At 33.0% G+C, this 274,691-nt stretch overlaps 24 protein-coding genes and 1 long non-coding RNA gene across 46 annotated transcripts; 14 read left to right on the top strand and 11 right to left on the bottom strand.

Moving 5' to 3' along the window:
- Positions 1–2,689: 2,689 nt before the first annotated feature.
- Positions 2,690–12,644, bottom strand: SKB1 (SHK1 binding protein 1). Of its 4 annotated transcripts, none has more exons than XM_068624555.2 (23): positions 12,318–12,644; positions 11,136–11,253; positions 10,385–10,494; positions 9,152–9,241; positions 8,975–9,040; positions 7,987–8,066; positions 7,656–7,731; positions 7,487–7,573; positions 7,241–7,307; positions 6,822–6,913; positions 6,701–6,736; positions 6,525–6,593; positions 6,009–6,077; positions 5,832–5,885; positions 5,641–5,715; positions 5,010–5,102; positions 4,824–4,927; positions 4,290–4,338; positions 4,117–4,203; positions 3,859–3,964; positions 3,678–3,765; positions 3,074–3,167; positions 2,690–2,976 (listed from the first exon to the last, which is right to left on the bottom strand). In XM_068624555.2, the coding sequence occupies exons 1-23, from the start codon at positions 12,453–12,455 to the stop codon at positions 2,893–2,895; spliced, it is 1,932 nt and encodes a 643-aa protein (XP_068480656.1). In that variant the 5' UTR covers positions 12,456–12,644; the 3' UTR covers positions 2,690–2,892. The 4 variants fall into 4 exon arrangements, with proteins under 4 accessions (XP_068480656.1, XP_090151167.1, XP_090151166.1 ...); XM_090295041.1 differs by having other exon boundaries at positions 6,701–6,725; positions 12,318–12,642; XM_090295040.1 differs by having other exon boundaries at positions 10,375–10,494; positions 12,318–12,565.
- A 25,287-nt stretch (positions 12,645–37,931) lies between these two features.
- Positions 37,932–41,522, top strand: LOC137823011 (glucan endo-1,3-beta-glucosidase 5). The gene is made up of 2 exons (XM_068628080.2): positions 37,932–38,598; positions 40,203–41,522. The coding sequence occupies exons 1-2, from the start codon at positions 38,255–38,257 to the stop codon at positions 41,314–41,316; spliced, it is 1,458 nt and encodes a 485-aa protein (XP_068484181.1). The 5' UTR covers positions 37,932–38,254; the 3' UTR covers positions 41,317–41,522.
- Positions 41,523–43,792: 2,270 nt separating this feature from the next.
- On the top strand, positions 43,793–53,101 carry DCAF1 (DDB1-CUL4 associated factor 1). Its single transcript, XM_068628079.2, has 14 exons — positions 43,793–44,244; positions 44,504–44,585; positions 44,700–44,816; positions 44,915–45,093; positions 45,267–46,128; positions 46,273–46,370; positions 46,472–46,895; positions 47,032–47,634; positions 47,709–47,891; positions 48,033–48,599; positions 48,796–48,906; positions 49,999–50,117; positions 50,241–51,822; positions 52,137–53,101. Exons 1-14 carry the CDS (start codon positions 44,063–44,065, stop codon positions 52,842–52,844), a joined length of 5,817 nt encoding a protein of 1,938 aa, XP_068484180.1. The 5' UTR covers positions 43,793–44,062; the 3' UTR covers positions 52,845–53,101.
- A 2,019-nt stretch (positions 53,102–55,120) lies between these two features.
- Positions 55,121–56,527, top strand: NAGK (N-acetyl-l-glutamate kinase). The gene has a single exon (XM_068626027.2). It carries the CDS (start codon positions 55,210–55,212, stop codon positions 56,251–56,253), a length of 1,044 nt encoding a protein of 347 aa, XP_068482128.1. The 5' UTR covers positions 55,121–55,209; the 3' UTR covers positions 56,254–56,527.
- A 3,823-nt stretch (positions 56,528–60,350) lies between these two features.
- LOC137822886 (DDT domain-containing protein DDR4) lies at positions 60,351–65,193 on the bottom strand. Of its 2 annotated transcripts, XM_068627904.2 has the most exons (11): positions 64,730–65,193; positions 64,462–64,572; positions 63,708–63,794; positions 63,586–63,623; positions 63,412–63,493; positions 63,126–63,232; positions 62,880–63,036; positions 62,713–62,805; positions 62,507–62,630; positions 61,221–61,263; positions 60,351–60,912 (listed from the first exon to the last, which is right to left on the bottom strand). In XM_068627904.2, exons 1-11 carry the CDS (start codon positions 64,853–64,855, stop codon positions 60,489–60,491), a joined length of 1,392 nt encoding a protein of 463 aa, XP_068484005.1. In that variant the 5' UTR covers positions 64,856–65,193; the 3' UTR covers positions 60,351–60,488. The 2 variants fall into 2 exon arrangements, with proteins under 2 accessions (XP_068484005.1, XP_090150835.1); XM_090294709.1 differs by lacking the exon at positions 61,221–61,263 and having other exon boundaries at positions 60,729–60,912; positions 64,730–64,989.
- Positions 65,194–67,247: 2,054 nt separating this feature from the next.
- Positions 67,248–98,937, top strand: LOC137823050 (zinc finger FYVE domain protein). Of its 7 annotated transcripts, none has more exons than XR_011083050.2 (36): positions 67,248–68,195; positions 68,591–68,735; positions 69,318–69,596; positions 69,732–69,899; positions 69,998–70,213; positions 70,517–70,611; positions 72,082–72,256; positions 72,863–73,287; positions 74,116–74,239; positions 75,780–75,854; positions 75,964–76,035; positions 76,960–77,097; positions 77,994–78,147; positions 78,270–78,616; positions 79,259–79,722; positions 80,367–80,705; positions 81,057–81,281; positions 82,365–82,455; positions 82,937–83,014; positions 83,255–83,545; positions 83,666–83,863; positions 85,488–85,976; positions 86,228–86,389; positions 86,572–86,901; positions 87,000–87,082; positions 87,219–87,323; positions 87,765–87,993; positions 89,083–89,445; positions 90,108–90,209; positions 91,457–91,584; positions 91,898–91,986; positions 92,610–92,692; positions 92,798–92,913; positions 93,972–94,057; positions 97,303–97,402; positions 98,481–98,937. XR_011083050.2 is itself a non-coding variant. In XM_068628156.2 (36 exons), exons 1-36 carry the CDS (start codon positions 67,441–67,443, stop codon positions 98,544–98,546), a joined length of 7,401 nt encoding a protein of 2,466 aa, XP_068484257.1. In that variant the 5' UTR covers positions 67,248–67,440; the 3' UTR covers positions 98,547–98,937. The 7 variants fall into 7 exon arrangements, 5 of the variants coding, with proteins under 5 accessions (XP_068484257.1, XP_068484258.1, XP_068484259.1 ...); XM_068628156.2 differs by having other exon boundaries at positions 91,441–91,584; XM_068628157.2 differs by having other exon boundaries at positions 67,258–68,195; positions 68,596–68,735; positions 91,441–91,584.
- A 648-nt stretch (positions 98,938–99,585) lies between these two features.
- KAT3 (potassium channel protein) lies at positions 99,586–106,403 on the top strand. Of its 2 annotated transcripts, XM_068628153.2 has the most exons (13): positions 99,586–99,740; positions 99,852–100,067; positions 100,463–100,624; positions 101,621–101,678; positions 102,132–102,449; positions 102,635–102,871; positions 102,978–103,076; positions 103,152–103,184; positions 103,829–104,014; positions 104,159–104,230; positions 105,035–105,098; positions 105,664–105,816; positions 106,107–106,403. In XM_068628153.2, exons 1-13 carry the CDS (start codon positions 99,586–99,588, stop codon positions 106,208–106,210), a joined length of 1,857 nt encoding a protein of 618 aa, XP_068484254.1. In that variant the 3' UTR covers positions 106,211–106,403. The 2 variants fall into 2 exon arrangements, with proteins under 2 accessions (XP_068484254.1, XP_090151103.1); XM_090294977.1 differs by lacking the exons at positions 99,586–99,740; positions 99,852–100,067; positions 100,463–100,624; positions 101,621–101,678 and having other exon boundaries at positions 102,165–102,449; positions 102,626–102,871.
- LOC137823049 (polyamine-modulated factor 1-binding protein) lies at positions 104,884–107,051 on the bottom strand. The gene is made up of 4 exons (XM_068628154.2): positions 106,943–107,051; positions 106,627–106,678; positions 106,342–106,499; positions 104,884–105,359 (listed from the first exon to the last, which is right to left on the bottom strand). Exons 1-3 carry the CDS (start codon positions 107,007–107,009, stop codon positions 106,352–106,354), a joined length of 267 nt encoding a protein of 88 aa, XP_068484255.1. The 5' UTR covers positions 107,010–107,051; the 3' UTR covers positions 104,884–105,359; positions 106,342–106,351.
- An 18,770-nt stretch (positions 107,052–125,821) lies between these two features.
- On the top strand, positions 125,822–128,598 carry LOC137822481 (FCS-Like Zinc finger 10). Of its 2 annotated transcripts, none has more exons than XM_068627370.2 (3): positions 125,822–126,328; positions 126,726–127,853; positions 128,045–128,598. In XM_068627370.2, the coding sequence occupies exons 2-3, from the start codon at positions 126,739–126,741 to the stop codon at positions 128,199–128,201; spliced, it is 1,272 nt and encodes a 423-aa protein (XP_068483471.1). In that variant the 5' UTR covers positions 125,822–126,328; positions 126,726–126,738; the 3' UTR covers positions 128,202–128,598. The 2 variants fall into 2 exon arrangements, with proteins under 2 accessions (XP_068483471.1, XP_090151531.1); XM_090295405.1 differs by having other exon boundaries at positions 126,326–126,416.
- A 4,389-nt stretch (positions 128,599–132,987) lies between these two features.
- Positions 132,988–138,744, bottom strand: LOC137820596 (CHY-type/CTCHY-type/RING-type Zinc finger protein). 5 transcript variants are annotated; one of them, XM_068624751.2, is made up of 13 exons: positions 138,611–138,744; positions 137,743–137,791; positions 136,194–136,896; positions 136,023–136,110; positions 135,502–135,561; positions 135,358–135,390; positions 134,752–134,829; positions 134,428–134,471; positions 134,055–134,095; positions 133,864–133,946; positions 133,673–133,764; positions 133,479–133,590; positions 132,988–133,274 (listed from the first exon to the last, which is right to left on the bottom strand). In XM_068624751.2, the coding sequence occupies exons 3-13, from the start codon at positions 136,367–136,369 to the stop codon at positions 133,164–133,166; spliced, it is 918 nt and encodes a 305-aa protein (XP_068480852.1). In that variant the 5' UTR covers positions 136,370–136,896; positions 137,743–137,791; positions 138,611–138,744; the 3' UTR covers positions 132,988–133,163. The 5 variants fall into 5 exon arrangements, with proteins under 5 accessions (XP_068480852.1, XP_068480850.1, XP_068480853.1 ...); XM_068624749.2 differs by having other exon boundaries at positions 136,194–136,435; XM_068624752.2 differs by having other exon boundaries at positions 136,194–136,435; positions 138,615–138,732.
- Positions 138,745–143,963: 5,219 nt separating this feature from the next.
- On the bottom strand, positions 143,964–149,260 carry LOC137821502 (uncharacterized). The gene is made up of 9 exons (XM_068626122.2): positions 149,131–149,260; positions 148,706–148,977; positions 147,521–148,181; positions 147,008–147,207; positions 146,668–146,912; positions 145,470–146,366; positions 145,030–145,191; positions 144,510–144,747; positions 143,964–144,389 (listed from the first exon to the last, which is right to left on the bottom strand). Exons 2-6 carry the CDS (start codon positions 148,975–148,977, stop codon positions 145,672–145,674), a joined length of 2,073 nt encoding a protein of 690 aa, XP_068482223.2. The 5' UTR covers positions 149,131–149,260; the 3' UTR covers positions 143,964–144,389; positions 144,510–144,747; positions 145,030–145,191; positions 145,470–145,671.
- Positions 149,261–150,783: 1,523 nt separating this feature from the next.
- LOC137821503 (molybdate transporter 1) lies at positions 150,784–152,441 on the top strand. The gene has a single exon (XM_068626125.2). It carries the CDS (start codon positions 150,821–150,823, stop codon positions 152,195–152,197), a length of 1,377 nt encoding a protein of 458 aa, XP_068482226.1. The 5' UTR covers positions 150,784–150,820; the 3' UTR covers positions 152,198–152,441.
- A 7,023-nt stretch (positions 152,442–159,464) lies between these two features.
- Positions 159,465–166,385, bottom strand: LOC137820173 (Enhancer of polycomb-like transcription factor protein). Its single transcript, XM_068624060.2, has 5 exons — positions 166,017–166,385; positions 163,222–165,845; positions 161,343–163,079; positions 160,519–160,774; positions 159,465–160,438 (listed from the first exon to the last, which is right to left on the bottom strand). Exons 2-5 carry the CDS (start codon positions 165,769–165,771, stop codon positions 159,882–159,884), a joined length of 5,100 nt encoding a protein of 1,699 aa, XP_068480161.2. The 5' UTR covers positions 165,772–165,845; positions 166,017–166,385; the 3' UTR covers positions 159,465–159,881.
- Positions 166,386–169,075: 2,690 nt separating this feature from the next.
- Positions 169,076–173,596, top strand: LOC137821822 (syntaxin-32). Its single transcript, XM_068626588.2, has 5 exons — positions 169,076–169,580; positions 169,859–170,109; positions 170,201–170,373; positions 171,259–171,450; positions 173,342–173,596. Exons 1-5 carry the CDS (start codon positions 169,346–169,348, stop codon positions 173,499–173,501), a joined length of 1,011 nt encoding a protein of 336 aa, XP_068482689.1. The 5' UTR covers positions 169,076–169,345; the 3' UTR covers positions 173,502–173,596.
- An 839-nt stretch (positions 173,597–174,435) lies between these two features.
- On the top strand, positions 174,436–180,704 carry LOC137820668 (syntaxin-32). The gene is made up of 6 exons (XM_068624852.2): positions 174,436–174,530; positions 174,616–174,956; positions 175,025–175,275; positions 175,367–175,539; positions 177,206–177,394; positions 180,302–180,704. The coding sequence occupies exons 2-6, from the start codon at positions 174,725–174,727 to the stop codon at positions 180,459–180,461; spliced, it is 1,005 nt and encodes a 334-aa protein (XP_068480953.1). The 5' UTR covers positions 174,436–174,530; positions 174,616–174,724; the 3' UTR covers positions 180,462–180,704.
- LOC137820669 (uncharacterized) lies at positions 175,694–178,405 on the bottom strand. The gene is made up of 2 exons (XR_011082666.2): positions 178,205–178,405; positions 175,694–176,508 (listed from the first exon to the last, which is right to left on the bottom strand). It is a non-coding gene; the product is annotated as an uncharacterized LOC137820669 (long non-coding RNA).
- Positions 180,705–182,697: 1,993 nt separating the features above from the next.
- Positions 182,698–184,780, bottom strand: LOC150025200 (uncharacterized). Its single transcript, XM_090295664.1, has 3 exons — positions 184,707–184,780; positions 183,298–184,080; positions 182,698–182,704 (listed from the first exon to the last, which is right to left on the bottom strand). The coding sequence occupies exons 1-3, from the start codon at positions 184,778–184,780 to the stop codon at positions 182,698–182,700; spliced, it is 864 nt and encodes a 287-aa protein (XP_090151790.1).
- Positions 184,781–185,561: 781 nt separating this feature from the next.
- Positions 185,562–188,274, top strand: LOC137820440 (uncharacterized). Its single transcript, XM_068624543.2, has 3 exons — positions 185,562–186,357; positions 186,941–187,202; positions 187,544–188,274. The coding sequence occupies exons 1-3, from the start codon at positions 186,040–186,042 to the stop codon at positions 187,930–187,932; spliced, it is 969 nt and encodes a 322-aa protein (XP_068480644.2). The 5' UTR covers positions 185,562–186,039; the 3' UTR covers positions 187,933–188,274.
- Positions 188,275–194,262: 5,988 nt separating this feature from the next.
- Positions 194,263–228,183, top strand: LOC137820412 (protein TIC236, chloroplastic). 4 transcript variants are annotated; one of them, XM_068624494.2, is made up of 23 exons: positions 194,263–196,440; positions 200,987–201,185; positions 201,299–201,358; positions 202,140–202,244; positions 211,826–211,966; positions 213,822–213,884; positions 214,937–215,167; positions 215,259–215,342; positions 215,933–216,090; positions 216,275–216,794; positions 217,737–217,907; positions 218,054–218,113; positions 218,906–219,028; positions 219,481–219,756; positions 222,220–222,285; positions 222,657–222,785; positions 222,867–223,694; positions 223,773–224,053; positions 224,233–224,489; positions 225,408–225,649; positions 225,783–225,950; positions 226,431–226,700; positions 227,653–228,183. In XM_068624494.2, exons 1-23 carry the CDS (start codon positions 194,558–194,560, stop codon positions 227,797–227,799), a joined length of 6,462 nt encoding a protein of 2,153 aa, XP_068480595.2. In that variant the 5' UTR covers positions 194,263–194,557; the 3' UTR covers positions 227,800–228,183. The 4 variants fall into 4 exon arrangements, with proteins under 4 accessions (XP_068480595.2, XP_090151890.1, XP_090151889.1 ...); XM_090295763.1 differs by lacking the exon at positions 194,263–196,440 and having other exon boundaries at positions 201,112–201,190; XM_090295765.1 differs by lacking the exons at positions 194,263–196,440; positions 200,987–201,185; positions 201,299–201,358; positions 202,140–202,244; positions 211,826–211,966 and having other exon boundaries at positions 215,282–215,342.
- A 590-nt stretch (positions 228,184–228,773) lies between these two features.
- PPD5 (PsbP domain protein (Mog1/PsbP/DUF1795-like photosystem II reaction center PsbP family protein)) lies at positions 228,774–232,590 on the bottom strand. The gene is made up of 11 exons (XM_068624493.2): positions 232,415–232,590; positions 232,165–232,328; positions 231,906–232,014; positions 231,448–231,497; positions 231,129–231,196; positions 230,959–231,057; positions 230,524–230,583; positions 230,338–230,397; positions 230,194–230,248; positions 229,799–229,848; positions 228,774–229,108 (listed from the first exon to the last, which is right to left on the bottom strand). Exons 1-11 carry the CDS (start codon positions 232,495–232,497, stop codon positions 229,010–229,012), a joined length of 897 nt encoding a protein of 298 aa, XP_068480594.1. The 5' UTR covers positions 232,498–232,590; the 3' UTR covers positions 228,774–229,009.
- Positions 232,591–235,580: 2,990 nt separating this feature from the next.
- Positions 235,581–237,384, top strand: LOC137821598 (uncharacterized). Its single transcript, XM_068626261.2, has 3 exons — positions 235,581–235,634; positions 235,847–236,543; positions 237,033–237,384. Exons 2-3 carry the CDS (start codon positions 235,860–235,862, stop codon positions 237,285–237,287), a joined length of 939 nt encoding a protein of 312 aa, XP_068482362.1. The 5' UTR covers positions 235,581–235,634; positions 235,847–235,859; the 3' UTR covers positions 237,288–237,384.
- Positions 237,385–238,664: 1,280 nt separating this feature from the next.
- On the top strand, positions 238,665–241,054 carry LOC137823184 (DNAJ heat shock family protein). The gene is made up of 3 exons (XM_068628345.2): positions 238,665–239,271; positions 239,801–240,183; positions 240,341–241,054. Exons 1-3 carry the CDS (start codon positions 239,092–239,094, stop codon positions 240,777–240,779), a joined length of 1,002 nt encoding a protein of 333 aa, XP_068484446.1. The 5' UTR covers positions 238,665–239,091; the 3' UTR covers positions 240,780–241,054.
- A 551-nt stretch (positions 241,055–241,605) lies between these two features.
- LOC137823183 (uncharacterized) lies at positions 241,606–248,080 on the bottom strand. The gene is made up of 5 exons (XM_068628344.1): positions 247,904–248,080; positions 245,170–247,533; positions 243,702–243,822; positions 242,801–242,851; positions 241,606–242,707 (listed from the first exon to the last, which is right to left on the bottom strand). The coding sequence occupies exons 2-5, from the start codon at positions 247,485–247,487 to the stop codon at positions 241,748–241,750; spliced, it is 3,450 nt and encodes a 1,149-aa protein (XP_068484445.1). The 5' UTR covers positions 247,488–247,533; positions 247,904–248,080; the 3' UTR covers positions 241,606–241,747.
- A 15,317-nt stretch (positions 248,081–263,397) lies between these two features.
- On the top strand, positions 263,398–266,650 carry LOC137821264 (serine/threonine protein phosphatase 2A 57 kDa regulatory subunit B' kappa isoform). Its single transcript, XM_068625773.2, has 2 exons — positions 263,398–265,204; positions 266,029–266,650. Exons 1-2 carry the CDS (start codon positions 264,050–264,052, stop codon positions 266,365–266,367), a joined length of 1,494 nt encoding a protein of 497 aa, XP_068481874.1. The 5' UTR covers positions 263,398–264,049; the 3' UTR covers positions 266,368–266,650.
- A 1,267-nt stretch (positions 266,651–267,917) lies between these two features.
- LOC137822504 (cyclin-A2-2) lies at positions 267,918–273,844 on the bottom strand. Of its 3 annotated transcripts, XM_090295835.1 has the most exons (13): positions 273,658–273,792; positions 272,661–273,005; positions 272,164–272,386; positions 271,720–271,853; positions 271,251–271,343; positions 270,956–271,089; positions 270,501–270,576; positions 270,325–270,401; positions 269,400–269,433; positions 269,134–269,283; positions 268,903–269,037; positions 268,283–268,341; positions 267,938–268,119 (listed from the first exon to the last, which is right to left on the bottom strand). In XM_090295835.1, exons 2-13 carry the CDS (start codon positions 272,946–272,948, stop codon positions 268,059–268,061), a joined length of 1,464 nt encoding a protein of 487 aa, XP_090151961.1. In that variant the 5' UTR covers positions 272,949–273,005; positions 273,658–273,792; the 3' UTR covers positions 267,938–268,058. The 3 variants fall into 3 exon arrangements, with proteins under 3 accessions (XP_068483503.1, XP_090151960.1, XP_090151961.1); XM_068627402.1 differs by having other exon boundaries at positions 267,918–268,341; positions 272,116–272,386; positions 273,658–273,844; XM_090295834.1 differs by having other exon boundaries at positions 267,918–268,341.
- Between the last annotated feature and the right edge of the window lie 847 nt (positions 273,845–274,691).

Genomic DNA, 274,691 nt, shown 5'->3' with positions numbered 1-274,691 from the left:
ACAAGATTGACAGGGATATAGCATCCCTGGAAAAGAAGCACAAGGTGAAAGCTGAATAGAACTGAGTTAAGATACAAGGTTTACAAGTACAATTGGTGGCAATAAATGACGACCATACTCAGACTGGTAGGAATCCTACTAAATATACGACAAAGTTTAAACAATTATTGCTTGAACCATCTATTCGGCAAGAAGGTACTTCTTCTTACACATATACTCCAACATCATCTTGGAAGGATACTCGTTATGCTCCAACTCCAAGATCACCGTGGAGGGAAACTCGGGGACACGAGCAAATATCGTTCAAGACAATACCCAATTTCCCTCTCAGTGAAACAATGAAAGCCAATTTAGAAGGTGTTCACCCTTTTACCTCCAAGGTCATGAGAGCTTAACTATCCCGAAAATGGAAGTGGTTGAGCTTGGAAACAACGATCCTCAGACCCCAAGGATGACATCAAAGCATACATGATCCAAGCAAACCTGTTCTCAGGGATATGGTTGTACATTATAGATTCTTTCCAACCACGTTGGCGTGGGGGTGACCTTAGAATGGTATTATTCGTTGCTCAAGAATTTCATTGACTCAACGTCAAACATTCCTGACCTCCATTCGGTTGGAGCCATGCACGCCTTACTGACAAGACTTCGTAAGGGAAGTTCTTAGACATTTGTTCATACTATTATAAAATTCATTTATATCTCATGATAACTCGTTTTTCTTGATGGTCTGAGTCAAACCAGACCTATAAATAGGTGATTACTCTCTTAGTAAGGAGACACACTAAACTCTATTCTATACTTTTACCATTAATTCTCTGTTAAGAATTTATCATCATCTGTGTTCTCCTACTGACTTAAGCATCAAAGAGTCTTTTGCAGGTGGATTTTCCTCTCTTATTAGAGACCAACTGAAAGCTTATTCTCATGGAATACATAGTCCTTGTCGAGTTGCACTTCCCGAGTTCATTTCCATTCGGAATAGTTGTTAGCTTATATGTGAAATGAAATAGAAGAAAAGAGGCGTACATTGTTGAAATACCCTGGAGTTTGTTCATTATTACAAAAGTGTCACCTCGTGTGGTAGCGTTCCTTGATTTTCAAATTAATCTTAGGTTCTAAAAGAAAAAAGGTCATTATCTAGAAGAATGTCACATTTACACCTGAGTTTTAAAGGTTATTTAAGGTTTTGGATTATTTTGTTTTACAAAAATTTTGTGCCTGCTCATGTTTGCCTTTGGTCTTTGAATATGTTTTTTTTCTATATTTTTAGTTGCATCTCTGGGGTTGCGTTTTCCTCTATCTATATTGTGCTTTTGTTGTTTATGACTTTCTTTCTTTGGGTGAAAGTGTTTTTGCTTACAATGAATATTCTAATCAATCCATTAATCACCGAACTAATTTTATTTATAATTATTTTAATAAACTATGTGTTTAAGTATTTTTAGTGTTTTCTTAATCAATGTTTCTTTATTCATTTTAAAAGTGAATTTTTATTATTATAAAAAAATGAATATTGAGACTCAAAATCCACTAATAATAATAAAAAACAGTTACACATTCTACTATTTGTGTTTTCTTACCCTGGATTAATTAGTACAAATAATCAGTCATTACTGGTATGTATAATTAGTATTAAAAATGAATTACTGGCCACGGTCATGTTGGTTATCTCTTATTTCTAAAATATTTGTTTACTAAGCTGATATGATCGTAATTATTTATTTTTGTAACTGTCCAGAGATAGCAAACAGTCCAAATGTGAATTATCTTGCAAGCATCTCAAAGAGTTTTATTAAATTAGAAAAATTAGATTAAATAATTAAGATCCAATCATATATATGAAAGAAGAGAATAATGAAAAATGATGAAAATGAATAATAATGGATGTCTGCATTTTTTCTGAGTAATGGTGACGGCTCAGACCTTTCTTTCTTAGTTAATCTATCTTCATACATAACTACATTACTCCTTCTCCTTCTGTGCTTACAAAAAATACATAGTAATTTTTAATTTTATTTTTTAACTTATATGTATTCATATTTTTGTTAGTATTTAATAATATTTAAGAGATTAAACTTCTTTAAAAATTGAAAAAAACTATATTGAGGACTGGTCCATCTTAAACCTCTAATACTTTATTTATTGATATAAACTTCATAGGATCAACATGACATTTTTTAATATTTATATTCCTATCCTATAAGTAGTTAACAAAAATTTATTAGTCTCATAACAAGTAACAACAAAATCTCATCAACATTCAAAACAAAATACCAATAATTTTATTAAACTTCAAATATCATTGTCTAAAAATTTGCTTAAGTTCGTATATTGATTCCTTTAATTTATCGGCACCATGTGTTCTTGCTCTTTTCCTTCAATTGAGAACCTCATTAGTTCTCCATATAAACATTATCTTCTGATCAAAGACCATTCCACCATTGTTTAAAAATCAATTCAATTCTTTCTGCACGATTATGTTCATAACATTCTAATTATCACCAGCTGTTGATGATCATTATTTGAATAAAGTGAAAACATTTTTTGACTTATAAGCTATTTTGATACTCTGTTTAATAAATGAACCTTACGCTGATCAAAAGTTAAAATACACTTAAGATAGTGCATGTTATGGTTTAAACGGACATAACCTGGATTGTGTTTGATAAAAATAATATAAACAATGTGGATGTTAAGAAACTACTTACATTAGATGGATGCATTAAGGAGAATAGTAGCAAAGAAAGTAGCTTATTGTACAACAAAATTTCCCATAATGAATTGAAATGAAGAGACAAGATGCTTGCTCCAAAAACCTTTGTATTCCACCCTTGCTAAAACTTAAATACTCAAGTCTCAACACTCATAATATTTCTCTACAGTCCTAATCTAAAGCCCCACCCAGTATGAACGTCCATTACTATTGTGAATTGGGGAAGACGAAGGAGAAGCAACACACCACTCATACCAAACCTGTTTCAGATTCCACAAGAAAATAGTATCAATATTAATGGGGAAAAAACAGTTGACTGGGAGAAGACAAGAAAAATGCATGTGAAATAGTATTAACCTTGGTAGAACCACAACAGCGCCAAAAATGAGCTTCAAGAGTAGAACCAGGACCTACACAAATGGGTGCCCTCAATGGGAAAAATATTGCAAACCTGCAGATGACGGCGGAGAGAATGGAAGGTTTGTGAAATTAATTTCAAAAGGGTCCAAGATAAAAGACAACTACTACACTGTTATCAATTTGAGAAGGGTTTATCCTCAGTGAAAAACAGCATAAAACACAGTATGAACAGCTAAGTACCATCGCAGTATTAACAAACACAATTAAATAATAATCCATGAAATGGCAAAAACATATATTCATCTAAGAAAATCCTCTTATAAGTCGTGAACCATCTTGAAAATAATATAAAAACCATTGTGAACGACATGTCTAAAGAAGTCATGTTTTATTAGTCTCCATTCAAACTAACAAATTATAATAAGTAAAACAAACCAAACATTATTAATTGAAGTGCTTAGCTTTTTTACTTTGATCTTTTCTATGTGTGTTCTATAGGAAGATATATTATCTTTCATATTTTTCTTTCCGTTTTGCTACTCCAATATAATTACTTCTCATATCCAACATGGAACAAAGCAGACAAAACAAAATTCAATACCAACTGAACATGTTTGGGGTTGCTGTTGAAGGTTCAATTCCAAGATGAACATCCTTGTAAAGTGTTGCGTCAAAGTAACCTGCAAATCCTGTAACCAAGGAGAACACAATGTCAATCTTTGATACAAAAATTCCCAAAATTGAATTCTGAAAGTTTGAAATAATAGAAATATATCGCATACCATGTACCATTGCAGACCCAGTTTCACTAGGAATCACAAAATTCAACTTTTTAAAACGCTGATTGCTTTCATGTTCAGAGCGTTTTGGATGAGTAAATGTAAAAACCTACGTAGTTGAAAGCAAATCAAGAAATGAGCAGAAAAATTATAAAGTTCACAAGAAAGAAAAATCAATTGTATAGTTATATCTGAAACAATGCAAGGCGTTGATCGACACAGATCAGAATCAGTTGGCATTAATTCAAGTGAAAAACTCACAGGTTGAGATGGTGCAAGTCTGGCTACATTGTGTAGTTTCACGACATAAGCAGTTTCAAAATGTACAAGATCTTTATGCGCCTTAACCTGATATACAACCACAAGACAATAATATGAAGTGCCAAGTTTCTAATTAAGAATGACACAAGAATTGGAAACTACAAGATATATACATCATTATACAACTTCGAAGCTGTCACTGGTTGGAGGAAACTTGTATACCTGAAAAAATTTGAAAATACATAAATTAATCATTAAGGATAAGGACCCTTTGAAAAACCCAATGTCTACTAAAAAACACAAGTCAAACTACATGATTGGCAAATTTATTAGCCTCGACAGATTATAATAATTAGCACAAACAACTTTTAAATCGAACATTCAGACCCTGAAATTGTTTTTCACTATCACAAACTACATAAAGGTATGGAAAAGTACACCCTTTCATTACTAATCCAGGGATTTATGTAGGGACCAAAACAAAGAAAATAAATTTATCTTTGGGGCATAATGAAACCCTAAAAGTTTGCAGACTTATTTTTATTGAGTTTTTGTTTAGTTACAAGAACTAAAATGACAAGAAAAAAATTCAGGGACAGATTTGACCATTTACTTAAAAATAAATTACCCTAAACAGATATAAAAACAAAATCCTAGCAGGAAAGATAAATCAGTAACAACTACTGGAGTGGAAGTAATTTACATACGAAGATGGTATTGAAATTCCATCTTCCTGTAGAAACCTTTGAGCTCCATCAAGGCATTCCGGAGAAAGTTCATTGTCGCCAAAAGAACCTAGCAATTCACTAACCTAAATTCAAAACAAGAACAATCAGACACTGGAATGTGCACAATAAAAGTCAACAATGACTAATTGAGCATTCAAAATATACCAATATGTCAGCTTTTTCAGGGGCATTCCAATGACGCATGTCACTTGAGACTATGGTGACAGTGTCCTCCCATCCTTCTAACTTGACCAATGCCTGTTCCAACAATAAACTGACATGGATTAAAATTCAAAAATAGAAGCCTTGTTCCAAAAAAAAAACACTTTCATGCAGAAGATAATCTAAACAATAGGCAGAGAAAAGGCAAAATAGCTTTAAAAAAACGCACAAGAACACAAGGAAATTCCAGGATTTTAATAATTTAAGAGCATGAACCTTCAACCATTTCATGCAGAAGATAATCAAAACAATAGGCAGAGAAAAGGGAAAATAGCTTTAAAAAAACACACAAGAACACAAGGAAATTCCAGGATTTTAATCAAACATTTAAGAGCATGAACCTTCAACTCATCAAAGAACAAGAGCCAAAAACAATGACCTAGACGGATAGTGTTAAAAAAACAAATTTAATATTCAAAAAAATACCAAATGCACAACAAGGAGATATGACACATTCAAGCCTGTAATAAATAGGTAATGTATTTGAATTTAGCAAATAGAGTAAAAGACAAATAACATTATATTGGCACAAGAATTCATGGAATCAGCATAGATGTTGAAATCCAGAACTTACATGCAGGGTAACAACTGCATTTGGATTCTTTTCAACAGCATACACTTTGAGCCTCCGCCCAGTTTCTTCAGCAGCCTACATATGAATATGACAAAAATCACTAAGGAATAGGACATACGATACATTTCACAGAATGTGTTTTATATTAAACAAAATGCCAAAATTCATCAATGTAAGGGACAAAATCACACCTGCAATGATGCCCTCACAAGAGGCCCACGCCCTGCCCCAACAACCATCAATACCTACACACAGGAACAACAAAGCAAACAATTTTCAAGTCTCTGCTAGTGCATGTACCAAACTCCCAAAATATTGAAATTAAAAAATAAAGATAATGAGAAGAAAACATGAGAAAAAAATATTACAATGGTTTTAGCAGATGCCTCTTCATCAGGAACCCTGTCCAATAATGCTTTACTAACTGCTCTTTGGTACTATAAAAAGGAGTGTTAGCCATTAGTTTACATGAAAACAAAGAAACCCAACGCCATGGCCTTCATATTCAGGGGGCAAAAAAATAGCAAGTGCTAAGGTCAATTCCAAACAAGCATTGACAGAGCACAAACATATTAATAGGCCTACACCAACCAGAATATTGTTACATAAAACATAAACCAAATGCCTCCTATTATCATAATAAATAAAATACAATACGTATCATCCCAACTAAAAATAACATTTTTGGATGAAGAATAGAATAGGCCATTTCATGATGCAATATCAACAGAAATGCTATAACTAATGAACTTCAAATGTCCAACAAAAGGCAGCAAAATTACTCATGAAGTAGAATTTAAGGGGACTCAGCCAAGGGGAACAGAAAATATACTCATCAAATAGATATCTTTAGTTAAGAATATATCATGCATACATTGTCATACCTGAATGTATTTCACTGCATCTTTCTCAAAAGTCTCATAAGTCTGAGCTTCTAAATTATCCATCAAAGGCTGCATAAAAGATTCAAAAAATTATTTACCTGAAAGTGCAGAATAATAGGATACTAACATAGAAGCCAATAACCACGTAGAAATAAGGTAGGACAAAAAATGCTTACTTGCAAGGGTGACTGTAAAAAATCCCTGTAACCAAGCTGGCATAAGATGCTGAGAAGGTCAAGAGGAATACAATAGCATACAATGCTATGCTATAAATTCAACAAATTTCAAGATAGATACCTCAAAACGTTCTTGCTCAGGAAGAGGATCCATTCTTTGGTATAGATATCCAACATAATCCAGATAGGGCCGCAAGGGATGTCTCTGCGAATCTGGCATACACAAATAGGGACTATAAACAGAAGATTCTAGCTAAGGACCACGTATATGAAGAAACAGTGGAACACCAAATAACAACTTTCAGTCCCTACATGAATGCACAAGCAGATGCATGTGGACGCACAAATAATGAAAGAAAAGATCTGTAAATATGTAGTATTACATAAAAAATAGTTGTCGTTCTGGTAACCTAAATGCAAGATAAATAAAAATGGGTTCATATCAGGAAATCATTGAAAATCACAGGAAGAATAAGATATTCTAACTATTGATCTTCAAAATTGAGATAACAAAGTCTATAAACCAAGAAAGGTACTTACCTTTATCAGAATTATTATTTGCATCCATACTTGCTTTTGGATGAACAGAATTTCCAGATATAATAATCTACAGAGTTGTTTCAAATTGGATCAGTACCCTTTTGAACTTAAATTCCACTTTAATCAATCAAGCAGCAATGCAGGATCCAGGGGGAAAACATGATAAACAATAATTGAGACAGCAAGACTTGAAAAATATTGCCTTTATATTTACAATACAAAATTAAGATAATCTAAATAGTTTACCTGAATAGAATGGTTAAAAAAACCAGAAATTAACATCTGGTGACGCTTGGAGAGGCATGGACAACCATGAGAATTAGTTAGGAAGCACTGGAAAAATTCCAATCCAAACCATTATGATACTAGTCAAAGAAACGACAAAACTATTTGAAAAAACAGAAGTTTTCCTTACATCAGTATTTAGTATAGCTGCTCTAACAGGCTCCCCAAACCAACGTCCAAGTGAATTTGTGGAAGGAAGAGTACTCCTAATGAACAAGTTTCCAAGAAAAATTAACAAGATTCAGGAACTCATAAATTCACAAAAAATATAAAACACAGGAAATAGGAAAATAAAGCAAGCAACAAAACCCAAGATCAGGGTAAAATGTATGAGTGGGGAATGCTAGCAACACGATTTTAAACACCAAAATGTATGACTTCCAACAAGTTCCAATCTAATAGTAAAAATAATGTTACTAGCATTCCTCAAAATATAATGGATGAAAGTATAGACTACTCACAGAATATCAAGTGCAACTGACAGTTGACCATGATGCTCGCACAGCAGACGAAATGAATTCCAGGATTCCCAAGAGTCATCCTAAAAATCAGGATAACAAAGTTTCAAAATAATTAACTCAGAATCCAATCATTTTATATAGAAGCTTAACATTTTCATGGACCAGACACTCAATTCATTAATTTAATCATTGGCAAATATAGGTTAAACAAAAAAAAAAGGACAACCCCTTTAAAAACATCGAGGATTGTGCATAGTTGAACTTAAGAACAAAGAAGTTCACTATCACGCAGTTTGACTATATAAGTAATAGTCATTTCGTCAAGAATTTAAAAATTAAGATAGATTTGATAAACTCAGTTTATGACAAAAAAAATATATATAGAAGTTATTAACACAAATAAAAAAACTCTTGCACAACTCACATGCTTCAAAAATAGTATCAGTCATCTTAAACAAAACTAACAAAGTAAATATAAAAAGTTACATGATACCTTAACCCCTATAATATTATATTTAACCATCACTTTTGCACTATTTTGTTTTAGAAAAACAGAAAAAAAATATTTTATAATAACAATTAAATTCATAGCAAAAGTAAAACATAGACTAACTAAAAAAATTCAACCCAAAACTTGCATTTTACAACGAAGACCACATGTAAACCCAAAATCATAAACTTAATGGAGAAATTGAGTTTAACCATTCTGTCAGAGCTCACATGTGAATTATGCTGTTCATGTCCTAGGATAACATACTTTGATAATGCAAATGCATGAAAAAAAAAAATTGAATTTTACTGCAAAAACCATGTGTAAACCAAAGATCATAAATTTACTACAAAAACTGAGTTTCACAACTATGACAGAGCTTACATCTGAGTTAATTTTTGTGTACTGAGATCATAAACTAGTAAGTGACAAAAGTTAACTCAATTCAGCAACTATGAAGACAAGACCCTGACAACATTAATGTACATATTTACTCACCAAAGTAACAGACTTTGCATCCATAGAGTCAACATCAGGCTTAACCAATGGAATCCTAAGCCACAACTGCATTACAAAGTCACAGAAAATAAATACAAGATCAAAGAAAATGACATTCATGAAAGAATATAGCACAGACGAATAAACCAGACATAAAAGTTGAACACATAGTCGCACCTGAATATTATTTGCACCCTGTAAGATTTGATTTACACATCTAGCATAATTAGCACAAGAAGTTCCCTTGGGAGCAGGAAGCAGACAGGCCTGCGACATTTTTAAAGGAATTAGAAAAACCATATAAATGTCCACCAATGAAGCATCTTTCTGTGGGTAAAGTGTCAGAGCATGATACAATGTTGTGATACAAACTTTACAAACAGATATAAGCATGAAATATCTTATAGAATAAAACCAAAAGAATCCTTTAGCCACGTAACACAAAGGTGAGATGTATAAGCAGTTGGCAATCAAGCATCCAGGACAAACTTGCAGGGCAAAACTTAGGCATATCAAGTTATGGAATATTCAAATCACTTATCATGTTTCAACAAGTTTTCCATATACTTTGATATTGCTAAACTTAACCTTTTACATACTGTGCAAAAGAGAAATATGGAATCTATTTATGGAAGGATAAGAGCATGAAGCATAGATACAAAGACCAGCAATCCATAAACATATAGACATAAATTTACATATCAAATACAAATGTGTTCGTTTATCCCCTTAATTACAGATATTGTTTCAACAAAGGCAACGTTGTATGGGTATTTCAAGAATCTTCAGAAAATCCCTGTGTCGACAATGTAGTTCTACATAGATACTGAAATTGAAAAATCTAGCTGAGCCATGACCCGGAGTTGCAAACTATTCTTCCCAGTCACATGCCTCAAGGGTTTATTTATTGGTTAGTAATGTCCTCAAAAAATTAATCAAGTTATACTTCTTCAAAAAACTAATGAAGTATTACATAATATATCACTAAATGCATCTTTTCTTTTACAATTTTTCATTTAAAAATTAAGATGTGATTAATATAAATCTATTAATACCCAAAGTCATACACACTCCTTCTGTCATATCCTTATCCTAATTTTTTTTTAAAAATTGTCATATTTCATATACATACTTAAAACTGGTAGTACAGTGTCAGGTACAGTAACCATATCCATGCAAAACATACAGGAATAATAAATATACCATAGATAATCAAATTTGTTAAAGCACAAGAATATTACTTTATATCAAAGTAAATGACTATTAAGCATTTGTGTAATTCCAAGAGAATAATCAAAGTTCAAAACTCAACTCAAGCAATTAACAAGAGTGAAATTACTGATCTAAACCAATCAAAGAAACAATAATTGAAATTAGAAGTTTCGTTAATTTGGTTATACCAAAGCAAACCTGTAAAGAGAGATGAGAAGCCCAAGCAATTTCTTGTTTAAGTGTAGTTTCAGAATCTATCCTGAGGGTTTCATCCTCTGAATCCAGGTCTATCCAAGAGCTAATTTTTCCTGAATAAAATGCAATAAGTGGGTGAGAACATACACAGTTGTGAATCCAACAACAATGTCAATAAAGTGTACAGAATTTACTAATCATTACAAAAAGATTTTAAAAATTGAAAGAACAAACGGAAAATAACTAGGCTCAACAAATCTATTACCTATGATATACATCATCTAAAAATAAATATGAATTTATAATTGGAACTAAAACAAAAATTGAATGCATCATTCGAAAATTGCAGTAAATAAGTACTCACAATAGCACAAACATACACCAGGAACACAATAACATTTCCATATTAAATCACACAATAAGTTGAATATTATGTTTTAGCGTTTTCATTATGTTATAAACATTCATTAAGTAAGAAATTGCCCCGCCTTTGCCAGGGAGAAAGATGTTTAAGGAATAAAGAGGGTCATATTCCATTATGTAATGTCCATACACAAAATAAACAAAAGACTATAATTTGTTTTGGTCCGTGAATTTCAAACTTGCAACCTTGCAAAATTCACAAATAAACCAATGGTGCTTTCAATCCAATATATGAAAAGGGATGAAGGTAGAATAGATTTCTTAATAGATATGCAAAGTTCATCATAATAATTAAACGATGAAAACGTTAATAGCAATAGGTAATTCATACCCACAACATGACTACTCCATTGGGATGGACTCAAGACCAAATCTGACCCAGCAAATGGCAGAACACCAGAACCCAAACCATCCTTTTGTAGTAAACTTGGTCGATAAGAAGGATCCATCTGAATCGTATGGTAAAATCATATAAGATAAACAAGCAGTAGGAAACTACATAAATAAAGCATCATTTCTCAGCACATAAAGCTATATACTTCAACAGTGTATATGTTATTAATAGATGACAACTGGTATAAGAAAATGTCAGCAGTATCAAGATAGACTGCACACGCTAAATAAATCATATAAAAGAAAAGAAAATGTTCAATAGGAAGCATTGTTTTAAAACCAGTTGCTTATCATTTATTGACATTGTAGAAAATTGCAAACAAATGCAGATGATGTGTCCACATTGTGTTCTGGTTGCAGAAATTTAAAAAACCTCAACACTGCAGCCAAAATCACGGATAATCCAGCTTTCATAAAACATTGATGATATACAAAGTCCCTTCTGCAGGCACGGGTTAGGAACTTCATTAAAAGTCCATGCAAGGTTTAAACAATGTTGTCTAAAAAGCTCTTAAGTGAAACCACATTGAAAGAGCTTCACAAGTAAAGCATCAGACATTGATACTTTGGGTAGGCTTACTGACCAGACATATATAAATGCAACAAAAAGCTGCCACATGACTGGCTAATTAGCTACCACAGCAGCAAACAAAACACGCCTAACTTTATTACAACCTCACTAGCCTATTCAAAAAATGATAATAGGAAGTTTAAAATTCAACCAAAGCATGGCAAGGCAAACTGACACCAGGGGAGATTTTAACTTTGAAAGGTGCGACTAGAACAGGTGTAATGAAATGTAGTTCAGTAGAGCCACACAATGAAACCCCAAAAGGCTCGCTAGCGGAGCTGCTTCACTGTAAAAGGCCCCTTCGAGCAATTTCGTGTAGGTGAGCTTACTGACCAGTCACACACAAAAGGCGCAACAGGAAGTTGCAGTGTGAGTGGCTAATTGGCCACCATAAATGACCTAAATTCACTACAGTGCACACTTTCACTTCACTTATAACATGAATAAAACACAAAACACGAACACTACAATTTTCACTAGTGACTTCACTTCACTGATTTGTGATGACAGACATTGTAATGCATCGAAAAATGGGTGAAGAAAACGAACCAGAGGAGCAACAACGAAATCGAAGCTTCCAGTGTAGAGGTTGAAGTGGAGGACGTGTGGCATGTCATCGTTGAAATCGGTCTCCACACCGCAGTAGCGAGACTCGCTCTTATCCCCTGACCTTTCTCCGAGAGGCATTTTCGCTGCTTCAAAACTCTCTAACACCGATAACTTGGTTGAGTTTGGGGCGATGTATATACTGAGGTCAAGCGATTTCGAGCATGGTGTATGCGTATGTTCAGAGAGTGGTGAAGAGGGTTTTGGTAGGGTTTTTGTAGAAGAAGCTGCTACTGCCACCTAACCCTAGGTTTGGTTTTCGGGTATAATGGGTTGGCTTTTTTGGAACTATCCTTGAAGTGATTGGCAGTTTCTTCTTGCACCCTACATTTTTCTTCTTGCACCCCCATAATTTTTCTAAATTCCCCATAATTTTTCTAAATTCTGAAATTGACCTTCACCTTTTATTTGAAAGCAGAGTGTGCTACATGTTCATCAATCCTGAAATGAATCGTGTTGATTTTCAAATGAAGGGGTGTTTCAGAAGCACAGTTTACATAAATTGTTGATTTTTTTATTGTTGAATCTAGAAGTCCAATTTCTATTACGGATTGGTGGATCCATGATAATTTTTTAAAATTATGAATTTCTGAATCTGGAATACATATTTTAAATTACGGATTGACGGATCCATAATAGTTTTTTTAATTATGGATGTTCTGCATATTTTTATTTTGAATTGACACTGTCATTAATGTACTACCGAAAGCACCAACCCAGGAGGTTAATGGACGCGTCAACCCGAAATTTTATGTCAATCCAAAAATTTATCGGAATTTGTAATCTAGAATGATATTGCGGGTGCAAAAAGAAAAATGTAGGAGTGCAAAAATTTAATGAACACTTAGTTAAAACCAAGTTTTCAAAATTAATTAACCAGCTCCTGTTTCTAATTCAACTAACTTGGATTAATCTTCAGCAAATCTTATATTATTTATGAATATGTCCAGTGTGATTACTTATTTTCAGTGATAAATTGAATTAATTTTAAACATAAAAAAAATATTTTAATTATTTTCATAATATAAACATTTAAATAATATATAAAAAAACAAAACAAATTTATATTATAATAAAGGATGAAAAGACATATTTAACTTATTATTTATTAATTAAAAATTATCAAAAATGAACTAAATGTTCGTTTAATCTATATGATTAAACAAGTTTTACCTTTTGATTTTTATACTTATGAATTATTCATTTTAATCCTTATGTATACTATTTTTAATCTCTTTTGAGAAATTAAATATGATATTTACAGGGATTAACAAGAATTAAAATGGCGTGATTTTTTATGTAAGAGAAAATAATAATAAAATTGTATAACTATAACACTAAATACGTAGTTAAACCAAAATAAAACTATAAATTATTAGTAAGATTTATTAAATGAAATGAGAAAGTAACGTCATTTTTCACAAATTCCAGTTAACAAAAAATAACGTATTGACAAATGAAAAATGTTTTTTTGACGTCATTTAAAAAATATCCTTCAAAATATGTTTTCACGGGTATGTTTAAATTAAAAATGTTAAACCAACAATACATTGTGTGTTTTCGTTATATACTTAGGCTTCGTTTGGATTCAGGGGTGTCACTGTTGGCGACGACGGAAGTCACAACAGCACCCTGTTTGGATCCATGCATGGTTGCGGGTGAGTGTGGAAGGAAAGAGAAAGTTTAGTGAATTGTTTATCTGCGCAAAGATGAAGAGAAAGTTGCACGGTAGAGTGGGAGTGCCAAGTCATCCGAAGCAAGTTACAAAGTTACCCTTGCTTTTGCTGGAATCAAGAGAAACAGTGCCCCCTGCGCCCCCTGCATGCATGCCACATGAGATTCCTGACTTGGCTCGGGAATCGTTTGACTCTGTGTGAATCTGTGAAAGGAGAGTGAATGCAGTGGGTGAGGTAGGTGGGCGTGAAGCTGGCTATATAACAGCATGAAGTTCCTTCCTCCATTCACAGAAAACCAAAGAAACCGAGCCATCAGAGAGTGCATTGTAGTGTGGTTGGAGAGATTCCTATAAGCCATCTTCATTTCTGTTAGGATACCTTGTTCATCTCACGTCCTGGGGTTGTTCTTGTGATTCATCTGGGTTCATCTGGGTTCGTCTGAGGTGAGAGCTTTTTTTGGAATGGTGCATAATCGATTATGCCTCAATTAGAACCAGTCAGATAATCGATTATGGGGCAGATAATCGATTTTTCAAAGAACATAATCGATTATCTGTAAAAATTTACAGGCATAATCGATTATCTGGAGTGTTGAAAAAGGGCCATAATCGATTATTGTGTGCCATAATCGATTATGCTGTATTTTTGCCTACCAACATAATCGATTATCCCTCGATAATCGATTATCCTCTGTATAACTGAGAGCATAATCGATTATGTTCTATATTTTTTTGGAATTCTATGTTTCTTAATTTTTTTTATGTGATTTCCGGGCAGTGTTCTTCATCCTAAGTCATCCTATTGTGTTGTTGTTGTTGCTTATCTTCAGGTTTTTAATTTTTTTTATGTAAAGTTATTTTTTGTATTTCTGTTTTATATTTATGATTCGATGATTATGGTTTTGTAATATAATTTGTTTAGAATTTATTTTAGTTAATTATGTTAAGGAGTTAGTAAATTAATGTTGGTTGTAATATAATTTGTTTAGACTTTAATTTAGTTAATTATGTTAAAGGAGTTAGTAAATTAATGTTATTATTTGATTTATTGTTTTAATTTTTGTAGATAGTTATAATTTTTGTAAGATTTAAAAAAAATATTTATTTGTATGAAATGAATGATTTTCAGAATGGAAACAAAAAATTTTAAAGTTTAGGTGATTAAAGAGAAGTGAATTTTTAAATTTTTGTATGAAATGTACAAAGTTATTATTTATTTAAAAATGAATTGTTTATAAAAAATATTTACAAAATTTATTTTAGACAGAATAAAATTCAAAATTTTAAAAATATTTTTGTAATTTTTGTTATAAGATTTAATTGTTATAAGAAAAAAATAAATGTATTTAAAATGAATATTTTTACAAGTGGAAATAGAAATTTGTAATTTGTAGGTTTTTTAAAAAGTAATTTATATTTCAGAAGTGCTATTTTTAATTGATATTTTAATTATAAATGTAGAAAGTAATTATTTATTTCAAAATGAATTGTTTATGAAACAGATTTAAAAAAATTTATTTTGACAGAATGGAATTCAAAATTTTAAAAATATTTTGATAGAGTTTTCATTTTTGTAGATTAAACATAATTTATTAATGTTATAATAAAAAATATTATAAAAATGTTGTATTAATTAAAAATAACAGTAAGAGTTTAAAGTAGAAATATCATTTTGAGTTATTTTTTTTTTAATTTGTATTTCACATAAATTATTGGTGTTAGAATTAAATGTTAAAAAAAATGTTATAGTAATTTAAAAAATCAGAAAAAGTTTATTTTAGGATTGATAATAAATTATTATAAAGATAAATAAGTTTACAAAATCCAAATAAAAATTAATAATCTGTAGTTAATATTATTTTAGATTATACATAAATTATTATAAAGATAAAAATAAATGTATTTAAAATGAATATTTTTACAAGTGAAAATATAAATTTTTAATTTGTAGGTTTTTAAAAAAATAAAAATAAATGTATTTAAAATTAATATTTTTACGAGTGGAAATATAAATTTTTAATTTGTAGGTTTTTTAAAAAGTAATTGATATTTTAGAAGTGCTATTTTTAATTGATATTTTAATTATAAATGTAGAAAGTAATTATTTATTTCAAAATGAATTGTTTATTAAACAGATTTTAAAAAAATTATTTTGACAGAATGGAATTAAAAAATTTAAAAATATTTTGATAGGGTTTTCATTTTTTTTAGATTAAACATAATTTATTAATGCTATAATAAAAAACATTATAAAAATGTTGTATTAATTAAAAATAACAGTAAAAGTTTAAAGTAGAAATATCATTTTGAGTTATTTTTTTTTAATTTGTATTTCACATAAATTATTGGTGTTAGAATTAAATGTTAAAAAAAATGTTATAGTAATTTAAAAAGTCATAAAAAGTTTATTTTAGGATTGATAATAAATTATTACAAAGATAAATAAGTTTACAGAATCCAAATAAAAATTAATAATCTGTAGTTAATATTATTTTAGATTGTACATAAATTATTACAAAGATAAAAATAAATGTATTTAAAATGAATATTTTTAGAAGTAGAAATAGAAATTTTAGGTTTTTTTTATTTTATTTGTTTATATTTATTTGTTGTTTGATTAAATTATGTTATTGAATGATATAGTAATTTTGATTAATTTTTTTATTAAAATTAATTAAAAGTACGTTTTAGGGTAACTGTATTGGTGTACTTTTACACCGATACGGTAACCGTGTTCGGTATGAATTCGGAAAGAAATTATGACGAGGCAGAGATGATACACTTTGAGGAAACAGTTGCAATTTATGACGATCTTGTTGCGACGAACATGAACTTAATTTCACAAATCGAATAACAAATAAAAAAAAATAATGAAGGTGCATCAGTCATGATTCTTTGTATGATTGCTTTTGGATTGAAATTGTTACGCACAATACCTACTACAAGCAATTGTATCAGTCAGTCCCAACCACAAAAAGAGCGTCGCAGACAAGAATTGATGGAGTACTTGGTTCACACTGAACAATCTTGTCACATTATTCGCATGGGACCGGAAGCTTTCATTAAATTATGTGAACGAATACGGGGAACTGGACTTGTTAAAGATGCATATCGATCAACCGTGGAAGAACAAGTAGCGAAATTTCTGCACATTATTGGGCATAATGTGAAGAATCGAAGTGTGTCATTCTTTTTCCATCGGTCTGGAGAAACAGTTTCCCGTCACTTTCATAATATTTTGAGTGCCATTTTAAGGTTGGAGGGGAAATTCTTAATTCAACCAAATGGAACGGTTGTAGAACCACACATCCTTAACAACAGTCGATTTTTCCCCTACTTTAAGGTTTGTTGATAAAAACATTACTTGAAATTATGTGTAATGTCTTCTTTAGTTTGTGGTTAATTAAAGTTATGAATATTTGTTTACATTAGGATTGTTTAGGGGCCATAGATGGGACTCATGTACGTGCTAAGGTTGCACGTGCTGATGCGCCTCGTTTTTTAGGGAGATGATGTGTGAGGAGGGGATGTGTGAGGATTTGAGGGAGTGGATGTGTGATGAAAGTGTGAAGAAAGTGAGGGTGTTTGGATTGGGGTATGTTAGGGTGGATGTGTGAGAAAAGTTTATGGGAGTTTGTGAGTGATGTGATGGTTATGATGAAATTTTAATTTTTTTTAAAGGTGTGAATTGTTACTTTACAAATTAACCCTTGCCTATAAAAAAAATTAATAATAAAATGAGTTGTTTTTGTTTAAAAATGAAAAACTTTCACACATTTCGTAAATTTAAAAATTATAATTAAAAAAAGATATGTTAAATGTAAATATGTATAATATAAAAAAAATTATAATTAGAAAAAAAAATATGTATTCAACAAATTAAATAAAAACAGAACTTGAAGTAATAAAATTGAAAAATAAATCAAATCTTATATAAATAAAAAGATATTATTTTTTAATATTTGTACCCGAGTGGAGAGATGGGGTCCAGGCACGGTCGGTTGACGTAGTATAGTTGCTGACGTGTCGGTCTTCTTCTTCGGTCGGCCGCTCCTTCTTGGTGTCTCCTTCAGTCGGACGGGGGAGGGTACCTGCGAAGGCACTCCGATGCTCAAGTAAGTATGAGATTCTAAGTGTGGTTTTGTAAGTGAATGAAAACGTACCTTTCTCTGGCTTGAGCATAGTATTTATAGGATTGCCTAATGGGCTTTCTATCCCTTGGGCTCAGGGTGGTTGTGGATAAGTCTTCCCAGTCGTGCTCCGGAATGCCCGGGGAACATATCTTCTCTAAATGCGTTCTCCTTATTTTTCGGGGTGTATATTAACTACTTTGGCTTGTTACATAAATGCCCTTGCATTTATTATACATTCGGTCGGTCGGCCACGTCCGTCCGGTATCTACCGGTACACTTGCCCCCCAGGCTCGAGGTGAATAAAAGCCGAAGAGTCGTAATGATTGATGTGTATTTCGAGGTGTCAGGCATTAAATGTAACGGAATGACGGGACGTTCGCTTTTGGTCGGATGGGACAGAGATTGATCCGACGGTGGAGATCAAGTGACGGTTCGACTTCCGACTGGCTGAGGCCGTAGGATGAATGTGCATCTGACGGCTGAGGGAAGGGGAGGAATGCTATAAATAGCGTTCGCATTTGGGCAAATTGTGTGTTTGTGTGAATCCGGCATCCGAGTCGCTCCGAGTGCCGAGTCCATATTGTGAACGTGTGTTGCCGAACGAGCTAAAGTTGCCGACTAGGGATGGCAAAGCGGGCCAGCCCGCCCCGCGCTTGGCCCGCAAAAATGCGGGACGGGTTGGCCCGCCCCGCAAAGTTATTGCGGGCTAAAATTCCCAACCCGCCCCGCATAAGAGCTGGCCCGCAGGTTTGCGGGTCAGCCCGCGTTCTTTTTTTAAAAAAATTAAATATTTATTTTTTTACATTTTGTTATTAAAAAATTGTCAAATTAAACCTATATATTTGTTATTATCAAACCTAATTTTTTTTCCTTCCTTTTCAAATATAGTCAAACATCAAAACATTAAGATAAATATCAAATATCACTATTCTTCCACTTCCAAAACATTAAAAATACCTAATTCCAAAACATTAAACATAAACATTAATTCAAAAACATTAAACATAAACATTATTGACATTCTTCCATTTCAATAACATTGGATGCCACCTTAGTAGAACCTTCATCCATTTTTTCATAATTATAATCTTCCCCGTCAGATATTAAAACAATGACAATTAATTAATTAATTTTTCATAAAAATAATAAAATAAAAATAAGATAACTTTGGCTCAATTGATGGTTTGGTCATGGGTAACTTCTAAAATACCCTCTGCTTACTTCTCCTTCTCTAACTGGTGTCTTGCTCCTTTATCTCAATTTAGGTTGCCCTGCTGCTACTAAGTGTCAATATTTTTTTCTTGCGGGTTTGCGGGCCAGCCCGCCCCGCCCCGCAACTGGCCCGCGCGGGTTGCGGGCTAATGCGGGTTAGCGGGTTGAAAAGGTCATCCCGCCCCGCGTTTTTTACCTGCGGGCCGTGGGCCGGCCCGCACGACCCGCCCTGCTTTGCCATCCCTATTGCCGACCGGCTGTGTGTTTCTGCGCGTTGAGGTTAGTTATGTCGTCTCAACATTCTTCAAATAGGATAGTGAATATAGAGTCATCTGGGAGTGAGGACTCTTCATCCGGGAGTGGCGAGAGTACAAGTGGGTCGGGAGGTCCAACATACGACTGGGTGGATATTAGCGTTAGGAACTTTCCTACAATTTTTAGAAAATCGGACGACCTAGATAAGGTGATAGCGAGGGCCCCGGTTGTGCGGTTTGGTTTACCCTCGGATATTTTAATAGCCGAAATATGTGGGTATACCGACCGGGTTTGCCATGGGAGGGAGAATGCACCTGTAGATTTCTTCTATGTGTATACAACTTTATTTACTGATTTGAGAGTGACCTTGCCGTTCAATGATTTTACCATGGACTTAGCTCCGACGCAACTTCACCCAAATTCATGGGCGTGTTTACAAGTCTTCTGAATGGTGTGTCAACTTTTTGAGTTGACACCCATGGCGGAAGTGTTTTTGTTTTATTATAGTATGTATCCGGTTAGTCCGGTAAGTTGGATTTCCTTGGTGAGCCGCCTGGAGAGTGTGCGATTCGCGGCGTTTACCACCTCTTACAAGAATTTCAAAGAGAGGTATTTTAAGATATTCGTGGAACCGGACGGCCAGGAGTATTTTTATACTGCTGAGGGTGGAACGAGGTTCCCATTTCATTGGATGCAGAATCTCGTTGCCCTGAATTCTAATTTTCGTCCGGTCGTGTCGGTGCTGGGTTAGGCTGTAATGGCGATATTCGACCAGCTCCCGCATAAATTGCCAACAAGAGAAATAATTGCCTTATATGCGTCGTCCGATCCCTGGGCGGATTTTATTGGTATGTGATTGCAATTTTTTTGTGATTGAATAACTTCATTAATAGTGTTTAATTCTTGTGTGTTTTGCAGAAATCATGACACGGACGGACGCATCCTTGAACGAGTACATGAATAATTTGCGCCAACAGAGGAACCGACAGGGGGGTTCGCTTGAGACAAGTGGGGTGTTGGCCGCTCGACCAACTACCGTGGTGCCTGCTGCGGGGACCACAGCTGCGGCCGCAACAAAGAAAAGGGGGCGACCCCCTAAAGGGAATCAAGAAGGCCGACCGGGGCCATCCCGAACGGTTGGTGAGCCTTCTTTATTGACAGCCGGTTTGGAGATTGCTTCACACCTTCGGACAGAGTTGACGGCCGAGGAAAATGAAGTGCTTTCCACCATCCCTACAACAAAGTTGATGGTGGAGAGTTTAGAACTGCAGAGTCGGACGCTCGTGGCGAGCCGAACGGTGATCGAGGAACTCGAGAGAGTTACGACCATCACCGTTCCTCGCTTGAAGAAGGAAGTGACTGAAGCAAACCAAGCTTCGAAGGCGTCGGCCGGGATGGTCGAGAAGCTGAAAGGCCAACTGGAGGAGGAGCGGGCGGTCGGCAAGGCGTGTGAAGAGCAAAAAAGGGGTCTTGAGGTGCAATTGAAGGATGGGGCCGACCAGGAGGAGGCCCTCAAAGCTGAAGTGACAAAATGTCAAGACTTTATGCTCCGCATAAGTGAGGAGTATTTCCGGTCGGGCATCCAACAAGCGGCCTGTCTGGATGGGCACCACTGGAGGACGATCGGTATGATATCGAAAAAATAGTGGTGGATGGAAATTTGGTCCCGGCAAACCCGGACGACAACTCTAATGAAGAGGCCGAGGCGGAGACTCCTGGTCCACAGCCGGACGCCTCATTCGAGGAATTGATGAACAATGTTCCTTAAAAAATTGCTGGACCCGGCATGTGGGCAAGATACACTTGTATTTTGAGAATTTATAGTTTAGGTAGTGCGTAGGCCGAACAAGTATTTATAATTACTAAACATGGTTTGGTTTATATAAGTAGATTGATGCTAATGTGGATGCCGAACAAAGCATAAACGGTGTTAATTACGTTAAAGTAATAAGATAACTCGGATGTCGAACGAGGCATGAATGATTCTGATTATATTTAAGTAATGAGATAATTCGGATGCCAAACGAGGCATAAATGATGCTAATTACGTTAAAGTAATAAGATAATTCGGATGCCGAACGAGGCATAATTATTTCTGAATACGTCAAGTAATAATGGTAATTCGGATGCCGAACGAGGCATAATTATTTCTGAATACGTCAAGTAATAATGATAATTCGGATGTTGAACGAGGCATAATTATTTTTGATTACGTTAAGTAATAATGGTAATTCGGATGCCGAACGAGGCATAATTATTTCTGATTACGTTAAGTAATAATGGTAATTCGGATGCCGAACGAGGCATAATTATTTCTGATTACGTTAAGTAATAATGGTAATTCGGATGTCGAACGAGGCATAATTTGGGAGTGAAAAAGAAATAGGAGACGTGGGGTGTGGTTTTATAGTGCCTCGTTAAAACTTTCTTGGTCGTAAACCCTCTTTTAGGGAAAAACCGACCGAGCGAGGAAAGAGTACACTTATATTAATTCAACTATAATAAAATTTGAGATGCGTGGCATTCCACGTTCTTGGTATGCCCTTTCCAGATAAATGTTCTAAATAATAGGCTCTACCAGCTGCTATGTCTGCTATGCAGAATGGTCCTTCCCAATTGCTAGAAAACTTGTCGCCTTCCTTCCGGGCGTCACCTCGCATTCGCCATACTAAGTCACCTTTGTGGAACTGTCTTGGTTTAACTTTGGAGTTGTACCGCCTGGCTGATCTGATTTTGCATGCTTCCTCGCGAATTCTACATTTGTCTCGAAGTTCGTTGATAAGATCTAGGCCGACGGAGAGACTTTCCTTGTTCAGGTCAAGATCAAGGGTTTGTCGGCGGAGGGAAGGTTCTCCAATTTCGACGGGGATCATGGCTTCAGTGCCATATGTTAGGCTGTACGGCGTTTCTTGTGTAGTTGTCTGAGGGGTAAAACGATATGCCCACAAGACTTATAGGAGTTCTTCAGTCCAGTTACCCTTGGCTGGGCCAAGACGTTTCTTCTGCTCGTTCAGAATGACCTTGTTGGCGGCTTCTGCTTGGCCGTTTGTTTGTGGGTGTTCGATTGAACTGACGATGTGTTTGATGTGGAGTTTCTCGTAAAATTCAGCTAACGTCCGGTCGGTAAACTGCCGATCGTTATCGGTGATGATGATCTGTGGGAGGCCGAAACGACAAACAATATTTTTCCATACGAAATTTTGGACATTGCGAGCGGTGATCGCGGTCAGAGGTTCGGCTTCAATCCACTTGGTAAAGTAGTCAATGCCGACCAGCAATAATTTAAACTGGCCTTTACCGGGGGCGAAAGGGCCAATGATGTCCATACCCCATTGGACGAACGACCAAGGTGATAGCATAAAATGGAGTTCCTCGGGTTTTTGATGGGATAAAGTGCCAAACTCTTGGCATTTAAGACATTTTTGGACGAAACTGGTGCACTCGCCTTGGACGGTCGGCCAGTAGTATCCGGCCCGGAATACTTTGGCTGCCATTGTTCGTGCGCCAGAGTGAGTTCCGCAAATTCCTTCGTGCAACTCTCGGACGACATAGGAAGCTTGGTCGGGTGTCAAACATTTAAGGAGTGGTCGGGTATAACCTCGGCGGTAAAGGTCGTCGCCAATTAAGACAAAACGGGCGGCCTGCAGCTTCATGGTTTTTTCGCCGGGAGGACTACATGTGCCGTCGAGTAAATATTGCTTAATTGGGGTAATCCAAGTAAATTTCGCGTCGGTCGTTAGGCATTCCTGTAGGTCGATGCTTGGGCGTGCAAGCGTAACATGGATGACCGACCTATGCATTCCTTTACACTTCGTGGTTGCTAACCGGGACAAGGCGTCCGCGCGAGTATTGTGATCGCGTCGAACGTGCTGCATGGAAATTTCAGAAAAGGTGCTCATCGACTGTTTGACTAAGTGATAGTATCGTTGTAGGAAGCTTTCTCGGACTTCATATTCATCATTAAGCTGGCCGATGACAAGCCTGGAATCACTTTTACAGATTAACTTTTTGATTTCCAATTCTTGAGCGAGGCGTAGACCGGCTAAAATGGCTTCATATTCAGCTTGATTGTTTGAAGCTTTGAAGTCGAATTTGAGGGCTTGCTCGATGACAATCTCGCCGGGACCTTCCAAAACGACTCTAGCGCCGCATGACCTTTCATTGGAGGAGCCGTCCACGTATAGGATCCATGATGAGTGTTCAGTCTCGGCTGAGGAAGGAGTGAGTTTGGCTGCGAAATCAGCAAGATCTTGCGACTTGATGGCTCCTCGTGGTTGGTACTGAATATGGAATTCGGATAGTTCTATCGTCCATCCGATCATTCGTCCGGCTAAATCTGGCTTAGTGAGAATCTTTACAATGGGGTAATTTGTCCGAACAATAATACGATGATTTTGAAAATACATACGCATTCGTCGGGCGGTAATGATGAGAGCCATAGCTACCTTTTCGATCGTTTGGTATCGGATTTCGGCGCCATGGAGGGCGCGGCTGACAAAATAAACTGGTTGTTCTTCAAAATTAATTTCTTGCACTAAGACTGAACTGACGGCTTCGTGTGAAACGACGAGGTAGACTATAATGAGCTCTCTGGCGTCCGGTTTCTGGATGACCGGCGGGGAAGATAGAAAAGTTTTCAATTGGAGGAAAATTCCCTCGCATTCGGTCGACCACTCAAAGCGGGATGCTTTTTTCAATAGTCGGACGATGGGCCTCGTTCGTTCGGCAAGTTTATGAACAAATCTGGATAGAGCGGTGAGTCGGCCGATAAGTCTCTGAATTTCCTGAATGGAGTTGGGACTTCTCATATCGTAGATAGCTTTACATTTCTCAGGGTTAGCTTCTATGCCTCTATGAGTCAGCATAAAACCTAAGAACTTCCCCCCCCTCGACGCCGAACGCACACTTGTCAGGATTGAGTCGCATCTGGTGTTGGCGGAGGGCCTGAAAAACTTCTTTTAGGTCAGCAATATGTTGCTTGCATGAGTCGGACTTGACGACAATGTCATCGACATAGACTTCAACATTCCTGCCGATCATGTCGTGGAATACATGGTCCATTAGTCTTTGATAAGTGGCCCCGACATTTTTGAGTCCGAAGGGCATAACTTTATAGTAGAAATTATCGGAATCAGTCATGAAGGCTGTCTTCTTTCGGTCGGCCGGGTGCATTTGGATTTGATTATAACCTGAGTAGGCATCAAGGAAGCTGAGGATGTGATGTCCGGCCGCTCCATCAACGAGACGATCAATGGTAGGCAGAGGGTAAGAGTCTTTTGGGCATGCCTTATTGAGGTCCGTGTAGTCAACGCACATTCGCCATTTTCCGTTCGCTTTCTTTACCATAACCACGTTGGCTAGCCATGTGGTGTAATGGGCTTTCCGAATGAATCCAGCTTGTAACAATTTATCGGCTTCATCACGTGCGGCTTGGCGTCGTTCCTCGCCTAGATGTCTTTTCTTTTGAGCTATTGGCCTAGCCTCTTTATACAGTGATAATTGGTGAATGATAACTTGTAGGTCTACGCCAGGCATATCAGCGGTCGTCCAGGCGAACAGATCGGCATTTTTAACAAGTGTCGTGCCGATGGCCATTCGGTTGTCCGGCTTCAGCGAAGTGCCGATATGCGTAGCGTGGCGATCATCGCGAAGTGGAAACGAATGCAAGTCTTCTCCTGCCTCCATTCGGGGATCGTCCATACGAGGGTCGAGATCGACAAGGGCTATCATTTGTCGACGGGACATGCGTCGTCCGGAATGTAGGGTTGGGGATCGTCCTTTTTTTTTGCGGGGGTCGGTCGTCCGGATTGGTCGTGTAGAGCCGTCGAGTTGGCTCACTTTTCAAACTTGCGACATAACATTCTCTAGCGGTTTTTTGGTCGACATGGATGGTTGCAATGTCGTTATTTGCCGAAGGGAATTTCATGGCTAAGTGTGGGGTGGAAACAATGGCTTTTAATCTGTTGATGGACGGACGACCAAGCAGGATGTTGTAGGAAGTTTGAGCGTTGACCAGAAGATATCGTACGTTTATTGTTTTGTGGAGACCGTCTTCCTCACCGAAGGTTGTATATAAGTCTATATACCCCTTAGTGTCGACCCGTTCACCTGAGAACCCTACAATTTGTTCGTTATAGGGTTGAATATCTGATTCTGGGATGCGCATTTTCTTGAAGATTTCCCAGTATAATATTTCGACCGAGCTACCTTGGTCGACCAAAGTCTTGGCAATTGCGAACTTGTCAATTTCCACGGTGATTACCATAGGGTCGTCCTGGGCTGGATCTATGGCTGTGAAGTCGTTGCAGTGAAAGTGATTGGAGGTATGTGTGGACGCCTCCTCGTGGTAGCATGAGCGGACTGGATGTCCTGGAGATGTTTCTTTCGGGCGGAATTTGAGCACCCGCCGCCGGTAAAGCCCCCGACTATGTAATTTGTTTCGTGGTTCGGTTCGCCCAAGGTAACGGGTCCACCAATCATGTTGATGACTTCGCGGGCTCGTTGGCGAGGGCGGGCGTTTCGGTCGGGACTTGTACTGCGGGCGCGTGTACGCCGAACGGGACTTTCACTGCGTTTCCGCGAAGCCTGGCTATGGTCATTTCGGCGTTTGTAATCGTTACGGTATGACCGGTCGACACCACCGGATGGACGGTCGGTACTCCGTGGTGGGGATCTTGAATTCCTTGTCCTCTTGACGAACTGCTGCAAGTGGCCAGCCTGGATGAGCTCTTCGATTTTGTCCTTCAACGCTTAGCAGTATCTGCATTCGGTGGTGTTTGATACTGTTTTAGTATCGGAATTAAATCCGTTTGCAGTGCTTCATCTAGGGCTCGTCCCCTCGGAACAGTTAAAGGGGTGTAATTGTTGAACCTGGGGATTCGGCCTCCTCTGTTCCGGTCGGAGCTTGGGGTGGTTCGAACGGTCCGTTCGGTCTCGAATTCCCTTTCTTTGCTCGGGTTTTGATCTTTGAGGACTCCGGATCCGACAGCTTTGAACCGTTGGTGATAGTCAATGTGTTCCTCAATTTGCATGAATTTGGTTGCCCGAGTTCGAAGATCTTCCATGTCTTGGGGTGGCTTTTTGATGAGACTTTCGGTAAAACGGCTCGGCCGGATGGCCGAAACCAAATGGTGTAACGCGACTTCCTGTTTGAGCCCTCGGATATTCATGCATGCCTTGTTGAATCTATCTAAAAAGGTTCTGAGAGATTCACCTTTTTCTTGTTGTACCGCTAGGAAAGACATGGAGGACATGTAATGCGGTCGGCTGGTGGCATATTGAGTGGAGAATTTTGCGGCTAGGATGTCAAAGTCGTTAATGGAGTTCGGAGGTAGCTCTGTAAACCAGGTAAGAGGTTCTCCCTGAAGCGACGTGGGGAATACTTTACACCACACATTATTATCTGTGGTATACAAAGTCATTTGCGTCTTGTAAACGTTTAAATGCTCGTCCGGGTCAGTCGAGCCATCATAGAGTTTAATGGCGAGGCCTCTCCATTTGTCAGGAAGTGGTGTGGTGATGATTTCGTCTGTAAAAGGATGACCTCTTTTACTTGACTTTCTTTCGACTGTTTCAGCTCTGGAAGCAGGATTGGTGTCGAACGGCGTAGGTATGCGAGAGGCGGTTCGGTCGGCCATATGGGATTGGCCTTCTCGTTCGGGATTATCGACCTGTCGCTGGAGTCGTGCATTCTGCTCTCTCAATAAGGCGATTTCTTCCTCTTGGTGGCGTCTATTTTCTTCGTGTTGACGACGACCTTCTATCCCCTTTTGCCGCAATTCTTCCATCTAAGTTTGGAGGGTTTGAATCATAGTCATCTGTTCTGCCATAGCGTCGTTGTTGTTCCTTGTCGCAACCATTATAGCTTTAAAAATTGGAATTTTGCCTCGGCCCCACGGTGGGCGCCAATTGTACCTGAGTGGAGAGATGGGGCCCAGGCACGGTCGGTTGACGTAGTATAGTTGCTGACGTGTCGGTCTTCTTCTTCTTCGGTCGGCCGCTCCTTCTTGGTGTCTCCTTCGGTCGGGCGGGGGAGGGTACCTGCGAAGGCATGAAAACGTACCTTTCTCTGGCTTGAACACAGTATTTATAGGATTGCCTAATGGGCTTTCTATCCCTTGGGCTCAGGGTGGTTGTGGATAGGTCTTGCCAGTCGTGCTTCGGAATGCCCGGGGAACATATCTTCTCTAAACGCGTTCTCCTTATTTTTCAGGGGTGTATCTTAACTACTTTGGCTTGTTACATAAATGCCCTTGCATTTATTATACATTCGGTCGGTCAGCCACGTCCGTCCGGTATCTACTGGTACAATATTAAAAACCCTCCAGAAATGAAAAATATAAAATACTACAACAACAAAAATATAACGTAATTAACAATAGAAAAAAATTTCATAAAAAATTATAATAAAATAAATTATAACTCATAAACATAAAAAATATATATAGAAATATATTAATATAAACATAACAAAAAAATAAAAACAGAATTTCAAATAATTTCTTTAAATATTAAACATATACTATAAAATTAAAAAATAAATCACATCTTATATAAATAAAAAATTACTATTTTTTAATATTAAAAAACTTCACAATAAAGCAATCTAAAAAATACAACATAACAAAAATATAACTTAACTAACCATATAAAAGGATTTCATAAAAAATAAGGATAAAAACGTATTAGTAGTATAATCCGATATAGTTCAATAATTAATTATTATTATTTTGTTTTATTAAATATTTGTGTTAGTTAAATTTATTTAATAACTAATATTTATAATAAAGTGTAGTTTTTATTAATAAATTATGTAAAAATACGTGAAAATATATTAATTATATTTTTAGTTTCTAATGAATAATTTAAGTTAGAATAAAATTATTTTAAGTGATGGATTGTTTTTAGGGATTTTTTTTTTGTATTAAACAAATTAAATATTTAGTATAAAATAAAATGAAAAATGTTTAGTATAACCTTTTGGTGATGACCATGATCCAACCCAGGTAATATTTTCAATTTTAATTAGATATAGTATATTTTTTCTTTAAAAAAAACTAAATTCAACCACATTTAATAAAATATAAATGAAATATTTTATTTAACTATATTTTTTTACACTGATTTATAATATTTTATAAAATAATAAACAAACTTAAAACTTCCTTAAAATTTATTATGATTTGTTTCTTCATTTTAAATATTAGATATATATATATATATATATATATATTTTAAACATTGTACAATAAATTTTTTAAAATACTAATACATTCCAATGAAGCATTGTGATACATTCAAATGAGGGTAAATTTAGAAATAAGGGATGCTGGCATGACTTTCCTTCTACATCTCTTCATTTTGAGGGGAGAGGATATTTACTTTTCACAGGTATATCCTCTCCTTCACTTCCGTGCACATCTTTCCTCTTAAACAGTACATCCATGGAAGGAAACGGGGGGTAGTGTTAAAATGTGGTTGAAATTCTCCCTCTGCCGCGAATCAATAAACTTTTTAAATATACATGAAAAAAATATAGAAATTTGTCTAAAATAAAGATAGAAATCAAATTTTCTATACAAAATTTTGTAAGATAACTCGGGAAAAAAAAACTAATCTTCATTTTTACTCTAGAAGTTCCAATAGATTCTCTTACAATTTTATTGTATCGACATTTTAATACATTTTTATAAATATTATAATTCAGTAATATTTTAAAAACTTAATGACTCTTGTTTTTAGAGTAAATGTATTCATAAGTAATAATTTGTTCTTAAAAACAAATATTGAATCCATGGAGAACAAATATTTAAAATCTTAATCGTAGCATTCTTAGGTATAAGAATATGTATAATAATTTGATTTAATTTGATATTGAATAGTTTATATGAAAATTAAATAAAAGCAAAGTAGATGAGTAAAAAAATGCAATTAAGAAAATTGGGAATATCTTTCTCATATGTATGTAGTTTTAAAAATCATTCATATTGATTAGTCACGTACAATGTTTATAAAAACTCTTTATCATTATGAACATATGTTATAAAACAATTAACATCTCAAATTTATTCCTAACATTCAAATATGTTAAACATTATCATTTAGGTCAGATGCTTGAAAGTACTTTCCAAACAAATTTGTAAGGATTAAAATCATTAATAGTTTTAAGCTTTGAGAATAAAATGATAATATAAATCATCAATTAATAACTTAATATTATAGATAAATATCACCTCAACACATAAAAGTTTAAACAAATTACTCTTAATCCCAAAGAAAATAATTAGTCACTCGTGATGGCGATTACAAACATAGACAGCAAGAAAAAAAGATTAAGAGTGTTTCTCATTGACCATTTTCACTTTTAGGGTTTTCTTCTTTTGATTCCTCCTAACGATCTCTAGGTTATGTCTTACGTCTTCTAATTAACCTACTTGGATTGGGCTAAGTGACACATTTATTCATAATATATCCTTTAGATTCATATCTCCTTAAATTTTCGAAAATAATGCAAAATTGGGAATAAATTGTTTTTATTCATCTCATAATCAAACAAATATATAAAAATGTTCAAATTCCTAAATTAGAGGTTGAATTATAACTATTTTATCAATTAAAGTCTATAAATGTCTATCTTTTTTGTATTAAATATTATTGAATTATGACATTTATCAATCTTTCAACATCACTTGGTGAAAACTCTAATGATAACTCTTCATAAAGTAATAAAAAATGAATCCACTTACCATGTAATTGGTAAAGGAAAGAACAATCGCCTAAAGTGTATACGTCTATATCTAATCATATTTGAAAATAGTTGACAAAGTAAATATGCAATATGATTGCTTTATATTTATTTTTGGTAGAATACAACTCAATAATTTACATTTTTATATGATAATTTCAGCATTTTTTGCATGTGGGGGAAGTTCATCATCAATATTCTAATCGTTATCTTCATCAGCGACGAAGCATCGGTGATCGGCGAAAAGCAGGACAAGTGGAGTGAACAAGAAAGGGTATGTTGTTGCGTAGGTAGGATATTAGGTTGTCTTATAATATTGGGTCGGGTAGGGATTCGCTATAATGTTTTATTGCATCTACTTATTCTAAATCGGGGTTTCCACGCAACTCATTTAAGTTATGGGGACTCCTCATAACTCATCTCAACGCGCTTATGATTTTCGTTCACAGCCTCATTGCACCTCACCACGCCACCATCGCATAGCCTGCTTCTCTCCATCTCTCTTCATCATCTTTGTTCATCACTAGCATCCCGTGATGCAGAAAGCGTTCGCAATATGTTGTCGTGGCAAACCTGCATCGCCACTGCCATGGGCGGTAACGAGTAAATTCGCCATTGGTTTTCAACATGGTGTCGCATTAGCGATTTTGAATAACACTGCCCTAACTAAAAGAAAGACATAGTTGTAAGTGATTTTCCTTGTATTTACACATCCAAAAATTTTAGAGCTTGAATATCTAATCACTTCAAGATAATCAAATTTCCTACATGTAAACATGTGATCCTTTGTTCCCCTATAGATATATCATAACTTTCTTTGCAGCTTTCAAGTGTTCCATTTCTATATTACTTTGATGTCATTTTAATGTTGCAACTACAAAGCTTATGTCTGATTGACTACAAATCTAAGTATACATAATACTCCCAATAATATATGAATATGACATTACTTCCACCATTTTTTGTTCCAAGTCATTCTTATAACATTGATCGAGACTAAATTTCTTTCATTTATGAATTGGAAAAAGACGATGTTGAGCACTTGTTAATCTCAAACCTCTAACACATTATTGATATAAGCTTCATATGATAAGCATGACATTCCTTCATATATGTCTCATAATATCTTTATTCTTATCACATAACTTGCCTTGCTCATATATTTTGTTTCAAAGTTAGCTGAGAAAAAATCACGAGTCTCATGATGAGGACCAAAATCAAGATGTCATCAACATACAAAATAAAACAATAACCTTACTCTCATTAGTCTTTAGATATATACACCGATCAAAAGTGTTTTCCTTAAATCCAAAAGAAACAATAATATCACTAAACTTCAAATGTCATTGGTAGGAAGTTTGCTTAAGTTCTTATATTGACTCCTTTAATTTACACATCATGTGTTATTTTCTTTCAAGTAAAAACTTCATTAGTTGGTCCATATAAACATTTTATTCTAAATATTCATCAAGAAAAACATTTTTCACATCCATTTGATGTAACTCAAAGTTATAATGGGCTACTAGTGTCATGGTAATTATGGATGAATATTTTCCTGAGATAGACTACAATTTCTCTTTATAGTCAACACCATATTTCTAAGTAAAGCTATTAACAAGAGGTATGGTATTGTAACATTTAAGTTTTCCATGAGAGACTTTTGGTTATAAATACTCACTTAACCAATGCTTTTTGTAACCTTTCGATAGTTCTACAGGGTTCTAAACATAATTATGTTCCATGGAACTCAACTATTATTTCATGACATGTAGTCATTTGTAAGAATTATCACAATTTACAAATTGTGAAAACGTCATTGAGTAATTGTCATTGATGTTTAAGTTACCTTTTGACTTGTGTAAGTATACCAGATAGTCATTCAAAATAATTTACCTATTTTCTCTTTAAGACCTCCTTAATTCATGTAATTATTCTACAATAGATTCATTTTTAATCACGAACTCATCATTGTTTTGCTCTTCTTTGTTTGTCACAACAATTAGAGGAACATTAGATTTTTCACTAGAGGCACAAATTAAAGAAATTTGTACTCTATCTTCTTTAATTGTCACTTGTAATGAAATTGAACTCCCACATATCTCACAATTTCTAGTGAACCTTACATTTTTTATTTCAATAATTCTCATGCTATGATTAGGACAATGAAACATATACTCCTTTGTTTTCTTTTAAATAACCAATAAAATATTCACAGACTTGTTGCAACTAGTTTTTTTGTCATGTGCATTATAAACCTTTACTTTTACCTTGCAACCCCAAACATGTAGGTGCCTTAAATGGGTGTCCTTATAGTTCATTCACTACAAAAAAAAGTGTATATTGTGGCGGTTATTTTTGTATAAAGTGACGTTTATAACCGCCACAATATACGCTTGTGGCGGTTTCTCAAACCGCCATAGAACTGGCCGCCACAAAGTTTAATGTGGCGGTTTTACGCTACCCGCCGCAACACCCGCCACTTTAAACACAGTGTAAGTAGTGGCGGTTTTTATATGTAAGTAGTGTCAGTTATAACTGTCACAATTTACATTCATTGAAGAAGATTTTGGCGCCATAATATACGTAAGTAGTGACGTTTTTAACTGACGTAAATTTAATTCTAAACAAATAAAATTTAACCACCACTTTTTTATAATTTTTTTTATAATCTGTTTTATACGATTAACCTAAACATAATATATTTTCATAATAAAATAAAATAATGTATAAGGTTATAATCATTCATTCATTTCATTGAAAATTAAAGTACACATAATAATGCTCAAAATTTTATATGTAATTGAAAATTAAAACACATAAAAAGTTCATACATCCCTAATCAAGTTTAAAATTACAACACATAATTGTTCAAAAGTTCATACATCCCTAATCAAGTTTAAAATTAAAACACACATCCCTAATTAGTTTTGCTTCCAGCACTTGATCCTATTATTTGATTAGGTGATGGAGCACCACTTCCATTATCTGATACCTGAAATAAATAATTTTAAGTTAATAAATTTGTATGTTTATAATTATAAAATAAAAGACACCAATAAATATTTAAATATATTAATATTTCATTGGTGAATGCATGAATCAAATGAAAGATTCCCTATTAAGGACAAAACTCATCTTTATCCTTACCTTTATATTTATTATTTAATAGGTATAAAACTTTTATCAAATCCTGTATTCATAGAAGATATCTATTCTCTTATGGTTACAAAAATATTAATTAAATAAAATTTTATAAAACTAAAAATTATATAAAAAAAATAATATTATAAAGGATTCAATATTAAAAAAATAATAAAGACAACCTTTTGTTTCAATCCTTTATTTTTCAGTTTCGACTTTTATAAATGATTAAGACCAGTCTCTAACATTACCTAACAATAGCGTGACACGGGTGTTAATGCATAACTTGTAATACAGTATGTCATCAGAAATCATTTTTCAAATTTAAAAACATCAAAATCATCAACTTATTTTTTATACATTAATTATATTATTGAAGTTAAAAAAATAATTAATCAAAGTGGAAATTTAAAAACATCAAAATCATCAACTTATTTTTTATACATTAATTATATTATTGAAGTTAAAAAAATAATTAATCAAAATCATCAACTTATTTTTTATACATTAATTATATTATTGAAGTTAAAAAAATAATTAATCAAAGTGGAAATAATTGAGCAAGAAACTTGAATAACTATCAGCATGAAATACAGATAATTGGATACACGAATTTTATATTTTGAACACATTAAACAATGCAATCTAATAGGAAACTCAAAACATGAAAAATAACTCACCAGTCGTAATCACTCTTGTCACCATCATTAAGCAACTCACTACTTTCTCCTTGACCAGGAATGGAGATTCCAGGGTTTACATCAGAAATATGTTTCAACTTTGTAGTTGTATAATAACACCCCATGCAAAAGAAATGCAAGAATGTTAACCAAAAACAACAACCAAAAAAAGAAACATTCTCTTCGTATGATGTAAGTAAAGAGAATTACAGAATGAGTCTTCCAAATCATCTGTCAACTAAAGCAAAAAACTCTCCTTCTCTCAGGATTGCATTTCATTGAACAAAGAGAGATCATCGTCCTTCTCCCGGAAGATGAATCCACTCTCAAGACTGTGCCCACGCTTGTGACTATCAGCTCTAGGCTTTTTCCCCAGGAGAGAATCTCAATGCCGGGGAAGGTGGCATCTCCACTACCAAATACAGTGACACACAACTGTCACCCCAAGCTCTCCACACAAGCCAAAACAATAAACCTAATAAACCTTCTACACCCCCAACGAGCCACCCATAATTAAGCTCAAGCCTAAAACAAATTTAAGCACCAACAATCAATTCAGTGAGAAAAGAATTACCCACTTGTTATATTCTCTTGGTTCATTAGATTAGATTAACAACACCCCTGAATGAAGACAAATTCAACATATTAAAATAGTGACTCGTGGCAACAATTGTTCCATTAAAATGCAATGCAACCTCGACATTCATTCAAATCATATGCAACAAATATCCAAAATCAATTTGACTCAGAAACCCCAAAACATTTCCCAGTTACAGATCCCAATTGTAAGGTTGACAGTTAAATGAGAACCTAATTCAAACCCATAATTCAAGCTTGGGACCCACCAAACCGTCGTTGAAGTTGAAAGCAATGTAGTAAAATTGAGCATTGGGAATAAGTAACAGTAGTTGTAGCAGTTGGGCTTGACTTACCAAATTTCCAAGTCAAAATTGCTTGCAAAAGAGTGTGGAATGTGGAAGAGTGCGCTTAAGATCCCAAGTTCGAAGATAAAACAGAGCTTAAATACCAATTACAATGCCACAAATTTTTTATTAAACACTCAGATCTATAGCATTCATGGCTCTGTCCGAGCAACCAAAGTACATATCGAAAACTAGAATGATCCAAAGTAATTCCCATTCTCAAAGTAATTTGCACTTTATTAATAGTGAAAAAAAATGCTTTGCACAATAATTCCAGATTTAAGAACTCACTAATTTTAACAGAAAATTATTAGACCTCTCTTTCAAACAATTTACCGCATCCTCCCTGTGCACGAGCTTATCTACATCGTGAATGTCCTACAAATTTTAGCATCCTTGGAGTATAGCATCACAATGTTCTTGCTCAACAACCTCGCATTCTCTCGCACCTCTGTCATCAAGAACACCGCCTTCTCCTTGGAGTCCAGATCTCACCGCTTTATCGTCGTCACGAACTCTGACACGAAATCCTCTACCACAACGATGCACGAGGCGACGCAAGCCACCGCACTGGAGATCATGAGTCGCTTCTCCTTGCGATTATTCTTCACGCTCCTTGTGAAAAATTGCACAACTATGTTAATCGAGACATAGCATGAAGAAAAATGGGGGTTAGGAATGAATTTTCAACACAAATAGATATTAGGGTTGAACGGAAAAACGTTGATTGTTAGAAAGAGAAAGGGAAATGCAGAAGAAGGAAACTATAGGTTAGAAGTGAAAAAAAGACAAGTGACAGTTGCTACCGAAAATGTGAAAATGAGTAATACTCGCGCGAATGGAAAAGAACGGAGGGAAACAATGTGAATGAGAAAGAGACCCTTAAAGATTTACTATGACAATTTTAATTACAATTGACATAATAACTATTTTTAATCTAATTTAAAATAATTACAGTCATAAGTCAAATCAGATTTTTAAAAATAATTAGGAATAAATTAATTTTGGTAACCAAAAATATTTTCAAAAATAATTAGAAATAATGAGGGAAGGAAAACTTGTTTTTATTCTAAAGGACAATTATGACAGTTGAAAATGACGTATTTTTGAAAGATAATTGTGACAGTTAATCAAATGACGTATTATACTGTAATTTGTGGTGGTTATTAATAACCACCATATTAAAACTGTCACTTTTTACACGATTTTTTGTAGTGATTGCTCAAACGGTATCTTATAACTGTCTTACTAGGAATCATGTTTAAAATTTTTAAACTTATGAGTAAAGAATAATCACTTAACATAATTTTATCATAATTTTATCATATCTTTGATTACACATTTTTATAAGTCATTTAATGTGTGTTGCAAATAAATGTCATATTTTTTTAAGAACTTTAGCATTTTTATCATGTCTTTTGTAATACTCATCACCTTATCAAACCTGGTCACCTTATTGTTAAATTGTTTTTCTACTTCATTTAAACAAAATCCACTGCTAATTTATTACATTTGTTTAGTGTAATGAAAAAAAAATGCAAAATTTATTTCTTTTAGAAAAACACAGAGTAAGGAAAATACTAAAATGATAAAAATATTTCTGTTTATAGATAAATAGAAATAAAACAGCATATTTTTTTTTAATATAACTTAAATTACAATAGCATATTTTTTCTATAGATGAATAGAATACAGAGGGAAATAAAAGAAAATAAAAAGGTTTAAAGCAAGAAACTTCCGAGTTAGAACTTCTTCCAGGTTGGAGCAAACTGTTATCTGCATTGGGCATAAGAAGACTCTAGAATGAAGAAAGGTACACGTCTGGAACAAGATAACAAGTTTTATTCATTAAATACTCTGCATTAAGAATATTCTTAACAGATAAATTGCTATATATTTAATATTTCTAAGGATTTTTATATAAATATTTCAGCATGCGAATCACACAAAATAAATACTTTTTTGTATAACTATAAAATTTATAATAAACAATTACTTCTAAATATATAAATACTGTCATAATTGAAATGTGTGATAAATAATATTTTTGAACATATAAATTATATTATCAATTTATATTTTTCTAAAATATTAAGATTTAAGTTAGAACTATAAATATTTAAAATAATACATTAAAAGACCTGACAAAATATTTTAAATACAAAACTGAAAATTGAATTTATAATATTCATTTATAACTAACTATAAACACAAAGGAACTTGTTTCAATCCGTTGTATAAACAAAACAAGTTGAGATTCCAACAAAAAAATGTACCAACGCCAGAAAAAAAACAACGAAAGGACCACAATTTATATTTATGATTTTAAAGGATCAGTTAATGACTTTTTCAGAGATTAAATTGAATTTGAATATTTTCAGATACCATACCAATGACAATTGATATCACAACATATATAAATGTTATCGAAAACATCATTAATATAACCATATTTTACTTTATCTTTTTAATGTAACTGTTGATAAAGACTTTATATAGTTAGTTTCTTTTGCAACATCCTAAAATAATAAATTCACTATTAAAAAAATTACATTTTTTTACAAAAAAGAAAAAAGTTTCATGGACCATAATATTAATTATCTCTTTTACATATATATATATATTAGAATATGCACGTTTCAACCGTCAAAAACTGTTTTTTTTTTATAGTTTTTTTGGATGATTATACAGTAGATGTTTGAAAGTTGAATATGTGTAAATGACTCAGAAAACATTTTGGTAATAATTGGAAATGAAGCATGTGGTTTTCGAGATTTTTTGAAAAAAGTCAGACACAGACACCACTCTGCAATGTTGCTTTGCTTTGCTTTGTCTGTTTATTTGAGTTCAAATTTAAAAAGAAAAAACAAAACAAAAGAAAAAGATTCTCCACCATATAACTTGTTCCTCATTCACTCCGTTTCTATGTACTTAATGCACAAATCAGCTTAACTCACAAGCATACGCAACAGGTGTCCCTAGGATACCTTCTGTGCTCACTGTAATTATTGTCTCACTGTATGTTTTATTGCTTTCAAACTAACTCCAGACCTTGACTCATTCTTCACTGTAAACTTTTGCTGCTTCATTTTTTCGTTTGTTGGTGATTTTGGATTGATGGGGGGTGGAATGTTTGGAAGGTGTGATTTTTTTGTTGTTGTTGGGTTGGTGGTGTTAGTGGGGTCAGTGAGTGGGATTGGTGTGAACTGGGGGACACAGTCGACACACCCTTTGTCTCCTTCGAAGGTGGTGAAGATGCTGAAGGACAATGGCATTCAGAAGGTGAAGCTTTTTGATGCTGACCCTGGTATCTTGGATGCTCTCAAGAAGTCTGGGATACAGGTCATGGTGGGGATTCCCAATGACATGCTTTATACGCTTGCTAACAGTGTCGAAGCAGCTGAAAAATGGGTTTCCAAGAATGTTTCAAAACATGTCTCTTCTGGAGGAGTTGACATCAGGTACATTGCAAACCCCCTTTTTTTTATGTGTTGGGAGAATCTGTTGTTGCCAATCATTCCAATCTGTTGTTGTCACTGTTCTTGTTGCTTGGCTTGATTTTTTGGTGATGAAAATGGTTATGCATAAACAAGGAGTTTATGTAGAAGTACGAGTGGAAAACATTATTGTAGTGTAACAACTTGGAATTAAGGCGCAATTGAGAATGCAAGCAATGAGAATTTCTAATTTCTGACTGTCTTTTTGATTTTGTACGTAAGAGGGGCAAAGTAGGTAAGGGAACTCTAGACGACTTTGGTTGTTGAAGTCTGAACAAATGCACTGGTTACAGTTTGTTATTTCTACAATATTTTACAAGGACAATCCTGCGACTTCTAACTTTGCTTGTATTCTCTTGGCACTTCTGCTTGTTGTTCTGGTGCTTCTGATGTTGCATGATACACTGATGTAAACATTAGTTCATCTCTTCTTTGTAGTGTTCTTGGTTACGTTTTTGCACTAAAAAAAGTGCAATGTTCATCTATCATCCTGGAATAGAAATAGAAAAAAAATATATAGAGATATAAAATGTAAAATGCAGCATATTGTATACTCCACCTCTGGTTATAATACTTAGCACTACCATGTCTCAGATGCTGTGAAAATCCATGTTTTTCTTGTGTTTGACAGATTTTAATTATATGTTGCAACATTGATATTTCTCTTGTACATTAAAGGACTGTGGTATCTCATATCTGTTACAATGCTTTTGAGAATGGTGGTGTGTAAAACATTGCAACCAGACCGAAGAGAGTTCTAGTGAATGAGAAATAAGTATCTTTCTTATATGACTTTGTTGTGGAATATGTAATGCATTTGTTTCAGGGGCTCAGCTTGTGCTTTTTCATGGTCTATTGAACTTGCCTTCCTTGTACTTATTTTGTTTGGAAAATTTTTCAATGTTTAATCTTCCACATGTTTTACTGCCTAATATATTCATCTTAGTTCTCATATATGCAGATTTGGGAAAGCTCCACTCGTTGTTAATGTACTTGGAATGAAAATATGCCCCTTGTTTGAGAATTTTTTACTAGCCCAATCTCCTTAATTTTATATTCATGTATGTATGAAAATGATTCTAGATTTTTATCCCAGAAAACAATGTGCACCCTCAGCTGGCCAAGTGGTCTATATTCCTACCATAAGTTGAAATGCCAATTAATAATCATATCCTTGTTGTTCTTCTATGAAATTAATGTTGCCCAACATCAAAAGTAATGCTTTTCTTTCATGCTATGCTTTAGATTTGGAAGGTTATGCTTAGCTACATCTATCAAGGTTATCATGGTAACATGTGATCTCTGTTGCAGTAATATTCCTTTGTATTGGAATTTGTGAGTGGATATACTCATGATTTCTATTTCTTTCTATTCATTCATGACCCTTTTCCAAATAGGCGAATAAACAAGATTTCCCAATTAGGGAAAAAAAGCTTTTCATTCTTCTAAAGATTAAGCTTATCATTATGTGTTCTTTCATTCCACTGATTGCAAAAACCAAACTACCATATGTTGCGATTATCTGTGTATACTTTTCCTTACACATCATATCTTGTGGCTTTTGCTAGGTATGTTGCAGTGGGGAATGAACCATTCTTGTCAACATACAATGGCACCTACGAAACCACAACTCTTCCAGCACTTCAAAACATTCAGGCAGCTCTCACAAAGTCCGGTTTGAGCAACCGTGTGAAGGTCACAGTCCCCTTAAATGCTGATGTATACCAAAGCTCCTCAGAAAAGCCATCAGACGGCATATTCAGACCAGACATCAACAGTGTGATGCTACAGATTGTGAAGTTCTTGAATGATAATGGCGCACCCTTCACAGTGAACATCTACCCTTTCATCAGCCTCTACGCTGACCCCAATTTCCCTGTTGACTATGCCTTCTTTAACGGCTACCAGCCTGCTATAAATGACAATGGAAGAACCTATGACAATGTGTTTGATGCTAACCATGATACCTTAGTGTGGGCACTGCAAAAGAATGGCTTTGGAAACTTGCCTATAATTGTGGGGGAAATTGGATGGCCTACAGATGGAGACAGAAATGCAAACCTTCAGTATGCACAACATTTCAACCAAGGTTTCATGTCACGTTACATGTCTGGAAAAGGGACCCCGATGAGGCCTAGTCCTATAGATGCTTATTTGTTTAGTCTCATAGATGAAGATGCCAAAAGCATTCAGCCAGGGAACTTTGAGCGTCATTGGGGGATGTTTTACTTGGATGGAAAACCAAAATACCAACTTAATCTTGGGTCAGCACGAGGTAATGGGTTAGTAGGTGCTGATGGGGTTGATCAATTGGCTAAAAAATGGTGTGTTTTGAAACCCTCAGCAAATCTTAATGATGACCAAGTGGCACCTAGTGTGGCCTATGCTTGTCAAAATGCTGATTGCACTAGTCTTGGGTTTGGAACTTCATGTGGGAATTTAGATGTGCATGGTAACATCTCTTATGCTTTTAATAGTTACTATCAGGTAAATGACCAGATGGACAGTGCCTGCAAATTCCCTGGCCTTTCTATGATCACTGACAAGGATCCTTCTGTGGGAGATTGCAAGTTCAGAATCATGATTCAGACAGATTCTGCAGGGCTACATGGAAAAGTTGGATCTCTAACAACAGTGTTGTGCTCTTTTCTTCTTTTGCTGTGCTGTAATCTTTTGTTTTGATTTGCTTGTCTTATGACTTGTATTTGAATGGATGGAGGTAACTGTGTAGCAAGTGTAAGAAAAAAAATGACTTAGATTATTTTTTAGTGCACTGATGCTGTCTGACTTAGTCATCCCTTCCCTTTTTTAAACTTGATGAACAGTGGAATTCTTCACTCTTGAAATGAAAAATGGGATAAGAAGCCTTGTTTCTATTGTGAATTTAATTACAATGAAATGATAATATAATTAAAAAGTTTTGTATTCTTTTTAATTTAAATTGTTGTGTATAATAAACTTGTTATCTTTTTCTTTTAAATAAGGAATGTTGGTTAATTAGTTGACCATGATTTTTTTTATTGGTATATTACATCACTTTTGCATAATTGTTTATTTCTCATGTAAGAATAATAATTTAGTTTTAATTTAACCACTTCAATTATTTTCCGTCACGGGTTCTGAAAAAAAATTAGACAATCCTCAGTCAAAATTTATTACAAAGTGGTGAAAAGGAAAACTTACAATTTGGGTCTTCTTTTAATTTTAATATAGGTCTTGTCATTTAAAAAAAAATGCATATATTTAAAAAAAACTGTAATTTTAATATAATTCTCAATTTTGTGTATTTTTTTTATTCAGTCGAGTCTTGAATGTAGTATAATTCATGTACATAAAAATATAAAAATATGTGAAATGACAATTTTATCCTTCTTTTCTTGACATTATTCTTTTCATTCTTTTATTCATACATTTTTAATTTTAAAGTTTGGAATGTATTTTCTATATTTTAAATTTTAAAATTTGGAATATAATTCTGTATTTTAAATTTTAGAATTCAAAATATTTATGAATTATATAATTTGAAAATAAATATAAAAAAAAAACAAATCTTATCTCTTCTTATGTTTAAAGATAACTTTGGAATTGAAAAATTTATGGAAGTGAAGATTGACACATATATGTATTCCACTGTTTTTTATTATAATAAAAAAAGTCTGTAACTTTTTGTGTGTGTATATATTTTTTATTTTATTCTTTTTACTTTTACAGACAATCAATCTTTGCAAAAATTTACTCACAAGGAATTGTAATTATCTTAATAATGAAAAATTTCAAGTGTTTTTATTATATAATTATAATATTTTAAAAACTTAATAATTTTTTTATATTTTTTTTATATACACAACTTTTTATAGCTTCAATATAAATTTTAATAATTATTACCATACTTAATTTTTTAATTATATATTTTTTTCATTATCATAAAAAGAAGAATGGATATGTGCGTCTTTTCTCTAATAATAATTATAGCTGTCTCACTAGTGAGTTTAGTTGTTTTAATTAAAATATTTATTTTTCATAAAAGAAGTACTTATTTTAAAATAGGGGTTTTTTAATGAGTAAACTATTTTTCTTCTTATTTTTACGAAAGTATTCACTTGACAAATATTTAATATGTGTGTTTGACCCAGTCTATTAACATTTTTTTCCCTAAAAAATTATTCTTATTGTGATACTTTCAAAGTACCAAATATTTCTGCATGAATCTTGCCTACTTTTCTTTTCTAATTTCTATCATTTGAAAACAAAATCTAATTTCTTATTAGATATTACCTTTTCAATATTTTTTTTGTAAATATATTTTTAGTGGGCGTAAAAATAGATGGCCGAAAAAAAGGATCTTAAATAAATAAACTACACCGAAGTTGTGTAAAAACACAACACAAATATTTTTGACTCAAAGAATAATGTAGCTAAAAAAAGGCAATTGTTTTTTACACCTGAAATGATTTGATTTAGTATTTCAGAAATTTTGAATTTGGATTTCTAGAATATGTTTTTCTAAAATGTTATTTTATTTTATTCCAGAAATATGAGAATTTGGTTTTCCAAATTCTATTTCAAAATTTTATTTTCAAAACACAAAATCTATTCTAAATTTTTCTTTTTAGAATATATTTTTTAATTTTTAATTTTCAAATTCAGAATAAAAAATAATTTTTAAATTTCAATAGTTGATTAATTCAAAATGTAGAAATAAACTCTCTTTAATCAAGTCTAAATTATAAATTTAAATTTATTTATAATAAAAAAATGATATATAATTTGGGAGGTTGTTTTCCTCTAAACCTGCATAAAACTTTCGATTTATGTAATATAAAATATATTTTGTTAAAAAATTACTTTTAGATTTAATATTATGATTTATGTAATTCAAAATATATTTTCATGTAATCTAAAATATACCTTTATCTTTGGAGATTGATTACACAATCCACAAACTCCTTCAAGTATTTAACTTATTATTCACAGAGGTATTTATGGAATTATAAAAGTTATAGGGGTGCTGCAAGAACATATGGAGGGGCAGGAAGAAGCAGCCCATGAATGGTTTTCTTGTTGGATCTGGGCCATGAAGGAAATGGGCTTAGTAGTGTGGGTAGGTTTTATAGAAGCGGGTCGGATATCTCCGGAAGCTTCTGATCCATCATCGCGTAGGTGTTGGTGTTGGTTTGTGCGGTGCCCTCTCCCACTGTCTTTCTTTCTTTCTTTCATTCATTTGTCTTCTCTTTTTTTCTTTCTTCTTCATTTATTCTTCTCTCTCGCTCTCACCTCTGCAACTGTAACAAACCGGATACGCTCATAACCCTACCCTGTAATATACACACTATTCAAATTAAACACATAATACAAAAAGAAGACGAATCAAATCACATATATCATCATCATCATACATAATAATATCATATTCTCTCAGTGTCAGCTGATGGAGGATCAAGCGAATCAAGCGCCACCGCCGCACGATGAAGACGACGATTCTAAGAAGGAAGAAGACGAATTGATTACGAAGGTTAACAAACTCATGGAGAAGATCACTTCTGCACCTGATAACCCTAAGGCCACCGTTCTCCACGCCCTTGCCTCTATTCTCGAAACACAAGAGTCACGGTATGTTTGTTATTTTTTTATTCAATGCTTTTTTTTTCTTCACATGTACAAGCGCACACGCGAACTCTCCCTTATTTGATTCCTTCTGGAATCATTTCTCAGGTGTTGATATGTGTTTGTATGATTTTCAATTTTGTATCATTTACATTCTCAGTGCTGGTTTAGATTCCTAATTATGTAACTATCACATCTTTGTTATTTTTCTATCTTTCTATTTCCTTCTAGTTTGTATGGGTAATTTTTTCTTTTTACAATGTAGATACATGGACGAGAATGGTCATTCTTCCTCTAGTACTGCCCGTGCTGCGCATGTCATTGGTCGTCTTGGCGGTTTAATTCGGGTAAATTCTCATTCAGTCGTGACTATTGCTGTTAATTTGGGTGTATAGCTTTTCTTAAGTTGATGTATTGTGTTAAATTTCTGTGAATGTATTTTTGCTCTTCTGTCCTTCCAGGAAAATGATGAGTTTTTTGAGTTGATATCTTCAAAGTTTCTGTCAGAAACAAGATACTCAACTTCTATTCGAGCTGCTGCTGGAAGACTTCTCCTGTGCTGTTCCCTAACATGGATTGTAAGATTGTCTTTTCATTTATTTAGGTTTGTCATTGTTAATTCTATTAACGATGCCCATGTGTTGCTGAATTGATCTGATGGATTGTAAATGAACAGTATCCTCATGTTTTTGAAGAACCGGTCATGGAAAACATAAAAAATTGGGTGATGGATGATAACACTGGGATGTCTTCTGAAGAGCAGAATCTGAAGCAAAGTTCAGGGAAAAGGGAGGCATCGGATTCTGAAATGTTGAAAACCTATTCTACCGGACTCCTTGCTGTTTGTTTGGTTGGGTATGCTGCTATGCTCTGCTCATTCTATAGGTTTTTTTAAAGTTTTATTGCTTTGATGTTTGGCTTAATTTTGGACTTCTGCTTCCAGTTGATGCCTTAATTGTTCAATCTTGCTTGTCTCTAGTTTAATTGTCATTTTTCTAATATTGTAATTGGCGCTGGATTGATATCAGTGGAGGTCAAATTGTGGAAGATGTCTTGACATCAGGCTTGTCAGCTAAACTTATGCGATACCTTCGTTTACGTGTTCTGGGAGAGACAAGTAGCAACCAGAAAGATGTTACTCATATAACAGAGAGTAGGCATGCATCTGCGAATACTTCAGGGAGAGGTAGAGATGATGGTCGTGGTAGATTTCGCCAGATCCTTGAACCAAATCATTTGGATGATACTAGGATTATTGATGAGAGATCTTTAGATGATGTAATTCTTGAAAGGGGTCCAGATAGAAGCATTAGTGGACAAACACTTCAAGAAGGATCTTGGATGGAAGGTAAACCACCTGATGGGCTTGGTGAAGGTGTTGATGTCCAGGAGGTAGATTCTGATGGGGAGGATAGATGGCGCTATAGAGATACACGTGATGGAAGGACAAAATACAGTGAACATGATGACAATGTTAGAGATGACTCTTCAAGGCGACGATCAAACCGTGGATGGGGAAGATCTAAAGGGAAAGGAAGGGTTAATGAAGGGACTGTAGAAAGTGATTCCATTTTATCATCTCCTGGTTCTGGTAGTCGGTTGGTACATGGTCGGAGAGATAGAAGTGTACTGAGGAATGCTGATGTTAGGAGGGTGTCTGATTCTAAGAAGACCCCTGGCAGGACCTCTTTGGAGGCTTCTGGTTTTGAAAGAGAGGATCATGATGACTGTTTCCATGAATGCCGAATTGGAAATAAAGATATAACCGATCTTGTCCGGAAAGCAGTTCAAGCTGCTGAAGCCGAAGCTAGATCAGCCAATGCACCTGAAGAAGCTGTCAAAGCAGCTGGTGATGCTGCTGCTGACCTGGTTAAAACTGTCGCTTCAGAGGTATGCTCTGGCTCATCAATTTTTTCTTCCCAAAACCATAAGTTGTACTTTGTGCTTTTTTATATGTCTGTGTATGTGATTGTGCATCAATACTTTATAGTTTAATCTCAATGCTAAAATAGTTTATCCTGCATTTATATTCAGGAATATAAGTCCTCTAACGATGAAGAAGCAGCTATTTTGGCTGCTTCTAAAGCTGCATCAACTGTTATTGATGCTGCAACTGCAGTTGAAATTTCAAGGTATGTCAATATATTTTAGGAGTACCTTTTAAGATCTGATTACATAGATGAACACATACCAAGAGTAGGGTTTTTTAATAATCATCTTTGTTTGGTGGCAGGAGTTCCATTGGCAACAATACTGTAACAGAGAATGAGAGTGGTAAAGAAACAGAAACTAATGAGGATGTGGAGGAGCACTTCATCCCAGATACTCAATCACTTTCACAGTTGAGGGAAAAATATTGCATTCAGTGTCTTGAGTTACTTGGAGAATATGTGGAAGTGCTTGGCCCTGTGTTGCATGAGAAGGGGGTTGACGTGTGTCTGGCACTTCTGCAGCAGAATTCTAAACATCGGGAGCCATCCAAGGTTGCTTTGCTGTTGCCTGATGTCATGAAGCTAATCTGTGCTTTGGCCGCACATAGAAAATTTGCTGCACTGTTTGTGGACCGAGGGGGAATGCAAAAGCTTCTTGCTGTCCCTAGAATGGCACAAACTTTCTTTGGTCTTTCTTCTTGTCTATTCACTATTGGTTCTCTTCAGGTATTCATGTTGTATTTGTAGTGATAATTGTGAATTGAGACGCCCAGTAATGTTTTTATGTTGTCTCTCTCTCTCTCTCTCACACACACACACACACAACACTGCCTCATTTTCTGACCCTAGATGGTTATTTCAGGGTATAATGGAAAGGGTTTGTGCTCTTCCATCGCAAGTTGTTTATCACGTTGTTGAATTAGCTCTCCAACTTCTTGACTCCAATCAAGACCAAGCCCGGAAGAATGCAGCATTATTTTTTGCTGCTTCGTTTGTCTTCAGAGCTGTTCTTGATGCCTTTGATTCCCTAGATGGATTACAAAAATTACTGGGCCTTCTAAATGATGCTGCTTCTGTAAGATCAGGAATAAATTCTGGAGCCTTGAGTTTATCTAACTCAGGATCACTTCGAAACGATCGATCGTCTGCAGAAGTGCTGACATCATCAGAGAAGCAGATAGCCTATCACACTTCTGTTGCTTTGAGGCAATATTTCAGGGCCCATCTCCTTGTGTTAGTGGATTCCATTCGTCCTAACAAGAGCAATCGTAGTGCTGCTAGAAATATTCCAAGTGTAAGAGCAGTGTACAAGCCCCTTGATATTAGTAATGAGGCAATGGATGGAGTATTCCTACAATTACAAAAAGATCGGAAGCTAGGTCCTGCATTTGTTAGAACACGTTGGCTAGCAGTTGAGAAGTTCTTGGCATATAATGGACATGTTACCATGCTGGAATTGTGTCAGGTACGATATGGTTATTGTACTCTTTTCCTGTATCTTGAACTTTATTTATTTATTATTTTCTTGGTATTTTATAGGCCCCACCTGTGGAGCGATATCTGCATGATTTGCTTCAGTATGCTTTGGGTGTTCTGCACATTGTTACATTGGTACCTAGCAGTCGTAAGATGATCGTAAATGTAACTTTAAGCAACAATCGTGTTGGTATTGCGGTAATTTTGGATGCTGCAAATATAGCTAGTAATCATGTGGACCCCGAGGTAAGTGTTTTCTAGTTGCAATTCTCCAAATTTCTGCAGGTCGTAAAAGTAAAAGAATTTGTTTTAGGATTTTGATTGACATACTGAGTATCCCAATATATTGTATCTTAACTTTTGTCTGTAAACACTTCTCCATTTCAGATAATTCAACCAGCATTAAATGTTTTAGTCAATCTTGTTTGCCCTCCACCTTCAATAAGCAATAAACCGGCAATGGTTGCACAAGGGCAGCAGTTGGCATCCTCCCAGACATCCAATGGTCCTCCCTCAGAGGCTAGAGATAGAAATGTTGAACGAAATGTTTCAGATCGAGCTGTTCACTCTACTAGCCAGATTGATCCTAGGGAAAGGAATGGGGACTCCAATGCTATAGATCGAGGCAGTGCTGCCAGCTTAAGTGCACAGCCTGTTAGTAGTACACCACAAACTCCTGTTGCTTCTGCCACATCTGGATTGGTTGGCGATCGAAGAATATCTTTGGGTGTTGGAGCAGGTTGTGCTGGCCTTGCTGCACAATTGGAACAAGGATATCGTCAGGCAAGAGAGACTGTCCGATCTAATAATGGTATAAAGGTTCTTCTGCATCTCCTCCAACCGCGCATATATTCACCTCCTGCTGCGCTGGACTGTCTTCGAGCTCTAGCATGTCGAGTCCTGCTTGGATTAGCCAGAGATGATACAATTGCACACATATTGACAAAGCTACAGGTGAACACCTATAACTGATTTTTATTAAACTCAGTCTTCACAAACTGTACTAGTCAGTATCAAGTGTGGAAGTTGAGATAAAACTGCTGCAACTTTTTTTCTTTTGTACCAGTTTAAATTGTCTTCTGATGGCTTGAGAAAAAAAATACATATTGTATTAATCAAATATCATGTTTTATTTGTTTGGGTGTTCTAGGTTGGGAAAAAGCTGTCAGAACTGATTCGGGATTCTGGTAGCCAAACACTTGGAACGGAGCAGGGTAGGTGGCAAGCTGAACTTTCCCAGGCTGCCATTGAACTTATTGGGGTGAGCAGCATTTCCACTCTTTGCTGATGCAGAAGTGTGTTGTTTTTTATCAGCATCTCTTCAATTTACTTGATTTTTTTATACATCTATCTAAAGAAGTAATTGTTGCCTTAAGATTGTCCTGACAAAAGTATCTGAAGAGAATATGAGATTAGAAATTTTCAGATGTTTATGATCTGAATTTATAAAATCAAAGTCATCCATGTGTGCTTCTTTGGCAAAATTTGTGTATTAGAATTAATTCAAGGAATCTTGGCCATATATATAGGATTTAGATACAAAATTGTGCATCTGCTTGCGTGTATGTGACCAATATTCTGTGAGTGTGTGATTTGATGCACGAGTGCGGGTGTTTTCTTTATTTGGTTGAGTGCTTGTCATGAAATCACGGGATAGCAAATATCGTTTCATTGTAATGGACCTAAGTTTTAAGTGTTTGACTTTTGGGTGGTGTTTGTAGTTTTTAATTTTGGGTTTTGACTTGTTTGTGTTTTTTAATTCTGGGATTTCAGTTTTGAAAATTTAAAACTTAAGCCACAAATCTGCTCTAGACTAAATTGTTTGGTGCAATAAAAGTTAGGCTTTTGGGTATTTGCTAGAGTATTACTGTATTAATGTATGAAGCCCTTGTGATGATTTAAACAAGATTTATGTTTTTGTTTGCCATTGGTTTTAGCTATTTAAAAGAAAAATCAAATCATTAATTTTTTTCCCACTTTTTGATTCATATTATAAATTCTTTTAGCTACAAGCTTGGTAATGTGCCTGTGATTCAAGACTACTTTAATATTTCTAATGGGAGCTGATTCTATTTCATGCATATCAATTGCAGAGGTCATTTACTCATTAAGTAGTGAAAAGTATTGAGCATATTTACATTAGGACTTTAACTATTAGCTGATTTTGTCACACCTTTACTCTATTTGAAGGATGGTTTATTATATAATAGTTGATTTCTGATAACAAAGTGAATTAGATCAACTTTGCTGTTCAATATGCCCTTTTGCAATGATCTTACTAAAAGATAAATATGTAAAATATGAGCTGTATGAAGGGCTGCTTTTGATACTTTTGTTCAAATTGTATTTGTAGATTGTGACTAATTCAGGCCGTGCAAGTACATTAGCTGCTACTGATGCTGCTACTCCTACTTTAAGGCGCATAGAAAGAGCAGCTATTGCTGCTGCTACTCCTATTACTTACCATTCAAGGTTTTTGTCCTCTCTCAAATTTTATCATTCTGGATTTTCAAATACGTGTGCTATCTCCTCTCTCTTTTGGTGACAACCCTTCTGATTGCAAATGGCTTCTTTGTGTTATGTTTTCTTGTTCAGGGAACTTTTGCTTCTAATTCATGAACACCTACAGGCATCTGGGTTAGCACAAACTGCTTCTATGTTGCTTAAAGAGGCGCAATTTACTCCTTTGCCATCAGTGATTCCTCCGTCTTCTCTTGCCCAACAGCCCACAACACAGGAAGCTTCTTCAACACAAATTCAGTGGCCCTCTGGTCGTACTCCTTCTGGATTTCTCTCTAACAAATTAAAGTTTAATTCAAAGGATGAGGATGCTGTCTTGAAAAGTGATTCTGTCTCTGCAAAGAAAAAATCACTAACTTTCTCATCATCTTTTCATTCAAGACTCCAACTTTTTGACTCTCAGCAATCATCTGTAAAGAAATTTTCAAATACTGCTAAAGAATCTTCAGAAATTAGTGTAGTAGAGACTGGATCTGAATATTCAATGAAACATAACATTGATATTGGATCTCAGTTTAAGACTCCAATAACTTTGCCAGCAAAACGGAAGTTATCTGATTTGAAGGACATACCAACGTTTTCTTCATCTGGAAAACGGTTAAATGTTGGGGATCAAGGACTCCGCTCTCCTATTTGTTCGAGTGCAATTCGTAAAAGCAGCCTGCAGCCTGATGCAGTTGGATTTTTCACTCCAACTTGTAACCTGAAAAATCAACACACCCGTTGTATGGGTGACTTGGTGGATGAGAATCAGTGCAGTACTTCACATCTAGGTCATATGACACCATCTTCCCAAGTATTAAACGACCTTCAGCCCAGCAACCCTGAGTGTGTAACATTAGATTCTTTAGTGATTCAGTATTTGAAGCATCAACATCGCCAATGTCCAGCTCCTATTACAACACTTCCTCCGCTGTCACTTCTGCACCCGCATGTCTGTCCTGAACCAAAGCATAGCCTTGATGCCCCTTCTAATGTGACAGCCAGGCTTGGTACTCGCGAGTTTAAATATATGTATGGGGGAGTACATGGGAATCGCAGGGATCGTCAACTTGTTTACAGCCGGTTTAGGCCTTGGCGCACTTGTCGGGATGATGCTGGTGCATTGTTAACATGCATTACATTTGTTGGGGACTCCTCACATATTGCAGTTGGAAGCCATAATGGGGAGCTCAAATTTTTTGAATCCAACAACAGCAATGTAGTTGAGAGCTACACAGGTCATCAGGCTCCTTTGACTCTTGTTCAGTCTTTTGTTTCTGGTGAGACCCAGCTATTACTTTCTTCAAGCTCCCAAGATGTTAGGTTGTGGGATGCAACTTCGATTTTAGGTGGTCCTAGCCATTCATTTGAAGGATGCAGGGCAGCCAGGTTTAGCAATTCTGGGAATGTTTTTGCAGCCCTGTCATCAGAATCTTCAAGGCGAGAGATCCTCTTGTATGATATTCAAACATGTCAGTTAGAGTCAAAGTTGTCAGATACATTTGCAACTTCTACAGGGCGAGGTCACGTTTATTCTTTAATCCATTTTAACCCTTCTGACTCAATGCTGCTTTGGAATGGTGTCTTGTGGGATCGTCGTGTCTCTGGGCCTGTTCATCGGTTTGATCAGTTTACAGATTATGGTGGTGGAGGCTTTCATCCTGCTGGCAATGAGGTATGTATAATCTTACATCCGTTTATACAATATAGTTTTGAACTTGGATCAAACAGAACACCGTATTATTCAATTATAAATCATGGGGAATAATAGATTTGGAAGAAAATTATCTATATGCAAAATGTGGATATTCTTCTTTCTTATAAGTCTGTGTGGAAGTGGATGAAGGGATGTGTAAAGGTTTGAATGTTTTCAACCTAATTGTGAAGAAAGGCTGTGATTTTTTTTAATACTATAGGATTATTGAATTTGACATCGAAGCAGCAATGACCTTTATCTTTTATGTTTGTAAATAAATGTTTTTGGACCAGGTTATTATAAACTCTGAAGTCTGGGATCTGCGCAAGTTCAGATTGCTACGCAGTGTGCCTTCATTGGATCAAACATCAATAACATTCAATGCGCGTGGTGATGTAATGTATGCTATCTTAAGGAGAAATCTTGAGGATGTAATGTCAGCAGTTCACACACGACGGGTCAAGCATCATCTTTTTTCAGCTTTCCGCACAGTGGATGCAGTTAATTATTCTGACATTGCAACTATCCCTGTGGATCGCTGTGTTCTTGATTTTGCAACTGAGCCTACAGATTCATTTGTTGGGCTGATTACTATGGATGATCAGGAGGAGATGTATGCTTCTGCCAGAATCTATGAAATTGGTCGTCGGAGGCCAACTGATGATGATTCTGATCCTGATGATGCTGAGAGTGAGGAGGAAGATGAGGATGATGATGATGATGATGATGATGGTGATGTTGATCCTACTTTAGGCCCTGGTCTTGGTGGGGATAGTGGCAGTGATGCTGATATGAGCAATGATGATGAGGATGACGATAGTGTGAGTGATCTTGATGAAGATGAAGATGGAGACTTTATTTTGGATGATGTAGACTTTGATGGTGGAACTGGCATATTGGAGATTGTGACAGAAGGTGACGAAGATGATGATGATAGTCAGGTACTTGAATCCTTAAGTAGTGATGATGAGGATTTTGTGGGCAATGGCTTTGGTTATTAATTTTTAATCGAGGATAAGCTGTAATTATTTTCTTTCTTCATTATATTCATTTTTGAGCGAAATGTCAATTATTTTGGCTCAAAATTTTGCTGTTATCTTTCACCTTTATGTCATGCGAATTTATTATGCCAGAAGGTTTAGAAGTGCAGTTGTATATAATAAATGTTAAAAAAACGCAGTTTTACGGAGAGCCACTTTGTGGTCCTCCCTCCTATGATCTAATAGAGGAAAAAAGAAGAGTCTACTCCTTAACTGTATTTATGAACCATCCTCAGTAGTGTTTTATTTTTCTCCGTTACCATGGATCACTGGGTTTCAGGCCACCAAAAAGAACAACTGCACCCTCAACCAGAGTTGGCATCACATCCAGCCACAAAACCTTTGGGCAAATTTTCCCTACACCTCCATTGGTGAGGTTCTTCCTGCACCTCTATGTAATTTTAAATTTAAAGTATCCTTTGAAATATAAATACCGGATTGTATAAACTGGGTTACCGTCGCATTGTACAATTCGGTTGGGGCTAAGAAAATTTAAGGTAATTTGTACTTGTGTTGTAGTTATTGGCACTGCATAGCGTCCATAAAAGAATTGCTTATATTCCCGAATACCTGCAGAAAAAATATGGATTTACACTGAATAAATCATTTATAAATTAGTGGTGTTGAATTTGTCGAAAAGTGTTTTTAAGACTATAGAAAAAGAATTGATAGCTAATTATGTCCTGGTAAAGAAAAGAGAATGCCACTTTTGTCATGCAGAAATGTCTCCTTTCCCGCCATCGCCAGCAACGACCCTATCCTTGCATTGCTCTGGACTTTCACTTGCACTCTTCAATTGCAGCTTAATTGTCTTATGGCTGTGATGGAGATTGCTGCTGTGGCAGAGTCCAATGCTGATGTTAGAAGGGCCGATTTTAAGCGAACTGCGCTGGCGGCAAAGGCGAACTGCTTCATCAGGAAGAGAGTAATCCAGCATTGGTGATTCCTGCCATTAAGGCAATTGGTTCCTTGGCCAGAAACTCAGGTTCCGCAACTTCTTAGTCCTTTGGTTGATCAACTTGGTAGCAGAGATGTTGATGTAGCCATTGAGACTGTCATTGAGTTGGGTTTTTTTGTTTGTTTTACCAAATTGAGCAATTTGTAAAACCTTTCTTTTAAAATGTAGATACCAGATTTTATAAATTGGAAGCTGATATTGGATCTGGGTTTGTCTACCGATTGTATAATTCGATTTATAAATTACATTCACAAATCAAATTGGTAGACAATCCTAAATCTAATGTTAATTTTTTTGTTTGTACAATGTGATATTTACATTTCAAAAGAAAGATATTTTGAAAACGAAAAAATTATGAAAGCTGAAAGAAAATTCTCCTCCATCACCTACCTTCACCACCACAAGTCGCCCAGAAAATCAAGAACAACTTAAAAAAAACAAAACCCTAAAATATAATGATACGGTACGTTTGAAATTTTAAAATTATATGTAGGCAAAAACGTTTGACTAGTTTTTCTGAATTTTATGGATTACCTATAACTTATTGAAATAAATAAATATATCTTTGGTTTAATTATTATTATTTTTATTTTAGTTACAATTTACTAGTCTAAAACCAGAGATTAATTTTAATTGTATATGTAGTGTTAAAATCCAGATGAAGTTAAATAAAAAATAAACAAAAATAGATTCCAATTGGAGTTATTATCTTTTTTTCTTCTATATAGTCATCTAGTATCATTTGTTAAAAAAGGAAGATACTGTTGCACATATTGAGGAACAGGAACATGCAGAAACCACATACCTTTCGTTAAAGCTGGTCATCATTACACACTAAAAAGACTCTCCAGATTGAACTGGTCCTGAACATGCCATCACACTACATTTCGATTTTCCTGATAGTATTTGCGAACAAATTCATCCAAATTTTAACTCTTATTTTACTTTTAAATAACACGTGTTAAAGTTGTTATGAAAGCCCACGATCTTGCCGTTACAGTCGATATTAATTAGATTATTTTATTTTTTTAATAAATAAAACATAATTTATCTTTTTAATAGAATGAGTAATTAAATAATTCTGCTTTATTTTAAAATAATTAAATAACATTTCCTTTAAAAAATAAATGTCACTAATTTTTTTAATATTATTCTTACAAAATTATATATATTTTGAAATTATATCATTTTTGTATTTTTTAAGTAATTACTTTAAAAATAATAAAATTATACAATTTTAATGTAATAATACATTATAAAGGAAAGAGAGGTGTTTTCACTGTATCTGAAAGAACAATAGAGTTGGAAGTCCAAAACCCTTCACTCTGAAACTCTCACTTCACTTCACAGTAGTCTGCTTGTGAGACAATGATGACGGCAGGGGCATCCAAAACCCTAACAAATATTTTCCCCTCTTTCGCATTCACAACCAAACCCCAAAACCCACTCACCACTCACACCAGTAGCACTTCTTTCCCTTCCTCTCGCCTCCGCCACCGTCCCATTTGCGCGGTTGCCAACCCGGCCCAACCTCCACAAATCGCCGCCGAATCAACCACTCCGGGTCAGTACCGAGTCGACGTGCTCTCTGAATCGCTCCCCTTCATCCAGAAATTCCGCGGCAAGACCATAGTCGTCAAGTATGGCGGCGCCGCCATGAAGTCTCCGGAGCTTCAAGCTTCCGTTATCAACGACCTGGTCCTCCTCTCCTGCGTAGGCCTTCGCCCCGTCATGGTACATGGCGGCGGCCCCGAGATCAACACCTGGCTCGGACGCCTGAACATCCCTGCCGTCTTCCACGACGGCCTCCGCGTCACCAACGCTGATACCATGGAGATCGTCTCCATGGTCCTCGTCGGCAAGGTCAACAAAACCCTCGTCTCCCTCATCAACAAGGCCGGGGCCACCGCCGTAGGTCTCTCCGGCCTCGATGGTCGCCTCCTCACCGCCCGCCCCAGCCCCAAGGCTGCCCATCTAGGCTTCGTCGGCGAGGTCGCCAGAGTCGACCCTGCCGTCCTCCGCTCCCTCATCGACACCAATCATATCCCGGTTGTCACCTCCGTCGCCGCGGACGAGTCAGGACAGCCCTACAACATTAACGCCGACACCGTCGCTGGAGAACTGGCGGCAGCGCTTGGCGCGGAGAAGCTGATTCTTCTGACCGACGTGGCTGGGATACTGGAGGATCGGAACGATCCCAACAGCCTGGTGAAGAAGATTGACATAAAAGGAGTGAAGAAAATGGTGGAAGAGGGAAAAGTTGGAGGTGGAATGATACCTAAGGTTAATTGTTGCGTCAGATCGCTGGCACAAGGGGTTAATACGGCGAGTATTATTGATGGTAGGGTTCCTCACTCTTTGTTGCTCGAGATCTTAACTGATGAAGGTGCTGGAACTATGATAACTGGCTAACTTTATTTATTCCTTTTCTTTATATTTTGTTGCCACCCTCTCTTTCTTTTTTTCAATCCTGTATGTTCTACCTTCAGTCGGGGTTGCATTGCAGCATTTGATTTTTTAAGTGCATGCAATGCAGAATGAATTGAATTGAATATAAGGTTGTTGATCAATCAAACTATAGCTAGCATAGCAAGCACATTCATTACCCATCTCTGTATGCTCAAATGTTTCAGAGATTTCTTGGATCATTTCAAAGAGGCAAACAAATTGGGTTCATTGCTTTTTATTTTCTTTACTTTTGCATTGCTAAGAGCCTCGACTATAGGGTAACAAGCTTTGATTAATGGATTGTTATTGTATTATCACTCACGTCCACTTTCATATCTTGATGAGCATTTTTGACAATGCTGTGATGCATAATCAGCATAATAAAAACCTGCATAGTTTGCCCCTTTTTGTTTGGAGAATCCGGGAAATCCCCTTCCCTTTCCCTAGGGATTCAAACACTATTCTTTGTAAAGTGATGATCATACAGAGCAAAGCAAACAGAACATCTACTTTGTTAGCACAGATTTTTTCTTAATATCTAAATTTGAAATTGATATCAACTATTAAGCAAACTTTACTCAACTATTAAGCAGTGTGTGATTAATTATCACATGAAATGTTTTGGCAGTCGATGATTCACTCAATCTAATTCACATGGGGCACAAGGGGTTACAATGACCAGTACTTTTTATGGTCTTCTTTACACTCTTTACTAGCGATTTTAACTTATGCATGTGTTGGAATGGAACTATAGGGATGAAAATTAGATATTGTGCAAGTCTAGGTTAACATGCTTTGTCATCTCAGGATCAAAGTAATCTGTGGCTTTGTAGCATGTGGCAAACCCTGTTTTAAGCCTGGTATGTCTAGTACACAAGTCTGGTTATGTTAAGATGTTTAATGGTCCAATTAAATGACTTCAAATAGGTCGGTGTATTTATTTTAAACCAATCAGTAGGCTCACAAACTAGTAGATTTATTACTAAAGAAACTAGTGGATTTATGACATTAAAAACAGTTAAAACCTTATTACTAGATTGAATTTCTAGATATTGAAACTAGCTCAAATTAGAAACATGATAATTTAGTTAAGATATTAATAATTATAATGATGATGATATCTTACGTGTTCTTGTAATATATTAAGTCTCTCAAGGAGTTGTTGAGAAGGTGAACTCTTCACATGGTGTTGTAGATTGTAATGAGCGGGAAATGGAGTACTGACACATAAACTCTTCACCTGGTGAAATCCACGAAAGTGGGGTTCGCTTCATACTTGTTTTCAATTCCCCTGATGACTTGAACTGCAACATTAGGAGCATTTTGTCCAAATTATTGTTTTCGATTCCCATGTCGACATCCTATCGATAAGGTGAACAAAAAGTTAACATAATTTTAATAATATATATATCACATTAACTCATTTTAAATAAAATTAAGATAACAAATTTGAAATAATGGGACAACATTCAAGAATCAGTCCAAATCTTTAACCATTTTTTTTTCTTTACTTTTTTTCAATCTCTTCTACTTGCATATTTGTTTTATGTTTGTCTTATTATAGGTATAATTTTGTTTGTAAAGTAGTTAAGAAAAGATATACAATTCTTTATACAAAAGTTGAGACCAAATTCAACCTCTAAGATGGTGAAAAAGGGAGAAAATGCAGTGTTAACATGTGAAGAAGGTGAAAAATGCAGCACAATCAAATATCTAATGTTTGGACCACGATAACATGTGAAGAAGGTGAAAAATGCAGAACGATATCAGATGCAAAATCTAATATCTAATGTTTGGACCATGTTTGATGAAAGATAAGATATTCAAATTAGGTGGAAAAATGGCAAAATGAAATCAGATGCAACATCTAATATCTAATGTTTGGACCACGTTTGATGAAAGATAAGATATTCAATTTAGGTGGAAAAAGAGCAAAATGAAAGCTAGATGATGTAGGTTATTCCTTCTTTAACCCATTTTATTACGTGTGAAATGATAAAAATGTATTTTTTTAGTTTTCAAATAGAATGAATTACAAGACAAGAGTTATTCTTAATTTAAAATTTTAAAATATATTTTTTGATTCAAATTTACAGATTTTTTTTTTATATTTATGGATATTTTATTTTTATTTTTGGAACACATAATATATTCTGAATTTTTTGGAATATATTTTTCCGTTCTGGAACAAGTACAATTTTGAAATTTTAAAAATTGATTTAGTGCTGGTTCGTGCAGGAAGCACTTGTTAGTGAAAGCACATAAACCCAATTCGAAAGTTAATATCACAGCAAATTTGGTCCTAATTTCACCAACTTGTGTTTTTTTTATCTTAGTAACTTCTTCCGTCACCTTCATAAGTGTCCTAAAAGTTTAAATTGTACATTAGACAGGAAAACATTTTAAATTAAATAATTTTTTTTATCAGTAAAGAATAAATAAAATAAAATGAAACAATTTAGGGTGTTTCAACACTTATACACAAAATAAAATCAATTTTTTTGCACTCAACCAGCTAAGAATCCAACAGAATTAACATCACATTACCCAAAATTACAATCCAAGACAAGAATCAAAGTTCCCAATAATATCAACCCACTCTCATGATCTACAAAGAATTCAACACTTAAACCATGTCTTTGTCAGCCGCCTGACATATGCCAAACCTAATTGTTAAAAACAACCAAACCTGCAAAAAGAAATCATAAGTCAGATAGACCTGCACACAACACAAACATCTTCCAAGCGCAACTCAATGACACACACTTCAATCCAATCTTGTCAGGTGGCAGAACACGATGAAACCTGTGTACAACACACCACTGCTTCCAAGTCTGGGCAAAAACATTAGTTAAAAATTCTAAAAAAATCAGTCTTTTTCAAATATCTTATACAACAATGAGGTTTCAAACACCAGAGTAGGTTTGTTGTAATAATCTATTTTAAATTGAATAATCTAAAAATCTATTTTAGATGGTATAATATGTTTCTAAATAATGAAATTCAAAAAATACTGAATTTTCAAATTACATTATCTAAACAATTCTAGATTACATAATAATATGTTTCAGAACTATAAAATTCAAAAAATCTATTCTGAATTTTTAAATTACATAATTTCATAAGAGTAGAAATAAATTGTGCATGAAATTTTCTTATAAAAAATATTAATTAACGTTATTATATATATCAACATTTTTTCTATAGTTATTCAAATTATATAACAAATATATATATATATATGTATGCACATTTTGTAAATTTTGATAATAATGATTTTAAGTTAGAATAAAAAATTATCTATATATTTAATGTTTAAAATATTCAACATCTGATAAAATATTTCCTAAAACTTTTCCAAATAGTTTGTATTGAATAAGTCCATAACAAAAATAAAGAAAATTGGAAAAAAAAGTAAGGTTTTTTTATTTCAAATATCAATATTAATAAATTTAACATATAATAATATATGGTAGATGATAAGTCTAGAATTTGACATACTATAATATTCAATTTCACTTTATAAAACACATATTCACATTCCACTTATAAAAATCCACATGTGAAAAGTTACTTGAAAAATGATTACAGATGAATATTTTTCATTAAAAAACATCGATAACATTTTTTTTTTAAATATCAATATTTTTTAATTTACAAAGGAGATACACATTCACTACTTAAAGATTATTTAAGATTGGTGATGTTGAACAGATATATAAAATAATCTCAATTTTGGCCAATGAAAATGAATATTTGTATCCAATATTATTTTCAACTATCCAGATATTTATCTACTAAACTTCTGACTTTTCAATTATAAATTCTCATGCGTCAATAGAGTTTTAACTCATCACAAGTATGCAATTTGGAACTTGTTTGGTTCCAAGGTTCTTCAATGTATACAAGAACTGTCTCATTACGAATTTTTGTCTCACCCGTGTGTTTTTCATTCCCAGTGCATCTATCTCCTCTGTATTCTTTCTCTTCTATGTTTCTAACTCCTTTTTAAGTTCTGCCATCGACATCATTGTATCATTGATAATTCTCAATTTTTTTTAATACATTTGTCATTGCTTATCATGCTTTGCATAATTACCATGTGGCTTCTTCACTAGATTTTCTTCAACCTCACAATGAGTATTCTTACATGACCAAATTGTCACGTGCTTTAGTCAAAATGCAGGTTGATACCAGCCCTAAGCAGACTCGGACAAATCTGTCTTTCCTTCATGTACTTCATCCTCTGAATCCGATAGGATGATAGATTCTAAAGCAGAATTACGGGTGGGTCTTTGTCTCAATGTTTGCTTTGTAGTTAAGCCTCTGCTTTCTAAGATGGCATGGCTAGGAACTCCAGCTAGCCGGTTGCTGCAGCGAACCCCCTTGGGATAAGTAACTGCATGGCTTGAGGGAGCTTCTGAGTTGACCAACTCATCAACACCATCCTCCTCTCCGCTGCTACCATGATTCTCAACTTCATAACCACCATCATCATCATTATCAGATATTTGCAAGACATCCCGTTCAGAATCACTGTCTGTTGAAACATCTTTTGTGTTGGATTGATATTTTAATTGTCTGGTTTTATCTTGGTCAGCAACAGGAGACGTTTTCCTTTTACTGAATATTAAAAAATATACAACAAAGAGTCAGATAGAGACAAACACATCTAGAAAATTTAAAGCACAATTAAATATTAGCATTAGCATGTTAAGACTTCGGCAACATTGCTTAACTGAAGTCAAAACAAACTATTCTCAATCACTTCCACTTCATCGAGTGAGCATATGTGACAAAACAATGATGTAAAAATAGCAATGTATAAGTTGAAAGAAAAGTTTTACATCTTCCATTGTGCAGGGATAATCCTACACTAAAAGGCAAACAGAACATTGATGACAAGATAGAGAATATTATGTAAAACATACTTTGTCAGCTGTATTGCCTCCTTTATTGTTCGATCATAAGCTTCTGCGATATACCCAAACAGAACTAATCAATATCTGAACTTTTAATTTAATTGATATCATGAAGAAGCTGGCAAAGTAAAGAATTAAAACAAACTTATACTCGTTTAATAATGTTAGAAGCATTAAAAAACTTGTGAATACTTGTCACATCATATGAGTTTTGTCATTAATGATTGACTCAATCTAATTCACAAACACATTTCAATTGACAGCAATGGGGAAAAATAGGGTCAAGATAGAAATTAGAAACTCAATTCTAACATTGAAATATATGAAATATAAGAGATTAGGATTGATTTTAAATAAATTAAAATAGACTGAAACAACTATTCGATACTTTAGGACTCTTTCGAGATAGTTCTTGTAAGTTTCAAAAGAAATAAAAAACTAACTATTTTTAGTTTTTAAAAATTAGTCTAGTTTAAGGCATTTAAAAAAATAGTTTTTTCTAACTTGTAGTTTCAAGATATATTAATTTAAAAGTTCTGTCATTCAAAATAGTTGAGTGACAATACATACAATAAAGAATATATCAATAGCACAGTAAAAATAATGAATTGACGATGATTGATAATGAATTAATGATGATGATAATAGTGATAGCAAGCAACAAGGGTTATGGTTGTGGTGGTAACATCAAAGAGAAAGATCATTTTCAAAAGCAACAAACAATTGTCAAATATACTTAAAAACTAAACCAAAAATCTAAAAAAAAAAAAATCAGTTCTAAAAATGAATGTAAGTGTTTTGAAATTGAGTTAAAAACCATTTCAACTTCATTCTTGCCAAATGAGTTTATTTTGAAAATTGTATTCAAAAACCAAAACATTGCAATCACCCTGAACGAGTCTTGAATATATAAAAGTGTTTTGAAATTGAGTTAACCATCGTTTCAACTCCAATTTTGCCAAATGAATTTATTTTGAAAATTGTATTAAAAAATAAAAAACTTGCAATCACCCTGAACGAGCCGTGACTGTTTCATGTGAACACCATCATCACTTAAAGTTTAGATAAAACAATTCAGAGCAATCCCAAACAGTGTGAAAAGTAAGGACTCGTGCATAACATTATGAAATGTATGACACTCACAAGTGTACAAACATCCTCACTTGCTCAATGTACAAGACTCACCCTCTAACAAAGCATGCAATACATAAACAAACTACAAAACAATGCACAACACAGGCAAATTCATTAACATGCAGGATAAATTGGTAATTGAACATATAGTACATACTTACCAAATGTATAACAAATAGGTCTTCGAGTGCGACAAGCACGTGCATTTCCAGAACAATAGGAGTTCTGAACATCCTTTAACAGCATATCCTGTCTCTGCTTTTGTTTTATTGCTTTTTCTTTCTTCTGCAAAAATCACAACCAATGATGAGCTGCTCTGTAGAGGGAATGTCCTCCTATCAAACACTAAACAAATGGATGTTCATACCTTCCGAAGCTTTTCAAGAGCAGGAATAGCATCACTCTGAAGCTTTGTGCTAACAGAAACTTCCATGGCAGACTTGCTGAGCGAGAATTTTTCCTGCAGTTAACAATTAAAGTTAAAGTTAATAAAGGTTTCAAATCCAATGAGAAAGGTGGTATAATTTATCTCACATCTACTTCTGAAAATTCTTCAAGATTGGAAGCAAGTGTTTCCCATTGAATGGTGGGGAGTGATAAGCGCCTATGACCCTTATCTTTTGGAATTGAGTCTGATGTAATAACTTCCCTGTACAGTCTGTGACTCTGACCTTTTGAAGTTGCATCATACCTATAACAAGAATAGAAACACTACCAATGACAATTTGAAGGTTTAAGGAATCTTAAAGATTGAATCATACTTAAAAAGGAAAAAAGTACCAGTAAGATGTTCCAGTTCTATCTCTTCCTAAGGCATCTTTACGAAAAGATGAAATTTGGGTTCCTTCCTTTAAAGCATCATTTATGTATGACACTGCATCATGTTGCTGAATATAAACAAGCAACCAAGCAAAATAGTTTACATCAGACAAAATTAAAACAGCAAAAGGGATTAAATAAAAAAGGTGGAGGAATAGTCAAAGATGATATCAGTGTGTCCACATGTTCATATATGTTCATTTATTAAACAAACAAAAATATAAAGAAACCAAGGACAAGATAATACATCAGCTCTAACTTCACAAAGCGCTTTTAGCAGTAGTAAACGATCTGACGGATCAATTTCCTTGTACTTGGATATCTCCTGTCTGCACAAGCATTGATGACAACAATGTTATTAAAAAAAAAGTCAATGCAATCAGTTACAATCTAATCTAACATGATCAATGTATCCCAGTACCCTTTAGATGGTACAAGTGGAATCTCTCCCTCAGCAACCTGTAGCACATGCAAGTAATAATTCAATAAGAAATGGAAAGAAAATAGAAAAAACAAAGTCAAACACAATGATAGTGAATTTACCCATGGCCACCACATAGTAAGTTTCTTACAGAGTGCAGTCACCCATTTGTCAGAATCCTCCAGTGTTTTACTCACAGGTGGCATACCCTGGCAGGAACACAATTGAAGCTAAATCCACAACAAGAATAATGATAGGATAGAAAGGTATCAACAGAAAAATAAAATTCATGTTAAAGAGCATAATAGTATGATTGGTTTGAGGGAGTCAACCAATTTACAGAATTAGTATATTCAACTTCGATGATAAAATGCACCTCCATTGCACATTAGGGGCTATCTTTACAATTTTACAAGCAAAAGAAAAATGTCCACTCCCCTATGTCTCTATTGGACTTGGAGGACTTTGGACAATATATCTAATGCTATTTTTGAAATTAATATTAAAATCCAATGACACATTTCACATGAAGTAAAAGCTTACAAATGGAAAATTGAATAAAATGAATTCAGTTTATACCCATTAAGCAATGACATCAACCAAGTAATTTCAACCTCAACACTTCTTAGCCATACAAGAAACCACACACAAGGACAATGAAAATAAGCAAGCACTTCTCTAACCATTTTACATTCCAGAACTCAAACTAGAAACACACAAAAATACCAAAATTGCAACATTTCTACATTTGCACAAGTTCTCTCTAGTACTACCAATTTCAATCCTATTCACCCACACATTAATCAACAACTTACTAGTAAAAAATGTTTTCTTTCTCACATAGACTAGCATTTTCAACAACCACAGAAAATATACCTTCAAAAGCTTAATATGCAGCCGAGCAAGCGAAACGTCAGGCTTCACAAGTCCAATCTCTATATCCTCAGCAGAAAGTTTCAAATCTTTTCCAAGTATAGGATCAAACACCTAAACAAATAAAACCATCACAAAAATAAGAAATAGCCATAAACATTAGTCACTCTACTCTCACAAAAAAAATAAAAAATACTATACAATCTCTTACATAATTTGGAACCTACTGGAACAATTTCAAACCAATGAAATTAAAATACAGATCTCTTACCTCCAAAAAATTGAGAATAGACGCAAGTTCCCATCTCCCACGCAGCTTCGAAATTTCCTTCTCCAAATCCCTTTCCTCAAAACCTGTGTTTCTCTTGTTGTCACCACCTTGTTCTGCCGCCTGCATGGTGGCTCGGTAATCTTGTTCTCTCAATTAGAACAAACCAAAAAAATTGAATGAACCAGAAAAATTAAAAACTGAGTTATATTATGAGTGTAAGGAATAAAAGAACACAATGCAGTTTCCCGCCCAAACAGTTTTTTCCACTTTTTACCACTGAAGAGTTTAACATCACACACTCTTCTGTGTTTTGTGATTTCTAGGGTTAATTTCAGGATGGCGCCTTCAAATTTATCCGTAGCGCGGGTTTATTAAACGCATCGTTTGATCACAGTAATGTGTTACCAATGCTGATTGCCACAGTACAATTTGTGTCATTTTGGATCTTCACTCTTCACCAAAATAGTAAAAAAGTAACTACTCTTGCATGGTTTTGTATTGAATCTTAACATTAATTTATTAAAATTTGTATATATATTTTTTTTATATTAACATTTTGTGAGAGTGCTATCTTGTTTGTTAATTTATATCATTATTATTATAGTGTATTTTTTTTTCTTGTTAATGATATATGAAAATCTACTGAAATAACAATAACTTACTTTGATTAGGTTAGAAATTTAGATTACAAAATTTAAATATAACATGAAAGTTTTATGTTATATAAAATTGAGAAAGATGGAAAGTTAATGTTATTTAGATATTGAATTGAATGTTAGATCTTTTATATGAACTTATTCATAATTTATTAGTGTTCATTTTTGTCTCAAATAATTCAACATAGTTTTATTTTAAACAATTTAACATGTTTTTATACAAATAAATGTTGATAAGAGACTAATATAACAAGATGAGAATGTAGTTTTGCTAGCCAATTTTTCACATTGTTTGTGCAATTTCTTAATTGTTTATATGTAATGATGTGTAAAATACTATGTGTTGAGATAAAAAAACTATGAAATTTTATATTCCATAATTATAATATTATAAATTAATAAAAAATATTTGTAACTATTTTTGTGTATCATTTTTTATAATTTGAATATGAATTTTAATATTGAATTTACATTTTTATAATTGTTATGATAATTACTTTTTAATTATACATGATTTTTTATTTTTATAAAAGAAGTGAACCTACATGCAAATATAATTAATTATAAAAATAATCTATTACTTTAGTTATCTTAAACATGTCCTTTATTTGACATATTTTATTGGAAGAGTGAGTATACACATTATGTGTCAATTGATTATAAAAGATAGAAAGTAGTTGAATTTACTTGCAAATATTTTCTATTTTATACACACACCAAAAGTTTAATGTATCTATAACAAGACAAGAACATGATGAACTTAGTTGATATTATAATTTGAATTTTATTAACAACATTAACTACTGTTTGTTTATTAAGACACTCCAATAAATCTACAAATGTCACATCCATTCTTAAAAACTCTTTAGAATATCATCAATAATAAAACATTTATATTTTTTAATCTCAGAGTATTTTTAAATTATACAATTGAAAATATTATTGAATTATAAATAATTTTTAAAAAATTCTGCACCTATGAAAAATATACAAACAAACTATGAAATGTTACTGAGGTATTAAACTAAAATTGATTTTACATTCTACTTTTTTTTTCTTACATTTTATCTGTATGTATTTTTTAATAAGTTGATCAAAATAAAATATTGAATTAGTCTTTATGGACTGAATCCCACAGATAATTTAAGAATAAATTAAATTATATTAAAGAAAAATAAAATTCACACCTCCACTATTTAAGAACAAAATTATTTGAAAAATATTTAATATAACTTATAAAAAGTTAGTTATACCTTCACATTTTTTTTCTTATAATTTTGTTGGAATATTTTATAAGGATTAGAAACTAATTTTAGAATATAAGTGATATGTTTTTTATAATATGTTTTAATATTAATCAAGTGATCGGTAAGAAGATCAAAATAATTATAATAGAATTGGTCGAGAACAAAAAGAAAAAAGAAGTAATCACTATAAAATTAAACCATGTTTTAAATATTTAATAAAATATTTTTTTAATACACATTCCATTAATAATATAAAAAAATTATAATTTTTTTAATATTAATAAAGTGATGAAAAAATCAAGATGTTTAGAAACTTAAGAAGTTAAAAACAAAAAAACAGAAGTAAAAACCATTAGTTTCCACAAGATTAAAACAACACTTTAAACATTTAATAAATAAATTTATTTAATAAAGATTTCATTAATAATACAAAAAGTTTACAAGATATTTCAATATTAATTAAGTGACAATAAATATATATTTCACATAATTTTTTATTTTCGGATATTACTTTATTATTTTTATTACAAAATAGGTGAGGTGTCTACCTAAAATTGAACTATTTAAATTGATTTTGCAGTGTGAGTATAAAAATGAAAAGACCAATAATTGCATAATAAAAAACAGTGTTTCTTGAACATCTCAAAGTTTTACGTTACAAGTTACAACCCTCTTTCATTCACTAACTCATTCTTGAATTCATCTTCGTCTCTGGGCAGCAAAACTGGAACAATACAAGAAATCACACCGCGCACAAACTATATTCAATCGGTTTCCGATGCAGTGAAATCGCAAGCATCGCAGCGCAATGGGGAGAGAAACAGAAATCCTCTCTCGCCTCGCCGCGAACCACCTTCACCTCGCTCAGTTCGAGCCCTTGCGCGGTGTTCTCCTAGCCCTACGGGCGCGAAACCGGGACCTCGCCCGCGATATTCTGCAAACCATCGTCGCCCGATCAGGTCGGGTCCCCAATGTTGGGTGGTCCAGTTCCTGTTCCTCCCCGGCGCTCCTCACCTTCTTATCCACGCTTGAATTGCTGCAATTGGACAACGCAACCTCGGCGTGGAACTTCGACTCGGAAACGCTGCGTTTGCGGGCAGAGTTTCTCTTGTTAGTTCAAGATTTGATAGACCTGCTGCCGGAGGGTGATGGAGAGTTGGGGAATTATAGAGGAGTGTTGGATAAGATTTTGGAATTGGGCGTGAAGTGGTTGAAAGTGGACGGGGATGGTGAAATTGACGAGAGTGTGAGTGTTACTGTGGTTGAAGAAAGAGAGTTGGTAAGTTTGAGGAAATTGATTTTGGATCAGGCGCGTGTTTTTGACTCCCTCTGTGGGAATATACATAGGCAAATTAGGCACTTGGAGTGTGAGGATTCGGGGGAGGGAAGTGGAGAGTTGGAAGAGGAGGATGTTAGGGTGCTTCGCGGGATACAGAGGACTGTGCAGGCTGTTCATTTGGATGCTATGAGGGATAGTCTTGAATCGGGTGATGCAGAAGGGGCCGTTTCTCATATACGTTCTCTGCATTTTGATTATGGAGTCGAGGAGCAATCTGAGTACCGGTATGCCTCTTTCTGCTTTTTCTATTTGAATTTGATGCATGCATTTTGCCTAGAGAATTTGGATAATTCTTTAATGAAAAAAATTAGTTTCCCCTTTGATATTATTGTAACAACTGCAGTAAAAGTCTTATGGCACTAGGTTAATCCCTTATGATATTGAATGCTGTTTAAAATTAAATGTTTCATCAACTCGTATGTTCAGTTGTGGTTGACGCTCTCTCAAATTTATTTTTATTTGGATATAAGAATAATAATAATAACAACTTGTTCTTTAAGTAGTTAAGGATTTTCTCTGTCTTTCTTAATTAATTATATTGTATTTGTTTTTTAAGTTCTCTTACAACATTTTTCTGTCCTAGATGTTCATACCTGCATGTTTTCTAATTCTTTTGTAGCATAGTTTTGAAAGATCTCCTGAAGGTTGTCTTGTCAAAAGGTGAGAAGTTTGGGGACTCGTGGCTTATCATGCGTAATCAATTGCTACAGATCTATAGTGAAGCCATTTCGTCCAATTGCAGTGATATTGTTCAAATGTTGCAGGTCAGTCTCTCATCTTTCTCCAGGGTTTTGTTCACACATATATATATATATTTTTATTTTTTTTGAAGATATTATCTTAAAATTGTCTTCAGTTAGTAGAATACTTCTATTTTTGCGTGGTATAGGATTTATTTATCATATTGTATTCTCAGCAAGTGCCAAAGTGACTCACAAATCACTTGTTAATAAAAGAGAAAGCAAAAAGTAATAAGAATCGTATAATTCAAGAACACCTCTTGTTCAAGAAAGCGGGCTAATCCATTTTTCAGGCTAGCAGAAAATTCTGGGAATGCTTTTTGTCCTTAAAGAGTCATTTTGATGATTTATTGAATTTCCAACTTTTGTTAAATAAGGCCCCTTTACACCGTCAATACATTTTTGGCTTTCTTCCTCTTCCTCCATGAAACCAACTTGGAGGAATTGATTCCTGAATCACTCTTCCTTGAGTTTGTGACATTATTATGGGGTTTATGCATCTAACATTTGATAAAATGAGTTTACAACATAGAGTCCCCCTTGCCATTCAATATGAAAGAAACTTTATTTTGTCTAACTATATTCAACGTCAATGCTTTTCTTTAGAGCATTCACGACGAGCTACTGTCTGAAGAGATTGAAATTGATAGAGTTCAAACTGAGAACTTCATTCCTCATCCTCTTGTACGACTTCAAAAATATCTAGAAGAAGTAAAGTGTGGTAAGAATTCAGATGATACAGCATTATCCCTGAATGATGCAATTAGGTACTGTAAGACATATATGTATCATTATGCTCGTGTTTCTGGACTACATGTTCTCGAGTGTATTATGGATACTTCCCTGTCTGCTGTGAAGAGGGAGCAGCTGGATGAAGCTAGCAATGTACGTACCCATCTTTGTTAACTCTATAAATGTTCCTTTGTATAAAATTTGATAGTGTTAATTGTTATATGAACTTCGAACATAAGTCTACCTGTGTATGTAGCTCTACTACTTAGGTACTATTGTTTGTGACAGGTCCTCCAATTGTTTCCACTACTTCAACCTTTGGTAGCAGCCATGGGTTGGGATTTATTGGCTGGTAAAATAGCAGCACGGAGGAAATTAGTGCAACTTCTCTGGACAAGTAAGTCACAAGTAATTCGGCTTGAAGAATCTTCTCTTTATGGTAATAAATCAGATGAGGTATTTTTCGACTTTTATGTTTTGGAATGTGGTTTGTTGGTACTAAATGAACGAGTTGGTGAAACTTTAGTGAAAAAACTGATTTAATTTTGTGGCAGATGTCCTGTGTTGAGCATCTATGTGATACCTTATGCTATCAGCTTGATCTCGCCTCTTTTGTTGCTTGTGTAAATTCTGGCCAGTCTTGGAATTCAAAATTCTCACTAATGCTTTCTGGAAATGAGCAAGTGGAATTTAGAGGCGAAGATGCTCATTCTGATCCTTTTGTTGAGAACTTTGTGTTGGAACGACTTTCGGTCCAGAGTCCTCTTCGGGTAATACTTTATGTTAAAGACATGGCTTTTTAATTGGTATAGATGGAATTCTTGCCTATCTTTATTGTTGAAGAAAGAAGAACATTGATTGGGAAAGATTATGATGATATGTAAAATCATAAAGGACAATTACTCAGTCTTAAATAGCACTTAGCTACTATAAAATTGCAGCCGTTATATTAAAGGAAATATATCAAATGTTGATTGTTATAACATTTTTAAAGAAGTATTTCAGGATTTATCTGAGATTTATTGGACTATGAAATCTGGGTGTTGTATATGATAGCATCATTTCCTCTGTAGGTACTATTTGATGTGGTTCCAGGCATAAAATTCCAGGAAGCCATTGAATTGATTAGTATGCAGCCAATTTCTTCTACTGTGGAAGCCAAGAAGAGGTGCGCTTCTGATGTTTTCTCTTGCAGTGACTGCTTTTAGATTCATCTTGATATTAAGAGAGATATTTACCAAGTATCTGGTTGCGCTGAGTTTGTTTGTTAACAGATAAGACATCATTATTGGAGTGTAATTTTTTAGAAAGAAATAGAAGTAATGGAATACTTTTAAAAAAGAATGATGCTGAGAAGTGAGAATTCATTTTGTTGTCTTGTGTACACACATTGACTTAATAAACATACATTTTGATTGGGAAATAAAGACATTTATTTTTTCTAATCGGACAAGGAAATTTTATAAAGGGCTTAAGAGAAAAGTGAAATGAAGAAGGATAAAATATCTTATAAAGTTCAGTGGATAGAACTGGTATCTTTAAAGTGATAAAGGTAAAATTTTATTGACCAAACAACAGGAAGTCTGGGAAGAACTGTTGAATTTTCAGAAAATAATTGACACTGACTTTGAGGGTTTGTACCTCCCGATGTTCAAAGGCCACAATTCTCTAAAATTTAAAGAATAGATCTTTCTCTCCACCTCCCTTCCTGAACATATCTTATTTCTTCACGCAACTCTTAGATTTTTGGGTTTAGGGCCTAAGTCAACTCTACAAAACCAACCCATATGGTAAAAATTTCCTAAGCTTTTTAAGCATCTCACCATATTTCTTGTCAATGTGAGATCTCAAGACATTCTTTTGCATCCAAGATTGAACATTTGGAATATGAACAAATATGGGTGACATTATAGTAGTATGTTAATATCTTATACTCAATCTTACAAAACTGACTTATTAGTTAGACATTATATGAGCATTATAAGGACTACATTTGCAGTATAAAAGAACAAATGAAAATGAATGATTGATGAATGCCATAAGATTACTAGTATAACTAACCGATTGGTATGTAACAAGCATTATATAAAAACAAATGGGAAATGAGTGCTTCATGAATGCCACAAGACTGCCAGCAACTTATTGTATATGTGTTTATTATAGAATTAAAAGTATAACTCTTTTACTTCTGCAATCTATTAGTGTCCTTGCTCCAGTTTAATTATCTTGTTATTCTTGTTAGTAGTTAAAATGTGATAATTGAATTTTTTTATATAAGTAATTTAATTATTTAAGATGGGATTAATGATAATTTTGACAACTATGAGCGTATGTGCATTTTTATTAAACAACTTGCATTGGGTTCTGTTCATACGATACATTAAACTTAAGAGTAATACTAGGTCAATACCTTTTCCTTTCTATGCCATTTGGTTTGGCTTTAGATTTGACTCGTACTATCTCTTTTTTCCATTGCCATGTAACCTGACGGTCCTGGACTGGGTGTAATCTGCACTTAGGTGGCTTGACTTTCTTGACATTATGCTTTCTAATAACTAATAACTAATGTCTTATGATTATGATTTATTTTGTTCTTTGTGCTTTATTTGCTTTTCTGAATTTCCTTCTTTTGGCATAGGAAGCAAGATATAGAACTCATGCATATGCGTTATGCTTTAGAATCAACTGTTCTTGCTTTAGGAGCAATGGAAAGGAGCATGTCTGGTGAAATAGAAATCCACCAAGATGTGCCAGTATTTCATTTAAAGGACTTGCAGAACCATTTAGATGCAATTAGTAATCTTCCACGCAAGGTAAGTCCTATTTTTTCTATTATTTTTTCTAAATGCTCCCTTCTCGAGATGATAACTGTTGTAATATGTCAACAATTTTCTTTGTGTAGTTTTATATGACAAGATTATCTCATAATCTTATCCTTCTCAGTCCACACATGTATTTTTATTTTTCTTTTGCAATCATTTTCCCCCTTCTGGCTTTGATGAAATATCTCTCAGTGGCAAGTTCTAGGTGCTGTATTAGGACATTTTGTTAATTGTTTTTCTTTCTTTCTCTCTAATATTACTTCCATTTACTCAAAATGTAAAAAATATGTTATATTTTGTATACTTAGTTAATTTTTTTCTGCTAAAATAAACATGACGGAAAAGTTTCTGTAGGATGTAACTTATGATGTATCGGTGACCAATTGTAAAAATTATCAAGTAGTATTTATGTGGTATGATACATCTAAGAAAAAAAAGGGCCTGTCTGACACATTCTTTCGCATTTTCCATGATCTTTGACATTTAATATATTTAATGTTTAAAGTGTTGATATCAATTGTTCCGAGACTGTAGTGATTTCCTTTTATGGTTATTATTATACTGCACGTGTCTAACGCCAATCTTTCGAGGATGTAGATTTTGATGGTGAATGTCATCATTTCACTACTGCATATGGATAATACCTCCGTTGACTTGATGCATTGTGGGTTACCGGGAAGCAGTTTCAAATTATCTAATGCTTGGTCTTCAGAAGATAGTTGTTCAACTGGAAGTGAAGGGGGCAATAAAAGGGTTATATCCTTTACTAGTTTGCTACTTGATATATTGTGCCGTAATATTCCATCCTCTATGATTGAATTAGAGAACACACTAGATGATGATATAAGTACAAGCAGCAGACAGGCTCTCGAGTGGAGAATCTTAATCGCAAAGCGTTTCATTGAAGAGTGGGAATGGCGTTTGTCAATTTTGCAGCATCTCCTACCATTATCTGAACGCCAATGGAGATGGAAAGAGGCACTGACAGTGTTACGTGCAGCTCCCTCCAAGCTACTCAACCTGTGAGTTTTACCTATTTCTAATGCATGAAATTCAACAAATGTGCAACTTCATGTTTGTTTTCTTGTAACGAGTTATACTTGGAAGGTGCATAGTCACAACAAGACTGATTAACTTTTTTTTTCTTAATAAAAATATTCAATACTCTCTCTTGTCCTTTCTATAAGAACCAATCTGCATTAATTATTTGTTACCAAAATATCCTTAATTATGAATAGTAGGGTGGATACTTAATGCCTTTAGGATACTCAGGATTCTAACTTTGTCCTGTATGGATAGTATTTTGAAAACCTTACGTTGTCCCTTCACATTCACATCCAACAAAGTTAAAGCAATAAATTTTTTACTGAGGAGAGAGATTAAAAAATTAGAGTCAATAATTTTTTAAAAAAAAATCGTAGTATATCTCATTAATATTAAGGACAATTATGGAAACAAATATGTAAATTTAGGAAATTTTAATTCTAGTAACTAAATGAACTAATTTTCTTAATCTTTGCGAATAAGTTAATTGGGTCTTATAAAAAAGGACCAGAGCGAGTAGTTCACCATATGATGGGAGTTTTTCGGCACGCATGTGCACTTTGCTCAGGAAGTAATCTACCTGCCTATGTAGTTTACATTTTATAGCTCTGTTCTTTTCTATGTCTTTGGTTCTTCTGAGTAGATTTTGCTAAGAGTATTAGATATCTACGGAGTAATTTGCTTTATCTGGTTTTCTTTCTTTTGTTTATTTATCTGTTAGAGAAATTTGTTGTCCTTCTATGTACTTATTGTCTTAATTGATCTTTTTTGTCTCTAAGAATCTGATATAGTTTTTTCTTCTGCAGTTGCATGCAGAAAGCAAAGTTTGATATTGGAGGAGAAGCGGTTCATCGGTTTTCATTATCTGCTGAAGATAAAGCTACTCTCGAGTTAGCTGAATGGGTAGATAGTGCCTGCAGAAAAACATCTGTATGTTCTTTATTGCCTTTAGACTTACCATAACTGTTGAACTTATGGTTTTGGTCGACTTGTTCTGTCATATCAATGTGTTGTTGGAACATTTGTGCAGGACCTAGTTATTGATTTTGCAAATGTTTATCTTGTATTTTCCTTTACTAGATGCCATTTACATTTTTGACAGTGATTTTCTTGCATGTTGCAATTCTTTTTGTGGCAAGAGCTCAAACAGGATAAGAAAATTGAAAATACAGCAGGGGAGGTGTGCAAGTTATTTTTAGAAGTAGGTAAAAAAAGAATGAAAGGAAACTTTCTTAAAATAAAAACCTTGGTAGAGCAGCAATGGGGTATCCTAATCACTTGTAAGTGCAACAAGACAACCTTACAAATGTGGGCTTCTTCCAATCTAGTAATGCATATATAATATAACCACATAAATTGCACACTAGTATAGAGTTTTTGTCTTCTCATTATCTTTTTTTATTTACTCATTTTTTAAAATACACACTGATTCACACAGTACTGAATCGTTTCGTTTCGGGATTCAGCGATTCTTCGTGCGAATCGCACGATACATCTAAGATTCAGGGACGAAAAAGATTCTTCACACGATTCGTATCGTGGGAAGGTGAAACCGTATCGTTTCGTAAGATACGTATCGTGAATCGTAAGATACTAACTACTATGCTGTGAAATGCCTTATGAGAAACTCTTCCTTGGCCAAAGGACTTGGGTACTTGCCAAGTGCTCCAAACTAGTCCATTAGAAAGTAGCATCCTGACAATGGAAATATACATGGGAAGTTGTTCTTGAACTGACCTGCTTTGGAGTGCTACTTTCCAACGAAAGTGAGGTTTTGTATTCAGGAGAGAATTGGCAGCGGTTTAAATGCTTGATATTTAGTTTAGTATCTGGAAGGCATATGATTGTGGGAAAGGTTTTGGAAGCGGTATACCACATATCAGAGAAGGTTGAACCTTGGCACTGAAAACATCTGTGGGCAGACATCAAACAGAAACTAAAAAACTGAATCATATTTCAAAAGCATATTTAAGGGACACCCCCATGCATGTTGTGCTCCAGTCAAATGCACCACAAAATATACGCACTGCTCATTGCAAGAGTTCTGGCACCTTTTTCTAATTCTGCCAAGACATTTATAATTAACCAACAAAAATTGCTTATGTGCAGTGATCATGCAGTGACTGCATTATATAAGTATAGTGTTGTGTAGGAAGAGCAGTGTGAGGCATGGTTTTTTCTTTGGGTTACTACAGTGTTCATAAGTTGAAAGGTTGATAGGCAGCATAGCCCCTCTCAAATGATGACCTGTATGATTTGTCTCTCACCCCACCCTTTTTCGTGATATATGTAGCAATTCAATGAGTTTAATTCTTATAGATTTTGTATTATATCCTAGGATATTTAGACACTGTTCTCATTTTCAAATTACCATTCCTTTGTTTTTATACTAGTCATGGTTGCAATCTTTTTAGTATGTTCTTAACGGTTTCTAATTGCTTTTACACATGCTTTTGTGGCATGTTTGCAGGTTGATGATGTGGTGTCCCGTGTACAGGATTTAGATTTTTCCTCTTTATGCTCACAGTTGGGTCCCTTGGCTACAGTAAGTGCCTAAAATGATAAAAGAGCAATTTAGAATTTATTATTTCAACTGAGAAGGAAAAAAAATGCTTGGTGTATGGTTAGTTCTGAGAATGCACACTTCTTGCCAGATTCTTCTTTGTATTGATGTTGCTGCAACTTCTGCGAAGTCAGCAAAGATGTCTCAGCAATTACTTAAACAGGTTCTCTATCTTTTTTCAATGGATTTCACTCAGGTTAATTTTTTTCCCCTTGACATACAAAATTAATTACAAAGAGGGAAGGGATAATTGGAAGATGAAATCAGGCAGCTGCAAAGAATTTAATGACACACATAATTAAGGGCTTGACTGCCAATGTTGAAGTTTACAAATTGTAGGTTTACGGAAGTTGTTTTATTGTTGTAGAATGTGTTTTCTCTTAGGGTTGTCCAAGCTTTAAGAGCTGTACCTTAGTCATATCTATGGTTGATGTGAGATTTAAACAAGCCTCTCATACCTAGGATTGAATATCTTGAGTGTGAAGATTTAGGACTGCTTTTTGTTTTTTTATACAGCACTGGGAAAGCGTGAGACCTAGGATTGAGGATCTTGAGTGCAAAGACTGTAGGACTTTTTTTTTTCTTCTATATTGTGTTGGGAAAGCCAGAGGGACAGTTTTTTTTTTTTCTTTTTAAAACAGTTCAGGGTGGGCCGATATCAAATCTATGGTAAGCTCTATTGCCATCTTTTGTTTTGGTTAGACATAACCTCAAAAACTAACTTATTAGATGTGGATTGTCCAAGCCTTTGTAAGCTCTTCCTTTGTCAAATCTATAGTTGATGTGGGATCGCAACATACAATAGCAATTCTTGTCATTAGTTTTATTCCTTCTTTTATGGAAGAACTAAGAAGTTCTAAACAAGGGAGAGATTGTTAGAGTAAAGTAGTAAATTTTTTTTATATCGGTGAGGCACTAACCATTCTAGACATATTCATTATTCTAATAGGTAATTTTCCCAAGACTGGGGTCGGCATATTTTATTTTCATGATATGCTAATGTTGATGTCTAGTCCTCTTTTTGTCTTTTACTCTTACAAGCTTTTGTCCTGTTGATCAGATGTTCACTTTATTATACAATATGCAGGCAGAAAATATGTTGTCTGATATATATCCAGGAGGATCTGCCAAAGATGGCTCCACTTATTGGGATCAGATCCTTGAGATAGGAGTCATCTCTGTGTCAGGGCGTCTTCTGAAGCGCTTACACAAGTTCTTGGAGCAGGTAAGGACTTGAATATTATTTAGTGGTGTAAGAACCAATTTGTAGAAAACCAGATTGTCTCTAGCAACTTGCAAGCTATAATTTCTTCTTTTGATTTATGCATTGGCCTAAGCCAACTATATTGCCATGTAGGCTTTTGTGACTTCCATTGAATTGTATATGCACAGATACAAAACACTTTCTTTTTCCTTGGCTAACTGTTTTAGTTTTGAAGGTTTGTGATTGTATGACATGGTACCATAGGTTTTCCAAGTAATTAATTTAAAGTTGAATACCCTCTTTCTCACTGAGCAATGCAATTTTTTGCACAAGATGCTCTGCAGAAAAAGAATCTAACGGGCTTTTGCATATAGGATGTGATCAGACTTTAAACTTTTTTGGGGGTATCTTGGGTCAGCTTGGTTCATTAACTATTCAATACTTAAAAAAAATAATTCCTTCCTTCTGCAAAGCCTCTGATCTTAATCAAAAGAAGCTGTTCACTGAGGCAAATCTTATCTTAAGCTTTACTGAGCATAAGTATTTTTGGTTTAGTCCTTCCCTCCCTTTTACTTTGATAAGTCAGGATTTACTGAGTGGATTGGTTGAATTTGTTATAATTTCAGAATTTGGTGCTGCATGCATGTACTGCTTTTAAGTGATCGGCACTGTATCCTGTCCTAGCCAGTCAGTTTTTGTTACTGACTGTTGTCAGTTTCATTATTTATTGTTTCCTTTGTTATAGACTTGTAAGGACTTATGTTCTAATGGGGATTGTGCCAAAGTTCCACCTATACTTTTATGCCTGTATCCAATTAAGAGCATATACAAACGCCATACCAAAAAAAGTAGTACATACAAATGCTATGAAGAAGACTGTGATCTTGGTAATGAGTTTATATGATCTGCTTCTCCAGGACAACCCTCCAGCACTTCAGGCAATCCTATCTGGGGAAGTTGTTATCACATCAACTAAAGAGTCTCACCGGCAAGAGCAGAGGGAGCGTGCTCTTGCTTTGCTACATCTGATGATTGAAGATGCTCATATGGGCAAGCGACAGTTTTTGAGTGGTATGTCTTTCTTTTTCCTTTAAGCATGTTAACAGTTTTGTTATTCAGAAAAAAATGTATACGCATATGTGTATATATGTGTGTGTGTGTGTATGGTTATAATACATTTATACTTAAATCAGGTAAGCTTCATAACCTTGCAAGAGCTGTTGCTGATGAAGAAACTGAATCAAGTACTACTAGAGTTGAAGGATTGTATGCTGATCAGGGTGTTACTTCCAACAGTGACAAGGACATTGTACTTGGGCTTGGGTTAAGAGTTGTTAAACAAATACCTTTAAGTTCAAGTGGAGGAGAGTCTAGCCTGCAGTCTGCTGGGAAGAGAATATTTGTTCCCTTGAGTGGAAAACCCATGACTTATCTCTCACAATTCATTCTTCATGTTGCTGCAATTGGTGACATAGTTGATGGGACTGATACTACTCATGATTTTAACTTTTTCTCCATCGTGTATGAGTGGCCTAAGGATGTAAGGTTCTCAATATATTTAAATAATTTGACAGTGCTTTATTTTAGAGTATAGAGATTACAACTACTGTGATTATGAATATTGTAAGCAAGTTTCTGTTGCACATGTGGGCAGAGTTGTTTTCATAACCAGAGGTTATTCTTATATCTCTTACCCCTTTGTATTGCAATTGTTGCTACCCAGGGATTTGCAAAATTTTGAAAAAAGTATCTATCTTTTATTTTACTAAAGTAAAAACATGTTTTATCATTACATATGTTTATTATTTGACAATATACTTGTTATTTAATAAAAAGCTGTTCTACTATCTCATGTGTTTAACATTGACTATATATTTGTATTTACGTCTGCAACCATCGTAGCACTCTCGCATATAATTATGAATAAAATATGCTTTTATTTATAAATTCTTGTTTGGGTTTTTGATATGAAGATTGAGCCTTGATGTGGTAAGGTTTGGTGTCTTATGCGTAGGTGGTTATGTATTGTATAGACTTTTGATTCTTCCCAGACCTTGCAATGATGGAACCTCATGTGCTTAGTCTCCTTTTATGTTGTCATTTTAGAAATTTTCATGTTTTATGTGTTTGAGCATATTTGTCTTTCTTTTGATGGCCTATGTTTTACTGTTATGTCTTGCAGCTTTTGACCCGTCTTGTTTTTGAAAGAGGCAGCACTGATGCTGCAGGGAAGGTAGCGGAAATTATGTATGCGGATTTTGTACATGAGGTGATTTCTGCATGTGTGCCTCCAGTTTATCCTCCACGATCTGGACATGGATGGGCATGCATTCCAGTTGTTCCTACGTTCCCAAAGAGTAGCTCTGAAAATAAAGTGCTGTCTCCGTCATCTAAAGATGCAAAACCTAACTGCTATTGCCGTTCTTCAGCAACACCTGGAGTGGCTTTGTACCCTCTCCAGTTGGATGTGGTGAAACATTTGGCAAAAATATCACCAGTGAGGTCTGTTTTAGCTTGTGTATTTGGGAGTAGTATACTGTACAACAGCAGTAGCTCATCAATTTCAAGCTCTTTGAGTGATGGATTGCTTCAGGCTCCTGATGCTGATCGGTTGTTTTATGAGTTTGCTCTTGATCAATCTGAAAGGTAGCTGTCATATCGTGTGACTTGGTTGGCATGGCAGTTTCATATATACAACATTTTGTCCTAATCTTAGTGTTTTAAGATACTTAATAATTAATATAAAATATTAAAATTCGTTCATTTTAATATTGTTGACTTTATTAGATTTTCCATAAAGTATTCTTGTTTACAAGTGAACATATTGTCTTCCTTTTTCCAGATATAAATAACATTACACATCTATCCTTTCGTAACTTACATTTATATGATGAAATGTATGAGTTAGGGCATGTCAATTAAAATTATCTTAGCAGGTCATACTAGTTCTTACTTTTTCTTAAAGAAAAGCCTTTCATAAATTTCGTAAAGATAAGATTGAAAGCATTTTATTTTAAATGTAAGGTAGAAAGAAATTGGATTTTTTAAGGAGCAATGGGTTTGGTAGAAGAAAATATTTAAGATTCTTTCATAATTTGTCTTCTTTTGGGTTTTGGTGCTTATAGACAGAGCATAATGCTAGATATTTTCTCCATACATTTCTTTGTTCACATCTCATTTTAGCATCTGGTTTTAAACCCTTTTTTTGGAGGGGTTGAGGTGTGGCTGATTCTCTGTCTCTTTGGAAATGTTATTGAATAATTAGTTTAACCTTTTTTCTTGGTGTGCAGGTTCCCAACTCTGAACAGATGGATACAGATGCAAACTAACCTCCATCGTGTGTCAGAATTTGCTGTAACTTCTAGTCAAACAGCTGATGACAGCAATCTTGAAGCACGAACTTCTGTTAAGAGAGTTCGTGAACTTGACACTGAGACAGAGTCAGATGCTGATGACATTGTTAGTGGCAGTACAATCCCTGTAGTTCTGTCCGACCTAAGTAGCCATGGGATTGAAGCCACAGATTTCTGGCTGGATTCCTCAAAATCTGAAGGCTCTCAACTTGACACGACAGTTTTCCTTTCTTTTGATTGGGATAATGAACAACCATATGAAAGGGCTGTAGAACGGTATTATAGTTCAAATTGTTGTTCAAACTGTCAGTTTTTTTGATGTTTCATTCCACTTGAACTAGAATGTTGCCAATTTGGTATGATCAATGCAAACAGGATACACATTCACTATTTACTCAATATTGCTTCATATTAGTGATTAGTGATGTTACTGTAATTGCAATTTAGCTTCATTCATGATAATCAGAACTTTGCATTGACTTTAAAATGGAATGCCATTAAACCTTTTTTATGAGATAGAGTAGAGACAAGCATACCTTTTGTACTGTGATCAGTGTTTGTAACAATATTCTGAACATTCTTGTATTTTCTTAGCAATTTACTTGTTACTTTGTGCTTCTTTTTTAGACTGATTGATGAAGGAAAGCTAATGGATGCTCTTGCACTTTCCGATCGCTTTCTACGGAATGGGGCCTCTGATCAGCTTCTTCAGTTAGTCATTGAACGAAGAGAAGAAGTCCATTCAAATTCTGCTCAGCATCAGGGATTTGGGGGGCGAAATATTTGGAGCAATAGTTGGCAATACTGCCTAAGGTTGAAAGACAAACAGCTGGCTGCTAGATTAGCCCTAAGGTATGTAAATAATTTCTTTTTCATGGTTTTGTGGGATTCAAGTTATATATCTGATGAAGGGTTTATATTATATGCTAGTAGTGAACTTTTTAAAATAGTCTTTCCAACAAATTATTATTGGGTGAATTTCATGTGGATTCCACTAAAAAGATAGTAGCCATAAATATATCTGATGAAGGATTTATAGGAAACGCTAGTAACCAAACTCTTTAAAATACTCTTTTTGACAAACTATTATTGGGTGAATTTTATGTGGATCTCAAGAGAGTAGTAGCCAAAAAGCTTTTGCTGGGACCTATTTGACATTTGCCTATAATGGTATGTTGTAAAGAGTGTGTAGTTTTGCATTGTTCACGGGCGGTAGGAGTTGAGCACAAGAGCCCAACCCTAAGATTTGTCTATTAGGTAAGAAAGCTTCAAAGCTTAAGTACCACATATAGTAATTTATTCTACTCTATGTGGGATTTCTAACATTGTCACTCCCTTTAATAACCAACGTCCACAGGGACTTCCACTTCTTTGACACTGGGTCAACGGTATACTTTCCCCTTTCACAGTTTCACTCACCTATCAATATTTCAGTGTTTCAACTTAATCTGACTTGTAGAGAGCCCTTTCGCTTGACTTTCCATGAAAACACCAATTGTTAGGATATAAATTCATGAGTAGAGTTTAAATACCATATCAAGTAATTTATTTTATTCTTAACAAAACCATCCATAAGCCTCCTCCACCTAACTGCTTAAGCTTTTAGGAGATTTAATTCTTTACATGCTAAACTTTTAGGAGATTTAATTCTTTATATGGTATCAAAGCCACTATGGCCAAATGGTCAAGATTTCAGTCCATTCTACCTCATTTTTCGGAAGTAATTAAATTTCAACACTAGGTAAAGTGGGTTTGTGCATTGTCCATGCCTCAACAAGGGTCTTGCATGAGTGGGCCATGTTGGAGATATGAAAGTCATTCTAGTGGTTTCTCTTTATTTATAGCATGCTTATAATTATGGTCACTATTAAATTGCATATCCAGTATTTTTCTCAGCCTGTGATGTCAATTTTAAATTTCAAAATTTTATAACAGGTATGTGCACTCATGGGAATTAGATGCTGCTTTGGATGTTCTCACAATGTGCAGCTGCCATCTTACTGAGATTGATTCCATAAGGAAGGAGGTGAAGTTATATTTTTATTTTAGTACTGTATTTTTTATATCAATATTACTACTATAGTATGATGCCTGGATACTCTTGAATGGTTTCTGTATGTGTACAAAGTACATACCTGACATAGGCTGTTGGGTGCTAGGTACATTTTTGCTAGTAAATGAAAGATAAATGGTATTGATATCACTTCTCATGCATTAAATGCCTTTGAGAACATCTTGGTCAGGCATTACAGTGAGTTTAACAACACTCAAATACAAGCCAGCCATTTAAAAGACCATCTTTCTTCTCTAAATGAAACAAACAGCGACATCATTCCTTTAAATCCTTTAATTCCTTTAACAGCGACATCTTGGATTTTGTATTACTACATTTATCTTATGATATAGTGACTTTGTTGTTTCTTCATTTTTATATTTCTATACAATATACTCTTTCCCCCATACATGTACTCCGGTTTTAATTTATCGTGTTGTGTTGTGATGCTTAGGTTTTTCAAATGAAACAAGCTTTGCAGAGGTACAGCCACATACTGAGTGCAGATGATCATTATACAAGCTGGCAAGAGGTTGTATTCTTTCATTTGAACTGTTACATGTCGGATGTAGAAATTCTATGCCAGTTTTATCCTTTTTCTCTAGAGGTTTCTATCTCATTTGTGTACATGATAGATTGAATTAGAACTTCCTGTAATTAATATGCCAAAGTCAATAGTATACTGGATTTTAGGGAACATATTTCTTCTTTTCAATTTCCTGTTTTCTTATTGTCGCTCATAGACCCTCCTTAAATTATGTTTGTATTTCAGGTCGAAGCAGATTGCAAGGAAGATCCAGAGGGTCTGGCACTTAGGTTAGCTGGAAAAGGAGCTGTTTCTGCTGCACTTAAAGTGGCAGAAAGTGCAGGATTATCAATTGATTTACGGAGAGAATTGCAGGGGCGGCAGCTTGTGAAACTTCTAACTGCTGACCCTCTTAATGGAGGAGGACCAGCTGAAGCCTCACGCTTTCTTTCTTCATTAAGGGACACAGATGATGCTTTACCAGTTGCTATGGGTGCAATGCAGCTTTTACCCAATTTGCGGTCGAAGCAACTTCTTGTAATCAAGCATTATTTAGCATATTTTTACCTTGTTCAATTATGTAAATTTCTTTAAACTGTTCTTTGAAGTTTTGAAACTCTATTCTCATCTCAAATGACCATTTCTGTATATTTGAAGGTTCATTTCTTCCTGAAGCGAAGAGAAGGGAATCTGTCTGATGTTGAGATTTCCCGGCTTAATTCATGGGCTTTAGGGCTTCGTGTGCTGGCTGTCTTGCCCTTACCATGGCAACAAAGGTGCTCTTCCCTGCATGAGCATCCTCATCTGATTATGGAAGTGCTACTGATGAGAAAACAATTGCAATCTGCCACATTGGTAACACAAATTTGTCTTCAATTAGCATGAATTATTTTCCATCTACTAATTTATTTGGGAGTATTAATAGTAAGGTTGTCAAAATAAAGATCTTGAAATACATGTAAAATACAAGGTTGTGTTTAAATTTATATAGACATAAAATAACAAAAAAATAACCTTTAAATGACAACTCATAGAGACAATGACAACAAAATCCTTTACTCACTAATCATAAGATTCCATTGGTTCAATTAAAAGCCAAATTCCTAAGGATATTATTTACGTAATGTTCCCTCCTAGCAATTTGTTATAATGTCTTTTGTGGTATCCCTTTCCGCATCTTCACAGCTAAAAGCCATGCAATCTTCTTTTTGCATTGATGCTTCCTATACCTCCTCCTATACAATCATTTTATATCTTGTCCTTTTTTTGCCGTCTCAATCGAATGTAACATTCTTACTTTTGCTACCCTAACCTCTTTCTCTTTTCCCTTTAGGGACCAACAAATCACAAATAACAATTAAACTTACTTTGAAATTATATATTAAAATTTTAGGTAACTCCGTACACTAACTTGTCACTCAATTCACAAGCTAAATATCCTAATTGAAACTGCATAATTTTCAAGAACACATGCGATATTAGCCCGACTTAAACTCAAATTTTGAACTAGTAGAGTCTATCCTAAATCTATTAACACGGCGCCTACCATATTATCCATGTACCAATCCCAATAGCCCTGGACACAAGGGAGTGTATTGAAAACATAATTGAAATCCTGTCCTATAATGACTAGTGATTATGCCAAAGTAGTGTATATAAGTGGAGGGTAACCCTCACTTTATGAGCTAATTTTGTGATTTTGTGCTAGACATAAATCCCAGTTCTAAGATGGCCCAAAGTGGCTTCTAGATAATTGCGGTCTTTAGCATAATGAAATTGTAACCCGCTCAAAAAGATGACATGTATTTGAGAGAAATAATTTAGAGTTAAAGGCACTGTCACTTATCAAACTTGAACCCTTCATCCTGCACCAGATGTTGGTCAAGAACAAAGATGTAGGTTGCGGATGTCTAGCATACAGAACCATTAACCCTGCAACAGAGGGTGGCATGATATGTAAGCATAGGTCATGGGTGTGAGTGATTATGTTGTGAACAAAGAACCACTCATGCTGTTATTGAGAGCAGCAAAGAACATAGTTTGTAGAGTTTTGGTTTTCGAGATTGATAATGTCTAGAGGGATCATTGAGTGGAAACAGATAAAAAGCAATGAACCATGACAGATTTATAGGCAATTGAGAGAGACAAGGATAGTTTGGGTCAAAACCACTTAGGTGATGGTTCTGCTGTTCAACTCTTCAATGTTACAGCAGCTTGTGAAGATTTGCTGCACAATCTTCCCTAACATGCTCACCTGCCCTCTATCTTGTCTAGGAATGGGACTCAGCCTCATGAAAGCATATAATTGGACGATCCTATGGGCAAGTGTGTGATTTTTACAACTATGATAGTGAAACATTTAGGATACACTTGCCTTATGTATGGCAAGTTTATGTTTGTAATTTCTATGCAACATTTTGTTTACTCGTCTAGATTTCTTACCTCTCATTCAATGTAATGGTTTCCTGTACTTCTGTAGATATTAAAGGAATTTCCTTCTTTACGAGACAACCATGTAATTACTACATATGCAACTAAGGCTATTGCTGTCAGTATCAGCTCGCCACCTAGGGAACATCGCATATCTGTTTCAGGATCCAGACCAAAGCAAAAGACTAGATCAGGTGCCCCACAAAGATCATCTTTTACGAGCAGTCTAAGTAACTTACAAAAAGAGGCTCGCAGAGCTTTTTCATGGGCTCCAAAAAATTCTGTGGACAAAAGCACTCCAAAAGATGTTTATAGGAAAAGAAAAAGTTCTGGATTGTCTCCCTCTGATAGAGTTGCTTGGGAAGCAATGACTGGAATACAAGAGGACCGTGTTTCATCTTTTTCAACAGATGGGCAAGAGCGGCTTCCTTCCGTTTCAATTACTGAGGAATGGATGCTTACAGGTGACCCACCAAAAGATGAAGGCATTCGTTCTTCTCACAGATATGAAAGTGCCCCTGACATCACACTGTTCAAGGTATAGTAATGAGATTATCTCCGTTTAGGATATCATATTAGAATTTACTGCTGTTGTTTTGTCACTTCAAAGAATATTTCTGCATTTCTAAGCTCTGATATAATTGAATTGAAACCATCCTTGAGGGGATTGCTGATAGTGATAACTGAAGCGATTGCATTGCAGTTGCTTAGTGTCTTCATAGGATATGTATGTAATGCTTTATAAATCTCATTTAGTTTATGCTGACTGCTTGGGTTTTCACTCCACAGGCACTGCTTGCTCTTTGTTCAGATGAATTGGTCTCTGCCAAAATCGCCCTTGACTTGTGCATTAATCAAATGAAGAATGTCTTGAACTCTCAGCAGTTTCCTGAGAATGCATCTATGGAAACAATTGGGAGAGCATATCATGCCACAGAAACATTTGTCCAGGTATTTGATGGGAATAGAGTAATTTATTGATTTTAGGTTTTATCAGTGGTTAATAATGATGGTTCTTAGGTAGTATGTTTGTTTGCTTTACTTGCACATTAAGATGACAGTATTGCTGTAAATGTCCATCATTAGCATTTCTTGTAATGAAAAATGCAATTATTCTAATGTTGAATTTGCAGGGTCTACTTTATGCCAAATCCCTGCTAAGAAAGCTTGCAGGTGGTAGTGAATTGCCAAGTAATTGGGAAAGAAATAGAGATACTGATGACACATCATCTGATGCTGGTAGCTCCAGTGTGGGTAGTCAATCCACAGATGAACTTTCTGAAATCTTGTCACAGGCAGATATCTGGCTGGGTCGTGCAGAGCTGCTCCAAAGCCTTTTGGGATCTGGGATTGCTGCTTCTCTTGATGACATAGCTGATGGAGAGTCATCTGCCCATCTTCGTGACAGGTTGGTCGCAGAGGAACGCTACAGCATGGCTGTGTATACTTGCAAAAAGTGTAAGGTAGATAAATCCCCTCCCTGCCAGGCTTGCTCTTTTATGTACTAGAAGTGCTTGATTTATGTTATTATGGGTTTTAAACAAAGAATATTTCCCTTTAGATTGATGTCTTCCCTGTGTGGAATGCATGGGGCCACGCGTTAATTCGGATGGAGCGCTATGGACATGCTCGTGTGAAATTTAAGTATGTTAACCTTTTTCTGGTGATTATGCTTTTGCTCATTCATCATTCTTTGAATCAATTTTATGGCAGGACTCAAATATTGTATATCTGTCTAGGAGAAGCGTGACATACCAATAATATTTCTATCTCATTTCAGGCAAGCTCTTCAGTTGCACAAGGGTGATCCTGGACCAGTTATTCTAGACATTATTAATACAATTGAAGGTGGCCCACCAGTCGATGTTTCAGCTGTTCGTTCTATGTAAGATGTTATGCATCTATGATAGTTTTCTTTTGCTGCAAATTAATGTACTAGTGTTTTTATTGTCATATCATATTCTAGATTTAAGAATGTCTCTAACATTTGTGTCAAATATTCCCATTGTGTTCCCCATTCATATTTATATTATTTTTTTATCTTTTTTGTTAAAGGTGTTATTCAGATAATTAGATAACTAGATGATTGGATATCTGGATTTTGCTGCTAATTTTACAAAAAGTTATCTGATGTCTCGGCGTATGTTTTGTTGTACTCAAGTAAAATCCTAAATATGTTTATGCTTTCACTTCTGACTGGTAAAGCTGGTTAGTTCTTTAAAATTGCTGGGAAAAGGAAGGAGGAATGGTTAAAAAATAGGGAATGAAGACACCCTGGATCCTTTACATTGCACAGAAATAAAATCTGACTATGTTTTTGCTTCAGGTATGAACACCTGGCTAAAAGTGCACCCACAATCTTGGATGATTCTCTTTCTGCTGATTCATATCTCAACATCTTATACATGCCATCAACATTCCCCCGTTCAGAGAGATCAAGACGATCACAACTGTCTGCAAATAATAATTCTGTGTATAGTCGAGACTTTGAAGATGGTCCTCGGAGTAATCTGGATAATGCTAGATATGCTGAATGTGTTAATTACTTAAAGGAGGTAAGGATATCTCACCCTTGTACGCAAATACATGTATGGATCATAAATGCTCTCATAACTTCCTAATATTTTGTCAAATTAAAATAGCAAAACGTCGTTTGAAAAATGTTTTACTTTTGATGTTTAACAAAAATTTAGAAAGTTTGACTAATTCATGTTTTTGCTATATGTGTTTTAACTCCACCATAATGGCATTGCATGGCAATTTGTGAAGCGAGGCTCACTGGCAGTGCCTTAGGGTGCAATGGTGTGTTTGTATGCCAAAGTTTGGGCTTATGCCTCCATTGATAATCTTGTATATGTATATATATGGCTTAAATATGTATTTAGATCCTGTAAAATTAGCTTTGATTTTATCCATCTAAAATGCTTTTTTTTGGTTTTCATCCCTCAAAAGGTTGATATTAGGTTTTCATCCTTCTAAAGTGCAACAACATTTAACTACGTGTTTAGTGGAAGGTCAGGTGACTGTCACAAGTTAACACTTGATAGAGCTGTGGTCCATGTCAACATGCAATATGTTAAACAAAATTCTAGATGCCTAAACTAAATGTTATTCATCATCTTAAAAAGAACTTTAGAAACCAAAAATAGTTAGTTTAGATTGGAGGGACTAAAAACCAAAGAAAAATATTTATAGGACCAAAATAAGAATACGTTCATCTTATAGGTGCTAAAAACATGCTTAGGCTTATATATATTATTGGGACTAAAGTGGTTTAGGCCTAATTCAACTTCACAAAATCAACTTCTAAAATAAGATTGTCTCCACTTATGTACTGTATTTTGACACTATCTCTAATTGGTGCGGCACTTGAGTTTTTCACAATACATCCATCATGTCTAGCAGTATTGACCTTGATATGAGGATAACATGTTAAGTGACCCTTTTAATGACTTTGATATCATATTACAAAGTTTGTTTAACTTAATCACGCAAAACCGTTTTATAAAATGAAGATTGTTTCTACTTATATTCTGTATTTTAGCTGTCTCTAGGTGATATGGGACTTGTGTTTTTCCCAATACTAACATTTATAATTTGCTTGCAACTTTTCCATTTCCTAATTGTTGTTTCAAATTTTGCAGTATGCACACCAGCATTTGCTTGGCTTCATGTTTAGGCATGGTCACTACCATGATGCTTGCTTCTTGTTCTTTCCCCCTGATGAAGTTCCACCACCACCACAACCATCAATAACAAGTGGAGTGTCTTCTTCATCACCCCAACGACTAGATTCTTTGGCCACTGATTATGGAACAATTGATGATTTGTGTGAATTGTGCATTGGTTATGGTGCTATGCCTATTTTGGAGGAAGTCCTCTCAACTAGGATGTCATCTACTAAATCTCAGGATGCAGTGGTGAATCAGTATACAATGACAGCCCTTGCCCGTATTTGCCTCTATTGTGAAACTCACAAGCACTTCAATTATTTATACAGGTTTCAGGTAACTCTCTAAGTAACGAGTCATCATAAAATTTTACCGTGTCTTCATTTTTCTGTTGGAACACGAAAGGACATTTAGAGTTGTATACTAGGATTTTTGCTGTTTTTTTCAAAATTCTCTTGGGTCCTGTAACAAGTTTCCTTTTTTTTTTCCAAGTTCATTTGCTGAGTTTTGTATTAAACGTGTTATGTTAATTTTTTAGATACTTCAGTTGATTTTAGGTATGCTTATTTGTCAGTGATCATTAAATTATTTTTCTGTCCTATTATTCAAAATACTATGGCTAACCAATGTTTGGCCCAAGAGTGTAAAATATTTTTAGAAATACTGTCTTGGACAACTTGAGAACCTCTACATGTTTTTCAATTTGACTGCAAGTGCCAATGCCCGCAAAGATAAGAGACTTGAGATATATCCATAAAACTCCAACCTAATATGCACAACAATTCATAAACATATGATCACCACAATAACTACTATTATCACTCCTTTATACACAGCCTTATGCAAGCAAGGAAAAAGGTTGTCAACTAGAATACATAGCGTTGTGCATGGAACAAAATTTTTCATTACCACAATAACAGGCTTTCATATAACGTGTTATGACATTTTCAATTTTTTTGTGGAGAATTTTTTAGTTTCTAAGGATGTACAATATTCAGGTAATCAAAATGGACCATGTTGCTGCTGGGCTCTGTTGCATTCAGTTGTTTGTGAATTCTTCTTCACAAGAGGAAGCCATTAGACATTTGGAACATGCCAAGGTATGTCCATAATTTGATAAAATAAAAGGCAAAGATAGCATGCAAACTTTTGAGCACGCCCAATACATTATGCCTTTTAGAAAGTGAATTTAGGACTAACCCAATTCTACAAAACTGACTTGTAAAGTGATGTTTGCACTTATTTATATACTATAATTTGGTCATATATCTAATCAATGTGAAATCTCCAACAATGCATATTCTGTTCAATTTATCAGTAATAATTGGCTTAGTTTTCTAAGTAACTTCTTTTTTCTTCACGTACATTGTTATAACTGCATGAGTATGGAATTTTATGAGTGTTTTTCTTCTCTATATGCTTTGTTTTGAGCACCTTGTTACAAGAAAGAATATTAAATTTAAAGAAGAGCTTGAGTGATTAAGTTGATATAGGTTGAAGTTATTAAGATTAAGAAGGCAAAAGTGTATCATTACAATTTACAGTACATAATGTGGAATGTTGATTGGTTCATTGAAGATTAATTCAAGGATGAGGTTACATTTAACTTATCCAGCGAGATATCCCTATTTGTTGCTAACATAAGGGGGTTGATTTTTTTTATGTACCAATATGGATTCACCCTGCTTCTGAAAGAGATTTTTTCTTCAGGAAAGAAGGAAGAAGTTGAATCAGTATGTTAATTTCATGTTTGTGTCTCTTCTTTGACTGGAAAAGCAGATTTGATTGAATTAAAAAAATTCTATTGAAATTGAAATGTTAACTAGGTATTCCCTACTTTTAAGATTTAAGATTGAATTGATTGGTGAAGGTCCCATGAACCAAAATACAAGAGTTTGGCCCTCCCAGGAGCAAATATTTGTAGTAGCTTCATTAAAGGCATGGATCTTTTGAGGTATATCCCGTTAGTAGATACAGAAGTAAGTCAAAACATTTGAGTTACAAAGATAGTTGTTATTAAATGGTTAGTGGTGCTACTGTATTACATGAGATGTCATAAACTGTACAATGGCCAAGAAGAGGAGTTTGGGAGTTATAGAAGAAAGGGCAAGCATTCTTTCTGTGACAGACAACCTTCTTATTTGACTTACAAAGTTAAAAGAAGCCTTCAACTTCTGTCCTCAGATCCTTTTACTTGTAAATTCTTATTAATTTACAAAGAAAATAATGCAAAAAATCATAAAAAGACATTTAATTAAAGCAATTATAATACTTGTTTAACTTATGTTATTATTTGTTAATAATTCTTTGTTTCTCTCCTTATTGATATAGATGCACTTTGATGAAGGATTGTCTGCAAGGCATAAAGGTGGAGAATCTACTAAGCTTGTCACGAAAGGTGTTAGAGGAAAAAGTGCATCTGAAAAGCTTACAGAAGAAGGTCTTGTAAAATTTTCTGCTCGGGTATCAATCCAGGTAATCCGATACACCCAAACCAAATATTGAATTCTAAGTGGTAACAATTAATTTCCAAGAGTAAATTTGACTATATAGTAATGGACATGGACATGCAAATATATGTGGCTGCTTAGTTGTAGACATTTTTTTTTGTAAGCTTTGGTTCAAGGCATTATCTCTTATTAATAGAAATTTCCATGGTATGTTTTCTTCTTTGTTTTAGACTTCTCAAAGAATTCGTTTTAATTTTAATTTTTCTGCTGTTCAATATGTTTTGATGAAGAATTGTTTGTGAAATCCTATGGTTATGCAGATCTGTTGTATTTTGTAGGTTGAAGTTGTTAAATCTTTTAATGACTCAGAAGGACCACAGTGGAAACATTCACTTTTTGGGAATCCAAATGATCCAGAAACTTTTAGGTTCGTTCAATTTTAAGCTTTATTTAGTGACTTCGACCATCCATTTCTCTTTTTTGGAGTTAGTTCAATTTTGTGAAAATTCACCGTAAAAAAATTGTGAATTTATTTTTTTACGACTTACTATTATTTAGGGGACTTCAAACTTACTACTTTTAACCAACTATCATAAAAGCTCAAGTTGTTTGGGTGATAGCACATGAATGTTTTTTAAATATTTAGCATGGACACTCACTAGAATGCGAGGACAATGTGCAGGTCCACGTACCATTTGCTGAAATTAACTTATTATTTAGAAGAGTTGGGGTTAAACTCATAACCACGTGATTGATACCTTGTCATAAGGCATCTATCCAAGAAGCTAAGCTGTTTGGTTAAAACACATAAAAATATTTAGATGGATTGCAGAACAACATATTGTTTATATCTTCCATCTCAAGTATTTTTAACTCATTTGATAATTATAGGATCAACTGTCATTATAGTGCTTTTAATGACTGCTAAAGTTAACTGTAGAATGCTGTCTATATTACCTGCATTCACATGTTTCTTTTGGTGTGATGTGTAGTATTTCTATTTACATAATGACAAATATTACAAATGCTCACGATGTTTTAAAATTTCAGACGAAGATGTAAAATAGCAGAGGTTCTTGTCGAGAAGAATTTTGATTTGGCATTCCAATTGATCTATGAATTCAATCTTCCTGGTAACATTGATTTCACACTTCACATTCTGGTTTTGTTTTCTTGTTTTTTAGCTCCACAAAGTTTTGTCAGCATACTTATCTAAGCTTTTTAATTGCTTCATGCAGCCGTTGATATATATGCTGGTGTTGCTGCATCTCTTGCTGAGAGAAAAAGAGGCAGCCAATTGACAGAATTCTTTAGAAACATCAAGGGCACAATAGATGACGACGACTGGGATCAGGTAATCCTAATTACATTTTTTTTCTACTGCTCTTAAAAGAGCTTTTTCTTATTTTATTTTAATGATTTAATGTGTCTCAGAAGTTCAATGACTATAAATCTTATAGCATGTATTTGATTCTACCTGACCTAAAATGGAGCTCGTTTCCTTACACTGGAAAGGTTCTCTAACAAGCATAACCCCAAAAGATACAGCCTGGCATACCAGGGAAAGCAAAAACGAAAAGACATGGAAAATAGGATTTGGCACCGGACATAGTGCCACTCCTCCAGGCCAAAGCCTTCCTCCTTCCCAAATTCTTTGTTGATTTCCTCATATTTCAGCTCCTCCCCAATATCATTCCTCATCCATGATTCTCCAATTCTGTCTTTCCAACTTTCTAGACTGTCAGTCATTTCTCTGATCCAACCAAATTCTCCACTCCTTCACTCCCTTTAATCCTGTTGGAAATATATGCCTAAATATATGTAATCTGGATTTGCATCATTTTTGGTTATGTTTCGAAATTTAGGAATTGTTTACAAAAAAAAAATTAGAATATTATTCTTAACATTTATATTTTGAGACGTTTTCAGTTTGATTTTAAGATTAGGATAATGTTAATATTTGAATTGTGTTACACTTAAGCTCCATACATGGAGCACATGAATGAAAAGTTTAATAACTGCCTCCACATTACATTATCACCTCTTAAAACTATAGTTTCTATATAAAAAACCAACATCCTATTTCCGTCCTTGTTCTACTGTGTTAGGGCTATCTTTCTGTTTCTTTCCTCCCCTTAAGTATGTCAATGATCCGTGTACCACTCTCTTTTTTAATATTGTTTTGTCAATGGTGAAACTTGACTTTATAAAGTAGGTTCATAGAGTTCTTTCTATATAGACATGAGCTTTATACTGTCAAAACAGGTTAGGAGACTAAAATGTGCCTTTCTAACCACTTGAGCTTATGGTTTATTATATGTGACTCTTGGTCCTGTTACAAGGGCGAAGTCTGTCTATTGTAGCAAGGAAACTTATCTTGAAGAAATATTTTCAACGTTTTCGATGATGCAGGTGTTAGGTGCTGCAATAAATGTATATGCTAATAAGCATAAAGAGCGTCCAGACCGTCTGATAGACATGTTAACTAGCAGCCACAGGTAAGGGCTTTTATCTATTTTTCTTAATGCACACACCTCCTATATATTTTTGGGGGGACATTTTCTAAAAAGAAGTCCCTGATAGTTTTAGAATTCATCTTCATTCCCTAGAAGATTTAAGGGCAAAAATTTGAAAATCTTATATCTACTGTCATTTTTCAAGAGAAAACTTGACAAACAGTTTCTAGCTATCATGCTCCTAATACATGATGCCAGGTGCCTTCTCCATAGGCTTTTCTTTGAAGTTAGTCTGATAGAACACCAATTCATAACGTTAAAAAATATAATATAGAACATTAATAACACAATACAGAGATGCACTAACTGTTCCATTCCAGAGACAAAAGTCTCCAGTCACATACAGTGCTGCAATACACTTGCTGTCCCAAAGACAAAGTCTCCTACAGAGTATTCTCTGTCTACAAACGAATAACTTCACAATCCCCAATTACACAGCTTTTCATCATATATATGGGTGGGCAAAAAAATCCAAATTACAAAATCCAATTCATAATTATCCATATCCTATTTAAATGGATTTATTTCAAATCCAAATCCATATTTTTGGATTTTAAATCCAAACCATTTATTATCCAAATTGCATTTTGGGATGGATTTTGACTTGGTCCGATCCAAGTTAAGCCAAGACAATCCAGTCAATGTCAAGCAAAGCGGGCCCGTGCCGATCGATGTCGAACCGACCTGGCCCGAACCGATGTCAAACCGAGCTGGACTGGGCAAATATCGAGTCAAGCAAGCCCAAGCTGATTTCGAGTCAACGGTCCTGTGCCGATGTCAACCCGAACGGGCCAGACCAATTTCGAGTTGAGCAAGCCCGACTCGATGTCAAGCTGAACGGACCCAGGCCCAAGACAATGTCGAGCCGAGCAGGCCCAAGCCAATGTTGAGTCGATTGGGCCCTGGCCAATGTCAATTCGAGCGGGCCCGAGCCGATGTCGAGTCATCCGAGCCCAGGCCATTGTCGAGTCATCTGGGCCGTTCTTGAGCCGAGCATTCCTGAGTCGATGTCGAGTCGAGCTGGCCCGGGTAAATATCGAGTCAAGCAAGCCCGGGCTGATGTCGAGCCGAATTAGCCAGGCCAATTTCGAGCTGAGCAAGACTGGGCCGATGTCAAGCCGAGTGGGCCCGAGCCGATGTCGAGTTGTTCCAGCCCGGACCAATGTCGAGTCGTTCGGGCCCAGACTGATGTCGAGCCGAGCAGGCCCAAGCCAATGTTGAGTATTCGAGCCCCGACCGATGTCGAGTATCCCAGGCCCGTGTCGATGGCGAGTTGATTGGGCCTGAACCAATGTCGAGTCTCCTGGGCTCAATCCAATGTCAAGACGAACGGGCCCGGGTCAATGTCGAGTGGAGCGGTCTCGAGTTGATGTCAAGTCGACAACGGCCATAGCCGATGTCGAGCTGAACGGGCTCGAACCGTTGTCGAGTCTTTCGGGCCCGGATCGATGTCGATTCGTCGGGTTAGGGCCAATGTTGAGTCGTTTGGGTCGTCCGATGTCGAGCCGATTGGGCCCTGGCTAATGTCGAGCCGTCTGGGTTGATGTTGAGTCGTCTGGGCCTGGGCCCATGTTGAATGCTCCGGGCCCTGGCTGATGTCGAGTCTCCCGGGCCCGGGTCTATGTCGAGTTAATTGGCCTTAGAAAATGTCAATTCGAGCGGGCCCGAGCCGATGTCGAGTCGTCTGGGCTGTTCTTGAGCCGAGCAATCTTGAGTCGATGTCGAGTCGAAATGGCCTGGGCAAATATCGAGTCAAGCAAGCTTGGGCTGATGTCGAGTCGTTTGTCTCGCATCGATGTCGAGCCGAACAGACCATGCCAATGTCGAGCTGAGCAACCCCGGGCCGATGTCAAGCCGAGTGGGCCCGAGTCGATGTCGAGTCATCAGGGCCCATACAAATGTTGAGTCGTTCGGGTTAGGGTCAATGTTGCTGGGTTAGGGCCGATGTTGGGTCCTTCGGGCTTAAGTCGATTGGGCCCTGGCTAATGTTGAGCTGTCTAAGTCGATGTTGAGTCCTATGGGCCTGGGCCGATGTTGAGTCTCCTGTGCTCTGGTCTATGTCGAGTCGATTGGGCCCTGTCCAATGTCAATCCGAGCAGGCCCGAGCCGATGTTGAGTCGTCCGGGCCCAGGCCATTGTCGAGTCGTCCGAGTCGTTCTTGAGCCAAGCATTCCTGAGTCGATGTCGAGTCGAGCAGGCCCGGGCAAATATCGAGTCAAGCAAGCCTAGGCTGATGTCGAGTGGAGCAGTCCTGGGTATATGTCGAGTCAATTGGGCCCGGGCCGATGTTAAGCCGAGCGGGCCTAACCCGATGTCGAGTTGATTGGGCCCTGGCTAATGTTGAGCCGTCTGGGCCTGGGTTGATGTTGAGTCGATTGGGCCCGGGCTGATGTCGAGCCGAGCCGACCTTAGCCAATGTCGAGTCTCCCGGGCCCGGTTCGATATCGAATGGAGAGGGCCTGCGTCTATGTCGAGTTGAGTTGATTGGGTCCTGGCCAATGTTAAGCCGAGCGGGCTCGAGCCGATGTCGAGTCGTCCGGGCTCGGGTCGATGTCGATTCGATTGGGTCTGTGCTAATTTCGAGTCGATTGGGCCCTGGCAATTGTCGACCCGAGCGTGCCTGGGCCAATGTTAAGCCGAGCGGGCCCGGTCCATGTCGAGTCGAACGTGCTCCGGCTGATGTTGAATCATTCAGGCTTGGGTCATTGTCAAGTCGTTCGGGTCCGGGCTGATGTCGAGTCATCTGGACTCGGGCCAATCAAGTTAGTTTGTGTCCATATCAAAATGAATTTAATGTAATTGACAAAGTGGATTTAATCTAATTAACAAAATAGATTGAATCTAGATTTAATCCACTTTTAAATGGATTTAAAAAAGATCCATTTAAATTTGATTTAGATAAAATGGATATGGATTTTAAATCCAATCCATTTATTTGGATTTGGATTGGATTGGATGATTTTGAAAAATTCAATCCATTACCACCCGTAATCAGATATATACTCCTATGCATAACTACTAGCAATTATTTTCTATAACTTTGTCATCCAGCAATTTCTAATGTAATAAAGTATAAAAATAACTACACTCATTTATTGTGTACACATAATCCTAAAATGTGTAGTGCAGAACTGTTTTCTACACAACTTTCACAACTGCCCTGAACTGAGTGTCCATCAAATTCACCATTGTAACATGTTTACTTTATTTTTGAATTGATCATGCAGGAAGGTTCTTGCTTGTGTAGTTTGTGGTCGATTAAAAAGTGCATTTCAAATTGCTTCACGGAGTGGTAGTGTGGCTGATGTTCAATATGTTGCTCATCAGGTATCTATCTATTTTAGCCTCATTCTTTTGATTTCTTTTTTAGTAACTTTCCAAATGGAAACTTAACTAATTAGCTACGTTAAATAAAACTGCCAATTGTGGTTTACTGTTTGATAATCCCCATTGGTAGTTAGTTATGGGGGTTAACCTAACATCTACACTGAATCCTAACCTTCAATTATTTAAGGATTATTTTAAAATTATTTTTTTTTATAAAAATTAGTGATTATTTAAGGATTTTGTTTATTTTATCTTTTAGGTTATATAAATTATGTTACAATTCACAATTTCATACGATGAATCATACTAAGATTCGATTCACGGTTCAAAAATACATGAAAAATGAATATGAAAAATGATTCATGATTCGAATCTCAATTTATTAACCATGGAGGGTATCAAACCTCATTTATTTGTTGTATTGATTCTATTTTCTCTATATAAATAAAACATTTGTATTGTATCAGAAAATGATTTTAGCTCAAAGTCTCTCTCTTGTAGTTTAACTTAAGAGAAAGAGAGGTTCAAATGCTATTTGACTTGTATGAGTTGTACTACACTTCGGTACTAGTTTAACTACAAACATAGGAAGCCTAAAATCGTCACGTTATCGTATATCCTTCTCTACCATTGCCGTGTGTTTCTACAAAGATTTCATATATTACCTTATAAAAAATTTACGATTTGTTATGATTTTGATTTCTGTTCAGCAATCACCTGAGGAAAATTCTTGTCTCGGTTCTCAGTGATAAAGGAGGAAATCTCTCGAAACTCCTTGCAAAGAACCTAATGCTAGATTCTATGTCTTGTAAATTTAGTGCTTGAACTTATTCTTCTCATCTCTTCTCTCCCGATATAGTGAATCCGATGAACTGAAAAATTGAGAAAAATACATTTCTTTGAAAAATACCCTAGGCTAGTACATGGCCTACGGTTATCAATACCACCTGCATATTACTTTTCAAGAATTTTCTTTTTCTGGAGTGTGAACTTGACATAGTATTTAATGGCCTGTAGACATGTATTTTTGAAAATAAAATGTTCTATTTCTCTTAACTTACTATCATTCTTCGTGCAGGCACTGCATGCAAATGCACTTCCCGTGCTTGATATGTGTAAGCAATGGTTGGCTCAAAACATGTAACCTATTGCTAGAAGAATCTTGATTGTCCAAAGTGCATCTCCTATACACACGCCCAAGTTGGTCCCAATATGTGTCTGGTATTGCTATCATTGCCAGGTTTGAAAGATTGGTGGGAGATAAATCATCAGATGCCCTAATTGGTGCAATTTTATCCTTGAATTTGGGACCATCTGAATGTGAGCAACGATACATGAAGTTCTTACACGCTCAATGGATATGACTCTCTTTCAACCAACAAAAGTTACTCTTTAATACGACATTAAAAAAGAGAAGTTTACAATTTTTAGTAGACTTTGGATCTCTTGTAGAATAGAACATTTGTACATGAATTTTGAGTTTTTCTCACTGTATCAAAGTTAGTTGTTGTATAGATGTCATTCATTTGATTTTACGACTGTCTTTATCACTATTTATTAGAATAACTGCCATCAAAGTTTACTATTTTTTTTTCTCAAAAAGGAGTAATATAGAGGTCTGCTACTTCCATAACATCACGTCATGAAATGCCGCAGTGTAATTGTTAGATAATTTCATTATTAAATCATATTAAATATATAAAAAACGGGTTTAGATTTATATTGGAAAAAAATCCGTTGACATGGTCTGTTTGGTTTTATGAACGTTCTTAAATCATGGATAATGCCTCTGGTTTTTTATACAAGCAAAAGAGAAGCTTTTGATCAAATTAAAGTTAATAGTTTTTTCAATGGAAAACCAATCTGCACGGAGGAATTTTGTCTTATTATGTTCTGCACGTTGACACATCCTTGGATCACCCGTACAGCATCTCTTCTCTCCATATACAAAGCTTTTTGTTTGCTAAACTATGTCGTTAAATAATCGAGAGTCTGAAATATTATTCTAGTGCTGGTGGAGACCCTCAACAAGAACCAACTACGTTTCTGTTAACTGAATAAGAAGCCAAGGGCTTGCCTTGTGCATATGTGCAACAACGTTGATAGCAAGAAAAGTGTTGATCTCTCTCTCTCACACACACACACTCACTCGGAAGCCATTTTGTGAGACGTTTGCTCTAAGAATGTCGATGTGGTCTCTAGGTAGAAGATGCTCAAGCAGCGAAATGGCCTCCGTTTCAATTGCCATCTTTCCAGCATTTGGCAGCCCCATCTTAAATATAGAAGGTTACTCCAACCTAAGAAAATACGTCATTGCTCCCTATGACCGTAGATATCAGTACGTGTTTAATTAATTTCCTTCACAGAATTGCTTATTCAATTTATTGTGTATTATATATGCGTTAATTAATATACTACTCTGTGGAATGGAATTGCAATTTACATGTAGATTGTGGCAAACGTTCCTAGTGGCTTTGGTAGTGTACTCTGCATGGGCATCTCCCTTCGAGCTAGCTTTCAGAAAACTGTTAGTTGGGTCGTTGTTGAGCGTTGATCTTCTTGTTGATGCCTTCTTTGCAGTTGATATAATCCTTACTTTTTTTGTGGCTTACTTGGATACATCAACTTATCTTCTTGTCGACGACTACAACAAGATTGCTCTCAGGTTTGTATATATACCATCTACTTGTTAGATTGATTAAGTGAGCTTAATTATTGTGTCTTCTCTATAATCTCTATTTAAAAGATCTTTGTACTTGTAATAAAATTGTAATAAACAGAATGAAAATCTAATTAGTTGTACGTGGACGTAGATTGTAAATTGACGACTTAATTACGTTAAATTTTGTATTATTTATTTTCTGCAGTTGATTCGTGATAGTGTGTATTGCTTTCGCTTGAGTTTTTTACCATCACTACTTTGACGTGTATATGGGGAAGTTTTATTATTTTACAGTCTTAACTCTTGATTTGTATAGTCTCCTGCATGTACCCTTTATTTATTTAGTTTAAATGAACATATTTTTTAATGGAAGACTTTTTGCACTTTCACTTCAACAGGTACGTAAAAAAGTTGCACTTCACCATGGATCTAGCCTCCACTCTGCCAATTGAGCAGATATATCAAATTCTGACGGGCAAGCCAACCAAAAGTGAGGTATTTGGTTTCCTAGTTATGCCAAGACTCTGGCGATTGAGGCGTGTTAGCGAACTCTTCGCAAGGTACATTCACAAACGAAGTGGATTTAGAACGAAAGAAAAGGCAACTAACGAAAATAAAAAATCAAATTTATACCTCTTCCTTTTTTTTTGTGGGAAATACATCTTCCTCATCCTTATTGAGGGAGTAAATTGCAAAGATATATAATTGGAGTATAAGAGTGCGTTATTTGATATAGAAAATATTAGTTTGATAACTATAAATTAAAAGGTATTAGTTTAAAACTGTAATTTGGTCAATAGGTATTTATATGTTGACAATCCTATACTATTTACAATTTGAGAGAGAAATATTTTTTTTCTGAGATGAAATAATTTTGAAATTATATTGTATCACATCACATTTGTAAAGTGATGTATTGTAAATTGATCTCTTTCAATTTACAATTATCAAATTAACATTTTTCATAGTCAAATAACACACTCCCATGGTCCGATTATATATTTTCACAATTTACTCCCTAAAAAAAATAACATTTTCCTTTTAAAATTGTTCAAAAAATTATTTCTCTTTCCATATAATTATCAATATATCAGCACTCATTTGATTATAGACTTTGTAAATATTAACTCTAAGGATTACTTATAAGTAAATTATATACTAAGACTTTAAATGGCCTTATGAACCAACTTCTAAATAATTAATAAACCTAAACTTTATGTAAGTCAAAGGATCTCAGTCTTTAAATAAACAAATAAGTATGCAATATCAAAACACTATTTGTCTTCAATTAATCATTGTGTAAAAATTATTGTACTCAAATTAATTATTAATATAAACAAATTTCAATATACCAGGGAAAGTAAAATAAGGAAAGTGTAGATAAGATCATTCAGTGGTGATAAAAAGTGACAAAAAGAAAGATAAAGAAGAAGAAGGAATGTGAAATAGATGTTTGTAGATTATACAAGTATTATCAATTATCGATTAAGCAAAATGGAATGGCTTATATGATCAGTATTTCCTATTTGTAACTGAAACTGCAAACTGTTTTCCAGGCTAGAAAAAGACATACGAATAAACTATTGGGCAACAAGATTTTGCAAAGTTACATGCGTAAGGAAATGTCTAAATCTTTTCTTTTCAATAAAAAAAATTCCTAAAATGAATGTTACAAAAATAATTAGTTGCTATAATAACTAAATTAAAAATTATTTTAAAGATTAAAAAAATTATTAATTTTTAAATTAATTTTTATTATGAATAAATAATTTTTAAATTTATATCTAATTAACTATCAAGGTTTTAATTACCAATTATTTATATTCTAAATTTGGTAGAAAAATCTTAATAGCTAATTAGATACCCATTTAGAAACTATTTATCGATAATAGAAACTAATTTAAAAATTAAATTTTTTTAGTATCTAAAATGATGTCTAATTTAGTCAATATAATAATTAATTATTTTTTTTTTAAATTGATTTATTTTCAAAGATTTTCTTTTAGTTATTTTTTTTTATTAAGAGTAAGTTGGTCCATGCTTTCCATTTGATTTGGTTTATGACAGGTTACGCTATTTGCAGCGCACTTCGCAGGCTGCATGTTTTATTGGTTGGCTGTCCAGCACAAAACACCGAACAACACATGGATAGGAAACAAAACACAGGATTTTCATGAATTGGGCATCGGGTTGGGTTACACTTATTCTGTCTACTGGTCTGTTGCAACCCTTACCACAGTTGGATATGGAGATTTTTATGCAGTGAATTTAACAGAGAAGCTTTTCTGTATTTTCTACACGCTCTTTAACATCGGCCTCGGTGCATATGTAATTGGAAACATGACAACTTTGTTGGTTCATATCTCTGTCCGAACCTTTGCCGTGGTAAGTGTTACGAGGACTTCCATGCTCATTTAACTCTTAGCTTTACATTTCATAACCTTGGCATATCAAATCAAACCTAGCATAACATAGAAAGGAGTTATAAAGTGGTTGCAAAAATAAAAGTAGGTGTTAAATGATAATTTACCATGCCAAAAACTAATGCACTTCACCTCCAGGCTTCACAGAGGGATGTCTTCGACAAAATATTACAATATGCAAACAAAAATAGACTCCCAGAAGGATTAAAGGAGCAAATATTGGCACACATGCAATTGAAGTTCAAGACTGCAGAGTTGCAGCAAGAAGTGCTGCAAGACCTACCTAAAACTATAAGATCCTGTATTGCTCAGCATCTTTTCAAAAACATTGTTGAAACAGCATATTTATTTAAAGGAGTTTCTGATAATTTTATCACCCAGCTGGTAAAACATCTTGTTTTATTTCTTCACTCTTTTTCTTCTAGGTAGCGATTGAATAGATTCTGAACAACTCAACACTAACTAAATTTGAAATCATGACACTAAACAGGTGTCAGAAACGAAGGCAGAATACTACCCATCTAAGGTTGACATTATCTTGCAAAATGAGATGCCAAAATATTTTTACATCTTGGTATCTGGGTCACTGGTAAACATCTATTGCTTGTTCAAATCATGCCCTTTGTACAAGGTTTTACTGCTAACTAACTGAACTATTCCGCAGGATGTGTTGATATACAATACTGGGTCCGAACAGGTAAGATGAGATCTACCAAGCAATTAATTTAAGGGAATATGTAACATTCAAAACAAAGTAAAGAGGTAATAACTCCTAGATACCTAGTGAATGGAAAGAGTTGTGCATAAACCACTACAAAGCAACACGCCAGAGAAAATGTTTCAACTTTAAAGAGGATAAAATATTAGTCTCATTTGGACAAAAGATGTAATAGTGTAATTGATTTGTATCTGAAAACGGGGAATCCTTGTATTAAACATTAGATATAAGAACATCTGAACTATAGAGAATAAAAGAATCTCATAGACCGCATGACATTGACAACTAGTGCGTAACCGGAGTAGAAGTCATTTTGGAAGATCAAGTTTCTTCACAAAATAAGAAGTTTTTTCTAATCTTCTAGCTCTTTCCGATAACCTGCTGAAGCAAGCACCTCAAATTAAGTGTAGACTCGTTACTTTGCCAAAAAGAACATCTTCATCAGAATCGTAAATCGAACAGGTGGTTGAAATCGGAAATAAGAGACTCAAGGGTACCAACAAGAAAAAATTTAGAGTACTAATAAAGAGAATGAAATAATAATGATTTAAAAGAAGTATCTATGTTTCTGCACGGATAACAATTCTCGCATTGCTTGACTGAGCTCATGAAAGCTTTTTCAGTTTTTATTCGAACTTGAATCTGGAGACATGGCAGGAGAAATAGGCGTGATGTTTAATATTCCACAACCTTTTACAGTGAGAAGTAGAGGGCTCTCCCAGGTCATACGAATCAATCATCATCACCTCAAGCAGATGGTGCAACCATTTAGTGACGATGGGAAGGCAATCATGTACAACTTTATTCAGGTTTGACAGTTCACCATCAACTGATTAATTAATTTGCTCACTTCAACATTAACCAAATATCATTGTGCATTCATTATATCCAAATTTTGTACACGCCAACATGCTCATACATTTCCAAGCTGATGTTGGTTGTTCTATTCTCAGTATTTGAAGGGCCTCAAAGGCAAGGTGCTAGAAGAAATATCGTGTGTACCAGAATTGCTGGGTGACCTTGAGGTATTTCTTTAATTTTGAATTTCAACCATCAAAACTTATGACTGACTGATCTATTAAGAAGCATAAACATTTAATTAATGTGCAAATAAAGAATATAAGAAAAGGATGCACATAACTCCTTGGATGGTAAACGTTGAGTTCGCAGAGCTAAACCCTTAGGCAAATTTATATACAATTAGCAGACGAGAGAATAATGACTGCCACAAATACAGAATTCTGCCAGGAAGTCCCAAAGCTGCTTTAAACCATGTCTCTGAGAAAAGGATATATTGGATAAATTAAGAACAGAAGAAAAGCCCACTAAAAATAGAAAACCTCCCTTCGAATACCCTCTCTTTGTCATCTTTCCCTAAAGGAACCTTAAGGTTGCCTGGTGATGCCTGGATAATTCTCTCTGTGAATTGAACGTATGTACCGTGGAGATAAATGTTAACATCTCCAATATGATTTGATTATATTATGTGTGATGAACTAACTCAAAAGCTCCCCGAAAGAATAGGGTGATAGCACAAGAATAGTTTTATATTACATCTCAAGCATTATATATCATAGATCGGCAAATGAATAAAGAATTCCTAAATATATAGTTTACACTCCATAAAATAGAATTTGTCACAGACAAATAAATCTATCATAATTTTGTCCACATATTTACGCATAAGAAATCCAACAGTATACTCTTTAAATTCCTTTCCGAACACATTATTTTGTAGTGAACACTGGTTTTTAAACTATATGTGCTACTAGTAATCCAAATGTACATATGTGAATCGCTTCATATATGACGAACACTGATTTTTGCAGCATCTGACACAAAATGAGGGTACACTCGATGAAGATTCCAGATATCAAGATCCATATAAAAAAGGTAGGCTTAATCCAGTATCTAGTTACAGCAATACGAAATGGTAGAGGAATTAGAAAAATAGAATCATTAGACAATCGGGGGTTCTGTAAAACACAACCCAAGAAACTTCATGTTCATTTCTGTTTGTGGGTATGGATGTTGATTTGTTGACATCACGAACAATGTAACATTCTCTTTTCGTTCCTTATTTCTCTTCATCTCCTTCTTTTCTGGGAATGAAGCAAGGCACACACTACACAAGATTGCCCCTTGGTAACCAATCTTCGGTCATGCATGAAAACACACAATTCCTTCTTATAGCAAACAGATATATCTCCATTACGAATAAACCAGCAAGTTGCAACATTAATTCAGTTTGACAAACAACTTGAACTCCACAAGATAGTCAGGAACCTTTTGATATCGAAATGTCACCTAGGTTGGTCTGTTCGTGTTCATTGCTTGATCAGTGTCCAAAAAAATGAAAATGCTATGGAATTCAAGTTTTTCAGAGGATTTGAGATAAATGAAATCATGCTACTTACCTGAAGTACCGGCATAGGTTCATGCTACTTACTAATTGCAGGAAAAACAGGAAATTACAAACCACTGTCAAGCCCAGTCCCCGTTAGAGTTAAAATCCACGGACACCATCCCAATGAAAACAAAATGGGAAATGGAACAACGCCAAAGCTAATACTTCTCCCAAATTCGGTTGAAGATATTTTCAGAGTTGCAGGTATGATTACATTCAACATGCATGCAGGCATCCAAAAGATTCTCAGTGTTTAATGATTAAATGATATCAATAATAGAAAATAACCTAATCACAATATAATCTGAAACCCCTTCTTTGCCCGCATTCCACACAGACAGGGCTCACTATTTAAAGCCTTTACGTTCAGCAACAGAAATATATTGAACAATGAAATTATATGGATTTCGCTCTTGTATTCATAGAACTACACATATTGAGGTAACAACAAATTCAATAGCATAACTAAGTTGATTGGAGTTTTGTGTACGCAGAGAGAAAATTCGGAAAAAGAGGAAGCAAAATTCTCATGGCTGACGGCTCAGAAGTAGAACAATTAAACGCGCTAAGGGAGAATGATGAGTTATATATCCTCTAATGATCAAACTAAACAGAGATTAACATTATGCTCTGCTCATTTTGATACGTACGCGTTTCAGGTGTCAATCTACTTAACCAAGCAAGATATATGGGATACAATGTATAAAAATGAAATATGTAGAATGATACCTAAAGCATTTTACTCTCTGTTGAGCATCTCAAGAACAGCATAAGCAGCTTTTTGGAAGTTATCTCTATCTTCGTTTAAGGCTGTTTTCCTCTCAAGAGCAGAACCTTTGCATTTCTCTATCTCCTCGTCTATAACTGCAGAATTATGATTAATTTCACTGTAAAAAAAGAAACAAATCAAATCAAAGAGGATAAAATAATCACAAGTTTTAACCGAAATCGTACTGAAAAAAAAAACCAAAAAAATATTGATATTCAAAAAGCAATAATGATTAGGAAACTGACGTGATCGTCTTAAACAAGTTCTCCATGATCTCTTGGACTTCATTTGATATCTCTGCACGGTTTAGCAGAACAGTCAGAAATTGAAGTAAACACAACGGGAAAATCGTTAATCGATCGAACCATGCGTTGCTCAGAATTGGATTTCATCAAACACACGAAATCATTATAGTTCATTACAAGTGAAAGGTCGCATCGCGTCACGCGTGGTTTGAATTAACAATTAGGTTTTTGCATTTGCAGAGATTGTTAATCCTCGAGTTTCATGAATGCGGATGAATTATTACAATGGAAACTGGAATTGGCGGTTACGACTCACCGTAGATGAGAGAAGAAAGGTGATTTTCGGATTCTGCTTCTGTAGGTATTGCCTCTGAGGACGCCATGGATGCGAACGTTGCTTCGAGCGAAATCACAAACAATACGCGCGCTTTGACTTCATTTTCAAAATTAATATTATATATAAACACACACAGAGAGGTTAAAAAAGGAAATTACTTTATTTAACAGAGTCTTTTATCTTTTTACCCATCTTTATTTTCTTGAGCCCACCTTGTCTACTTGGTAGGGCCATTGCATTCTGCACCTCCTACTTTAAACACTTACCTTCATGGATGTGGTGAAAAGATAAAAGCGCTCTTTATTTTTATTTATGAAATGCATTTTGGATCTATGTTCTAAAATAGATTTTTAGATTTGAAAATGCATTTTGGAAAATTCAATCCAAAATGTTTTTCTTTCTATAAAAAAAAATAGTAAGAATTGAAGTCAAAACAAAATAAATAATAAACGAGCATTATCTCAATCATCAGCGGTGGTAATATGTGTATAACTTCAAATATTTTGGTAAATATTTGCATCCAACTATCATAAGATGAAGACTATTGGGGTAAGAGTAAGTAGACCATATTATGTTTATAGTTAATGTGGGTAAACTATCTTGCAATTTAACTTAAGTAATTGGGAATATGAATATAAAATATGACCACACACATTTGAAAATACCTTAACAAAATGTAAATTATACGTGTCCAATTCATATACTCAGTAAAGATTGACTGACATTCATGGGAGGCTTACTTCATAATGGGAATATCGTCATATTAGTTTCAATGATAAACACACTACAACAACATTATATCTACTAGCAATCACGTATCACATATTGGACATAGTCATCCATTTGCCAACACTGACTTGTGAAGACATCAATGTTTGTTAGAGAAATTTAAAAGGATAATCATATTTCATCAGTGCAAAATACATATTATTACAACAAGCTATTAAATCGATCAAATGAAAACTGATGTAAAGCATCACACAATGGCATTTTTTCAATTTTTGGCATAAATATTACATGGATTGTACTGACAAAACCAAGTTTAAAGTTCATCTTACACACCCATTGAAGTAAGTCATCTCGCATTCCAAATATCTACACAAATACATTACAATATAAGTATATCTCATTCACACATTTTTTACACAAATGAATGCAAATATAATTATTCCATCTATTGTAAAAGGTCGAGCGTAGTCTCCTCCAATCAGTTCATCTTTAGATGCCACAAGCCTCATTGTTTTTGGCTCATACATATCAAACAACTTATCTACTTCATCGAATATTTTGCTTTACATTTGTGATTTCATCCCTATTCAACAATCACTATTAAAGTTGTGACTATGCTTAGTACACATCAATGTAATACATTAAATTTTTCATTAACAAAAATTAATTTAATATTACACAACTTATAAAAAATTAAAACTTTATTTCAAAAATTCATAAATATTAACATTTGAATCCGTAATATAATTATGTATTTCACATTATACAATTCATAATACATATTTGTAATATAGAATGTAGAATTCAAAATACAAAAGTATATTTATCATATATATATATATATAAACACGTATTTTAAAATATAATTATATATTTCAGAATTTACCATCTAAAATACATTTTGAAATATATATTTTGTATTATGAATTATATATTTTTAAATACAAAATGTTGTCTTCAATTTCTAGATATAAAAGTATAACAAGAAAAATAAAACTCATCAAAATCACACCACCAATCACAGTACAACACAACCATATTTATTATCACCGGTCACCATTAAGCACCACTCACCACCACACAAACCCTCTTCAAAGTGAAAACCAAACATATTCAATCCTCGTTGATGCTTTATCTAGAGAAGGTAAAATTGAAATTCGAAATCTTATGAAAGTGCACGTTTAAAGTATCGAGTGCGGAATGCAATGCCTTTCACAATGTTCTTTAAGCCCGTGACAAAATTTAGTTTTTATCATTACAAAATAAATATTTTAATTTAATCCCTTATTTTCATATTTTTTTTATTTTAATTCGAGATCCCACATTGACTAAGTGGTTGCAAACCTCACCTATGAACCGGTTTTATGGTGTTAATTAGACTTAAAGTTCACTTTATAATATGGTATTAGAGCCATTTCGAACATTTTCTAAGGATTGTTTGTTGAACTTATCAGGTCACCCGCTATCATACCGTTGTCGGATCATCCATAAAGTGTTATTTCACGTCAATAACGATCCGATAGCGAATGACCTGATAAGCCACTTATATACAATTAAATGCATAATCTTTAGTTGACATGAGATCTCTAACCATTAATTATACACTTATTGAGATAAAGTTACTTAAACAAAGTTCTTAGAACAATTTAAAAGGTTTTTTTCTTCTCCCTTTCCTTAACAAATAAGGTATTTAAATTCCGACCTCGTAGCCTTCTTGTCCTTAACCGAAGATGGAAATAAAATAGTCTACTTTCCGCCAAATAGTTTAATTCGAGATTAAGTACTAAAAACAAAATTATATTTCTGGCAGACAAATCTGTGGCATTTGGAACAAATCTAATAAATTAGTATTAAACAGAAAGATTACTTGAGTGGTATTCCATGTTCACGTGTATTCATAACTTAACCAAGAATTTTTGGGTACTTGGGAACATAGGAAGCCTCACTAGACGATACAGAAAATGGTAGTGCCAAATATTTAACAAACCAAAACATTAGACTATAGAAGATGATGACGGCAAAAACTAGTTTTTCTTTTTCAATTTATGAAATGGTTGCTAATAGATTAGTGTTTATTTCGTGTCATTTATCGAATCTGTCGGATAAAGGACCAGCATGTTTATGTTTGTTTAGTATCGAAATAATGTAGGACTCCTTTTGTTAATCATTATCTTAAGAAATTGATTGCTTTTGTTTTAAAATATAAAGTAATTCTATTAAGTAGACGTGTTTTATTGACATGTATTTAATACACTGGACATTAAAAAATCATTAATACTTAAATGTCTTATGCTTTTAAGAATATGATAAACAACTCTCTTAAGACCATTGGCCTTTTAAATTAGCTTTTTACACCCAAGTTGGTCTAATCAAGATATTTCTAATATTCTTTTGTAAGTATTCTATGTATTCTTTTTTTTTTAATAAATCTTATATTTTATTATTTAATATAAGTCTCTTAAAAAATTCTATTAAGCATTAATTTTTTCAACATTAATTTATATATATATATATATATATATATATATATATATATACTTCTTAAATAACTACCAATCATCATCATTTATCTCATTTCATTTATGTATATTATCAACTATTCATAAATATGTATATTTCCATCTTATATAACACGATATAAAACATTATAATATAATACAATTATAACACATTTGAAACTTTAAAAAAGAAGTTTAAAATATGTAAGCCATGTTAAAAAATATTAACATATTGTTATATTGTTTAAATGATGTTATCCAATAAAATAGATGATGCATAGATAGTCTTTCTACTCAAATTATAAGTGGATGTTAGAGTGATACTCTGTTACTTAATTAAAAAAAATTAAATGAAGTTATAAACCTTTTTTATCATCAAATAATTAAATAAATAAAACAGATCATTTCAGAGATACTTTAACTCTTATACAAAATTCACACAACATTCTTACTTTACTAGATACATTTTACCAGCTAAACTTTAAGTTTTTTTAGTTAAGCCTTTCAACAAAATTTAGCACAAAAAATAAATAAAAATTAAATTACTAAATATTATCATAGGCACTAGCTCTATAAAACCTAAATCCTTAGGACAAAACAAAACAAAAACCAATAAAAAAAACTGATCCAAATTCCAACAAAATATAATGTAGATTGAGTTATTGTGCATTATTTATCATTCATAAATATTTACACCTTAGGTCAACCTTTATATTAAGATGTTTTAAACCTATATTTCATTTGAGAAAAATTAAGCAAAATTAATCTTGCTTAAACAAAATATGCAATTTACAAAAGTCCAAAACTTCCACCAACCAATTGTAATGTTAAAGGTTTCTTTGTTTTACTTCATACAAACATGTTAAACTAAGAATATAATTATATACTATTTCATTATAATGAAATAAAACTTTCACCAATAGATGATGTTATGATAGTCTCTCTACTCAAATTATAAGTGGATGTTAGAGTGATACTCTGTTACTTAGTTAAAAAAGTTCAAATTAAATTCTAATCTTTTTTTATCATTAAATAATTAAATAAATAAAACAGAGCATTTTAGAGATGTTTTAACTCTTATACAAAATTCACACAACATCCATACTTTACTAGATACATTTCACCTGCTATACTTTACTAGATACATTTCACCCGCTAAACTTTAGGTTATTTTTAGCTAAGTCTTTCAACAAAATTAGCGCTAGAAAATATAAAATTAAACTGCTCAATATAGGCACTAGCTCTATCAAACCTAAATCCTTAGGACAAAACAAAACAAAAAACAATAAAAAAAATTGATCCAAATTATAACAAACTATAATACAGATTGAATTATTGTGCAGTATTTCTCATTCATAAGTATTTCCACCTCAGGTCAACCTTTATAATAAGAAGTTCTAAACCTATATTTCATTTGAAAAAAAAAATTACTTAAAGGTTTCTTTGTTTTACTTCGTACAAACATGTTCAACTAAGAAGATAATTATATTATTATAATGAAATAAAACTTTCACCAATTATCACTACTCCAATGTCAAACCAAAATTAAAACTATCACAATAATTTTCAAGCAAAATGTCATTCTAACTTATCTTTAAATTTAGCATGCAAACCTAAGAACCAATTCCACGTTTAAGGAATAAATAATAATTAAGATTTGAAAAATAGCATATTAATTAACCATAATAACTTATAAAATGTACATTACGTCCACAGTGAAGCTCAATTAAATATTTCACAACACTCTTTCTTTGATTACAAACGTTAGTGAGTGATACTATAATCTCTTTTAATGTTTTGGTGAAAAAAAATACAAATTTCAAGAGATATAACATGGGTTAAAAACTAAAGAATAAGACAATAATTAACTAAAACTTATAAAATAGAGCGCCTCTCACCATGAAATTTAGTTTTAAATATTCTAATTATAAATTATAAAAATCATACCAAAATACTTTTCTTTTTTACAATTATCTTCCAAATTCTCTTACTAATATCCTAAGCTCTCACTTTTTTTTTTAGAATTTTCTTTTTATCATAAAAAATATTATTTTAACAAAATATAAAAATATGGAGAATTAGAAATTTTTGTAAAAACTTTAAAAATATACGTGGTTTGAAAAAAATCATTAAAAATTAATATTATTTATTTGTATTTATCAACTATTTTTGTTAGGATAAATTCTATATGGAAAGTAAAATTTAAGTTTACATTAATTATATAAAATTAATTTATAAGATAAAATTTACTCTCACTTATACATTATAAAATATAATTATTTTTAGTTAATATGTGTATTTAACAAATGTTTCTATTTCATTACATGTGTTGAATTAACATGAGAGAAGGATGAGTATATGTTATATAATTATGAAAATATAATTTTTTTAAGCAAGTTTAACCATATTACTGAGGATTCTAAACCCAACACTAATTCAATTAATCTGTTTGTCGTGCATGTGTGTGTGCCAATGAAATTTATATATTACAATTTTTTTTCCAAAACATGTGCATAAATATTAAAGTTTATGAAACTGGCAAATGGCATTAAACTTGAATAACTTACAGATTAAGATATGCACTGGTTGTGCATGAAAAATAAACTCGAAAGAGGAGTCTTTGAATGTTATAATAACTATAGTATTTGAAAAATAAAATATTATATTTAATATACTTAAGTTTATGTAAGAGTAAATGCATGTATTTTAATAATAATTAGAATTAAATGTTGTAAAGGGTGTGAGGTGAAGCTATAGAGCTATAATTGAATGGTTGGAAGATGACTTGTTTTTCACCCATCCAGAAATAGGTCCGCGGAAATAAGGCAAAAAATATTGTGTGTCAGACTCTTAATTAAAACCATGCTTTCGAATTAATTACGATTTCATCCATCAGATAAATACACTTTAATTCCTGATTATTAACTCATTATTCATTTCAAATTTTAAACCATATTGTAAGTAAATATCGATGTTTTAGAGATATATTCGAGGAAAAATAAACAATGAGGTGGAAAAAACATTATAAAAAACAAAGAAATAAGGAATGGGTATTGGTGTTCCCCATCCTTATTATTGATTCTAAAGGAAAGTGAATGATTTATTTCTTGTAGGGATATAGATTAACTATTTTTGTTAGAGTTTAATTGATGTATATTTTTGTTTGTTTAAAATTATATGTTCTATTAGAGTTGTAAAAGTAAATCTCTAGACTCAACAACTTAATATATAATTAGTCAAGTAGGACAAACTTAATTTTCATGTGGGCCACTAATTATGTTGATACTCCAAACAAGTAATAAAGTCAACTTCACCTTTTTTTTATATTATTTTACATTTAGGTGTGAAAAAATAAAATAAGTTGTGTTAGTTATTATGATTGTATTGAACTAACATGTTTCCATAAGGTAAAGTTTATATTGCTTCCTTTTTATTTGATTAATAAATAATTTGTTTTTTTTGGAAATTGGTGAAATTTGTTTTTAAATTTATGTAAAGAGATAAATTTTAAAAAGAATGAATATGGGTAAATTATGTTTACATGACTTCAAATGTGAATAAGTCATGTAATCAAAGCACAATTTTGATAATATTTAAGTGAAGTTATGTTTGGATTATATGATTTTAATAATAATGATTTTGGTGTATCATTCAGTTATAAGAAAAATGTTTAACAGAAATTGTACCTCCTATACCAAAAAAATAAAAAATAAACACTAATTAAAATTGTGTTATTTCCATGATAATATGATTTTGAAATTGTGTTATATAAATAGTACTTATTCATACTCATAATTTTTTTAAAATTTACTCTTTTACATATTTAAAAAACAAATTTAACCGTTGATATTGGATATCTACATATACATATTATTTTTTTAAAAAACCGTTAATTACATAGTTGATATTGGATATGTACATATGATTCAAACTTTGATTTTATGGCTTTGTGTACGTGTCTTTCAAGAAACAAAAGAAAAAATATATGTGTGTACCTGTTAACAATAAATTCATATGATTATTAGTTGCATCAAGTAAAGGATTAAGATCTAAAATCCCCAAACAGTGTGACACCAAAACTTTCAAACTCTTTAATTGTCTTCAATATTGTGCCTTTCATCACGGTAAATGAATGGTTAGGTTTCAACGTTTTTGGGGTGAGTTTTGTTCCTTTTTAAGGAAAACTTTTAGACTAGGTTAAGAATAGACTTATAAATGGAATTGACAAGGAGGTCAAATCATTAATCAACAGCCTTAATGATTTAGCTAGATGAGAAACTTTATCAAAGGAGGTTGACTAACAAAGAACAATGTTTTTTCTTATAAATAAACAATTTGGAAATTTCAGAAAAGCTACACTGTCAAAAATTTAAAATTGTAAGGGTTGAGACAAGTAAAATTATAACTTTCATATATATTCACTCTTGTATCAACCCTCGAAGGAAAATAAATCATATCACCAATTCATTATCAATTAAAAGCTGATTAAGATGTTAAAGACAACAAATAAAAAAACTGTTTTTAATCCTCGTTTAATTAGGTTGACCAACAGATAATAATCACTTTTAATTTAAATAATAATCTTTAATTAGTCTCTTATGTTTGGAGTTAAAATAACAGTATAAAATTGTGGTGAAATAGGAGTGAGAAATAAACTTTTATAATTATGAGATTTTGTCTTATATTAAAAAAAACTTCTTTTATTAACTAGATATAAGTATGAATATTTATAATATTTATTTTTTTAAATTATGAATATTTATAATATTTATTTTTTAAAATTGAATATTGTTTTTGTTTGGAGTCAAGAAAGTCTCATGCTCTTACTATGTATATGTATAGATTTAGAGTTTAGGGTGTAGGGTTTAAGATTTAAAGTTTACATTTATTTTATTCATAATATTACGTACATGCAAAAAATTAATTTGATCTTGGGTAGTTAAATGTAATAAATGCTTAATAAATATTGGTCAATCTATTTATAGGGATGAGTTAAACTCTTATATTTATAAATATGTATTAACACAATTTTTGTTATTAATATTCTAACACTATGTATGATTTTTTTTTCTAATCCACTTTTAATTTTCTCATGAGATGTTAGAGTGTACATTTAGTTGTTCGTGATCGAGAGTAGTGTACCGATCGGTACTGAACGAGTCAATCTCGACTAAGGTGACCGATCGCCTGAGCCAAATGACACATCAAGACCTGTAATAAATAATAGTAACGGCATTTACAATGAGTCACATTCATATCCTGAAATATGCGAAAAATATCTCCGACGAATCAGTCAACAATTGATTAACTGAAATTTGCACATCCCTATTAATTAGGGATTCGATACATGTTAGTTAATAACTCATATCCGACTCATTATCATAAGAGTCCATAACTAACACTATAAATAAAACCTTCTGCGGAGGTGTAAGGTACGTTTTTCATATTCTACCACAATACACTTAAATCATAGCATTGACTTGAGTGTCGGAGTGCAATCGCAGGTATCCAAAACATCAATAGCGAAAGTAGAAAACTTGAAGAAACTCAAAAATTACCGACACATCAGCAATTATACAACAAGTTTCAAGTATTATCTAGGCCTCTCTTTATCCATAGAGGTACAAGTAGAAATATAGACATATACGAGAAACAGATAATAAATTATTATTTTTCTCAGGAAGAAAAATAACTTTTGAAATGAATGTAAAGGGAGCTTTCTGAAAAAATGACGTTGCAGAAGTATACTCCAAACATTTATGCAGAAAGAAAACTAGGTTAAGTAACGAAAACTCCAGCAAGAAACCTCTCTTATTATATTCTACTCTGAAAGAGTGAGTGATGGTCCATGGTCAATGGTTGAGAAGAAGTACGTATGAAAGACAAAATATACGGAATGGGTCATAAAGTATTATTGATTAAGCTTGAAATATTATACAGTACATAATTTTTGTTGTGCATTAGCCTCGCAGACGCAACAAGATAGGGTCCCTTGTCACTATAATTAGTAGCATGGCTAGGGTTCTAGCTACTCCTTTCATAACTTTGATTCGTCAATCGATTCACCGCATGCGTGCATCTTCATGTGCAATGCATCATCAACCATGCATTCTTCTTCGATCAACTTCCCCACACCTTACCAATTAAATGCTCCTGCCATCATAAATACACCCATTTAATATATATATATATATATATATATATATATATATACTTCTTTATCTTTCTTTTCTCTTTTACTCTTGATATTGACTACTCTTTTTAACTTTCCCCTTTTATTTCGCTTTTAAACGATCTAAATACCACATATAAGTGAAAAATAAATAATTATGTATTTTGTTGTTCAGTTGAAGTGAAAAGAAAAAAATTATTTTAAAATGAAATTTGAACAAGATCTCTCTTATCTCAAAGTGAGGTTTATTCCTTTTATTTTTATTTTTTTCTCTACTTAGATTAGCAATAGAAAAATGAAAGTAATATAAATTTGTGTTCAAGGAAAAAAATAGTAATGGTTTGTTTGAATTTATTAAGGAATATATCAGTTAATATTAGTTATTATAAGACTTAATTAGTTATTAAAGAAATTATTTATCAGTTATTATATGATATAATTTGCCTGATCAAGTCGGTTCTCTCTTTTATCCCTTTGTTTTACCTATCTCTTTTCAAAATGCCTGTTGGGGTGGCAAACGAGATAGTGAGTATTCAAAAAAATTTCATGTGGGGTTGGGGCTCTGATGGAAGAAAGGTAGCGTGGGCTTCTTGGAAAAAGGTGTGTGAAGCACGGGAGGATGGAGGGCTCGGCGTCATTGACTTAAGGATTTTCAACTTGGCTTTACTCGGTATATGGGTTTGGCGTCTGGGGTCGGATAAGGGTGGTTTGTGGAAGGAGGTAATTGACTCCAAGTACGGCGGCTGGAGAAATTTGAGAGAGGGAAGGGGAGGAAGTTCATAATCCCTGTGGTGGAAAGATTTAAGGGAGGTGTGGAGCTTAGAAGGGTGGGGTCAAAATTTTGAAGATGTCGTGGCTTGGAAGGTGGGTAATGGGAAGGAAGTTATGTTATGGGAAGACAATTGGATGGGTAGGGGGCGTTGAAAAGTGTTTTCCCGAGACTGTTTTCACTTAGTGTCTCAAAAGCTTCCACGGTGGCAGAGGTAGGGGCTTGGAACAACAATGTTTGGGTTTGGAAGTTTGGTTGGAGAAGGAATCTTTTTGAGTGGGAAAAGAATTTAGTGTGTCTACTGTCTCAGGAAGTTCAGGGTATGAGCTTGAATTTGGAGAAGGAAGATAGCTGGGAGTGGAAGGAAGGGGAGGAGGTAGGGTATTCGGTTAAAACTGGTTATCTCCGTCTAAAGGGGGGTCGAGTAGGGGAGAAAGTGGAGGAGTTTATGAAGTTCTGGAAGTGTAAGGTTGTACCTTCTGCACATGTTACAGCGTGGAGGGTGTTGGAAAATAAGTTGGCTACTAAGGCTAACTTGGAAAAACGTGGGATCACGGTGGTAAGTTCTGTGTGTAGTCTTTGCGGGGTGGAGGAGGAATCTAACACTCATTTGTTCTTTGAGTGTAGTTTTGCGTGGCGAGTGTGGAACCTTTGTTGTGCTTGGTTGGGTGTGCAAAGTGTGTTTCATAATGTTCCACTGCTAAATTTCTCTCAGTTTAGGTTGAGTAACGTGTCTGTTTCGGTAAATGAGGTTTGAGAAGTGATTTGGATCGCGGTCGTCAACGAAATCTGGAAACATAAAAACAAAGTAATATTTAGAGGGGGTGTAATAGATGTATTGGAAGTATTCGCGTTGGTGCAACTAAAGGCATGGGCTTGGGCTACTTCCAAGTCGCGGGATGCAATCTTTTCCTTCTCTGATTGGTGTGTTAATCCTTTGGTCTGTATGGAGATAATGTTTTGATGTCTTGTTTGGGTATAAGAGTGAGGGTTGTAGGCGGCTCTTTTCAGATTTATTTAAGTATTTAGGAGTTGGCGGAGTGTGTGTTGTGGACAAGGTTAAAGGTCGTGTGTTTTGTATAAGGGTTGGGTCACCCCTAAAGTGACTCACATTTATTCATTGCTTATTGCTTATCAAAAAAGAAAATTATATGATATAATTAGTTCTTATGTAACATAAATTAATTAGGTTGATTGAATAGACATAATTATGTTTTATATTTCTTTTATGTAGTTACAATTTTGTTTATATATATATATATATTACATTTTTTCAGTTAGAAATCATCCAACTTCAAAATCAATCTTTTTATTCGTGTCATGGTATCAAAAACATTATCTTGGTACTCTTGATTATCAAAATTTTCATACTTTCTAAAAACACCCATTCTGTCATGGTAGACGATTCAAAAGGTTCTGGATCTGATATCAAAACCATTGATCCCTCACACTCGTTTTATATTCATCATTTAGATCAACTCGGCCATGTCTTGGTTCCTATCAAATTAAATGGCATCAACTATCAATCTTGAAGCAGCGTTGTGACAACACAATTAAAGAACCGTCGCAGGATGCAAAACCCTCTATGTTTGAACAATGGAACCAATGCAACAACATTATACTTTCTTAACTAACTCATTCTGTTGAATCGAACATTGCTCATCCATGCCAAAACAATAAAGAAGTAAATAATTTCTTCACCATATATATTTCTTCACCTTTAATTTGTTAACTCATACATTAATTATATAATAGAATAATCTCTAAATAATTCTGATAACATATTAAGAAGTAAATTTAAAACCCTAAACTCTAAATATTTTTATCTTTAGTTCATTGAGATCTTTCACAATTCTTTCATCAAAGCGGAAATAAATTATATGAAAAATATTTTCATACTTAACAAAACATATATCTCACATCTTAATTTTTTTTAATTAATAAATCCTCTCTATTTAATGCTAATTTGGAGAGAGGGAAAATCTAAAGTAAGTTGTGTGTATGACAATATATTTTTCTTCGTCCTTTGCCTGAGGGTTGACAACAGTTTTTTTTTTTTATCTAATTACCTCTTCCCTTCTTAGCAGATATAAAATGTTTGGAATATGGCCATTAATCTTGCAATGAGGATGGTTGGATTATATGGAGATAAGCGAGAAGCACACACGTGCCTGGTTACTGTTCACTCTTTCTTAGGTACAGTGAGTACTAAATCATGAAAAGTAGAATAAGGAAAACGACAAGAACCCATAAAGTTACAAATACCGTGCTATTGCTATTGCATCCCACTTTTCGATTCTTACACCCAATAACACTAGTATTTACAATTTATTAGTTTAATAAATTGTATCTGTTTTTAGCCATAACTTGTTAAAGCCATGACATGATGTGTTAAAACCTGTAATATTTTTATATTGTTGTCTTTTTTATTTTTCAAGCTTTCAAAACACGAGTTGAAATAAGTTATTAACTCGTATTGAGATTCCATAAAACGATAGAGAAAATGAAAATGCAAGAAAGATAAGAGGTAGACGATGGCAAGAGATAGAGGGTCAACAGTAATATAAAATATATAATTTATTTATACATAATATTTCATATAAAAATGATAGCTATTTATGAATTTTTATTGATAAAATAGTTATAATTCAATTTTTAATTTATATTTTTTTTTCTTTTTACATGTTTTGTATGATAAGATGAATGTGAACCATCAATTTTAAAATTTTTGTTAATTTCAGGATTTTGTGAAAAAAATGAAGATAATAGGGCTAAAGAAGAACGAACAAGTTAAATACAAGATGAAATGATAAAATTGGAACATTGAAAACTCGCTCAAACTCGTCCAAGCGAGTTCACTTTAGTGAAGTTGGGTTTTTTCTCATTAAACTCGCTTAAGCAATTGATAACTTTTTATGACAAGTGCATCACATTGTTAGAGATAATAATTTGTCCCTAAGGATGGATATCGATCTCATAAGGAGCAATTGAATTATCAAGTATAATACTCGCTAAATATGAAACACAACAACAAAATATGAAATAGGGATTAAGTTGGAAGAATTAGTTGCTTCAAGTTGGAAAAATAGGGATTAAGTTAGTTATGATTAATAAGAAAACAGACAAAGAATTAGTTGCTTCATAAATTAGATACTATTTTATATTTATTTTAACAATTAATACTCATAAGTGTCTATATTTTAATATGAAATATTACTGAAATTAGACATTTATCAACAATATCTTATAAAATTTCATTGTGGGTTCGATATTTGTCTTTAGGGACAAATTATTACTTATGACTCGATACACTTGCCGTAAAATAGTCATCAAGTTTTTGACGTCATTGTCAGAAAACCATTTTATTTGTAGAGTACAAATTCTTAAATATTGTGAATATTTTAATTGTTTTTAATTTTTTATTAACATTTTATTTTATTTTTAGATTTGTTTTAAATTTTATAATTTCGAAATTTTATTATTATTTTTTGTTACTGCTAGTTACTCATTGTGCTAATTCTTGAGTGAGTTGTCTTATATGATATTAAGAGGACAAATTTTCAAAGATCAATTGCAATTTGAATCAGATATTGAAAACGCAGCTAAGAAGCACAAGGTGAAAAAGAGAAAAGAAAAATAAGGAGAATTAAAGAAGAATCCTTAACCACTTTCTACCTTTCATTTTAATTTTTTTTTTTTCAAAAAAACACTATGGTTGAAGAGCAACCACCACAGCCTAGAAGAACACTTGAAGATTATGCTATGCAGCAGGGACTAATACATTTTTCTAGTATTGCAATACCTAATACCACTAAGGTTTTGGAGATGAAACCTGAATTCCTTAGTTTGATCAATGTCCATCAATTTACAACAATGGACCATGAGGATCCATATACACATTTGTCTACATTCTATGAATTGGTGGGCACAATGAGCTTTCAATAAGGTGATTTTGAATTTGTTTATCTGTGTTTGTTCCCTTTCTCATTGGCAGGAAAAGCTAAGGAATGTCTCAAATTACATCCAAATTAGAGCCTCACCAGTTGAAAAGATCTAGAGGAAATTTTTTTATAAAGATTGTTTCCACTATCCGCTATATCAAAACAAAGTATGATATTTCTATGTTCAGACAATGATCAAATGAAGCCTTTTGTGAAACATGGGAGGAGATTCAAAGTGATGCTGAGAAAATGCTCAAATCATGGGTTTAAAGATATTGCATAATTGAATATCTTTCAGAATGACCTCATATCTGATACCAAAATGCTTATAGATGCTACAACTGATGGCATAATGATAGTTGTTGATGTAGAACAAAAGTAAAAATTTATTATTGATGCATTAACATCAATCAATTATCAAGCTCAACATGATAGACAATACATTCAGAAGAAAGGGTTGTTAGAGCTAAATACTTCAGATGTAATTCTGACTCAGAATAAAATTTTGACACAGCAACTTGAGGCATTAACTGCACAAATATCTAAACTGCCACAACAATTACAAGTTGTGCAAGCATCTCAAAGTCATACTCAACTAATCGTCCCAATGGTCACTGTTCTTATCAAAATAATTCATCAAAAGTAGAAATAAATTATATGAGTAACCAGGGAAGGCAAGGTGGACACCTTGGAAAAATTTATGCAAGTTGGCCAATTAAAAAAATAATGAAGCAACAATAAAAAATTTAGAAACGCAAGTGGAGTAGATTGCTAAACAGTTTGCAAAGCAACAAAGTGGCCAGTTTTCAACTAACACACCGACCAATCCAAAAATGGTATAGTATTAAGAGAAGAGATTAATGATAACTTAGTTCATGAGAAAATAAGAAAAAATGATAGAAAAAAAATCGATGTAGATAATACTTTCTTTAATTTTCAATATAAGGATTTTTGTTAGAGAAAGTAGGATCAACACACTTTTTCCATAAAACATTCAAGAAAATAGAGAACTAAAAAAAACTAGAAATAGACGGTGACACAGGTTAGACAATAAACACTAACATATAAAAAACTTATTTTTTATTTTCATATATATATATATATATATATATATATATATATATATATAAACCTATACATGAACAGAAAAAAGTACTGAATAAAACTCATTAGATAAAAGTTAAAAACATACAAAATTTTATTTTTTGACAGAAATTTTCAATAAACAATAAAGTACATGTTCAAAAAATGTATTAAAAAATATATTATTAAAATATATGTTGCAAATTTTATTCTTCAGCTTATTGATCAATAATTAAAATAGTATTAGTTAAATTTATCCATGTGAAATTGCTAGTTATGATATAAAAAATTATTCAAATATATTCACAACTCGTGTACTTAAAATAACGTGAATTTCACGTCTTTTTCTTCAGCAAGTTAAAATTTAAAATTAAAATTACACATTTTTTTTCTCAATTTAAAACGTGTAACATAACATGTATTGTGGAAGAAGAAAGATACGTGTATAAAAAAAATAAAAAAAAAAGTTATATATATTACAACAATATAAATGTTCTGTTTAAGTTTCTAATAGTGTGTGGAAAAGAAGAACAAAGAGAACAAATACTAAATGTACAATATTTGATGATGGTTGTTAACCAATTTATTAAGTTCCATTAATTTTTCTGCTAGTCAATTGATCTAAATGGACAAATTTATGTTGATTGTATGTTCCATTAATTAACAAAGTGATGATATATTTTTCTAAATATAATAATTTCAAAAAATTATAAAATAATATTTATAAAATGATGAAATTATATTTGTTGTTATAAATTAATTTTAATTAATTATTAAATTATAATTTTATTATTAATAATAGTATTTTTAATTATTTAATATTATAAAATATTTTTATTAGTATTTTTATTTGTTTATATAATATTATTTGTAATTACTTATTATTATTTATTATATTATATTTTATAATCCATTATCATATATGTAATATAACATAATATAATAGGTTATCATTTACATTATATACTTAATAATATAATTATATATACAACCAGTTATTATATATATAATATAATATAATATAATTATAGTATGTGATGAAATAAAAGAAAAAAACACAAACAATTAAATTTATATTTATTATATTTTCATTTCATTATCTTTTTGAAACAAATATTCTATACGATCATTGGCCATGACACGAAGTTCATTTTCTTTCTCACTGGTTTGCACACGCTCTGCAAACATTATCTTCTTCTTCATTCGGTATATTCTCATCATTTTATTGTTCCTTTTTGTCGTTACTCTTACACAAGGGGAACATATCAAATATTACTAATTCTTACTTTCTTTTATTAAATTTTAGAATGATACCATATTAAAATAATCAAATTTATCTTATAATATTTCAAACAAATTTTAAAAAAAAGAATTCTATTAAAAATTATATCTTATCAATCCATAAAAAAAAACTTAAAATAAAATAGACAGTTCCAAAAAATATTTAAGTTAATGCATTGTTGAGAAAATAATGTACTTGTAAAATGAAAACGTTTTTCATTATAATTTACTACATTTCTTTATTTTATAATTTCAATCCAATTATTAATTTTTTTAACAATTTAACCAAATTGAAAGATATTAAATAACATAATATTTAAATGAAAGTTATAATTAAGAATGGTGCAGTTTTGTTTTAGCATCTTTTTCTCTTCTTTACATTGTGTGATCGTCTTTGTGGGGTCCACTTTGCCCAGTCAACATATGCATTGTCAGTTTCTAATTCAATCATCACTCACTCTCTTTTGTCGTTTTCTCATCACTCACTTTCTCTCTCTTCATTCTTCTACTGTAAAAAAAACCACACTTCTCATACAGTTACACACTAATTAATCATACCAAATTAAACTCACCATTTTAATATATCAACTTCATTTTAATTAATTCACTGAATAACAACCAAATCTTAACAAAATTGTTGGAGTTAAAATTCAATTTCTTAATAAAATATCATCACTTTTATTAAATTAGATCTAAACTTTGATTTACTACACTATATAAAAAAGTAACTCCTTTTCTTACATTTTCCTATTCACTATTTTATGTCAGGTTTATGAGTATTTTAAACTTTTACACTGTGTTTGAAAATGTGTTAGTACTGTTAACTAATTTGATGAATTTATAATATACTTTTACCAATACAAAAATATTTAATAAAAGCATTACAATAGTTTATTTTAAATATCTCTAACTTATATAAATTATAAATTACTTAATTTATTTTAGAAAATTTGAAAGCTACTAATTTACTTTACTGAGTTTATAGACTAGTTTAATCAATATACTACTGTTTAGTAAATGCATTAAAAGTATCCAACTAATATGTTATAAACTATTTGAACTAACTTCTATAGTTTGTAGATATAGTAGTTTATTTTTTTTTTAATTATTATTACTATTTATATTCTAATTAATTTTTATTATCTTTAAAATTTACTAATTATTTATTTTAATTTTATGGAGATAATTAATAATTATACAATTTTTAATATTTATTATTTTTTAAATTTTATGTCATTCAAATTAAGAAATATGTAACATTGCAAATTGAAGTAACATGATTTCATACTAAAAACTACACACAATAAAAATTATATAAAAAAATCAATATAACAGTCATTTAAATTGAAAAATAAAAACTTTATTTTATTAAAAAAAAATCATCAGTATTCATTACATCAAGTCATTTAAATAAAATAAGTTATTAGAAGGAAAACCTTCACACAACTTTTTTTAAAAAATCTATTAAAAGGTTTAATTATTTAAAAATTATTAAATTATAATTACATGATAATATTTTTTATTTAAAAGTAAATTTTTTATTTATATCATACTTTTATGTTATTTCACGTTTATTTCACGTTTATTAATATTTTATTAGTTACTTTATCAAAAATATTTAATATAATAAATTATCTCAGGGTTCATAACTTATAAATTAAAAAAATTTAGATAACCATTAACTTATTAAGTAACTCTTAATTTATAAACTATAAACTTATGACATTTAATTATCATTGTTAATTTTATATTCATTTATCACCATCCTTTAGTTTCCTAGTATTTTTTTAAGGATAATTTTAAGAAATATTTTTAAAATTATAAAATTAGAAATAACAATAATATTAAAAAACTGTTAATCAAATACTTATTTAAAATCAATATTATATTAAGAACAAAACAAAATAAGAACAAATTTACATCAATACTATTAACTACAGAAGTTTAGTTGAAATCACACAGTTAAAGTGTTTCTAATTTTGATTGGTTTCAGTTAAAGTGTTTTAGAACAACAACAATTGGCATTCTTTTCAGCCAGATTTTCCCTTTACTTCCATTTCTTAATATGATAACAAAAAACATCAATTATGATATCAATTAAAATGTAGATTCAATGAATTGTCTCAAATTCCATGTTAGTAATCTAATAATTCAACATTTTTATTAAATACAGAATATCAAATTAACAGATAAACTAATTGTACAGATGAAAAAAATTAAAAAAAAATGTAAAAAATAGAAGACCAAACAATGAAGCATTATTCTGTAATATCCATTAATGTAGTACAACAGATATTTTGGAAATAAAATTCATTGTGAACATTGCAGCAGCACCCTACATTAAATTTTCAGCATATATAAATGGAAGGCATCAATTATGTGTGTGCATATTTCTTCATGGAAATTTATGGGTGATTCAGACACTGGAGAGTAAATTGGGCAAAGGAAAAAAATCTGGTGTCCACAGAGAGTGCAAACAGTTGTCTTAAACCATTAATTTAATTAGTAGTTAATTTAATTAAGACCATAACCCTTCACCACATCCATGAATTACTTTGCTAAGTTCAATTTCAATGCTAATTGAGCAAAAAAAACACACCCATTTGCAATGAACCATTGAGCAAAAATGGGGAAAGTACAAACGGAAAACAATTCTGTGGGCAGATAGATACAGTATTATTGTATAGTACATTTATTGAGAGAGAGTGTGTGAGAGAGAGGAGTATTTCAGAAGCTCACTGCTTCGCTGATTTTGAGGCATGCAAGAAGAGAGAGGAATCGTACTGCACAAGTTTCACACATCTTCTCTCTTTTTTTACTGCATTTGGGACTCTACACTCTACTTCACAACTTCATCTCTGTGAAGTTTCCGTAGCACAGAGAAAGAATAGGGTGGGTGGATTAGTTGTTTTATTTTTCTTTGACTTCGTCCTTGTTCTTCTTTTTCATGCCCTGGTTTTCTTGCCCCATGTCACTGATGGTAACCTTTGGCTGTTTTCACTTTGGTTTTGTTAGAGTGGGGTTTTGTTTGTAGTTGGCATGCTCACTGATCTTTCAGTGGCATACAAAAGTTTTGTTCTTTCGGAGATTTTAGTTCACTTTTTTTGAGTTTGGAGTTCTGGGGTGAAGTATAATAACTGTGTTTGGTTTCTTTACTAGCATTTTTTGTTGGTTTCTCTTCTGGGTATGTGGAGAATCTTGCAATTAGTGCGACATGTTTTCAAAGTTGTGATTTTTATTTTCTGGGGTGTGGTTACTTGATTAGCATTGGTTGGGTTTGTGTGTGTAGGTGTTTTGAGATAATGCTGAGGAAGAGGAACAGGTCAATGCAGAAGGAACAACACCACATGAGTAATCTGACACAGTGTGAAGCCAATTCGGAGCACTATTCTCAAACTCATCATGCTTTGGGGCGCAACAACATCAAGGGCCACTCAATTTTCAATGTTCCTTGTCTGTATGTGGGTCTAGGTCCAAAAGGGTTATTGGATTCTGATTCAGTTAGGAGCCCCACTTCTCCCCTTGATGCTAGAGTTCTTTCAAATCTAGGCAACCCTGTTAGGAAGCCAAGATCTTCACCTCATGAAGGACACCCAAGGAGTTGGGATTGTTGCAAAGTAGGTCTAGGCATTGTGGAGTCTTTGGAAGACTGTTCTAGGTTTTCTGGGAAAATTCTCCAGTCACCAGAGAGCAAGAGGGTCAGTGTAAGTCCCCAAATGATGATCAAAGCCTCAAATTGCCAAATCCATAGGGATTTTCTGGAGGGGTCCAAGTCTTTGCCCAAAGATTTTTGTAAAGCTCCTTATGGCCCCAAAAACCGATCTGTTACCACCCACAAGGGTGAATCTGAGTCCACTGTTCTTTTTGAGATTGGGGAAAGTGGCCTTGAACACGAGCTGTTTAGGAGAACCAGGTCTTGTTCATTGGACTCGTGCAGTCAACTGAAAAAGCTTTCTGGCTTAAACATTTCCTTCTCTGATTCAGACACTGATAGTTTTGCTGTGAAAGATGTGAACTTCCAATTGAGCTCTCCTCCTCATTTTATTGGGGGAAGCCAGAACTCAAATACCTTCCCACCTACAAAGTTCAACACAAACACTCTTTCCATAAGCTCCTCCAATGAATTTATCAAGTCTCTGTCTGCTAGTGAGATTGAACTCTCCGAGGACTACACATGTGTGATTTCCTACGGCCCCAATCCAAAAACAACTCACATTTTTGGGGATTGCATTCTGGAGACCCATTCTAATGCATTCAAAATCCATTACAAGAATGAAGAGAAGGAGAAGGAGAAGGGAGTGAACCCTGTTGCTAACAGGTTGGGGAGTCCAAACCCATATCCCTCAAGCGATTTCTTGAGTTTCTGCCACCATTGCAACAAGAAACTAGAAGAGGGGAAGGACATTTATATTTATGGGTGAGTTAGTCCTTGGCATTGCAACATCTCTTCTATTGTGACTCATAGCATGTTCGGTTCTACATCTCATTTGTCATTTTTTACATCTAATTTTAAGAAGCTAATAGTTATAACTTTTGAACATGCTATCAGTGTGTGTTATGCGGATATTGAATTTGGTTCTAAGGTTGGCATGGTTTTATATGTTGCAGGGGTGAAAAGGCATTTTGCAGTTTAACTTGTCGTGCAATGGAGATCATGATTGATGAGGAACTAGAGAAATCCAACACCAACCCTCCTTGTGAAAACTCTGAAAAGCCAAAACTTGGCGAGCTACTTTTTGAAGCAGACATTCTCACAGCTTCATAGAAGAATTATCTGCCAAATGCACCATTTGGTCCATGACAATGGTGCACGCACCTGATCATCTGTTCAGAAGAAGCTGTTTTATGTGCATCTGTTAGCAGCCATGGATGATCGTTTTGTACATCATTGCGTCTTGCTGGAATTGGTGTTTCAGCCTTGTCATGGTCTTTGGTGAATTGTGGCTCTCAATAAGTTAGTTTTGTTTTCCATATAAATAGAGATATATGTTATCAAACCATTGATAGCCTGCAGAAAATTAAAGGGTTGAGGTCTATTTTTCTGGCTTACCCTTTTGAATTTTTCTTGCATTATCTCTCTATTGAGTCAATGTATACAACCCAAAAAAAGTTTTTTTTCTTTTTAACTTCTATGATATGTGCTATTGTCCAAGTTTACACAACATCTTGCCTTTTCCTGAGCTTTTGGACTGAAAATCTGAAAGCTGAAGTTCCTTTTGGCCTTGAATATGCTTCATTCAGATGGTTCATGTGACTCCTATTTTAGTAAAAAAAATGCCAACTTTTGAGAAATGCATTTTACTTATACTGTGAGAAAGTAATGTGTAATTTCCTTCCAATATTCTCATTATCCTCAAATGTCAAAAGTGGAGGTTCCTCATGTTCTAAATTACACTTCACTTATCTAAAAACAATGCAATTTCTATGTTTTTGTCTTAAAACAGGACAAGAGAAGTGAGAAATCTGCCTTGACATCAAACTCTTCTCCTTAGAAAGAAATTAAAAAAATGACCTATTAAGGAGTACAACATTTATATGTAGTTGGTGAACTTTAATTAGAATGGAAGTTTCATTTCAGTCATTTATATGAATCTTTAGGGAAATAAAACTTCAATTATGATCCCAAAAACGATATTAAAAATGTTTACGAAGTTGTGTTTGAGTTTTGTCATACAAACAAGAGCAATAAATTCTTACTTTGAATTTGTTTTGATATGTAAAATTTTAAGAAGAAAGAAGCTATACTATGATGTTAGCTTCAAGGTCTGAAGCAAGGGTTATCAGAGAGATTTGAAACTAAATCGAAGAAGAGATTGTTGGAGATCTGAACCCATTTCCTAAGAGAACTTAAGGTATAGTTTAAGCCCATGCTTCTACTTCCTGTCACCCCATGCTTTCTACACCCATTTCTATAAGGGTGTTAAAAGTCCACAATGCCCTCTTTTTCTTATATATACTTAAGGGTGGTAAGGGAGACTCATTCCTGTTACAACTAGATAAGAAAATATACTATAAAGATATATTACTTCTAAATATATAATAATGACAGAATAATGAATGAAAATATTTAACTATATTCCACACATAAATAGTTCTATTTAACAATAAACAATAAAAAAAGTGACATTGTCTTGATTGTTTTCGTTCAAAGTTAGTAAGATATTTATGAACTTGATCAAACTCTCAGTTATAAGAAACATAGATTCTTCACTAATCTTTAATTCGTGAATATAAGAATAATCCATTAATGGCCTTCTAAATAAAGATTATGATACTTGTATAATTTACATAACAACTTCACAATTCATCCTTCACCCATATCATTGATTTACCACATAATTCAAGAGTATGTCTCTTTCTGTGGATTTATTGTTCACAGGTAAAGAAGGGAATGGATATCAAGTATTTGAATATAGGATTTTGTGAAAAAAGAATGAGAAATATATATATGTGAATATTAAATATTTTCTCCCCTCAAAATGAAGAGATGTGGAGGAAAAACCACCAGCATGTATTATTTTCGAATTTACCTTATTTATTCTACTGTTATAGTATTTTTTTTATTTTTCATTACTGCAAGATTTTTTAATATTAAAAAATAGTATTTTTTATTTATATTTATTTTCTAATTTTATAATATATGTTTAATATTTTAAGAAATTACTTAATTTCTATTTATATTTCTATTTAATTTGTTTTTATTTTTATTATTAATATATTTTTATGTATAATTATTATGTTTATGAGTTATAGTTTGTTTAATTATAATTTTTTATGATTTTTTTTATCAATTACGTTATATTTTTTGTTGTAGAATTTTTTATTTTTTATATTAAAAAATATTTTTTTTATATAATATCTGATTTATTTTTGAATATTATAATATATGTTTAATATTTTAAGAAATTACGTGAAGTCCTGTTTATATTTAATTTGTTGAATACATATTTTTTTAAAATTATATTTTTAAAATTTTTAAATTTGTAGAATACATATTTTTTAAAATTATAATTTTAAAACTTTTAAATGTGAAAGTTGTTTATTTTTAAACAAAAGTAACTCATTTTAATATTTTTTTTAATAGGTACGGGTAAATTTGTAAAGTAACATTTTACACATTTAAAAAAAAAAATTCTCACAACCATCACATCACTTACAAACTTCCATAAACTTTCCTCACACATCCACTCTAATATATTCCAATCCAAATATTCCCACTTTCTTCACACTTTACTCTCACGTCCACTTCTTCAAATTTCCACACATTCTCTCATCAATCCAAACACACCATAACCCTAAGTCTCTGTTTGTTTTTGCATGAACACTATTCATGCATATAGAAAAGCAAAGAATGTGTGTGTTTATATTTTCAGATTGGAGAGGTATAGAGAGAGAAGTTGAGCAAAGAAAATAAAAAAACTTTCCTTGTGCCTTTGAAGAGATTGTAGAAAAAATCCATAGACCAAATGCTATTACATTTTTGTCCTTCTGAAAAGTTTAAAATTTTTTCTTCCAACCATACTATGCATTCTTTATTTATTTTATATTTTATTTAAATATTAATAATGAATAATTTAAATTTTAAATTTATATTTATATAAGATTTTAAATACTTTAAGAATTTTACTTATTTTATATTTTATTTAAATACTCATATTAAATAATTTTAATTTGTATTTATTAAATTGTTTTAATAATTTAAGAATTTTATTTGCACAAAATATATATGTAAAAAAGTTTGTAAATATATATGTTTAAAAAAATTTAATCATATTTTATTTTAATTATAAGGATACATTTGTAAATTTACACTTTTATTTGTCTAAAAATAATATTTTATCAATCACATCATTCACTAACTTTCATAAACTTTATCTTCTTATATTTTTCCCATAATCTAAACAACCTCACTTTTTACTCACTTTCACCTCAAATTCACTTCTTCAAATCTATCTTCAAATCCAAACAAAACATAAATGAATAATTATATTTTTTTATTTTAATTATAGTTATCTACAAAATTTTTTTAGAATTACCACATTTTTCACAACCTAATAAATTTTCCTGTTGAAAAAGAGCTAGCATAATACCTATGAAAAAACATTCTAATTATAATTATCTATAATTTTTTTTTAATTACCATCTTTTTCACAACCTAATAAATTTTCTGTTGAGCAAGAGCTAACATAACCCTATGAAAAACAACACAATAATGGAGTTTTTGGAGAAGTTATAAATGAGAAAAAACAAAATGAGTATTTAAAGAAAATACATGAGAAAAATAAGAGGGTGAAAAGGTAAAAATCTAGAAAACTAGGTTTCTTTTTCTCATTAGCCACTAGAATTTAATGAACCAACACCCAATCTTGTACTATAGTTTATCAAATTTATTCTCACTAGACTAAGAGTTTGATCAACCCTCCTTCTAACTTTAGCAATTGAGATCTTATTCTCTGTGAATTTCTAAACTTCTTCTTCAAAGTGGTTGGATATCTACCAAGTCAGTGTAGTTAGAATCAAATAATGTTTAATTCCAATTAGATAAATAAAACTAGTATGCTTTACTTAACTTGTTTTATGTTATTATTATTTTATATTATGAAGACAATTACCATTTCTGCAATCACTCTACTGAATTTCTCTTTGAAGCTATTTCAATCATGTGTGAAAAATCATGTAAGATGTGAGGATATTGATATAAATAAATTGAGTATAAGGATTCATATAAATAAACTTAATTACTATTATTAGATGTGAGGATGATAGAGGCACTCAATTTCCATGTGATAAAATTCAGGAACTATAATCACTCTATTAGAAACATAAGAATCAAGATTGTATAAATATAAAATTAGAAGAATATGCATTGAAATCTTTATTAAATTGGTCCCCAATAACCTGAAAAAGATTATTATTATTATCTTACTAAATTAGGAGAAAATACAAACTTGTTTTCAGAACCATGAAATTTCATACTAGAATATACACCCCATAAGAAATAATGTAGTATTTTTTTAATGGCTTAAGAATGGATGAATAAGAGAAAATAACACTTCTTTAACTGAAAAACACTTAACAAAGAATTTAAACATTAACATGCTTCTCCCTATTTCTCATTCTCATAATTTGGAACACTTCCCAACTTATCTCATTGTTTTCTGTATGTAGTTTTTACTATCCATGTCATCATTTTCTTGAAAAAAAAGTGGGATTAACAATTGTTGCTTGAAGTTGTTAAAACATTCTTGTGACATTTGAAGTTATTTAAAAAAAAAAATACTTTTACAGGTAACTGCTCCTTACAAATAAAAAACAATATGTTGTCCAAAATTCTAATAATAATAATAATTTTATTATGTTCCCTAATTAAATCTAAATAATTCCTTAAAATTTTCTTTCATTAAAATACAAACACAAGGAACACAAATCACATTTTTTAATATATTAAACAACTCAAATAAATTACTTCCATAGATGTTCTAATATAAAATTGACTATAGCTCAACTGTTGAGATAATTAAGATTTCGACCGTAGAAACATATATATAAAGTAACAGCAAATTTGAAAGTTCAGATTATCCCAAACAAACGTTACATAGTGAAGAAACCTTAACTAGTTTGCCCCCAACATCATAACTGGTGACCCACATGATAAACAGTATTTTTCTTGCATGTGTTTTGGTCTGCCTGTAGTTGAAATAAAAACTCCCACATGTAAGGCATTTCCTCAGCCTCTTATCTGTCGTGTGTTGTAGGATTTGCAGTTCAAGCACTTTTGAGCAACAAGATGGAACTGGACGTGAGAAGTTTTAGTGCAATCATTACAAAGAATCCAAATCTGTTGAGGGAATATCACCTTTAGTTCTTCACAAATCAGAAGGTCAGGTAACTTTTCTATAGTGTTTAATTCAGAACAAATTTCTAAAAGTTAACTATTGATTCATTATACAACATTGTTGCATAGTTTATTAATATGAGGATCTTATTACAGCATACAACACCATCACACGAAAACAAAAATAAAGATAGAGATACTACTTACCATTTTGTTTCGATATGCTTCAGGCATTGGTGTAGCAGCAATCTGCAAGTCAAACTTCTCCCAAATCATTGACATGTCACAAACTGACTTGGAGCAGAGAGGGCATGCATACCTGATGCAGAATCAAATACAAAATCAGCTCATTTCAAGCAGATAGATGTGGAACAAGAGAGGAGACGAGCTGTGATACTCACTGGAAATGTTCCCCCATTTCATTCAGGCAGCTCTTATGTATTGTATGTCCGCAAGGCAAAACAAGGACATCATTCACAGATTCAAACAAGTACTGTAATCACCAAATTTGTTGCACTTTGTCAATTTCAGAAACTCAACAAATTGGGAATAGTCTCGGAGGTGCTGAAATAAGAGATTTGTAAAATGTTACCTCGAAACAAATGGGGCAATCGTGATGCATTGCTCCTTCCACACAAGGGTGACTGTTTTTCATCTGAGTTGAGTAGCAACAACCTGTGCAAAGAAATCATGAAAGCATGACCAGTATGTAAATCATTTTGACACCATTGTGTTGACATTTAGTGTTTATTAAAACAACATGGGATACAAACATACACTTACCACATTTGAAGCAGTGGAAGACATTTTCACATCCTCCGGTTCTGTATCAAAACATATCCCACTCAATCAGTCTGAATCTTGATACTAAATAAAGTCAATCTAACAGTTTGCAAAGTACATTGATGAGTCAATCTATATGTAAAGAACAGGCACAAGATGCAGGTTTAACCCTGAGTAATACAGCTGGAGGGTTCAATATTTCAGATAATTTAACTTGATTCTCATAAACACTTCTAGAAGAAATAATAAATTTCTTCATAAATTATAGTTTATAGACAAATTAGCTTATATGCATAACGTGTGAAATAACTAATTTTAATTCTAGTTCATACTTTTCTCTCAAAAATACTGGTAACATATCAGGGGTTCATACCTGCAAATTCCACAGCCACTGCAATGATATTGCTTCTTAGATACCTGCAGCAGATAAAATAATCAAGACAGTTTAATAATGTAACAAATTCTATCTAACAAATATGTGAAAAGACAGTCAGCATTACTAAACATGCAACATAATGGAAATCTGGATAGTTAACAGTTCATATAATCAGTTAAAATCCATCACCAAACCACTTACCTCAGTAAAGAGAATAGAATCTGGCTATCCCACAGATAGAATAAATAGATATAAAGACACAAAACACAATACAAAAATAAAATAAAATAAAATAAAAAAGTTCCTGGATTAAGCGCTCACATCATCATCAAAGAGCTTACACGTCCCACAGAAGTACTTGCCCATACAAACACCACAGTTAATACAGTTTTGCTGAACCTGGAAGCAACATATATTGACACAAGAGAAAACTACTTTCATAGCATATTCTTAATGATGCAAAATTAATATTCATAGTGATCTTAAGGAGGGTTTGAAAAACAATGTATGAATATTCAGTAGTTTCAACTTTAAGGGGCACATTGCCCGGTCATATCTAGAAGATTGTAACAAAACTAGTAACTGTTTACACTTTGCCCAAACCATCTAAAAGATATTTCATAAAGTAATATGCTATACACATCTTATTAATACCTTGGTTTGTCCCTATTAAATATTATGAAGGAATATGTGTGTTCTATTTAATAGATAATGAGAAAAAAATTAAAATTCATTAACAGTGAAGGTAAATTTGGTACATTGATAAAATTATTTTAGAAATGTAATCAAATTCATAGGTCATCGCTCCTCTATTATTCGACAAAAACTTATTTAATCGCCCAATTAATTGGTAAATCTTGCATTACCATTATTAATATACCATTGTGGAAGATTACACTGAAAGATAGCAAGAAAATCTAAACTCACCTCTTGTTCGGTCCCACAAAGTGAACATATAACCTGCATTTATCGTGTTACTAATTAGCACTGCTTCAACATGAAATGACAAAAGGATATGGAGCACAGAATGGCAGATATCCAAATAAGTTATGTTAAAATAAATAAGGATACCTGTTTAACTTGATGGCGGGGAACATCGTGTCTGTGCTTCTGATCAATGTTGATATTATTCTAGAAAATAACAAGATAACAAAGCACCAAAAATTAAAAGGAATGCCAAACATAAAGGTTATACATAATGACACCTTTCCCTTCTATTCTCAGTTGTAAGTTATCTTGCACTTACACATAGTTTATGAGAAAGGATCACACATTAAAACCTCAAGAGAGAGAAAAAAAAACAGTAGGTCGAATTTACTGTCATTTGCTGTTCCAGTTTACACAATCTCTACTTGTAGGCAGGGCCACAAAATGACCCCAAAATGAAGGGGCAAGAAAAATTGAAATCACACATTCGTGTGGTTCAATGCATATTGCCTCAATTACACGAAAAAAAAGACAAAAAAAGGAGAGTTTCCTAATTTTGAAATAAGATGGAACCTTATCATTTGTGTAAAAAAGACAACAAGGGTAGATAAAGTATTTGAGTAAAAACAACTATAGCGAAATACTAGAATGGGAAATTAACTCACTTTTGCCTCATTGTGACAATGGCGGCAATTAAAAATCTCATTGCAACAGGGGGCCCTAATACGGCATCTTCTCCGGTAATGTTGACATCTGCAGGAGAAACCAATGTCTTTTACAAAAGAAAAGGGAATGCAAAAACGTAAATAGAAATAGTGTAGGAACATAGACTTTACCCATATTCCATATCTCCTCTCTCACGCAAATTATTGATCTTTTGACTTGATTCTTCTCCAAGTATGTGCTCTTCATTTGATGGTAGATGATTACACACATCTTTCTCAGTCACATGCTTCGTGTCCTTGCAGTCAAGCTGCAGAGACTCAGAGTGCAATACTGCCACCCCTCCCATGATGCTAGCTATCTTCAAATAAGATTAAAAGCAATCTAGAAGCAGGCAGTAAGTAAGCCTGATGACCTGCACGCAATAAATTATTTAGAAATAAGCCCGAAACTTCTAGAAGGCATATGTCGTTGCCCCCATCAAACCAGGTAAACACTGAATGCACTGTTGCTTTCTTCTACACTGCTGAAGATCAATTGAAAGCAGCAACAACAAAATTGAATTCAAGTTGGCCAGCTCCAATCAGTGATACTCCAAGAGGGAACACACCAAAACAAGAGCATACACAACAATTCCACATAAACCAATTGATTGCAACCAACAGAATGATCACTTGATTTCTTGAAGAACTTCTGGAACCAAGTCCCAGAATACTGGAGCCAACCAATAGACACTCCAACCATGTTTAAAACAATAAATCACTCGATCAAACATGCCTTCCAAATAATGAAGATGGAGTAAATATGTCTTAATTTTATTCTCAATGAAGGACTGGCCCTTCCTTACTCGGCGGTTCTGCACGACTCCTCCAAGAACTGAAACTTACCAAAAGCAAATATTTAAAAGGTTACTTTTCCAATTGGTCCCTACCTTGCTAAATTTTTCTGCATGACTCCTCCAAGAACTGAAATTTACCATGGTAGATTTTACTAACTATTACTTTTGGAAGAACAATTTAATCAAGTTTCTAACATGTTTATTAAATGGGAACTTAGTTATACAAAACTTAACAGCGAATTTAGGTTAAAAAAACCTATTTTAATAAATTTGCTCATAAACCATCTAAGCTGGAAAAAAAGCCTCTAAGGTCACAATACCAAATAAATCCCTTCAAGCACTCACATAGATGTTTTCATATAGGTTTTGTCATTGCTATAATTGACTGTATAGAAAAATCTTATCAAAAATTGACATACCAAAAAAGCCGATTTGAAAATTCAATGAAACTAAAGGACAAATAATTTAACTTATTACTAAAATTTCATGCAATCTGCAACTAGATAGATCCCTTTTGGTTAAATTAAAAACAAAATCTTCTTCTTTTTCTTCTTCTAGTCAGTTTAGTTAGTTTACTTGACAACTTATTCGTTCAAGGTCATTACCCCTTTGCAAAAGGAAGGTTCACACTACTGCAAGGACTAATCCATATTAAAGATTCAAAAGCATGATGTCCTTGCCCATATTCCAAACAGGTTTGTCTCCTATAGAAACTTCACTGGGCCGTAGATGAAAGGCGGGGCGGAAGAAAAAGGAACATCAAGATTGGTATTTTCATAATGAGGAATGCTACTCTTCCTAAGACTTGGTTAGAATTTATTAAAAATCATAATTTTCGGTGCTTTTAATTTCTAAATCATGAGAGAAAAATAAGTGGGACTCACCAGAAAGCGTTTTTTCTAGAACAGCCGAAGCATCAAGCCAACCCTTTCACTGTTCATACAGGCAAAGAAACAGATGCATAATCGTCATGAATTATGCAAAGGAAATTCCATAAATGCTTCAACAAAACCAAAGTTCTATCATATATCTTTTGTCGAAGCTAGTGAAAGGTATTAAAGAAAAACTTCAAAAATGGTATTGTAGCAAAAGGTAAGGATACGGTAATAAAGATGGTGCTTTTTGGGCAACTCCACCCTTCATATAAATAAAGGGATAATGTTTGATAAAGGGCATCCCCTGAATTTACAATCCCTGCAAAATATTCCACCGACATCACCAGCATCACTCTTCCCCCTCAAAACATTTGCAGTCACAAATCCTATATATTATACCTTACCGTCCATTGGCAAAGAAGAGGTATAGAGATTCTCTACAATAGAACATCTCCATAAGATTAGTATGAAAAAACTAACATAATACTAAGTAGTCCAAGTGTCACCCTCCACAAGCGGAAAGGACGATTCTAATTGTTGGAGCAGCAGAATCTATCTCTTACAGGTATAACACTCAATACACATCACTATAAATAGCTGTTTCTCATTCTGCGTTTGAATGCAGAATACACTCACGGGATTAATGGAGGTGATAGCCAAGGCAGAAAACGCTATAAGACACTGAAATTTCATTGTTGCACAAACACATCTTCATACAATCTGAATTATATATACAACAATAACATAAATGCAATCAATGCTTCTCAAAGCATTTAACAACACACCATTCAACTCCAAAACTAACCGTCCATAAAATCATCAAACACCACAAACTACTAAAGAAGAAGAAATGGTGAAAAATCTGTGGCAGTACTACCAACTTGGGAGCCGGAGAGAGGTGGGCGATCCAATTCAAAATTATAGATACTATGTGAAGTCCCAAATCGGAAGCAGAGATTGGTATCTCTCCCCTTACCCAGGATAAAAAGGATGTAGAGGAGTATCATAAAGAATTTACAAAAAAATCTCATTCCAATTTATAGGTCTGGGACATATGAGTCCTTTCGAGAGACTTCTGAATTTCCAACACTACCCATCTGCATTTGGTATTTTACATTTCAAATATTTTAATATATAAGATTGATTTTTCAATGCTAAACTTTAATATGAATTCAACATCTTTTTTTCTGATGAGAATAATTAAATTTTAATTTAATCATTATAAAATTGTCTGTGGTTAAAAATTCTCTATGAATTCTTTATTTATTATATATAATGTGTCATGATTTTTATTTCTTTCCACTTTGAGGGTGTTAAAGAAACAAATTCAAAGACAGATAACATTTATGAACTTATTTATTTAAATGATCCTCTTATAATAAAATGACCCTCTTGTAATAAAAAGATTGCTACAATCATTATGAATCTACTTACTTTCTTACTTCATATTAATGTGGTAATAGGGATTAGAAATTTGAAAGACATACAACACTATTAATGTAGCATGCACAATTATTTTATTAAGGTATCTTTTTAATTGAGTTTATTCTTAATTATTCACTATTATTTTGAAAAAAATAAATTGTTTAGTAATAAGGAGAAAAAATTAAATATTATATATGAATGTTTTTATTAATTTTGTTGTATTTTTTAATTAATTTAAATTTTCTTTTAAAATTTTCATGATAATTAAGTCTAATTATCATGTTTGAAGATAACACGTATGAAATTTAGAGAAGACACTTGTGATATTTAAAAGAGCAACGTGTATTAAATGCCATGTGTGTTAGCTGTGAGGTCTTGCACGAGTGACACCATCATCCGATAATCCGACAATAGCACCGCGAATTTCTGACATGGTCGGTTTGTCTGTAATAGTTTTTAAAATTATCCAAAAAGATTGATTATCTTTGACAAGACACAAACACAAGCAATTGAACTATATTCTTTAACATTCTACTTTACTACACTCTCTCACTCAAAGTTATTCCATTGGAAATGGGTGAAACTTCCTTTTGATCTGTTTATGGGAAAAAGAGTAAAATGTCAAAAAGATATGTTAAATAAATATAAAAGATCATCTTATAATGTATTATTTGTTTGGTGAAAGAAAAGAATTCACCTTAAATTTGTTTTCTTTAGAAAAAAATAAAATATAATAAAAATAGAGTGTTACTACATGAAGTAGGTTAGTGTTAGAGTTCATCAGTAATAATTATTATTAACAACAATAATAATTTAATTTCATCAGCATAGGAATAAACTTATAGTAAATTATAATAAAATATTATCAACATAAATTTTTAAATATAATAAATAGCAAATGATTTATTTATGTTACGACACGATTTTATTTTAAATAAACTTAATAAAATATATAATATAATTAATTATTTCTAAATAATTAAAAAAATTAATTTATAATATGAGATGACAATGTATATAAATATTCCTTGACGTGGTGAAGTGAGGTGAGATTTTTTAGTCTAAGAATTACTAAAATAGTAGTAAATATTTGACTTCATTTTAATAAATCCACATGCCAAATTCAACTCATTTTAGAAATGGAGAATTTATTGTTCATTGTTCATATGTTTATTTAAATAATTACTTGAATTCTTTGGCTCCGTAGACTTATAGATCTACTTATCCATCTCGAGAGATATTCAAATTGATATATACTAATCATCATTAATATCAAAATTGAATATAATTGCTTGTTACTCAGGACTTAAACAGTGTTGAGTGTTGGATTAAGAATAAAATGTCAGTATTTAAGTACTTATGTACAGTCAAATATATTTTTTATTATTTAGTTTTATTATCGGAAGTCCAAAAATTTATAAATATATGTAATAAATATAAAAAGATATATTTACTTAATACTCAATTATTTTTTATATTATTTATAAAAATTTCTTACTAACTTAAGCCTTTCTTATATAAGTACACATTTTTTCTATCTTTAGCAACTAATCAAAATTTATCATAAGAATCCACAAAATCAAATTTCATTCCTCTACACATTATTTAAAGCGATACTCTTCTTCGTGATAAAACAAAAAGAAAATAAAGTTTTTCTTCAATTAACAAAATACTGTTATCTATATGTTTTCTTCTACTTCTTATTTAACATACCATTAAACATGGACTCCATAAAATTTTCATTCTTGCTGTTCTCTTTCTCAGAATTTCCAAATAAGAGTTTTTAAGGATTGCCCTAATGTGTTAAGAATATCATGTTATGGAGAAGACGTAGGTTTCTTAAACTTCTTATAAAGCAAGTAATAAATTTAATAGAAGATAAATTTTTCCCACATCGACTAGAGATTAGGACATTTTATTGTATATAAGTGGATGCAAATCTCACCACATGAACCGGTTTTATGGGATTAAATTAGACTTAAAGTCATTAGGTACCTAGGTTATTGCGTAGTTATCTAATTACGGAACTATTGCCGATCTATATGAGCCAAGTGGAAAAAATTCGTTTATCATACTCTCATTCATGTGTTTCGTGACAAAGATAGTATTTGCCAGTGACAATAGTTGTGAGATTTATCTAATGAATTATTGAAAGCTGAAACGCAGATCAAATAAGAGTTTACTAGTTAGAAATTGTTATGAGGAAAAGAGATGAGATAGGAAAAGAATATTCATTCATACAGAGAAACTTACATAAAAACATTTACAAAAGAATAAAAAAAAGTAATATAACATAACTAGATGTTATTATCAATGTTATCATTCCCTTTGAATTTATGATTAGTATCGAGACTACCATAAGTTTTGTTGAACTTGATAACACTCAAAATGTATATCGAACTCAATATGTTTGGCCTTGAAGTGTGAGACAAGATTGGCAGCAAAAAGAACATTTTCAAGATTAACTGAATAATCCACTAGAATATTAGAGAAAATTCAAAGTTCTTTAATAAGAGACATGATCCGCGTAATTTTGGCAAACACGGTTGTAATACTCCTATATTTAGCTTTTGTACTACTTCTAGAAACCACTTGTTGCTTATGAGATCCCTGACAGATAATATTGGAGCGAACATACATGCAAAAATTTGTAGTAGACTTCCTATCATCCAAGTTTGATCTCCAATCTGCATCAATGAAGCTATTGATAGATGAAGTTGAAGATTTTTTAAAGAGAATACCCTAATGAATTATGCCATCAAGATATGTGAGAATTCGTTTGAAAACTTTCTTGAGGTTGATGCATGTATTGATTGACTTTGTTGACAGAGTAGGAAAGAGCACCAACTATGGACTTATAGAGTAGGATCATTGAAGGAGTCATATGTGTACGCTAGGATTTAGTTTCATGCATGCTTGCTTTGTGAAGAACTTGTTTAATGTATTTGGTCTAAGAAAAGTGAATATTGTAGTCCCTATGCCAAACCACTTTTATATCAAGAAAGTAATGTAATAGATGATATTTTAGTAGAGGAACTACTAATGAGTATAATATCATCAACATAAATAAGTATAAAAATAATTAATAGATTAGTAAACTTAGTGAACAAAGAAAGATCACTCTTTATTCAGTTAAAACCCATCAAGATTAAAGTCTGGCTTAACTTGTGAAACCCAGAGTGAGGAGCCTACTTAAGGCCATAAATAGCGTAATTAAGTTTACAAACATGTGTAGGATTAGAGAAAGAGAAATCAGGAGGTTATTGCATATATATGATCCTACATACATATTTTGGGTTTAATGGCAATATATATGATCCTACATACATGTACAATACATTTTTTTCATTGAAATCAGGAGTTTAATGGCAATATATATTTTGGGTTTGAATATACCTGCTGCTTTAGATCGTGTAAGCATGTGATGCTTGTTTTTAACCGATGGACAATCAATAGTAGTGTTATCTGCAGATGGTGGAGCTGAATTTCGTTGAACAGATGGTGATGGTGAGGCACTGGTTTGCATGTTAGTAGGGTGTGATAGTGAGGAAAGTAAAGATAAGTCATGTTGATAAGTCGACATATTACTTGATATCAAGCAAATAAACTGATATAGATATATCATTCTTGAGTGTTTTGATCTTGGCTCTATTTTGAGTAGTAGATACACAATCTATTCCATATATGAAAAAGAAGTGTTGAGGCCAACCACCTTAATGAGAAGGGGATTACTCATGGAAACTAGTAGTCACGCAATAAGCAACTGGTCTTATTCATGCAGCAGAAACTCTGGGTTGATGACATTATCGAGAGCATGCTCAGTGGAAAAAAATTTAGTAGGGTAATCTTGAGTTTCCAAGAACTTGGTAAGTTTCAAGTCGGGCAAACACTTGTTACTATCATAACAGGAAGTTATCTTCATCCAGTTTGATGGATATACTGGTGTATTAAAGGTGTGAGGAAGAAAATAGGAAGAGGAAGAAAAAATTTCAGAGTAGATTGCGGAAGAAAAAGGGGTAAAAGCCACGGTGAAACTCAAAGCTTTTGATACCATGTTATGAAGAAAAATAAGAGATAGGAAATAGAATATTCATTCAAGCAGGAAGTTTCAGATACAAAAACTTATATAACAACATTTCAAAGGAATAACAGATCAATATTATCATGAATAAAGTAAAAAATGTATGAGAAACAAGATTATTTTACTTTAAATACTTTTATAATTAATTTCTTTAGTTAATACTTGCAATTATTTTATATGCATACAAGCATCGTTACATAATTTTAATCAGGACTAACTTATGCACAACAATTTTATGCAGATGCGTGAAATCAAACTAAGGTTTGTTAATGGAAATTGTTTTACCACAAGTTAGCGACACAAGAAATGTCTTAGTTTTGGTTTGCGTAAGAATTCTTACGATTTCGTCCAACTATATTTTATACAAGATTGTGTAACTTACGGAAAAAATCTGACAAACTTTCTAGTTTTGGTTGTACATTCAATCATACTTATTGCCATTTGTATCTTAGGATAACGACAAAATATTACTCATGCAATTCTATCGTTGTCTCATATACCGAGGAGCTCAGAGATATAGAAAATTTATTGGATGGCGTGATATGCAAACATGTCTTTATCAGTCAGATGCAAGAAAAAAATATCAAGGATATTAACTTTTACCGTCACTGATAATAATCCACATGATTCCTTTTTTGATCATTCCTTTAACACTTACTTATTTTTCATTCTTAGTTTAATAAGGAACGGATTTTTTTTTATTGATTTATTTAGGACACAAATGTACTGCTACCCTCTTAAATTTAAGATACCCAAATAATTCACCTTTTTTACACTTTTTAGATAAATTCTAAGAAAAACCTTAAACCAGTCAAAAGTCTCCCAAATGAGCGTTTCCCTTTGGATAGGGAGAAAAACAGTAACAAGAAATTTCAACAGATATGAAACTGTGCAAATGGTTGATACCTCAACCATAGAATTCTATTTTGGTTTGAGATTGTAATATCTCTTTCAATGATGCTCTTGTTGAACTTAAGTAGGGTGGATGGGCTAATTGCCTGCGCATATGTCTTTTCTTAATACATTTCTTTCCACCTTTTATTATGTGAGATTTAACGATTTATCACCTGTGTATCTTCAACCAAGAGACCATAACCGAAATTGTGGGGAGCCTGGGAACCACATGAAAATCTACTTCAACAATCACGCCCTGAAAATCATCGAATCAATTGAGACATATCAAATCCATAAATATTGTATGGTGAGAATCAAATATGAAATTAATGAAAATGCCTGTTCAACTAGTGTACAAGTTGAATGACTCCCATACATGCAGGTGCCAGGCAACCACCACAGAGTTGGCGATTGTAGCACAGAAGTCAAAGGACTCCTGAAAGATTAACATGAAGACAACGATGTAGATTTCAAAGCAACTTAAAGCTCAGAGGGAAATGCATCTAGTCGTGGAATATCTACATAGCCCCATCATCAAGCATGAATAACTTTTTTCTCAATTCTGTAGCATAGCATGAACTTGGATTATTGTCTGTAGCTACCTTCAGGGCACGCTGATACAAAAACAATGGATGAAATTCCCAATTAGAGCAGTCAGAAGACCAAGAACATTCAGGATTGTTAAAAGGAACACCAGAAAGAAATATTTACTAAGTGATATAGAGTTATAGAGATTATAACCCATTATGCTTAGCCTATCAGTAGGGGATTTAGGAGGGTTGTATGAGGTTCCAAATTCAAACCTTGTTGTCATTATTGTACACACACAAACAATGTATAGTGGAAATAAAGCAAAGCATTAAAATAGTTTTTCTATATTAGATTTGATTGCTTACACAGATAGCATGATGGTTTGATCTGCAAAACACCTTAACGTCTGAATGCATGTTAAGAACCTCAACAAGACCCTGACTGTTTTGTTCCTTCCTTTTCATTTCTTTGGGCAAGCTGGAGTTCATCCTCCCCAAAGTAGTGAAAGCATCTGACAAATATTTAACCTGCCAGATAACAGCGTCAAATATGCATTAGAGAAGCTTCCTCAAACTTCCAGTAACCATGGGTCAAACTCCACCCTAAGCTGTATTTGGAAGGTCAATAATCTTTTAGCCTACTTGAAAGAAACAATGCATACACAAATGTATAAGCAAAAAACCGACGACACATTCCTAAACGAGTTTTAGTAACATAAATCTTGCAACGCTCCCACCCCAACAGCCGCGCCCCGCCCCTCACCCACCCAAAAAAAAAACAAGACAATAAAAGAACAGTTACATACGAAGAAAGGCTTGGACCATATGTAGCACTTCAAGAGAGATACTTCTGCAAAAAAGTCTTCTCCTTTAAGGCAATATTACATCAATTTTTATCCTTGCAAATTGATTACCCAAGGATAACAACTCACGACATAGCCTCAAGTGGATAAGCATAAAATTGAGCTTCTACCCAAACATAGTCAATCTATTTTCAAAATGGGCCAGTCACTGGATGCGTTGAAAAAGCAGAGGATTTTCAGCCATTTGAGAACTTAAATCAGGAGATATAGGCTGCAGCAATCCACTGTTGGAAAAGTCTTCCAAGGCCTTAATGTCTTGTTGCAAACGGGCCACATGTAGCATGGTATGGTCCAGAACTAAAGGATCATTAGGAGGATTTTCGAAAAGGGTGAGCAAAGCCTGTTTATAAACTTGAGCAGACAATGATGGTTTCACAACCTGCCGATGTCTACAGAAATTTGCCACCTTGATGACATGTTTACAGAGGTTTCCCAGCCTAGACCAGGAACAATCACAAAGTGAAAATTCTGAACCAGGATTCCAAACTGTATATACCAAGCTTCTGTCAGTCTGGGATAAAACTTTGGCAAGATGGAGATTTTGCTCATCCAGCATCACGTCAACATCAGGAATATGAAGAGCATGATGCCAAGCATTAGAGGTGTAAGAATTGCCCTGTAGATTCTCAAAATACCCTGTCTCTAAACTGTACTGATCCAACCAGTATAACGAGAGAAATTCAGTAGTTAAAGCATGGATTAACCAGTCAACTCTTGGCCAGGAATTACCATAATTCTCCTTCAGAAGCACAGATTTTAATTTTAGGTGATAGGATTCTATTGCAGCATGGGGTTCAGGTGTTGTCGCTGGGAATGACTTTATGGCATTAATCCACATATCTGCATGAGAAAGCACAGTGCCACGATAAACAAGAAACAGTATTAATTCTCAAAATACTCAAACGACTGGATACTCCCCTAATCATAATGAAAATAATTGGTCAGTTGTACAAACAGTAACGCAACTATTACCCAACAAAAACTAAGGCACTTATCTGGAGGTGAGACAGAATGAAATGAATTTGGATATAAAATCTAAATCAGAGTGTTTCAGATCAAAACTGATTATGATGTGTGGCTACTACAGCAAGAGCAGATATTTCCTCAATGAATACAAAATGAATCATCAATTGAACAATACCTATACTAGCTTGCCAATGGTTCTTGAAATAGTCCATAAAGGAACACTGGTCAACAAAAATTTGCATAAACTCTTCAACAGAATCCATAGCATTTGGCCCACATTTTGTACAGTACAGAATCCATCCCAAATGCATAAACATCTCCCGTTGCACCTCAAAGTTGCGGCATTTTTTGAGAAGTTTTTTAATCAAAGTACGGCGAACATGCCAGGCACATGATAGGATACGACACTGGAAAGCCTCTCTGCAATGAGCAAGATCTCACTCCATTTGCTATTCAGGTGGGTCTCTTAAAGAAAAGTTTAACAAAACTAAAAAGAACCACACTAATCTCTTTACCTTATGATAGAAAAGTGCAAAGATGGATCATCCAACAAAATAGCACCAGGCCTCCATCTGGGATCCTTGGTTCGTAATCTTTCAGATAGCAATACCATCCACTTATGAAAAGATTTACCAACAAAAGATGAGGCGATGATCCAGGCAACCGGAATTGCATTTTGAGATGAATTGAAAACAAGTAAAGAACATACAGGATACTGTCAGGGACAATAAAAAACACGTATGAGACATTCTAAAGTCCTGCAATATTCTGCTGACATAACAAATTTTTAATCATAACTAAAGAAGGCCTAGTTGTGTGTGTGTTATTCATCATTATATTGCTGAAATTGGTTATTACTAATGACCGAGACAGATTCAAGATGTACAATATATGTTTCTTCTAAACATGCCCTTTTCCCATCTAAACAAGCTAAAAATTATACCCTTTGGCTAGTCCTGACTCAGATAACTTAGTAATAAAATGTAAGTTCCTCGGTTGAAAAGGTAAACACGAGCAATGTGCAATACCTTGAGCTTCTTCAAGCCAAAACCTGAATGAAAGGAAATTAAACTATTATTTCCATAACGGAGCATTTGTTGCAGCTGCCAATCTGTCTGTATACCCAACACAAATGGTTCTGAAGCTGAGTTATCTTGAAAATAGAAAACATGCTTCTGATGCCTCTGAACCCACATCTTTACACTGCATCCATCATTTTCGTGTAGCTCATGTGAAGAATTACGAATAGTCCTTTCCATGTTACGCACATCATTTCGAGTGAGAAAATCATCACGGTTTTGGGGGCCACCTTGCTTCTGCATCTCCTCTGTATGATGTTGTATTATCTTGTCCAAAGACATTCCAGCATAAAGCATAGACATCACTTTCTGGCGTAAGTCATCAGAAATTCGAGGAGCATACATAGCTCTCGTCCCCACGGCATCCCTGTCAAGCAATCCATGACATGGTGCCCCTGATTTATCTACATGCCTTCTTTGGTTATATATGATTAGCGCAAGGAGGGGCCTGGTGTACAGTCTTTTAATAGTGAAATGACAAAGGCACCCCCTCATCATGTGACGCCTCCCCGGCCTGCTCCCCTTCCCTGAAACAGGCTTGGTGCTCATACCATCCCCTACACCTGAGTCACTCTCTCTGTAGTCTTCAGGACCATAAGAACACCAGTATCTAAATATCAATGCATGGTTTCATATTGCCAATTAGCTAAATCCGTTCAGATGTTTTAAGTCAACTGAGGCTTAAATCGCATAAACTATAAAAACAAAAAGATCTACAATTTGACGGAAAAATGAATAAATAGTTTATAAATAGAGAGTTTTTATAAGAACTTCCAACAGAAAAAAAAAAAATTACATACGCAAAATTTAGCTTATGCTTAAGTTAAAAAATATTAGAGAAGTTTCATGAGATAGCTTCTACAGATTAGCTTATGCATTTTAGCATAATCCACAAGCCAATAAGTGTTTATAGAGAAATTTCTCCCAAACAGACCCATATTGTCATCCAATCTCAAATGGCATTTATGATAAGTTTGTTGGCCTCTAGAATAACTATCTTAAAATTCACATCCGTCATGGTTCCTGATTGGTTGAAATTAAACCCAATTTTACTTCTACACCAACCATACATAGAAATTAAACTAAACAAATAGTAAGTATTGTAAGTTTGAATTGAAAGAAAACTAATCTTACAGAGTGTATTCAAGGTAACCATCAACCCTTGGTTTGGCAATGCTTCCTTCAGCTCTCTTCCTTCTTGATTCTATGCGAAAACTCGCAGGGCACTCGGGATTGGAAGATTCCCCTTTGACAAAATCATCAACTCTGGCAAAAGGAATGAGAGCAATATCGTCACCACCTTGGCGACCACCTTCCAATTTAACCCAATTTATGTAAGCAGCAGATAACTCGGTACAAAGAGGGTCCTGCACAGGAAGATTCAGAATGTCCTCCATTCTCGGCATCTAACATTCCCAAAACAAAATCAACAACTCAACATCTATCATGCATTTTCAATTCCAATTAATGAATTTTATCATCCACATTCTCCAAAATTAAACCCACTGAATTCGTGTAACATTAATAGTAAGAATTCTTCACGGGGAAATTTGGTTTACCTTGGTCGCATTCGCGTCAACGAAGCAGATGCAATGCTTTCGGGATAAACAAGAAGTGAACTCAGGGAGTGAAACAAGAACTCTTTGACAGAGTAGCGACACAAAGAGGCTGTTTCTTACTGCACCTCTATATATTCTTCTCTCAACTCCATAAATAGTCATATTTTCAAAATTACCTCTCTATAATATTTCAGATTACGTAATCTGAAAGTTTTTATTCAAATTTGTAATTAGCTTCTGGATTATATAATTCGAAATTTTTTTTTTTCAGATGCATGATTAATTTTTTTATTATGTAATCTAGAAGTTTTTTTTAGTTTCCGGATTACATAATCCAAAAGCTACGGTAGCACGAAAAGGATAAAAGGGTATTTTCACTTTTTGATGGATAGAAGAAGAACCTATGGAGGTGCAGAAAGAAACAGTCTAACATAAGAACTCTGCTTCTTGTTGAAATGGGCCTACTAAGTCCGTTTGTAGTATGGTGGAGAATGCTTTTGCACCCCATTGTTTACTATACAACCCATGGGGATGTAAAAGACAAAACTAGTCATAAGCCTTTCAAGTTTTTTGTTTTTTATTCTCTTTTCTTTCCTGCACTCACTTTCTCATAGTGTCGCTGTCCCTGTTGTAGCCGTCAAATTGTGATTGTTGTCGTCCTAGATTATTGTTAGCAATTCCTTACTGCACCCAACATTTTTGAAATTATTTATTTTTGAATATATATTCGTGGGTGTAAACAATGCAAAATTTGTAAATATATATTCTATGATAATATCAGTAGATAATACTAAATTTACCTACTAATTTAAATATGTGTATAATATTTATAAGTAATACTAAATTTATCTACGAATTTATATCTGTAAATAAAAATTTATAAATAATATTAAATTTTTTTAGTATTTTAAATTGGTATCTAAATATAAATATTATTTATTATTATTATTATTAAAAAATTAAATACATTGATATTTCATAAATTAAATAATTCTATTTTATGTACTTTTCAGTCACATTAGTTAAATCAACTATAAAAAATTTATTTGTTTTAAAATTCACTTTCGAATATCTTTCCCTTCTTCTCCTTCTCTTTACACTCCCACCTCTTTCAAACAAAGCCTTAAAAGTGAATTTGAAACACTCATATATTAATATATGGAATACTTTTCTTTCTCCCAACATGTTTGTAGAACAAAAGACATTTTGAGAATGATCACGACCTTTGATAACCCAAATATAATTTATAATTAATAATTACATTAATTTTATTTTTTTATAAAAAGTTTCATTTAGATATCACTATATCACTTGGCATGTTAGCTAGGCGGACACCTCATTTAACAACAATCATCTGTCATCACATAAAAAAATAGAAAATAAAAAAATACGAGAGAGTAAAGTAAAACTCTTGTATTAATAAAAACGATAAGTAGAGTATAGCTATTCATAAATAATTCTAATAATAATGTATATTATACCTGATTATCTACATAAATTATCACACACATTTCATTTAACGAAAAATATGATTGCATCGCACAAAAGTTAAGACAAAGGAATCAATAAAATAAGAAAAATATTTATTTGAAATGGAAACACATGGTTTGATAGGCGTATAAAAACATTCCCTTTCACCCTTCTCATGCATCATTCTTCAGCTTACCCAATACGCTCTCATTCCATTTCCATGGCACCACCGTCCTCAAGTTGCTCCACCGTGCACAGAGTCAAACGCAACCTCCTTATGCGTTCCACCTGGTCCGAACTCAACGGCGCCATGGGTGACCTAGGCACCTACATACCAATAGTCCTGTCCCTAACCCTAGCAAAACACCTCAATCTCGGCACCACATTGATCTTCACTGGCTTCTACAACATCGTCACCGGCGCCATCTACGGCGTCCCCATGCCCGTCCAGCCAATGAAGTCCATCGCCGCCGTCGCCCTCGCGGACCCCACCTTCTCCATTCCCGAGATCATGGCCTCCGGGATCCTCACCGGAGCTGTCCTCTTGGTGCTGGGACTCACAGGACTCATGCAGCTAGCTTACAAGCTCATTCCCTTATGCGTCGTGAGGGGAATTCAGCTCGCACAGGGCTTGTCCTTCGCGTTGACCGCGGTCAAATATGTGAGGAAAGTGCAGGATCTCCCCAACTCCGCATCCTTGGAGAAAAGGCACTGGCTTGGGTTTGACGGGTTGATTCTCGCTGTAGTATGTGTTTGTTTCATTGTTACTGTAAATGGTGCTGAGGAAGACCGTTGTCTTCGTCAGGAACAAGATGAAGAAGAAGAAGAAGTAGTAGTTATTAGCCGTGAAACCCAAGTTAGAAGTAAAATGAGGACGATGAGAAGGGTTTTTTTCTCCCTTCCTTCTGCTTTTCTGGTGTTTGTGCTGGGTGTGATTATGGCTTTTGTAAGAAGGCCTAGGGTTATGCATGAGTTTAAATTTGGACCCTCTTCCATAGAGGTGGTGAAAATGTGTAGACATGCATGGAGGCAAGGGTTTATAAAGGGTACTGTTCCTCAACTCCCATTGTCAATTTTGAACTCTGTGATAGCGGTTTGTAAGCTCTCATCAGACTTGTTTCCGGGTAAGGATTTTTCAGTGACATCGTTGTCTGTAACTGTGGGGCTGATGAACCTTGTGGGAGGGTGGTTTGGGGCCATGCCATGTTGCCATGGGGCAGGTGGGCTTGCGGGGCAGTACAAGTTTGGAGGGAGGAGTGGAGGGTGTGTGGCACTTCTTGGTGCAGCCAAATTGGTGCTGGGGTTTGTGTTGGGGAGTTCTTTGGCTCACTTTTTCAACCAGTTTCCGGTGGGGATATTAGGGGTGTTGCTGTTGTTTGCTGGGGTTGAACTAGCCATGGCTTCTAGGGACATGAACACCAAACAAGATTCCTTTGTTATGCTTGTTTGCACTGCAGTTTCTTTGGTGGGTTCCAGTGCAGCTCTTGGATTTTTGTGTGGGATGATTGTTTTTGTGCTTCTGAGGCTCAGGGATTGGACCAATGGTAAACCACTTAATGCTATTTGGAAGCATGAAGACCCCAATGAACCAGTGTGAAGAAAAACTTAGGATATTATTATATATCATTATCTATATATGTTGTTGCTTGCTTGTAATGGGTTATTAGTGTGTTGTAGTGTAAATACTTGCATGACTTACAATAAATGCTTCTCATGCAAGTTTCTCTTCTTCTTTTTTCCAATTATTCTAGCTTTTTTGGGATTTGATAGGCAACTATAGAAGTTTCACTCATGTACTGTACTTTTAAGGAAAGAATATAAATGTAGCTTGTGCTTCAGGTTTTGCTATGGCTCTTATTTTATCTGGTCACATATATGTCTCTAATGTATTTATTTATTTTAAAATATCAAAAAATAAATAAATATGAATCAAGATAGCTTAATTCTTATACGGAATAAAACAAAAAACAATCAAAATCTCCATTTAAAGAATGTAAATTCTCGAAAGTTTATCAAAAATTACTTATTAAAAATAAACGAATATCAAGTCAACAATTAACAACTAAAGATACCTTTGAAACAAACTAATACCTCTCAATCCCAGTCTTCTAAAACAAAAGGTCTAGAAGTTCAAAAATTCTTGATCAAATGCATACAAGTCAGAGGATCTATGCACTAATCAGAATATTATAAGCTTGTAGAAATAACTTTAGAGGTAATCTAAGACGACATTTAGTTGAACCAAGTTGAAAATTCATATCAATCACTCCACCTTTAAAAATGTGTATATTTCCATGTCTCCTCCTTTAAGAATGATCAATCACTCTAATGTACGTGTAAAATGGTGAGTATCTAGTTGTGATGGTTTGTCACTTTCTTAGGTCATGTTTATAGGTTTTTTCACCTAAATGATGCAATTTGTAATGGATATTACATAAATGGGTAAAAATTAATTAATTATGAATTTGGGTAAGTCACGTAATAAAGGGATGACTATAGTCATTAGACAGAGACACGACGGTTGGTCTGAGCTGAATGGACACCAAAGTCGTACCATAAATGAAAGTTGAAATCGTCATTGGCATGCGCCACTTTATTTAAAAATGTGATTAAATTAAATAATTAGTTACTATATTGAATAAATTAAATATTTCTATAGACTAAAGAATTATTAGTATCTAAAGTAGTTTCTAAATTTATAAACTAGTTTCTAAATTAGTATCTAATTAGCTACCAAGGTTTTAGCTAACAATTTTAGAATATAAAATATTTTGTAGCTAAAACTTTGGTAACTAAATAGATACCAATTTAGAAATTAAATTTTAAATCTTATCAATATTAGAAAATACTTTAGATACCAATGAATTTTTTAGTCTCTAAGATAATATTTAATTTAGTCTATATAGTGACTAATTATTTTTTGTCTCTAAAATTAGTTTATATTTAATTTAGAGACTAGTTATTATGTTGACTAAATTAAATATTATTTTAGAGACTAACAAATTATTCGTATCTAAAGTTATTTATATTATTAATAAAAAAATTATAAAATAATTTCTAAATTGGTATCTAAATTAGCTACCAAGATTTTAATTACTAATATTTTAGATTATAAATTAATCTTTAAAAGACTAATAGAGACTAATTTAGAGTTAAAGTAGTAAGTAGCTAAAACCTTGGTAATTCATGGTTAGATACAAATTTCACTACAAGAAAAATCATGAAATAAAAACCAATTTTAGAGACAAAAAATAATTAATTGCTATAGTGACTAAATTAAATATCATTTTAGATACTAATAAATTTTTGGTTTCTAAATTAGTTTCTATTATTGTTAAATGGTTTCTAAATTGGTATCTAACTAACAACCAGTTTTTGCTACCAAATTTAGAAACTAAATAATTGGTAGTTAAAACCTTAGTAGCCAATTTTAGATACCAATTTAAAAACTATTTAACAATAATAGGAAACTAACATGAAATTTTTTGTTTCTACTTTAGTTACTATTGTAACTAATTATTTTGGTCTCTAAAATTTAGTTTCTATTTGATAATTTTCTTGTATTGTTTAGAAACTATTTTATAAATTTTTATTTAGAATAAAAACTATTTTAAATATTAATATATTTTTTTATTTATAAAATAGTATCTAATTTAGTAAAATAATAACTAATTATTTTTAATTTATAAATTTAATTGTTATTTAATAATTTTAATAGACTATAACACCTTTCCCATTTATATGAGAAGATTTGATATGATTGAATGATTATAATTTGACAAGGGTAGCTAGACCTTTATTTATCTTGCTAAAGAATTGATATCCAAAAAATGATGCCATGACGTACACCATTTCCAACAAAAGGAACTAACCATTACTAATAGTATAAATTTTGTGCTCCTTTTATAGTTTTTATTATCTCATACACGTCAAAGATAACTAAAATATAATTGTTTATATGAAGATTCTTTATTTATTAACACGATTAGGGTTTTCATGCTAAAATGGACTAATAAAGGTAGCCACATTCCACTATATCACACACATGTTTTTTTCTTATAGTTTAACGAACTCAACTAATCATATATATCATTTTATTAAAATATAAATTCATATTAGACGAGAAATATAATTTTTCAATTTATAAATCTTCATATTTTTTTTTCTTTTTTAATACACTAAAAAAAAATCATAAAATAGAAACCAATTTTTAGATACCAAAATAATTAGTTGCAATAATAACTAAATTAAAGACCATTTTAAAAACTAAAACAAAATTTAGTTTTTAAATTAGTTTATATTATTGTTAAATAGTTTCTAAATTGATACTTAACAATCAATGTTTTTGCTACCAAATTTAGAAACTAAAATAATTGGTAGTCAAAATTTTGGTTGCTAATTAGATACCAATTTAAAAACTATTTAACAATAATAAAAAATAATTTAGAAACCAATTTTTTTTTAGTTTCTAAAATAGTCTCTAATTTAGTTACTATTACAACTAATTATTTTGGTCTCTAAAAATTGGTTTCTATTTCATGATTTTCTTGTAGTGATAATACTCTCTTTTGTCTTGTGATAACAAATGATTGTAATTACTTGAGGTGTCAACATAACTAAAATGATGTCGAGTTGCATAATGATGTCTAACATGAAAGTTTTTATTTAAAAATCTAAGTTTTATTATAATTATATTTTGAATTAATAAATAACAGTACTAAAATTTTAAAAAAAAAATTATGGACACCATAAAAAATCTCTCATTAATTATTTATACATAATGAATAGACCTTTTGCTTTCACCCATTCTCTTAGTGATAATCATGCACTCTTGGAAGGAGAGGAATAAAAGAATAAAGATTATGGGTATGTGATATGATTTGAGAGATATGGTCAAAATGAAAGATTAACCACTTAAAATGGCCATAATCGTATTAAAAATTAAGATAGTTTATCTCCTACTCTGCTAGATTGGCCTAGGGTTCTTCTGTTCATCCACTTTTCGTAAAAGTTGCAAATTAAGATCAAAATATTAACAAGATAAAACACAATATCAAAGGAAGGTAAAAGAAGAATGGTTAATGTCCCACAAGTTATGCAATAGATCCATCAAAAGTTAATCAAATGTGGAATAAAAATTTTACTACTATAAAATTATTAAATAACAATCAAATCTAGAAAAAAAAACTAACACTAAATTAAATACTATTTTAAAAATTATTAAATTATTTATATTTAAAATCATTATATTATTAATAAAAATTTATAAAATAATTTTTAAATTAATATCTAAATTTGTTATCAAAACTTTAACTATTACTATTTTAAAATATAAAATAATAAATAGTTAAAATTTAAAATATTTTTTCATATTAACCGTATCTAAAAAATCCTGTTTTTCTAACATAAAAAAAATAAAAATGTCAAATTAATGATTATATAAAAATTACTTTAAATATCATTAACTTTTTTAAGTTTATAAAATAATTTATAATTTAGTCAAATAATAAATAATTATTTTAGTTTTTTAAATTAATTTAGTTAATAATTTTACTAATAATATATTAACTTTCTACATAATTTTTTTTCATTAAATAGAAAGTCATCTTAAATTTTTCCATTTTTTATATATTAATTTTTAAATAAGATAAAGATTAACTGTTTTAATATATTAAAAAATGATTTTAAATTAATTTGTTTTTATAAAAATCAATTTATAAGATGAAATTTATTTTATTTATATATTCTAAACTAATCTAGTGTCTTGGATAATTGATCATGTATTAATTTTATTAAATAAACAAGTATATAAAAAAGAATATGAAAAATATATAATTTCTTAACTCTTAAAATCACCCACACAAGTACCTGCTTGTGTTAGAATATTCATGTTTGACATTAAAAAACCCTCTTATATTTCTAATAATTACTTCCTTTTGCCTTTATTTTAAACTTTAAATAGGAATTGGTATACCGCAATAGCTACATAAGCTAAAACATTTTGTTATGTTCAGAATGATTCGTACTTATTTTTAGTTCTCATTTTTTTTAACATATATCTCTATTACTAAAAAAAATTATTAAATAAAAATAAATTTTAAAGATAAAAAATAATTATTTATTATATTATTTTAAAAACTAAAATATATAATTTTTAAATTAATTTTTATTATTGTTAAATAATTTTTAAATTGTTATCTAATTACCGACCAATATTTTTGCTATCAACCAAATTTAGAAAATTTAAATAATTGATAATTAAAACTTTAATAATTAATTAATCATCAATTTAAAAGCTATTTAACAATAATATAAATTAATTTAGAAACTAAATTTTTTTAAAATTTTTAAAATTATTTTAATTTAGTTAATAAAACAACCAATCTCTAAAATTGATTTTTTTATTGTATTTACATTAACTTTTATATGTAATATAGCCATGCTCTACAATTTTAAGATTTTGTCATATTTTTGTGTCTATGGCTGATAGTATCTGCACCATACATTTGATGTGTAATGGTAGAATAAAGTTTATTTATTTCTATCCTTCTTCCTATAATTTTATTTTATCTGCATTTATTTGTCTTGACCAAATTTGGAACATAACTCATATCTGAAATGAATTGGTCCTTCTCTTCATTATGTTCTTTTTAAAGTCATAATGTAACATTTCAATCATGGATGCAGCATATACAAAGAAAATGACATCAAACAAACATTTGTCTAAAAACAATTGTTTCTTACATCTCATTGAACTGACTTATGTCACACTCATTTGTTCAATGGACAAAGGTTACAGTAACATAAAACAATTGTTACATAAAACAATTGAAAAAAAAAAAAACGAGACATCGAAACTTTTTCATGATGTCATCTCGTCATCATTTCTCTAGATTATCTTTACAATTTAATAGGGAGATGATGGTGTTGATTATCGATATACTATCGAGTGTGAATATTTTGAACAATATATTAAATTATAAATAATTTTTTGAACAAAACATATAAAATTAACGAAGTTATTAATAAGTATTTCATAATAAATATTTATAAATTATGATTAAAGGATATTTAGAACTGATCATAAAAACAAAGACTCGACATATATAAATAGAAAACACCTTAAATTTCATTTATTTAGATAAAAATTGATTTGAATATAATATATAAATACGTTTGTCCACTCAAATCAAAATGTTAAAAACTCAAAAATTGAAGGCAATTTATCTCTTGTACGATATCAATTTCATCATACACCTAATATCCTATTCAAAATACACCTAATATCCTTTGAAAATGATAAAAATAATCTTAAATAAAAAGAGGGTGTAATGATAAAAATAATCTTAAATAAAAAAGATGGTATAGATAAAAATTACTTTCGGAATTTTTATCTAAAAAAATTCGTGGATTTGAATTTCTAGAACACATATTTTAATTCCAAATTTTTTTTTATCAATTTTGTATTCTGGAGTTTTTGTCCGCAATGTATTTTTTTAGTTTTGAATTATATTTATTATTCCAGATTTTTAAATCAAGGATAATTTGAAAATTTAAAAAATATAGGGTGCATAGAATTAATATGGTACAGAACAAAAAAATGTCAAAATTGAAAAGTAAGAAACCTAAAAAAGTCAAAAAATGAAAAACCAAAAATAACACGGTAGAAAAATCCAGTAAGAACAAAACACTTACAGAAACATTCTCCTTCATCCATGTTATGTTTTGGAACAGTTGTTTCTTCAATTGAGAACAAACATGTATAAAATAAGTGAAATACTACGTTAGGAACACAACAAAAGGTGCAAGAATGGATACACTACAATTTCTCATTTTCATTTCCTGAACCAAATTTTAATTAGCTCTATTTTTGCGTTAAACCTGTCAGTCTATTAGAGTACAAATATATTATTTACGTACACTTAAAATCTAAATAAAATCAAATTAATGTTTTCCAATTTGGATGAATTTAGTTTTGAAAGTTTTTTTATAAAATTAATCATTTTAAAATATATGATTAAACATTTTATAATTAAAAAAAACATGTTTTTTATAATTATTGTTATATGCCTAATTTAAGCTTTCTCTCTTTTTCATATATAAATTACATAACTATGTAGCTTAAAACTCCAATGCAAATTTGTTATCATGTTTTTAATAATTGTATATAATTACAATACTATCAAATTATAAAACTATATATTCAACAGATATATTGATGTATATTTATTAGTTGCTAATAAATTTTAAATATATAGTAGTGCTATATTAAAATAAAATAAGAAGTTTTGTTGGATTGGATCGATTCTTAATTTTTATTTTGAAATTCGAATAAAATTACTTTATTGAAGAAAAAAAGGTATAAAAGTTCAGTTATAATTGTATATAACTACTTACTTTTTAAACCATGATCACAACTATACATGAATTTAACTGGACTGAATCTAGCTAAACATGTTGAGAAACTATTTTTACTTTGTTAACCTTACTGTCAAATCTGATGTATTATTCGCTGGAAAGTCAAACTGAAAACTTCCGGTTCAATGAATTCAAATATTTAAATAATGCAAACATTTATGTTAGAGATATTTTCTAAACAATTATACATTTAAAGTACTTGCTTCTTGCATCTCTACGTTTTTTTCCTATACCCATACACCATAAGAAATGTCAAAAAGATCCTTCATACAACTTTATTCAGAAGATTCTGGATTAAATGATATAAAAACATTAACTAATATAATCTCGAAACATAAACTGGTTTGCCTGCAAGACAATTTTTTTCGATGGCCCTTGTGCTGAGAAAAAAGGGTAATTGTGTTACTTGCGAATTATGTACCCATTTGACATAAATAGGACTGCAATTCCATTCAAGTTGGTGTTGTATTATTTGGCCGATTTCTATTTTCATATTTAACATTTGGAACTGAGGTCAAGGGGAAAAAATTCTGTACAAAATATAGGCAGCCAAAATTCCATAGATCCATACCATGCAGATCAGAGCAACAAAACTACTGAACTAGGCATAGCTGGGGAAGGTGCTGGCAAACAGTGCAAAAGAATTGCACTTCGAAGCAACAAAATCTACTCCGTCCCATTGATTTCAGCTCTCACGACTTGAAGTTCAGTATAATGACAATAGGCCACAGCCATTGACAAGGTCGAACCAATTGTTTTGTCTGGTAAACTCACTGCTGAGTCTACTTAATGGCCCCCTATGCAGTTGAATTGCAAACTGGAGGGATCCATGAAGTTATCAGAGCCAGATATTCATGTCTTATCTACCCATCACCACTCGAATCCTCAGAAGCTTTCATTGCTTCAGCAGTCACAAGGGCAACCACAGCCTTGTGAATTGCTAGATCCGCTCTGTAAAGCAATCTCTGAGCTCTCTCTCTTTTCATTTTGGCTATGTTAACAGCATGCTGAGCAGCACCCGAGGTATCACGCATTCTAATTTCATAGAGCTGTGTATCTATTTGATCAATCCCATGTCTCTGAGGACCATCCAACAGGTACTGCCTGTGTCCTGCCAAGTCATAATAGCCAACATTCCATCTACTATCCCCATTTCTCTTCCCTGAAGATGAAATTCTCTGACTATAGGAATCATTATGAAACCCAAATGATCCAAATTTCCTTGACTTGTGCCTGTTGTATTTGGGTATATGATTTCTCTCATAACGGTTGTTTATAGAATAATATCCCATGCTGCCAACATCGCGTGGTGAGAACATCGGAGAGATTTGAGGCAATGGGGAATCGTCCACATAATCATAATTATGCCCTGGGAATGCAAACTTTTCATCACCATATGCCAACCCATTGAGTCTTCGTCCTGAGGACACACCAAACAGATGTAAGGAGAAGTACATAAGTTGTTCAAAATGTTAATCATCTCATGAATCAAATACTCACCATAAGGATGGAATCCATCCTGTTCATACAGAATACTGTTTGAATGCCCTGAGACTGAAATTTTCTTTTGTGATCGATGTTTTGATCCTTTGTTTGGTACTTCCAAACCTCTTGGTTTCAAACAGAAAGCAAACATAGCTGGCTTCTCCAAAGGCACACCCTTGTCCAGGCACCCATTAGAAATGGGAATATTATTCTTTGTCACGGCAACTTCCCACTCTCTCAATTCATGTTGATATCTTTCCCATAGAGGTGGCTGAACAAAGCATTAAAAAATAGGCGTAAATTTTCAACCATAATATCATGCCTAAATATCAGGTGCTTAAAAGAAACAGAGAATCTTGAAAAGAAACAAAACGTAAATTGGATAACAAAACCATACATTAAGACAATCAATTGCAAAATCACAATGTTAAATACATCTCAATCAATAGGAAGAAATATAGACTAGAGGCCCAAATGGTTTCCACCTAGAGACATTCAAGCAAAAAAAAAAACACTCACATCAACCATCATCCTAAATAAACCAACACATAACAAGTGATATATATATAGTAACAACTTAATTAAAACACTTAGCATTACTTACGCAGGCCTTCAGCTTGCTGATGATAGGTGCAACTACGGTAAATAAGTAAATATCAATCCACTGCCACACATATTAAAATCTCTTCCCCCCCACTTCTCTAACCCCCCTTCCTATTCATGTGTAAAGCTAGTATATCATACAAAATGTCATTAATCAGTACCAAGATGAGTAACATTCCTAAAATAGAAGTAATATAAAAAAATTACATAGGTATAGGTTATCATTTAGAATTTACCTGCAAATGCCGTATTAAAGGCATTCCCTTCTTCTGCCTTTTCTGCTGCCAATATTCATAAATGATTTTGGTTACACAGAAGGGCCCAACATCAAGCGTCAGTTCCTCTATTTCTGATGGAGAAAAATGATCACGTTGCTGAGCATATGCAGCCTTCTCAAACATGTCAATTGTTTTCTCAAACATCTCATCAGAGATCCCTTGCAAGAAACCATTATCTTTCTCAGAATTTTGAATAGTCAAAATCCACTGCTCATCTTCACTATCCAAGTCATACAAGACATGCAATGGATTCAGAGCCATCTCTACATCTGTTTCGACTTGTCGAAAATATTTAGAGCCACGAACAAAAGTAGCTTCAGCTTCATTATCATAATTTTCTTCTATCAAGACAACACCAGGAATAGGTATATTTTTAACTGAAGCAGCACGGATGTTCTGGTTGTAGCATTCCTCATGCATCTCCTTGAAAACAGCCCACTGACTCCGATCAGGAAATTCTAAGATCCAATCTTTCCCTCCTTTCCACATCATAGCATGAGTGTAACGATTTGTTGATCCAGTCTGCAGAAACTGATGTGCTTTGTATGAATACCTTGTAATACCTGCAAGTTTTACAGAAAGTTTCCACTCGTTATGATCAAACAATTCTAGCACAATCCGAGCACCAGATTCTCTCCACCCCTTATCACCAAGGGTAATCAACACATTTGCACCACAAGATAAGGACTCCAGATTCTTTTCGGGACTCCTACCAGCATCCAATGATTTCTTCTCATTAGCCTTTCTAATTCGCTTGTGAGGCAACCCTCTCTGTCTCTGATAATGGCTTCTGTGCCTTGAATTATAATCATACCCAGAAATAGGCACTGAATAAGATACTTGTGTCCGTGGTTTCTTAGGTCCACTGCTAAAACCATTGTGAAGAGAATCACCCTTCACATCAGACAACCCAGGAGACTGGAAACCAAAAGATGAGAAATTATTTCTGTTTCGATGCCAAGAACTTCTGGGAGCAGTTGGGTTGGGGCTGAGAATGACCCCTCCATTTGCATTCCAGGAAAACTCAGAAGAGTGTTGAGCATCACGCAAATCACCATCACAAGGTTTCTCAAATTGATCAACAGAAGGTATTTGGACACTCAAATCGCACAGGAAAGTATGAGAATCATCATTGGCTTTAATCTTATCAGATAAAGGATTTGAAGGAAAAGAATGGTCAAAATGACATGTTTGCCAGTCTGGTAACTGAACAGAGCGATGCCTCTCAGAACGATCCAATATGGAAGTTCTATCAGCACTTCGATCAATATTCTGGTAATTTTGTGAAAGAATTTGATCACTGCAATTAGATGGACTAATTAATAAATCTGGCTCAGCACAAGTCAATCCACCTCGCACCGCATCCTTTGACAAAGCAATCATATTTTTCTTCACATTAAATTCTGCATTCCCGTTAGAGCAATCATCAATGCTAGAGCAGTCATCTGTCATCAAACCAAAGTCTTCCTCATCATCTATCAGTGCATGATCACAGAAGCTTATATGAGCTACTGATTTTTCCATCAGCAACTTCAGATGTAAACTAATAAAAAATGTAGGTGCAGCAGCAAAACAAAGTGAAAATGGAGGAATCTTCCTCTTGCAAGAATCAGAATATTCAAGGGTGTCAGCCTGAGATAACTCTCTGGAAACACCCATAATATTAATCCCTGGCCTAATCCTCTTCTGCATGACCTGTTCATGCAAAAAACCAACACGACTCAAATAGCAGTGACTGGGAGCTTGGCACATTATTTAAATATAGCACACATATTCTTGAAATGAGGTGAAGGACGGGCATACCAATCAGAAAACATAACAAAATTGAAGAAAGTACCTTGACTAAGGGGTTGCCTCTGATGGAAGTAATCGGATACTCACTAGATTGATTTTGAAGCGCCTGGATGTTATCATATGTGCATTCAGAGAGATGGAGCTGCTTACTGAGTAAACAATGTCTCTGAAGTTTTGAATCTAAATACATCCATTTCGAATTCTTCACTCTGGAGAAATTGTAAAATGTGAACACAAGAGGCTTCCTTGTACCATAAACACTCGAAAACCTGAATCGGATAGATGTAGCAGGCAACTGCAGGTCAATATACTTCCCTTGTTCACCAGGTTGATGAAATAACCTAAGGACACAAAAGATAAAGGCTGCAGCCATCATCAAGCAGCCTTCAAATAGTAAAAACCTCAGCCCAGCCACATTGTCAACAAAAAGCATCTCCAAATGAACTCTTGGCCACAGGGTCACAACTGTACCATACTGAAGTAGCAGAATAGCACGGAATAACCACAAATTCTCTAATTTGAACGAGTCATTCATCACCGATTGTATTGGATATTTTAAGTCAAACTTGAATGTTGCCGAACCTGTTTCCAAAAAAAAATTAAAAACCCCCCCATTATGTAAGTAACACAATGGCCCCTCTATCTCACCCCTCCCATCATTGGACTCTTTTACATCCATAAGCTGAGCCACAGGATCAAAAGAAATGGAACAGGATGCAGTTGTGTTAACATGTTTATCTTCAGAAATATGAGGTGACATCGGGGTTGGCTTCCGAAACCGCCTTCTATAATAGACAATAGGTCGCTTGTCATCTTTAGGGCAACCGAAGCTTTGCAATGGAGACTTCCTCCCAAAGTTATCACCTAATTTATCATCTGATACAGAATCTCTGGAAAGGCTGCTTTTACCATCCCTTGGGGAACTCTCAGCTAAGCACCTCCGTGTTTTTACAGCTTCATTCCATAAAGATGAGGCTGTACTTGGAAGTGTAATAGGATTCTTCTTTCTCTTAACCCCATTTAAGGCAGAAGATCTAAACCGATGGGAAGATCGAGCCAACCAAGAGATTATAGGCTCTGTGTCCATACAGCTTTCACCACAGCTATTATCCTCAGTAATCACATCTCTTATTTTCCTTTCTTTGCTGGACAGGCTTCTCTTTTGCTGGCCAGAGCTTTTATTTTTCCTTACCGCTCTTTTTTTCCCAGCTTTTCCGGGAACTTCACTTGGAAGTAGCAGGAGCTTGAACCTCTCTGTTTCGAGATTAATCCATTCTTCTTCTCGATCATCATATTTGATATGATGACACTTTGTTTCTTTGTTATAGTCATCAACGAGACCATGATACCAAATTTGGTCCAAAGGCCAAAACACCTTAATTCTCTGGTTCAGTATCCAATGTTTATCTAAGTCACCTAATGAAATTTCATAAAAATGTCGCCTCCTGCGGGAACGACCTTTTTCATTGTATTGTTTCCTTGGTCTCAAGACTCTGCCAGCAGTATCAACTGATGCTGATTCTGAACCTGACTGAGACTTTGACGCCCAACTATCAATATTCCGACTAGAAGAGAGCAAAAAGGACAACCCATTTGATGATGGCAATGTAGAGGGCTTACTACTTGAACAAAAGCCAGCATAATTTGGATCAAATCGTGAAGAAAGCATCCTTGCTGCATTCTCTTCAAGATTCTCCTCCTCATCTTCCCGTAAATAATCAGATATTTTATTATCATCAATCAGAGGCTTAACCTCCTTGGCAACTTTATTTCTATCTGGAGCCAAAGACTTTTGCTTGTAGTCAGATGTTTTAGTATCATCAATCAGAGGTTGAACCTCCTTGGCAACCCTCCTTCTATCCGGAGCAACAGCCTTTTGCTTGTAATCAGATGCTTTACTACTATCAATAGGAGGCTTAACTTCGGTGGCAACCCTATTTCTATCTGGAGCAAAAGCCTTTTGCTTTCTGTCCTTCTTCAGTGACTTCTTTGAGGAGGAATCGCCACTCTTCACAGCAGATTTACTCTTAGTTCCCTTACACTCATCAAAATCTCGTTTGTGTTTGATCTTTGAAGACTCAATCCCCCTGTCCAAAACATTGCTACTTAACTTAAGTATCTGTTCACCATGACCACCTGTATTACTAGACTCTCCAGCCAATCTCGGTGCCGGACCAACTTCAATTTTCCTTCTCCCCACAAAATCCCTCCTTCGCTTTGGAATGTGAACATTTTCATCAAAACATAGTGAGCCTCTATTCAGCACAGTATTGCTACCTGATCCCTGCTTTGGCTCCAACTTTTGTTCACACAAATCCTGCCAGCCAGACCCAAGCCCTTTCTGACATTCTTCATCGACAACCTTCTTGTTGCCAACATCAGCATTCTCTAAGCTACTTAGAGACACTTCCTTTCTGGTCTTCTTTTTCTTGTTCGTATTCTCATGAACACCCCCAAGATGACTCCCTTTCCTCTTTAAGCCCTTCTCTGGACTCTCTTTTCTCACTTTTGGTTTGTACAAACTCTTCAGATCCAAAGATCTCGATTTTTTGGGAATTGCAGTACCATGGGTGCTTTCCTCTCTATCTTCCATGTACAATAAGCAGAACAGACCGAGACTCTACAATGTTCACATTCCATCATACATGACTGTTCGCTTTTTCAGATCTGTGACGACAACAACCACATGAAAAATCAAAAAAAATCCCTCAACCAATGCAAAAGCTAATACCATAATAACCATTTCCACCACGCACTGAACCAATTGCATTATAAAAAAAAAGAAAAACATAAAAAACACATATTAGCTATAAAATCATAACAAAATCACACACATACCTCAACCAACAACACACCACGACGCAGTCGATTCCTCCCCAAACCTCGGAGATCACGATCGCGAAACATGAATTAGGGTTTGAATCCGGCCCAAGCGATTTAAAACCCCCAATGGAATCCTCAATTTTGAAATTAAATTCACCGACAATTTCGATTTCTACGTGTTTATATTTTGTTTCAAAACCCGCGAGAGACGCACGAGAAGTAGGGTTTCTTTTGGTTTGGCGAGTAAGGGTTTTTAGATTGAAAAAATACTGAAAATAATAACTGATGGAAATGGTAAATAGCACGAAAACACTTAAACACTGATTTGGCTCGACACGTGGCTCTCTGAGATCCACTTGATTGAAAATCCCTTGCATGGGGCACAATCGCCTGCTCGACGCGTACAGTTAGAAAATGGGACTGATTTTTTTGTAAAAGTGTGATGGTGATAGGAACGGCTAGGATTAAAGTTATTTACGCGAAGAGAACGAAGAGTCCATAACGTTCCAGAGGTTGCACGCGATAGGAAGGATTTGTGCAACCGCCTATTCACGAGAAAATAGAAAGTAAAATAAATTTGTATCAAAACTCAAGAGGTGTTAAATAAATATGTTTTTATAAATTAAAAAAATACATAAATCTTGATTTATTTATTTTTCTACTCATTTTTATTTATTGATTTTTCCTTACTAACTAATAATAGCCCGGTTTTAACATCTTCGGGACTATTGTTAATTATTGATGAAAAAATGAAAAAATAAACTAAAACTAAGAAGAACAAATTATAAGAAGTATAACTAATATGTAAAATTTTATAGAATCAAAATCATGTCTAACTAAAAAAAATTACTAATAAATAGTATGATAGTAATATTGTGATTACATGTATAGAAACTTTATATGGTATTAGTCAACTAAAACATAATTAAAATCATTTTATCATATATTATATTTAAAATGGTTTACAAATGGTTAGTTGATTGAAACATTTGCAAAAAAAAAAACTCTTCCACGTGATTGATTCGTATAAGAATTATATCTCTCATGAAATTGGTGTTAATTTTTACTAAAAAGATGAAAGAAATAGTAAGTTTTCCTTAATGGGTTAATTAAATTGGGTTTGTCTCTATCATGTTATACAAGTAATTATCATATTTAGAATCTCTTGATTATTTTATTCTCTTCACTTTTAAAAGAATTTGAGCAACTCAAGCTTTCACCTCTCATGAAACTTCATAACCCTCTCCATTTGTTAACATTTACTACCAAAAATTATCAGTGAACATTGCCTTTATAGAAAGTATTCAGCAATAATTCATTTAGTTCAATATTGAACATTCGGTTAACATTAAAAAACTGGATAGAAAATATCAAAGAATATTTGTTGCCATAAAACACCAAGGTATGAATAACTTATTCCAAGGACTCCAAAATTGTGTAATTTGAACTAATAATAATAATAATAATATTATGGTTAAGTGTCATGTTGGTAAGGAAGAGGGACATCCAAAAGAGAGTGATTGACCAAATAGTCATTTTTAACCAAGCGACAATGGTTGTGAGAAAGTTTGCAATTATTGTGTTGAAAGTTAAGAATGGACATATAGACACGATAATTGGATTGAACACAATCTATATGGGATGAACTTTGATGAAGCCAAAACATACAAGATGGTATGTTGAAGCATGTGTTAAGGTCAGCATATGACAAATATATTGCAAGACGATCCGCCACAAGGTAGGCTTCAAGAACTACATGATGGAGCTTGACAAATTTGTCATCTATCATCCGATGGACGTTGACATTATTACGAAGTGGACTTTAAGCCTAACTCAATCCCATAAAATCGGCTCATGATGTTGAAGTTTGTACCTACTTATATACAATGAAAGGCTATAATCTCTAGTCGATGTGGGATCTCCAACACTCCCTCTCACGCTGAGACTGCCAACTCGTGCGTGAGACTATATATTATGGGTTGTCCAATAGCGGCCCGATAGCGGGTGGCCTGATAAGCCCAACAAATACTCGCTAGGATAGGCTCGAAATGCTCTGATACCATATTACGAAGTGGACTTTAAGTCTAACTCAACTCCATAAAACCGGCTCATGAGGTTGAGATTTGCACCCACTTATATACAATGAAAGACTTTAATCTCTAGTCGATGTCGGATCTCTAACAGACATCACTAACGTCTATAGTGTCACTCTATTAAGTCATTTGTTATGGAGACAAATGTCTAATAAAGTTCTACAAAAAGTTAGAAGGAAGAGTGTGCTCAACAATAATAGGTAAAAGAATTATGGTTCTTAATAGTTAATCTTCAACGAAGTCAACGTAAGGAAAATGTAATTTGACACAAACCTAATGGTTAATGAGATTTTAATACTTTATCATGTGAAACTCAGGTAACATCCCATTAACAATATAAAATCGTTTCATATGGGAGATGGAGGATATGGAGGGAAAATGGTTGACGATGGTGGTAAATGATATGAACGATTTGATTAAGTCTCTCTGCGAACAAAGGCAAGAGAAACATATTTCATTAATGCTGTCACATATGTTACAATGAAATAATGGTATCATTACACACTAGCGAGAACACATACACTATCTATATATCATTACATGTGATACCGTGTATATAAGGGTAAAATAGTAAAAAAATTGTATATACTTATAAAATAGTTAAAGAGAAAAACCCTTTTAATATATTTATACTCTTTCAATCAATTTTTTTTTATCAATTTTTAATTTAAATAATATTTTTCAATTTTACCATTTTAACTATTCATGTAATTACAAAATAATTAAATAAAATAATAAAAGAGAACTAACATGTACATAAAAAAAACTCATTAGATATTAATTTTAAAAAAACAATTTTAAAAATTAAATTTCATAAAAATTGTAGTATATTTAATAAATGTTCAGAAAAAAAAATGACTGAAATATGTAAAATAAAATAATAAAATAAATATTGATATAAAAATAAAATTAAGAAGTAATTTATGTAAAAGAAAATAATTAATTCGTTATATATAGTTATAGATAACAAATTCAGATCCCAAATTAGACTATGTTAGAATGTTAGAACTTTGAGGCACGAAGAAGAACAAAAAGAAACAATAAAATTCATTCAATTCAAGGTAAACAAACCACTTCCCAGTATACACCAATTTTCCAGATCCTTCCACAACTATTGCAATCTATGATTCCTTACCATACACACAATCACTGAATTCCAAAATCCAAATCCAAATTCAATTCGAGTTTTTTCCCTGGGTTGTTCACGTGTGTCTGATTACTTTCACGGATCTCGCATTCCGGGAGAAGAAAATGCACGTGAAAGCGGCACAGTCATCGTCCCGGGATCGGACGCATGAATTCCACAGCATCACCGAGAGGTTGAAGAAGTCCGGATCAGGGCCCGCAGGGCCCAGCAGTAGCAGTTCTTCCAGATCGGAGGAACAGCGATCATCGATCGCAAATCAATCGGATTTCAATAGAAGGGCCTCCAAAATCGGCTTCGGAATTCACCAAACGTCTCAGAAGCTCTCCAAGCTCGCTAAATGTAAGCAAATGACGATAAATTTATTTAATTGAATTTAGAATAGAATCAAAGGATATGAAGTTATAAATTATAATCCTATTTTAATTGATTCTAGAACAGAATCATAGGATGTGAAGTTTTGAAGTTATAAAGTTATAAGCGTGTTTTTATTGATTTTTTATTAGAATCGTATGATGTGATGTTATGAAGTTATATTATAAACCTATTTTAATTGGTTTTACTATAGAATAACATGCTATGAAGTCATTATGAACGTTTCTATTTGTTTTGATTCGTAGTGGCGAAAAGGACTTCGGTTTTTGATGACCCTACCATGGAAATCCAAGAGCTTACTGGTGTTATTAAGCAGGATATCACTGCTTTAAACTCTGCGGTGGTGGATCTTCAGTTGCTATGCAACTCTAGGAATGAGAGTGGAAATGTTTCTGTGGACACAACGAGCCATTCGAGCACCGTGGTGGATGACTTGAAGACGCGGTTGATGAGCGCTACCAAAGAGTTTAAGGATGTTCTCACCATGAGAACTGAGGTACTTTGTTGTGTTGGTGGTTTGTTGTGTTTGTTTTATGGCTTAATGGCTAGCTGCTAAGTAAGACTATATTGTGTCTCTTTTTGTGAAGAACATGAAAGTGCATGAGAATAGAAGACAGTTGTTTTCGTCTTCTGCTTCGAAGGATTCGGCAAATCCTTTCATCCGGCAACGGCCTTTGGCTGCTAGGGCGGCAGCTAGTACTTCTAATTCCCCTGCTCCCTGGGCTAATGAGTCGCCGTCTTCATCTCAGGTGTTTCCCAAGTAAGTTAAGCGTTTTTATTTGTATATTCTTTTGTCGGTTGTAGGCTTGTAGTTAAGCATCTGGTTGTTGTTATTGTTGTCTTGACAATTTTTGTGTAATGCATGTAGACTAACTTGTGAGATGATTTGAATTGATGTATTCTTATCTCATGAATGTGTGTTATTATGACTGGATAGATTACTGAGTGCATGTTTTTGTTTGAAGAAAGGAATTGATGAATCTAAGCAAGACTAGTTGGTTTATTAAATAATATATAGTAAAAGTGTGGTTACAAACTTACATGGATTTCATTTATTTGTTTTCCCTGTGATGTTATTGAAGTCCAACTGAGTTTTGCAGTATTTTTTGCAACCATTTTACCAATTTTAACTTCCAACATGTTAACTTTGGCTATCCCTTTGATGCAATTGCATCAAATCAAACAAGCATAAGTTACAACCCTGTGGACTTCAATTGATTCTTTGGTTACAATTATACCGGCTAAACAGGTTGGCCCTTTCAGACCTCATTTGTTGGCCTAACCTGACCAACGATACTACTAATGAAACTTGGCCTGGCCAGGAGGATTTGGTGGGTCAAACAGCCTAGTCCAAAATATAAGTAGGAGGGCAAGCTTACCATTTTAGCCATTTTCCTTTTTCAGCTTGGCTCAATAGAAGAGATGGGAGTTGAAATGTCAGGTAGACCCTAGAAACAGTGGGCATCTCAGTCTGAATTGAGAGCACAGTTATTAGGCATGATTTGTGGACCCTTTACTTTTAATAATAAAAACTTTTGTTATACTCTATTATTTTAAGGCTGTTTCTGGTTGGGTCAAATTCTGCCAGGCATCCTGGTTTCTTTCCAAAATTTTTATACTTTTCTCATGGCTTTTAAATCTATAGGAAGCAAATGGACACAGAGAGTCAACCATTGTTGCAGCAGCAACAGCAGCAGGATGTAGTTCCATTACAAGACAGTTACATGCAAAGCAGAACCGAAGCTCTTCAGAATGTTGAGTCCACTATTCATGAGCTTAGCAGCATTTTTAATCAGCTAGCGACACTTGTTTCCCAACAAGGAGAGATTGCCATCAGGTTTTCATATATCTCAATTGTGTGCTATACACATGCATGCATACATCCTTATTGTTCGTTATTTCTGTATTCCAATATGATATTTAATGAATGTTACTGTTAGATCAAATCCTATTTGTTTTGCTAGTAATTCTATTATCAAGTAAATCTGTGCCAACTTCATTGAAACTTAAATGACTTCGGCCCTACTTCAATGAACCTTTATTGCATCTGTAGCAAACTCTTGCTTCAGTTTCTGTGGAAGATGATTTCATTGTTTATTGCATGTTGACTGCTCGGTTCAGTGTCACGCCTCACTGTTTAAATTGCTTGTTTTTCTGCTTACTAAAGTACAGAAATAACTTGCATAAGAATTTATATCTATAAAGTACTCTTAAGCAAACTTTGGAGAGTAAAGCATATGTGGATTAGATTAACTGTCTGTAGGAGATTATTGAGGTTCACTTCATGTTGACTATAATGCTGGATGCCGTGCCATTTAAATTGCTTACTTTGCTGCATTGAGTCGAGAAATGACTTGTCTAAGAATTTGGCCACTTCAGTTATCAGATGAGGTTTAGAGACTAAAACATAATTGGATAACTGACAATGAAAACTACGACCATGGTATCTTAGCGTTCCCAAGTTGGAGTGCAGAAAAAGAGTTGTGTTAGGCTCTCATTAACCAACATAAAAGTAGTCTCTCTCTCTCTCTCACTCTCTTTGTATATATATGTGTGTGTGTATATGTGTGATCTCTCTCTCTATATATGTGATGTCAGTAAAACTAGTCTCTCTCTCCCTCATGACATTTTTTGTAAATTTGGTCTTTAAACAAATGCCACCATGTGATCTCTGTAGCTGACCTCACCTACTAGGGCAAGACTAGTTTTGCTTTTTCTTTAGAGGACTTAAATAACACGGTGTTCCTTAATTGCTTTAATTAATTATATTTGTTCCTTTTGACATGTACTGATATTGCCATAGAAGCATTCCCTCCTGGTTCCAATGGGACTGGTGGCAATTAAAGTTTCTTTCACATCTTTGTTTGGTCGGTTTTGGGGAGGGTGCCTAATTAGTAGTTACCTATGAAAGTTTATGTGCACAATTTAAAGTTTCTTTGATTGTCCCTCTTTGTTTATGACTTCTTTTAACAATTGTTTTTGGTTTCTTATTTAGTGGTTTATATCTTGAGTGTAATTTCTTAGTAATAGTATATGTGATTCTTGTTTAAAAGAAACAAACTGAATCAGCACCTGTGCTTTGCATGGTAGAACAAAGTAAAAAGTGGGTGAGTGAAAGAAAATAAAAACAGTAGGTGAAAAAATTAAAAGAAAAAAGAAAAATTGAGTGAGCAATGCACCATGTAAGGACATACGGCAACGGTTGGACAAGTTTTATACTACTATAGATGATATCCAAAAGTAGAAGGGAGAAAGTCATGCAACCCTGTTGTCAAACTTGTGAATTTACCTGTAAAACATGTGTTAACTAATTTTGCAAAATGGTTACACTCAAGCGAGGTGTAAACTTGGTAAAATGGTTATTCACTCTTGATGTTAGAATTTCTTGATGTATGATTATGAAAATATAAATTTCACTGCTACTGTGCAGTTATGAATTTATGATCATTAGATGATCAATATGGTTTTATTGTTGCTTTTAATCATTCTTGTATATTTAATCTTATCTTTTGTTATAAATATGTACATATGCTATTAGTAATAAATATTTACCAGTTGAGTTTGCCTCCGCACGAGTTTAATGAAGCTTACTTGTTCGATAATTTGGCATGAGCAATTGAAAACGTATACTTCGATTATTGACATGGTGAATTGACTTTTGCTTGATTTTTGTTTTTATATTGGCCAATTGGGACATTGTGGGGTTGATAGACTTACTTAATTTGCAGGATCGATGAAAACATGGACGATACATTGTCAAACGTAGAGGGAGCACAAGGGGCTTTGTTGAAATATCTGAACAGCATATCTTCTAATCGGTGGTTGATGATCAAAATTTTCTTTGTATTGATGTTTTTTCTTATGGTTTTCTTATTTTTTGTGGCATAGTCATTGGGATGACAGAGAAATGAAAACAAAGACACGAGTGCAGCCTTCTGTATTTAATTAATATTTTTTTATCCAAATATATATCTATATATATATATACTCATATACATATATATATATATATATATATATTCATTCTTGCAGAGTTAACTTAGGACCAAGTTTGTCAAATAATTTACATATAACGAGGTTTTCTGTAATAATATTTTTTTGCATATTGGACATAGAAAAGCAATGACCTGACAATGCCTTCATGAGCTTTTGTTGTTGTTGTTGAATAGTAAGTTTCATGAGCTGACAATAGAAAAACAATATTAAAGAAATTTCATTAAGAATATTTGCTTGAGTGTTTAACTTGGGGCATGCACCTTAAGAACAAATTAAAAGAAGCAGCAACATAATACAGAAACCACTGTGATAAAACATGTTTTATCTCACTGCATGACAAAAATTTGTGTTATTATTTAGTAAATAGATAACAGGGAAAAATGTAGAAAATTGGTGAAAAGTTGAAGAACACAGAAAGTAGTTCTTGAAGTGATGATTAAAATAACTTTGAACATACAATACAATTAAGATCCATGTCTAACTAAACCTGAATTTGACTTTTCTGGATAAAAAGTTTGGGCTGAAAACTCCCATCCCCAAATGAATTGTATCAGGCTGAAGTTGTGAAGGTAAAATAGAAAACAAAGTGGTGACTCAAAGCTAAGTGAGTATTATGAGAAATCAAAAATAAAGATTTTACAAGTGAGGTGGTAAGAGTTTTTATATTCCTAAAACCTCTAGTGACATTATAATGAAAAGTAACTTAATTAAGATAATATATATTGTAAAATGTAATTTTGTACAATCTACCAAAATTGTAAAAAGACTTTGCATAGTGTATTTTATATTTCATATGAATAAAAAAAATTATTCTAAAACTCAATATAAGTGCATCTTGCAATTGTTAAAGAAAAGGAAGCACTTAACAACACTAGATCCTATCCCGCGAGGTCGGGGTAAAATGTCCAAACAGAGCTACAGGTTTTGCTGTAACCCAACACTTTCATTTCTAAAACTCTCTACTGCATAAATCTTCCAATTGCTAATTCAATCCGATTCCAATCAGATCTAGGGTTTCTCTTTTCCTGTAGTTCACCACCGCTCGCCGGAAACCACAACCGAATTTCCGGCGCTGGCTTCAAGGATCTCGCAGCGGTGTCTGATACATTGGCAAAATGCACTCCAAATCGGCGCAGTCATCGTTTCGGGATCGGACGCATGAATTTCATAGCATTGCGGAGAGTTTGAAGAAGCCGGGATCAGCGCAGAATGGACAAAGCGGCAATTCATCCAGATTGGAGGAACAGCGATCCGCAATAGCAAATCAATCGGAGTTCAACAGAAGAGCTTCCAAGATTGGCTTCGGGATTCACCAAACGTCTCAGAAGCTCGGCAAGCTTGCCAAGTGTAAGCAAATAATAGTCTATTTTTGATTGATTTTAGAACCCTATGTTTGGATTTTAATTGCTCTGCAGTGGCTAAGAGGACTTCGGTTTTCGATGACCCTACCATGGAAATCCAAGAGCTTACGGGGGTTATTAAGCAAGATATTACTGCGTTAAACTCTGCGGTTGTGGATCTTCAGTTGCTGAGCAACTCTAGGAACGAGAGTGGGAACGCTTCCACCGACACCACTAGCCATTCAACCACGGTGGTTGATGACCTCAAGACGCGGCTGATGGGCGCCACCAAAGAGTTTAAAGATGTTCTCACCATGCGAACTGAGGTACTTCACTGTGTTTGCGTTGCTGTGCTTCTCTGTGTTTTTTTTTTCTGATTGCGGACGACACTGATGCCATGCTGATGTTTTTGTGAAGAACTTGAAAGTACATGAGAATAGAAGACAGCTGTTTTCGGCCTCTGGTTCTAAGGATTCTGCAAATCCTTTTGTCCGGCAACGGCCGTTGGCTACCAGGTCCGCTGCTAGTAGTTCTAATGCCCCTGCTCCACCATGGGCTAGTGGGTCATCTTCATCTCAGTTGCTTGCTAAGTAAGTTATGCTAATTCCTCCGCTGTCCCTTTTTACTTGTGTTGCTTGTGCAATAGGATGTAGTAAAGCAAGTGGCATAACAAAGATAAAAACGTGCTAGAGCAAAGAAAGTAATTGATCTAAATGGAACAGATAAAAATTGTGCATGAGCGGATAGTAGGAAATGGCGGAAAGCCACTATATCATATTGCATATAGCATGTAAGCATCGCTGGTAAAATGACAGAAGTTGCATAACTGTTGAAATAAATCAATTATATGTATACAGAATTAAGTTGTATGCAGATAACAACAGGCTTCATAAAAATGGTACAATATTAACTCAGAAAGTTCAATTGTTAAAGATATAATTATGATTGAAACATTAAAAGGAGTGCGGCACTGGGACTGGGCGAGGGCGTCACATATAGTCCCACTTTCTGGCCTCAAAGCTGTGCCAGTTGAAACCACGATACCCTTTGTGGTTGCCAGACCTCCTTTTTGCAGATGCTGCGCCGTAGTGGAGTTCCAATAGTGGATCAGAGCATTTATGCAATGTCAAAGTGTGATAGTCTGCCTTGGATACATATAGACACTTAATCACTTCATAGCAAATAAGATAGTGTGATAAGACGCCTTGGAGAATTACACCACAAAAATTTGCAGTTGTAGTTAGGGAGCCCAAGGCCTTATAAGTTATAAACCCCATACTAGAATTCCATAATACCCTACCATGTTCTGCAGCCTTGATGCCCGTGTGGTCTGGCTATGCACTAGGTTGTTGACTTGTTACAGGCAAACATTGCACTGTTGACATCAGCACATGCAACACTTATTTTGGAGCTGAGAGACATGATGGAAAGCTTTCATACCAATTGACAAGAACCTTGAGAGAGCCATACCGAAAAAGCTAGCATATGTAGTTGGAGAGCCCTAGGCCATATCACACGCTAGAATCTCACACTTTCAATATATACCTTGCAGTTGGATCCTAACATTGCATTCTACATATTAGTTCACCAATCTTTAAAAGAATATTTAACTATGAAATTTCAAAATTATACTCAAACCTTGTATATACACTACTCCTTAAAATGAAAAGGTGCTAAAAATTAATTTCCTTAAAATTTTCAAATTGCTAGTATACCTCGGCCTAAATAAGCAAATTCCAAGAAGAGATGGCAGTGCCCCCTTTCTCTTAAGAGTACCATCTCTAACTATAAAAAGTTATCCCAGAAGTAGTTTGTATGAAGGAAGGGAATGGATAGGAACTTATATTTTCAGCTAAGTTTCAAAAGGGTGGTTGGTGTTAAGAGATAAAATGTGACACAGGAGGAATACAACAATGGAACCAAAGGGAAGGTGAATGAAATGCATTTATGGTTAGGGAGATTTAAAATCTCAAAATTTAGCATCACTTACAAAATTGGCTTTGTTGTTTTCCGCACTTCTTAATAAAACAACACCTTTTCAATTGGAAGTTGAAATGTTAGGTGTGGCTCGCAAAAATATTGAGCCTGGCCCTAGCTGATAAGTGAGAACTATGGTTACAAGGCATGATTTGGACCATTTTTAAACCAATAGTTACTATTGTTATGCTCCAATATCAAGACTGTTTTTGGTTGTGGCAAATTATATCTGAAACTATGATCTCACACAATGTTCTGGTGGGCCTTTTAAACCCGCAGAAAACAGGTGGATGGGGAGAGTCAACCGTTGCTGCAACAGCAGCAACAAGAGGTAGTCCCATTGCAAGATAGCTACATGCAAAGCAGAACCGAAGCTCTTCAAAATGTTGAGTCCACTATTCATGAGCTTAGCAACATCTTTAATCAACTAGCAACACTTGTTTCCCAACAAGGAGAAGTTGCCATCAGGTTTTTATATTTCTCACTCATGCATTGTATAGATGCATCTTTATTGCCCTGCATTGCTTTATTTAAGATGATATATGATTATATTACTTTTAGATACAACCTTACTTATTTGTCCATAATTTTGTTATGATCAAATGAGTCTTTCAGTTCTAGCAAAGCATCACTTTGTTTTAAAGTATCTTGGACTTCAGATATATGTAGGAATGGATATTATAAACTAAATAGTGTTTTTCCTTATTAAACCTTTGACGAGTTTTGATTTGATGATCTGTTCTGGTCAAAGTGCTACAGGCAGTGAAGCTTTGTTTTCATTTTTATAAATCTGCCATTTTATGCTTGGATCTGTCTTTGATTGCATTCTCCTGATTTTGATGGTGCTGTTTTATTAAATTCATAATTTATGTGTTTTTTACTAAAGGAAAAATGATGAGCAGAAAAGTAGAAATGAGAAAAGTCCTGCAATCCATGTTGTACCTGAAGGGGATGTTTGTTTTAAAGTTGGGTAGAATTGATTTTGATAAAAAATTATTCTGAATTGCTAAATGTAGTTGGAATGTGTGTCCAAATTAATTTTAACTTGTCAAACTCGAGACTACGTAGACTCGTGACAGCCTAGTAGAGGCGACTCGTAAATTTGAGTTTAATTTCACATGAAAAAAAATATTTACATCAAATTTTCTTAATTAAAAAAAAATCACTGCAAACAGAAAAAAATATCTTCATCTCATCTAAATAAAAAAACCCAATTTAGTGCAGCCCAGTAAAAAACCCAATTTAGTGCAGCCCAATAAAAGAAAAAACCCTAATTACCTAAATCACACCACAGAAGAATGCAACACTAATTCCAGCACCACCCATAATCTTATATGATGAAGGCACCACCGTCGACCTGGCACCCGCGACCACGGCAACCGCAAGAACCGCCACCACCGCCGCACTTGTTCAGAGAAGACGCCCGACCTCCGCACTCCAGAGAAGACGCAACACCACCAAAACGAACGTCAAACAAAACGAAACGCGAACCCTAAAGACACCATTTGGGGTTAAAACAAAAACCCAGTTGAACTCGCCAACTCGGAGCAGACTCGCGTGTTTGAACGATTTCACCGAGTTCACTCCGAGTCTGCCGAGTTTACTCAAAAACCGAGTCTACTACCGAGTTAACTCGGTAAGGGTAGTTTGACAACCTTTTTCAACTACAAATTTTACTTTGAAATGCTTGTATGTCATGGTGAGAGAAAATGATTAATTTCGGAAGGAGTTCTGTTATAACTGGTTTAACGTGTGAGTATGTCTGTAAAACGTGCTAACTTATTAGCAAAAGGTCATGCTCAAACTCAAGGTAAAGTTTGTGAGATGTTGGGAATGCTGAATATTTTCAATTTTGAAAGTCTTGCTTAACTTTTTCACTTTTGGAGTTGATACCTGCTTACTTCTTTATGATTATGAAGATATTGCTTACTATTTTTTTTAAAGTATTAATTTTGACTATGATGTCAATTTTTTCCCAGTTAAATCTTTGTAATGATTTTTTGTGATGGATATGAGTCCATTGTTATTGGTTCAGCATGTCGAGTTGCTTAGTGGGCTATTACTCAACCTAACTCCAACTGCACCCTAGCCCCTAGGGTTTTAAATTGAACTCCATTAGAATTTAGAAAACATTAGTAGAACCCACACTATACCATACCGGTCTTGCCCCTTACTCGTGAATACTTTTGAATTGAATTTATAAAGTCCTAATCTTAAATTTAATCTGCTAATGAAATAATTTGTGTTTACTATATTTGAGAACATTTTGTAGAAGAAAAGTTTGTCTAATTCCGAAAATATAAGTTTGGAAAAATATGTTTCGTATGTTTGGTTGACTTTTAAAAAGTAACATTCCTAAGGAATTATATTTGGCCGAGTTTTTCGACCAAAAACATTCTTAGGGAAGGAAGTGAGATTTCTAACTTTCCTGAGTTAAATAATTTAATGTGGTAACAAATTAAAGATTTTAATAAAAATAACACATTACTCTTTAACTTTTATACAACTTTATAAATATTTCTGACGATATATTTGACAAACCGAATAAAATGTAGTCATTTCTAAGAATCATAATTTCCATGATTCATGATTTCCAAGAATCACGATTCTTCCGGAGTATGGAAAAAATTCTCTGGTAACAAATGTTCTCTTACGTTGTTTGGTTTTGAAGAGAGAAATAGAGGGAATAGAAATGGAGAAGAAATAAGTTGAGAGAAGAGAAAGGTAAGAAATGAATTGAATGTTTAGTTATTTGGACAACATAAATAAATGAGAAATAGAGATAAAGTTGTTTAAAAGTTGTGTAATTTTATTGATTTGATTGGAAATAAGGAGAGAGATAGAGATGCCTATAAATAGGTGAGAAATAACGCAGTGGGTCTCACCATTTTTAAAAATTATTTCTTCTTTATTCCTCCCCACCCCCATCCTTCTTCCTCCACTCAACAAAAGAAGGCATTAGTGTTAAACTTGTAAAGATGAGTTAATATAATTGACTTTATTGGTAACTTAGATAAGTATGATGCTTAATATGTTGACAATGGCTGTAGGAACCCTAAGTCCACACCTGCCCTGTCCCATGGCAGAGCGGGTTTTAAATTCACCTTACCCGTCCCATGCAGAGTGGGGCAAATTGGGCACTCACGGGTCAGGGTTGGTTAGCCATTAACTAAAGTAGGGGGAGTAGGACTTGAGTGTGCCCCCTCCACGAGCTTTCTTGTTTTACGACCGTGCTGCAATACTTTCAAACTATTGTAATTTGATGGGAACAATTGCACACCTCTTTGATTGTTGATAAGGTGAACTGACTTTTGCTTGTTTCTTGTTTTTATATCGAGACAATGGTGGGGTTGATAGTGGTTACTTAATTTGCAGGATTGATGAAAACATGGATGATTCATTGGCAAACGTAGAGGGGGCGCAAGGGGCTTTGTTGAAGTATCTGAACAGCATATCTTCTAATAGGTGGCTGATGATCAAGATTTTCTTTGTATTAATATTTTTTCTTATGGTTTTCTTATTTTTTGTGGCATAGTAATCTTGAAAACGAGGACACAAATGACTCCCTTCTTACTGCTGATAAAACCTTTTGTATTTCATTAATATTTCTTTCTCCAAATCTATATTCATTTCTGCAGAGTTTAGCTTAGGACCAAGTTTGTCAAATTTTATACTTGTACGTATCGAGGTTAAGAACTGGGTTCATTGCATATTGTCCATTTATCTCTGTGACTCATGGTTTTTATCTAATGGAGGCTTCCTCTAACATTTATCCATATATTTATATTGCACAAAGAAAACCAGTAACTTGATAATGTCTTCATGAGATCAAAGGAAAAAGATGCAGTAAAGTCAGCTTGTATTGCTATTTCAATCATTTTCGTTATGCAATTTCTGGTTTTCAATCTGTTAAACTCGATTACTATGTGTAGAATAATAGAAAATAATATATCTTGGATTTTCTTTTACAAGTTAACTTAAAAGTACTAATGTTAATCTTATAAGAAGTAATGCATGTTGTTTGATAATTATTTTTTTCAAATTGCTGTTTCAATGCAGTGATTCTAGTGATTTAAGTATCCTAATTTTATAAATTAATTTTTGTATTAAACTCTAATAACAGTATAATTATTATATTAAGATTCTATTGCAAGAGTTATCTCAAGATTTTAATTTATTTTTTCAAAATTTTAGGTCATTTAAGTATATTTAAACCTAAATAAATTTTAAGATTTAAATTTTGAACTTATAATTTTGTTTATGATCTTTGTATAAAGAAGTAAAAATTCAGTTAATATAATGAAAATAAACTAAGTATTTTGTTTCCTTATTTTGATGTTTTGATAACTATTTTTCATTAGGTAGCTATTATAATAATTAAAATTTTAAATTATATTAAATGTTTTTTCATAATCATACAAAATGTCGACACACAAATGTAATAGTAATAGGTGTAATATCTTTAGTAGTGCGTAAAGGTATATCAACAATACTAATTTATTTTCATTCATTTACATGTTTATCTCACAATAAAAACAAGTATATAATTTTAAAATATCATAATAATAATAATATATTTAAATTATACACTAGTTGAAATTTAGAATAATTAATTTTTAAGTCCATCAAATTGAAAGAAGTTCATTTTAATCCCTTAAATCTGTATAATTTTAGTTCAGAAGTACTAAACTCATTTTAGTCTTTTAAATTTAATGTTTAGTAACAAAAATACTTTTTTTTTTCAATTTGAAGAGAGAACAAATATTTATCATTTAAATTTAAGGAAAAAAATCAAAATTATTCTAACCTTGTACGAATAAAAATATTATTAAACCTTAATAACATCTGTTAGTATTAATACCGAAGTATCAATAACATTATTATCGGTACTAATAATATATATAATAAATAATTAATTATATGTGCAATCTTGATTCTCATGGAATTATATATATATAACATTATATATTATTATTATTATATATATAATGTAATTCCACTATCTGATATCTAATATTATTTTTCTTTTTTATTTTAATAATATTTTTAAACCATAATATAAGTTCACAATGAAAATACCAATCTATTAAAATAAGAATAGAAAAAATAACTGAAAATTACTTCCATGTAGATTAAAAGCGAGTAATTATTTATATTTTAAGTATATTAAGTTTATGTATTCAAAATGTTTTATTTTATATAATCATTTTTTAATTACAATATAATTTTAATATAATAATGATAAATAATATGTTTTATTTATTTATTTTTATATAATAAATAAAAATATATGAAATAAAATAATTTTTTCATGTACATCTTAAAGAAAACCTATTGACCTAGGAATAATTGTATGCTATTTATCTCATATAGAAAGAAAAAAGAAAGGAGGAAGACATAGGCAATAAAATTTATCTCATTATCAAATCTCTTATTGGTTCATAAGTTTAAATAAAATAAATTTATAAAGTCAAAAATTCTATATAATAAAAGGCAAATTTTTATTTTCTCATCTAGCACCTTTTTATTTTTATTTTCCCATCTAGCACCCTTTTGTTTTTATTTCCCTATTTAGCACTATTTCAAAAGTTAAAAAAATATTAAAAAAATTGATAATTTTAATTTTGAATGCATTAAAAAATAAATATTTTTAATGTTTAAAATAGTTAGAAATATAATTAATAAATAAAGAAATGAGTTTTTACAAAATAAAAATAAAAAGTAATAAACTAAAAATGTTTAGTTTAATTTTTTTTAAAGAAAATAAAAAATTAAACCCTACAACAATACAAAAATTGAATCTATAAACATAAATTAATATTTTATTATTATTATTATTATTGATGTAATCATGTTAATTTCAAGTAAAAAATTCAGGACATCATTATAAAAAAAGCTAAAGTCAATTAGTATTATTTAGTAGTGAATATAGATAATATTGAAGTGTCTACCCTAAATGCAAAATCCTAAAAAAAAACTAATGCACATGCTACACTTAATGCTTAAAAATGAAAAGAAAAAAATACAAAAATAAATAAGTATAGAAAATAAAAACAACAACAATAAAAATAAAAACAAAAAACAGAAATAAATAAAGAATGGTAGAAAAAGAAATAATAACTAAAAACATAAAAGATATAAAATAAAGACAAAACAAAATAAGATAAAGATAAAAGATATAAAAAAAAATCAAACAAGATAAAGATAAGAGATATAAGGCGATACTAAATAAGTATATGTTGATCATAAAAATAAAAATAAATGAAAGATGATAATTCATTTAATATTTTTTTCAATGGTACATTAAATAGTTTGTGCAAAATGAAACATAATTAGTGACGAGAAGTGCACAATCCAATAATGTTGAATACATTCTTTTTGTGTGTCCTAGTGTTTGACAATATGAACATTTTTTTGTTCGATCATGTTGTTCTCTTATATCCATATCAGTCCTTATTTGACTTGACTTAGGTCTCCCCTTTGAGGTTATTTTCATGTAAGGACTTGGGCATAGTATTTGACCAGTGTATGCAGGCCAATACTCTTCATTTATGAGTTCACCAAATAGTCTTTCATAAACATGAAAGACCTGTTGCAATGTGTACACATGTGAGATGTACCTAGCAAAATCATGGTAAGCATATTTGCATGCAACAAGCACATGGGAGCATGGTAGGTGTAGTTTTTGGAATTTCCCATAATCACACCATGATTCGTCCAAGCGAACTGCAAATCGGCTTGGTGATTGTACTTTTCTTGGATTTTGTCTTTCTTCTACCAAAAATCTAGTGTTCCTCCTATCAAAGGAAAACACTGTATGAGTGTTTGCCTTTGATTGTTCATCTTCTAATGCTTTTGCTGCAACTTTAGAGTATACATGTCCAACAACCATCATGGCTTCCACTTGCCTGCCTCTATCTGTGAAGAATTTATTGCAACGAGTGTATGTTGCCATCACCATGGAAGATATTGGAATATTTCTTGTTTTCTTCAAAACATAGTTGATCGAATCAACCAGATTGGTTGTCATATGTCCCCACCTTTTACCGTTGTCCCATGCAAGAGTCCATTTCTCTCTCGGGATATCATCCAGCCACTGAGTTGCCCCAGGATTTTCCTCTCTAACTATGTTGTAGTAATAAAAAAGCATGGCTCTGCCATTCCATATGTTGTAATTATTTGTTGCAAATGTAGTTAGTAATTAAAATTGAAAAAAACAATATGTATAATTTGAAAGAGTTAATTAACTTAATGTATGAGTAAAATTACCCATGTTGACAACATCTTTCTTTAGTGTTGTATTTCTAAACTTCCTTATGAAGTTTTGTGTTATGTGCCAAATGCAATACACATGCACAAAATTATTGTTGTTCCAACCACTATCGTCTCTAGAGTATGCACTCTTTATTGATTCGTGGCGGTCATAAATGAGACAAAGACCATCTTGCGGAGTGACATATCTTCGTAGTGACAACCCCATGCTCTTGTGGTGGTTCTTGAGCGAGTTGTTGATTTTCGTGTTCGCCTAGGCTGATATATGAACCACTTAATAGTTGGGTATATGACTGCATGTCTTTTTCCCATTCCCCAAGATGTTGATGGGTGGGTTCATTCATATCTAATGAGTAAGGGTGTGGTGCTTTGGGACAATAGTTGTGATAGGTGGTGGTATAAAGGTTGAACTTCTTGTGATGGTTCAAAATGAATGTTTAGTGAAAGAGAAGAGTGTGTGAGTTGATATTGTGTTGATGAAGATGCAAATTTTTCAAATGTGACATACACTTTGGGTCTGGTTTGTAGTTGAATGGAGTCGTAGATGCCAAAGAACGCCTCAACATCATCATCCTCGGTCATCTCGATGGCGGTGTAATGACTTACCCCTCCACCAAGTCTAATCGTTAGCGAAAGTGAATTGTTGCGACCGTTTCTTCTACTTCCCTATGCAGTTTTCCGATGATGACTTCTTTCATACTTTGTAGGGTCATTCCCCTTTTGATAGCAACAACTTTTTGTGTCATAGAACCGAATGTACATCTTTCAATGAGTCATTCTTTCATTGATCCATCATAGTGAACAATGACATATAATGAAGCCATTTGTTGACAACAAACAAAATGTTGGGTGTGTAATACAAAAGGAAAGATGGAAAAATCAAAGATGTTGGGTGTGACATACTTATTTAGTATCACCTTATATCTTTTATCTTTATCTTGTTTAGATTTGTTTTTATTTATTTTTATATCTTTTATCTTTATCTTATTTTGTTTATCCTTTATTTTATATTTTTTCTGTTTGTAATTATTATTTTTTTTTGTCATTCTTTACATATTTTTTTTTCTGTTTTTATTCATTAAATATATCTTTAACTATTTTAAATATTAATTTATTTTAATGCATTTAAAATTAAAATTATCAAACTTTTTTTATTTATTATTTTTATTTATTTTTGAAATAGTGTTAGATAGAACAATAAAAATAAAAGGTGTTAGATATGGAAATAAAAATAAAAAGATAATAGATATGAGAAAATAAAAGTTTAAAGATAAGGAATTGAGTCATGATAAAAGGTTACAAGTAATAATAATAAATAAATAAATAAAAAATAAAAAACACTATAAAAGCTCTGTTCTGGAACGTGTTTCCTTCATTTCGTTATCTTCTCCGTGTTGTTATAACCCTAGCTCGGAAGAAGAAAGAAGAACTCGCATTTTTCTTCGTCCCTTGTCTGTGTCTCAGTCATTCTCTCTCTTTCTTTATATATCTCTCTTCTCTTCTCTCCAAACCCTAATCTCCCGATTTCAATTCTCACGCTCTTCGCTCACCACCAGATCTCTAACCGCGCTCTCCTTTCATCCATTCACTAACAAAATTTGGCTAAATTTCATTTTAACATCCTAAGTAACAACTAACGTTTTCGGCCGATTTTAACTTTCCAGAGAGAACTTAGTTTTTGTTGTTGTTATTTTTTATTTTATTTTTTTGTTCTGATTAAGTTACTGTTCTGATTTAAACCGATAAACGGCGTCTGAATTCGGAGAGCGTGAGGGAAATTACAGGTGTTAGAGAAATCACGTGTTGCGTTGTTGAGGAGTGTTTGATCTGAGGAAGAAACAATGGTGGGAGGTGGAAGCCGGAGGGAGGAAGGGTCGTTGGTGTTGAACAACAAGAACGTGTTTGCTGCGCTGGATACCCTGAAGAAGAAGAAGAAGTCGGATAAGGAGAAGAAGAGTAAGGGCTCCTCTACCAAATCGCAGGGCCAGTCCACCAAAACGGAGGCCCAGGTGTTCTGGGCCCCTGCGCCCTTGAACGCCAAATCTTGGGCCGATGTCGATGATGACGATGATTACTTTGCCACCACGGCGCCGCCCCAATCCGGGTGGGGCGTTTCTGAATCTCATCACAGTAAGGAGGACAAACATGGGAATTTTGAGGTGCGGGGATTTTTTTTATTGGTTTATTTCTTATTGGATTGTTTATTATTTATTATTTATCTGTTTTTTCACTGTGTGGATGGATGGATGCACATGTAAAAGTTCACTTGAATTCGATTGGTTCCTCCTGTTGTTACAGGATATACTTGTGTGTTAGGTTTTGTGGATGGTATTTGGGTAGATCACATGTTGAATTTACAATGGCTAAAATAGAGTTTGAAACATTGTATTATTATTATTATTGTTGTTGTTGAGGTAGTTAAATTACCTCAACAATAAATGTGTTATATATGTTGTGTTGTTATAATTACAATATACCTTTGGGAAGAGTACATGGTTTGGTTCTGTGTGCCGTTTAGCATATCCTGGATTACTTGTTTTGTTTGTTGGAAAAAATGGAGATTCTTTGAACTTTGACATGTAATTGCAGGGATTTTCTTTTTGAGGTAAATGTTGGCATGTAAGTACATAGTGGTGTGTATATATGTTTGCATTGTATTGTTTATGCTTGATTGGATGGCTAGGACAGTCTTTTGCTGCTCCAGATTTGGTGCTTTACAGTTGATAAGATTTATGATTACAGGATAGTGAGAGTGAGGAAGATATTTTGGATGAAGGGGATGATGAGGTGGAGGAAGAGCAGGATCATGAACCAGAAGAATCAGTGAAATCTGAATCTGAAGTTAAGAAGGATGCCGAAGTTTCTGTGCCTCCACCAAAGGAGGCAGAAAGACAGCTCTCTAAAAAAGAAAGGAAGAAGAAGGAACTTGCAGAGCTTGAGGCTCTTCTAGCTGATTTTGGAGTAGCACCCAAACAAAGTAATGATGGTCAAGATGAGTCACAAGGTAAACTATGCATACTGCATGCCAAATTGTTTTCAAGATTATAGTTTGTGTTTTGTATTCAGGCTATTAATTGGCCATCGCATGTTCATCATTAGCCTTTCTTGTTTTGCAATTTTTTCCTGCTTTTGCTAGAAGATTTACCCCCACTTTATTCTTCTTTTTGCATCCACAAGTTTTTATCTATTTAACTACAAAAGACTACTTTTTTGTTTAATCCTCTTTAATATATATTTTTATCTAAGAAAAGTAATTTTTTTGTGCATGTTACAATGTAAGTACTGAAGACCACTTATTTTTTATGAATCTTGCTCAACTAAGATTTTGTGCAATCTCATTTGCAGGTGCTCCTCAGGATAAGAAAGGTGTTGAGACTGATGGAGATGGAGAAAAGAAGGAAAATATCAATGTAGAGTCCAAAACTTCCAAGAAGAAGAAGAAGAAGGATAAATCTTCCAAGGAAGTGAAAGAATCTCAAGATCAACCCAACAGTTCAGACACAAACAATGGGCCTGATTTGGCCACAGGCACTGATAATGTGGAGGAGGATACATCTACCGTTGATGTGAAAGAGCGTCTTAAGAAAGTTGCTTCTACAAAGAAGAAGAAATCTAGTAAAGAAATGGATGGTGCTTCTCGAGCTGCTGCTCAAGAGGCTGCTGCAAGGAGTGCAAGGCTTGCTGCTGCAAAGAAAAAAGAAAAGAACCATTATAACCAACAGCCTGTGCGGTAAAAGAACCCTGCTCCTTAACATCAATACAGGAATTTGTATTTCTTGTTCATATGATGATGCCGAATAAACTGTGGGCTCTAGGCTCTGGTGAGAGTGGTGATGACTCTAGTCGTATTCCAGTGGACCTGGGAAATTTTCATCTAGTTTTATTTTTGGGAAATTAGTGTTGTTCAATTGTTCTGGACTTGCTATTTTGGCACAGAAAATTTTAGCTTTAAATATTACCTGAACTGCATTGTTGTGTATTGTAGTTCTTGTATGTCCTTGTGGCCGATCAGTGATGAATTAGTTATGACTGAGAAGTTTATCTTTATTATATAGAAAGTGCTGTGTTGTTTTAAAGAGGCTATTTAACCCTTTGAAATTGATCCAAGTTGTTTATCGTCTTCCTAACAATAGTACTAGAAGATGTGTTATCTAGCACGGGCATACTAAATTGTTCTCAATGGATGGTGATGCATTATAGTAAGTAGTAAACTAAGCTTGGATGGAGTGATTTGATTTCTTTCATCTAGGTTTCTCTTCCATTAGGCGTTTGGATCTCATAATCTAAAAATATGTTCATCCTGTCAAAAACTAAATATTTTCACAATGTCAAAAAACTCTCTTAACTTATTCATAATAACTTTTACCAAAACAAGCTGATAGCTTGTTCTCAAATAAATTATTTGACTTTCTACTTTAGACAAAGGTCATTGTCAGATTTATGAACACATTAAAGAATAGATTAAGATATATATTATGTAATTGATGTATAGTTGTATATTGTAAATTATAAATTATTATAGTAAAATCCAAAACCATTAAACCGAACAATTCTAAGATAAACCTCAATATCATATCATATAAGCAATTTTGTATTAGTTGAAAATAAAGTACCAACTTGTGCAAGAGTAATTAATTACTCATAAGTGATCATTTATTTCAATGTTTTTTTTTTAATGATATGCTTCATTCTACTTTTTGATAAAGAGAGTTAATTATCCATGTCATTATAATTTCACATTGCAAATTTTTCTCTTTCATTTCTTTGCAATGGATGAGGAGAAACTTAAATTTTGTTATAGAACAACTTTGATTGAAATTATTATAAATTTTTAAATAACAGAGGAATGGTGCACTACTAAGTTATTTGTTTTTTTTAATGGATGGAATAGCCATTACATATTGGTGTACTGGTATTAGTAATGTGCACTGACACATTTTGATACTTCACAATTCTTATTCGTGGTTATTGCGATGTGATTAGCTCTAGATAAACATACACGTAATATCATTTCGTCAACTATGATTTTGAACATATTTTAATAAATACTTAGAATATTTTCATTTAATCTTTCAAATATCAAATCAATTTAGAAAACAATGACTACTTCATGTACATATTCTATTGATTTGTATAAAGACATATTATATAATGGTGTAACTCTATTAATATAAAAAAACTTTTAAAGAATTTTTAGAAGAAACAGTGAAGTAACAATCCATCCAAAATACAAAAGATATTATGGACTTATAATTTGTGCTGATAAAAAAAGGATTTATAATTTGTAAATAGAAATGTGATTGCTAATAATAAATGACTGATTTCTTATAACCTTTGATTACTATTAAAATATGGTTGCCATGTAAATGTAGAAGTGGGCAACAACAATATTAAAAATATTGATTTATAAACATCCATATCAAATCATAAAGGAGCTTTAAAAATAATCAATTGAAGGAAGTCCAACAAATATAAGTGTTAAATGAATTTGTGCTCTAAAGTATTTATGAAAATTATTCACATTTACAACTTATTAAATGAATTCATGTGTAGAGATTATCAAATTATTTACTAAATAACTGTGAATCAATAATTCAATAAGCATTAAAACATATCAATGATGTAGTAATTGTTAGGTACATTCCTTTTTTCCATTATGATTTGAAATTTCTCTCTACCCTATAAGTAAAGGCCTATAAGTAATGGCAAAGAATGTTGTGAACATGATTTTGGACAATATTAAAAATGGTGAATACTTGTATAAATATCTTCCTTAGATATGGTATAACAAAAGAGCTTTAAATAGAATCAATTGAAGATGAAGTCCAACTAATATAAGTGTTAAATGAATTTGTACTATAAAGGATTTATGAAAAATATTCACATTTACAACCTATTGAATGAATTCATATGTTATAGAAATTAAAAATTTATTTATCAAATTATTATGAATCATGAATTCAATAAATATTAAAATATATCAATAATGTATTAATTGATAATAACTCCAAAATCCTGTTCACATCACAACATTCTTTGTTATACAAGGAATGTTACCTAACAAGGTCAATGAAGAAAATTATTGGTTGAATTTACTCAATATATCTTTTAAGAGGAGATAAATTCTTTTGATGTGTATTTTTTCTTCGCTTATAAGAAGTTTAATCAGTTGAAAATATTTATTATCACCAATTAAAACATATTATCCCACATTAAAAGAACAATTAGGTAATGGAGATTTTTAATGAGTGACAATAGTATTCGTGAATGCTTAGTTTAACCATCAAATTTACAAATGTTTTATGCTTTAAGAAGATTGTTTGTGATTGTATTAATTTTTTCTTACTCATGTTAAATGCCTTTGAAATGAGTTTTATATCTTTATGGTATAATTTTATACTTCAACAATCTCTTATGTGAGTGTGGACTTGAATAATATTGTATCGAGAGATTTGAATAACTTTCTTATTCAATAGGCAAATGAATCAAAGATTTTAACCCTTTTGACATTAACATTTAATGGTTTTTAATTATCCGAATACCAAAAGTTATACAACAAGTGTTGGCAATACATATAAGCATTAAGGATGCAAATAATGTACAAGAAATAAATAATAACAAGTTGACTGCGTTCAATACCATTTTAAATGTTATATAGGGTAAGCAAAGTTAAACCAATTAAACATTCATTTTTACTTATTGAAAGATAACATTGTTTTAGCAACAATCATATATCACATAACAATAACACTTCTATTCCATAGTCGAACTGCAAATTGTCAATTTAAGATAGATATCAATGTAGAGACAAAGTCTTTTTATTCAATAAGTAAACAATTTGATATTGCATAAAACAACAATAATTATTTTAGATGAAATAACCATGATTTATAGATATTTTTTTTATAGGTATTAGATTGATAAAGGACATTCTGGGATGCTCCATTTAGGGGGAGGGATAATATTAAGAGAATATTTTTGTAAATTAATGTCAAGTTTAAAAAGGTACAAACATATATGATTTATGCATCTATCTAAAATTTCCTTTATAACTAATATAAATGTGCCACATATTTATAACAAAACATGTAATTGTAGAATATTTTATGTACATTGAAAATAACATTAAACCAATACATCTTCATGATATGATGGAAATACTAATGAACTAATAAGAAGATATTTCAATCCATAAAGGATAAAGATTAATCTAATTAGAATTTCATACCTCTTGCATTCTATATGGTTCAAACAATCATATTGCTTAGAAATTTAATGACATGATTGTTTTAATGAGACTTAGGGACTAACACATAATTTATTCAAATAAAAGAGTACTTACATTTTGTTTATTAGGTGATTTGCCTTTACATATTTTAAAGGTTAAAAGAGGTATATTATTAATGTAGTTGTGAAACATATACATTAAATATTATATATATGTAATGAAACAATATTCTAGGTTATGACTTCTAAATTAAATGTTGAATGTTTAACTCTTGACCTGACAACATGTTATAATTATAAAAAGATCTTTATTCCTTATAATTAAACATGAAACAACAATAATCACATAACTTACCTTTGCGCATCTTAGAAATTAATTTTCTTTAAAATTAAGTTTTTGCAAATATCATGAATAAATCATAAAGATAAATCATACACTTAAACATAAATTTACCTTCCATAGTATTTATTCATATATTATATGTGTGATTTGTCAAAAAATGTTCTCAAACTTCCACAAATGAGTACTAAAGAAGAATTATTTGGATAAAAAGATGAGAATTTCACAAAAAAATTAAATTTGTTTACAATCCCAAAATTAAGTATTTAATTTTTTTATTTATATATCACATATAAACATATGTATAACTTACTGTTCTATTTAAAAAAAAAATATTCAACTTAATATACATTATTTATATAATCACTAAATAAATTTTAACATACTTATTTGTTATATTAAATATACATGTCTCATAGTTAATAAATATATATAAAAAATAAAACATTCAAACATTTATTTATATACAATTAAAAATATATTTATAATTTATGATGTTCATGTTACAATTTTTTTAATTATCAGTTTTCTTTTGAAGGAGACTAGAGTTGAACAATGAAACATCTAAAAGGATAAACAATCACTAACATCGATTAAACTAATTAATGTTTATAATAAATTATGTTCTACACTAATATCATATGAAACTCTGACTTTCAAATATAATAAAAAAATAATGTCTAAGAAAATAATTCAATAAAATATTATGACTCTTCTAAAATATTTTAATTATTCAAAATTATATATAATGCATATATTCTAATGCATTGCTTTCATAATAATAATAATAAAAAAAAATACATTATCAAAGTTCACACACTAACAAACTTGCAAAATAAAAACATGTATTTTGAAGTTCTAAATATTATTCAATTAACTGTTACATATTTAAGTTATATATTTTAAAACTTCAGTCAGAATAAAGTACATGTATTTTTTGAAGTTCTAAATATTATCCAATTAACTATTACATATTTAAATATAAATTTTAAAGCTTTAGGCAAAATAAAATACATGTAGTTTTGAAGTTCTAAATATTATTCAATTAACTATTCCATATTTAATTTATATATATATATATATATATATATATATAAGGTAAATCATTTTCAAACAAAGGAATGTAAATTTAGTTAAATGTTCTTATAATTTAAATAAGTACAATAGTAAAAAGTTCCCTTCTTATAAGTTAGAGGGAAGGGACACATCACAAAATTGAATTTATTTTATATCCTAATTAAGGAAAATGTTATTGTTGCAAAATCATACACTATAAATTAATGATTTTGTTTTATTTTAATGTTTGTTTTCATATATTGTAACATTATATATTTAGTTGTCGTATTTTTTTATGTAATCAATCAACTCACACAAAATAAAGAAATGAGAATAATAATATTTTATTTTAAAAATATATAAAATTAAAATTTATTGTTTCACTTATAACGTTTTTATTTATTTATTACTGCATAAGTTTTGTTTTCAATATTGGCTTAGGTATAATCAAACTTTTTCATTAATAATACAATTTTAATAGTGTATGATACAAAATATATTTAACTTTTATATATGATAAACAGTTGTATAATATAAAAAACAATAACACATATTTTATTAACAAATAAAATTCAAAATTAATGTAAATATTAAATTTTGACTTACTAAAAAATAACACAACATAAAAAAAATACAAATATGCAAGCCTTGGGTCTATAATCTAAGCTATTATTAAATATTGTAAGTAAAAGGTTATAGAGAGACATGTTTTTGAAATAATTTTTTCTGTTTTGTTTGATATAAACGATATTAAAAAAATAAAAATTGAATAAAATAGCTACAGAAAAATTAATGATTATAGGTCTCGTATATAAAGAAAAGGTACTTCTAATTAAAAAGAACTTGTATACACAAATACAAATTAATTATTATTTTAATAATTACTTTTATTTATAATAAAATAATTAAATTAAAGTAAAAAAATTAAAAAAATTAAATTATTCTAAAATGATTTTATATCATTTTTAAAATTTTATTTTATAAATATATTAATGTAAAAAAATTATTATGCATTATAAATTAAATTATCTATAATCTTTTCATTCAAATTTATTCTCTTAGTTCAAACAACTTCAGTCTTTAGTTTTTTTTTTTCCTTAAATTCATTATTTTGGTCTCTATTATCAAATCCATCATCTCATCCAAAACAAAGCAAAGTCTAAAAATGGTTAGAATGTTTTTTATTCACTCAATTTATTGGATTTTTTAGACGTTTCTATAAAATTTTAAAAAATGTTAAGTTATTTTATTTGAAACAAGAAATTTAAAGAGTTTAAGTAAAATCTTAGACTTTAAATTTATTGGTACTACACAAAAGCTTATGTTTTTCTCTTTTACTCTACTTTAAAAATAAAATTTTAAACAAACAAAGCCTTTTGATTATTCTATTGTTTTTTTCTGGTAAGCACTATGTGTTTCCAGAAACGACAGCTTTACAGGCAGTTTCTTTTTCATTCAATTTCCCTCAAGACAAGCAACGTAGTATTCTTCGTGTCTCCTTCGTTTTTTGTTCCTCATTCCCACCATCAAACACACACAGACATCACTATAATGGTTCCAAGTCCACAACCCAGAATCAAGATCTCTCACTCATTTGAGCCAACAAAGCAAACCACATTAATTGCTGTTCACTTCACTTCTCAGTCTCTATGTTCCATTTGGCATGCGTGTCTGCTTCTGAATCGTTAAAGGGGCAGAGAATGGCAGCTTCTCTTGGTTTATGAGAGAAGGAGACAATGAACACTTCATTTTTCGGGATTAGGCTTCGTGCTTCTTTGGAAGGTAACAGCACTGTCAAAAGGGTTTTCCCCAGAAGCAAGAGATGCACTGTTTCTGTAATGCATGGTTGTTACCCATTGAGGCAAGCTTTTAGATTTTGTGGACAAAATGCAGACTTGTTGAGGAACCATCACCATGTTTCCGCAAGTGGGTGGAGGTGTAAATGTTTCAAGGAAAAGGAACCACCTTTTTCTTTTAGTCTGAGTTATTTCAGACCATTGTGGAAAGAGGGGCTTCTTTTGATGAGGGCCTCTGCATACACTGCTGTTATCTCTGGTTTGTTTTTATTGCTTTGGTTTGGAAGGAACAAAGCTAAGGGTTTCGTTGAAGCCAATATCTTGCCTTCTGTTTGTTCAATGGTCAGTGAGTGTATTCAGCATGATGTTTGCTTTGGGAAGGTTACAAAAATCTCGCCGTTGAGTGTAACATTGGAGTCGTGTTCATTTGGGCCAAGTGAAGAAGAATTCTCCTGTGGCGAGGCTCCCACTGTCAAGGTTCGTTTTCGCCCTCTCGCGAGTCTGTGGAGGGGGAAGTTTGTGTTTGATGCAGTTTTGACACATGCGTGTGTCATGGTGGTGCAGAAGAAGGACTATAGTTGGTTAGGGATACCGTTGTCTGAAGAGGGCACTCAGTGGCGGTTGTCAACCGAAGAAGGACTTGATCATCGCACTCGGGTGAGGAGGGTTGCACGTGAGGAGGCGGCAGCAAAACATGTGAAAGAAAGGGATGATGCAGCCAGGGAAGCTACAGAGATGGGTTACTTTGTTTCTGAGAAGAATTGTGGTCCATCCAAGGGTGATGATGATTTAAAGGAGATTGCAACTCATTCAGCAGAAGGAACAAACTCCAAGGGTTTTTTCTGCGTGAAGGAGGGGGAACAGCATGGTCATCGTTGTGTGGACACAGGTATCGATTATGACATGAAACATGCTGATTTGGAGAAGTCATTCAGGGTGAAGTTCCCTGGAAAAGGACTTCTTAAGTTTTGGTCGAGAATCATTAAAGGGCATAAACACAAATCTGAAAGGAAGGCTAAAAGGAGTGACATCAGTGCATCTGGTATTGCTCTTAGAAAAAAAATTCTTGAACGTGGTGCATTTGCAGCAAATGCATACTTTCGCAGTAAATCATATGGGAAGTTTGAGCAGCCTTCATCATCTTCTAGATGTTTTCATTCTAGAGATCATGATATGCAGTTGGTAAAAAGTGATGTTGACAAAAAAGCTGTATCTGTTGCCAGTGCTGTTGATAATAGAAACAATGATAACCAAAATGGAACACAATTCAGAGATATGGAAATCTGGTCTCCTTCGGCAAATGAAAATATCAATGGTCATGCAAATGATTTAAAATTTTACAGTGATCTCCCTTCAAAGACAAGAGAGAGTAAACTTGAAAATTTACAATCTAGCGAGGATGTCGCAGAACATGCCAATGCAAATATTAGTACAGAGAAAACGGAGGAGTTGGGACATCACGTTGCACAACGTCCAATTGATGTTAGTACAACTAAGGGCCAAAGAGATTTGGTTTCAGTGAAGCAAATGTCTCATTTGGCTACATATATTGAAGTTCCGTTCAAGACTTTGATTAAAAAATTTGGCTTCACCTCTTGTTTTAGAAACATCGAGGGGTTGACATCTCTCTTCCTTCCTGGTTCCATTGAAAAGTTGAAGTCTGAAATGGGTCTCAAAGTTGAAGATACTGTTTCAGAAAATGTAGACAGGGTAGATGTTCTGCAGTTTGAAGGCCTAAATAAAATTCTTCCTGTTACATTTGATTCTGTTCATGTTAGAGGTGCAACTGTCATGCTGCTTGCATACGGGGACAGGGAAGTTAGGTAAGATCTATTATCATTTATTATCGAAATGAAATGATGAACACACCTATTTACTAACTTATAATTTTAATATGATACGGGTGCTTAGAGAGGTTATGTTAATCAACATAAAGAGACATTGGGTAAAATCGTGTGTTTCTGAGACAACACAAATGCTTTAATATAATAAATAAAGGAGATTTGGTATCCTCTAATAATAAAGATATGATAGAGGAATGCATAAAAATGTTCCTAATAATACATATATAATTTAGATATTATTGATTATATAGAATTCGCTCCTTATTTCTATAATTATAATACTGCCCCTCAAGCTGAAATATGTATGTTGTCAATGCTGAACCTGCTGCAAATACAAATGATCCTTGGTCCTCTTAGAAACTTGGTGAATATGTGGTCCTCCTAGAAACTTGGTGAATATGTAACTATTCACCGATAAAGCTAGTGTTGATGTCTCCAAATTTCATTTTTTCTCATATGCAATGACAATCCACTTCAATATGTTTGGTCCTCTCATGAAAGATAGGATTAGGGACAAGGTGTAAGGCTAATTGATTGTGACATATAAGGTGCATTTGAGAACTTTCATCAAATTTAAGCTCCTAAACCCTAAACCCTAAATCACAAATTACTAATGCTACTGTCTTGTATTATGCTTTTGTACTTGATCTTGCCATGCCATTTTTGTTTCTTACTTTTCCACAATATTAAATTTCCTCCAACAAGAACACATTACCTTGAAGAGCATCTATTGCTTTGTGACCCAATCCTATCTGATGTGAGTTGATTTTAGATTGTTCAATTTTAGAGGTGACACTTTACTATGATTGAGATTTTAAACAAGTATATGATGAGACCTATGGAAGATTCCCACTGGACACGAACTTAACCAAGTGGTTAAGTAAGTGTGAAGGTTCACTTCCAAGATAAGGTGATAGTGATGATGCATTGCGGAAATTGAAAGACATGAAAGGAAACAATTAAGATGGCCATGGCCGAATGCTAAATGGAGAACATCACAAGAACACAAAGGAAAACCGAATTATAACAAGTATAGAACAAAAGAATAAAGTGGCGTAATGGAAATGAAGGAAAGGATGGAAGAAGAAAGCTTATGGTGTGAATTGAGAAGGGACACGCCACTTGGAGTATGGTTTCCTCCAAGATGAGTGTAGAGGGCCGCCACTTGAGAGCTCTCAAACTCACTAAATATAAGACCTATTGCTAGAGCAAACAATCCTCACACAATTTGTGCAGAGTTTTCCTTCTTTTATAAATTTCAACATGAGAAATACAAGGAGTAAGACACCCTATTTATAGGAGATGGTGCCTTGGAAAACAAGAAGCAAGAGTAGGATGAGAAACACTAAAAAGGGGCGGCCTTAGGCATTGACATTAGTCAAAACCGCACCCTAAGCTTAATGTTCTAGAAGCTAGGTCATCTCTCCTAAACCTAGATGTCTTGTCTTGAAAAAGTGGGCTTGGAACAAGCCCATTTCACTAAGAACACTCCATTTTATGCTATATGAACTTACTCTAGCTTATCTTGCTATTTAGACCCCCAGATTGAGTCCAATTTGTTTAATTCTTAAGAAGACCAGCAGAAAGAACATTAGATGCAGAAAGAACATTAGATGCTCTGGTCTTTGTCCATTTCTTCCTCTGGTGAGGTCTTCACTTGAAAGTGGAGATGACTTCTCATAGTGTGAATGGTAATTTGCATCCTTGGTCCTCTCCTTGTTGGCTTGGTTTGTATCACTATCAGTGTTAGAAGAATACTCAACGATTTGAGTATTTCCCTTATCTTCATTGACGAGACCTTTGCCAAGAGCCTTCTTAATATACTTTAGGATTCATATGACTATATTCCAATGGTCTTGATAGGGAGAGTTTAAAAGTTGACTTATTACGCCACTACAAAGGTGATGTCAGGACAAGTCACAATTAGGTAATTTAGCTTACTAACTTTTTGTACAATATGACCAAATCATCCATGGATTGTGAAACTTCTATACCAAGGAAATACCTCAAAGGTCCTAAATCTTTTGTTTAGAACTTTTGAGCAAGATATAATTATAGTTGTATAATACCATCCTTATGATTGTTTTTAATAACAATGTCGTCCAAACATGCATGAATATAAAATTGTGTTTTGGTTTATAAAAAACACCTTAAATTGATTATTCATTAGTAAAATCCAAGTACATATAGAATAATTATCAATGAAGGTAATAAAATATTTAAAATTAAATGGGGTAACTAAATAATTAGATGGGGTACAATAAGAGGAAGAACCCCAAGTATCACAGTGAACTAAATAAAAGGAAGTCAAAGCTTTTTTATTAAGACTATCAAGAAAAGGCCGATGAATATGTTTTTCCTAACTGACATGACTCAGTTCAGAGTAGACTAATGTTTTAAACTTGACACCATTTTTTGCAATTTTGTCAACATGGGATGACTTAATTCTGCATGAATCATTATTGGAGAGACTATTCATGCACATATTGATGGTGATGAAAAGAGACAGTAAAAGCCTTGTGAGTCACATCCAATGCTAATTGTCCGACTCGATATTTGACTGTGCAAGGTAACATTATTTTTAATGTATAGGATTGGGTCTATTGGGTGACAAACAGTAAATTAACAGGGCAATTAGGACACAAAGATCATAGTTAATAGTTCGAGATGAGAGGGGTTATGCAAAACCAATGCTGCAAACTTGTATTTGTGAACCATTGACAGCAATTATAAAAGGCAAATTGATAGCAATAGTAAAGGAGGAGAAAAGAGAACGATTATTAGATATATGATCAGTTGCACCAAAGTTAATGACCCAACCCAAGGACCAAGGGAAGGAGATTGAGAGAGACAAGCAAATGAATTTCCTGTGTGTGCTATTGAAGCAGTGTTACTAGTGGATTGACATGTCGCACACCATTTGATAATGTCTTCATGTGTTGTTGCAAAGAGACCAACCGATAGTGTAGAAGCAATAGGTGATTCAAAAGTAGATTCCTGGAATATATTGGGTGGACGAGGGAGTTTCTCATGTAACTTCCTACACTTATCAATGGAATGTCAAATGCAGCACCAATGTTTGTATTTCAGACAATTTTTAGAATTATTTGTGCACGAGCATCCAAAGTTAATACATTGTGATGAAACGAAAGTGTTTTACCTAAAAGACGAGTATATGTCTCCATGTTTATTTTTTTTGAAGAATATAGAGGAGTACAGATGATGCAGAAGTCATAGTAGGGTTTACTGGCGTCTACAGGTTCAACATCCTTCGAAGATAGTGGGTCTACCAGACCAACACAGTTTTGATAAGAGCTATAGATGCCACGTTAAACTGTAGGAAAAAGAGAGATTGAGATGAAATTGTCTTTGAGACAACACAAATGCTTTATTTATATTGAGAAAAAGTGATCAATACAATAAATGGAGGAGATTTGACATCCTTTGATGATATAAATATGATAGGGGAATAAATAAAAACTTCTAATAATACATATATAAATTAGATATTCTTGATTATATAGAATCTGCTTCTTATTTCTATAATTATAACATGGCTAAATGCTATTTAATCCATTCTTTAGCAGTATGATAGTCAATTGATCTTCCAAAAGTTTGACATTCTTTGATCAGCCATATTTGAAGGAGGTTAACCTAGGCATTAGAAGAAAGCTAGGGATACATGTAACTGGCATATTGTACTCGATTGAAACTCTCTGAATCTCTGCCATAGGATGCTCAAAAACCCTTAATCATTCCACTGTAGGTCTTTACTTCTGGTTGCTTCTATTTGCCTCTTTCAGGAAGTAATTAATTAAGATTTTCCTTTTCCCCATTTCTGTTATTCCCTTTGTGTATGTGGGTTATGCTTGTGTTTATGCTGGAGATGCAACTGAATATAACCTGATTCAACCAACCTTTTCTTATCTGATTGTATGAAATACTCAAGCTGTCAGTGAACAATAATGCACTATTAATGGAATTTAACATCTATCAAGTAATGAGTGCTCAAGCTTGGTCTGAAATGAACCTTTTGTTGGACAGTTTTATATCATGTTGTTTCCTCTGTTTGGGCATAGTTGTGTTGCGAGTATTTATATCGATTGCACAAAACTTTGATTTCAGTTCTAAAAATTTAGGGCAGTAACGGGTTTTCTGTTCATTTAACTGCATATTAAGATTGGACATAGACTTTGCTATATTAGAAAAGATTATCAAGTTTGACCTGTTACATTGGTATTACAGATTGTGTGACCATATGTTACTTGTATCTTCTTGAATTGATGCTGAACTTTTAAATTTGTTAGCATGTTGATAATCTTCATATTGTAGGATAAAAAGGTGAGTTGTGAACTTTTTTTAACTAAAATATTTTTTTATTGATTGTAAGTTTGTGCCTGGTAGGTGAAGTCACAGTGGTTGTAATTTGCAAATATTGAAGAGCTGGTTTAATATTGGATTTGAAGTCTTATTTTGAAGATTATGATCAACATCAATTTAATTGTTCTCTATGCTTCACTTTCAGGGTGATGGAGAATGTCAATGGCCAAATGATGTTTCGAAACCACTACAACCGTATAAAGTTAAAACTCAGTGGAAATTGTAAGACTTGGAGATCAGATGATAAAAGTGAAGGTGATGGCTGGTTGTCTGTTGATGTTTTTGTTGACACTATTGAACAGAAATGGCATGCTAATTTGAAAACTGACCATCTTTTTGTCTCGGTAAGGTATATATATATATATAGTAACCTGAAGTTTCAGTACTTTGTCATCTTCCTTAATTTCAATTAAGTTTTATGGCTATGTAGTTTATGTCTGGATCATGTTCTATGCAGCTCTTTGAAAGGGTACTAGACATTCCAATTACATGGTATAAAGGGAGGGCCAGTGGTGAGGTGCTTCTCTAACCTAAGTTTAGTTTCTTTCAAATTCTATTTGGAAGTGTTGTAAAGTTGTTTTTAGTTTCAGTTGTGATTAAATTTTAGTGTATTTGCTGAATAATACTTTGTTGCTGAATTTCAATGGTGCTATACACCTAAAATCTGCCTCCTAAACTAGAATAACGTGTTTGAGTAAGACCTGAACAATGGCTTTGTTTGCTGTGCTTCTTTCCCTCCTTAATAGCTTTTATCTGTTTCTCTCAACAAAGTAAAACATAGTGCTTACAACTACATATTTGGTTTACCTATATCGTAGAACATATGTTGCCAGCATTAGATTGGAATTATGATTTATCATTGGTCAATTGAAGCTTCAGTGTCCCTGGTTATTACTCTGGTCATATGGTTATTTATAAAATAGCTTTGTTTTGGTTATAATCTCTTTCAAGTGTATTTAATGTTTAATACCTAAAAGCTTAAGGAGTGTTGGGCCCATTTCCAGCCTTCTCTAACCAAGCATGCCTATATTGTGGAGGTCCTTTGTAATTTTTACCTGGATATGTCAATGGAAGGTCCTCCCCTTGTTAGCTTAACAGATTCAACTAGATTGTTGATTATTCTATATTGTACTCATGTTGTTTCATAAACACATACATGTTGTATCTTTTGGCTTAGATTTTGAAAATTCATTTACAGCAAGTTCTTCATACTTTTGATAATTATCTTGGCAATGCCAGGCTACTGCTTCCTAATAACTGGACTTCACGTGCTTGATACATTGATTCCCTATATTCAGGTTCACTTGTGCATGTCAAAGGGTGAATCATTTCCAAATCTTTATGGACAGCTTGATGTAACGGGGTTGAACTTCCAACTATCAGATGCTCCATCTTGTTTTTCTGTATGTCTTCCTCTCATCTACACTAGGATATCTTGTGCAATTCTTTTTTGGCACTTGAAATTTCGTTTGTGGTATATTTTTTTTCATCCTTCGTTACATATGCATTGTATTTTATATTGCTCAACAAAAGTATGCTTTATATTCAAAGATGCACTTGACAAAATCAAAGACAAAGCAAATATATTTTAGAGAGCTTATTCAATTTTCTTAGGTTCTCATATTTATATAGAAACTATACATTAATCTGGGATACAATGGACGAGAGAAAAAAATTAAAGACACCCATAGGACCCTAGGTACAACTCAAAACAACATTTTAATAAAGCCTATTATAACACTCTCAAATTGGAGCATACAAATTATATGTACTAAGCTTGAAACAGATAAATTCAATTTGAGGCCCTATGTAGGATTTTGTTTAAACATCTAAGAGTTGTACATTGGAACAAAGAAAGGGAAGGGAATAAAGAGGTATTACTAAAAATATGACTATAAGCATTGAGTCAATTATCCGTGGACTTTGTCTTTTCAAATATTGTAAATGCAAGTTGTTAACAAACTAGGATTTGTAGATGATTGTGCTAGGTTGTTGGATTTTAACCTCAAATATTGTTGATATTCCTCATTAGAAAACTTTGGTTCAACAATCTTAGATTTTGAGATATTGACTATCTTGTTAGGAAAGTTGTGGAGAGAGTAGCTTTTTCTTGGGTATGACTCATTTACCAAAAAATTAAGTATAGTCCTTCTCCTATGAGTCCATCTATCTATCATTATTGTGCACCCATAGGGTAAATCCCTTGTGTATATTGAACACATAGGGTTATGTTTATATAGGAAAAAGAAACATATGGGCTAAGCCCATTACATAAATATGAGATATCTAACAATATCTATAATATCTCATAATATCAAATAATATCTAATTATATCTAATAATATCTAACACTCCCCCTCAAGCTGGTGCATATAGATCATATGTACCCAGCTTGTTACAAATGTAATCAATCCTAGGTCCTCGTAAGGGTTTAGTAAAAATATCTGCTAATTGATTATTTGAATTAACAAACTCAGTCTTGATATCTCCTGATATAATCTTTTCTCGAATGAAATGACAATCAATCTCAATATGTTTTGTCCTTTCATGAAAAACTGGATTTGAGCTAATATGAAGAGCAGCCTGATTATCACATATCAGTGTCATTTGACTAACCTCTCCAAATTGCAATTCTTTAAGTAACTGTTTAAGCCAAATAAGCTCACAAGTAGCCGAGGCCATAGCTCTATATTCTGCTTCTGCACTAGATCTTGCCACAACACTTTGTTTCTTGCTCTTCCAAGAGATCAAGTTATCACCAATGGAGACACAATAACCAGAAGTTGACCTTCTATCAGATGGAGATCCTGCCCAATCAGCATCTGAATAACAAACGACTTTAGTATGGTTATTATGACCATATAACAAACCTTTTCCAGGAGAGCCTTTAATGTACTTCACTATACGAATGACTGCATTCCAATGATCTTCACATGGAGAATTAAGAAATTGACTCACCACACTGACTGCAAAGGAAATATCAGGACGAGTAACAGTGAGATAGTTCAATCTTCCAACTAATCTCCTGTACTTCTCAGGATCTGAAAGAGGCTCCCCCTGATTGGGTAGAAGCTTGACGTTGGGATCCATGGGAGTATCAACAGATTTCGAATTCATCAACCCAATTTCCTCCAAAATATCTAATGCGTATTTTCTTTGAGAGATAACAATACCAGTATTGGATTGTGCTACCTCAATCCCCAAGAAATATCTGAGTTTGCCAAGATCTTTGGTCTGAAAGTGTTGACAAAGGTGTTGTTTTACTTGTGAGATGCCATGGTGATCACTGCCTGTAAGAACAATGTCATCAACATATACTACAAGATAGATACACCCAGCACTCGAGTGACGATAAAAAACTGAATGATCGCCTTCACTGCGAGTCATACCAAATTGTTGAACAACATTGCTAAATTTTCCAAACCAAGCCCTAGGAGACTGCTTGAGGCCATATAAGGATTTGCGAAGACGACATACCAATCCAAAAGACTCCCCCTGAGCAACAAAACCGGGAGGTTGCTCCATATAAATTTCTTCCTGCAAATCCCCATTAAGAAAAGCATTTTTAACATCCAGTTGATAAAGAGGCCATTGTTGAAGAGCAGCCATAGCTATGAATAAGCGAACAGAGGCCATCTTTGCTACTGGAGAAAAAGTATCACCATAGTCTAAACCAAAAATTTGGGTATAACCCTTAGCCACAAGACGAGCTTTGAGACGATCAATAGTACCATCAGGACCAACTTTGATAGCAAAAATCCACCTGCAACCAACAACAGATTTCCTAGATGGTAAAGGAACAAGTTCCCAAGTTCCATTATTCTGAAGCGCATTCATTTCATCAAGCATGGCCTGACGCCAACCAGGATGGGCTAAGGCATCACCTACAGATTTTGGAATGGATACAGAAGAAATAGACGAAAGGCAGGTATAAAAGGGTTGAGATAGTCTATGGTAACTCAAAGCAGTATAATGTGGAGAGGGATTACGAGTAGAACGTATACCTTTACGGATAGCAATAGGAAGATCAGGTTCAACAGTCGGAGGTTCAACTATAGGAGCCGGAGGGGGATGAGGTGTTGGCACCAGAATAGAGTCTGCTGATGGACGATGAGACGGTTGACGACGACTATACACCTGAAGAGTTGGCGGCGGTGGTGAATTGTTAGGTGCACTAGGCACAACAAGAGGAATATTAACTTGATTAGATGAAGAAATTGAAGGAGAAGGACAAGACTTAAAGTAAAGGGAAGATTCACTGAAGGTGACATCTGCTGAAATAAAATAACGGTTTAAAGACGGTGAGAAACATTTATATCCTTTTTGTGATCTAGTGAACCCTAAAAAGACACACTTGTGTGACTTAGGAGATAATTTATCAAGACCAGGACTAAAATTATGAACAAAACATGTGGACCCAAAAACTTTGGGAGGTAAAGAGTGGAGAGGGTCATGTGGAAATAAAATAGAATGAGGAATTTTGTTATCTAAAACTGAAGATGGCATGCGATTAATGAGATAACATGCACTAAGAACAGCATCACCCCAAAAACGCTGAGGAACATCACCATGGATTAAAATAGTACGAGTTGTTTCAACAAGATGTCTATTCTTGCGCTCAGCTACCCCATTTTGTTGAGGTGTATAAGCACATGAAGTTTGATGAAGAATACCATGAGAAGCCATAAAATTTTTAAAAGAATGAGAAAGATACTCACGTCCATTATCACTGCGCAAAATTCGGATGGAAATTCCAAATTGATTTTTAATTTCATTGTAAAATATTTGAAATATAGAAAACAACTCAGAACGGTTTTTCATTAAAAATACCCAAGTACATCTTGAATAATCATCAATAAAAGTAACAAAATACTGAAATCCTAAATTAGACTTAATACGACTTGGTCCCCAAATGTCAGAGTGAACTAAGGCAAAAGGAGATGAAGCACGTTGTGAGACACTACGAGGAAAAGAACTACGAATGTGTTTCCCTAACTGACACAACTCACACGATAAAGTAGACACATTAGACAAACTTGGAACAAGCTGTTGCATCTTGGCAAGACTAGGATGACCCAACCGAGCATGAATGAGAGATGGAGAATCCATAATTGCGCCAACATGTGCAGAGATCTGTAGTTGATAAAGTCCATGAGACTCACATCCGGTGCCAATCATCCGTCCCGAACTCCAGTCCTGTAAAGTAACAGAATCTTTGGTAAAAGAAATAACACAGTCAAGGGAACGAGTGAGACGACTAATGGATAATAAGTTAAATGGAGACCCAGGGACATAAAGAACATTACCAATAGATAAAGATGAAAAAAGATTAATAGTACCAACACCATGTGATGGTACCCTATATCCATTGGCCATGGTAACTGAAGGTAAATAACCCGTAGTAGATAGGGAAGAGAAAAAAGATTTATTACCAGTAATGTGATCAGTGGCACCTGAATCTAGAACCCAAGGGCCATGGGAAGTGGAGTGAGTGAGGCCAACAAAAGATGTACCTGAATGTGCAACAGAAGCCGTGGAACTAGGGTTCTGACGATCCTCATACCATTTAAGAAATTCATTGAAAATAGCAGGCTGGCTTGGGGTATCAATTGAAGTATGGTCCATGGTAGAAGGTTGCACAGGGGCAATTTGAGCAACCGCAACAGATCTAGGAGGACGACCATGTAAGGCATAACATCTGTCAATTTTGTGGCCAAGTTTGCCACAATGGTCACACTTGTGACGCCCTTTGCCCGGCTTGTGAGGGCGAGTACGATCATTATGCTGAGATACTAAAGCAGAAGAGTCATCAACATGAGACGTTATATCAGCGGTGTGTTTACCTGGCACGCGCAAAAGGGTAGAACAAGTGGAAGTAAAATTGGGCACAATAGGAGATCCCAAAATTTGATCACGAACGTGAGAATAATCATCAGGAAGACCATGTAAACCCAATAACATGAAGAACTTGGATCTTTGTTCTAGTTCTTGAGAAGGAGTAGAGGCAGGAGGTAATAACTCATTAAAATCATGAAGAGCATGAAGTTTACCTAGATATTCTGCCATTGTACCATCAAGACGTTTGGGAGCAACAATTGTGAGAAGATTTTGACACACACCATAAAGACGTTGAGTATCATTGGTGTATAATAATTTTGCTTGTTCCCAAACTTCTGAACATGTTTCATAGGTACGAAAAATTTGTTTTAAAGATGAGTGAATGGTCGATTTGATAACAATGCATAATTGAGCATCAATTTTCGACCAACGAACAACCTCATTTTCAGCAAGAGTAGGATGAGTAAGATGATCAACAAAACCTTGACTCTTAAGCCATAATTTAATATCTGATGCCCAAGTGTCATAATTGGTTCCATCCAATTTGTCAATGGAAAGATGAACATTGACGTAATTAGTATAAATAGATGAATCCGGCATAATGACCGAAGAAGAAGCCATAGTGGCAGCGGAAGCGGAAGAAGCCATAAAAGATAAGGACAAATCCAGTCACCGGTTAATTGGCGGGAGCAACAAAGATGAAGGCTCCGACAGCGATTCCGGCGAGATTCCGGCGGCGTCTCCGGCGAAGGTCCGGCGAGACAGTGGGGGTGGTGGCTGGAAAATTCCAGTGAATAGTGGATTCACCAATAAAAATTGAACCCTAAACCCTAAACTCTAACCTTATGCTCTAGATACCATATTAAAGGAAAAGAAAGAATAGGGTAAATCCCTTGTGTATATTGAACACATAGGGTTATGTTTATATAGGAAAAAGAAACATATGGGCTAAGCCCATTACATAAATATGAGATATCTAACAATATCTATAATATCTCATAATATCAAATAATATCTAATTATATCTAATAATATCTAACAGACTATCTTGTTAGGAAAGTTGTGGAGAGAGTAGCTTTTTCTTGGGTATGACTCATTTACCAAAAAATTAAGTATAGTCCTTCTCCTATGAGTCCATCTATCTATCATTATTGTGCACCCATTTTTCTTCCAAAATAGTTTATGTTCTTCCAAGATCAAATTGGCCTTTTCAACTTGTTGCTTCAAATATTTCACACTAATTTCATGATATGATAGTGGCTTAAATCCAACACCATGTTTAGCAACCAACTCAAGCATCCTCCTGAACTCTTCATTGTTTGCTACATTAAATGGAATAGCATTATTGAAGAAAAATAGAGCATCTTGACATGCATCCTCTCTCTCTTTTCTTGAAAATGGCATTACTAGTAGTTTGAGTGTCCCTTTTCTTGAAAATACTTGATGAGTCACCACTCTCTTCTTGACTTTGGTCTTTTTCTAACATTGTCTGAATTACCCATTCTACTGTCCAAATCTTCTCTAGATATTGATTTCTTCATCAAATTTTGTTGAAATAGAGAAATCGTATCCAACATTAATATTTTAATACAACATCCTTTGAAATCCTTGCTAGGTTATGCTTTAATATATAAACCCTTATTGTTAATACTTTCTCACAATATTTTCATTTTACGTTTCTTGCTTTCCCATCAATAAAAGCACAATGATTCCATGCAAGATCAGTCCTTCCACTTGATGCCATTATAAATCTCAGCAGCAACGAGCACAACTAATAAGAAAAATAGAACAAAGAAGAACAAAGAGGAACAACGGCGGTAAATGTGAGTGATGGTGGGCCACAAGCGGCAGAGAGAGCAAACGGCGTAAAGGGCAAGCAATGGCGAACGCCAGTGGCGAAGAGCGCAAGCGATGATGATTTGTTTTAGTGGGTTGGTTTTCAGGGGGTCTGATTTTCTTACTAATGCTAGCAAAAAAGCAAACACATGTATTGGGCCTTATCGTTGGATTTCAGAACCAAGCACCGCATAAGGTAGTTTTCTTTTGTAACCAAAATTTTCCATTCAGAAGACGATTAGACGAATCGAGACGACCTAAGGATCCTCCTATTCAATGAGCGACATGCATACTCGCTCTGGTCCGCATGGTTCACGATCCGCCATGAGAGTCACCTTTCTTTCTCCTCCAAACTCATTTAATCGTACGAGTATGTGAGTATGCTTGCAATTTCACAACACTAGAGAAAGGCATAGGCTGAATCCCTTCTGTGTATTGAGCACATAAAGTTATATACTTATAAATAAGAAAATACAAAGATATGGGCCTAAGTCCATTACATCGAACAATCCCTCAAGCTAGCATATAAATTGCATGTACCAAACTTGTGACAAATACAATCAATTCTAGGTCATCGTAAAAATTTGGTGAAAATATATTCTAATTGATCATTCGAATTAACAAACTCAGTCTCGATATCTCCAAATACAGTCTTTTCTTGGATTCAATGGCAATCAATCATAATATGTTTGGTTATTTTATGAAAGATAGAATTTGAACTAATATGAAGAGCAATCTAATTGTCACATATAAGTGTCATTTGAGTGACCTCTCCAAATTGCAATTCTTTTATGTAATTGTTTAAGCCAAATAAGCTCAGAGGTAGTTGAGGGTCATTTGAGTCAACATTTTTGAATTATGAACCTATTTTTAGTTGTGTTATGTATTGAATATAATTTTTCATATAGTAGTAACTCTTACGAGTCAAGTTACGTTCCTCGAGTTACGATTTTTAATCCCCATTTTGATCCTTTTACAATTCTCGAGTTTCATAACATTGCTCTCTCTCTCCCTTTCTCTTTTATCTTAATAATGTGCATTGAGGACATCCTCTACCACCACCACCATGTCCTCTCCTATGATACCACGACCTCCTCTTCCACATGTAGATACCATGGCAAAGGATTAAGTAGATTCTTGAAATTTTCTACGTCCAAGAGCTGTAACACGAAATTGTGTTAAGCTTTCCGTGGTTGAAAGACTTGTTAGATTTGATCCCTAATATGATCAAAATTTGGATCATTGCATGAAGGATTGTGACCATATATAATTTGTGCAACTTCTGAGAACATCTTCAATCCTTCAATAGCAGATTAACCTTCAACAATAAAAGATATCATATCATAATCTATTTGTTTAACGATGCTAGTTTTTGGGTAGACGCAAAGAGCCATTGAATTCTATTTACAAAAGTACTCGTAAGTCTTTTTCCAAAAGGTTGTGCAAGTTAGAATGTTTTGAGGGTTCCCAGTTTATTGGATTCCACAAATTGCCACAATAGAGCAAAAAGTTGAAAGTCCAACTTTTGTCATTGTGTAGTATTTTTTATGAGAACTTGCTATCATCTTTTCCAAGTGATCATGAAACCATTGACCAAGAAACCAAAGTTCAACCGATGTTGTCCAGGATAAATAATTTTTTTCATTAAGCTTTTCTAACGAAATGGTGGGAGAACTTGAAAAAATAGTGTGTTGCCATAAGCCATTTTTGATAAGAAAAGAAGGGTAAAATGGGAACTCTACAAAGAGAAAAGGGGAGCCAAATAATCAACCCACAAGGATGGGACAAAAAAGGTTGGAATGAGACATATAGAGGACAATGAATCAAACTGTGGTGGCACACTGTCACCGCAATGGTTGGAAGAATGCACATGGAAAAAGAGGCTGTGCAAGCCATCGCATGAAGTAGTTTTTGTCTAAGACCTGTGGGGTTGGCCATCACTGAAAGAGACGTTCCTGATCTGGTGGTCTCTGGAGAAAACTGTGACGTTTGACAACAGTAGACAGTAGACTGTAGCAGACATTTCTGCACCGTGGAAGACAAACAAACAAAGTGGGTTTGAGCTGCTCTAATACCAACTAAAGAGAGACTATATTTTAGAGAGCTTATCTAAGTCTCAGATTTTTATATTTATATAGAAATGGTAGATTCATTTGAGATACATTGAAGGATAGAAAGATTATAAAACAAGTATCTCTAGGTCCCTAGGTACAACTTAAAACAACTTTTTCATAAAGTCTATTCTAAGCCTATTCTAATAGATGCCTAATGATGCTTTTACTTATTAGTTTGTATATGAATATTATATGCTTTGTTTATTAGTTAAATATATGAAATTGTTGTACCAGAAATAGTACTTTATTTTTTTGACAAACAACGATAATAATTGTGAAGCTTGGGAAGAAAATAACAACATTTGTAATGGGTGATTGCCCTATCTTGTTTGATGCAATGCATTGAATGGATGTCTGAAATTATAATTTACATGGGATGAGAGGTCATATTTGGTACAAACCCTTGCTGTGTAGTTTTATTTTAGTTTTTCTGTCTACTGTTGAATAAATAGTCTGCCCCAATTCTTGGGGTGTGACTTACGTATTTGTTGGACAATTTTACTTAATGCAAATTGGTTTTAGTTGAAATTTGACATGGTATCAGAGTCTATAGTTAATCTTGGTAAATCATCTAAACTGTCATGCATATGTGGACAGAGGGGGGTAGGAAGTCTCACATGTGTGTCCCAATTCTTATAGTGTAACATATCTGTTGGGCAACTTCATTTTTTTTGTATAATACTCATGTTGGGCATCACTGTGAATTTAGACATCTTAGCTGGGCTGACACCTCAAAATCCACCAATCATCTACCATCATATGAAACATAACATAAAAGAGACAAGAAAGGAATACAAAACATGGAGGAACCAAACCAAAACCCATGTAAGAAAAAGGAGCACAACCTAAATACGGAATAAAGGAAATTGTTATTTGTCATGAAAAAAATCCAAACTAAGACAAGGAGGCATAACAAAGTACCAAAAAATGTCTAACTTATTATAAACATCCAGATTAGCCAATTTATCAGAACAATTATTTCCTTCCCTAAAAATATGAGCACCTTCATTTAATACCAGTGGGTTTTAGATTAAATCTGACACATACTAGTAATTGTTGATTAGATGACTACTGGACCTTTGGTCTCATATAAAGTGCTAAGGAATATTGGTCTGCAGCCGCTACATATTTCTGTTGCTTGCACACTTGAACGTAAAAGATGTTGTCCTCTCTTGTTTATGTTCTTTTACTTGCAGAACACATCAGGAAGTTTATGTTTTCGTGGTCAAAGTATATTTCTACATAATGCAAGTGGCTGGTTTGGCAGCATTCCTCTAGAAGCATCTGGAGATTTTGGCATTCATCCCGAGAAAGGAGAATTTCATCTTGTGTGTCAGGTACTCCCTTATGTGTGTGTGATTGAGTTCATAATTATTTATTTATTGTTAGTAGATAGTAGGGTTAAGGGCTTGGTTTTATACTCTGCCTTGACCTTATTAGTAGTATTATAAATAACTGCATTAGGTTATTGTAAAATGTGAGTAAACTCTGATAACATATTGTTGACCGTCATTCTTACATTTTTCTAGTCTAAAATTTTAAAAGTTGACATGGTATCAAAGCACTAGTACCTTGAGGAGTATTTCTCCATTTTTTTGTATTAGGTTCCTAGAACTTTATGTTCTCCTTGTTTTTGAATTTAGAAAATAAAAATAAGAAAAAAATGTTTCACAGGGAAAATTAATTGTATTTCATACTTAATGAACCATTACAACGAGGGTAAATAAATTGAGATACTAGGCTGATTCTGTACATTGATTTGGACCTAAGAATCAAGTGAAAATGATTCTTCATAAAAATATTGTACACATGAGGTGAGGAGAGAAATTATAGCAGGTCCTGACTCTAGCTGCACCAGAAAATTGCCTGATTCTGTTTGATTGCCACAATCATCTATGCTCTCCCTCTTATTTGGAAATAGATATCTTGGGGGATTTCATCTTAGAATTTGGACTTAGGACCTATCTCAACCTTACAAAACCGGTTTGTAAGGTGAGGATTGTTTGAGCTATGTAAGTTCTATTTAAGCCATATCTTTAGTTAACATGGGACTAAACCGCCACCCTTGAGACTACAATTAAGGCTACCGCAAAGAAGTCGTACGGTAGCCTAAGAGTGACTGCAATTAAGACAATTTTTTTTTAATAAAACTCATGTTTGACATCACAATGAAACTTGACATCTTAGCTAAGCCGACAACTCAAATTCCAATTGTTATATGCCATCACATGAAAGATAACACAAAACAGAAAAAAAAAAATACAAACACACATAGGGGGACTAAGCCAAAACCTATGCTGAAAACTAGGTTGAATCTCTTGTGATAGGAGGTCCACCTCTGAGTAACTCTTTGGAGGAAATCGAAGTTCATTTGTAAAGCAATAACTAGCATGTGCTTTCAAAGATCAAGTGCTGAAGCTTATAGTAAGCTATGACTCTCACTAAATGTGAATTCATATGGTTGAAACAACTTTTAAAAGTTAAAATTGTGTTGTTAAAGTAAAGCTATGAAGTTAATTTGTGACAATCATACATTGCTTCTAACCCAATCTTCCATAAACAAACTAAACATGTAGAAATTCATTATCACTTCTTTAATGAATACTTTTGGAGAAATTAGCACATTCTTTGTCAGGTTCAAGTGGTCTGAGTGATACTGGACTCTATACTATTAAGCATTGCCTTAGGTTTGAGTCTTATGGATGGAAAAAATGTGGTTAGGAGAAGTGATCCCACTAGAGGTGGCCAGTCAGGTTTTCTGATAAAGTAGTCATTTGCAAAGGTGGTAGATATTCCGTACTAATAATATAGTTATAAAAAATTATCAGTTGGCTGATTTGTTCTCAAGGGAGGGGTACCAAATTTTTTTTATATCTGCAGTAAGCTGGATGCTTTTGATTGAGGGGTAGTGTTGGAATTTTAGATACGATTAGATTTAGCTCACTCTAATGCATATGTTCATTGTAATCTAGGAAACTGAAATAGTATAATTACCCTTGCTTGTGAACAGTATTGTGTATTTATTATTTCTGTGTATGTGTATCATTTAACTGAGTATGCAATGTGCACTCTCTAATATTCACTAATAATCAGTCTTCTTTTATTTTTGTCTTCAACTATTCTCACCTCATTGAATTTGAGGAAAAAGTTATAATTTTTTCATCTTCCCTAATACATTGATCAATTTTCCAGGTTCCTACTGTTGAAGTGAATGCACTGATGAGAACTTTCAATATGAGCTCTCTCTTGTTTCCAGTATGTTTTCTTAAGTTCAATGCATTAACTTAGACATGTTTAAGTTTTCTAGTAGATTGATCATTTCCATCTTTACATTTTTTTCTTTGGAAACAGTAACATTGAAATTTTATGTGAGTTTATCTTAGTCATTCATAAACTTCGTTCACTTTGCTTTCAATTTTTCTTTGTTATTTTTAAAGGGCAGTACCTCTGTACCATCATTTCTTTATACTCACTATATTTCATAGCTAACAAATGAGCTTTTTATAAAATTTAGGTTACATAGATTTTCAAAATTTGAGACATATTGTGCCTGATGTCAATTTCAATTGTTTCCTAAAAAAAGTAATGGATTAAATTTGGTCCCCACAACTGTCTTGTTCTTTTGTTGTTTAGTCCTTTTGAATTTGGGCTAAGCCCAATTCAATCTCAAAAGCTAGATCGTAAGATGTGAATTGCCTAAGTCTTTATAAGCTCTACTTTATCTACAGTCGAAATGAGATCTCAATCAACAAGCCCCTACTTGAAGACCTTACATTTTGATCCATGTATTTTTATAAAACTGATCCCCGTAATTTGCTTGAGTAATGGCTTTAGAGTATTTTTTCCTACAAGGACTAAAACAAAAAAGGTATGTTATGTGTAGGGACCAAAATGGAGTGCATTTTTCTTGTCTAGGGGTTAAAAGGAAAAATGGTGTTATGTATAGGCACCAAATTTAACAGTGTTATAATTTAAATGAACAACAGGGATTATTCATAAATGATTTTCCTTATTGGAACCAAAATGTTAGGTTATATTGGGACTAAAACAAAAAAAAATCTGTGATGTGTGGAGACCAAATTTATAATTTAACTAAATTAAGTGTTAGGTTTAGGGTTTAGAGGAATTATTCATACATTATTTTCCTTATTGGAACCAAAATGTTAGATTATATTGGGCCTAAAACAAAAAAAAATGTGATGTGTGGAGACCAAATTTATAATTTAACCAAATTAAGTATTAGCTTATCCAATATCAATCCTTGTATTTCTAATTTTTTTTTCATAATCAAAGTTTATTGATTGCAGCTTGCAGGATCAATGACTGCTCTATTTAATTGTCAAGGCCCACTGGATACTCCTATATTTGTGGGAACTGGGATGCTTTCTAGGACATTCTCTTCTTTACATGTGGAGACTCCTACAACTGAAGCATCTGAAGTACTTGCTAAAAGTACGGAGGCTGGAGCATTGGCAGTATTTGATCGTGTACCATTTTCACATGCATCTGCCAATTTCACTTTCAACACTGATAACTGTGTAAGTTGAAAGTGGTAATAATTTTGCACTCGGTGGTTCAGAGTTTTGACTCATTGTTTATGTTTGGTAACACTTCCACTGCATAGCACAGATTGCTGATTTGTATGGAATCAGGGCGAGCCTAGTGGATGGTGGTGAAATTCAAGGGGCTGGAACAGTGTGGATATGCTCAGAGGTATATTACTACCTGTAAACTATTAAATAGCTTATTTTTTTTCTTTTCCTAGCCATGAAGTAGCATTCTTTTATTTAGCAAATAGTTAGCACTTTCTTTTTCCAGTTTTCTAGAATGTATAGAGGTGTTACCATGATAATGCAATGGTGGATCACCAACGTTTTGCCCACTTTACTATGCTATATTTATTTATTTACTTATTTATGTGGGAGAGGATCTTCTTGGAAGTTTTTGCACATCAATGTAATTTTTGCCACCCTTATACACACTCCTTTTATGACATTTTTTCAGGTAGGGGAGGAATTTTGTCAATAAATTATTTTCATTTTCTGTCACTTGTTTGCTAGGATACAATTTTTTTGTCTCATACTTCATAGGTCATCCATTGTCAATATATGACTCAGTCAAGTAAAAATATGACATGAAAGGTAGTGATTCTTATTCCCACAAATCAGGGTATTAGTAGGTTTCATTGATTTGGCTAAAACAAAATTTCAGAATGTGAATATCTTGTTCCATTTGTGTGCCTCTGCACCAGTTTTCTCTACTTTTGTCACTCACCCTGCTAATGTATACTATTTTGTTCTCAGGCTTTGGATGATGACACAGCAATAGATGCAAACTTCTCAGGAAGTTTTATCCTTGAAAAAATCATGCTTCGTTATGTTCCCAGTTATCATCATTTGATGCCACTCAAATTTGGGGTTTTGAATGGAAACACAAAACTTTCAGGATCTCTTTTAAGACCGTAAGATTATTCCTTTATCAGCTTTGATTGATTAATATTTAGTAAAATTGGTTCTTACTTTATATCATTAACGATTTCTCCATTTCCTTATTATCAAAATTTCTTGTACTTCAAGTTGGCATGTACCAACTTGTTAATGCCGCTTTCCTTCTCGATGAGTTGTTAAATAATTTTTTTATTGCAGGAGGTTTGATATAAAATGGACTGCACCGACAGCAGAAGGGTCTCTAAGTGATGCTAGAGGAGATATCATAATCTCCCATAGTTTCATCACTGTTAATTTTGCTTCAGCTGCATTTGATTTGTATCTGAAAGTTCAAACTTCTTATTCTGATAATTTCTCTCTTAGAAGAGAAGAGTTTAATGCACCAAGAACCATTCCATTTATTGTTGGTGGAGTTGATTTTGATTTGCACATGCATGGATTTGAATTCTTTAGTTTGGTTACTCCTTATATGTTGGATTTTCCAAGACCTTTGATTTTGAAAGCAGCAGGAAGAGTCAAGTTTCAGGGAAACCTTTTAAAACCTAGTACCACTATTATTAAACAAAATTTTGACAAGAACGAGAAACTGCATATGTTGGAGAAAGGAAGTTCATATAGGCTCGTTGGTGAGGTTTCAATCTCTGGTCTCAAAGTGAATCAATTGATGCTTGCACCTCAGTTGTCTGGATCGTTGAGTGTTTCTCCCGAATATATAAAGGTGATGAATAAAAGTTTCTCCTCGTAAAAATTGTTTCATTTTCAGATATTATGAACTTAACAAACATCCTGGCAGTATCAAATTGTAATACAGTTCTGTTTTTTTTTTGGGGGGTGGGCTATTAAAGAAATTTGAATTTAATAAATATGGGTGGAGATGGGAAATATAAGTTCTTGGTGAAGGTTTTTAAATTCATGAGAAGTTAATGGGCTAATGATTAATATGTTGAAAGATCAGTTAACAAGTAATTGCTTGTTGACTTAATTAACCAGTTGGATGGTTAATTGTTCCTTACTAGCAATATTTTACCAAGATTCCTTTTTTGAAATATCTATTGATCCATTATGTTTGATATTTTGATGGGTGAAATCTCTAGATCTATTCCCATACAGTGAATATGTTTCAATTAACCCTCACTCTTCTGTCACACAACCAAAATTGTTTTGAGGATGTTCGACATATAAAGCCTGGTGACAAGCTTCCTGAACGTGATTTATGTGCAAGTGTTAAGCTAATTTGTAGATTTTTGTTGGATCTAGCTTATTTTGAAAATAAATTTAAAAGGTTGGATTTGGACTTCAAGATGAAACTCTTCTAGAGAATTATGCAGGCCCTGCTTTGCTTGTGATTTTTGTCCCTTGGTTAAGGAAATTGATTGATAAGAGTTTTATGTCTAGGTCAACTTATCCACATGTACATGTGAATTATCTTAAATTGGATATTTCTCCTTTGTACAATTTATAATATAATTTATATTTGTATTTTTTTCAAAAGGACCTTTTCCCCTAGGTCTCCATATTTAAAAAATGTAGTTATTTTATTTAAGGTATACATCTTTATGTCTGTAAGTTTCGAACATCCTTATGGGAAACAATTTCAAATTGTCTGGCTTTCTTCTACATATATTAGTTTTTCTAACTTCCATTCTTTATTGGAGTGTAGTTGAATGCCTCTGGTAGGTCTGATGAAAGTCTTGTGGTGGATTATGTTGGCCCACTACAGCTCAGTGGTGAAAGTGGTCTGAAAAGTGGAACAGTGTTGTGCATTTCCCTTCGTAAAGGGCAATTAAGGGCTAACGTAGATTTTCGACCGTGTTATTCAGCTAGCTTGGAGGTACTTATATTTAAATAATAGGTGGAATAATTGAATCCAGATATATTTATTTCTATGCTGGCATATTTTTAGGCACGCCATATGAGCCCAAACGTTAATGTTGATATTTTTCTCATTTTTCTTGCTTTTGTGGGCTGTACTTTTAGGTATGTCATTTTCCACTTAACGAGTTGGAGCTTGCTTCTCTCAGGGGAACTATACGTAGAGTAAGCCATAATATTACCTATTTGACTTCATAATTACTTATCATTCTTGTCTTTGTAAAACACTCCTATGCATATTTTGATCATATGAAGTTGACCCAGTTTTGTCAGGGGATTAGACAGTTTTCAATGTTCTGCATGAGTTATTCATCTGACTCAAGATTTTTTAGAGTAAATGAGGGCTTTCAGGACAAAAAATTACTATTAGTAATTGATACCCACCTCTAAATCATAAACTGCTAGAAGATCAAGCACTGGTTATTTGTAGTTAGTATGCATACCTGCTTATGTAAAAGTCCTTTAGGCTTAAAGGATTTACTCAAAACAGTAGGTTCTAATTGGTGTCGCCGATCAGCATCCGAAAAGCTCATATTATTAGGAGAAACTATAATATTTTTATTAATGAGGAGGTACCACTAATGGTGGTAAAAGAAATGTATTTTTATTTAAGTATATAAAGGCATTACAATTTTTTTAAAAGAAATGAGGAGGTACCGTGTTTTTTAACCTCTTCATGTCTCCCTTTTTCTGTTCATTCCTGCCTGAATAATTACTTGGTTAAGGCATTATTTAATTGTTATGTAATGAAAATAATGTGGTATTTTTCAGCTAGTTGCCTTTTTTCTTTATATCAGGGAAATATGCAACTTTTGACATTTCTATCTGATTTGTGGCTACTTCATTTCTGCCTTTTTCTGTTCAGTCTTGCCTGAATGATGACTTGGTCATTGCATTATCTAATGGTCGTGAAATAAAAGTATTGTGGTTTCTAGCTGATTGCCATTTTTTTTCCAGGCAGAAATCCAGCTTAATCTTCAGAAAAGAAGAGGACATGGAATCATATCTGTACTTTCGCCAAAATTCAGTGGGGTGATTGGTGAAGCACTGGATGTGGCAGCGAGGTGGAGTGGAGATGTTGTGAGTTCCTAAGTTCATTCTCTTAGGTTAAGAAGTGAAAGCAAGCATGTGACTGAATGCGTGTCATTGTACCCAATGGAGTATATTGTTATGTAGAGTGGGTAACAATTACAACAAAAATAATTGGCTAATTTCTATAATTCTTTGAATCCTATGATTGTTTTGTTAACTAAAGATATCTACAATATGTGACACTCACTCAAGGTTACGCATATATAAATCATATGCATTGAGCTTGATACAAACATAAATAATTATAGGACCCCTCAAAGACTTAGTGAAGACATTTGCTGATTGATTATTAAAGTTGACAAAATCAGTGATTTCATTTCGTCAAATTCAATTTTATTATGGTAATAATGGCATTAAATTGTGGTTATGTTGCACTAGTATCCGAACTGCACATTGTACTATGTTTTTTACTAATTGTCAGTTGATGTTCTATTGTTCAGATCACAATTGAAAAAACTGTTTTGGAACAAAGCCACAGTTATTATGAAATACATGGTGAATATGTATTACCTGGCACTCGAGATTGTATCCCTGTTGACATAAAAGGAGATGGCATTTTAGAAAGGTTTTTGTCTGAGCATCTTGGTAGTGTTATATCTTCGATGGGTAGGTGGAGAATAAAACTTGTAGTTCCCAGAGCTGAGGTTGCTGAGATGCTTCCTCTTGCAAGGCTTCTATCACAAAGTATGGATCCTGCTGTTCTTTCAAGATCAAAGGTTGTATTATGCTTTATATGTCATTAATTAACAGATTCTAAGTCAATTGATTTAGATACCTTGCTGACGATTCAATCTTCGTAACATGTAACTTGGTTAATTAGGGAGTTTAGCTGCATGGTTTATTTGTTCCTCTTGAAAACCATAGATTGCCAAATATTCACCTTTTAAGGTTTCAAGTTGATTAGAATATGCTTTGGCTTCCCTGCTTCCCTTGCCCCAACCCACACCAAGTGCATTTTTTTCAGAAAATTAATAGTATAAAGCTAGAGGAATCCAAATTCAATTTTAGGTTTTTCATGTTGTTGACTTGTTTGTTTTTGTTGTGGACTTGTTTGTATTTGTTGTGGATTGAATTCATAACAGGCTCAAGTTTGATGGTGGTACTTCAATTTTTCTTGTTGAAAAATTTTAAAGCCTTTGAATTTTCTCCTTAACCTAATAACAAAATATCCTCTTGATTAAAAAATGAATATTGTTGGAAGGATTAGTGACAAAATAGGAAAGGATGGTGTACCATTTTGGAGCCATGTTTAGAAGAGAGAAACCAAGGAGTATAATGAATTCCATGTGTTGTGTACACATATGAGTATTCTTATTTATGGTGAAGAGATGCAATATAAACAATCAATCTGTAATAATGAGAAATATTTGGTAGATATTTCTTGATCAAATCATATCATATCCATAATTAAAGTAATCAAATCATCTTTGACACTCCCCTCAAGCTGAAGCATATGAGACAAATTTGTTACAAATGTCATCAACATACTCCTTACGAGACTTAGTGAACATTTTAGTTAATTGGTTGTTGGAAGTTAGTAAAGTAAAGGAAAAAAATATAGGATAAATCCCTTGTATCTAATGTACACATAGGTTATGTTTATACAGAGATTAATCATAAAAAAGTATGGGTTAAGCCCATTACATTGACAATTATATCTAACACTCCCCCTCAAGTTGGTGCATATAAATCGTATTTATCTAGCTTGTTATAATATCTGCTAATTGATCATTTGTTCCGGATACAATATTTTTTTGAATAAAATGACAATTAATCTCAATATGTTTGGTCCTTTCATGAAAGACGAGATTAAAGCTAATATAAAGAGCAGCTTGATTATCACATATAAGTCTCATTTAAGTAGCTATTTAAGCCAAATAAGTTAACAAGTAGTTGAAACCATAACTCTGTTCTTCTTTTGCACTAGATCTCACCAAAACATTTTTGTTTCTTGCTCTTCCAATAGACCAAGTTATCACCAATGGAGACGCAATATCTGGATGTGGATCTTCTATCAAAAGGAGATCCTGAGAGATCCTGACCACTCAACATTTGAATAACAAACAACTTTTGTATGGTTATTGTGACCATATAGCAAACATTTCCCAGGAGATCCTTTAATGTATGGTTATTGTGTCCATATATCAAACATTTCCCAGGGGATTCTTTAATGTACTTCAATATACTGCATTTCAATGATGTGCAGATGGAGAATTAAGAAATTTACTCACCACATGGACTGTAAAGAAAGATGAGTAACAATAAGATAGTTCAATTTTCCAACTAATCTTTTGTGCTTCTCAAGATTTGAGAGAGGCTACCCCTAATTAGGTAGGAGTTTGTCATTGGAATCCATGGGTGTGTCAACAAATTTTGAATTCATTAACATAGTTTCCTCCAAAATATCCAATGCATACTTCCTTTCAGATATCAATACCATTGTTCTATCTCAATCCCCAAGAAATATCTGAGTTTGCCAAAATCTTTAGTCTGAAAGTGGTGACAAAAGTGTTGTTTACCTGTGAGATGCCATGGTGGTCACTGCCTGTAATGTTGCAAATACTTTCTTTTAGTTAGTTTTGCGTGTAAGTAGTTGAACCCATCCAGTTGGGATACAGATTCATTGTTGCATTATTGTATTGCTGAAGCCTTCGTATGTGAAGTACTAGTTTTCTTGGGAGGTTTAGTGGGGTCATACTGTTATTAATCATTATTCCAAGAACAAATTTCTGTCTCCTAAATCATTGTTTCTCCCACAGATACTTTTGAGAACTCAAAGTGATGAAGCCAAAATTAAATCTATTTACCTTACTGGAAAGTAAACCCAAAAGTAAGAAAATGCATACCTAATTCACCTTAATCAACAAGAATACACTATACCCGAATATTATATCACTGGTTCTATTTCTAATCAGCCTCTGTTTTGTTATAATTGTAAATTAGTAGAGCATTCAAGTTCAATAACATTTAAAGTATATTTTATCCCTGTAATTGTCTTATATATGTTTTCAGGTATACATCTGGTGAACACTTTAATGATTGTCAGTCGTTCATTACATATCTATACTTTGGGAAAGATTATACTTATTGCTTGTCACCTCAAAACCTGCTGTCCTTACTGTATACTTATATTTTAAGAAATAGAAATCTGACCATGCATGTTACCATGTCCCTTGCAGGATTTTTTTATTCGAAGTTTACAGTCAACGGGATTACATTCTATGAGCATTCAAGAACTGCTTGAGGTATCATTAAACAATCATTATGTTTTATTTTATTTTCAAAAGCCACGATACTTGATGCATCCAATTTTGTATTCCCAACATGAAGTGCACATGTAATGTTTATTTATTGAGGACAGAACATAGATGTACTTCTTCAGGTGCTTTTGGTGTTGTTCTCCAATCAAAATTGGGGTTTCACCTTGGTAATCTATGTATTGAAGTTTGCATCAAATGTCAATATAGATTGACGAGGTAAAACTCCCATTCTAATTAAAGAATAACACCAAAAGCTCCAAGCTTTGTACAGATTGATTCATAGCATTCATAATCCAAATGGCTTTCATTGCAAAATTTGATTTTTTTGTCAGTCATTAATGACATTTAACTTGCAGTTAATAAGGGAGCTTCATGTTCCGTCAAACAATGTTCTTGAGAATTTGAGCCTTCCTGGTTTACTTGAACTCAAAGGTTGTTGGCATGGTTCCCTCAATGCCAGTGGTGGAGGGAATGGGGACACCCTGGTAAAAATTTATCTGTTTTTGCATATTGGGAAATAGCATAATCTTCTAGTTTTTGAAGATTGCCTTTCTATTCTATTTCAGGCAGAATTTGACTTCCATGGTGAGGATTGGGAGTGGGGAGAACACAGAACTCAGTGTGTCTCAGCAGTTGGTACTTATAGTAATGATGATGGTCTACACCTGAAGAAAATTCTTGTCCAGAAGGATAATGCCACAATTCATGCTGATGGAACTTTCTTAGGACCTAAAACTGACCTTCATTTTGCTGTCTTAAATTTTCCTGTTAGTCTGATACCAACACTAGTACAGATCATTGATAATGCAGCGAATGATGTTGCTCATTCTCTGCGGCAATTGTTAGCACCCATTAAGGGGATCTTGCATATGGAAGGAAATCTTAGAGGAAGTTTAGGAAAACCAGAATGTGATGTTCAAATTAGGCTCCTTGATGGTGTCATTGGTGGAATTGTTCTTGATCGAGCAGAGGTTGTTGCCTCTCTAACCCCAACTAATCGTTTTCTATTCAATGCAAAATTTGAACCTTTGATCCAGAATGGTCATGTGCGACTTCAAGGATCTATTCCTGTTAATTTTTTTCAAAGTAAAATGTTACAGCAAGATGTAGAATTAGATAAGAGTAGGGATACTTGGGTTCCTGAATTGGTGAAAAAGAATAACATAGGGAGCACAACCACCAACCATGCCAGAGAGAAAAAAGTTTCTTGGCACAGAAATGAAAAAGGTTGGAATACTCAATTAGCAGAAAGCCTTAAAGGTTTGAATTGGCAAACTTTAGATGTTAGAGAAGTCAGGGTTGATGTTGATATAAAAGATGGGGGAATGATGCTGGTAACAGCTTTATCTCCTTGTGCCAATTGGCTTCATGGCAGTGCTGATATCATGCTTGAGGTGGGTGTGGTGAATAAAATTTTTTTAAATAATTATTTTTACTTCTCTAAAGTTTTGTCACATCATTTGACCTAACAGGCCAGAGGTACTGTTGATCAACCAGTGCTTAATGGATATGCATCTTTCCGTAAGGCAACTATATCTTCACCCGTGTTCCAAAATTCACTGACCAACTTTGGTGGAACTGTGCACATGAAATCAAACAGGTTATCCATCTCCTCACTGGAGAGTAGACTAGGCAGAAAGGGGAAGCTACTAGTGAAAGGGAACCTTCCTCTAAGAACTAAGGAAGGAGCCCTTGATGACAAGATCGAGTTTAAGTGTGAAGTTCTAGAAGTGCGGGCAAAAAGTATTTTAAGGTTGCTTCTTTAGCTTCTGGCACTAGCGATCTAAGTTATGTCTTGACTTATTCATGGATGTATGTAGCTGATGTGATCATTAAATCTCAAATATTATAGAGTTTTTGACAATGTAACTTTTACTTTGTAGTATGTTATCTGCTTATATGATTCTTATTTGAAAAGGCCTACTTTGTCAGTGGCCAGGTCAACTCCCAGGTGCAAATAACTGGTTCCATATTGCAACCTAACATTTCTGGAAATATTAAACTTAGTCGTGGGGAAGTATATTTGCCACATGATAGGGGTGGTTCTTCTCCTAATAGATTCCCATCATATCAATCTGCACTTCCCGGTGGTGGCATTGATAAATCATTTGCTTCAAGATATATTCCGCAGTATTTTGGCTCAGAATCTGCTTCTCCGATGACCAAAATTTCTCAAAGTTCTGGCTCTGGTAATACTTTACATGCTTATTTATTGGTTTAGCATGTAGTCTTCTTCCATTTCCTTATAATAATTCTCTAAATCAGAATTGACTTGCTTATTATTGCAATGTATTACTCTCATGCCTCTTTCTATAGGAATGTAGTTGACTCTGGATTTCTGCACCGTTACATAATCTAATGACTCTGCATGTATTAAATCTAAATAAGGCATATTTATTTTCTCTCAAATTATTTTGTTGCTGCCAATTATGTGCAGTTAGTATTGTGAATTTGTGATCAATTTAACTAAACAAACACTAGTGAAACACCACCAAGAAGCTAAGAAGACTGACCATTCTATCCCAAATAAGCAACGTTGGCAAGAAGCTATCCTTGCATCTATTGCATTTTTCTCCAACCCACTGAGTTGCTTCATACGTAGCACATTTTGAACAAATTATTAGTCTTAGTTCTGCCAATTATTGCAGTTATCCTTCCTTAAATTTCTCACAAAGTTGAATTCAGTTTAGGCACCTTAACTTTTTCATAAACCTTCTCATCCAACTTTTCTATAAGCACTTACAAACTCAATAAAACTTGGTCATAACTATAGGGTTTACAAGTCAATTGGCCCATTGCTGACTATTTTTTTGCTATGATATGTAGTTCATGATACATTTGGAGATGCCAAGATCAATCATTTGTGCAAGATAACAGAGAACATAAAGTGGAGAACAAGGATTAAAAAATAATCAATCATAATAAACACCCTATCTTATAATATGATCTATAGTATCCTAAAAACATCTAACTCATCACAATTTGATTGCTTTGTCTATACATGTGCTTGTTATTTGAAAAATTATTCGAGTTCACTGTGTTATTTTTAAGATTGGTTACTTTTTTGGGGTTATGATGAATTTTCCCTTGATAAAACCACATGGAAGTCAATGAGTCAATTCAGGTGGAAAAGGATACGGAGGAAGTTCAGATTACACCAAATATAGGAATCTTCCTTACTGATTTGAAGCTTGTACTTGGACCAGAGCTGAAGATAGTTTATCCTTTTATTCTTAATTTTGCTGTTAGTGGAGAGCTTGAGTTGAATGGTCTTGCCCATCCCAAATGTATAAAACCTAGGGGCACACTGGTATTTGAGAATGGTGAAGTTGATCTAGTTGCAACACAGGTTTGTGTGATGTTTAACTTTGCATCTCTTCTGAACAGTAACCTGCAGTTTCTTCCCAACTAGTTTTGTCTTAGTTTCTCCCCTAACTTTATTGACTCGTTGTTTAGGTTGATAAAATTCATTTTAAATGCAGGTAAGGTTAAAACGGGAGCATCTCAACATTGCAAGGTTTGAACCTGATTATGGACTAGATCCAATGCTAGACTTAACCTTGGTTGGATCTGAGAGGCAATATAGAATTCATCATCGAGCTAGCAACTGGCGGGACTTCATTGAACAGGATACACTGTCGCCGATTGAGGTAGATGATACTGCTCTCTGTCATCTTGTATTAACACATGAAATAAATCAATCACGAGCATTCTCAATGACAAGACAACAACTTCACTCATCTCACAATGATTAATAAAAGAATGAAATGTCATCATTGTATGAGCCAATTTAGTTATTTTTTGACAGTTCACTAACTAAGCATTATCAGTTGAGAGTTATAAATTGTAATCATATTTGAAGCTTGAGGTCCCATATCCTCCTTATTGGGCTTAGGGTTCAGAATCAACTGGTCCAGTCTTATTAGTGATTAAGCTATAAAATTTCCGGTTGAAGTGACATGAGTTACTTGGAGTGAGGACCACTGTGTGTGGACAATAACATTCTCTTTCACAGAAGATCTCCATGTGCTGCCAGATCCCAATGTTTCTCTGATTAATTCAAGTTTTCAAGTTGGTTGATAGTTTCATCTGTGAAATATCAATACTCATTATTTTTTCAACCCATGCAGGTTGCCAGAAGACTTGATAGTCAGTTAGCAGAATCCATTTTGGAAAGCAATGGTCAAGTTGCCTTTGCGAAACTTGCAACTGCTACTCTTAAAAAACTAATGCCACGAATAGAAGGAAAGGGGGAGTTTGGCCAGGCTAAGTTGAAGTGGGTTTATGCCCCTCAGATTCGTACTTTACTTTCTGGTGCTACAATTGATCCTTTCACGTTACTTGCTGATAATTTAACATTTGGTACTGACGTAGAAGTCCAGCTCGGGAAACGTATTCAGGTAGTTATAATCAAATTACTTCATATTTCAAATCATTGCTTTCCAAGAACTGGATTTCTTCTCATTTCAGCCAAATTCTCTTGTCAATAAATCCGTATCAGTAGAGGGAAATTATTACTTAGTATTTCTTTATAAATAAAGCAACAAATGACAAACTTTATTTTTAACTTATAGTTAAAATGTAATGGAGAAGAACATATAAAGTATATATTAGTACATACATAACACATATATATTGTATAATTTATGTGCTCAGTCTGTGTAATATATTATCAATCAGTAAAAAGTATGATAGGTGTTGGAAATTCCACATCACCTAAAGATAAGACCAATTTATAGTATATAAGTAGATGCAAACCTTACCTTACAAGTTGATCTTGTAAGATTGAGTTAAGCTTAAAGTCCACTTCTTAAGATGGTATCAAAACCATTTAAAATTTATCTTAACGAGAGTTTATTGGGTCTATTGTTTTATCCGTTATCGAATCACCTATAAATATATAACCCACTTACGAGTTGACAGTCTCAGTGCGATGGGGGTGTATTGGAGATTGCATATCAACTAAAGGTAAGGTCAATTCACAGTATATAAGTGAGTACAAACCTCACCTTACAAACCGATTTGTGAGGTTGAGTTAAGGTTAAAGTCCAATTCTTAATAAGATATGGTTTTTTAAGGTAAATTATTGTGAAAGTTAACAAAACACCACACATGACCAGTTGTATTTAGATGACGGTATAAAAATATCTTTTCATGGTCGATGCATACACTATTTTCTCACGTTTAATAGTATAGGATTAATAAAAGGTTACTTATGAATGTGCGTGATATTCCCTGAATATAGTTTGTAATTCTTCTTACATCACATGTAGAATCATCCATTATTTGCCAAATTCTTTCAATGTCGCTCACTTCACTGGTAAGCTAAAGCAATTGTTTTTCTTCTTGCAGGCCAGAATCGTTAGGCAAATGAAGGAATCACAGATGGCAATGGAATGGACTTTGACCTATCATCTAACAAGTCGTTTGCATCTGTGCCTAAAACATGGCTCATCCAAATGCATACTTTTTGAATATACTGCTACATCCCAGGACTAACTAACATCTGCACCTTCCTTGGGAAAATTAGTCTTTACCCTTGGAAAATACATTCCAATATCTAACTTAACACATGTTCTGTTCATAGGTTGGGACTTCTGAGGTTACTCTTTGTATTTGTAGAAGTAATGAAGATGCGTATCATTCTTTTGCTCAGGTTGAGCTTGTTAAAGGGTAGGTGCTAATTTAAGGAATAGTCCTTCCCACCTTAGTTTCTTTTTGTATAGAAATTCAATATTAATGACAAAAGGCATTAGAATGAGGGATGCAGTGTAAGAGGTTGTTTCTTTCAACCTCAGAAATCAAAAACCATTGAACAATTGTTCATGTCAGAGATTTGGTGCAAGTGTAACATTTTTTATGCAAGTAAAAGAAAGTTATACAATTGGTGAGTCTAAATTCATTTTTATTTTATTTTGCCAACCTTTTAGGCATGTAAAAAATTGTAGTTTCTCCTGAATACTGAAATTTTTAGGTCCTTGGAGAACGGTACTCAATGATATCCTGTAAAATAGATATTTGAAAAGTAATTTGTTATAATTATTTAATTTCATTACTTCTACAATAAATTGTTCGGGTTAAATTGAAATTAAATGGTAAAAGTAATTTTGATTATTTATCTTTAATTTCAACCATTTCTTTATTTTTATTGTTTCAATTTATTATAAATTCTAAGCTACCAAACTGGACAAGAATAGAAAATATCTCACATGAAACCGATTCCTTATTTAGATTAGTTTTCATTCTAATTTTGAAAATTTCAGAACTTTTATTATGATCTTGTATTATAAAGAATGACTTCTGAAAAGTCACGAGATGTTGATATTCTAGATGAATAAACAGATGAAATCATCTCTTTATTAACAATTAACCTAAAAAGGGCTAAATATAAAATTTATAGAGATTAAATAATAAGACAATTGCCTTTTCCTAAAAAGTTCACAAAATATTACACCAATACTTTACAAATAAGATTAAGATTTCAAAATCTGTGTTTTATTATATAAGTTGGATTGCTTCATAAACGATGTTAAAGTACAATTAAATGATAAAAAAGAATAGCAAAAACAGAAATAGAAGGCCTCATATTCTGCTTCATCTCTTTGAGAGAATCCATTTCAATTTGCCTTTTTCCACCAACAATTAAATGATACATAAATTTCACGCCTAAAAAATTATCACATGAATACAATAAAAAATATTTCAGTTTTCACCAAAATCTCCATGGATCTTTGTATGGAGGAACATAATTTTCTGTTGGGCTAAGGAGACGAAATGAACTCACTGCCTTTTCAAGGAAAGGCCCCAGCTGCATCAAATATATTCTATGGTTAGAGCCACACATAAGAACATAAGATAAATGGTTTTCAGAATTGTAGTAATACTTTGAGCCATTTTGAATAAACTACTCCACAAATGCAATGAGTCGTAAAAGTAACATGTATCAAACTTCTTACCCAAATCACAACTTGGTTTTGATGTTTTTAAGAATTTCTCTCCTGAGCTTTTTTGTAATTAGAAATCAAAGACTGATCTTAAGAAGGTGAAAGCTAATAAAAAATGGACTTCAAGTTTAATTACTTCTAGAAAATTATGCAGAAGATTTCATATACATGCATTTAGGTAAAATCAAACAATTTGCATTTTTTTACCTCTTTCAAACATATCATACTCTTTCCTTTTGTAAAAAAGAGAAAGGAAAATATTCACCTGGACATTGATTCTCAGGTTCTATAATCCCCTTTGGTAGATGAATAACTTTCTTTTACTCTTTACATAAACATCAAAACGAAAAAGTGTGACATGTTCTCAGTCTGTGCATAGATGGCCAAACCGTTGTCAACTTAAAGAATTAGATATGTTTGATCATTGACTGAGGAAGTGCAAGAAATCTTGAAGTTCATTTGCTAATTTTGATTTTTAATGCTTCTACAGTTTCTGGTGTATCATTTGAATGAATGAACATAAACATGCATGAAGACAACAATAGAGAGAGTACCTTTTCCCACCGGGGGCTGACGGTTGAAGCACTGATAGAGTACAAATAACCTGCAAACAAGTGCTTAGTAATAGAAGAAGAGAATTTCTGAAATTCATCACAAAAACATAAATATAACTTGAAAAACTCCAAAGGAGCATAAAGAGAAACAACGGCATGTGAATTAGCTAATTGGTAATCCCATAAAAATATAACTAAGAGATATTTCATTTTGTATTTAGTTCCATGGTATCCCGAAACAAGTGTGCCTCTCATTGAATGAGAAACAGAAGATAGAACAAAATCATTTCAAAAGGAGCTTTGAAGCACTTTGTATGAATATACAGAGGACAGTCTCATACTAGATACACATAGTTAGAAATAATCTATAGGTATGAAATAAATAGAAGATCTACCATCTCTTTCAGCTGTTGAAGCAAGATAATGCCGGTAAGTGTTCGATTCATCGGTCTGTACAAGCATGGTTTATAAATCAAAAGTAACCATTGCATAACCACATCTTTTCATGAAAAAAAATTGTACCAAAAGGAATTACTTACAAGTCTCAAAGGTGCTTTACGAACAAGGTATTCATAATACCAGTACATCTCACCATCAATCTGTGAGGAGGCAAATAAGCTCACTATGCATAAACTTCAACATAAGTAAATATATATAGAAAGAGGGAGAGAGAGACGTATCAAATATTGAAAACAAAGAAACAAAGATCATTTTATGAGGCTTACTTCACTAGAATGGGTATTGAGAACCGAACTCTCTTCTAAACGCTGACTTGAGGTAACTCGCTGCAAAATGTTGTTATCAGAATATGCTGCAGATGTAAACTATATTTAACATCTTGGAGCACCATTGCTCATTGTGTGGTCAATGAAAATCTTCAAAAACAGTGAAGATTAATTCAACATGTTATCTTCCCATCTATAACAAAATGCTTTACCTACCATCCAACATTTATGACCATATTGCCACTCCCTGGTTTCCAGGTGGAGATAATCCCTATTAACTGGTGAGTGAATGCTAAATCTCTGAATTTTAATTAATACTGAGAGCAATAGTAGCGGTTTCTTGTGGTTTGAAATTATACAGAAAGAGTACGAATATTTGATTCCAATAAGAATAGCATTAACACAAAAACCATAAGTAATAAAGTGACCAGTTACCAGTGAAGATCTGTCAGCTAGAACTGAATCAGCAACATCTTTTGCACCCCATTTACTCTTATCCTTTGATTTTATATAGCTTGCATTTGGTGGACCTATCTGAATTTAGTACAAAAAGCATGAATTGATAACTAAAACTCCTTCAAACAAGTATGAGTTTGGGATAATACCGTGACAGAAATGATGACATTATCAATAAAGTCAACACGCTCGGACACAATGCGCAGGCGTGCATCAGCTGCATAAAATTTACAGAGAAATTTGTATCCATAAAAGGCAAATTACAAAGCAAGTATGCAGTATCTTTAAGCTAAAGATCAGTATTGACTGGTGAAAATTTCTATCATTCAAACTTTTTAACCACATTGCTGGTGGCTATTAAATCTAAATGGCAGTTGTTTTGTAACAAGCTCACAATGAAACATGACCTCTATTCTGAATTATTTGATAAGATATTTTTGCCTAGCAAAGGAAAAGAAAAAAACTTACGAGAAAGTGGTGCAGCTGATGAATATCGTTCTGGCTTTCGGGATTCTACCCTTTAAATATATGGAAAGAGTTAGCTTATATAATAATCAAGGAAAATTTCCACACAACGAGTGGAGTTGTAAACCAAATATAGCTATCTTAGATGCACTAGCACTAAATCCCATCGGAACATGTTAATGTCTTACTAACACTATTAAATGTAGTAAAAAACATTAGATAAAGTTGAAACTACCCTTATTGTTTTACTTACTATAAATAAAGAAATGAATAAAATATGAGAAGTGCTTGTAACATATTTTCTACCACAGCACCTTTATAGAAAACTATAAAATCATAAGATTTCTTAAATAATAAGTAAGACTCACATTTTTTTGTGATTTCTAATTCTAATAAATTTTATTCAATAGTAGTATGTTGAGAAGATGTTGCTAGCATTAACATGAATCTACTTGGCATACCATTTGAGGGAAATATTGTTGGAAGGCGACTCAACAGGGTACAGATAAGAATAGGCATTTGTTTCATCAAAAAACGAAGCCATTTTGGGCTCTTCTTCAGCAAGGGCCACTGCAAGACAGATAAAACAATGATAAAGAAAATGTGTCTCAAAATTGCATCACATAATAAAACACATGTCAAATGAAATCACACAAGTTCTTATAATCTCAAATTTTCTTAACAAACACCAAATTCACTCAGAGAATGCAAGGGAGGTACCTGAAAGTGGCCATGTCAGAGAAACCGAAGTCAAGCCTAACAGCATCAAATCCCTTCTAAAAACCCTGTTTTGTGAAGTGGGTTTTAGAGCACAACATGAAAAGCGTGGTCTTTCCTCTGATAATGGGAAATTGTGTTGCTTGAAGATAGCCCTGGAGTTGTTTCTGATGAATACAAGCAAATGGGTTTAGAAAAAAGAGAGTAAATATGAACATAAATAAAAATATTCAAAAGGGTTATGTAGAAGAACCTGAAGATAAGGTTATTAGGAAGCAGAGTAGAAGTGGGGAAGAAGAAGAAGGAGAGGGAGAGGGAGGAAGAAGGTAAAACCATTGGTAGCTCTCAGTTGTGTCATCCACCACTACACTGTAACATTATCTCACTTTCAACACTTCCCTTTTATTGTTCCTTTATTCTTTAAACATGTTCTTAACAACATAGGAGGAAATAGATTCATAGTAATGTTTTTAATTTAGTTTCTCTCTCTTTTTTTTTCTTTCTTTTTTCTCTTTTTGCTGATCTTTAAAAAAAAGTCTTACTTAATTTAATCTTTAAAAGTCACATTTAATAATATATTATATATTTTATTGTAGGCATAATTTCACTTTTGGTCTCTAAGTAAAATATTTTACAGGTATGTGTTATTAAATTTTGAAAATAGTTATTTCATTTCTGACAAATAACAACTATTACAAGTTGCAATACTAATTGAAATGGAAAAAACAAATATTTAAAGGACCAAACACAGTGTGCAACAAATAATTGAAGATAAAATGATTATAGAAATGAGAAAAATAAGATTCAAATATAAAACGCAAAATAAGAATTTCCTTGGTCTCCAATATAAGAAAAATAATTAAAAAAAATGTGTTTGTCTTAAATAGAAATAAATTTAAACTAATTTTACCTTACCTAATGAGGATGTTCTTAAAATGCTCTTCATTAAATTAAGAGTTTTTTTAATGATCATCTTTTATTCTAGATATCACGTTTGCAACTTTAAAAAAAATAAATTAAATTGGTAAAAATGAATTATATTAATTATCTTTCTCAATAGACGTGAGTTTTTTTTATACTGGAGACTTAAATTATTAGTTTTTCAATCTTTAGTATGAAAAATAGAAAATTACAATGGTTAGGTTTCGAATTCCTTTGTGAATATTCTTTATTATCCTCACCACGAATGCAAGTAGATTAAATTAGGAGCATTGATTCCACCCAAATGATACTTCTGCATTTTTACCTTGGGAGTTCCGTGAGACTTCACCAAATTATTGAAATTTATAAAAACATATTTATTAAAAAAATATCAATTTAGTATTAACTTTCACAAAGATCAGTGATATTTGGTTTTTCTATATATATTACTCTTTTAATTTTTTTTATTGACTTGATCAACATTTAATATGTGACAACCCCTTTAAATGATATCTTCTAGAAATGTAAAAATTACAATAAAGGTTTTACAATTTATCATCTTGTGGTTCTAATGTAGATTTATATGAGGATGTCTTCCACACTCTTTACACGTATGTACAACTTTGTGATCTAGCTTTAAGTATAATTTTTAAATGATCGCTTTTATTCATGTGAATATAATCATATCTATATAGGTGTACTAAATATTGTTCTTCATTTTATAAAGTGTCTCAATTTGTACTAAATATTGTATATTGTTCTATAAAAAATAAAAAAAAATCTTAAATGATCTTCGTTGTATTAAATATTGTATATCACTATATATAAAGAATTTATTTAATCTCAATTTCTATTAAATGTTATAAAGTATAAAAAGATTACTCTTTAGACTATATCTAAGTTATTAGTTATGCACCGAGTAATTTGTACAAGCGTAACATAAAGTAATTCATCTTGACAAAGATCAACTATGCATCAAACTAACTTCATGAAAATAGTAAATTCATACTAACTTGTTATGCATCAAAGTCGAACTAAATATGTTTTTATTAAATACATCAGAATAACGAGTTATGAACTCAATTGTTATATACTTCAGCATTATGTTAAATTATATCTCAGCTAGTGATATATTAAAAAAAATTAATGTTTGAGTATTGCAACATGTCTCGATAATTTTTAAAAGTTATATCATTCTCAAAAACATTGAATTAAATTATTGTCTTTAGATATGTAGATGAAATGTTGAATTCATTATTACATAAATACCTCGAACTATAATTTACATTTGAATTTCAATCTAATTACATTTGAATTTCAATCTAATTTTATGTTGGTTATTTAAAAAAAATCTTAAAAATATTCGCCACAATGTTTGATCATTAAAAGAAAAACATATTTGTCCACTAAATTAAAAAAAAATTATTCAAATTTTTAAGTTTAAGGACCTGCATACCAAGTCATATTTAACTATATTCAAAATATTCACAAATTAGTTCATTTTACCAACTATTTTAATTGTTCGATTATGAATAACAACTCAATTATTATTTTACCACATATTCATAATAACAAATTTATTTTATGCCATGTCCATCTTAATTATTTTCTATTTGATATTTATCTTTAACTATGGAGGCTCAAAACTCTATATAAGAATATATTCACAAATCACTATCTAATCACTTGTTTATATATTTTCTTTAATCTTTCATACAGTATTCAAATTTCATAACTTATCTTGTAAGAGTTCACAATTCTTAAACAAAAATTAACATTTATCTAGAGATCCTTTTCTTGCACTATTATTCCAAAAAGTAATATATTTATTATTGTTCTTAATATACGTGTACGATGAAACAAAATAACTTAAAATTGAATATTTACATATTTTTATGTACAAAATTTAAATTCTACAAATTTCTATAACTTTTTTCCAAGGTTTCAATTATTTACATTTTATATGTTCTATTTTTTTATACACTTAAATTATAAAAAAAATCGAATTTGTCACACTAGTTCTCTAAAAACATCGAATTTATATCTTATTGTTTTTAATAGAAATAATTAAAAACTGGTTGTTCTTCATTCGAAGCTTCATTAAATGTTAGTCAAACTTTTACCTGACTATATTCAATTCGATTGAAAATTGTGTAAATTTTAAAAATACCAATATAGAAAATACCAATACAAAATTATTTTTAGCATTCTCTTAATGATTCCTAAAAAATATATTTAGAGAACCAACATAAACAAAGAAAGACAAAATATCAAATGAATTTTACTAGTATATGTTTTAACTAATTTTGAAAATAGCTAATTTTTGTACTTATAAATTACGGTATTAAATAAATTTTATGAAAATAAGTTTTTATTTCACTCACCACAATTATATTTTTTAATTAATTTTAATTTTAATTAAATACGTATAATTTTCATGGATGGATTGGCGGCAACACAAAGTCCTATAAAAGCCTTTCGGTCTTCCGAATTTCTTCACACTTCATTTCATTCTTCAATCTCTCATTCAATCAGAGTTTCGCGTTCAACTGGTTCGTTCTTGTTCCCTTTTGTTTTCAATTTCTTTCTCTGCTTTCACGTCAAAGTCATTTTTTTTTTCACGACCCTTTGATAAAGGAAAAAAAAGGAACTTGCTTTTTTGGAGGTTTTGGTAATGGGTGTGTGCAAGAGTCATGAACAATATCCCTGAATTTACTAACTTTGTTGCCTGAATTTCCTTGTTTTGGGCAAATGGGGCTCCTAGAATCAACTCTACAATGGCAGAAAAGTCTATTTTGAATCCACATGTTCCAGTCTCCAGGACTCATGAAGAACTGGATTCCCATAATCACGAAGAACTAGGTTCCAAGAATCACGAGGAAGGAGGTTCCAAGAATCACGAAGAAGGAGGTTCCAAGAATGTCGTAGAAGAAGATTCCAAGAATCACGTGGAGGAAGATTCCAAGACTGGCGAAGAAGATTCCACTAATCACGACGAGAAAGATTCCAAGAATCACGAAGAAGATTCCAAGAGCCACGAACTAGAAGATTCCAAGAGCCACGAACTAGAAGAGTCCAAGAACCACGAAGAAGAAGATTCCAAGAACCGCGAAAATGATTCCAGGAAACACGAAGCGAGTGATTCCAAGGCACGCGAAGAAAATGATTCCAAGAACCACGAAGAAAGTGCTAGGAATAGGCCAAAACCTCAGTCCAGTGAGTCCATCATTAAAAAGCGTGTTAGAAACGTTGCTGAGTCTTTGCGTCTACTGCAGATCGACCAAGCAGCTTGGATTTCTTCTCAGGAGAATATGCAAGACTTGATTGAGGTAGAAATGGACATGGATATTGATTATCTAAAGAAGTCATTTCCTGATATTTCTGAAGAATCCCTTAAAGAAATCTACCTTATGAACTATGCTGATCTGGAAGATAGCATTGACATGCTCAGCCAGCTTGAGGTATTTTTTTATTTCATGATTTTGTACAGGCTTGGTCATCTCAAAGTTGTGTGGCTTTATGCAGTCTTTTTTTGGTTACTGTATGATGCTGAGTGGAAGTTTATATATGTGGGATTATTTATGTTCAAATGCCTAATTCTGTATTCTTTGATCTTGAGTATTTCTGTACACTATTTTAACTTTTTGTTTGATCCATTTTCATGCATGTCCTGCTTATAACTTGATGCAACTGAAAACTTGTGTTCTGTGCAATGCATTCAAATAATCACGAGAGCTAAAATGTTAAGAATATTCGTTAAAACTTCTCTCACCTATTAATGTTGCAACAATCTGTTTCCTGGTATAATGAATTGCCAGAATTTTCACTATATTGGTTAATTTAACTAGTCAAAGTCACTTCTCAATGTAATTATCAATTTATACTTAATATACATTCTACTTCTTTATGTTGTACTTTTTGACCATTAATTGCGTGTCTTCACCTTACAGGGTAATGACAATGATTCTCCTCAGATAGAGGATATGGATGATCTTTCTGAACTTGCACAAGCAGGTGATTCTACTTCGTCAAATCCCCCAGTTGATTCTACTTCGTCAAATCCCCCAGATGATTCTACTTCGTCAAATCCCCCAGATGATTCTACTTCGTCAAATCCCCCAGATGATTCTACTTCGTCAAATCCCCCAGATGATTCTACTTCATCAAATCCCCTAGATGATTCTACTAAATCAATCAAAAAATGAATAAACTTGTAACTCACACTGAAGCAAAAGTGTTCATGTAGGAAAGTTTATCTTTGGCAGCACACATGTATAGTTGTTTTTTTGTTTTACTTCTAAGCTGGTTGAACATTATTTGCTTTTGGTCTGAAGTGTTAAAATTTTGATCGGTATAGTACTTTGCAATGTGTGCAATACTTTGGAGGTTTTGCAATGGAGACAGTATAATAAAAGTCACTAAGTGGCAATGCTATTCACCTCACTCAATTCCTTGTATGTGTAATGACCAATTCTTAATGTTTTAAATCATCTTATATATGGGCATCTGAGAAATACCTTTCAAGTCAATTGTTCAATTGTAATGTAAAAATGTATGTTGTTAGACTTTCACAAACATAATTTAGATTACTTTTTGAAAAGATATCATGGTGCTGATCAGGTTAAAATAAGAATAACTTCATTTCTTAACAACATTTCTTACTAATTCTTCTATATTGTACACTTTGACACTAAATATGGTTTTCTCTTTTCATGGAATTTTTCTTTGTGCTCTTCCATGAGAATTTGAGTTTTCCTTTTATATTTTATCTCTATTTTTTTGGGGGCGGATAAATCTCAATTTTTATTATTTTTTTTCTTTTCATGAGCATTTAATGTTTTTTATATTTTCAAGGCATTAAATTTATTTATCTTTTTTATTTAATATTTTGTTAAATTATTTTTAATTAAACTTAATGCCGTTTAGATTAGAATAAGAGTCTTTTTTTGCAATGAAAGTGTTTAAATTCTAGTTGAAGTAGATAGTCAGAGTTTTTATAAAATATTCTTTAACAAAATTCTGCTGGGATGCAACTAAAAATACATATGAAGTTGAAAAAGAAAAAATTGTTGATTATTTTTTTAATCCTCAAGAGTAACTTATTTAGAAGAAGAAAAAGAAGCATTTGAAAGAATTTCAATTACTATAATGTCTTGAAAGAATTTATCCCCATCATGCTCTATAACTGTCAGGTTTTGTTTACAACAACTAATCTAAAAATGATATATTATGGGATTTTTGTTTCATGTTAATTTTTTTATTTAGTTGAATGTAAAATTGAGAATATTTTTTTATGTTTGTTTAGATACTATAAAATAGGTTTCTACTCCTACGAGAAAGGGAGACTATTTTTTATTTCTAAACAAAAATGATCATACAATTATTCATTTTCTCTACATTCTTCTATTTCCTTATTTTTCAATTTTAAAATTAAATAAATAGTTAATTTTTTACTAAAATTATTGCATACAAATAAAACATATGTATATCAAATCATACCATGAAAAAAATGAAGTAAAATACACTAAAACTTTTAAAATGAATGAGGCTTATTTAGAATTTAAGAAAATTGAGCTTAACCTGAAGAATGTTTATAGTTTAAAGATTTGATAGTTATTCATGTTTAGAGTTTATTTTTGGCGTGGTTTTCGGTCTCAATCATCATCACCGTATTCAATGATCCAAAATTTTCCCGTTTAATTTCAACCAGCTCGTTGAAAAGAGAAGAAAGAATACGCGTGCACTTCCAACCGTGGAACTGCATCCGAATTTTTCCCTTGCAATCGCAGACCGACACATTAATTTCTAGATTTTTGAATTGTTGTCTTTTGATTTGATCGAGCAATTTTTGTTCTCTTTTCATGTCACCTCGCATATTCAATGAACCCTCCAAGGAAGTTTTAAACTTTGGTGGACGAAGGGTTGTATTTCGTAATCGGGTGTCTGTGAAAAGAGTCTTAATTTGAAGGTTTTGTATTTTGGAATCCCGTATTTGTAGCAATAACAGCAATGGAAAAAGAAGAGATGGGTGTGGATTACTATGATGTATTGAAGGTTAACAGAAATGCTACGGAGGATGATTTGAAGAAAGCATACAGAAAGTTGGCCATGAAATGGCACCCTGATAAGAACCCCACCAACAAAAAAGAAGCTGAAGCCAATTTCAAACAGATCTCTGAGGCTTATGAGGTAAGAAACCTTTCATTTTCTGTTTTTTTAATGTCAGATTTTAGTCATTACAATTTAATAACACCTGAAATAATTTGGTTGGTGAGAATAGGGAGGAAAAAAGAGAAAAAAAAATTAGCACACGTTATTTCATTTTTTTAAATGCTAGTAATGTCAATAGGGTTGTGAAAGGCATATTGGTGATTTAAATACTCATTGTAGAGGAATGAAGTTGATACAAAATTTTAGGGTCATTGAGGGTTCTGTGTGGATTCTGCATCAAAGTGTGGTCATAAGTTGCATGATTATATGTGAACTTTTTCTACTGAATTGGGAGCTTTATGGCACTCAATTGTCAGTTTTTTCATCAATATTACTTGAGATTGAGTTATTTTATCAACATCCACGCTAAAAGGAAAAAAAAAAAACTCATTGTTTTTGCATAGTGCTGGAATATAATCCAGAAGTAAATCCTTATCAATTTGATGCAAGTTCTTCCTCGTACTATAGATAGGTGCCTATGTAATGGGGCTAGCTTTGGTGAATTCAGGTGCTGAGTGACCCTCAGAAAAGGGTGGTTTATGATCAGTATGGAGAAGAAGGGTTGAAAGATAAGCCACCTGATGAACCATCAAATGGGTTCAACCCCAGAAATGCAGAGGATATTTTTGCAGAATTCTTTGGAAGTAGCCCTTTTGGATTTGGATCATCTGGGCCAGGGAAGTCCAAGAGATTCCCCTCTGATGGAGGGACAACACCGTTTGGTGGATTTAGTGCAAATGATAATAATTTTCGATCATATAGTACTGGACGGGGGAATGTGCTAAAGAAGCCACTACCTGTGGAATCCAAACTGCCTTGCTCTTTGGAGGAATTGTACTCTGGATCTACAAGGAAAATGAAGATCTCAAGGAACACCGTGGATGCTCACGGGTAACTACAATCATCTTAACTTAAACTATGTTTTCTCTTCTTAGATAAATACATGTTAGAGCTATTATATTCAGGACGCTCTGTATCATTTAATGATTGTGATTGTATGTCACAAACATTGTGAATTGTTCTAAGGTTATGATGTAAAAAATTGCAGATGGACAGTTCCGGAAACAGAGATATTAACCATTGATGTGAAGCCGGGTTGGAAGAAAGGGACAAAGATTACGTTCCCTGAGAAAGGGAATCAACAGCCAAATCAACTGGCAGCAGACCTTGTGTTTGTGATTGACGAGAAGCCTCATGATGTGTTCAAGAGAGACGGGAATGACCTTATTGTGAACAAAAGGGTATCTTTGGCTGAGGCCATTGGAGGAACCACAATAAACCTCACAACACTTGATGGACGTACTTTAAATGTTCCAGTGAGTGAAATTGTGAGTCCTGGTTACGAGATGAATGTTGCAAAAGAAGGGATGCCAATAACAAAGGAGCCTGGTCATAGGGGTGATTTGAGGATCAAATTTGATGTCAGTTTTCCAACAAAGTTGACCCAAGAGCAACGAGCAGGACTCAAGCGAGCACTCACAACTTGATCATTCTTTGACTCAAATCTTTTGAATTCAGGGCATTTCAAAGTCTAGTCATTTATTCATCTTCGTCCATGTTCTTCAGTGTTTCTCATATTGGCTTAGAAAGCTATTGGTTATCATTTGTTTGTTTTTCTCCATGACTTGTTATAATTGTCCATTGTTATACTGTTTTTTTGGGGGGAGGGAGAGGCGGTATAATACGTGGGTCCTTCTGTTGTTGTACTTCTCTGCTAAACATGTAAATATAATATAGGTTCTAAATTGCACATAATACTTTCTTCATCTCTCGAATCGAATCAGGCCAATCATGATTCTTTTATCTAGGCTAAAATGTTTACTTCGAGAGTAATACTGAATCCTACCAAAAAATTAGAAACCAAAGGATATACGAACCCACTTTCTCTTATACTTTTAAAACGTACGCGTATATTCATGTATAATTCGGACGATTATTTTACGTGAGAAATACCATAACTCTTATTAAAACATTTTTTAATTCAAATTTATGCAAACATCCCTAAGATCTACGTAGCAACTACGAGTAATACACAGACTACGTGCATGTTTATATTTCTGTTCAGAATCAAGTTCGATGACGATCCTACAATTTCTCGAGTATTCAATGGTGTGCAAACGACAAATCAGACTCACCCTGTATAATTGCTCAAGCCAGCAGAGGTTAAATCGATAGTCTGCACGTTTCGTCACGTATAAGACAGCCAAAGTAACGAAAACGCCATGAAAATTTAAAAGTAACGTAAAAAGTAAAGCATGTAAAATTGTTTTGTCCCTCGCAAAGCGGAACATATACTGTCGGGAAACAAAAACAGGAGAAAAAAGGTATTTGTTTAATCTACGAGGTATTGATGCTACAAAAAAAATAGCTCGACACCTTACAATAAGCTTACATAGTACAGATACAAAAGACATTAAAAAAATTAAAAGAGGACTGAAGTTTATAGCGAAAGAAACTAATATCCCCTACTTCTAGACACATTTTGAGGCCAGGTAGTGCCTTGCGCAGGCGCTCCGTAGGGCGGAGCACCTCTTGGCTGTAGGTTGGTACCCTGAGGAGAAGGAACCCACTGAGGGTCAAAATTTCTTTGGCTATGAGCCACATTCATGGGGGGTTGCAGGTATTGTGGTGTCACAATAGGCTGTTGTTGTGAACCCGGAAATGATTGATTCAAAATGTGCGGTCGAAGATGAAAGTTGTGCATTGTCTGTTGCGGAAGAAACTGATTCTGCTGGGAGGTTTGGGGCTGCCATTCAGGTATGTCATCATCATCATCGTTCCATGGTTGAATTGTCCCCCCAAATTTATCCTGCCAGTTTACTGAAGGTGCACTTGGTTTGTTTTGCCCATATTTGTATACGAGTTCCCTCATTTGTTCTACAGGGCGTGCTGGTGGTGGGGCTGGGTTAACTGAGTGTAATGTAACCATATTTGGTAGTTCCTTTGGCTTTTGGGCCAAGTGTGGTGGAATCGAACTGCTGGAGAAATTAAACTCTGGCAGATCATCCTCAACTCGGGCAGCTGGTGGCCCAAATCCAGGAGGAACTTCATCATCATCGTCATCATTCTCATTCTCAATGGTCTTAAAGTCCGTATGGGGTACTGCTTTATGGGTGGAATTGGCATTCACATTTATATCTTGCTGTCTCCTACTAAAGTATTGTTGTCTTTTAGAGCTATGTTTGTGGTGTGTAGCAGTGGTAGGTGATATAGACGAAGTTAAATTAGTTTTTCTCCATACAATAATACCAATTAGACCATTATCAATAGAATTAACTGCCTCAATTTGTTCCTTTGGAAGTATGTTGCTGAGCATTTCAACTGTTTTCTTATGAGGTGGGCAAAAGTAAAGTTCTACTCCATGCACAGGCTCGGCAAATCCTACTCTCTCGTCCGAAATATACGAGTCAGCCACCTGCAAGCAAAGGTATAGTTTCTTATTATAAAAAAAAAAATCAGCGTCTATTTAGAGATCAGAACCAAACTAAACTAACATAATTATCATTACCTCACGGAGAGTTGATTGCTCGTCCAACTCTTTGGAAAGGAAATGTGAAACCTGCAATGCAAAGAAACTTTTTAATTTTATTTAGCTCAGAAAGAAAGTGACGAGACAGTTTCTCATTAGTTACACAGATTTCCTTCAGAAAAGGTAAAACATCAAACCGAAAGTGATCTAATTCAGCTATTCAGCGTATTCAAATCAGTTAGCCACGCTGGTGTACATTTATTAGATGTTACGACACCTTCTTTATGGTCCCAAGCATCTCATCGAATCACAGTAAGTTTGGTCTTCCACTAAAAATAAAAGAATTTTTGGGAGACTTTTCGCATTATTTTTAATACAGAATTCTTTCTTCATTTCTTTACCCCATTTTTCATCGTGTCAAAATATTATTAATATTGAAATTTTCTTAGCATATCGCCCAAATTTTCTTGGCACGACTCCTAGACAATCGAAGAAACTTAGTTCCAGCCACCAGAAATCGTACATTATATTTACCAAAAATCAATTCAATCTCGTAATACATATTCTAACAGGTACAATTTTTCAAAAGCTACTTGTGTATTCAATTTCCACCACCGTAGCAACACATTTTCATGGTTTCATTACTTGTCACTGCCAAGAAAACCTCAACCTGCCAGTACCCCACCAATAAGTGATCATTTCTCATGCACAATCCCCCACCACTTCACTGCCCCCTTTATCCCATCGGCAAGGGAAAAGAAGCAGAATAATTGTATACCTCAAGATACTTTAAATTAAACAAGTGGTTAAAAAATTAAGTACCATCAAATTGCAACATATTTCCCCCATTTTTAATCATTTCTTTCTGTATGGATGGTGGTGAGATTAACAGACAATATTCAAACAAAACTCTAGCACAAGAAAAGGAAACTTGTGATACCATGATTGCACGACTCCTAGACAATCGAAGATCTTGAAGAAATTTCTCGAATGCATCTAGTCGAACCCTTCCCTTGATCTCGAGAAACCCAGGCCAGTCTTTAGCTGCAGTTTTCTCGCCACTTCACAAAGAATTATAATGTAAGATCAGTAAAAATCACTGAAAATAAGTATTAATTCTCTTGAACAGCACAAATAAAGTTCAAAACTATATTTTCCAATATAAATAAATAGTGACAAGTAGTCCACCACCCAAACCCATCCAACACTAAAGATAATACAGTCCAGTTATCAAAAGGGTTGCTCATATACGGAAGTAATACAAACCAAAACCTAAGCAAACAAACTAAAAATTTATTAAACCAAAACCTAAGCAAACAAACTAAAAATTTATTAAACCAAAAACCAATTTATCTTCTTGGATAAGATTGAGTTTCAAATCTAAATTGAAAAAACAATCAAAACCAAACTTATATAAACTTACATAACTTTAATTATAAATTTTCCAAAGAATTCATACTTGGAGAAATATATTAACTTATTATTTCAATCTTGTCATAATTGCAGCTCAATTTGAATGCAACTTTTTTGCTCCAGTGAGAACAACAAACCACATTATGTAACGTACCAACTTCTAAAGCAAAATTAGAAGTAGGCTTAACAAAAAATTTAATCACTAATGCCAAATGAAATTGGAAACAATGGAAGCAAAAGTGAATCGGGAAGGTATAGATGGTTCCAATTTGCAATATCAACTGGGAAACAAGATATACATGAGAGGAAGTGGCATGTTTGTTCAAATAATTAAATTCAAAGTCAAAACTTGCAAAATGGCCCAGTCCACTTTACAAAGGGCCATTCTATACGGGCAGATTAATACCTTCCATATAATTGGCCTGTTTGTTTAACCTTAGAAAAAATAATTTCATGATTCAGATATTTTTTTCAAAAAAATAAAAAACTGTGAACCTTAACTTCTGATAAAAGACTAAAACACTAAGACAACTTCTTTTGAATTTTTGTTTTATTAATATAAAAAAGTAATTACTATAAAACTTAATTAAAAATCCTTTAATTAAAGAAGTGTCCTTTAAAAAATAAACCACAAATGTGTCCATCATTCATCTCTTTACTACACAGTTTAAGTTGCTTCATATGCTAGATGAAAATAATGACACTATCCAATTAATGATCTTCCCTATAAATTAACTTATAAATCCTTTAATTAAAGAAGTGTGCTTTAAAAAATAAAACACAAATGGGTCCATCATTAATCATTCACCTCTTTACTACACAGTTTAAGAATATTTGCTTCATTTGCTAGATGAAAAGAATGAAACTATCCAATTCATGATCTTCACTATGTCGTGAAAAAAATGGAACAATCAAAACCCATATCATCCATGCATTAAAGTTCACAGCTAAGTAAAAACTTATCATGAAGATAGACTCAAACATTAGTATACTACCTCTTATAGAAGCTTATGACGGACTGAGTGGTAGATATATTTGGTTGAAGCATTCCCTCCCAGAGGCATTCACCCTTAGTGGGCACGGCATCCTTCAAATACCTATTATCAGTACCATATCTCCCTTCCGCATGAACCTGATTGCCTTTGAACTCGGTATCGCTGGATGCAGGCTTCACATCATCAATTGACCTTTCCTTGGTACGACTGTCAGTTGACTTCATGTAAGCTTGACTCCCGCTGTATCCCATATCAGAAGAAATGGTCCCAGATTCAGCATCAGCCTTTTTCTCCTTTTCAGCATCTGAATTTACACATGTGCTTTGAAACTTGTCAGGAGTGACAACAGCTTGCTCATTTGGAGTTAAATCAGAAGATTTTGATCTAGATCTAACCCCAGAATCATCCTTGTCTAAAGGAGGTGTCACTTTCCCAGATTCTAGCCGTAAATTTTCAAACGGTGGCTCAGAATGGAGAGATTCCATGAATTCATCGAGGGAGACAATTGGTGGAAGAAAATCAGGGTCCTTCAATGCATCATCAGTCATAAGCCCCTGCATGGGATCAGTCCCGTCGTTGGACGAAATGGTAATGGAAAATGTATCATCCTTCTGTAAACTGTGCTTCTCGGCATCAATGTTCACGTCAGGTTTTGAAGAAGTGCCTTCCACATCCTTTATTGCTGTTTGGCTTCTAGCCACTGAAGTTGTGCCACCAGAAACCTCCTCCACGGATACATTGTCTTCATGTTCAACTTCCACTTGAAATTCACCTTTATGAGTCTTCTTGACCAAACGTCTAAAATCAACATCTGAATTAGGTAAAACCACCATTTGAGCAAGCTCCTCAGCTTTGGCTATACGCCACTGAGAGAGCTCTTTTGAAGCAAGTTCCTCTGCAGTCATGGAACATAATTGTTCAGGAGGAATTTGACCAAACATAACCCTTTCTCTAAGCTCAGGGTTATTGCGATCTTTTAAATTAAATAAAAGGGACCTCCCTTTCTCTTTGTACTTCTTATTCACACCTCCAAACAGTTTGAATAGTTCAGATTCTATTTTTGATGCCAAAAGTTCAGGTAAAGGGACCTCCTCCCTACAACCTCCACCAGTTTCCTCAGGTTCTGATCTCTGCGTTATATTAGTTTGACTTTCCCTTTGATTTCCCACGTCCACCATATCAGATAATACCCAGGAAAGACCATTTCCCTGCAAAAGATCATCTTTCATAAAGAAACTGTCACTAAAAGGAACATCATCAGTGGTCAAAGTGTAACATGATTGGAAATCTTGCTTATCACAGTTCAAGACTTGCATGGAAGTCAGTATGCTTTCATTGTTAGATGCATTTGTGGATCCTGCTTCATAGTCCTTGTACTTTTCTGGAAAATCTTCTTTGAATGATGTACTCTGCATGTGCTCTCTCTCCACCCGGCCAACTGAATCAGCCTCAGCAAAAGAGGAATTAACTGGTTGAGAAATACTTTGCTCCAGTGGAGCATTGATGGATGTAGGTGTTGATCCAGAACATTGAGAGTTGTTCTCTATTTTACCTTGAGTATTAGTAGCGTCATCAATTGCTGTATTATTGTTAGGGATCTGAGGTTTACCTTGCTGAGAAACCAAGGCCAGAGCAGCAGCTAATGACTCTCTCATCTTGGACCTAACACTTTCAGATGATTCGGTTTGAGCCTTGGAGGACTGCTTGATCTGGGTATTCTGAATTTTAGAATTCACAGACCGAGGTGTCCCAGCTTTACTGGCAGTGGTATCCAACTGTGTTTTTCTCTTACTAGAAGGTGCCGAATGCTGTGTTCTGGAGGCATTTGACAGGGATTGCATCTGCGGAGAACCTCTATTTGATGCATTAGGTACTTGCTGCAACCAAGGTCTGTTTCCCATTTGTGCAAGCCGCTTGTTAAAGGAACTACTGGATGATAGTTCCGGTGGTGCCTTGCGCTTGGGAGTTGTTATCTGCTGCTGAGGCCCTGCGCTATTTGGAAGCCTCCCCATTTGCATGGACTGTCTGTTAGAGGAAAGAATTTGATGCCTTTCTGGATTACTCGCTAGTTCTTCTACTAGCCCACTCTGCATGCTCGAAAGGGGCATGCCCTGAGACCTAGATTCACCAGGCACAGCTCTCAATAACCCAACATGTTCATTTGAGATTCCCATAGGCTGTGACACAATATCACTGGACACGGGACCCAAAATCCCCATTTCCATCTGTCTCCCTGACGAATCAACCTTGTTCATAATCGGCTCCAACCGAGCCATTTGCATACTGGGTATGGGCTCTGAAACCAGATTGTTGGACATTCCCGACCAGTACCATTAACCATAAATTTAACAAAAACACCTGAAACTGAAACAGTTCACGAAACATCACAAACCCTTGATCAATAGACAACCAAACAAGTCACGAAACAAATAAACAACAGATATCTAATCCACCCCAAGAGTTGAATCAATCAATTCCACAATGGAACCCAACACCAGAGCACCCGATGAAATTAGATTTCAAACCACGATTGATTAATTAATTGACAAAAGCTTTAATTGAATAAAAGCTAAAGAGAACAACACGTTCCAATTTTCCCATAGATAAATTTCAGCAATTCAATTGAATGTCGTACGAACGGAAGAAGTATTATGAATGGTAGAAACAAGTGTTACAAGCGAGAAAAGTAGAAAACCAATCGATAGAAAGAAAGGAATAGAGAATTACGACATACCTGGAAGAAGCAACGTTGCGATGAAGTGAAGGAAAGTGGTATGTATGAGCGGCGCTGAAAGCTGAGTGCAACAGTGAAAACCCTAAGAAGATGTTGAAGGGAGAAAGAGAAAAGAGGATAACGAAGATACCCGTAGAAATAAACAAGTCACACAATATTAACCCCATCTCAACTTCCTGATTCTTTCAGAAGTTTACCCTTAAAACGCATCGTTCCATTGTCTTCTCTATTCCTTTTTTTATTTTTTTAAATAAAAAACTTACCAAAGTATTATATATTATTACATTATAAATTATACCTAGATTTAAATTAAATATTTTCTGCAGTGCATTAAATTTAAATAAAATTTATAGTTTAAAATAAATCAAAATAAAGTATAAATTTAATTTTTTTAATTATGTGATAATTTATAAGGACGTAACAATTTATAAAAAAAAGATAATAATTACAATATTACATTATAAATTATATCTAGTTTTAAATTAAATATTTTCTGTAGTGCATTAAATTTAAATAAAAATTATATTTTGAAATAAATAAAAAATAAAGTATATATTTAACTTTTTAAAATATGTAATAATTTATAAGTACGTAACAATTTAAAAAAAAGATAATAATTATAATATTAATATTTTTGAAGGGTAAAATAAATACATCAAATTTATAAACTAAATAAAAATATCTCGCCATATATATTTTGTATGGCTAGTTGTTTTTCTAGCCATGCCTTTTTATATGTGACTCTATACCCCAATGATGACTTCATGTGCGCTATTATAGTTGACATTGGTGTGGAAGGGTTAGCTTGGATGATTTCATGAATGCTTTGTGCAATCATTTGATGCCCCAACTTATTATGGTATTGTGAGATCATAGGGGATACACAGGTGTGAACACCTTCCAACTTCATAATTTTCCACAATTGATTCTTGGTTCGCAAAATCACTCTACACCTCCATGCGCAATCATCATGAACACATCGAACTAGGAGTCTTGATTGATTTGATGATGACACCTTGTACATGCAATGATTGATAATGTGGAAACGATTTATGGCATCTTGAGCTTCTTCCTTGGTGTTGAATTGTTGCCCAACAAAAAAGTGTCTATGGAGAATACACTATTGTGTCACGATCAAAGGCATTACCAAATATTGGGTCATACATAGGTGGTTCAGGTGGAAAGTGCAAAAAAATGCTCCGGTGGGACATAGGATGAGTTATGTTCATGTTGTAGATTGTTTGTATGGTGTGCATGTGGTTCTTCTGACTCCTCGTCATCATCAGCTGCAAGTATTTCGTCTTCATCCTCACTAAAAGGATTGAAGACTTCATCGGGAAGACCAACACCCCCATGCTTTTGTGGTGGTTCTTGAGCGAGTTGTTGATTTTCGTGTTCACATAGGCTGATATATGGACCATTTAATAGTTGGGTATATGACTGAATGTCTTTTTCCCATTCCCCAAGATGTTGATGGGTGGGTTCATTCACATATAATGAGAAAGGGTGTGGTGCTTCATGGGACAATAGTTGTGTTAGGTGGTGGTATGAAGGTTGAACTTCTTGTGATGGTTCAAAATGAATGTTTAGTGAAGGAGAGGAGTGTGTGGGTTGACATTGTGTTGATGGAGATGCAAACCTCTCAAATGTGACGTACACTTCGGGTTTGGTTTGTAGTTGAATGGAGTCGTAGATGCCAAAGAACGCCTCAACATCATCATCCTCAGTCATCTCGATGGCGGTGTAATGACTTACCCATCCACCAAGTCTAGTCGGGTAGGAGAAGTGAAATGTTGTGACCCTTTCTTCTGCTTCCCTATGTAGTTTTTCAATCATGACTTCTTTCATTCTTGGTAGGGTCATTCCCCTTTTGATAACAACAACTTTTGGTGTCATAGAACTGAATGTACATCCTTCAATGTGACATTCTTTCATTGATCCATCATAGTGAACAATGACATATAATGAAGTCATTTGTTGACAACAAACAAAATGTTGGGTGTGTAATACAAAAGGAAAGATGGAGAAATCAAAGATGTTGGTGTGACATACTTATTTAGTATCGCCTTATATCTCTTATCTTTATCTTGTTTATATATATATATATATATATATATATATATATTTTATCTTTTATCTTTATCTTATTTTGTTTTACCTTTATTTTATATCTTTTTTGTTTTTAGTTATTATTATTTTTTCTGTCATTCTTTATTTATTTGTGTTTCTCTTTTTATTATTATGTCCACTACTAATTAATACTGACTTTGGTTTTTTTATAATTATCTAATGTATTTTTTACTTAAAATTAACATAATTACATCATCAATAATATTAGAAATAAATACTAATTTATGTTTATAGATTAAAATTTTATGTTGTTGTAATGTTTAATTTTTATTTTTTTCATTCTTAAAAAATTAATTTTAAAATATTTTTTTTTTAATTTTATAAAAACTCATTTCTTTATTCATTAATTATATTTCTAACTATTTTAAACATTAAAAATATTTTTTTAATGGAAAATTAAAATTATCAGTTTTTTTTTTTACTTTTAAAATGGTGATAGATAGAAAAATAAAAACAAAAGAGTTATAGATAAGAAAATAAAAAAAAAATTGTGCTAGATGAAAAAATAAAAATTTAAATAGTAATATATGAGAAATTGAGTCTCAATACGTTAATCTTATAATTCTTTTATAAATAATATTATTGTTATTAGAAAAAAAACAAGAATGTCGTCGTACCTATCATACAATATTTTTCAATATGTTTTCTTATAATTTTTTAGAAATAAACAAATAAAATTATTTTTTTATGTAATTTTATTTATTAAAAAATATAACATAATTAAAAAAATTAGTATATACTATAATAAAATTATGTTATAATAAAAATGTTTAATTATATAGAATTAATTTCTCTAAATACTTACAGTTTAATTTAATTATATTTAGAATGTTGGTAGTTTTTTTTAATCTACATATTATATTTTTCTTCCTTTATTTTTACTTTACTGTATTTTAATTTCTTTATTTTTCATTATTTGGCATCAGTGAATTTTATATTATGATTTTAAAATATTAGATAAAATAAAAATTAATTTATATATATATATGATTTTTTAAATCACCATTACATATTCTTATATTTAAAATGTTAATTAAATTTACATTATAATAAAAAAATAATTATTAAATCAAATATTTTAACATCTATTTTTTAATTTACATAATTCTCTTAATTTTTATCTTTTCTTAATTTTGTTATAAAAATTACATCAACACCTTTTATGCAATAAATATATATATATATAACTATTACAATACAGATTAAGAGTTTATGCATTTGTTTATGTACGTACACTAGTCATACTAGTTACTAACTATTCATATATTCATTTATATTTATAATACAATGGTTTCCTTTCAATCCTGAGTATTTTTGTTGCTTTCATCTCAATTATAGTGATTGTATATGTATTTATAGTCTTAGTAAAGACTCGTTAAGTATTTTTCTATGAGAAACTAACATCTAATCCACACTTCTAGGATTAGTGTAAGTCCAAATATTCAATATTGTGTATTTGTAGCGGATCATGGTGTGTATAAACTTCTTATTCAATTACCACTTAATCTCTTAGTCTATCTGACTTAGAGATCATAAGTGAAGTTAAAAAAAATCGTTTAAAACATAGGTTTTCATACTTAATGTATCATCAAACAACATCTCATATATTATTTCAAATGTATGATATCAATTTCATACAATATCATCCATATACATTATATTTTACTCATATACAAGGTCTATCAATCACGCATACATCTTTTAAGATTTTTCCAATACATCACACATACCATTTAAAAATTTCACAATTCAATCGACTATAGAAATTAATATTCATTTTATATTTTTATACAAAATATTTATATATAATTCAATTAATTAAAGAGATAATAAGAAAAAAAAGATAAAAAATTATCATTTTTGCTAGCTTGAGTCAAAATATCTCGCTTGAGCAAAAATGATTTTTGCAAGCGAGAATTGCCTTACATAAGCAAAAATTATTTCACTTGAGCAAAAAATTATTCCCTTAAGCAATAATTGGCTCGGGACTAAGTTTAGTTGTAGTGAAATCTTTGTCTGAGAGAGAATATCATAAATTAAGTGACCTAACAGACTTAATTCAAAATCTTCATCCAAAATCAATGCTCCAAACCATTCATAATATAATTCACAACATTAAAAAACTTATTTAACATAAAAAAAAACAACACTTAAACATTAAACTATCAAAATCTAATATTTATACATGTTCAAAGAGCATATAATTAAACAATTTCATCAAATAACATTCTTGTAAGATAAATTTAAACTTAGGACCGTGTCCCTCCACACCCGATCTTTTAGTCTAAGGTATTATTGAAAATCTAAAGCTAGTCTCCCTTGCCTGAATTGCTTGTTTTTCAAACAACCTTCCATAGTCTTGTTCAGTTTGGATAAGTTTCAAGTTATGAGGACCTATTGAAAATTATTCAAACAAAACAAAAATCTAATATATAAATAAATAAGTTGAGATAATTAATTTTTCTAATTGACCCTCTAATATTGATGATTAAATTTTAAGAAAAGACATAGAGTAAATGATTTTTACTTTGTTTAAGAATCTATTTAGAAAAGATTGATCTTCAACTCTTTAACTACAATGAAGTGTGACCAAATTCAAAACTAAAAAAAGAAGGAAGAAGAACACGATAAGAGATTTTGATTTAAAAATATTATTTAGAGTGGAGTAAGAAAAAAGTTTTTATAAAAAAAATATCCACTATATTTTAGGTGGATCATACCCTCTTAAATATATAATTAATTAATTTATAGATATATAATATTATATATGTATATATATATTTAAATAACAATTGTACACTAAAACATTTTTTTAATTAATTTAATCCGAATATATATATATATATATATATAATTTTAATTGATTCATGAAAAAGATTATACTCACAACAACTCTAAAAAATTATTTAATAACACTTATTATTAGAGGATGAATTATTTTATTACACTTAAATTCTTGCTCTGCACGTTACACGCGTTATTTTAACTTTTTACACGTTATTTTAATTATCAATTTCATCAAGAGATATTAAATTTGAGGTAAATTTTATGTTAAAATATTTTATTATAAATAAATAAGTAACTGAAAATAGTAATAAATAAATACACTAACAGTTGTTCAGTGATAAGAATGTAACTAATTTAGTTGTTTTCAAAATAACGCTTTCAAATAGTAATTAATATATTTTTCATATACAAAAGGTTTTTTATTTGTTGATGGTATAAAAATATTTATAGATAATACATAATTTTTTTTTTTCTATAAAATAGAATAAATAAATATAAATGGTAAATGCTAAAAGATATTTAAAGAAAAATGTTATTAAAAATTATTAAATACTATAATTTAATTATTCATTTTATCTTTGAATATTTTAAAAATATATTTTCATGACCTACTTCCCTTAATTAAAGTAACAGCCATTATAATAACTATAATAAAATAAGAACCAAATTTTTAGTTTTGATTTCAATTTCTTTCCCTTGGAAACCAAATTGTTATAATACTGAAAGTTCTCCTCTGCATGACAAATATTTATGGTTGCATAAGCTTCTTATTATGTAAACCTCATATTTATTCTCATATAAATCGTCAACTAATTCAAAAAATGTTTCTTCACATAGACAAATTAAATGAGATTTTTTGTTTAAATTTTGTTCTTTAAATAGAAGACATATTTTTTTTTATCAGCGGTAGTTTCATTCTTTTTTAAATTTCCATGTATTCCATTTTCTTAATGAATAATTACACTTTGTAATATAAGAATAGTAATTTGTTATAACTATTTTGTCATTAATATAGTGGGAATAAATACTTCAAGTAAAGAAATTTAGGAAGTATAACTTTTATTATATTATGTAAATAAAAGGATAATGGAAAACACATTTGTTAGAATAAAAATACAATACTTTATAGTTTTGATTAAGTACTTAAACTAATTAATCAAACATGAAGTAGCATATGACAAAATGTTAAAGAAAGAAGAGTAGATAATGTAAGTGCTTTGTCTAATAAGACAATGATGATTAGACGATAAAAGTACCGTGTAGACCAACCAAAACGTCTGACTCTTGAAATGTGAATATCAAACGTTTAAGTACAATCAAAGACCAAGTTGACACATTCATGGAAACATTCCTAAAGCTTGAGTCTATATTATAGAGAATGTCTTTTACATCTATCCCATGAAGTTTTGCACCAAACAAACAACATTAAAAATTATCTTAGGAGTATAGTTGAAGCTACAACATTCACCATCTCTTATACACCAATTATTTTCAACCCTTACAACAACTAATTATCTTGTACGATATGCACTTTTAACCATTGTTTGATTCAAACAGTTTTGCTACCAAGAAAGACAAGTATTGGCAGCTATTGTGTAAAGAAGATAAGAAGAAGGCGATGAAGAGAATTCAAAGCTACTTAACGACTAGAAAAAAAAAATGAAACGACTACTTTTTTCAATATTATAAGAAGACATGCTTCAAGGAGAAGAACAAAGAAGTGAGTCATAATTTCATAGTGCTGAAACTTTGTCAAATATTTTGTGTCTTAAAACTTTGTAAGAACACCAATTGTGTTCATCTTGGTGAACTAGTAAGAGAGCTTAACTTTGTATACGTCGAAAGACGTTACTCTCCTTAATAAGCTAAGAAAGTGATTTGTTGATCCCTTAAACCTTGTGATTGTGTAATTTAGGAGTGAATTGTCAAAAGAATACTTAGTTAAGTCAAGAGTGGCTGGGAGCCAAAAAAATACTCTAGTTAAGCAAGAGTGATTTGTTGAACCAGAAGTGGGTTGGGAAAAAAATACTTGTTTGTACTTTGCAGCGTGAGTTTGTATAGTGAAACTTATCTCGTTGATAAAAAACTAGACGTAGTTTATGTGATTAGATAAATCAATATAAAAATATTGAGTATCTCTTTCTTCTTCAATCTTTTACATTGCATGTTATTATTGTTTAGGGTTTACAACTAACTAAAAAAAGAAAAAAAATCAACTAATGAAGAGTTTTTAACCTCTTACCTTATATGAAACTCCATTACTGTGTTATTTAATTCCTGCTTTTCACAGTATCATATCAATAAATAAGATATTTCTATTAATTTAAAGAGTAGTAGTATAGGGACAATTTTTGTAGCTGTACAAACTGTGTATATGATTGTGTGTATATAAATTACATTAGGGTTAAGGATACCTTTGCAAATGTACAAATTGTGGATATATGATGATGTGTATATAAATTACATTTAGACGAAGTATTGTCAGAGATCAAATCATTCTCAACCATTTTTAACCATGATGTTGATTGATATATTCTTTAAAGATTGATCTAATTATGTTTTCATCAACCTCACTCTTGCAAAGGGGTATAAAATATTTATCTTCAACAACTTATCAACAAAGTCTTTGTGAGAAATATGAGAAGAAGACCATTCTCATAACTCATAATTATTTTCATGCACAAAATCCAATACCACAATCAAGTTCTATAAGAAAAGATAATTTATCACGAAAAAAGCAAAGATATTATCACAAAATAAATAATAAATAGATAAAGTTTCAATAAAACATAAAAATCAGTTATAAGAGCCTAATTTAGAGAAACTTAAGAATTAAAATTTTAATCTAAGATATGAAAAATGTAGTAAGTAATACGATACTCTAATTTACAATAATCAATATTGATTCCAAAATTATAGAAAATAAAATAAGAAAAATTGGTTCAGAGCAAAACATAAAAAAATGAACATTTGAAAAAAATAAATGAACCTCCTATTTAATTTCAAATTGCAAATTAATGAGTTACTAGTAACCCATAAAAACTTACTATCATTTTCACAATATCAATGATTACAAAAAATAAACAGATAATTATAATATTTTGTTATACAACTACCAAAAATTGTTAAAAATGGCAAACAATGTCCGTACAAAATAAATTGTTAATTACCTAAAGGGTTGAGCATATATGTACAAGGATTTCTCAAGATTTATGGGAGGGAAAAGTTTCATAACAGTTTAAGAAACAAAATATGAAGAATTTAAACACACATACATTAAAAGTCCAAACTATTCCATCCATGGACAAATTTGAAAAGTCTAGTTTTATGAGAAGTGTGTTTTCTGTTGAAAAAAATATATATTTTTACACAAATGGCAATGATGTTGCTAGATAATAGATAAACAAATGTATCAATGCTATAATGTTAAAGTTTTATTGAAGCATAAAAAAATTGATTATTGCATAGTACTTACTATATATTCTCCAAATATTTTTTTTTTTAAATTCCTACAACCACAACTTTATCTTCACCAAACACTAAGTTGTTTTCCTCTTTATTTTTTTTATTTTTTTTTTCACTTTGAACTTGTAAATTGGAACAACATAGATTGTTTTAGAGGTTGCAATAGCAGATTTGTATCATATCTCAAAAACGAAAATCATACAAGGCAAACAACAACAAATTGTTGCATATAAAGTGAAGGGCATAACATAATTGATATACAATTAAAAGTAAGAAACACTACCCATAAGAAAAAAAAAACCAACTATAATTTTAAGATTCTAACAAATATGAAGATATGTGTTTGGTTATGCTTTTTTTTTTAGAAGAATGAAGAAGTTCAAATACATCTGGAATTGATACAAATGAAGAACAACAAAAATGTTAACCTAGAACCTACTTCACATCACAACAATGGTTCAAAATTAAAATGTATCATTCACGAATAATTCTAAAATGATTTTTTTTCTCTCTTGAAATAGTTTGGTTATGCTTATTTTGAATAAATAATAATTGTGTTTTTTCTAGTTTGATTAAAGCTTTTAAAAAATAAACTATATTGGCATTTAATTTACAAAGTACACATTACATCTGAAAGTTATTAAGAGGTTATACTTGGAAAAGTTAGGTGCATTAATTATATATAAATGTCCTCCAAAAATCCATACATTTCCAACAACAAACCACATAATAATAATAAAAAAAAATTACAATAATTTTGTAGTATTTCATAAGTACCTTAAATACACTAAATAAGTTTAGACAGGCTTATCAACTTCATAAGTTATTTCTAAACCAAGCAATAGGTATTAATGATTAAATTTTCAAAGAATGATCTCTCAAACAAAAAAAATAAACTTAATTATTTCTTTAACCGTTATAGCTCTCCTGTTTTGTAATTTTTTTAGGCTATAATAATATCACATGATCTCAATAATGCCATTTCCATACAAACCTCAAAAGAAGATGCAACTTCTAAATTTCTAACTACACAAAAAAGTTATGTAATGTGAATGAGTAACAATAAGACTTTATTCATTCTTAGCAAGTTCAATCAACACGAGGAATGTTGATTCACATTAATATAGCATCTAACATTGAAACTAAAACAATGAATGTAATTTATAAATAAAGCATTTCATAACTGTCATAATTAAATTAAATTAAAAGGGAAACATATTTAATCTACAAAACAATTAAATACAAAGAATAAATATTCAAATCAAAACCTTCATGTGTAATACCTTGGTGCCTGAGGCTAGAATTTAAAACACCAAAATCCACATTGTTGGCAAACTTATAATGAGGAGAGGGAGAAGTTGGAAGGTCTTAAACTCCCCCATGATGTCAATGACATGGTGAGCGGGGCGTGCCATCAACAAGGGACGAGTGTTTAGAGGACCTTTAAAATGTAATTACGATGAGACAATGTCCATATAATTTTTTTTACCAAAGGAAACATGGAGTTCACAAAAAGCATTACAATAATAATTCTCAATCATCTTTCTTCAACTTGACCAACTACCATCTATCAAGAAGTCATGTATGTTTCAAATTCATTTACAGGAATCACAACAAAAATCACACGCACATATTGATATGTTAAATTATAATATCAACCACACAATGAATTAGTGAATGATGGCAAATAGTATGTTAAAGTTAGATGGAATAGTAGTAAAACAAGAGAAGGAAAAATGAAAGAAAGAAATCAACTAATTATATTATTATTTGTATTATGGGAGAAAAAAGAGCATTAACACATTGATTCGTATTAAAAAAAGAATAAACTCGATGAATAATTAAAATTTTAAATCAAAACAATTGAAATTAAATAAGTGGTAAAAGAAAAAAAATATATGATAAAGGAAGAGTAAAAGGAATGAGGGAAAATGGATGAAATGTGTGTGGCAAGACACCCCTTTGTCTTCAATGGAAAGGGTAAAGGAAAAGCATGAACCAATCATGAACAAGTTAATTCCTTCTTTTTCTTTCAAATTTGTTATTGGTATAGTGCCTCATAAATTCCTAATTTGTAATATTATATTTTTTTCACTTCTTTTTTATCTTTATTTTTATTTTGCTCTCTCTATCCTAATTCTTCTATCGTTAGTTAGATGTTTCAATTGGTTTGTTTAAATTAGAAAATTATTAGATTGATTAGATGTTTCCATGTGACATTTTTCATCTCATAAATGAGTTGACACAATGTACATGTAACATAAAGGGAACGACGTGACAATTACATAATTTTTTTTTATTGTTGGGAGGTAATAAGTGTTTTTCTTTCCCAATTTAATTACCAAACTAGGGTTTCAAATGATAATTTTTTTCATCAACAGTGCTTTATTTTTTTAGCTTTTTCACGTACTTGTCGATAACTTGGTTATTAATTCACGATCTTCATATGATAGAGGTTCTCAATTATCAACTTTCATAGGTAAATGTGGGGATGAACAACGTATACTCATGTGCATCTTGAGAAGACATTCGAGGATGCCTTAACTATAAGCTAGTTTTATTTTTTTCTATTTCGGGGTTTAAATGTTATACATCGATGCATTTTCTTTGCTTTTGTGGACAACAAAATAACGACAATGAAGAGTTTGGATGCAATTTCTTTCAATGGTTGTCATATGTAATAGTCAACAAAAGAGATGTAATGATAGTCAAATAAAAGGAGAAAGATAACTAAACTTCACTGCCATGTAAAAGAATTATTGAAAAAATTCATTATCATTAACTATATTTTTTCATTATCATTAGCTTCATTTTTGTTATAGTGAATATTATTTTGCGATAATGTTGAGTTACATATGATGTATAAATGGAAGGAAAATGTTAATCTTTAGTTATTCATTCTCTCGTAGGGTTTATTATCTTGTGAGTTAGGTCACAAGTGATGATTCTCTACGCTTGCTTATTTCACAGGAATGAATGACAAAACATTGTTCATAATTTATAACATTGTTGATCCTTATCTTGTAAGTTAGATCACAAGTGACAAATTATCATCTTGCTAATTTAATAAAGTTTGACTAGCGTAAGGTGTTTTAGAATTCCTAGTTTGAACAAAATAATTCAATGTCACTTTTCATTCAAGAATCATTCCAATATTAGATCCAATATCCAACCAAGAGTTTTATTTTCAGCTTGAGGAGAAAGATCCTCCAAATCAAGCAAGCCTTCCTTGGGTCCAGTTTAGCCCTTCAAGAACATCAAAGTGTTAAAAAGGTAAGAAACCGAAGAGAGAGAACTCTCTACTTTTTTAAGTTTGATTAACCACTTACGTGTCATATAAGAGACAAGTGTTAAATTGAATGCTTACCATTAAGCCAAAATGTATGGTTGATAATCAAGACACAACATTTTTTACTTAAAAGTGTAGCATATCAAATGTCACAATTTGATTGACTTAACCCACCTAATCTACATCACATGATAATTGGTGTGACCTACAATAATCTCCTCTTCAATAATTGTTCCATTGGGAATCAAACTCATAACATTGAATTTGATATTAATTGTTGGATCAAGTATTTATTACTATGCTAAAAAATATAGCTAATAGCCAAAGTACAACTCTTTCTTCTTAAGAGCATAGCAATCCAAACACTACAATTCGATTGTGGTTTGACTCACTTAACTTATGTTACAAGGCAATTGATGTCACATACAATAATAAGCTAATAAGTGAGACTTTAAGATAAACAAATAAAGAAAACATTCAAAATTTTGATATGTGATACACTAAAGATAAAAATTAACATATATTTTTATTCAATCAAAGTTATCAAAATGAATGCATGAGTTGTTTGTATATAGAGAATGTGGTGGGAAGATATTAGATAAACACTTTTCTTCCCCAATCTTATATGTAAACAACACATAAAATAAACTAATATTATGAATAAATAACTTATTCTCGCTAGGTTGAAAACAAAAAAGAAAAGAAAATACATATTTAATTTGTTTAGGATCACATCACATAAAATTTTACCACAATACTTACCAATGGAAAAATGTACTTAACACTTGTTTCTTCACAAGTAATTCACCTTCTTCACGTAACCATTGAATATTGTAAGGTCTTGGATGGGAGATTGTTTGTAATTGGTTATTTGGATAATCTTTTTGCTTACAACATTGGTACAACTCCATCCATCAATAGTGAGTATACAAGTTATATCCATGATAAGACACCTTGATTAAAATGCTTTCTTTTTAGATTTCTGTAAAATATTTTTTAACATGTCCAAACATGCATCTAATCATCAATAAATCTCCCTTTAATGGACATAATTCACACTCACTATTATTAAAAGAAGTGTCACTTGAGAAAGAAAAAAAGAAGAATAATTATTAGATCATAGATCAACATTGTCTTGTATCATTTTGTAGTCTTTTTGGATGGATAACTAGAAACAAAAAGTCCAATCATTTAAAACATTTTATGCTACTAGTATTTTTTGGAATATTGAAAGATGATAAAGACGGTGAAGGTATGTGGGACAAGGGGGAGGAGGTTTAGAAAAAGAATTTTGATGAAGATCTTTAAAGAATAAACTTACTATGCTCCTTAGAAGGGATTACCACATTTCTTGATTTATCTTTCCTTGTAGTGTAGTTAGAAGATAGTTTCTTATAGGAACTTCTATTTGTGAATTGTAACTCTACCTTGTTAGTCTTGTGGACAAATTCATGAAAAGATATATATTCTTAAAGTGATATCATACTATAAATGCCATTATTAACTATCTAAGAATCTTGTCATGGTGGACTTTATGTCTTCTTTTATCTCACATTTGATTGAGGAACAAGTTAGTATTTTTATAATATTTTTTTTTTACTCTTACCTTATTCTAACATTTGAAATTGAAGAACAAATTCTTCTTGAAGTAGGATAAATCAAACATTTCTCTCAAATTTAAGATAAACCAAGTGACTATTTTTAACATTTTACCTTCAATTACATCATTCAAGATTTGATTCTACCATATTAAAGTGTATCATTAAAATTCCAAAGTAACCATTTTAACCATGAAATGTTCACTAAGTTCATATATATGCACTCAATATACAAATCCTTGTTAAACTTTAGAATTTTTACATTATTTAGGAAGTTTGTCTTTTTTGCAAAAGTGTTTTTTTTTCTCCGATAATATCTTCTTCTACACATTCCTCATAATTTCTTTCACTTCCACATAAAGATGGAGTTCAGGAAGGTATTTTTTTTCTCAATCCTCTTTTTTTTTTCTTGATCTAATATTTTTCTTGTTTTTTTCTTCATATTTCAGTTTTTTTTTTGTGTCTTTCCTTCTTTCTTCTTCTTCTTCTTTTTGTCTTTTTATCTTATATTTTCTCTTTCTCCTTTTTCTTTTTAAAGTTCATTTTCTTTTAATTTTTCTTATTCTCTTATCTCTTTCTCCTCTTAAGGCTATCTTTAAATTTTGTTTGTCCTAGAAATTCAATTTGTATATCATTCATTCTAGTGTACATTTCAGTTTCTCTTAATAAATAGATGATGGAGAATTTTCTACAAAAAAAAAACTATACTTTTAGATTTAATTAATTAAATATATAAGTATCACTTTAAAAAATTGAAAAAAATATTTAAGTAATTTGTTAAATAATTGTTCGAATCAAGTTTTTTACCACTTAGTTCACGTATCTTGTAATAATATAAATATGCTCTTAAGAAGATAATACAATATCAGTTGTAATAAATAAGTGGGTAGTTCTTTCATAAAACAGTAAATATAAATAAATACCATTGAAAATTCATCATATTATATATATTATAAATGGATAAAAAAAATGAACCAGATGTAAACCTAATTACAAGTGTGAAATACTTGTATGTGGTTTTTCCTAATTTGTTTTAACAAGTTACTTGAAACCACGAAGGATAATGATAATGTCTGAAAAGCAGTAATCATAAAATTAGGAGGTAGTTATAAGACTAGATAACTTAGGAATTTACCTAGTAACTAATAATTCACATGATTTAGTGTAAAAAATATAATTAGTTAAATAAATATATATATTATTAAAGATAACATATTTACTAGAGATAATACAGTGTATATAAGTAGATACAGAATTTATAGAATTTATATTATAAATTAATTTTATAAAATTGAGTTAAATTTAAAATTTATTTTTTAATATTTATTAAAATTATAATTTAAAATTTATTATAGTAAGAATTTGTTAAGTTTATAAGATGATTATAATATTTAATTATTTACAATTTATAATATATAGTGACACTGAACACAAATGAACAGTAACATAATTGATATGTATTCACTAATAAAAATGTAATTCTTAATATATACTTAAACAATAAAACTTAAAAGCTAGTCTGAATGAACAACTATTAAAAATAGTCATGATTGGAGTGAAATAATTGTTAACAAAGATAATCAATGCCTATATTACTTTCATATATTTAGACACTCAAATTTACTTTTCTTTCACTCAAATTACTTGTAATCATTACTTTAAATCCTGACATATAGTTAAAATTACTTTTGTTCTAATTACGAAATTAAGGGGATATTTATCTCTTAACTCTATAGAACTTAATCCGAATTAGTTGAAATTTAAAATGAATTCTAATACATCAAGATTTAAGGTGGAAAAATCTTTGTCAGATAAAAAAGAAAGGCTCAAATACATATCTGAGTAGATAAACATGTAAAAGCAACTGAAAAAAGAATTTTAAACCAATATTTGCACACGAATAATCATGATTTGCTATTATTGCAATCATAATATCCAAAAAAAAAAAAAGTGGATAGAAAAAACACAGAACCTATCTGTAATTTTGGTATCTGCAAGAAAACATGTAAAGTCCCTAGTTTTACAGGCTTTTTGGTTTTTCCTTACATAGGCACAGTTACACGTGTTGGTGTCCAAATTCTACCCATGCTTATGATTTTTTTTCACTCCTTCAATTATTCTCAATATATCTCAAACCCTAACAAAATAACCAAAATTGTTGATAGAAATGAAAAAAAGAATATTAGAAAAAGTGGCACTAATGTTTGATTATTTGATTAAATGCCCCTCCCTAAAGAAGAGAAAAGAAGTTAAAACCAGCCATTGCTTCATTGTACTTTTTATTTTGTTTATTTCTGAGTTCCATGGCGGTGGATCACATTATTCAACAACAACAGAAGAAGAAGAAACATCTCAGAGGGTTTCATTGCCCAAAAAATTCACAGCACAAAACTTCGTGATCTTCTTCACATTCCCTCTTACTATTTGTGACCTGGAGACAAATTAGAAACCCCTTCTTTTCTACATTCAACATTCAGAATTTTTTCTTTCTCTTTTTCTTGCATTCCCGAGAAAAAAAATCAGAAACGCTTGAGTTTCTAATGTTAAATCGTTGATTATTCCTCACCCTTTTTGTAAGAAGCATTTGTTCTTAACCTCTCTCATTCACAATCTTTGATTACTCACCATTGCATGCTGCTAAATAGCAATTTTTTCTCGACCCTTTTGAATTTGCCGTTCCAATTTCACACAACCCCTCTCACATTGCCTGTAATTTGCTCCACTTTACATGACCGAGATCTAGGGTTTCATCGTATGTTCCTTCCTTGTTCTTCCCTTCAAGAAGAATCCGTTGATTTTCGTGCCACATTGATTTGCCTTCCTTAATGGGTTTCGTTTAAAGCTTGGAAATTTACCGATTTCACCTTTCGGGTCGCCATGCTGAAGCAATTCCTCAGCAGACTCCCCCGCAAGACACCGAAACCCGACTCGGACGAGTCATGCCGAGCCGACTCGTCGCGCTCGGACGATTCCCCACGCGCTGCCGGCAGACACAGTCGCGCGCACGGTGTTGCCGCCGCTTCGAACGCTGCGAAGCGGACATCCTCGTCCGCAGTTTTTCCGGCGAGCACGGTGTCGGTGATAGAACCTCTGGTGCCGTTCAAAGATGTTCCGAGCGCGGAAAAGATGAACCTTTTCGTGAGCAAGCTAAGCCTGTGTTGCGTGTCGTTCGATTTCAGGGACCCTGTTAAGAACACGGTGGAGAAAGAGGTGAAGAGAAAAACCCTTGTTGAACTCGTTGATTTTGTTTCCTCTTGTGGGTCCTCGAGGTTTGGTGAACCTGCTATTCTCGCTGTGTGTAGAATGTGTGCTATTAATCTCTTTCGCGTTTTTCCGCCGAATTATAGGTCTAATCGTGGTGGTGAGAATGAGGATGATGAGCCAGCGTTTGATCCCGCTTGGCCTCATTTGCAGCTAGTGTATGAGTTGCTGCTCAAGTTTATAACCTCAAACTGTCTTGATGCTAAGGTGGCCAAGAAGTACATTGACCATTCTTTTATTTTAAGGTTGTTGGAGTTGTTTGATTCGGAGGATCCTAGGGAGAGGGACTGCTTGAAGACCATTATGCATAGGGTTTATGGCAAGTTCATGGTTCATAGGCCCTACATAAGGAAATCCATTAACAACTTGTTTTTTAAGTTTGTGTTTGAGACTGAGAGGCACAATGGGATTGCCGAGTTGTTGGAGATTTTTGGAAGCATAATTAGCGGGTTCGCTTTGCCTTTGAAGGAGGAGCACAAGATCTTCTTGTGGAGGGTTTTGATCCCCTTGCACAAGCCCAAATCTATGGGGGTGTACTTCCAGCAGTTGTCTTACTGCGTTACACAGTTCGTCGAGAAAGAGCCTAAGTTGGCGAGCATTGTTATCAGGGGGTTGTTGAAGTATTGGCCGATAACCAATAGTCAGAAAGAAGTGATGTTCCTGGGTGAACTGGAAGAAATTTTGGAAACAATTAACATGGTAGAGTTCCAGAGGGTCATGGTACCGTTGTTTTGGCGGATTGGATGCTGTATTAACAGCATGCACTTTCAGGTACAATTCTTATTCACTTTTTAGGAGTCCTTGTTATTTTCATGCTTTTATATAGAAATGAAATCTATGCCTTTCAACTTTAGTTTGTATGGTGCTATCTATTCTGGCTTAAGCACATTAGCAAATACTTCTTTATAGTCTCTCTGAGTAGAGCCCTTGCTATAATATGGGTTTGTGTTTCACACCCAGCTAATAAGAGACTCAGGCATCAGTGTCATTTTTTATGTGCTGGAAAGAACAATCCATAAACACCAGGGGGATTGGAATGTGTACCCCCCATTTGCTTTGTGAAGACACATAATTCCTGTTTGAATTGAAGGATGTCACAGCCTGGCTTTTAGTATTCACTACCTCAACAGGTTTCAAAGCCTGGTTTATCCATCCTCAATGGAATTGATTCAGGAAACGTGCATCATAGAGTAGACTAATAATAATAAGGCTTAGCTTTAGGTTCAAATTCAAAAACTTACTGCAACCTTTGTTAGGAGATTTTTCTGCCAAGGTTATTATTTAGCTGAATGCATTAATTTTGTGTTAGATGTCACTTTATAGGATGTGAAACTGAAAGTAGTTTTTATTCCTTGTTTCATTAGAGCTCTCTCCATGTTTTCTTTAAGTATGTTTCCAAGTTCCCGGAATCTCTCCTCTTGGGAATGGCTGGTAACTTTCTTGCCTTCTCAATTTAGGGACTGGCAACTGATTTAATTGCTGCAATTCGTCTCCATCTTCATTTGTTTTGTTTCTTCTGAGAATCACTTGTTTACTTTGACGTTTTTGTTAATTGCTGAAACATAACCCTTTTTTTTAAACTTGGATTGTTTCAGGTAGCTGAAAGAGCCCTTTTCTTATGGAACAACGATCATATTGTGAACTTGATTGCTCACAACCGACAAGTGATCCTGCCAATAGTGTTTCCAGCCTTAGAGAAGAATTCTCAGGGCCACTGGAGCCAAGCAGTGCTCAACCTAAGTCATAATGTTAGAAAAATGTTTGCAGAGATGGATGAGAAGCTATTCCTGGCTTGTCATTCTCAGTTTAAGGAAGAAGAAGCAATGCTAAATGCGGCCGCAGAGAAGCGGAAGGAAGCTTGGAAACAACTAGAGCATGCAGCCAGTCTGCAGCCTGTGATTGGAAATACCGCAGTTTTAGTGTCTCCAATTTGATGATAACCTGTAACTTATGTATGCATGTATGTATATCAGAACCTCAATCCCTATCCCTTTCATCCTGATATGGTGGAAAACCGCTAGAAAAGTGGTAAATGGCTGTTATCTTTTAGGTTACTACATTCATTTGATGCTTGTGGCAGCCAGATGTTGTACCTTGTAAAATGCTTTTGATTGCCACTGTATTGCATGGTAGTAACTTAACTGCCTCCTTCTGATAAGTGATGAGAAGGACTATGCAGTGGATCAACCCATTTTCTGTATAAGCCTATTTACAAAATCTGCTGTGCTTTCTCACTTCTTCTCACCCTTTCTTTCTCCTTAATCACCACTGATGAATTATATACATTTCATTCACAACTCTTCCTAATTCTTCTAAAACTTCCTGGATACTCAAAGAACTTTTATAATAATGACATGGCTTTGAAAGGTTAATCTTTCTGATTTAATTTTTTTAGTGGAAAAGCTTAATTTATAATGTTAATTACAAGAAAATCAGTATATCAAAAACATCAAAACGGGTCGATGATTATTGAAAATAAAGTTTGACTGAAGCCATTGGTTACTGAGAATAAGTGGGTTGTAATTTCAGTCAACTTTATTTGCAATGTTAGTATTAAGAAAAAGATTAACCAGTGAACACAACAGTTGGATAGTATTCTGCTTATTCCTTCACCCCAATATTTTATGTGAAAATAAGTTTTTGTCCTTCAGTAAACAAATTAAAAAAAAAAATCTAAATTTCACACATTTCACCTTCTTCCTACCCACTGCAGCCCCAACACCCCATTTGTCCTCGTTCAAGGTTTTTTTGGTAGTTCTAGAAGAAAAGGTTGATTTTTCAGTGTTCTTTTTGCGTGGTCTTATATTTTTCATTTTATAAGTATATAATTCGGAAGTTATTATTGGATCTGGAAAAAAGTTTATAGATTATGTAATTTGAATAACAGTTTTAAAAAAAATACAGATTTTACGAATATAAATTTGCATTATAAATTGATTAATCCAAAAATTACACAAAATATTTTAATTAATTTTGGATTGTTTATCACCAAATCCAAAATATACAGAAAATACATTTTCATAATCAAACCTTCAAACATTTGAACTTTTCTACGTATGGATATTTTTGGAACTATAAAACGTAAGAAGATGATAAAAAAAAACACATCTCCATGACCAAACCTTCAACAATTTCAATTTTTTTTACAGAAAAGTACTTTTAGAATTATAAACCTATGAAAGTGGCGCAAGAACATATATGGAGGTGCAGGAAGAAACACCTAGTATTCACGAAGAGAAAATAATAAATTTTGCAGCCCTACCAGCGAAAAGCTTCTTTTTCTTTGGCGTCAAAAGGAAAAGCTGGACTCACATTACGGTTACTTGGGTCCAGTATTTTTTTTTAAGGACCTACACTAGATTAAGGTTCTCAGTTCCTGAAACGTTTTCTTCCAACAATTGGTCCAAATTTCATTACTTCAAGATTAAACAATAAAGCAAGTGCATGGTTTAAGATACTGAATGAGGAAGAATTCAGATAATAATTACGATGAAGCAAATGTCGTATAATATAAAATAGAAAATAAATTGTATGTAATTTAATTTGCATTACATACACAAATGTTTGTATAGAGCTCTGTTGCAACATGACAACCTTAAAATGAAACCTACTTGGTGTTAGTACATCAACTCACTCTTTGAACTGTATCATCCCGCAACAATTTCGTTTTACAAGGAAATCTGGCACTACCAGAGTTTGAGACCATGTTACAATTACGGAACAGACATCAAGTGGGGGATTGATGACAAAAAAGAATGGTAAAATATATGCAACTGATGATGATTATCCAGCATCACTGTGCCCAGAAACTGTGAAGTCATCCTTTAGGGAACACCCAAAAACATTTACACTTGGGCCTCGAAGAGTGACTGTACCGGTTTTGGAGACAAGTTTGCCACACAATTGAACTGTCACAGGAAACAAAAGTCACTGTCATTGAATTATCTCAACACCCTTTTTCAGCAACGATAAGGACGTGCATATTATTTTGCCGGTTCATACACTTTACTCAAATGGGGAACAATAAACAGGTTAAGTACAGCAGAATATGATCTCCTTAAACACCCCATTTTCCCAATAATTATATAACTACACATGGATTAAATAATACAGATGGAGACTATGAATTCATCCTGCCATTACCAAAGTTATACTTCATACAGTTTTTTTTTTCTTTCAGTTGTTACCTGAGAAATTTTAGACTTCATTTTTTACTCCATACAAAAAAAATCCATATTTTGATCTCTACAATAAACACATGGTTTTTCGTTTTGGTTCCTATGAAAAAATAATTTCAACACTGCTGTAACTTCAATAAATGATATTTATAATATAACCATTAACATATATTCCATACTGGACCCGTTTGACATTGACAAAAGGGTGCCTGGAAAAGTTCATTTTAACTTTTTTTTTTCTTTTATGTGAAGTTTATCTGGACAGAATTATTTAATGTACAGAATTCCAACCTTCTGTAGTTTATACTTATCACGGACAGCATTGAGGGGACAGCCTTTGGAATTAAGTTGCAGATCTTGCAGTGCAAGAACAACAGTTTTAAGCTCTGAAGCTTTGTAGTTTGCATAGTGCTCCAAAGTTGGATTCTGCAAAAATGCACAAGACTCTTAAAATTTGTTTACTTCTACATAAAGGTCAAAGGTGAATAGTTAAGTTACAACTAAGCAATCAAGAGTTCATACCCATGGATGTTCTGAATCGTTCAAGGTCCATCTGGCAAGGAACACAGCAGATGCAGCTACAAGAGAAGGAAGAAACTGGAAGAAGCTATATTCAACCAGAGCAAGCTCAGCTAAATAATTTGCCAAGAATTCCAGTTCAACACAAGGAGCCTGTACAATAGGATGAAAATTACTAAGTTAATTTACATTTTTCCTTACTGCATGATAACATCACCTTCTCAAAGTTTAATAAATTGTGGATAAATAGTGCATAAGAACTGTAGTACCTTGTAAGAAGATTGTGCTGCTTGGATGAATCTCCTGAAAAAAACCAAGAAAAGATAGTCATAATTTCATCCAAGTGAGGTTCTCCAACAAAAAAAAAAAGGATTGATGAAGCATGTGAAGAGAAAAATGTTATTACAGTAAGATATACCAATGAATTATATTTGCATTATTAAGATGAAAAGATAAATGCACAAGACTTTAACTGGTCATGTAACTATAGATTAATATTTAGCTATTTAATTTATTCGTTTTCATTGTTCTAAAATAAAGACTTCACAAGCTTAGATATAACTAATAGTTCTGTTCTTCATGGCTGTTGCTTAAGTTGTTTTTATCTATTTGCAGTTTAAATTATTTACACTAACACTGTATATATCATCCAAATAATTTATCTAAAGTGATTTTTCATTGTACTTGAATCTCACAATTGGATATAAATTACAAGTCACAATTAAAAACTAATTCATCGATTCACTATATAGATCTCGATTTCATATTACACACATAATTTGAAGAAATGATAAAAAAATACTCAAAATTAATCACATTCATAATTTTAAAATAAAAAGTAACAGGTGTCTTAACAAAACATACAAATAAGTACAGACAAAAGGAAAATGCAAGTTTTCTAGGAACCATCAATTATCTATCAATTTTGAAAATTCAAGTCTTTCTCTATATCATTTCACTACTGTAATTTTCGTTTTTAAAAATTGAAATCCCAAAAATAACTCTCAAGAAAACCTTAATGACTCTGTAACTCTCTGTTTGGAGTTTTTTTCTTTGTAATCAACACATAGAAAACCTTAATCATCCTATTAAATTCAGTCATCTATTTGATTTGATGACTGCTACACTAATGCCACTATAGTGGGCTAGTTAAAACCATGTGTATTCCTATGTAGAAATGAAAATACTAAATACCTCAGAAATGTTTTGATTGTGGGAACAGATAGCTGAAAATGCATCACGTTCAGTATTTCTCTCTCCATTTTCAGTACCTGTCGGATAAAGCTAATTAGGTGTTTTATACATCAATCATCATAAATACTAACCTTAAAGAAAAAAGATGAAAGATTCAAGCCCTGCTAATACAGTACCTCTTCTTTTGTGTATGTGTTATCTGTGATGAAGCAAAATTCTTCCACTCGAGGTGGGCACATCTCTTCGTACTTTCTTCAAGTCATAAAAGAAAAGAAAAACATCTAAGATCAATTGGGATTTAGATAAAAAAATAATAATAGAAATGATATCTTAAATTATTATACTTATCAGCATCTCCAAATACACTCAATCAAAATCAAAAATTGCATGAATAATATTAGAGCTCCATTATATATTTACGAATGTCCAAACAAAACATCATTACCATCATGTTAGCAAAACTATAGAGAGAATAATGAGAAGAAATTACACTATGAAAAACCAGTAAATACTGAGATTATACATTTAAGGGCATTTCATTTTTATCATTTTAAGGAGAAGCATCAAGATGTACGCATGACTTTGAGCCAGGAAACTTCTATCTTAACCACAACCAAAGTTTAGTACTTACGATGCAATCAGCATGCTAGTAACACCCAGCAACTGTAGCCTTTGCTTCTGAATGAATTTAGTTGAGAGATACCGATCAATGAGGTTCACTGTCAGGTAAAGAGCGTCTGGAACCAATCTGTATTCCTCAGAAACCTGAAGAGGGGTATAGGAAAATTAGAGTCTGTGTATTTCAGGAGCATGATAATGAATTTTAGATATAATTCAATCACATTTGGACTGAAAGGCAGTAGATAAAATTCATCATATGTACTCAAGTATACAAATCTACATAATGCTGCAACCACGGGACTAACCTCCACAAGCCAATCCACCAGAATGCCACGCATACTTGGATTAATATCTGTCTGCAACTTCTCCATGTAGTTAGTCAATGTTTTGCTTTTAAGCTGGAGAGATTTCACCAAAACTCACTGTCAATTTTTTTTCCAGTGAAAGTTTTATTCTCTTAGCATTAAAAGAGTGTTACTTTGAAAGTTCTCTCAACAAGCAATATTAATGTTATAACAATACTATTATGTACTAAGTAAATTATTTTCTCTGATATCCAAGAATACTTGTTAACAGTGGATGTTGTATTCTGGAAAAACTGTATTATAATGCAGACAGACTGTGACAATAGCAGAAAGCGGCAGTTTAGGTTTATATAACTATTCATAATATTGTTTAACAGAAAAGCTACTGAAATTGTCAACAGTTACATTAACTAATAGTATAGTAGCATCACATCAGGGAAAAAGGAAATTACATCACTACATCACAAACCTCTGTGACTCGAATGTTATTGTACATGTCAGAGGCATAACAACTCCAAATTTGAGGATCCTTTAACTCTGAATCAATGTCCACTATAGCAAGGGAGTTTGAGGTTATTGGCTTCTCAGAAATCACATCTATATCTGTATAATCCAACAAGAGAACAAAACAGTAAGTACAGGATCCTGACTTAGATAACTAATTTTATTCAAGATCAAACGAGCAATCACGTAACATAACACTGTAACTCTTTGAACTAGAAAAATCTTTATATAAAACTACTAGTATTTGCGTTCTTCAACTAAATCAATGTCTACTCTGTATAGAGTAAATAAAGTGCTTTGTATGTTATATTGCAAAAAGTTCATTTGTACAGTTAGTGATTTAGTATGTCATATTACGCACCTAAATTCTGTTGCTTAAAGTTAGTAGCACTTGAGATCATGGAAAAACCATTTTTTGAAGAGCTCAGAAGTTCATCAGATTTCACAGAATCTTGCATTGACGGCTTGGTGCATGGTATAACACGTTCACTTATGGTGTCAATGGATTCTACCATCCTTATTGTTGATAAATCTTCAGCTAACTTTGCTCCAACATTCTCTTGTGTTGATGAGACTTCAGAGGAAACACCTGAAGCTACTTTTGTGCTTTTCTTTGTATAAACTCCTTTGGCCTACACAATAGATGGTCAACCAGCATCACCAACATAACCTAAAAGATTTTCATACTTTTTGTGTAGATGAGTTTACAACTTTGTAGAATTATAGATATTATTTTGTGATGAGAAAATAAAGGATACAGGATCAAATGTTTTTATACTTTCTAAGGAGAATAATTCAACAGAAAAAAAATGTTTACTTCCCATATCACTACAGTTGTAAAATATTCAAGATTTTAGATCTATCTTTGATGACAAAGTGCGTGGTAAGTGCGTGGTGCATGCTTACCGTAAATTTTGATGCCTCAGGACACTTATCAAGTGATTTTGTGCAAACATTTGTTACATCTGTAAGAACTGCCCTTCTCTTATTTTGAATAAGAGCGGGAACAACCACAGAAGTTTGGTCTTCAGAAGTGGCTGCTCTTTTGGAATTTGCTCGAGGCATGTTTTTCTGTTCATTTTTAGAGGAAGGTCTTGAACGGGGAGGAATTCCTCTCAAGGCTCTAGTCTTTGCTCTGGTGACTCGGATTGAACGTTCTTCATCTTTGGCACACGTCTTATTTACTTTATCCATTGCTTGTGCCTCGAAGAAGAGCAACCCAATTGTCACAAATGAAAATCTAGCTCATACCTGTTTTTCAAACACCAATTTAACATCCATTCATAGATAATACCAACATATAAGAAAAAACTGCATAAGAATAGTCTAATGTCATAACATGATGCACAATAAAAGGCTTAATCTTTGACAAACACTATTGATTTGGTTTGAAACCACAAAACATTGTTCCACTGCGACTACACTCCCCTGCTAAGTTATTACTCATAACCGATAAAAAAAATTACAAGGAATGACCAGATCTTTTTCTTAGTATTTATTCTTTCTGCTGCCAATTTTTTCTCCAGTGTTGAATAAAAAATCCTGCTACTGCCAATAAGGTTTGGTTGCTGAGAAGAGGTGTATTGACACATTCACTCAACTCTGACACAAATACAAAACCAACCAAGCAACCACTGAAAACATTTCTCAAACAAAACGCAATCAAAAAAATCCCACATCATTTTCATTCCCTTTAGTGTTTCACTCAACTCAAATCCAAAAAAATTATCAGAAAAACACCCATATGCTTAAAATCTCCCCAAATGAAAAAAGAATTGAAATTTACGTAAATTTAACAAAGTAATGCAGTTGGGAGCAAGATCCATGTAGCAAGATAAAACACTATACTGATAAACAGAATAGGGATTTAAGAAAGAGAAAAGTAATTAGAAATAAATGGTACCTTTGAATGGGAAGTGAGTGTAGAAGAAAAGAGCAGAGTGGTGGAAGGAGAATGAGAGTGGTTGATATATTATATGCAGAGGAGCGTGAGTGAGAGCGGGCGGGATAGGGACACAGTTCAAAACTTGAAAAGTTGCGATCTTTCACCTTTTCTCATCACGTCAAATAAATCAAGTAATTGAAATTCTGAAAAAGACAAGTTTTGTTAGTGTAACACTAATAATTTTCCACAACATTTATTATACAGAGATAAAACTAATAATATTATTAATTGTTAATTACGATGCTCTTATATATTTTGTTTTTTAATTTAATTTAAATGCATGTATAATGGAAAAAAATTATACCCGTGTAAACTAGTTTTATATTATCATTCAATTTTTCATTATTACATATTAATTTTTGTAATCGTTACTTCAAAGTCGTGTCAAAATTGTTTCCATTAAGTTGGAATGAAAATTGGAAATATAGTTTTTATTATGATGAAAATAAAAGGACAAATACATAAAATGTTAAATAAGATAGTTGATATAATAAAATTTGGGTTATAAAAAATTTTAAAAAATATATAAATAAGTAGTGTAATGACTGACATTTAACCAATATTTTTAAATCTATTTAATAATATTTTGTTTCTACATATATTGATTTTTTATTTGAAGATTAATGATAAAGCCAACATTATCCAATTACAACTAGTTTTTTATTTGGTGGTTTTAAGAGTGATTACAATTTAAAATTCAAGAGAACATCTTATACTGATAAAAAAATAATAATAATTATTTTAGTCATTTAATATTTATAATTAATAGGACAATTTAACAAGATTTTCTTTCCAAAACTAGTGAAGGAATTGTTTCTTCAAAAGTTAAAAAATATATATAATTTTAATTTTAAGTTAATATTTTATTATCGATTATTTAATCAGTGTTATAAATTAGCGTGTTCATTTAGGTGTGTGTAAAATTACGTTAATTACTATTTGATCAGAAAATTGCATTTATATAGTATAATTGGATTTAAATTCTTAAATAA

Source organism: Phaseolus vulgaris, chromosome 9, assembly GCF_051622355.1.
Source record: "Phaseolus vulgaris cultivar YP4 chromosome 9, ASM5162235v1, whole genome shotgun sequence".
Lineage (NCBI taxonomy): Eukaryota > Viridiplantae > Streptophyta > Magnoliopsida > Fabales > Fabaceae > Phaseolus > Phaseolus vulgaris.
Note: the sequence above shows the minus strand (reverse complement) of the source record. Positions and strands in the feature narration are given on the sequence as shown.

What these genes read in the sequence shown, in the direction of transcription:
- SKB1 (XM_068624555.2), bottom strand. Translation starts at nt 12,455, where the DNA reads ATGCCTCTCGGAGAAAGGTCAGGGGATAAGAGCGAGTCTCGCTACTGC. An exon ending in CAGCTATACTAAATACTGAT is followed by an intron (nt 7,574 to 7,655) that starts GTAAGGAAAACT and finishes GAATTTTTCCAG; the next exon opens with TGCTTCCTAACTAATTCTCA. An exon ending in GACTTGCACCATCTCAACCT is followed by an intron (nt 3,965 to 4,116) that starts GTGAGTTTTTCA and finishes TCAACTACGTAG; the next exon opens with GTTTTTACATTTACTCATCC.
- LOC137823011 (XM_068628080.2), top strand. Translation starts at nt 38,255, where the DNA reads ATGGGGGGTGGAATGTTTGGAAGGTGTGATTTTTTTGTTGTTGTTGGG. An exon ending in TCTGGAGGAGTTGACATCAG is followed by an intron (nt 38,599 to 40,202) that starts GTACATTGCAAA and finishes GGCTTTTGCTAG; the next exon opens with GTATGTTGCAGTGGGGAATG.
- DCAF1 (XM_068628079.2), top strand. Translation starts at nt 44,063, where the DNA reads ATGGAGGATCAAGCGAATCAAGCGCCACCGCCGCACGATGAAGACGAC. An exon ending in ACTGCAGTTGAAATTTCAAG is followed by an intron (nt 46,371 to 46,471) that starts GTATGTCAATAT and finishes GTTTGGTGGCAG; the next exon opens with GAGTTCCATTGGCAACAATA. An exon ending in CTGCCATTGAACTTATTGGG is followed by an intron (nt 48,907 to 49,998) that starts GTGAGCAGCATT and finishes TTGTATTTGTAG; the next exon opens with ATTGTGACTAATTCAGGCCG.
- NAGK (XM_068626027.2), top strand. Translation starts at nt 55,210, where the DNA reads ATGATGACGGCAGGGGCATCCAAAACCCTAACAAATATTTTCCCCTCT.
- LOC137822886 (XM_068627904.2), bottom strand. Translation starts at nt 64,855, where the DNA reads ATGCAGGCGGCAGAACAAGGTGGTGACAACAAGAGAAACACAGGTTTT. An exon ending in CCACTTGTACCATCTAAAGG is followed by an intron (nt 63,494 to 63,585) that starts GTACTGGGATAC and finishes ATGCTTGTGCAG; the next exon opens with ACAGGAGATATCCAAGTACA. An exon ending in ACCTATTTGTTATACATTTG is followed by an intron (nt 61,264 to 62,506) that starts GTAAGTATGTAC and finishes GGTATATCGCAG; the next exon opens with AAGCTTATGATCGAACAATA.
- LOC137823050 (XM_068628156.2), top strand. Translation starts at nt 67,441, where the DNA reads ATGGGGAGAGAAACAGAAATCCTCTCTCGCCTCGCCGCGAACCACCTT. An exon ending in GAGGAGCAATCTGAGTACCG is followed by an intron (nt 68,196 to 68,590) that starts GTATGCCTCTTT and finishes ATTCTTTTGTAG; the next exon opens with CATAGTTTTGAAAGATCTCC. An exon ending in AATTGCAATCTGCCACATTG is followed by an intron (nt 83,864 to 85,487) that starts GTAACACAAATT and finishes GTACTTCTGTAG; the next exon opens with ATATTAAAGGAATTTCCTTC.
- KAT3 (XM_068628153.2), top strand. Translation starts at nt 99,586, where the DNA reads ATGTCGATGTGGTCTCTAGGTAGAAGATGCTCAAGCAGCGAAATGGCC. An exon ending in GATTTTGCAAAGTTACATGC is followed by an intron (nt 101,679 to 102,131) that starts GTAAGGAAATGT and finishes GGTTTATGACAG; the next exon opens with GTTACGCTATTTGCAGCGCA. An exon ending in AATTGCTGGGTGACCTTGAG is followed by an intron (nt 104,231 to 105,034) that starts GTATTTCTTTAA and finishes TGATTTTTGCAG; the next exon opens with CATCTGACACAAAATGAGGG.
- LOC137823049 (XM_068628154.2), bottom strand. Translation starts at nt 107,009, where the DNA reads ATGGCGTCCTCAGAGGCAATACCTACAGAAGCAGAATCCGAAAATCAC. An exon ending in CCTTTCTTCTCTCATCTACG is followed by an intron (nt 106,679 to 106,942) that starts GTGAGTCGTAAC and finishes TAAACCGTGCAG; the next exon opens with AGATATCAAATGAAGTCCAA. An exon ending in AACTTGTTTAAGACGATCAC is followed by an intron (nt 106,500 to 106,626) that starts GTCAGTTTCCTA and finishes CTTTTTTTACAG; the next exon opens with TGAAATTAATCATAATTCTG.
- LOC137822481 (XM_068627370.2), top strand. Translation starts at nt 126,739, where the DNA reads ATGCTGAGGAAGAGGAACAGGTCAATGCAGAAGGAACAACACCACATG. An exon ending in AAGGACATTTATATTTATGG is followed by an intron (nt 127,854 to 128,044) that starts GTGAGTTAGTCC and finishes TATATGTTGCAG; the next exon opens with GGGTGAAAAGGCATTTTGCA.
- LOC137820596 (XM_068624751.2), bottom strand. Translation starts at nt 136,369, where the DNA reads ATGGGAGGGGTGGCAGTATTGCACTCTGAGTCTCTGCAGCTTGACTGC. An exon ending in AGAGGAGATATGGAATATGG is followed by an intron (nt 136,111 to 136,193) that starts GTAAAGTCTATG and finishes TTTCTCCTGCAG; the next exon opens with ATGTCAACATTACCGGAGAA. An exon ending in CTTCCACTGCTTCAAATGTG is followed by an intron (nt 133,947 to 134,054) that starts GTAAGTGTATGT and finishes TTCTTTGCACAG; the next exon opens with GTTGTTGCTACTCAACTCAG.
- LOC137821502 (XM_068626122.2), bottom strand. Translation starts at nt 148,977, where the DNA reads ATGCCGAGAATGGAGGACATTCTGAATCTTCCTGTGCAGGACCCTCTT. An exon ending in TTGGCTTGAAGAAGCTCAAG is followed by an intron (nt 147,208 to 147,520) that starts GTATTGCACATT and finishes TGTCCCTGACAG; the next exon opens with TATCCTGTATGTTCTTTACT. An exon ending in TTGCACTTTTCTATCATAAG is followed by an intron (nt 146,913 to 147,007) that starts GTAAAGAGATTA and finishes TGCTCATTGCAG; the next exon opens with AGAGGCTTTCCAGTGTCGTA.
- LOC137821503 (XM_068626125.2), top strand. Translation starts at nt 150,821, where the DNA reads ATGGCACCACCGTCCTCAAGTTGCTCCACCGTGCACAGAGTCAAACGC.
- LOC137820173 (XM_068624060.2), bottom strand. Translation starts at nt 165,771, where the DNA reads ATGGAAGATAGAGAGGAAAGCACCCATGGTACTGCAATTCCCAAAAAA. An exon ending in GAGGCAACCCCTTAGTCAAG is followed by an intron (nt 163,080 to 163,221) that starts GTACTTTCTTCA and finishes TTGCATGAACAG; the next exon opens with GTCATGCAGAAGAGGATTAG. An exon ending in GGATGGATTCCATCCTTATG is followed by an intron (nt 160,439 to 160,518) that starts GTGAGTATTTGA and finishes GTGTGTCCTCAG; the next exon opens with GACGAAGACTCAATGGGTTG.
- LOC137821822 (XM_068626588.2), top strand. Translation starts at nt 169,346, where the DNA reads ATGCACGTGAAAGCGGCACAGTCATCGTCCCGGGATCGGACGCATGAA. An exon ending in TTCTCACCATGAGAACTGAG is followed by an intron (nt 170,110 to 170,200) that starts GTACTTTGTTGT and finishes CTTTTTGTGAAG; the next exon opens with AACATGAAAGTGCATGAGAA. An exon ending in TCATCTCAGGTGTTTCCCAA is followed by an intron (nt 170,374 to 171,258) that starts GTAAGTTAAGCG and finishes TTAAATCTATAG; the next exon opens with GAAGCAAATGGACACAGAGA.
- LOC137820668 (XM_068624852.2), top strand. Translation starts at nt 174,725, where the DNA reads ATGCACTCCAAATCGGCGCAGTCATCGTTTCGGGATCGGACGCATGAA. An exon ending in TTCTCACCATGCGAACTGAG is followed by an intron (nt 175,276 to 175,366) that starts GTACTTCACTGT and finishes GTTTTTGTGAAG; the next exon opens with AACTTGAAAGTACATGAGAA. An exon ending in TCATCTCAGTTGCTTGCTAA is followed by an intron (nt 175,540 to 177,205) that starts GTAAGTTATGCT and finishes TTAAACCCGCAG; the next exon opens with AAAACAGGTGGATGGGGAGA.
- LOC150025200 (XM_090295664.1), bottom strand. Translation starts at nt 184,780, where the DNA reads ATGACCGAGGATGATGATGTTGAGGCGTTCTTTGGCATCTACGACTCC. An exon ending in CTACAAACCAGACCCAAAGT is followed by an intron (nt 184,081 to 184,706) that starts GTATGTCACATT and finishes ATGGAATGGCAG; the next exon opens with AGCCATGCTTTTTTATTACT.
- LOC137820440 (XM_068624543.2), top strand. Translation starts at nt 186,040, where the DNA reads ATGGTGGGAGGTGGAAGCCGGAGGGAGGAAGGGTCGTTGGTGTTGAAC. An exon ending in ACAAACATGGGAATTTTGAG is followed by an intron (nt 186,358 to 186,940) that starts GTGCGGGGATTT and finishes TTATGATTACAG; the next exon opens with GATAGTGAGAGTGAGGAAGA. An exon ending in TGGTCAAGATGAGTCACAAG is followed by an intron (nt 187,203 to 187,543) that starts GTAAACTATGCA and finishes TCTCATTTGCAG; the next exon opens with GTGCTCCTCAGGATAAGAAA.
- LOC137820412 (XM_068624494.2), top strand. Translation starts at nt 194,558, where the DNA reads ATGAACACTTCATTTTTCGGGATTAGGCTTCGTGCTTCTTTGGAAGGT. An exon ending in GTTATTCAGCTAGCTTGGAG is followed by an intron (nt 217,908 to 218,053) that starts GTACTTATATTT and finishes CTGTACTTTTAG; the next exon opens with GTATGTCATTTTCCACTTAA. An exon ending in ATACACTGTCGCCGATTGAG is followed by an intron (nt 225,951 to 226,430) that starts GTAGATGATACT and finishes CAACCCATGCAG; the next exon opens with GTTGCCAGAAGACTTGATAG.
- PPD5 (XM_068624493.2), bottom strand. Translation starts at nt 232,497, where the DNA reads ATGGTTTTACCTTCTTCCTCCCTCTCCCTCTCCTTCTTCTTCTTCCCC. An exon ending in TAGCTGACAGATCTTCACTG is followed by an intron (nt 230,584 to 230,958) that starts GTAACTGGTCAC and finishes AACATTTTGCAG; the next exon opens with CGAGTTACCTCAAGTCAGCG. An exon ending in TCAATACCCATTCTAGTGAA is followed by an intron (nt 230,398 to 230,523) that starts GTAAGCCTCATA and finishes GCCTCCTCACAG; the next exon opens with ATTGATGGTGAGATGTACTG.
- LOC137821598 (XM_068626261.2), top strand. Translation starts at nt 235,860, where the DNA reads ATGGCAGAAAAGTCTATTTTGAATCCACATGTTCCAGTCTCCAGGACT. An exon ending in ACATGCTCAGCCAGCTTGAG is followed by an intron (nt 236,544 to 237,032) that starts GTATTTTTTTAT and finishes TTCACCTTACAG; the next exon opens with GGTAATGACAATGATTCTCC.
- LOC137823184 (XM_068628345.2), top strand. Translation starts at nt 239,092, where the DNA reads ATGGAAAAAGAAGAGATGGGTGTGGATTACTATGATGTATTGAAGGTT. An exon ending in AGATCTCTGAGGCTTATGAG is followed by an intron (nt 239,272 to 239,800) that starts GTAAGAAACCTT and finishes TGGTGAATTCAG; the next exon opens with GTGCTGAGTGACCCTCAGAA. An exon ending in AACACCGTGGATGCTCACGG is followed by an intron (nt 240,184 to 240,340) that starts GTAACTACAATC and finishes AAAAAATTGCAG; the next exon opens with ATGGACAGTTCCGGAAACAG.
- LOC137823183 (XM_068628344.1), bottom strand. Translation starts at nt 247,487, where the DNA reads ATGTCCAACAATCTGGTTTCAGAGCCCATACCCAGTATGCAAATGGCT. An exon ending in GTCATAAGCTTCTATAAGAG is followed by an intron (nt 243,823 to 245,169) that starts GTAGTATACTAA and finishes TTCTTTGTGAAG; the next exon opens with TGGCGAGAAAACTGCAGCTA. An exon ending in AGCAATCAACTCTCCGTGAG is followed by an intron (nt 242,708 to 242,800) that starts GTAATGATAATT and finishes CTTTGCTTGCAG; the next exon opens with GTGGCTGACTCGTATATTTC.
- LOC137821264 (XM_068625773.2), top strand. Translation starts at nt 264,050, where the DNA reads ATGCTGAAGCAATTCCTCAGCAGACTCCCCCGCAAGACACCGAAACCC. An exon ending in TTAACAGCATGCACTTTCAG is followed by an intron (nt 265,205 to 266,028) that starts GTACAATTCTTA and finishes GGATTGTTTCAG; the next exon opens with GTAGCTGAAAGAGCCCTTTT.
- LOC137822504 (XM_090295835.1), bottom strand. Translation starts at nt 272,948, where the DNA reads ATGGATAAAGTAAATAAGACGTGTGCCAAAGATGAAGAACGTTCAATC. An exon ending in TGGTGGATTGGCTTGTGGAG is followed by an intron (nt 271,090 to 271,250) that starts GTTAGTCCCGTG and finishes ACCCCTCTTCAG; the next exon opens with GTTTCTGAGGAATACAGATT. An exon ending in TCACTCTTCGAGGCCCAAGT is followed by an intron (nt 268,120 to 268,282) that starts GTAAATGTTTTT and finishes AAACTCTGGTAG; the next exon opens with TGCCAGATTTCCTTGTAAAA.